This window comes from Schistocerca gregaria, chromosome X, assembly GCF_023897955.1.
Source record: "Schistocerca gregaria isolate iqSchGreg1 chromosome X, iqSchGreg1.2, whole genome shotgun sequence".
In the NCBI taxonomy this organism is placed as follows: Eukaryota; Metazoa; Arthropoda; class Insecta; order Orthoptera; family Acrididae; genus Schistocerca; species Schistocerca gregaria.
Genome location: NC_064931.1, coordinates 516,378,042 through 516,666,399, shown reverse-complemented (window position 1 = coordinate 516,666,399; position 288,358 = coordinate 516,378,042). Strand labels below are relative to the sequence as shown.

At 42.0% G+C, this 288,358-nt stretch overlaps 1 protein-coding gene and 1 non-coding gene across 3 annotated transcripts; both read left to right on the top strand.

Annotated features, from left to right (window-relative positions):
- Nucleotides 1–124,186: 124,186 nt before the first annotated feature.
- LOC126299360 (chymotrypsin-like elastase family member 2A) lies at nt 124,187–265,265 on the top strand. 2 transcript variants are annotated; one of them, XM_049991221.1, is made up of 8 exons: nt 124,187–124,279; nt 153,253–153,422; nt 161,569–162,008; nt 175,355–175,434; nt 178,892–179,068; nt 205,379–205,543; nt 219,537–219,730; nt 264,382–265,265. In XM_049991221.1, exons 1-8 carry the CDS (start codon nt 124,222–124,224, stop codon nt 264,559–264,561), a joined length of 1,464 nt encoding a protein of 487 aa, XP_049847178.1. In that variant the 5' UTR covers nt 124,187–124,221; the 3' UTR covers nt 264,562–265,265. The 2 variants fall into 2 exon arrangements, with proteins under 2 accessions (XP_049847178.1, XP_049847177.1); XM_049991220.1 differs by having other exon boundaries at nt 153,247–153,422.
- Nucleotides 236,823–236,897, top strand: Trnat-ugu (transfer RNA threonine (anticodon UGU)). The gene has a single exon. It is a non-coding gene; the product is annotated as a tRNA-Thr (tRNA).
- Nucleotides 265,266–288,358: the final 23,093 nt, after the last annotated feature.

Here is a 288,358-nt window from a genome sequence, read left to right as displayed (position 1 = left end):
GCGATGTTATAAGGATATAGGTGCTTTGATTTTTTAATACTTTTATTTCACCTTTTTTTTTTTTAACCCGTAGACTTATGGGAGGATCATATCTGGCATGAACTTATATTGCGTAAACAAGTCATTTTTGTTGCCAAAAAAGCTTTAATTAAATCGTAGATGGCTATAAACTTGAACACGTCAAACAGCTCACCTAGTTTGTCAAAGAAACTTTCAACTTGGTCTTTGCTGAAAACCTGCTCTGAACTCGTGGATTCAGCTCCACTTAGCCTTAAATCTTCATGTCTTTTCATGAAGTCATAGTAAAAGCCTTTACCTGTTTTAATTTTTGTGTTGTTGAAGCTATGTCTTATTTTCAGTTGTTCTGAATATTTGTGTACTAGATTTAAAATGGTTCAAATGGCTCTGAGCACTATGGGACTTAACATCTGAGGTCATCAGTCCCCTAGAGCTTAGAACTACTTAAACCTAACTAAACCAAGGACATCACACTCATCCATACTCGAGACAGGATTCGAACCTGCGACCGTAGCAGTCTCGCGGTTCCCGATTGAAGCGCCTAGAACCTCTCGGCCAGAGCTGCCGGCCTCACTAGATTTAAGAACTCATCTTCATTCAAAGACAAAGAGCTGGCTATTTACATTTTTAACATGATCGTATATTACTGTTTCATGTTTATCACATAATGTTCACGGGGGAAAACTTACTATTTCCTAAGAAAGGTTTCCTGGCCACCTCTTTGTTTCCCGATAAATTTTTAAGTCTATCACTGAATGTACTTGTTTGACCTGAATATTACTCATTCGGCTCCCTGACTGTGGTTTCAAGAAGTCTGACTTCTTTTACGGTTTCTTTCGTGTTAGTCTCATTCCAATTATATCGTGATTCTTCCATATTTCCCTCTTAACAAAGGATAACGTAAAAAACTAAGATTTTATGGTATCAGTGTCTTCCGATATAACCCTAAATTGCATTACGTGAAATTTATTCACAGTTGCAAATATGGAAAACCATCAGCAGTAAATGGAATGATGACAATGAAGTGTACTCAGCTGCAGAGTTGGCAATGCCCATTTCCTGTACGGATAAACAGATGGTAATGGCCGTGGCGGTCAACGTTTGTGCCTGGACAGATTTCCAGTACGATAGTGCCTCAACATGAGAACTTTTGACTTAACGGATAGTTCTCTTGGGGAGCATGAGACGCTTCAGCCTAGTACTGGCGCCTAATGAATACCTAGAAGGACGTGGACATCTCAGCTGGGGGAGAAACTTCTACGTGAAGTTGACGACAACCCTAGTGGCACCGAAACACAATTAGCTGCAACAAGTAATGCTTGCCATAGACTGACTGGAGGGTGCTAAATAAGAACCTACTGTATCCGTACCATATACAACGTGTGCAGGCAGTAAAAGCAGCTGATTTTCCTGCACGGGTACACTTCTGGGAATGGTACATTCAACAATGTGTCAACGGTAACTTTAGTGCAAATGTGCTGTTCACGGATGAGGTGTCGTATGAGAGTAGATGATTGATGTTTTGAAGAGCTGTAGAAACTAAGCTCAGTCATGAAAATAAAGTGTTTCCGGACCCATGTCCATATAATATATTTTATTCTCCACGTGTGGGGGATGTTTCCTTAGAGTCTGCTTGTTCCTTTTTGTTACGCTCTGTATAGAGGATAATATAAGTTGTATTTGTAGATACAATACAAATGTAATATTACTTACTTACAAACAAAACACAGCACTCCAAAGTTCGTGCATCGATAAGCTCGCTAGGAAGAGATAACTTGCTCCCACTCCGAAAAGCTGTGTTGTTTTGATCGAAAATAGTCTTCTTCCTCTATAGTTCACACTGCAGTGGCGCTTTAGGTGCTGCCACAAGCGCTAGAGTTTAGAAACAGCTCTTCTGCGATATGTTTCGCGACCGTTACTGTCCTAACTTCCCATAACGTAAGTTTATGAACAGGTTTTTCAGAGACCGCTGCCAGTCACATTTCTCTTGTTTGATTCCTTAAATTATTGAATACGTATTGCAGTATGTCTCGAGGAACAATCTCATCATCAGGCAAATGAGAAGCTTTGTCTGGCGTGAGGTCGGTCGCTTGACGGCGCGTTCGGCGCGGGCCCGCCCATTGCCGGCGCGCCGTATGGCACGGAAGCTCGCACTGGGGCGTATCGCTTCCAGTCGGGCGTGCCGCGGCAGTCCTCACAGGGGAAGTGATGCGTCTCTCATAGCCTCTCCTTCCCAAGTGGCTCTTTCCGCCTTCCCGTGGTGCCAGATGTTAAGCTTGGCATTCTGCCTTGCGACAAAAGGGAGAGCTGCGACCCAATCCCATGCGAAAGCGAAGGGTGCGTGGCACAGGGGGAGCTGTGTCGAGGGACCGTACATCAGTCCCTTCTTTTCGCAGGGCACAGACCAGCAGGTGCTCTGCATGCCGGCGATCTCGTTTGTCGGCGTGGGATCGCGGCGCGTGTCGGCAAGGGTGCTTCGCCGCGTCAATGGGTAACCGGGGCGTGTTCTGCCGAACCCAGGTGGTGGTAACATCGCCTGGGCCAGGTTAGATGGGTCCAGACCGCTCTGAACGCCTGGGGGACTGGCCCGCCACCTGAGTAGGAGTGGGTCCCTGGCCGAGAGGTGGAAACTCGGGCAAGTAGGCGGCGAAGGGCGAGAGGTGCATCCGCCTCTCCGGAGTGCGGGGTGCAGTTGCCGGGGTGCGTCGCGTGAAATCGCCGATGACGGAGTCACCGAGGGGGACCAGTGCGCTGGAAACGGTGCGCTGAACCCAGCAACTCTGGAGTGCTCTTGACCTAGGGGCGAGGTCGGTGGGCGAGCTGCAGAAGTCCCCCCCCCCCTCCCCCCCCATGCCAGAGGAGCCGGTCCGGAGCAAGAGATGGGCTCCCACCCCTCTTTTATCACTCGTTCAATATGGCGACACCAGAGATGAGTGATTCGAGTGCGCCATCGCGAGCTTCTTTGATGCCTGAACCCGCTCCTCAGGACGAGTTGGGACAGGCAACTGATGAAAACGTGCTGCAAAGACACACGAGGATCACGTTGCTCCTTAAGCAAAACATCAAAAATGGGAAGATTCGTCAGGCGGCATTAACAATAATTAAAAACGAGCTGGCGGCGTGGGCCATCGCTAACGCCAAGCTTGAGGGCCGCGTCGAAGAATTAGAAAAAGAAAATGAAAGATTAAGGAAGCAACCTGTTCAGACCTGGGCGGGAGTGGTCGCAAAAGCGCCACCAAAACAGCAAACAACTAAGGATACTATTGCCAGAGTCACCGAACGATCAGACACAACGGTCTTTCTAAGGACCCTGCCTGGTCAGGACACTAGTGTGAAAAAGATACAGGAGCTGCTCACTACCAACATAAATCCTGCAAAAGATAGAATCAGAAACAACAAAGTTAAACCAAGTAAAAATTCGGTAATCGTCGAAGTTGCATCGGAAGAGGACAAGGAAAAATTACTAAACAATGCCAAACTAAACTCGGTGGTCAAATGCGAGCCACCAAGGAAAAGAAACCCGTTAGTCATCTTATATGATGTACCAACGATCATGACGAATGAGGAACTGCAAAATACTATCAAGGCACAAAACTTTGAGGATATGACAGATGAAGAATTTAAAGGAAATTTCAAACTGAGATTCAAAACGGGGCCTCGGGACCGTGATGTGCTGCATCACGTCGCCGAGGTCTCCGCTCAAATGTGGAGAAAAGTAACTGCAATGGGCAAATTATACATCGGCTTTCACGCCATAAATACACGAGACTATCTTGTTGTACCGCGCTGCCACAACTGTGGAGATCTCGACCACAATCTGAGGCACTGTACCAGGGGGTCGGCCTGCTCAAAATGTGGCGAGGATGGTCATGTGAGGAAAGACTGTAGGGCTGCAGCAGTCTGGATCCCTTGTAAGAGACGGGGTAAAAAACCTTGTGGCACCACTGGACGTAACTGCCCCACCTACAGACTCCTGGAACAAAGACTTATTTCAAGGATAGACTATGGCTGATCAAGCTAAAGCCAACAGGATGCCCAAAAGAAAATCCCCGAGCAAAAGGAGGAGGGATGCCATGAGGGCAAGTGCCCTCAAGTTATTCTTGAGGTCGCTCACGGGCGCCACAATTAAAACTAATGACATAGGCACTCAAACAGACTCTACCACAACGGACAGACTGACTCAAACTAAGCCTCTTACAGTCACGTTCCCCTCCTCCCCAAGCTGGGAGACAAGGCCGACCAAAGATCTACGGCAATGACGTCCTGTACCAGAGACTGCGGCAGTCTCAACAGAGGAGAATAGAACTACAAAGAAATCAGTTCAGGAAAACAAAATAACCAGCTCAAGTGAATCAACTGCCACAACAGATCCTGTCGTGAGATTGCCACCAGTCGACCCAGTCAGAGTCCATTCTAATCTTGAATTCAAGATGCAACTGGCGAGACTAGAGCAGCCGACTACCTTGACCACTGCCTTGAGACACGTGGTTCGGGTGGGACATGAATATGGCAGGAGAGTCACCTTCTCGGTAATGGAGGCTGTGGACAAAATTCAACTCAAGTCAGTGAATCTCCCCAGCGACTTCGGAGCCCTGCGAGATCTAATAAAGAAAGTTTTTGAAAGACGTGGCGAAAAATTCGGTCTGGACGATATCTACCAACAAGCAGTCTTGGCAAATGGACGCATCACATTTGACTGGAATAAGACATGGCCTAATGACAGAATCCATACATACTTCCCATAAATAACTACATGACGAAAATCACCATTGGCCAACTTAACACTCACAACAGCAGACTACTGATGCAGGAATTACGCAAGAAAGTGGAGGAGAGGAGACTAGATGTGGTCTGTCTGCAAGAGCCATACTCCCTAAATGGGAAAATAGCTTTCACAGCTGCGACCTGGCAAGTAGTAAGCAGAGGGGAAGACCCAAGATCGGCAATAATAATAACCAATAAACTTATAAGGGCCACAGTCCTAACACAGTTCACAACTAGCCACTGCAACGTCGTGGAGCTGCAGTCTCCATCAGGAGCAATTGTCTTCATCAACATGTATTTTCAATATGGTGACGACATTGAGAGACACTTGGCACACCTTACCACAGCTATCACGGCGTTGCGGGGGCGGAAAGCAATTACAACTGCAGATATAAATGCCAAAACCCCCCTATGGTACAGCGGCACCAGGGACCCTAATGGAGTGAAGGCAGAAGAGGCCATCATGACCTTGCAGCTGGTGGTGGCTAACAAGCCAGGCAACCCTCCGACCTACGTGGCGGGAGGTGGCCAAGGCACAAACATTGATGTGACCCTGGCTACGCCTAATGCTGCGCACCTCATCCAGCAGTGGAAAGTAGTAGAGAACGCCACCACCAGCGATCACAATCTTATCAACTTCAGTATTGGAGACAAGGAGAGCCTCTGGGCCATGGAGTGGGAAGTACAATACAACTACAAAAGAGCTGATTAAGAAAGACTTGCTAGGGAGTGCGACATTCCTGCATTATCAGAAGGTGACGGACACCTGGACATTGACGTAGACAACAGAGTCGAGGAACTGGTGACAGTAATAACTCGAGCGGTTAAAGCCGCCGTACCTACTAGGAGGAAGGCCATGGCGGCCTCTCCGTCACCATGGTCTGCTGAACTGGAGGAGATGCGCCGGTCAGTCAGAAGGCTCAGGGGGCACTACCAGCGCAGTGTCGTCTGGCTAGAAAGACAAATATGGCTGCAACTTTACTGAGAAGCTAAAGACAATTTCCAAAAACAACCAAGTGAAGTAAGAACAAAAAGTTGGGAACACTTTATTCTGAACCAACTAGCTTTAGACCCATGGGGAGTCCCCAACAAGCTTGTCCGAGAAAAAATCCGCTCTCCGATGGAGCTCTCAACTGTCAGGCATGGGGGCGGAATGACGGAGTCTTGGCAGGAAACTGCTGAGGTCCTTCTCCAGTCCCTACTGCCTGACGACACTGCGGTTGGAGAGACAGACGAACAACGGCAGTTGCATGAGAACAACAACAACGTATATGGAAAAGATACGGCAGTCTACCCATTCTCTGAAGAGGATGTAGCTGCCCATATAAAATCCCTGAAGAGAGGGAAAGCTCCTGGGCCAGACGGCATTGTGGCGGAGGTGGTGCAATTCCTGGCCCCCAGATAGTCGCCCCTCTAACCCACCTGTACAATGAATGCCTTAGGCAGAAAAAGTTCCCTCGAATCTGGAAGAGGGCAAATGTCGTAATTATCAAGAAAGGAGCTGACAAAGTACCAGCAGAAACAAAATCTTACCGACCTATCTGCCTGCTTGATCTGCTTGGGAAGGTTCTGGAGAGACTACTGGCTGACAGACTGGCTGCGCACCGAGTGCTGTGCGGGATGAGCGGCAGGCAGTTCGGCTTCAGGCCTGTGCGATAGGCATCAGATGCAATCGCCCTGGCGGCCGAGGTCTGCGGCTCTACCCCGTACAAGTACGTTGTTGGCATCATGGTGGACATAAGTGGCGCCTTCGACAACCTGTGGAGGGCCTTCGCTCTTCTCCTGTTTACGGGAGAAGGAGTGCCCAGAGCCGCTATATGGGTGTCTGAGGAGCTATTGCGAAGATCGGGAGGTCTGGCTATCATCCCCTAGCACAAGAGTAAGAAAAACTATCACAAAAGGATGTCCCCAGGGCTCCATACTGGGTCCCCTGTTTTGGGACATCCACATGGAACCCTTACTAGACAAACTACAGCAACGTGATGAAGTGATAGAGGTGATAGCCTACGCAGATGACCTCCTCCTACTGGTCGGCGGCCGTAGCCGAGAAGACAAAGAGCAAAAGATTGAAAGAGCAATAGAAATATTACAACTTTGGTGCCGAAACACAAAGATGAAAATTTCACCAGCCAAGTCCACATACCTTCCTCTAAAGGGACAATTAGTTCGCAATCCAACTGTCAGGATAAAGGTCTCACCAGTTCTCAGGCGACGTAAGACTCGCTATCTCGGTATCATCATTGATGAAAGGTGGTCCTTCAGCAGTCACATCGAAACCGTAATTCAAAGAGCCCTACAAGTACTCAACAACCTCATCTCCATTGGACACAAACGATTTCATCTCCCATCACATCTCATCAAACTTTGTCACAATAGCATACTCACCTCTATAGTGGGTTACGGCTCGGGAGTCTGGGCACACAGGCTCACGAGGGTGGTGCCGGCCATGACAGTGAGAAGAGTGCAGAGAAATATGATTATGAGATCAGTGGGGGCATACAGGACTACACCGGGAGAAGCCCTGTTAGTCATAAAGGGGCTCTGCCCCTTGGATATCAAAATTCGGGAGCAGGCCGCTTGGTACTGGGCAAAGAAGGGGAATTTGGAGAAAACAGAGGAAATTCTAGGCAGCAGGACTGAGAATAAAGTTGAGATTAGGCAAAAAGGGGATCAGCTATGGCAACACTCGTGGGAAAGCGAAGAAACAGGGCGTCGAACCTTTGATTTCTTACCAGATGTCAGGGAAAGGATGGGAATGTCATATTTCGAACCAACCAGGGGACTAATCCACTTTCTCACTGGACATGGACCCTACTCGACATGCTTATGTCGATTCGGGAAAAAGGCGACACCTGCGTGTGACTGTGGTGTTCCGGAGGGTACTCCTGACCATGTAGTCTACGAGTGCCCCCTTTTCAATGATGTGGCCTCAGTGTTACGTGACCAACTACCGCACAATGACACATATAGACTGCTCAGACAACACGACACTTTTCAGACGATTAATGAACTGGCTAACGCGGTATCACAGAAAGTCTTAAAGGACTATCTGAGAGAATTAAATTAGCACCTACAAGAGACCTACCTAAACACTGATAGAGTCTGGTACCTACTCCCAAACCGCCTGGGCGCGGAAAGGCCGACTTCCTCAGTCTTGAATCCGCCGCGCCTCGGGATTTTGGGGGAGTGGGGTGCAACCTTACTGATTTGGACAACGCACCTGATTTGACCTTAAGATAAGTTAGTTGTAGGACTTAGTTTTAGACACTATCCTTAGAAACCTGCAGCGATCAACATCTTGGCCTGCCCAGTGTCAGGGGCACGCTCATTGGGGTTAGCTCAATGAGCAAGGCTCTATAGTAGGTTTATGTTATTCATCTGACACATTTGTAACGCTGTAGGACTTAGTGACTAGTCTATAATTAGGTTACCTGCTTTGTAGTAAATTAACATATTAATTTAGACCGTTGCTTTCTCCTCATAGCTTACCTACTAACTAGTTACTAAAATATAACTTAGAATAGCTGCAACTTATATCTCTGTATCACTGTTTTTGGCCCACTAATCACATAAGGCAGTGGGCTAGATTGTATAAGTAACAAGTTTTTCTGGAAATAAAGATTTTTTTAAAAAAAGAGAAGCTTTCTCATATGGGAATATATCCGCAGTTGCGAATATGAACAAACCTCGATTGTATATTGGAATGACGACAGTAAAAATTTTTGCCGGACATGGGCTGTAACCCGGATTTTCCGCTTTACGCGAGTGGGCGGCGTGACCGCTTCGGGTATCTGAGCTAGAATCATGGCCAGACACAAACTTCCATATGTCGTCGTCCATGTGTCAGAATCTGCACTCGTACGTTACGTATATTCCCGTCCAGTGAGGACATATTTATTGAGAGTCGAGAACCTGGTATTCGCGAATAAATGCGAAATAGCAGTACCTGTATTATTACGAAGTGCGATGCAACGTTCTTTGCATGTATTTTCGACGGAACATTGTATCTCACTTCTTAATAACACAGGCACTGACATTTCGCATATGGGATATATTTCCCTTTTCCGCAGGCAGGCCACTGTACATGCCAAAACAGAACACAACTACTTTAAGATATTTGCGTATTTACGTTAAATATTTTTATATTGCCATTTCCTCCTTACGATGAGGTTATACCTCGAAATGTTGCAGTAATAAATAATTTAACCGAGTTAAAAAATTGGTGACTGGTAGTGATCTCCAAAAAATCTGTTCATACGTTCCAACGGCCACGATCGAATAACAGCCGTATTGTTTTGAGTCCTCAGTCTTCTGACTGGTTTAATGTGGCCTGCCACGATACCTCTCCTGTGACATCCTCTTCATCTCCTCAAATTAAGGCCTATGATACTAGCAGATTTCTTTTGGCCAGGAATGCCAACATTTCACGTGCTAGTCCAATTTCTGTACCCTCCTTGCTTCGAGTGCAACTTTGTTTCAAAGTAGCAAAATCCTTCACATCGTCTATTTCGTGGGCATAAATTTCGATGTTGATTTTATCCTAATCTCATTTTGTTCTACTAGTTACTTTCCTCTTTCCTCTCTCAATCCACATTCTGTACTCACCAGACTCTTCATTCCATTCAGCAGATCCTGTAAGTCTTCTAAGCTTTACTGAGGGTTGCGATGACATTAGCGAGACTTATAATTGATATTCCTTCACCCGGAATTTTATATTTTTGTAAATCATACAGAGAAACAATTCTTTGAAAAATTTTGTATTACAAGAGGTAAGTAGATATTCTTGCTCTCTTTAATGGCATGATAGCTGAAATCGAAAGTTTGCTTTCAAAATTTAAGAATGTACATCCAAATATTGATTTTACTATGGAAGCAGAAAAACAACAATCCATTAATTTTTTAGATCTGATGATAAAAAATTACACTGGCACCCATAAACTCGGAATATTTCAGAAACCGAGCTGCAATGACACCATAATCCATAGCATTTCGTGCCACTCAGAAATACTTAAGAAACCCTTTTATCACTCCATGACCAAGGGAATCATTAACCATTCTTAAGTACAGAAGGAAATGACCGAAATGTTATGTGTCCAGAATCAAAGCAACAAAAAGAAATTCTGCAAGGTCTTGTATATTTTGCCATAGAACAGTGTAAACAGATAATAGTAAAGTAGAAACAACGTGAAGAATATACATGGAAATCAACTGTAACATCCATAACGGTAGACAGAAATGTTCTTCGTTTTTTTCCAACTTAATGGATTTGCACACACATTCTGACAACTGGTTAATGTGCTCAGTATGGGGTGTGACCACCTCTGGCACCGACACACGCCTTACAGGGACGGGACATGCTGTGAATGATGTCATCAATCTCATGTTGAGGCAATAACACCTATTCTTCCTGCAGAGCTGATCACAAGTTTTGGAGACTGGTAGGTGAATGCTGAAGTGATGCAACCCGTCTCCCTAGTGCATCTCTGACATGGTCTTGGGAGAGCGGGCAGGCCACGCCTTGGGTGCAGTACGACACATGGAGGTCGGAATGTGCGATATCCGGGTTGTAGGGAGGATTATTATTATTATTATTATTATTATTATTATTATTATTATTATTATCGTATGCGTAGGGAGGATAAGGAAGAAGATGCCAATGAAGTTTGATGGCAACAGACGCCTAGCCCAACGACTCCCGGTGCTTTTGCTCGATGCCAGGTGACCGTAGACATTCTGCAAGAGCCTACGAATACCTGTGGTTCAAATGGTTCAAATGGCTCTGAGCACTATGGGACTTAACTGCTGTGGTCATTAGTCCCCTAGAACTTAGAACTACTTAAACCTAACTAACCTAAGGACATCACGCACATCCATGCCCGAGGCAGGATTCGAACCTGCGACCGTAGCAGTCGCACGGTTCCGGACTGCGCGCCTAGAACCGCGAGACCACCGCGGCCGGCAATATCTGTGATGTTATGATTTTCCGCCAAGAGAAACTCAATGACAGTTCTCTGCTTTGAACGCATCTTCGTTACAGACGCCATTCTGAACGCTATGCATAGCGCGTCGACCTATCGGAACTTCATGAAGCTGTAGGGGCTGAAACGGGAATATACCACGATGTCCCACAACAAATACCACGTTTTTTCAACTGAAACTGGCCGATAAAAAGAAAGTGTTTCATTTTTTATTCATTACTCCTCGTAGTCCTACCAGTTCCTTACCATCAACAAGCGATAATTTCGGTCTGCGTCTCGGTGGATAATTTGCGCCGCATCATTTTCCCTCTGTTTTTAATCTGTCTGATCGATCTTTTTGCAACAGCTCACGACATGGTCAATTTTTTCCTCAGCTTCCGCGCAGAGTCTAGATTTTGGGTCTTCTGCTGATAACTCGATCCTGACTTTGATGGCTTTTATTCTAATGGTTCAAATGGCTCTGAGCACTATGGGACTCAACATCTGAGGTCATTAGTCCCCTAGACTTAGAACTACGTAAAGCTAACTAATCTAAGGACATCACACACATCCATGTCCGTGGCAGGATTCGAACCTGCGAACGTAACAGCAGCGCGCTTCCGGACTGGAGCGCCTATAACCGCTCGGCCACAACGGCCCGCTGTTCTAATGGTTTGTTCCTGTGTAGCAGTAATCAGTCCTTAAGCTCCCTTCACTGGGGTTCCTTTGGTAAGCCAAGACAGGTCTTTTCTTTATCTATTTTGCCTTCGACAGTCTCCAGAAACTACCCATGCAATGTTTTGCTGCGCACGGTGCCAGTCCGACACTGGAGTGCAGCTCTCCGGTGTTTATACTTAATTCGCTATTGTTTGGGAAGCTTTCTGCTGTTAATTTCAATCAGAATTTATGCTTCGCTATCTTTCACAAAGTCTGCCAATGCATACTACTCTTCCTTCGCTGTGTGACTCACTTGCAGGAACCTTCACAGGTTGCTTCTCAGGGCAAGAACAGCCAGTCGACATCACAGAAATTGCAGTGCATGGTACATTGTCATGAGTTTTCTTGCTTTTCTGTCGATATTATCTAGCTCTACATGTGACCGGTTCACGACGCCTGTAATGTATGCAATGATACATGGCTCATGTGTTGGTTACTTTAGTGGTATCGGCGCCATTCACTTTGTTGTTAAAATTTTTTCTGACCCTTTGGATGTACGCTTTGTTGACCACAGTTTATGCTCACGCTTGATATTGTCCAGCGGAAAAATGTTTAGGCATTAATAAGTATCTGGATGGTGGCCAGTGTGGCACACTTGTCTAAGCTGAATTCCATCGCTGACGATTAGGACTACACTGAGGTGACAAAAGTAATAGGACAGCGATGCTTCGCTAATAGCACGGCATCGCCTGCAGAGCCTCTCCTGGGCTCGTCAACAAATCGGTTGGACCATAGACGACTGGAAAACCGTGGCCTGGACAAATGAGTCCTGCTTTCAGCTAGTAAGAGCTGATGGTAGGGTTCGATCTTTATTGATCAAAGTTACCAGGAAAGCTACCGTAGTCAGATGTTCAAATGTGTGTGAAATCTTATGGGATTTAACTGCTAAGGCCCTCAGTCCCTAAGCTTACACACTACTTAAACCAAATTATCCTAAGGACAAACACAAACACCCATGCCCGAGGGAGGACTCGAACCTCCGCCAGGACCAGCCGCACAGTCCATGACTGCAGCGCCCTAGACCGCTCGGCTAGTAGCGCGCGGCTACCGTTGTCTATGTTTACGTGATATAATAATAAAGTAGCCTATAATACCTTAACAATTACACAACTAAGAGAACAAACTACGACTGCACAGCAACTTCTATACATAGTACGACTCTGTAAGTGTTATAATATAACACCTGGCATAAAAGAGTGAGACGCCCAGAAGAAATGGTGGAGTGTCAACGTAACTTCGTAAACGTACACACCATCTGAGGCTACGTGAGCGGTAAGAGTTGCAATTCTCTGTGACATACACTATGTGATCAAAAGTATCCAGACAGCCCCAAAAATATACGTTTTCCATATCAGGTGCATTGTGCTACTACCTACTGCCATTTACTCCATATCAACAACCTCAGTAGTCATTAGACATCGTGAGAGAGCAGGATGGGGAGCTGCCCGGAACTCACAGACTTCTATCAGTATCACTTGTGTCATACGTCTGTACGCGAGACTTCCACACTCCTAAACATCGGTAGGTCCACTGTTTCCGATGTGATAGTGAAGTGGAAACGTGAAGGGACACGTACAGTACAAAAGCGTACAGGCCGACCTCGTCTGTTGACAGAGACGGCCGACGGTTGAATAGGGCCATAAAGTGTAGTTGGCAGACATCTATCCAGACCATCACACAGGAATTCCAAACAGCTTCAGAATCCACTGAAAGTACTATGAAAGTTAGGCTGGAGGTGATAAAATTTGCATTTCATGGTCTAGCGCCTGCTCATAAGCCACACATCACGCCATGAAGTACCAATCGACGCCTCGCTTGGTGTAAGGAGCGTCAACATTGGACGATTGAACAGTGGAAAAAAGTTGTGAGGAGTGACGAATTACGGTACACAATGTGGCGATCCGATGGCAGGGTGTGGGTATGGCGAATGCCTGGTGAACATCATCTGCCAGCATGTGTAGATCCAACAGTAAAATTAGGAGGCGGTTGTGTTATGGCGTGGCCGTGTTGTTCATGGAGGGGGCACGGACTTTTTGTTGTTTTGTGTGGCATTATCACAGCACAGGTCTACACTGATGTTTCAAACACGTTTTTGCTTCGCACTGTTGAAGAGTAATTCGGGGACGGCGATTGCATCTGTCAACGGAGTGGTTACACGACAATAACATCCCTGTAATGGACTGGCCTGCACAGAGTCCTGACCTGAATCTATAAACACCTTTGGGATGTGTTGGATCGCCGACTTCGTGCCAGACCTCACCGACCAACATCGATACAGTGCAGCACTCCGTGAAGAATGGGTTGTCATTCGCCAATAGACCTTCCAGCACCTGACTGAACGTATGCCTGCGAGAGTGGAAGCTGTCATCAAGGCTAAGGGTGGGCCAACAGCATATTGAATTCCATCATTGCCGATGGATGGCGTCACGACTTTGTAAGTCATTTTCAGCCACGTGTCCGGATACTTTTGATCATATAGTGTATATAACAGCCTCTAGAGTACATACATGTTGCTCGTGTTTAGTCTTTTTATCAGGCCTAGTAAGGTATACGAGGGACACGAACAGCATCAGAAGATGAGCGATCACTGTGGACACAGAGATGCCGCTTACCTGTACGAGACATCATTATCGGCACATAAAAGTGTTTGAAAGTGGCATCATTCTGGTCCACCATTTCGTCAGCTGGTCGAATCGTGCAGTATCCAGATTTGTGAGGCATTCGGATTTGGGAGAGACACGATATTGGACTGCATGGGAACGTGAGAGCAGATATAATCGTCGTCACGGATCCGGTCGACCACGTCTGACCACCAGAAGGGAAGTTGTGCATCAGTCACATAGTAACCCCTTCACGCCTGTACCTGCCATCCGAGAACAAGTAACTGACTTCCTCCAACATACTGTGTCATCCCGCACCATTGACGGGGACTAACAGCAGCAGGCCTTGGGAATCACAGACCCGTGCGTAGGCATCTGTCGACACCAGAACACAAACAGCTTTGTTTGGAGTGGTGTGGTGACAAGGAAGCATAAACTGTTAATAAATGGTGTCGCATTTTGTTCAGCGATGAATCGCTGTTTTGTACTACCCCAGGAGACTATCATCGGCGGGTATGGCGGCGAACTGAGGAGAGATCCATTCGTCCAATGTTTTGGAGAGGCACGGAAGCGTTTCTCCTGGTGGTGGTGGTTAGTGTTTAATGTCCCGTCGACAACGAGGTCATTAGAGACGGAGCGCAAGCTCGGGTGAGGGAAGGATGGGGAAGGAAATCGGCAGTGCCCTTTCAAAGGAACCATCCCGGCATTTGCCTGAAACGATTTAGGGAAATCACGGAAAACCAAAATCAGTATGGCTGGAGACGGGATTGAACCGTCGTCCTCCCGAATGCGAGTCCAGTGTGGTAACCACTGCGCCACCTAGCTCGGTGTTTCTCCTGCCGTCAAGGTGTAGGGAGTCATCGGGTATCATTTTAGGTCACGGCTAGTAGTGGTTGTGGGAACTCTTAATGGCACAACGGTATGTCACGGACATCCTGCGACCTCATGTGTCCTCTCTCCTGCGACAATACCGTGGTGCCACTTCAGCTCGCACGTCAACTCCGTCCCTGTGTCATTATGCAGTATATTAGGAACTAATTACAACAGTTGTCGGCCAGCTTGCCTCAGGAGAGGAAATAATGGCTTTATGACACCCTTCCCAATTGAATCAGTGCATCCGCGCGAGAGAGGGTGCAAGGTCAAATAGATAAGTGTGCTCGTATTGCCAAGTTCTTTCTTCCGCATCTCGTGGTCGTGCGGTAGCGTTCTCGCTTCCCACGCCCGGGTTCCCGGGTTCGATTCCCGGCGGGGTCAGGGATTTTCTCTGCCTCGTGAGGGCTAAGTGTTGTGTGGTGTCCTTAGGTTAGTTAGGTTTAAGTAGTTCTAAGTTCTAGGGGACTGATGACCATAGATGTTAAGTCCCATAGTGCTCAGAGCCATTAGAACCAAGTTCTTTGCAAACTTGGTTCGATTTTGTAATCAGTGAAATACTCTCTCTAGCCGTGGTGTTACATTTCGTTGTTTTTTTTTTTCAAGTAATGCCTCATTTATGACTCTGGTGGATCAGCTGGTCATAATGAAATGTACATACCGTTTTATTGGCCAGGAGACCCCATCAGGGGTGCTCGGAGGCCTGGTGCTAGTCTTTTTATTTGACGCAACTTCTGCGACGTGTTCGTTGATAATAATGAAGACAATCGCACACCAAGGCCTGAGCGAGGAAAATTCCCGATCCTGCCAGGAATCGAACATGGGGCACGAGATCGAGAGTCAACAACGATAACCACAAGACCACGAGTTGGTGACGGCTGTTTTCAGTTGTCTGTTACGTATTAGTGTTTCTTTAGCGGCTTGTGCTTTTCTAGTCTTCAGATCCGTTAGCCTTGAAACGTAGATTACACACAGACCCAGAGTTTTACAGATAAATGACCTTCATGGTTAGTAGAACAGATACAACTTCGTATGTTAAAATTACTGTTATCAAAGAGCAGATGCGCACTGAAAAGACTCTGTACTATAGTTTCACCTGTTCTGTAGTAAATAACGATACATCTCTGTTCAATTAACCGTTCGATACCATCCATTTTTTGACAATGTTTCTTTGGAAATTGCATCTCCTTTATGTTCATTACAGGAGCTTTCGAAAGTATTGCTGTTTGGCACGGTTACTTGAAATTTCATTAATCCTTTTATATTTTACCTATTATTAGTAGTCCATTTCTTTCATTTTCATGCTACTAGTGAAAACATTAATTATCCTAGGAAACTGGATTGCATTCTTTCGACAGTAATCCGCATTATGTATTTAACATTATCCAATTCACGAAATTTCAATATCAAAAATTATACATAAGAATACATAATTGTTTTTTCTTTATAAAATATGTTTGTGCTCTTATTATTAGTTTCTTTATAAATGTTAAGTCAGACTTGCTGTTCGGTAACCTTACAAACAAACTGCACCGACGACGTGCGCTATCTTTGTTTACTGTGAAATGAATTTGGGTAGAGAGTCTCTGCGAAGTGTTGGAGGAGATTGGTCGCTGGAAGTCAATTCTGCGACTTGGTACCATCTTAGATGATGTGAAATTTATGTTGTGAGCTGAGTAGAGCCAAACACGTCTTTATATATATATAAAAAAACGCTAGCATTTGTAAAGGATCAGTATGAGAAGAAATATAAAACCAGTAAATCTTAAAAACGAGTGTTTAATTTGAATGTGATCACTTTCAGCAGTGTCATTTATTGTGTAGATGAAGTGAATCTTAATATTGGCAGAGTTGTGTCCAAGAATATACTACGATAATTCGGAAATGAGAAAATATAAAAATGTAGTAAATGAGGCAAGTGGAAAGGAATACAAATGTGTCAAAAATGAGATCGACAGAAAGTGCAAAACGGCTCAGCAGGAAAGGCTAGAGGACAAATGTTAGAATGTAGAAGCATATATCACTAGGGGTAAGATAGATTCCCCCTACAGGAAAATTAAAGAGACCTTTGGAGAAAAGAGAACCACCCGTATGAATATCAAGAGCTCAAAGGGAAAACGTGTTCTAAGCAAGTGCAACCACAACGGAGGGGTATCTGTTGAGAGGCCAGACAAACATGTGGTTCCTGAAGAGGGGCAGCAGCCTTTTCAGTAGTTGCAGGGGCAACAGTCTGGATGATTGACTGATCTGGCCTTGCAACATTAATCAAAACGGCCTTGCTGTGCTGGTACTGCGAACGGCTGAAAGCAACGGGAAACTACAGCCGTAATTTTTCCCGAGGACATGCAGCTTTACTGTATGATTAAATGATGATGGCATCCTCTTGGGTAAAATATTCCGGAGGTAAAATAGTCCCCCATTCGGATCTCCGGGCGGGGACTACTCAGGAGGATGTCGTTATCAGGAGAAAGAAAACTGGCGTTCTACGGATCGGAGCGTGGAATGTCAGATCCCTTAATCGGGCAGGTAGGTTAGAAAATTTAAAAAGGGAAATGGATAGGTTAAAGTTAGATATATTGGGAATTAGTGAAGTTCGGTGGCAGGAGGAACAAGACTTCTGGTCAGGTGACTACAGGGTTATAAACACAAAATCAAATAGGGGTAATGCAGGAGTAGGTTTAATAATGAATAGGAAAATAGGAATGCGGGTAAGCTACTACAAACAGCATAGTGAACGCATTATTGTGGCCAAGATAGATACGAAGCCCACACCTACTACAGTAGTACAAGTTTATATGCCAACTAGCTCTGCAGATGATGAAGAAATTGAAGAAATGTACGATGAAATAAAAGAAATTATTCAGATAGTGAAGGGAGACGAAAATTTAATAGTAATGGGTGACTGGAATTCGAGTGTAGGAAAAGGGAGAGAAGGAAACATAGTAGGTGAATATGGATTGGGGCTAAGAAATGAAAGAGGAAGCCGCCTAGTAGAATTTTGCACAGAGCACAACTTAATCATAGCTAACACTTGGTTTAAGAATCATGAAAGAAGGTTGTATACGTGGAAGAACCCTGGAGATACTAAAAGGTATCAGATAGATTATATAATGGTAAGACAGAGATTTAGGAACCAGGTTTTAAGTTGTAAGACATTTCCAGGGGCAGATGTGGACTCTGACCACAATCTATTGGTTATGACCTGTAGATTAAAACTGAAGAAACTGCAAAAATGTGAGAAATTAAGGAGATGGGACCTGGATAAACTGAAAGAACCAGAGGTTGTACAGAGTTTCAGAGAAAGCATAAGGGAACAATTGACAGGAATAGGGGAAAGAAATACAGTAGAAGAAGAATGGGTAGCTCTGAGGGATGTAGTAGTGAAGGCAGCAGAGGATAAAGTAGGTACAAAGACGAGGGCTGCTAGAAATCCTTGGGTAACAGAAGAAATATTGAATTTAATTGATGAAAGGAGAAAATATAAAAATGCAGTAAATGAAGCAGGCAAAAAGGAATACAAACGTCTCAAAAATGAGATCGACAGGAAGTGCAAAATGGCTAAACAGGGATGGCTAGAGGACAAATGTAAGGATGTAGAAGCTTATCTCACTAGGGGTAAGATAGATACTGCCTACAGGAAAATTAAAGAGACCTTTGGAGAGAAGAGAACCACGTGTATGAATATCAAGAGCTCAGATGGCAGCCCAGTTCTAAGCAAAGAAGGGAAGGCAGAAAGGTGGAAGGAGTATATAGAAGGTTTATACAAGGGCGATGTACTTGAGGACAATATTATGGAAATAGAAGAGGATGTAGATGAAGACGAAATGGGAGATACGATACTGCGTGAAGAGTTTGACAGAGCACTGAAAGACCTGAGTCGAAACAAGGCCCCCGGAGTAGACAACATTCCATTAGAACTACTGACGGCCTTGGGAGAGCCAGTCATGACAAAACTCTACCAGCTGGTGAGCAAGATGTATGAGACAGGCGAAATACCCTCAGACTTCAAGAAGAATATAATAATTCCAATCCCAAAGAAAGCAGGTGCTGACAGATGTGAAAATTACCGAACTATCAGTTTAATAAGCCACGGCTGCAAAATACTAACGCGAATTCTTTACAGACGAATGGAAAAACTGGTAGATGCGGACCTCGGGGAGGATCAGTTTGGATTCCGTCGAAATGTTGGAACACGTGAGGCAATACTGACCTTACGACTTATCTTAGAAGAAAGATTAAGAAAAGGCAAACCTACGTTTCTAGCATTTGTAGACTTAGAGAAAGCTTTTGACAATGTTGACTGGAATACTCTTTTTCAAATTCTAAAGGTGGCAGGGGTAAAATACAGGGAGCGAAAGGCTATTTATAATTTGTACAGAAACCAGATGGCAGTAATAAGAGTCGAGGGGCATGAAAGGGAAGCAGTGGTTGGGAAAGGAGTGAGACAGGGTTGTAGCCTCTCCCCAATGTTATTCAATCTGTATATTGAGCAAGCAGTAAAGGAAACAAAAGAAAAATTTGGAGTAGGTATTAAAATTCATGGAGACGAAGTAAAAACTTTGAGGTTCGCCGATGACATTGTAATTCTGTCAGAGACGGCAAAGGACTTAGAAGAGCAGTTGAACGGAATGGACAGTGTCTTGAAAGGAGGATATAAGATGAACATTAACAAAAGCAAAACGAGGATAATGGAATGTAGTCAAATTAAATCGGGTGATGCTGAGGGAATTAGATTAGGAAATGAGACACTTAAAGTAGTAAAGGAGTTTTGCTATTTAGGAAGTAAAATAACTGATGATGGTCGAAGTAGAGAGGATATAAAATGTAGACTGGCAATGGCAAGGAAAGCGTTTCTGAAGAAGAGAAATTTGTTAACATCGAATATAGATTTATGTATCAGGAAGTCGTTTCTGAAAGTATTTGTTTGGAGTGTAGCCATGTATGGAAGTGAAACATGGACGATAACTAGTTTGGACAAGAAGAGAATAGAAGCTTTCGAAATGTGGTGCTACAGAAGAATACTGAAGATAAGGTGGATAGATCACGTAACTAATGAGGAGGTATTGAATAGGATTGGGGAGAAGAGAAGTTTGTGGCACAACTTGACTAGAAGAAGGGATCGGTTGGTAGGACATGTTTTGAGGCATCAAGGGATCACAAATTTAGCATTGGAGGGCAGCGTGGAGGGTAAAAATCGTAGAGGGAGACCGAGAGATGAGTACACTAAGCAGATTCAGAAGGATGTAGGTTGCAGTAGGTACTGGGAGATGAAGCAGCTTGCACAGGATAGAGTAGCATGGAGAGCTGCATCAAACCAGTCTCAGGACTGAAGACAACAACAACAACAACTAAAAAAGGGCGATGTACTTGAGGGCAATGTTATGGAAATGGAAGAGGACGTAGATAAAGATGAGATGGGAGATACGTTAGTGCGTTAAGAATTTGACGGAACACTAAAAGACCTAAGTCGTAACAAAGCCCCAAGAGTAGACAACATGCCGTTAGAAATACTGATAGCCTTTGGGGAGCCAGCATGACAAAACTCTTCTATTTGGTGAGCAAGATGTATGAGACAGACGAAATACCTTCATACTTCAAGAAGAATATAATAATTACAATTCCAAAGAAAGCAGGTGCTGACAGGTGTGAGATTTATCGAACTATCAGTTTAATAAGTCACAGTTGCAAAATACTAACACGAATTCTATACAGACGAATGGAAAAACTGGTAGAAGCCGACCTTCGGGAAGATCAGTTTGGATTCCGCAGAAATGTAGGAACACGGGAGGCAATACTGACCCTACGACCTACGTTAGAACAGACGTCAAGGAAAGACAAGCCAGCATTAATAGCGGTACTAAACTTAGAGAAAGCGTTTGGCAATGTTGACTGGAATACTGTATTTCAAAATCGGAAAGTGTCAGGGGTAAAATACAGGGAGTGAAAGGCTATTTATAATTTGTACAGAAGCCAGTTGGCAGTTATAAAAGTCGAAGGCAACGAAAGGGAAGCAGTGGTTGGGAAGGAGTGGGTCAGGTTTATAGTCTATATTGTTTAATCTGTATATTGAGCTAGCAGTAAAGGAAACAAAAGAAAAATCTGGAGTACGAATGGAAATGCAGGCAGAAGAAATAAAAACGTTCATGTTTGCCGATGATATTGTAATTCTGTCAGAGACAGCAATGGACTTCGAAGACCAATTGAACGGAATGAACAGTGCCTTGAAAGGAGGATATAAGGTGAAGATCAACAAAAGCAGAACAAGGATAATGGAATGAAATCGAATTAAAGAAGGTGATGCTGAAGGAATTAGATTAGGAAATGAGACACAAAGTAGTAGATGAGTTTTGCTTTTTGGGCAGAAAAGTAACTGATGATGCTCGAAGTAGAGAGGATATAAAAGTAGACTGGCGATGGCAAGGAAGACATTTCTACAGAAGAGAAATCTTTTAACATAGATTTAAGTGTCAGGAAGTCTTTTCTGAAAGTATTTGTATGGAGTGTAGCTATGTATGGAAGTGAAACATGGACGATAAACAGTTTAGACTAAAAGAGAATAGAAGATTTTGAAACGTGGTGCTACAGAAGAATGCTGAAGATTAGATGGGTAGATCACTTAACTAATGAGAAGCTACTGAATAGAATTGGGGAGAATAGGAATTTTTGGCACAACTTCACTAGAAGAAGGGATCAGCTGATAGGACACTTTCTGAGGCATCAAGGGATCACCAATTTAGTATTGGAAGGAAGCGTGGAGGGTAAAAATCGTTGAGGGAGTCTAAGCAGATTCAGAAGGATGTTGGTTGCAGTAGCTACCCGGAGATAAATATGCTTTCACAGGATAGAGTAGCACGGAGACATGCATGAAACCAGTCTTTGGACTGCCTACCACAACGACAACAACAATTCATCGTTAAAAAGATAACGTTTTCTTGTAAACCTGATAACACCATGACCAACAATATTTACGAAAAATCAAGATGAGTGTATTTAATGACTAGTACTGCGATGACCAACTCAGGAACACCCTGCGTACAATTCCGTTTTCTTACTGAAGACGATATACATTTATACGTCAGTTAATGGGGACATAACTGTCAAAAACCTCTATAGTCTATGTTTTGTTATCTTCGTAGTTACATAACTGATGGTACAAGGTCGTCAGAGCAAACTTTCTGTAGCGTAGAGTTAAGGCGTGAGCGCACGTGCAATATAACCTTTCAAAGAGACCTCTCTGTCAGCGATATGTTTCTTCATACGAAGGGCTTCGTTACATTCCGCTAAAATTAACCATGGACGTGATTAAAACTAAAAACCCCACAGTGTGACAAAGTTACTGTGTTATTTAAGCCACCCAGAAGGTCACGGCTAAGGACTTCAATATCGAATTCAAACTCTTATTCGAGAGACATAGGTTTCGCACTATTGCCTCAAGGTAATTCACATTAAAAATTGGTATTTAATACACTTTAGAATTTATTTCTAATAACTGAGGTCTCATCGTACAGAGAATTTTTATCCTTGTATTGCACCCAGAGAGGTAGAGGAAACAAAAATCACACTATTTAATTCAAGCAAAGTGTATAAGACAAGATCTACTCTTGAGTAAACACAGAGAGGAAACATCTGCGCGTCATTCATACACATTGACTCAACAGTTTCAGTGTGTAAACTCTCAAGTAATTACTGTAGAAGAAGGTCATCTCCGTATTTTAAAATCATTTCATTTGAGTATTGACCTTTACAGCTTGGGTGCTTCCCTAGTAAGCGGCAGTAAAGAAAATGACCTTCCTCAAGGCTTTCACGTGTGTTATGGACGTTGCAGAGCACTTCCCTCAGTGTTATCCCACAGCTTTCACCGTCACGTCGATAATCTCTAAGCATGCTATTTTGTGAGGCCTGTGACTAAAAAATTCGGAGAGTGACGATGACAAATATTTTAAATCTCGATTGCAGTATTCAAGATCCTGTGAGAGAGATACGTCAGTCGGGAAAAAATCAGTTTTATATCAAATAACGAAAGAAAGTAACTGTATCTGACGATCTCTTCGTATTTGAAAACCAAATCTCCAGTGTTTGAGAGTATTTCCTAAGAAATAAAAAGCAACTAAAGAGAAATATAGTCCCAATTGAAACACATAGTCCCACAGAAACGAATCACATTCAGGCAACAGAACAGACGGGTTTGATTATTAACGTGTCGTAAGGCATTCCCGGGTACTGTTTTGTGAAACAGAGCATAGCCTTGCAGTTAATGACTGAACCGTCTGAAACAGACTCACTAATGTTGGTCGACAATCCGACAGTCATGGTGGTGTCTTTCAGTGATTTCCCAACATAGGAGTTCCCTTCCATCATACTTCAAAAGTTCCCTCCGTCTTTCCGTCTTTGTCAAAAAGCAGTATGATCCGAGCCTGCAACCTCGATACAGGTCGTATTCGTGAGCAGCAGTTTTTTAACTTCTCTGCTTTAGATTCCCCCTATATTTCCACCTCTTTATGTTGTCTGGTGGTAAGTGCTTCTGCTACCGCAATCTTTTATCGCTTCCCTGCATTGTTCACGAAAGAACGTAGATTAGGGTTTAACGTCCCGTCGACATCGATGTCATTAGAGACGGAGCATGAGCTTTGATTGTTTCAAGAATGGCGAAAGACACTTACCACGCTGTTCCAAAGGAACAATCTCAGCGTTTGCCTGGAGCGATGTAGGGAAATCATGGAAAACCTAAATATGGATGGCCAGACGCGGATTTCAACCGTCGTCCTCCCTATAGCGAGTCCAGTGTGCTAACCATTGTTACGCCTCGCTCGGTTATTCAAGAATGGCATATGGGAAGAATGACTGGCGATAAACCACCGTATGAGTTATAATTTCTCTCATTTTCTCGTCCTGGTCATTACGTGAGACGTATGTGCGAGGACGTAATTCGCACAAATACAGCTGGCTGCCCTCGCTTTTGGTCACATGCAACATGTGAGGCCTAGCCACGCACAAACTGCATCCAATATATTTCTGAAAAGGTAACGTTCTCTAGCAGCATGGCTGATTCGTCGTCCAAAAATTCTACATCTACATCTGCATCTGCTTATACAGTCCGTAAGCCACTGCAAAGTGCAGAGGGTCTTTTGCACAAATATTGTGGACTTTCTTTCCTATCTCAGAATTTGTTCGATATTTGCTGTCATATGTACTTTACAAGGACTACAAACCCTGGAAAAATGCTCTAAATTTATCGAACATGTGTCTTGTACTCGATTTATTTTACAGATGCACCGCACTTTTGCAAAATCCTTACAAGTACAGGCTTCCACTTTCTTCTTCTTCTTTTTCTGGTGCCGTTGTCCGCATCGGCACAAGGTCAGTATGGTTATGAATGGATTTGACATGGTTAATTTAAGGGGTGTCGAGATGCCCTTTCTGTCGCCACCATGTTACCCCTGCGGAATTTAATATGTGTACATCAACTGACTGCGCTTTGTGCAACGAATGTGAACGAAAGTTTCCGAAATGCTTGTGAACCTTGTAACTGACGTGTGACTTGGGTACAGCCCGGTATTCACCTACTGAGATATGGGAAACCGCCTAAAAGCCACAACCAGGCTGGTTGGCACAACAACCATTGTCCTTCGTCCGCCGAGAGTATCGGATCCGGGACCGCGCAGCTCCTCATACCGGAAGCGGTACTTTAAAAACGCACGCCAATCCGGGCGGGTAAATATAGACTTTCCATTTGTCTAACCAAATATTAATTCTTCTTGATTGCCCATTTCACATTCCATATCACCTCCTAGTATTATTGCTAAATTCTCGTATGATGCTACGCGGTCTAGATATTTACCGCTAACCTTGTAATCAGACACTATCGGGTTCATTCTCTTTGTTATAGGTACTACCTTACATTTATCTACATTTAAAATGCCTGTAATTTAGTATTCCAAGTGGAAATTTTGTCCAAGTACTTCTACAATTCCTTACTATCGTCCAACGACGACACCTCCCTGTGCACAACAGCATGGTCAGCGAACAATCTTACAGCACTGCTGATCCTATCTAACAAATCCTTTGTGTAGATTTGGAAGCGATCCCGATATTAATTTAGTTTCAGTGGAATATTCGCCGTCCGGTATAAATTGTTGGGTTCTGTTGGTGAAATATTCCTCGAAATAATCACGTGGAATCCAGCTTTCAAAAGTGAACATGCGTCGCAATGGAGTCACCTATCAGTGAGGCACGATTGGCAATACAGGCTATGTTTCTGTCTAGTTAACTAAAAGGGATCCGGTAAATTTCAGTTAAATGATAAATCACACAAATCCAAAAAGCCAAGGGCTGTCAGTTCAGTTAAATAACTATGAATTACAATTACGAACAACTTAAATTGGAACGATCACAAAGATAATATTATGGTGAAGACAAAACAAAGACTGCTTCTCACTGGTAGAAAACTGAGAAGATACAACAGGTCTAGTAAAGAGACCGTCTCCGCTACGGTTGTGTGTCCTTTACTAGAGCAGTGCTGTGCAGTATGGGATCCTTACCAGATTAGATTGACGGAGGACATCAAAAAAGTTCGAAGAAGGGCAGTTTACATTGTACTAATGCGAAATAGTGGAGTGAGTATCACGAATATGATACACGAGTTGGGGTGTCAGTCATTAAAACAAAGCCGTTTGTCGTTACGGAGAGATCTTTCCCAGAAATTTCAATTTCCAATCTTCTCCTACGAAAATATTTTGCTGACACCCACCTATATAGGGAGAAATGATGTTTATAAAGAAATAACAGAAATCAGAGCTCGCGCAGAGAGATTAAGTGTTCGTTCTTCCCGCGCGTTGTTAGAGAGTGGAACCGAAGAGGAATGGTGTGAAAGTGGTTCGATGAACCCTCTGCCCGGCACTTCAGTGTGAACTGCAGAGTAGTCATGTAGCAGTATATGTAGTGTGCAGGTAGCGTCCAAAGAACTCATAGAGGTTACATGTGCCTGATGTGAACCAGCAATATATTTCAACAGCAGAATGCTTATAGTAGTTTTTTCTTATTCTCTTTCTGTTAACATCTTCCAGACTGTGGCTGATTCCTTACTGCCTTATTAACAAACGTTCAGAAAATATCATGTAAATACACTAACATTGGTACATACTACCATACGTCAGCGGTTTTCGATTTCCCTTTGTTGTGGGTGTAAGTTATGCATCGAATTCTGTAAAATGTAAGTATGCAATAATTCGGTACGTTATGACTTGAAATTACCACCTTTAATGCTATCTGAAGAAATTACTGTTTATTGTCGAGGAGGGAAATGTTGTCAATTTTTCTGTAGTTTCTGCTGGCTGTTGGTGTTCAAATTATATCCTTTCTAGCCCCCTAATGTTATTTCCAGGTTGGAAAAAGGGGAACCTTCTGAAAAGTAAACACAGCGTCAAAGTCACATTTCATAGCCGTTCTCCAGTAATACAGCGTCACATTTATTTCTGTCACTACCGTAGACTCAACTGTAATACGATATGTCAACTCTTCCATTGATAATTAAGCTACATGTAAAGAGTTTTCGAGTCCCAGCGGGAATAACGAACATTTTTCGGGTTTCACGGGAGGATATCTCTTCGGTAAACATGTTTTCAATCGTTACGCAATTCATTTCTTCTTTCGTTGCTAGTTTTTATTTTCAGTAGAGTTACCTTGATATTACGATCACTATTCTATAGAGCTTTATCCAGAAAATCTACCTTAATTAAAGTTTAATATTTGTCAGTTGAAATTCTTAGCTGACTTGAAGCATGAGATTTCAGGCATTGAGTCGTAAAAATACAACCCGTTTCCGAAACTGCATTTCTAAGAAATGGCCATGAATTTGATTTCGCACCATCGTATGAGTATTGTCAGCAAGATGTCTTATTTCCAGAACATATTTCTCGAATGGGGTCAACAATTAAAAATAAAGAGATAGATTTGAAAGTTTGCTGGTTCCTCTACGTGTTATATATCACGAGTTATTGGAGTAGAGCACATCTGTGAAAATGTGTCGGTCATAAATGCTAAGAATAGGCCTTAAGGGAGATAATGCCGTCCTTCATTAGAACCCACCCAGTCTGTTATGAAACGGTTCACGGTGCAACGTGGGGCCCATAGGATTTGGTATTTTTTTTAAAAACCTGTTTTTTGGACTCAAGTCGCATTAAATATACAAAATAATGTTGTCTGTGAAGTCTTCGAGTTATTATTCTCTCATTACACCACCTGGCCACCAAGGTCCATCAATCTGTGTTGAAGACGACAGGAAGCCATTCTTCGTGTTAAAAAAGATGCATTTAAAGGCTGCACTAAAGGAGATTTATGCAGTTTTGCTTAAGCCCTCAGAAACCTCAATTACCGATATTGCTCTTCGTCAGCGTCTGGACTTATTTTATGCTACCACGCTTGTCTAATCGTCTCTGTATAGCCACTTCAGCCAACATTCTCACTGATTTCGATTCCATACGTTAGTCTTCATTTCTTAATTTCACTGAGATAGTTATTACTGAGTTAACAAACGATGTCCTACATTTATGTGTCTAATAATGAATAAGGAAAACGAGTGAGGATGAGCAGTTAGGAGAAGCACTATGAACGCGTTAGCGTTGCCATGATAGGTAGAAAGCCAACATCCACCAGAGTAGTACAAGCTCATCTGTACACTAGCTCCGTAGATGATGAAGAGATTGAGAGAACGTGCTATGAGACAAGGGAAATTCTTCAGATAGTTGAAGGGGAGAAAAATTTAATAGTGATGGGGAACTGGAATAGAAGGAAAAATAATAGGTAAACATAGACTGGGGAAAATATATAAAAGGGGAAGTCTTCTTGTAGAATTCTACATAGAGCACAATTTACTCACTGCTAACACTTGTTTTAGGCATCGTGAAAGAGCGTTACATACGTAGGTGAAATCTGGAGACACTGGAAAGTATGGGATACGTTACATAATTTTAAGACATATATTTAAAAATCAGATTTTAAACTGTAAAACATTTCCATGAGCGGAGGAGGACTCGGGACATAATTTATTTGTAATCAACTGGACATTAAGACGGAAAAATACAATATAAGACGAATCGGTAGTTTTGAGATATGGAATAGAGAAGGTAGCAGAGGATTAAATGCGCAGAAGTACAAGCAAAACACCTTGGATAACACACTGATTATTAAATTTAATTGGCGAAAGTGGAGAAATATAAGACTGTATCAAATAAAGCAGGCAAAGGGGAATACGATTTCACAGACGAAAGACATGGAAAGGAAAGAGTAGTTGCGAAGGTGATAAGACACGTTTGTAGCCTATTCCCCACGTTATCAAGTCGGTACACTAAACAAGCTCTGGAGTAAACTAAGAAGAAATTTCGAAAGAGACTTAACGTTCACGGAAGCTTGCCAAAGACACTGTAATTCTGTCAGAGACAGCAGAGAACTTGGAAGGTCAGCTGAAAGGAACTTATAAGATGAACGCTAACGAAACTAAAACAAGGGTGGTGGAATGAATTCGAATTAAATCAGACGATGCCGAGAATATTAGATTAGGAACTGTGACACTGAAAGTCGTAGATGAGTTTTTCTATTTGGCTATTAGGATAAGTTACGATGGCTGAAGCAGAGAGGATATATACGGAGGTGACAAAAGTCACAGGATAGAGATATGAACATGTACATGTAGTGGTAGCATCGCGTAAAGAAGGCATAAAAGAGCAGGGCATTGGCGGAGCTGTCAGTTGTACTCATGTGATTGGTGTGAAAAGTTTTCCTACGTGAGTATGGCTGCACGACTGGAATAACAGACTTTGAACGCGGAATAGTGTCTGGAGCGAGACGCATGGGACATTCCATTTCGAAAATCGTTAAGGAATTCAATATTCTGAGAGTCAAAGTGTCAAGAGTGTGCCGAGAACATCAAATTCCAGGAATCACCTCTCACCACGGACTGCTCAGTGCGTAGAGTTGTCAGTGCTAACAGGCAAGCAACAGTGCGTGAAATAACCGCAGAAATCAATGTGGTACGTACGACGAAAGTATCCGTTAGGAAAGTGCGGCGAAATTTGGCGTTAATGGGCTATGGTAGCAGACGACCGACGCGTGTGTTTTGTTAACAGCACGGCATCACCTGCAGGGCTTCTCCTGGGCTCGTGGCCCCATCGGTTGGACCCTATGCGACTGGAAAACCTTGGCATGGTCAGAGGAGTCCCGATTTGAGATGGTAAGAGCTGATGGCAGGGGTCGAGTGTGGCGCAGACCCCACGAACCCATGTACCCAAGTTTTCAACTAGGCACTAAGCACGATGGTTGTGGCTGTGTTTACCTTGAATGAACCGATTATTGACCGGAAACGGATATATTCGGCTGCTTGGAGATCATTTGCAGCTATTTATTGACTCCGTGTTCCCAAACAAGAGCGGAATTTTTATAGATGATAATTCGCCATGTCACTACGCCACAAATATTCGCTCCTGGTATGGAGAACATTTTGGCCAATTCGCCTGACATCAATTCCGTCGAATATTTAAGGGACATAATCCAGAGGTCAGTTTGTGTACAAAATTTGCACGTGCAACACTTTCCCAATAATGGACTGCTTTAGAGGCAGCATGGCTCCATATTTCTGCAGGTAACTTCCAACGACTTGTTGAGCAAATGTCACGTCGAGTTGCTACACTACGCCGGGCAAAAGGAGGACAGATACGACATTAGGAGGTATCCCATGAGTCTTGTCATCTCAATGTAATATTCATACTGGAAACAGCAAGAAAAGATTTTCTGAAAAGCACTAAGCTCGTAACATCGATTATAAATTTAAGTATTAGGATGTATTTTCTGAAGAGTGTAGAATTGTACGGAAGTGAAACGTGTACGACAAACACTTCAGATTATAAGATAATAGAAGCTTTTGAAATATGGCGCTACAGAATTATGCTAAAGATTAGATGGGCAGATCGGATAAGTAAAGCGGAGAACTGGGGATAAAAATTTATGGTTCAGGCATCAAGGGATCCTCGATTAGGTAATGAAAATAAGTGTGGTGGCTGGGGATTGTAGAGGTAGACAGATGTTGAACTACAGTAAGCTTGTTGAGATGGATGAGGGGTACAGTTACTACGCAGAGATGGAAAGGCTCGTATGGGATAGACTAGCGTGGTGCTCTGTATCAAAGCAGTGTTCAGGCTGAAGACCACACGAACAACAACATCCATAGCGCTTCGGACACATAATCCTTGCCTCGTCAGCTGCAGCTTCCCAGTCGAACTTTTTTTCCTATCGATATTTTGTTTGTACGGTGTGTTTTCAAGAGCTTTCTTATGAAACCATTTTGAGATTATACCTGATTCCATGCGTCCTCCCCTCACGCCTCAAATGTTCTTTTCCAAACGTGAAATTTCCAATAAGAGTAGTACTGACTACGTAGTGGGGAGAGGAAGCAAGGCGCGGCGAGTGTTGAACTGCACGCGACGTGCAGAAAGCGACACGCCTCTTATCTTCGGTCCAAGTCCGGGTCACGGGTCCCGTCAACATGACCAAGGATTGCTTATCTCCGGCCACGCTCCTTTTCTAACTATCCCAAATGTTTTGTTTTCTTTTCCGTTACTTTTCGTTGCTAATTGGTGACAGGGCAGTGCGTCGACGTAAAACATTACGTTCACGTATTTCCCTGCTGCATCATTTCCCACTAAAGCAGAAGTATCCGTGAAGAGGAAGACGAAATCTCCCCTCGTCGTGTGCAATACGGGATGCAATCGCGGCATCTGAATACCCGGAACCACGACGCAGGAAGAAAACATCTCCTTGGAATTATGTAGGACGCGCCGATACGTCGTTAACGGCGGAAGTGGAAGCTTCTCAGAGATACGGGGGGTCAAGTACAACACGTCTGCCAGCACAGCACCATCTGCATGAATTTTTCTAGATGTTGTTGTTGTACAGCGAACATATTGCGAAGGACCCAATCTGTGTTCCAGTTGTTTTCGAACACTTTCGATGCACTTCAGTTCCCTAACAAATTGTATACGTGCTTACACAATATTGGTGTAGGTATTGGATTGGAATGATGACTTCTAAGTAAACAGAGCCCAGTGTTATTATAATAATAATAATGAGAAGGTGGAGAGATAAGGCTATTCATCGACAATGTAGTAGTGTACAGAAAGGTGCTGTCAATGGACAATGTTAAGAAATGCAGAGGAATTTGTAGATGAACTGTGCTCGTCGCTAAGCTTTGCAGTTGACCATCGACAGAAATAAATGTAATGTGATTCACATAATCGCTTCCATCCCGCACACTGATCTGATGCCGCTCTCCATGCTATTCTATACTGTACAAGTTTCTTAATTGTGTATAACTAGTGCAACATGCACACATTTTATCTTGCTTAGTACAAGCAATGCTTAGTCCACACATCCCTCTGTTAGCAGACAGACAATTCCTTGATGCCACTGGATATAGCATCAGTTGTGCCAAGAACTTCTTTTCTCTCTAATTCGATTCAATACCTTTTCATTAGTTACTCGATCTAACCATATGACCTTCAGTATTCTCCTGCAGCACCACGTTTCAAAAGCTTCTATTTCTTCTTGTTTGAACTGCTGTATGTTGTATGTTGCATGTTAACCAGGGACCTAGAAACTACGGAGAGGCTCCGTTCGCGCCGCAGCCGCAGTGGTCCACAACCCCACGACGACTACCGCAGTCCACTTCACCCCACCACCGCCCCACACCGAATCCAGGGTTATTGTGCGGTTCGGCACCCGGTGGACCCCCCAGCAGGGAACGTCTCACACCAGACGAGTGTAACCCCTATGTTTGCGTGGTAGAGTAATCGTGGTGTACGCGTACGTGGAGAACTTGTTTGCGGAGAAATCGCCGACATAGTGTAGCTGAGGCGGAATAAGGGGAACCAGCCCGCATTCACCGAGACAGATGGAAAACCACCTAAAAGCCATCCACAGACTGGCCGTCTCACCGGACCTCGACACAAGTCCGCCGGGCGGATTCGTGCCCAGGACCAGGCGCTCCTCCCGCTTCGGAAATCTGTGCGTTAGACCGCTCGGCTAACCGGGCGGGCTTGTTTGAACTGCTAATAGTCCAAGTTTCACTGTCGTACAAGGCTAAACTGTAGACAAATCCATACATACACTGAGGTGATAAACGTCTTGGGACAGCGATATGCACACATACACATGGCGATAGCATTGCGTACACAAGCTATAGAAGGGCAGTGCATTGGCGGAGCTATCATTTGTGCTCAGATGATCTGATGGGATTATGACCCTGCGTCGGAAATTAACACAATTCGAACGCGGAATGGTAGTTGAAGCTAGACGCATGGGACATTACATTTTGTGAATCGTTAAGAATTTCAATATTCCGGGATCCAGTGTCAACAGCGTGCCGAGAATACCACATTTCATGCATTACCTCTCACAACTGACAACGCAGTGGCCGACGGTCTACATTTAACGAACTAGAGCAACGCCGTTTGCGTAGAGTTGTCAGTGTTAATAGAAAGCAATGCCGCGTGAAATAACCACTGAAATATTTGTGGGACGTATGGCGAACGTATCCGTTAGGACAGTTCTGCGAAATTTGGCGTTAACGGGCTATGGCAGCATACGACCAACGCTAGCGCCTTTGCTAACAGCACGACATTGCCTGCAGTGCCTCTTGTGTGTTCGTGATCATAGTGGTTGGACTCTAGACGACTGGAAAACCGTGGCCTCGTCAGATGAGTCCCGATTTCAGTTGGCCAGAGCTGATGGTAGGGTATTGTATTGTGTGGAACTGGGGACCTAGAAACGATGGGGAGGCTTCGTCTCCGGCGTAGCCCTCAGTGGTTCACAACCCCAGAACAGGCTACAGCAGTCCACTCACCCCACCGCCGCCCCACATCGAAACCCCCCTCCCCCCAGTCAATCCCCCCTCCCCCGTGAACGCCTCACACCAGACGAGTGTAATCCCAGTGTTTGCGTGGTAATTATGGTGTACGCGTATGTGGAGAAAGTGTTGGCGCACTGTAACTGAGGCGGAATAAGGGGAACCAGCCCGCATTCGCCGAGGCAGCTGGAAAACCGCCTTAAAAACCATCCACAGACTGGCCGGCACACCGGACCTCGACACTAATCTGCCGGGACGATTCGTGCCGGGGACTGGCACGCCTTCCTACCCAGAAAGCAGTGCGTTAGATCGCACGTCTAGCCGGTGGGGCGGCGGTAGGGTACGAGTTAAGTCGTCAACAAGGCACTGTGCAAGTTGGTGTTCAAAAAATGGTTCAAATGGCTCTGAGCACTATGGGACTTAACATCTATGGTCATCAGTTTCCTAGAACTTAGAACTACTTAAACCTAACTAACCTAAGGACATCACACAACACCCAGCCATCACGAGGCAGAGAAAATCCCTGACCCTGCCGGGAAGTTGGTGTTGGCTCCGTGATTATGAGGACTGTGTTTACATGGAATGGACTGCGTGCTCTAGTCCAACGGAACCAAATAATGACTGGAAATGGCTATGTTCGGCTATTGGAGACCATTTGCAGCCATTCGTGGACTTCATGTTCCAATGCAACCATTGAATAGTCACTGGGGTAGAGTTGTTCGCCTTGTTTTCAATAACATTCTGAATAATTCGAACGAATGATTTGGCCACCGAAATCGCCCAACATGAGTCCCATCGAACATTTGTGGGACATAATCGAAAAGTCAGTTCGGTACGAAATCCAACACCGGCAACACTTTCCCAATTATGAACGACTGTAGAGGCAGCGCGGCTCAATATTTCTGCAGGGGACTTCCAACAATTAGTTGAGACCATACCATGTCGAGTTGCTTCACTAAGCCGGACAAAAGGAGGTCAGATACGATGATATTAGGTGGCATCCCACGACTTTTGTCTCCTCAGTATATACCAATGAATCTATCGGCAAAAAATGTATCGTTGTATTACACATAGTTCAGAAAATTTGAGGTCACAAACTTTGAGATGCGAGAAAAACTGCCGCGTCATGCATGACGTTCTAATTTATTACTGCTTTCCTGACAACCGGCAGCGAGCGCCGCAGCGGCTCTGCGCTCCCTCGCTCTTAGTCGAAAGCGTCGGCTACCGATCATCGATTTAGAAAGTATAAAATGTTTTACAACTGTTTTGCCATGCTCCAAAAGAAACTTTAATTTATCCATTGGCATAGCTCACATGAACAGCTTATCGAACTTAGTCTTCCCTTTACAGTTGAAACACTGTACCCAGCAGCTGAGCCAACGGGAAACCATGGTCATGGTTAAAAATTCTTAGCTATATGTAACAGTGACAGAGTCCATACTACATATTCGACCGTTGAATAATATAATGACCCGCGAATTTATCTGTCGTCAAGGTGTTAAATCAACAGAATCTTACGAGAATTTAGCAGGATCACTCGGTACCAATCTTGAAAGAGAGTGAACGATAACGAGGTGCCAAACATCACATATACTGCTAAATCTTAACTGCACTAGCAATATGACATCTCCCAATGTTATCCACAGCCTGTTCCAGCCTGCCCTGAGTCTAGCTGCACACACTACATGCCGTTCTAAGGAAAGGCTTCAAACTGACAGCAGATTGCACCATTGAAAAGTACAAATGAGTTGCACACTTATCTTATTCGGCTTACTAAGAAAGCTTATTTTAACAAAACTAAAAAGTGTGAAAAACGACTGTGTCTGAACTGCTCTGCTACACTGACTTGGCATTCCCTTTCCAATTCGATGACTTATGCTACGTACTCCTGATGTAACATGAGTCACTGAGACATAAAATTTACTTTTTGGAGTCCAGAAACGATGTACTTCCTATACGTAACAGCTGTCCTTACCTTTAACGTTGTTTTATGAAGCTAAAAATACCAACATTGCGGTGAGAAAGAACTTCTCCCAGCAGCGTCACTTTAGCTCAATGATTCCACATATGTTTTGCGTTGCTGTGGGGGTGGGGGTGCGAGGGGAGCGTTATCAATCCAGAGCGATATACTCTAGGTTCTTAGTATTCGTTTTATGTAATGGAGCTGCAGATTACAAGGAGAAACTCTTTAACAAATACTGAAGAAAACTTTTTCACATTAAGTCTTCTTACAAGCTCGACTCAGTAAGCTGTGTTAACGATTACAGATGTCTGCTTTGCTAATGCCAAGCTGCTTCTCTACACAAATGTCTCCAAAGAGCTTGCTCTAGGCACTATGGGACTTAACATCTCACGCCATCAGTCCCCTAGACTTAGAACTACTTAAACCTAACTAACCTAAGGACATCACACACATTTATGCCCGAGGCAGGATTCGAACCTGCGACCGCAGCAGTCACGTGGTTCCAGACTGAAGCGCCTAGAACCGCTCGGCCACCGCAGCCAGCTGGATCACAAATTATAAAATAATTTTGAACCATACTCATTGTTCAAATCAAATCAAATGTGTGCGAAATCTTGAGACTTAACTGCTAAGGTCATCAGTCCCTAAGCTTACACACTACTTAACCTAAATTATCCTAAGGACAAACACACACACCCATGCCCGAGGGAGGACTCGAAGCTCCGCTGGAACCAGCCGCACAGTCAATGACTGCAACGCCTAAAACGCTCGGCTAATCCCGCTCGGCTTACTCATTGTTGCATGGCAGTTTGTGCCTATAGTCAATTATTTAAAGCTCCATCAAAACTGCAGATAATATTCACTTCTGCCAATGGCTGGACTGCTAATTACCTCTTCTCCTCATTTCCCCTTAATACGGTGAAGGAGATATGTTTTTTCTGCAGCCTGGGAACATTATTTAGTTGACTCGTTATATAGAAGTTAACTTAAGGGGACTGGAATCTAATAAAGTTGTTTTGTACTGAAAGACATCTTTGAGCTGGTATACAACATGAAATGTCAGTCTCCTGTTTCCGCACAGCAAGAATGTAGGAGAGACTGGAGTGTGCTACATAAAAATTATTTTGTACGAGGTACTAAAAGGTATGTTTTTGGCTAAATTACATATGAATGCCAGACGAAAACACAGATCTTCTGACCGTTGGACCAGTCTTTTCACGGTGCCGTGCCGTGAAGTTATGTTCGCTCAAATCCTAGTGAGGCTAACATAAAATAACTTCAGTAGATGAGGTGGTTTCTCGTGCCTTCCTAAGTGCAAGGCTCTTGGTTGGCCATGGCGGAAATCTGTCACGTTCTCAACATTCATGGTGGTGTCTGTTCTATATCGTGTCTCCCTACCACTTTCGCGCAACGACGCTCTGAGCGTGTTTTTAGGGAATTGACTAGTTCGAACCTGGGACCTGTTGCTGGTAAGGAGACGCCAGACCACACATGATATGTAGAATTCAGAAGAGTTCAGTGAGACTAGCGATGATATAACCAAATACTTAATGATCTCAGCGTCAGCTCCACTGCACTCCCTGTAAAAGAATCTTAATACTAACTAAATTTAGTGGAAGGGCTTCAAGGCTTTCCTATTTTTAGTTAGCTGGTAAAATAACGTCGAAAAAGCAGTTACGTTTACCATTGGAAATTTTATTCTACTCACAAAACATCGTTTATAAATTGCACTATTGATAAAAGGAAATGTTTTAATACAGGATGGTAAAAACCAACTGCGTTCAACAAAAATGTGAACGAGTATTCCCTGAATGGGTTTCCAAGTTCTACAGTGGATCGAAGGATGACCTATGCCATATCACATCTATAATCTAGGTTTAAATTAAGTTTCACAAAAGAGAAAAACTATCAAAATGGTCTACAGTGACCCTCAATTATCTTTAATAACTTATCTAACTTGTCGTACATTACAGTGGCTGCTGTGGCTTCTCAATAACTATATAACTGAAAAATCATCGCATTTCAGATTTTTACTTCAAGTGGCAAATGTGAACACCATGAGCTTAAATTGACGATCGACACTAGTATTACGCAAAAAGGGGGTGTAACAGATGAGACTTCTGCAGTTATGAGTGAAGCTTTATGCGGTGTTATTCGGCATCGCGTGCGTTCATTACCTTGTCGGTGTTTGTCAGGGGCTGCGGCCGGCGCAGCTCCGCTCACCTCGCCGTCTCGGAAGCAACTCTTCCTAACTTCTCCTTACTACATTTACCGAAGTTGGTTTCAAAAAACTATCTGGCTGTGTTTTCATCTCACCAATCAGGGTCTCTATGTTAACCTTAAGCTCCGCCTACAAAAATTCTGTCTATCCAATGAGAAACGTTATACTTTTCGTGGTGGGGCAATGTTTTTAACGTTTGCAACGTAGCAGAGACGCGAAAAAGTCTCACGCTAAAACCTGCAGCTGGTGTGGTTCTTTTAGCGTTATCGTGAGATCTATACTGTTCTTCTGGAGGGCTCTATCTTTTAACAGGGGCTGGGGGGTGGTCCTTGACGTAACAGAGACGCGAAAAAGTCTCACGCTAAAACGTGCGGGTGGTGAGGCTCTAGTGGTTAGCTGGCGACTTGGGTGTCCAGTCCGTCCCTTATCGTAGGGCCTTCTAGCTTAACACGGTTCTGCTCTCGGCTTCTGTTCTCGTTTCTCCCCTCGGAACTGCGTCGGTCTCTCGGTGTGAAGGTACGACATGCATTTAGGTATTCTTGTGTTAGTCTGTGGTATTCCATTTGCTCACTCGTTACTCGTATTACTTTGGTTAATTTAATGTCACGATTTATTCGGAGCTATGTGACATACTACTAGATTTGCTTATTATGTCAGGGTTTTCATGGAAGGTGTTGGATTTGCCTGACACCTTACAAGGTAGTGGGAAAGATTTCCTACCCTATTTCTCGCGCCATATGTTATTGGCTAACCGTGACTAAACCCGCAAGAGCAGGAAATGGTAAACTTTTTTCTGAAATTATTTCTGGTCAGAACTCGCAAAGATCTGCTGTAGTTGGCTGGCGATATTCCAATGCTGGCAGAACCAGCTAAATTTCGTAGAGTAAAATCAGAACACACTTGTTTTATGGAGGCCAAAGAATACACTAGCTGCGGAGAGATCAAAGAGAGCACTTGCTTCAGGGATGCCGTCGAGAACGCACTTCACCTTAGACAGTCATAGAAGATATCCGCAGAGGGAAATGTCTCCCACTTACACGAAGGTACTGAGGCCGACTTGGAGTGAGAGATTCCAGCCGCTACTGCAGCCGTCTTCCACACTCACATGGTTTAGGAATGGTAATGATGTGCTGTCGGTGCAGCCACCGAGACGAGGGGGAGAAAGTTTATTAGTTTGCATCTGGGTTTCATTGCGTAGATTTAACATTCACAGCTAACTGGTTGCACCCATCAAGCATTTAAGTGAATGTGCTGGAGATAGTTCGTGCTTTTCTGGGGTTCTTTCTTCAAATCACTGGCCATTTTTCCAGTCATTAGCCGTATCCACAGTAGAGTTTCATATTATGGTTCCATGTGTCCACCATATGCGCTGATTCGTATCTGCAACCTCTTGTACACTTATCAGATGTTTAAATGCTTGCTTCAGTGGATAAATAATTTTGTCTGGTTCTTACGGAAATAAACTGAATTGTGGTTATCACTAGTTTCGTTTAGTAGTTAGATGAACCCCTCCATTGACATATCCATTTGAAGAGTGGTACTCATACCTTCACGATTAACTGTGTCACCCCTATTACTTTCCAATTAGTAAGACGTTATTCGTTGCGCGACACTGTTTGTGAGGAGCTTCATTTCCTTGTAGGTCACGGGGAATCGGATCTGTAGCATCTTAGCCGACCTTTGTGGTCGAGCGGTTCTAGGCCCTTCAGTCTGGAACCGCGCGAACGCTACGAAGTTCGAATCCTGCCTCGAGCATGGATGTGTGTAATGTCCTTAGGTTAGTTAGGTTTAAGCAGTTCTAAGTTCTAGGAGACTGATGACCTCAGATGTTACGTCCCACAGTGCTCAGAGCCATTTTTGTAGGATCCTACACGGCGTAGAGTACGAAATTTTTGGACCCACCGATTCCATATTCACATGACAGTCCTGGCACCCCGACCAATGAACGTAGCAATGTTGCGGAACGATAAACTGATGTCTCCTTAAGCCACGATCCTGCCGCTGTTAAATTTCGATACGATTTGTTTGACACTTCTCCCTGATAAACGAGACATAACATGATATTCTCACAGACAGCCAACATTCAGATAAGTGAGAAACCAACTGTGTAATTTTTCATTATATACCGAGTGTAGATAATATTATTACTACCTACTTTGTGTTGTTGCTCTGCAGTGTTAATAACTTGCAAATTCAAACGCGTAAAACACTTCATGTGAGTTTGACGCTCATTGCCTGTCATCTTCGTGGTGTAGCCATTTGAAGGGCCAGCAGTGTACAAAAAGGCATTAGATGATGATGCTAAAGCATTGTTGTTGTTTACAGCTCCATTTGTCAATGTTAATGCAATGGATGTTCAGGAACTGCCGGATTAGTTTGTTTAAGAGAGCTTTTGAAGAAACTGTGTAGTGAAAAAAATGGAAATTTCGTGTGATGGATTTTCTTTGGATGATTTCTTAAAATTTTTGTAACGGCCTAACTCAACAAAAATACCTCAAATCGTCAGGTTTACAAACGAACGGGTGGATAGGGCTTAATGTCCCGTCGACAACGATGTCCTGGACGGCGCACAAGCTCGGATTTTCGAAGGTTGGTGAAGGAAATCGGCCGTGCTCTGTCAAAAGAACCGTCCTAGTACTTGCCTGGAGCGATTTGGGAAAATCATGGGAAACCTAAGTCAGGATTGTGGGACGCAGATTTGAACTGTCGGCTTCGTCGCGCTGTCCCGCTCGCTCTTCGCGTTCACTTTGGAAATGACTGTCTATAATTGGTTCGCAAAATATTTCGTTAAGGTCGACCTAGACAAATTGTTACAAAAAAGAAGCAACGATATTGAGCGCAATGACGATTGAAGAGGACCAGTAGAGAAAGTCCTTGAGAGTTACACAACTTTTTTCCTTCACAATGAAATGTGTGGCTTTTGTCAACTTTTTTTCACTTTTGGCAGAATTTTCGTATAGAGTGTCATGTAAACGTACGCACAATACATTACTGAGGCATTGTCACTTAAAATACAAGATATATTGTAAAACTAAAATACGTATGAGTGGCCCATCTCATCCATAGCTGCCCGGGATTATCCGAGCGGTCTAAACGCTGCAGTCATGGACTGTGCGGCTGATCCCTGCGGAAGTTCGAGTCCTCCCTCGGGCATGGGTGTGTGTGTTTGCCCTTAGGATAACATAGGTTAAGTAGTGTGTAAGCTTAGGGACTGATGACATTAGCAGTTAAGTTCCATAAGATTTCACATATTCTGAACATCTCATCCATAGTTTTCTGGGTGAGATGGACCAGCGCACTGGGGGAGACACAATAAAAAATGGTTATACATGAAGAAAAGATACACTTAAAATCACATATTTTTATTTTGAATACTGTTTGCCTCGATAGGTGAGTGGTCTGTCTGCCTTCGGCAGGGCAGCAGTGCGGACGCGCTCGGCCGTCCACGCCGCTGCGCGTGAGGAGTGATTAGTTCCCCGTCACCGCGCTTCTCGGTCGAACCAGGCATAATGGCCAACTAGTACAGGAAGAACACTCTTGAGTTAACCTTTTCAAATGAATACGCACTACTCAAAGCACTGGTCTTCGAACGCTTCCTACGCGAAGATGTGAAGATCCCCCGTGACGATCTCATCGTCATACACCTATCGATCATTAGCAGCGTCGTTTATGTTAAGATGACTTCCGACGCTGCCTGCAATGAGATTATTCAACGGACGCGACATAGGCTAAAATTTCGACATTCCGACAGCAACGTCGGGCATGTGGATGTCGACCATGCAGGGCTTGGCCTTCGAACGATCCGTGTATTCGAACTGCCTTTCGAGGTGAATGAAGTTGAAGTCTTCGTGGCGCTAAAGCGGTACGGAAAAGTCCAGAGTCACATAGCCGGGACATGGGCACAGTTCACGACGTATCGGACACAAGTCCGAATAGATCTAAAACAGCACGTCCGATCGTACATTTCTATCGGCGGCTGCCGTGCAGCAGTCATTAACGACGGACAACCTCGAACATGTTTCGGTTGTGGCAAAGAAGGCCACGTTCGGAATGAATGCCTGCACGACCGCATCACACTACTACGGCACGACGATACGAACACCGACCGAACCACAACATCCCTTCCAGTCACCTATGCGGCGACGCTGTACATCCACCCCTTAAAAGACGCAGTTCCTGAGCGTCTTTCTGGACCGATACACCTAGAGGCGCCACAGCACCTTGCCACTGGCAGTGCAGCCCGCGAACGTGACTTACACAGCGAGAGTTTTATGGAGGCTGAAGACCGCGTCATAGCACCCGCGGCTTTTGTACTGGAACCACGCGAATCTCTTCCTTCCTCAGACTCCAAAACACATTGCCGGAAGCAAAAGTCACCCAAACGACGGAAAAATCGCCGCAAGATATCTGAATCGACCACTGAGCCCCCTTCGCAGGACGAAGGCATGGAACATAAATCTGACAGAGTGCACGATAACACTTTTTCCTTTGCCACAGAGACGCGTCATCCACAAGACGGTGAGCCGTCCAACAGAGACTGTGAGCAAACCCCGTGCCCAGAGGTCATGGAACACAGCATGCCCGTCGTCACCAACGCAATTGAGCCGACTCGGCCAGGACTGCCATCTCCCACCAATGTTGAAACTGATGGAGATTTTTCATGGGCCGGTGACACGGATTTACCACCTCTACCCGATGCGGAAATGAGATCTGTTCTTCCGTTCGACCAAAACTAACATGAGGGACGTTTCTACGACGACTTTTGTTACTACTATGGACTTCCAGAATCCACCACGACAATCTTCTCTAGCTACGAACCTATAGACAGCACAGATCCCCCATCAGGCATACCGAATAGCTATTGATTGAGAATGTTGGCAAAAATTTAGTGTACTAACAACATTTATTTTTTCAGACAAGACAGCAATTATACTAAACATGTTATAGATTGAATACCCTAAACAACTGACAGGTTATTCACTTCTCCATTGGGTGGATCCTGGTTGGCACAAAGGCACGTTAACTAGGTGATCAGTAAGTCAAGTACTCTGGTCCTAAAAATGTGGATAACGCGAACTGAATTGATCTGACGCTGAGCAGAGTTTGATTGATCAAATCTACTGAAGCTTCTCTACATAGGTGCAGCTGAGAGCAAGTGGAGATTGAGATATCTATGCCCTGACAATGTCGGAGCAGCAGTACATTAGCGTGTTATTTCTTTTTTTTAAAATTCTTTATTCCTCAACTACATGATCCAAGTTAACCCACCAGCTAATACATTAGTGGGTCCTAATTTATACTTATGTTACAAATGCTGCAGCTTATCTTAATTAGTTACTAGGAATGTTAGTGTTATTCCTATTCCACTGTGGGAATTTCTAAGTTCTACTGGTGTGTTGTTCTACAGGTTTCTTTAATTGCTATGTTCTTAGTGTTACTGATGTTTTCCTTTATCTCCTACTTTATTAACTAATCTACTCTAACAGCAGCGTTACAGGTGAACCAGCATGTTATAAACCTACGTTGTTGGCCGTGCCCACCGAGCTAATCCCAGTGGGCATGCCCCTAGCACTGGGCTAGCCCAGAATATTTGAGCCGCTGCAGTTCTATGCTAATGGGATTATACTATCCTATCCTGTCCTACGTCTAACCTAATATTAATTCCTACTGTCATGTCCGGTGAGTGTCTTGATCATTTGGAATGTGCACCCTACCCCTAGTCCGGGATGTGGCGGATCCCAGCCGTGAAGCGGCTGGCCAATTCCACCTCGGCGGGACTGTTCCTTAATAATTCTTTAAAACTTTGCTCGATATTTCATTGGCAAGTTTATTTAGGATTTGAAAATGGTCCTCTTGCCTGAGCAGGTGGTACGTGTCGTGATTTGGTAGTTGTTTTCTTAGCTGTGCCTCCACATTGTCGAAGAGGTGTCACTCACGCACCACATGGACTGCGGTGCCCTGTGTGACCCTACAGTCAAACGTTGGTGTTGGTATGCCGGGTAGGGTCCATGACCAGTAAGGAAGTGAAGCAGTCCTCTTGATGGCTTGAAGTATTTGAGCTGTAATCACTCCATAACGTTGGCCAGCAATTCGTGTGTTCTACAACCCGTTTCGTCGCTATCCCACTGTTCCAGCAATACCTCCTCCCCCCTAATTTAATTTCAGACTTATTTCCTACGTGAATACCCATTAGTTAGACTATTTTGTCTCTCTTCTCCTTTTTTACCGAGTATCATGTCGCCTCTTCTCTGATTTTTATATCAAGACGACAGAGTCCCATTAGTTCTAGTAATGCTCCCCACAGAGTTGTCCTGTATGCCTCTACAGAACGCAAGAGCACATTTCGCTGCATGGCGGGCATTATCCTCGTGAGCCTGTGAGCCTAGACTCCTGACCCGTATCCTACAATTAATGTCAGAATACAATTATGGTATAATTTTATTAAGTCTGGTGGCAGGTGGAAACGTTCATGTACAATCCCAATCAAGTTACTAAGTGTTTCTAGGGATCTTTACGTCACAGTGTCAATATGTGATGTATAGTTCCACTTCTCATCGACGACTACACCTAAATATCGGGCCTCACGGCACTGAAGAACTGGTGAGCCCTCGATTCTTACTGTTGGATTCCTTACGAGTTGTCCCTTAAGTTGTAAATATGTGGACCTGCTAGGTGAAATCTTCATTTTGATTGTACAGTACCATGTACTCAGGATGGATAAGGGCCTTTCGATTTTTCTTTCCAAGTCTTCGCGGCTACGACCGCCAACCAGCAGGAGGAGGTCATCTGCGTAGGCTATGCCCTCTAGACATCGTAGCCATATATATGGCTGCATCTACCGATGAGCAGTTGCTGGTAACGCAAAGGTAATTTAATGTAGCAGTGCCTTATAATTTCCTTCGGGCTGTACGGTTGATCCAAGGATCGGTTCTTCTTGACCAGGGATTCGAAGAATTTGAAGGAGTGCGGAATCCTAACGCTAAGCCACAGATAAACCGGAGCTTATACTTCAGTGGCCAAGATTCTGGTAGCGCGTGATTGTACTGTGTCATCCAGGTATTTGGATGTAATGCGTTGTTTGCCTCCTTGTAGACCTGAAAATTGTGCATGGTCAAGAAACGTCTGTGGTCGAAAGGTTCGACGTATCCGCCGTGCGAGTTTTCCCTCTCGTCTGCAGCGCGTGACTCCATGTATCCATGCCCAAACGATCCTCGTGCACTGTTATGGTATCCCCTCGTGTTGTCAGATTCGTGTAATGACGTTTCTGACCTCCGTAGACTTGTACAATTGTTTTCCGGCTCGGTCTCTGACATGCTGCGTGTTACCGACGGAGCGTGTTCTATTACGCGTTTCGTTGTGGCAGGAGCATATTCCTGCTGCATTCGCCCATGTGCAGGGGGTGTGTCCTCATATAGCGGTTCGGAGAGTCGCAAAACATTTTCTTCACTTCTACGATGCTCTCGATGGCGCTCTACCGGACGAGATTGTGTTTGCAATTGCGCGACCTGCTCATGTGCCTGCCGAACGTCTTTAGCCAACTCGTTTTGTTGCGCGACGACTCGAGTCTGCTGATCTTTAATCAGAGATTTCGGCCTGTTTGATTTCTATTTGTTCGATTCGCTTCGCAGCCTCACTCATTTTTTCCTGTGTTTCTTGAACTATTTTTTTGCCTTGCTTTTGGAGAATTGCAAGTGCCTTTTTTGTCTTACACACCTCAGTTCTTGCCATTTTAACTTGTTCTTTGGCCACTGGTGCGTCCTTTCGTGTTAATTGCACTACCAATCGCGCTGTTTTGGCATCGCGCTACGCCTGGTCCGCGACCTCCGGCGTTTCTACTGTCGTTTTCTTGAAATTCTCTAGCTCTTCTTGGATTCCTACGATCTCTTTCTTGACTCCATCTACACCGTCTGTAACCTTTCTTATAACTAATTTGTATCTTTCCTCCTCTTCCTCCCGTCTCTTTTTCTCTGCCTCTTGTCTCTTCTTTTCTGCGTCTTGCATGAATTGCATGAGAGCCTCAAACTGAAATCCACCGCTAACACCTCCAGGACTAGGTGAACGAGATTCCACCATTCTGTGACGTTTCGTTCGTGATTCTGGTCTGCCAGTCTCACTGAGGGTGAGTCTCGTACCAGCAGCGCCTACATTTCGCTCTGCCGCGGTCCCCCGTTCACTTTCGTCTCCTCACTGAGACTTGTCGTCATGCTCTGCAGGCTCTACGTTCGATATTTCTGCCCGGTCTCTAGCCGCATTTACCTGAGAATCCCGCGTAATATCTGCCTGGTCACTGCTAATAATCTGACGTGGATCCGTGGTTAACAAAACACAATTACTTCCACTACACTGTAGCAAGCGTGCCTTTCTTCTTCTAAGCACACACAGTAATTCTGAGCCAAACGAATTTAAACACTACACATTCCTATGCCACTCAGATTCCACTCTAAGTTACGCTCCCGTGAGTTACTGATTCCTAGTTCCTGAAACCGAATTCAAATAACAGCACTCTTGTCTATGCTCACAAACGAAAATCTCAATCTATCCTAACAAATAAGCACAACGCCGCTTGCTGTCAGAAACAAACAGTCAAGTGACACAGAAGTCACAACCACAACATGAAAATACGCAGATACAAGAATTAAATATTAGTGCTATGTCTAGGCGCCAACTCTACCCATTGCACCACGTAAAACATGGGAAACAGAAGCTTCACTAGGCAACACTATCTACGATCTGACGGTCACAGAAGGTGCCATCAATCCGAGATCCTAGCATGGGACGCCACAATGAAAGGTAACTCTCGTGAGACTATTAATTGATTTAGAATGTTGGCAAAAATTTAGTGTACTAACAACATATATTTTTCTGAACAAAACATAAACTCTACTAAACAACTAGATTGATTACCCTAAACAACTAACAGGTTATTTACTTCTCCACTGGGTGGATCCTGGTTGACAAAGACAGTTTAAATAGGTGACCAGTAAGTGAAACACTCTGGCCCTAAAGAAATGGTTAACGCAAGCTGAATTAATCTAACGCTGAGCACACTTTGACTGATCAAAGCCGGCTGCGCTGGTCTCGCGGTTCTAGGCGCGCAGTCCGGAACCGTGCGACTGCTACGGTCGCAGGTTCGAATCCTGCCTCGGGCATGGATGTGTGTGATGTCCTTAGGTTAGTTAGGTTTAAGTAGTTCTAAGTTCTAGGGGACTAATGACCACAGCAGTTGAGTCCCATAGTGCTTAGAGCCATTTGAACCATTTTTGACTGATCAAATCTACTCAAGTTTCTCTACATAGGTGCACCTGAGAGGAAGTGGTGATTGAGATCTGTACGCCCTGACAATGCGGGAGCGGCAATGCATTACCCAGTTTGCTTCGTGCGGCGAGATGTGCGCAGCGGAGAAGGTGAGATGTGGAGGCGGCACCTGTGAATCGATCGCGGCAACAAAATAAATGCAAAAATCTCACGATCTAGCGATCAGACAGATGGATCCCAATTTACTGACTACCAGAGCCCTGAAATCACTGTAGATTTCAGCGTGTGGCAGACCCGTTCGCTGGTAGTACCAAGTACCAATTTGGCTCACTTACATGACAGAGCGTACGAGGATACCAAACGTCAAGACTGGTCAACGAAAAACCAATAAATGTAATTAGTAGTCCGAGACGTTTGAAGTCACACTGTCGGTACAGTAAGAACTTCACCACAGGCTCCTCAGTGTAAACTACTCGCAAGTAAAGTCAATCTCAGAACAGGTCCCAAGTACCAACCACACGTGCCAGAGCTTCGACCAGAAGTACTTACCGGACCAAAGTCCCGCATCCGAGTGCACCGCACCTCTCCAGAAAAAAAAAAATGCCGTTTTCCCGCAAAGTGCACGAACGACGCCGCCTTCTCCCATCTTGAGCCAATCACAAGACTCTACAGGCACTAAATCTCTCCTCCCACATGACAGCACAAACTCATGTCGAACCAGAGCAAGAGTTAAGAAATCTGCATCTCTGAAAAATTTAAACCGCCATTTACTGGCTTTTTTAAGTTTTCGCAGAGGGGGAAGAGATGATTTTTTCCGAAGTGGTGTCTCTTCTCATGGCAACAAGCGAACAGATACAAACTCAAAGATATTTATGTAAATCGCCTGTACCTTGGAGCTAATTAATTCTAGCTATGAGATGTAATATTGATTCTATCTCAAAACGTTTCTCAGGTGCCGAAGTGTTCTTATACAACAGAGGTGGCTGAGGGAAGTAGGTCACTGACCTACTTGCACTATTGGCGAACACGAAAACACGAAAACATGTGAATTTTTTACTACACATGGCTCTGCACACAATGCCTGGTTTACTGCTCCACTGTTTAGAAGCGTCCCTTTAGACCGCCGCCCCAGCCCAGGATTCTGCTGGTGCCACGACAGGTATCACGTCACTGTTTTGCTGGAGCCCTGTCTCGACGAGGGGCTGCCCTGTCTGCCCTGTACGGCTGTGTGCCTGTCTGGCAAGATTTACTAAGGGACGGGCTCGACGCCAATTGCTTTCAGCTACCAACAAGCCGTTTCTATGAGCTAAGAATCATAAAAATACCTCATGCTTTTAGCACCCTACCAGGCTTCATCAACGTCTGCGCAGGCTGTTAACTTTCTAGAGTCTCGGTCAAGGTGCATTAGGTTCTAATAAAATCTTTAATAATTTCGCGTATGCGAAAAATAGGTGATAGAGCAATTTGTCCTCTCTCAACTTCAACTGTTCCGCGACACGCTGCAGAGGACATCGACATCACCCTGCTACAAGAACTGAGGACAGCAGCTTGGTCCGGGTGTTGTGGATACGTCACGTACACCACCCCGGTAGCTATGGAACACACAGGCTCAGCCATCGTCTTCCGAGAAGGGACTGCAGTTTCCGATGTCACATATCTCCCAACGGCCTGAGGGGTGGCCATAACAGATGAAGGAATCAAAATCAAAAATCTCTACGCCCCATCAGGTACTGATAAACGGAGAGATCCCTCCCAGTTCTATGCAGAAGATATCACGCCTTTATTCCTCGGCACATACGATCATCTCATTGTAGGTGGAGATTTCAACATTCCTGACTGCGGCAGTGTCCACCGACGACGTCCATGGCGCTGTGGGCAAAGGATCACTGAATCAGTCTCCCGCCCCGGATGTTTTACCGCTCGAATTTTATGGAACCTTCCAACATTTTATGTTGCCACGATGGAGAGGCATGTACCGGGAACTTCTGTCCAGTGCGTTACTACAGCCACCAATGTTCACGGAAGGCTTACTCATATCAGTCCCGATACCTGCAGGAGGAACATGACTCGATAGTTATCGGCCGATCACGTCACTCAGTTCCGACTTCAAGATTTTCACACGCCTTCTAGCTGTGCGACTTAAACATGCATTACAAGGAATTGTTGCCCACGAACAATCATCCTTAGGCGGCGATCATAATATACAGACAGCCCTCAGTGAATATCGGGATGTAATCGCTGTGGCAACACATTGGCGACTGCCAGGCGCTTTAATCTCCATCGACTTTAGTCAAGCGTTTGACCACATCAATCATGTATTCCTCAACGCATTGATGGACCGGATGGCGATTTTCTCGACGTGCACGCAAGTGATTATGCGGCTCCTTCGTGGGGCAACGTCCAGGCTTCTCCTAAACGGCAGACTTACAGAACTTATACGGATTGAACGCTCAGTATGGCAGGGTTGCCCACTGTCGATTGTGCTTTATGCCATTGCGATGGAACCACTCATTAGCAGGTTACAGCGACGCTTGACAGGTATTCCAGTCTGGGATCATGTGTTCTGCTGTTGAGCCTACGCGGACGACTTGGCCCTTGCTGTACGTTCAGCGGCCGACGTACAAGCAGCGATGCAGTGGATTACCCGTTACAGTGCAGAGGCAGGGAGCGCTGTCAACGTCGCAAAATTATGCGCCCTGAAGATCGGGCGCGGCCTTTCCGCAGACGGAGTAGATCCCTTTCAACTGGTGGACACCCTTCACTGTCTCGGATTGGTATACACGCAAGACATTCGCCGCAGCTCGGCGATCAATTTTCGGGCAAACATACAAAATCACCTACTACACCAGCTGAATATGTGCCAGAGAGTCACCTTCGTCAGTACCCATCTGGCAGCCCGGATACCCCACTTCGCGCAGATTCTGCCCATCAGTGCGAAAATGGCAGCCAGACTACAGGCGGCTTTCTGGTATTTTTATATGTTCTCGGCATATCTTCAAAGTCCAGTATGATGCCTTCTCCTTACCGAAGTGGGATGGTGGCCTCGATCTGGTTAACGTGAGAGCCAGGACTACAGCACTTTACAACAATACTATGCTCCGTTTATGGAAAACCCATAATGCTAGTTTTACTGGAATGTTGACCACCGAGCTCGCACCTGTTTCGAGAAGCCCACCGACGTCTTTGGCATACATCCCACCCACAGTGTCGCACATCGGCCGTTTCTTTTACGAGTACAGCTTCATATGCACCGAGCTCCCCAGTACTAGGAAAACGAACACCCACTACATCTACCGCCTTCTCCGAAAGTACCCGCCCCGAAACCCCGTCGAAGCACGTCACCCCCAGTTTTCATGGCCTACAGTTTGGAAAACGATCCGCCAACCACACCACACCACAAACACCACCGCGACGTGGTACCTACTCGTCAACAACAAATATACTACAAGAGAGAAACTGTATCGCATTGTGCCGGTGGGCTCACCCCTGTGCCTCAAGTGCAATGTCGGAGATACAGATTTACATCGTTTTGAGTTTTGGGCAGCAGTAGCTGTCTGGACCCTCGTACAGAAGACTGTGGCTTTCGACCTCCAAGTACCCTCACATCACGTTTCTCCTACCGTGATGATATATGATGACACGACCTGTTTTCCATCGTCTAAGTGGCACTCCATCACATGGATCAGTGTCATGGCTATCAACTACTTCTTCGGGACGAAAACCGTCGATCAGGCGGACTTTCGAACACGCCTCCAATTACACCACCATACCCTTCGCCGACATCGACACTATCAGGCCACTTTCGCGAACTATTTCCTTGGAGCTGGAACCTCAACGAAACGTGCCAGCCAAGACTGGACGATCCCACGTTCCACTTCTAATGGTCAATAATAGAATGGACGTTCTGATGGCGTGCCAAAGTGGAGCATGGAGCAGCAAGAATTCCTAATTTCTTTCACTTCTCTTTTCTCCTCGTCACCTAAGTTTTTTTCCTTATACGTGTTTATCCAATTCACGCACAGCTCTGTAACTGCAGCTTATTTGATATCTTTCTAATGCTTTCCTCCTTTAAAAAAAAGGTTGTTGCTGATGTTGAGACTGTATACTTATATACGTTTACAAGAAAAAAAAAAGAAGTAGAATGTTGAGAAAATATACTTATTTATGTTTTACGTTTTCGAGGAATATTGTTTTATTTTATGAAGAACGTGGTTTTCTATTTTCAAACAACAGAGGTTTTTATTTGTTTTCTCATTACCTGCAACTTTTTGCTCATGTAGTAGGTGTTTTTCATTTTGTTCTCTACAAAAAAAAGTTGTGAGCGCGGCAGAATGCCGTACAAGGGGACCCAGGTTCGATTCCCAGCTGGGTTGGGGATATTCTCCGCTTAGGGACTGGATGTTGTCTTGTCTTCATCATCATATCATCCCATCGACACGCAAGTCGCCGAAGTGGCGTCAACTAAAAAGACTTGTACAAGGCGACAGGTCTACCCCACGTGAGGGCCTAGCCACATGACATTTCATTTCGTTTGGAATACTTTGTAATGAATACAGTATTATACTATTAAATAATTAAGTCGAAAGCAATTTTATCACTTTATTATAAATCTTGATTAACCATTGACTTTTCTAATGAGTTGTCTGTTTTGTGCAAGTGTTGGTCTATCTTCCTCTCGCCTCAGCAATTAAACTTATAATCAAATGTTGAACAACATTCGTATTGTGGCGAAACTAGCGCTGTACCATTTGAGAGAAACAGATGCGAGCGAATGTTCAAAAATGTTCAAATTTGTGTAAAATCTTATGGGACTTAACTGTTAAGATCATCAGCCCCTAAGCTTACACATTACTTAACCTAAAGTATCCTAAGGGCAAACACACACACCCATGCCCGAGGGAGGACTCGAACCTCCTCCGGGACCAGCCGCACAGTCCATGGCTGCAGCGCCCTAGACTGCCCGACTAATCCCGCGCGGCCGAGCGAGTGTGCCAAGACTTAACCCCAGTTCATTTCTATTAGCGTCACGTCATCAGAACTCGCCTATGCATGGCATACAAGTAACTGAACCGCAATCTAAGGATGAAGTTAAAAAATTCAAATAGCTTTACCAAATTTTGTCAACATATGCTTTAATATATTAATGTTTAAATTGGTAAGTCCCTGAGTCGTCAGACGAATATGTTTCTCAAAATACATCGTTTTAAATAAAAAATAAGTGGCGATAAGTGGCGACAAATAATAAAGCTAAGAAGCCAAAAATTGTTCAGAATATGGAACTATATGTCAAAATCAACTGTTACAAGTCTCAACCTGATCGCATGAATGTTTTGGTTAAAATCGACGTTTTTACGAAAAATTTAAGGCTCTAAATATTACACTCAGAAATATGAAAATTCTTATGAAGCTTCAGTCTCGTATAAAAACATTAACTATGTAAGCCTATTAAGCTATCTGCAATAGCTTTCCAGTAATTTACTGGAAACTACGTTCGGAACAAAAAAGTTCTTATTTGTAATAGATTAATTATCACTTTCATTAATGCTAGAAAGTTCTGATTACAGCACTTGATTAAATCCATTAAAATATAAAGCTACAGTATAACAAGTTTCAAGACTTCAATGTACAGTTCAATCAATACGAGGTTCTCAAAAATGTAGTTCAAAGGTCACGTGCTACTGTCGGTTCTGTTATAAAAATTGTAGACGGGATGGATTAAATGCATTCGAGCTCAAACTTTTTTTTGTAATTAAAGCCAACTTTACTCCATTCATATAAAAATTACGAAGATTGTAAATTAATACACAACAGTGTTATAGAATAATATCTGTCCGAGAAAGCGGCCATTTAGACACTGCTCTCTGGGTATATAGCAGATGACTGCAGGTGTTCCCTTCGGTCGTCCTCAACGCCCATATATAAATACGGCCAGAGATGCAGTAGACACACTTTCCAAAAAAAAAAAAAAAAAAATATTGGTGCAAATATCTCTGTGCACTATGGGACTTAACTGCTGAGGTCATCAGTGCCCTAAAACTTAGAACTACTTAAACCCAACTAACCTAAGGACACCACACACATCCATGTCCAAGGCAGGATTCGAATCTGCGACCGTAGTGGTCGCGCGGTTCCAGACTGTAGCGCCTAGAACCGCTCGGACACTCCGGCCGGCCCACACTTTACATTCCGAGTTAGTATGACGAGTGAGGAGGACCACGTTGCTCGGGTGAAGGGTGCGACGGATAGCTATTGGGCGGGACATGCTCAGGCGACTGGATGTGCCCCTTCGGTGGCCCCATCCGACCCCACTTAGGACGACTCGCTGGCTTCTACTACTGACGTTTGCCCGCTATCTGCACCTCAGCCTTACGCTGCAATGATGCTCCTTTCTCCTAGCGACGCATATTCTGGCCGCGATGCCGAGGAAGCGTTTCAACTTTACTTGCAGACACTGTCAGGCGCGGCCAGTGAAGAGGTCACAGTACCGCCGGGAGCCCTGCCAGCATGTTTGCTCAAGAAGGCACTGCACTACCAGTGACGGCTCCACAGGTTGAACCGCCACCAAACCCAGCTCCTCAAGAAGTCAGAGTCCTGATGGCTGCTCCTAATGGTGCTGCACCACCAGCCTCGACTATTCAAGCAGACGACGTCCTGCTCGCTGCCCCCTCGGTCTCTGCCAGTCAAGAGGCTGTTGCCTTGCCAGCTTCTCAACTCGACCTGATTACGCATGAAATCTCTGGCCGACCAGGAGTAAGCGCTCTGACGACTCAGGACATACAGGAGGCGAACCTTGCGTCCCACCCCTTGGACCAGACACTCATGGAGGTGTCAGATCTCGCGTAAGCGGGCAGCCGCGGCGGATACGGACGATACCTCGTCCGCTGCCGCAAATTTTTCTGTTCGCAGGAAGCAGGCTAAGAAAAAGGCGACTGACCAGGACGCTCCAGGGATGCCAAATCCGCCTCAGCCTCAGGGCAATGGCTTCAAGAAGCCTGGGCAGAAGCTCACAGCCTGGGCACAGAAGCTTGAACAAGTACAACCACAACCAATCACAACCTCGGACCGCCTCCCGGTTGACTCAGAACGGCTACTTACGCCAGCCTTCAACAGGGACCTCCACCGATAGTTCTGCAGTAGAAGAAAGACTACATGCCGTCGCCGATATCACTTGCTTCAAAGCAGAGGGTGAGAACATATACCGGGTCTTCCTTGCCACGATTGATGACCACCGCAAACTAATGGCATTCATCTGGCAACAGGGTCTCCACTGTTTCACACACAATGCTGAACACCTGAAGCTGCTGAAGGTGGTTCTCCGGTATCTTCTCTTCAAGATGGCCCTGACCACCTCAAACAATAGCTGATGAACAAGGGCTTAGTGAGTCCCACAGTTGAACATATGAAGTTCTCCCAGGGTACACAGGGACATGGTCCTGTTTCTCGTCATCCTGGTTGACAACTGTGTCAACTGCCGGAGTGGCCGAGCGGTTCTAGGCGCTACAGTTCGAATCCTGCCTCGGGAATGGATGTGTGTGATGCTCTTAGGTTAGTTAGGTTTAAGTAGTTCTAAGTTCTAGGATTGCAATGCTTCTTTTTCCAAGGATTGTACCATGCCTGTCTGCTGCATCAAGTGTGCAGGGCAGCATCAGACCAAGGAATGCTCTAAGAACACTTACCACCACAGTGCTGAAACTGTAGTGAAAGGCATGTCGCTAGCTACAGGACTGCCCTGCACTCAAGTTGCACAACTGTGGCGGTAGGGTGGCAAGCAATGTGCAGCGTGGAGTCAGCTACGCGTCTATCGCCAAAGCACAGGTGACTGACCAGTATCCCATCTCCCAACATGGTGGATACTGTGGAGGACGCCCTCCTGAGGCCTTGGCCCAACACAGCCTGACTATGCTACCCATCACACTGCCACAGCCATGTTGACACAGTCTGCCTCCCCTGCAGCGACCACCCAGGCCAACCTGGTGCTCAGGGCTCCACACCTGTGGCAGCGCCGATTAATGGGGTTCCTGCAAACGAAATTCGCACTCTGCTCCAGATGGTTAATACGGTCACGTCTCAACTCCCAGCGCTGGTCTCCACTGTCTCGATGGCCCTCCATGTCAACGTTGCCTCCACGCCGTAGATGGATATCGACCATGTCTATGGGCTGAAGATCTGCGTTTCCAACGCCAATAGTCTCTTCCCACAACAAGGAGCATTGAGGCAATTTCTCTATGACAAGGCAATAGATATTTGATTCATCTGTGAGAACCACCTCAAGCCTGGAATCGCTGTCAGCGATGCGACCTTCAGCTGCTACCAGACATGTAAACTGACTGTCAGCGGTGGCACCACTGTCTACATCAAGACCTCTATCCAGCACTACCAGGTGTATATACCGTGGTTGGCCACGATTGAAGCCAGTGGTGTGCTGGTCCACATCACTGTTGGCAAGATCACGTACATTGCGGCCTACCAGTTGCTGTGGGGCCTTCTTCAGAGTGCTGAATCGACGCCCTGATGGCAGTGGAGGGGTGGCTTTTCATTGGTTGGGACTTCAATGCAAGGTCCATGCAGTGGAACCTTCGCCTCACCAATGGCAACGGAAGTCGCCTCCTGCATTCTGCACAGCAGCACAGCGCCACGGTTGTGGGGCCTTTCGGCTCAGTGATCTTTCCAGGTCATGGGTAGCCTGACGTCCTCAGTGTCGCCATCCTCAAGGGGATCGACCAATTTATATTTGTCAAGACAAGAACAGCCATGTCATCAGATCACGTCCCCATGATATTTGACACGGATGTGATCTGTTTGGCGGCCCAAGCTTGCCATAGCTGTTGATGTCGAACTATACAAGGCCAAGGTGCTTAACCACCTCCAACATACACCTGATCCAATGGAGGAATGGGCCAAAGTGGCCCCCGCCTTCCTCACTGATGTACTACTCTGAGCTGATGACGCTGCCATACCTGGTTGGCCTCAAAGACCATGGGACTTCTCCCATCGCCTGCTGCCTTCCATCTTGACAGATATTGCTGCAAAAAATCAGCTGTCCTGTGAGTGGCAACAAAAGCATCTGCTGGCCACGAAACGCCGACTAAACCAACTGCGACTGGAGATTAAGGGAGCTGTGGAGGCCCACTAGAACAGGGAGTGAGCTGACTTGGTCGCCACTCTCAACCCTGATGATGACGTGTTGTACACAGTTCCTGTGGTGGAGACAATGCACCCTGCCTCTGCCCGTCGACAAGGAACCCATCAGTGACGCCAACGCCAGTCACTTAATTGGGGGGCCCCTTCACAGCGAACTTCACACCAGTAGAGGATGTCATCGACGAGGCCCACATATGTCTCATTGAGGAACGATCCCACTTTCCTGGCTGCCAGGGAGGAGGGTGACATCATCGCCCTCTCTGACGAGGTCGCTTCAAAATTTTGGACACTGAAAGCCCGAAAGTGCAGTGGCAGTGATGGCATTACTGGCATGCTCCTGCTGCACCTACTGTCAGTGGCACAACAACCTCAGGCAGATATCTTCAATGTGATCCTAGTTTGGGAGTCTTCCTTTCTGTGTGAAACCATGCAGAAGTTGTGGCCATCTTGAAGCTCAACAAGGATCCACGATTGCCATCAAGTTACCAGCCCATTGGGTCTGCTAATGGTCCTCTTTAAAGTGTTCAAGAGGATTTATGTGAAGCACCTTCATTGGCATGTAAATCAGGAACTTCTCCTCCCAGATGAGTGGTTTGGTTTCGGGGTGGCCATTTTGCATTTGATGGAGCCCATGAAAAGGCATCTGGAGACGAGGGAATACCTTGGGGAAGCATTCCTAGCTGTCTCCTGGGCCTTTGACTCCGTGCGGTATGACAGCCTTGTGTACTAGGTCTTTGTGCCCAGGGTGCCAACATCATAAGTGGTCTTCCTGAGGTCATACCTCTATGGCCACTAGTTCAATGTGTGAGCCGACCAAGCGACGTCCATGGTCTGGCCTATTTGAGCTGGGAAGCCTCAGGAGTCCGTTCTTGGCCTCCTGCTTACCACCTTTATACGACTGATGCGCTGCAGGTGGACAGGTTGAAGTTGACACTGCCCTGTTCACCCACAGGATGAACACACACACCATGGGACGCCGTCTACAACTATTCTGTGAGGCACTGGGGACTTGGTCCAGTAAGTGGAGCCTCCATTTCAACCCCACCAAGAGCCAGGCAGTTTTCTGCACTAAGAGGAGGATACTGCCAGACCTTGTGCCACTCACCGTTGTGGGAGACCTTGTCCTGTGGACCAAGACTGCAGTTTACCTCGGAGTCAAGCTAGGACAGCGCCGCTCGTGGGGCCCTCACATTCGTTGGATTAGGAGAGGGCTGTAAGGCGCCTCCTCATCTTATACCCTCTGCTGAACCCAGCGTCGACCTAGCCTCCTCACCATGGCATTACTCTTTACCTCACACTGATATGCCCAGTGCTGGAGTATGCGGCCGAGGTGTGGGGCAATACCATTGACACAAAGACAGTCACCCTGTAAAGGGTCCAAAACAGGGCGTTTAAATTCGCCCTGCGCAAGGACATAGGCCACACCACCGGCCAACAACACGCTGGACGGAACTGCTGCGGAAGTGATCCGGTTCCTAGCAGACTCAGGACAAAGCCAAATCAACTGTTAGGACCCTCAATCCACCAGATCACAAATCACGGTACCATCAGGTATTGCAGGAACAGCACACTATGATTAGCCTCCTCCAGGCGGAGTGTAGGAAGCTCGTCCAGCTGTTTCATCTGCGTCTGCAATAGACACAGACACTTTGCAGCGAGCTATTAGTCTGTCCACGTCAGTCAAACGCCGGCTTAGGCGCTGCCTCGGATGACGTTACAGCGAGGCTGCTACTAAATGCAAGTTTTCGGAACAAATAGGAAGTGAACTCGCGAGGTCTGTACACCGTCCTGGATCGCTTAGATTTCACGGAGGTAACTGTTTGTGTGCCGCCTGTAATGTTAACAAAATCGCGTGGCAAGCGGTGAGAATATTTTCCACTTTTGTGTGACTTAGATGCTTAGAAGTCATGGCAAAGACCATTTTAATTGGAAATGACCGAAGAGGTCGCCTCTGAACTGCTCATAGTGGTGTTTATGGTACAGAAATATCAAGAATATTACTACGTTTCTGTGTGTGAACTTTTACTAAATACATTAATCAGTCAGAACTCAAAACTTTTATTTGTAATCGTAGTTCCTGATCCCACTGAGTGCATAGAGGGAAAGAAACATTTTCTTTGAGTGAGCACAAGAAGAAAGTGGCCTTGCAGATTGAAAACTACGGTCAGTAATCGCATTCTGACTGATAGCAAAAGTAGTTTCCAAGCTGTTAAAAAAAAAGGCCTGCAAAATATAATTAAACAAATTTTAAAATTAAGCCGCCACCCCACAATATGACCATCGTGAACCAGAAACACACTGAATCCAATCGTTTTTTTTTTTATTAATTTCCTAACTGGTTTCACTACACCCAAAATATTCATGTTGATCCCATACATAAAACTTACTTTCCTAGTATTCTACTATGTTTTCAATGTTGGAACTTCCTGTATCTAATGAACACGGAGCAATTTGCACCATTTTTTTCGTTTTTAACTTCTCCTGTCTGTTTTCTATTCACTAGTATTTTCCTTCTATTATCTTTTTTGTGCCTTTTTTCTGTTTCCTTTCTTTTCTTACCCCTCTTTTTCTTTACAGTTTCAATATTTTCTGCAGAGATTAGCAATTTAGATACAGTTGCTGCCTTCCTCTTAAAATTCACGGGTGTATCAATACAAGGAGCAGGTGATTTTCTTCTAAAAGGTGTTGTCTGTGTTGGCCTAGGAGTAGCCTGTTTTGAGGTGGCAATGTTGAAAGTTTTAGGTTTTGTAGAAATAGAGCCCGAAGTTTTGTCAGTAAAGGCATTTGACTCGTACACGTAGCTGTGCTGTTTTGGTGTGGTTGGAGTTACTAGGTTTTTTTATGAGCTTTGAAGTGGTTGGTTGGCCTACATGAGATTTTGCTCTTCCGACAAATAACCATAGTCTGGTACATCGGCTATCTTCAGTGGGGTTATTTCACATGTCTTGAAGCTAAGTTTCATTGTGGTTTATCTCTCCTACATTAAAACACGTGGTCTATCCTTCCCAAATAACAGTGGTCCATCCCTCCAGATTGTCTGGGAGAGATGGACCACCCCGACTTCCATCTGGAAATAGCGAACTCAGTGGCCATTTTAGATTAGTTTCATGCATACACATTTGTCAAGCTAGTAGTAAAATGACTGCATCAGTATTGTGCCTTAACAGTAAAGCTATGTAACTACCCGACAAAAATTTTCGGCTTACCAGGACAGAGAATGTTGGTTTTCTCCAGAACTAATATGAAAATAACAGCAAAACTTTTGCACCACATTTTTTCGCAAAAGAGCTTTCTCACAGGTAGTGGGAGCTGCTGTCTACAGCCCATTTGTAAAATACGCCAATGGTCCTTCTCACCCAGGAGTCCAACTCTCTTGGACTTACCGCACGTGACTTACCTCGGGATACAGACACGCTTAGACATATCGAAGAAATTTACATCTACGTCTGCATCTGTACTCAGCAAGCCACCTTACAATGCGTGACGTTAGGTACTTTGTGTACCACTGTCACTTCCTCTTTGCTTGGTGCGTGGGAAGAACTATTGTTGGTAAGCCTCCGTGTGACCTCGGATCTCTCTGACTTTACTTCCATGGTCTTGTCACGAGCTATAAGCATGAGGAAGCAATATATTAGTTGAACTTCTAACAAAACACGCTACTGTTCTTGGGATCTTCTCTACTTCCTCTACTAATCTCATCTAGTACGTATGTCAGATAGCCGGGAGATATTCGAGCATTGGTCGAATGAGTGTTTTGTAAGCTACCTACTTTGTAGTTGTACTACATTTCTTGAAGATTCTTCCAATGAATATGAGTCTGGCATCTCCTTTACCAGTGATTAATTTTATGTGGTCATTTCACCTTAAATCGATGTTTGCGAATATTTCCAGATATTTAACGGATATGAGTGCGTCCAGTGCTCGTTCAGAAATCACGTAATCATACAATAATGTGTATTTCCTTCTATTTACACGCAGTGTGCTACTTTTGTTTATGGTGAGCGTCAACAACTAGTAGCGGCACTAAGCATCGATCCTCTTCAGGTCTTCCTGGGTTTCGCTACAATTTTCTACCTTTACGACTTCTCTTTATACGACGGCATCTTCCGCGAAAAGCCTCACGAAGCTTCCGACGCTATGTACCAAATTATTTATATATATTGTGAAAAGTAATAGTCCTACAACATTCCGTTGGGGCACTCCCGAAGCGCTCCCGAAGTTGCTTCTGCGTCTGAAGATTACTCTCCGTTGAGAATGACGCTCTGTGTTCTGTTTGGTAGAAACTCTTCAGTCCAGTCACACAGCCAGCCTGATATTCCGTACGCTCGCGTTAGGCGGTGTGGAACCCTCTCGGACGCCTTCCGGAGTCCGCAGCTCGTGGTCGTGCGGTAGCGTTCTCGCTTCCCCCAGGCCCGGGTTCCCGGGTTCGATTCCCGGCGGGGTCAGGGATTTTCTCTGCCTCTTGATGACTGGGTGTTGTGTGATGCCCTTGGGTTAGTTAGGTTTAAGTAGTTCTAAGTTCTAGGTGACTGATGACCACAGATGTTGAGTCCCATAGTGCTCAGAGCCATTTGAACCATTTCGCCTTCCGGAGGTCACGGAACACGCGTCAACCTCGGCGTCGGAATCTACTTGTTTCTAACAAGTGAGCCTCGTGAACGAACAGACCGAGCTACGTTTCATACGGCCGTTGTTTTCGGAACCCATGTTGATTCCTACAGATGTGTTTTCGGTCTGTAGGAATTTCAGAACATGTGAGCATAAAACATGTTCCAAAATTCTACAACAGACGAACATCAGATGTGTAGGAACATAGTTTTATGCGTCTCTTGGCCGACCCTTCTAAAAGACTATATTACATTCGATGTTGGATGAACATTTATCTGTGAAAATATATGTTCCCAGTTGATTCCGTGCAGTTTTAGCAACGATAAAAAGCAAGCTCCTATCAACTGACGTAAGGAATTCGATCGAGGAAATATAAAATCGCTATACATCACAGTGGCAGAAAACTAAAGTCTACAGTAGCAGTCAACCGCTTGGGTATCCCAAGATGAACCAAAAAGAACCAAAGTAATTCGTTCGTGAAGCATTTCCAAGAAAATAACCTCTTGTTTCTTTGGTTACACTGGACATGTTGTGATCAGTTGCCTTAGAGGACAAAAAACAGTAAGTTAATACTAAATGGCTTAAAACTATTTAATTGCCATAAATCACTGATGAAATAAGGATAAACAATCGAAAACACAACATCGTTCTTCATCATAGCAAATCCAGCTGTCACACAACTCTGAAAGGGCTACGACACAATGCCAAGTTGTAAGTTACGAATTTTGATACCAACAAAACAATCCCACATGCAACTGATTTTCATCCCCTTGACAATGTGGCGATGAATATTTAAAGGGTCCTGAAGTGAGAATCAGATTCAGTACCAGCATATAATCAAATGTTCAAACGTGTGTGAATTCCTAAGGGCAGTATATAATCAGATTTTTGTGATACCTATTAGTATCCTGATTATTTGTGTACCAGTGTGCACATTTTGAATGCAGGAGTACGGAGAGAGCTTTCAATTTCTCGTAACAGTTTTTCATTTCTCGCGCATATTATGGTATGTGTGTAGGTCACATATATTACATTAACTGTGGACAATTTACACTCGAACTGTGCAGAATCTATAATTACAGGGGAAGGGGTTTATCTTGAGTAGTAAGGTAGAGGACTCACAAGGGGAAACCTCCACAGGTCGCTCTCTGACACAGTCGTAAAGGACGAAAATTAAGGGACCACTTATTTGGCCTTACGTGACAGTCACATTTCGATGCTACTTCTTGAGTTTGTTCTCGTGGCGTTAAATCAAAGGGAGTCGGTAGCGTAGTGATTAAAAGAACTGTTTTGAAAATTTGTGCTTCGTATTCAAATACAGTTATATTTTTTTCCTGGTGTTCTCGCGGAATTATGTGACATTAATATTTTTGTAACATCGAGAAATACATTTGCGTTATTCATAACTGAAATAAGCATTTCAACTCTTACAATTAACAGATTTTATCATCACCAATTTTATATTACCTTACGCAATTAAATGTAATTGAAAATGAAAAACGCATAAGTATTTCATTTTATGCCTTGATTTTTTACTCTTACACTTCAAGAGAACCAATGCTCTTCCTAGCGTAATATATATCATAAAAACAATCAAAGCATGAACATTCAGAGCACCATGAGCAACGTGTGAAGGTACATATGTCACAGTCACATTTTTTGGTGTCGTTAACGTTGCTAAGTACCTCGCGCTCTAGCGATGATTTCGCGGCAAACCAGGCATCTGGAGCCTGCAATTGATAACCGATCCTGGCGTGTATTTTATTAAAGGTATTTCTTATACTTGTGATTTCCGTTTACTTCTCGATGAGAAAGGGCACTTTTGTAATATGAAAATGTAATTCTTTACCTTTCAGTAAAAGTATATGTCGTACGGTTGATACGACGGCATACACTTTGGCGGAATTACTTTTAATGAAAAAGTTGATATTCCGATTTCCTCGTCAACCAGGCCATCGTATAAGGAAGGACAGCTCCGTACACCACAGGAGTCAATAATGTACAGATACGACTCCATTTTTACGTCAGATCATAAAAATTTGCCCAAAAACTTTCGTGAGCTTTTCATTAAAATTAATTCCGCCAAAGTGTATTCAATGGTCGTAGGGGATCTCGTAGCTGCTCTTTTCCGAGGCACAAATACCCTAATGCAGTATGACATAAAACATGAGAGTCCTGGCTTCCATTACAATTGCTCAAAACCACACAAAATAATATTACACAACAACAACAATAACAACATCAACAACAACAACAGAAAGTCCAGTCTACATACGTGTAATTCTCCTCAACAGCAATTCCAACTACGATTTTAAGTGTTTGTTTACTCATCATTTGCCTTCACTATAAACACAGGTATCAACGGTTTGTTGAATGTACCTTTAATAAATGTACAGTACAGTAGGCCTACGTCTAGGCGTGAAATGTCATTCAAGTCAGAAGTAGAATAACCGAATGTAAAAGCTATAAACGAATGCGTCTGTATTTACGTGGAAAGATACATCGGTAATGCCAAAAATACGCTTGTTTACATTATAATGAAATCACCAGAAAAATGCAGAAGCCCATACGCCACGAACATCACGCATAAGACGACATAAAATACGACAAACTAACTTCATTATCAGGATCATTTACCGAAACGTGTTGTTTCTGTGACTGGCTGCAGCAACTGCTATTGAATAACAAAAACAAACATATGATCCTGTGCTAGCAGACGACTAGTACTTCCCAACTTGACATTGCAGAACATGGCGGCTAAATTTTCAATTGGCTTCATATATGGCGGCGCCTTGACCAATTTATGTTGTTAATATAGGTCGTTGGCTGTCACCCAAGACAAAATACTTTGACCCGACCTATGATGGGTTCCCCTTGATAGCGGGAACGTGTGAACAAAGGAGCCGCTCGTTCAGATTACTGTAGAACACGCTGCTTTAGACAGACCACGCCGCCACTGTTGCAGAGTCCTCTTCCTTTCCCTTAACTATGTTCCGTGCCCTTAGGGACCGGCATTGTTAGATGGCTTGAAACGAAGTTGGTGACAGTGGGTGGACGGATGTCCTTTCATAACGCCGTCACTACTGCCCCATCCTTCCCCCTTCCGGTACGGAATTCGTGTACCCCAGCTGTCTGCGCCTAGTGTGAATTACGTGCAAGTGAGATAACGTTTTCGAAGTGTATCTGAGGTGGGACGTTGGATGTGAGAAATCGTCTAGAAACAAGTCCAGTATGGCCAGTACACCAGTCCCCGCCGTTATTCCTCTGGCAGAATTCAATTTGGGGTCAGCACACCTCCCCAAATCCCGGAAGAGGCACTTTAACGCTCTCGGTAATTTTTTTTTAATTTATACGTCAAGTTCCGTAGGACCAAATTAAGGAGCAAATCTCCGAGGTCATGGAACGTGTCAGTACATGAAATCACAAAAAAAGTAATAGCAGATAAAAATAAATGTTTATGAACCAGAAAAAACTCATTCCGTAAGTTTAAGTAAATGCAATCAACAATACAACAAGAATGAGCAAAGTAGTCTAATTTTCGTCACTCACTTCTGATACCATTCGAATAAAAAATGGCAATATTAAACCTTTGAGCAAGATCCTGAACGTGGGCTTTCCGCGACAGCTTACATTCTATCTGAACACCTAGGAATTTGAACTGTTCAGTTTCACTAATCATATGCCCGTTCTGTGAAATTAAAACGCCAGGTTTCTTGAACTGTGTGTTAGAAACTGTAAAAACTGAGCCTTACTGTGATTTAGTGTTAGTTTATTTTCTACAAGGCATGAACTTAGGTCATGTACTGCACTATTTCAAACCGAGCCAATGTTGCACACAACGTCCTTCACTATCAAGCTAGTGTCATCAGCAAACAGAAATATTTTAGAGTTACTCGTAATACCAGAGGGAATATCATTTATATAAATAAAGAATAGGAGTGGCCCCAACACTGATACCTGGGGCACCCCCACTTGACAGTTCCCCACTCATACCCCACATCACAGCCATTATCAACATTGTGAATAATGACTTTTGTTGCCTGTTGCTAAAGTAAGAGGTGAACCAATTGTGAGCTACTCCCCGTATTTCGTAATGGTCCAACGTCTGGAGCTGTATTTTGTGATCAACACAATTAAATGCCTTAGTTAAATCAAAGAATACGCCAAGGGTTCGAAACCTTTTGTTTATCCCATCCAGTAACTCACAGAGAAAAGAGAATATAGCATTTTCAGTTGTTAAATGACTTCTAAAGCCGAACTGTACATTTGATAGCAAATCGGGTGATATGAAATGATCAATTATCGTTACATACTGCAAATACTAATGGCATAGAAATAGGTCTAAATTGTCTACATTATCCCTTTCCCCCTTTTTATAAAGCGGCTTTACTACTGACAAGGGAACCTCCCCATCGCACCCCCCTCAGATTTAGTTATAAGTTGGCACAGTGGATAGGCCTTGAAGAACTGAACACAGATCAGTCGAGAAAACAGGAAGAAGTTGCGTGGAACTATGAAAAAAAAAGCAAAATACACAAACTGAGTAGTCTGAGTAGTCCATGCGCAAGATATGCAACATCAATAACGGTATGAGCTCAGGAGCGCCGTGGTCCCGTGGTTAGCGTGAGCAACTGCGGAACGAGTGGTCTGTTGTTCAAGTCTTCTCTCGAGTGAAAAGTTTAATTTCTTATTTTCAGACAATTATTATCTGTACGTCCGTCCTTCCGATGCGAGATAAAAACATGTTTTGACAGAGCACAGGGAAAACTGTTCGACTGTGAAACTGTTGCATTCATTTGTTGCAGTTTATGTGACAAACTCTTATGATTTCATCACTTTTTTGGGAGTGATTATCACATCCACAAGAAAACCTAAAGTGGGCAAGGTAGAAGAATCTTTTTACCCATTCGCCAAGTGTACAAGTTAGGCGGGTCGACAACATATTCCTGTCATGTGACGCATATGCCGTCACCTGTGTCGTATAGAATATATCAGCCGTTTTCTCCTGTGGAGGAATCGGTTGACCCATGACCTTGCGATCAAATGTTTTCGGTTCCCATTCGAGAGGCACCTCCTTTCGTCTACTAACCGCACGTTTTTGCGGTGCAGTCGCAAAACACAGACACTAAACTTATCACAGTGAACAGAGACGTCAATGAACGAACAGACAAATCATAACTTTGCGAAAATAAAGAAAATAAACTTTTCAATCGAGGGAAGACTTGACTCAAGGACATCTCATTCCGCAGCTGCTCACGCTAACCACGGGACCACGGCGCTCCTGAGCTCACACTATCCTTGATGTTGCCTATCTTTCGCATGCACTACTCAATTTGTGTATTTTGCTTATTTTTTATTTTTTTTCATACTTCCACACAACTTCTTCGTGTTTTCTCGACTGGTCTGTGTTCAGTTTTTCAAGGCCTATCCACTGTGCCAACTTATAACTAAATCTGAGAGGTGTGCGATGGGGAGGTTACTTGTGAGTACTTTAATCGCTCAGGAAACTGACCATTCCCAAAGGAAAAATTACAAATATGGGTAAATACTGGGCTAACATGTACAGCACAGTAGTTTAATTTTCTGCTAGACACTCCATCATAACCATGGGAGTCCTTAGTCTTCAGTGATTTAATTATTGACTGAATCTCCCCGTTGTCGGCATCACAGAGGAGTATTTCAGACATCAATCTCGGAAAGGCATTTGCAAAGAAATTTATATGATTTCCTGTAGAAACTAAACTTTTATTTCATTCATCAGCAATGCTCAGAAAACTATTGTTAAACACTGTACATATATCTGATTTATCAGTAACAGAAATATTTTTACTACGAACTGAATTTATATCATCGACCTTGTGCCGCTGACCAGACATTTCCTTCACAACTAATCATATGGTTTTAATTTTATCCTGTGAATTAGCTATTCTATTTTCATACCACATACTCTTTTCCTTTCTAATAACATTTTTAAGCACCTTACAATACTGTTGGTAATTGGCTACTGTAGCTTGATTGTGACTACTTCTAACATTTTGATATAATTCCCGCTTTGTTTTACAAAATATCCTTATCCCACTAGTCAGCCAGCAGGGCTGCATATTACTGCTATTACCCCGTTTGGAACGTTATAATGGAAACCAACTCTCAAAGAGAATGAGAAATGTGTTAAGGAAAGCATTGTATTTATCATCTCTGTTATCGGAACTATAAACATCCTGCCACTCTTGTTCCTTGACAAGGTTTAAAAAACTCTCTGTTGCTGTTGGATTTAACTTTCCTACATATTTTGTCCCCCCCACCCCTCCATGAACCATGGACCTTGCCGTTGGTGGGGAGGCTTGCGTGCCTCAGCGATACAGATAGCCGTACCGTAGGTGCAACCACAACAGAGGGGTATCTGTTGAGAGGCCAGACAAACGTGTGGTTCCTGAAGAGGGGCAGCAGCCTTTTCAGTAGTTGCAAGGGCAACAGTCTGGATGAATGACTGATCTGGCCTTGTAACATTAACCAAAACGGCTTTGCTGTGCTGGTACTGCGACGGCTGAAAACAAGGGGAAACTACAGCCGTAATTTTTCCCGAGGGCATGCAGCTTTACTGTATGATTAAATGATGATGGCGTCCTCTTGGGTAAAATAGTCCCTCATTCGGATCTCCGGGCGGGGACTACTCGAGAGGATGTCGTTATCAGGAGAGAGAAAACTGGCGTTCTACAGATCGGAGCGTGGAATGTCAGATCCCTTAATAGGGCAGGTAGGTTAGAAAATTTAAAAAGGGAAATGGATAGATTAAAGTTAGATATAGTGGGGATTAGTGAAGTTCGGTGGCAGGAGGAACAAGACTTCTGGTCAGGTGACTACAGGGTTATAAACACAAAATCAAATAGGGGTACTGAAGGAGTCGGTTTAATAATGAATAGGAAAATAGGAATGCGGGTAAGCTACTACAAACAGCATAGTGAACGCATTATTGTGGCCCACACCTACTACAGTAGTACAAGTTTATATGCCAACTAGATCTGCAGATGACGAAGAAATTGAAGAAATGTATGATCAAATAAAAGAAATTATTCAGATAGTGAAGGGAGACGAAAATTTAATAGTCATGGGTGACTGGAATTCGAGTGTAGGAAAAGGGAGACAAGGAAACATAGTAGGTGAATATGGATTGGGGCTAAGAAATGAAAGAGGATGCCGCCTGGTAGAATTCTGCACAGAGCATAACTTAATCATAGCTAACACTTGGTTTAAGAATCATGAAAGAAGGTTGTATACATGGAAGAACCCTGGAGATACTAAAAGGTATCAGATAGATTATATAATGGTAAGACAGAGATTTAGGAACCAAGTTTTAAATTGTAAGACATTTCCATGGGCAGATGTTGACTCTGACCACAATCTATTGGTTATGACCTGTAGATTAAAAATGAAGAAATTGCAAAAAAGTAGTGAAGGCAGCAGAGGATCAAGTAGGTAAAAAGATGAGGGCTAGTAGAAATCCTTGGGCAACAGAAGAAATATTGAATTTAATTGATGAAAGGAGAAAATATAAAAATGCGGTAAATGAAGCAGGCAAAAAGGAATACAAACGTTTCAAAATGGTTCAAATGGCTCTGAGCACTATGGGACTCAACTGCTGTGGTCATCAGTCCCCTAGAACTTAGAACTACTTAAACTTAACTAACCTAAGGACATCACACACATCCATGCCCGAGGCAGGATTCGAACCTGCGACCGTAGCAGTCGCACGGTTCCGGACTTCGCGCCTAGAACCGCGAGACCACCGCGGCACAAACGTTTCAAAAATGAGATCGACAGGAAGTGCAAAATGGCTAAGCAGGGATGGCTAGATGACAAATGTAAGGATGTAGAGGCTTATCTCACTAGGGGTAAGATAGATACTGCCTACAGGAAAATTAAAGAGACCTTTGGAGATAAGAGAACCACTTGTATGAACATCAAGAGCTCAAATGGAAACCCAGTTCTAAGCAAAGAAAGGAAAGCAGAAAGGTGGAAGGAGTATATAGAGGGACTATACAAGGGCGATGCACTTGAGGACAATATTATGGAAATGGAAGAGGATGTAGATGAAGATGAAATGGGAGATATGATATTGTGTGAAGAGTTTGACAGAGCACTGAAAGACCTGAGTCGAAACAAGGCTCCCGGAGTAGACAACATTCCATTGGAACTACTGACGGCCTTGGGAGAGCCAGTCCTGACAAAACTCTACCATCTGGTGAGCAAGATGTATGAAACAGGCAAAATACCCTCAGACTTAAAGAAGAATATAATAATTCCAATCCCAAAGAAAGCAGGTGTTGACAGATGTGAAAATTACCGAACAATCAGTTTAATTAGCCACAGCTGCAAAATACTAATACGAATTCTTTACACACGAATGGAAAAACTAGTAGAAGCCGACCTCGGGGAAGATCAGTTTGGATTCCGTAGAACCACTGGAACACGTGAGGCAATGCTGACCCTACGACTTATCTTAGAAGAAAGATTAAGGAAAGGCAAACCTACTTTTCTAGCATTTGTAGACTTAGAGAAAGCTTTTGACAATGTTAACTGGAATACTCTCTTTCAAATTCTGAGGGAGGGGGGGGGGGGGGGTAGGGGTAAAATACAGGGAGCGAAAGGCTATATTACAATTTATACAGAAACCAGAGGGCAGTTATAAGAGTCGAGGGGTATGAAAGGGAAGCAGTGGTCGGGAAGGAGTATGACAGGGATGTAGCCTCTCCCCGATGTTATTCAATCTGTATATTGAGCAAGCAGTAAAGGAAACAAAAGAAAAAATTCGGAGTAGGTATTAAAATCCACGGGGAAGAAATAAAAACTTTGAGATTCGCCGATGACATTGTAATTCTGTCAGAGACAGCAAAGGACTTGGAAGAACAGTTGAATGGAATGGGCAGTGTCTTGAAAGGAGGATATAAGATGAACATCAACAAAAGCAAAACGAGGATAATGGAATGTAGTCAAATTAAATCGGGTGATGCTGAGGGAATTAGATTAGGAAATGAGACACTTAAAGTAGTAAAGGAGTTTTGCTATTTAGGAAGTAAAATAACTGATGATGGTCGAAGTAGAGAGGATATAAAATGTAGACTGGCAATGGCAAGGAATGCGTTTCTGAAGAAGAGAAATTTGTTAACATCGAATATAGATTTATGTATCAGGAAGTCGTTTCTGAAAGTATTTGTTTGGAGTGTAGCCATGTATGGAAGTGAAACATGGACGATAACTAGTTTGGACAAGAAGAGAATAGAAGCTTTCGAAATGTGGTGCTACAGAAGAATACTGAATATAAGGTGGATAGATCACGTAACTAATGAGAAGGTATTGAATAGGATTGGGGAGAAGAGAAGTTTGTGGCACAACTTGACTAGAAGAAGGGATCGGTTGGTAGGACATGTTTTGAGGCACCAAGGGATCACAAATTTAGCATTGGAGGGCAGCGTGGAGGGTAAAAATCGTAGAGGGAGACCAAGAGATGAATACACTAAGCAGATTCAGAAGGATGTAGGTTGCAGTAGGTACTGGGAGATGAAGAAGCTTGCATAGGATAGAGTAGCATGGAGAGCTGCATCAAACCAGTCTCAGTACTGAAGACCGCAACAACAACAACAACATATTTTGTAATTAAATACAACATTGGTTTGAGTACAAAAGCCTTTTAGTGTTAAAATTTGTGCATCGTGGTCTGAAAGGCCATCCACGCTTTTGCTAACAGAATGCCCATCTAGTAATGAAGAATGAATAAAAATTTTTCTATGGCTGTGCTAATGTTCCCCTGCACACTAGTTGGAAAAAGCACAGTCTGCATCAGATCATATGAATTTAAGAGATCTATCAACATCCTTTTTCTTGCACAATCATATACAAAATTTATATTGAAGTCACCATATATAACTAATTTCTGATACTTCCTACAAAGTGAATCAAGAACTCTCTCTAGCTTGAGCAGACATGCTCTGAAGTCAGAGTTAGGGGACCTATAAACAACAACAATTAGAAGTTTAGTTTCACTAAATTCAACTGCCCCTGCACAACATTCAAATATCTGTTCAGTGCAGTGTCGTGATACATCTATCGACTCAAATGGAATACTGTTTTACGTACATAGCCACTCCCCCACACAGACTGGAACTCCTTGAGAAACAGCCAGCTAGTCTGTATCCTGGTAAAGGAAGCCTCTGAATTGTCAAATTAATTATATGGTGCTCTGATATACGAATAATTTCAGAGACAACATCTATAAGCAGTTCACTAACTTTATCTCTAATACCTCTTATATTATGATGAAATATGGTGATTCGTTCTCTGCTTGGAAACATTACATTCTCGGAAGGTGAACCCTTAATTAGAGGGATTTCCTCAGGTACACCTATCAGCTGACTCCAATCTAAAAAAGGTGCAACTCTAACACCAGCTACTACACGAATTTTTCCATGAGTGATCCCACCACCACCACCACCACCACCCACTACACTGACACCTATAAGATCAGCCAGCCTCCCCTTTCCATATCCATTAAGGTGCAGGCCATGGCTAGTGAAACCCGATATACTGATAGACCAAACTGGCACCACTGAGATGTGATCCATGTCCTCTGCCATCAGCGCCCTCCCCAGTCACATGTTAACGCTTCTAACAGCCGAATTAAGGTGAGGCGATCATGACGCTGAAACAGTTGCACAAAATGCAAATGGGCGTGTCAACGGCTGCTAGGGTATCCGAATGATACCACATTACGATTCCGCGAAAGAGAGAGAATTAACTCATTATTTTTATCATTACAGGTCAATCCTCAGACCAACTACGAGGGCGTGCTAAAAGTAACGCCTCCGAATGTTTAAGTGAAAACCCTCGGACCTTTTCGAATAAAACAAACTAATAACGTACTATATCTTTATTCTTACGTCTACGTATTTATTTCCCAAGATAGTCATCGTAGCGACAAACGCACGATTCCTCGCCGGAAACCAGTTTCTTGATACCGTCACTGTAGAATGACTACTGTTGGCGGAGCCACAACCTCATCTCTACTTGCACCATTTCATCACTATCGAAATGAAGTCCTGGCAACAGATGAAAATCGGATGGGGCCAAGTCGGGACTGACACAGTTACGTTACACACCGCCAAGTTACACACTTGAATTCGGATCACACAAGCGGCAGAGGGATTCTGATATGTAGAAATGAAGAATAAAATTGCAGAATATTAGTAGTGTTTGTTTTATTTAAAAGGCACGTAAAATATTCGAAGGCAATACTTTACAGTATAACCTCGTATTTGAATCTTATTTTGTAAAATGATTCGAGAAATCAATAACTAAAATATTTTCATGATTGGTGCTTCTTCTAAACCCTCGTGGGCCTATGTCAACCAGTTAATTATTACATTACTTTGCACTACGTAATATGAATGCTTTTCCTTGCAATATTTTGCTGGCCGTGGTGGTCTCGCGGTTCTAGGCGCTCAGTCCGGAAACACGCGACTGCTACGGTCGCAGGTTCGAATCCTGCCTCGGGCATGGATGTGTGCGATGTCCTTAGGTTAGTTAGGTTTAAGTAGTTCTAAGTTCTAGGGGACTGATGACCGCAGGTGTTAAGTCCCATAGTACTCAGAGCCATTTTTGCAATATTTTACAATAATCTGCTTCGTTATTTGTAACGCTTCGTGCAAAGACGTTGACTGGAGTTTATTCCATGTTACCTTGTGTGACATCTTCTCAGCCGTGTACTTTGTAAATGATTAGGAATTTGAAACGTTGAAATATGTGGTATGTTCTTTATATCTTGCAGAGCAATTTCTCTTTGTGAAGTTCAGATTTCGCGTACCTGTTGTGTCCAACGACCACTAAGAACTTTTCCTTAACAGGTTTCAGTTATTATGACTTGAATCTGTGCGGTTTTTACGAAACAGGGATGCACCTATATATAATTGTTTGAGCCACTCGAGTTATGTCTTCATTTGATTAACTACGAGAAAGTGAAGCAGTTACGTCACACACGTGTGCAGAATATACCGGAGCGTTTGGAGGCTCGACTTTTTATAGAATTTCCTCCGTAATAGTTCGTAAGTTTTGTAACAAGCATGAGATTTACTTTGTTCCTGGGAGACACAATTCAAAAGGTGTGATGAACATGGGTACACTTAGCTAGACGTGATTCAGCTCTAAATCTAAAGAATGAGAATAAGGCACTCGTATTTTTCTTTCTTGGATCTTATTAATCTGTAGCTAAAACCATACATTTTTCATTTATTCATCACACGCCGTGCCATCTGTCTTGAGATCGATATATCATTCAGCAGGAGAATTAATAAGAAAACATTCATATCAAATAATGCGAAATCTTAGGGAATACGGTAGCCCATTGCACTAAAACTTTTCGAAAATATACCACTACATGATTTTTCTTTCAGCTGTTTCTTTCGACGTGAACCAGGCTATGAATAAGATTACAGGTAGGTGGTGACTTGTCCTATACATCCACATTACTGCCAGGATGTTTCAGATGTGGCTGGGTGCACCGCAGTACAACAGATGTATGGTTCTCTCCGTGCACTCAGAAACGCTATCTGGTTTTCGCTTTTGGTTAAAGAATAGTACACTACTGGCCATTAACATTGCTACACCAAGATGAACTGCAGATGATGAACGGGTATTCATTGGACAAATATAATATACTAGAACTCACATGTGATAACATTTTCAAGCAATTTGGGTGCATAGATCCTGAGAAATCAGTACCCAGAACAACCACCTCTGACGGTAATAACGGCCTTGATACGCCTGGGCATTGAGTCAAACAGAGCTCGGATGGCGTATACAGGTACAGCTGCCCATGCAGCTTCAACAGATACCACAGTTCATCAAGAGTAGTGACTGACGTATTGTGACGAGCCAGTTGCTCGGCCACCATTGACCAGACGTTTTCAGATGGTGAGAGATCTGGAGAATGTGCTGGCCAGGGCAGCAGTCGAATATTTTCTGTATCCAGAAAGGCCCGTAGAGAACCTGCAACGTGCGGTCGTTCACTATCCTGCTGAAACGTAGGGTTTAGCAGGGATCAAATGGTTCAAATGGCTCTGAGCACTATAGGACTTAACATCTGAAGTCATCAGTCCCCTAGAACTTAGAATTACTTAAACCGAATTAACCTAAAGACATCACACACATCCACGCCCGAGGCAGGATTCGAACCTGCGACAGTAGCAGTGTAGCAGTTTAAGATAGCAGAACGAAAGCCGAAAGTTTAAATTTCACGTTCAAGAAATCGTTCGCACAAGAGAAGCGTATAAACATACCGTCATTTGACTATTGATTAGAGTCCCCTGTGGAAGACAGATTAATAAGTATCCCTGGCATAGAGAAACAACTGAAAGATTTGAAAGCAAATAAATCGCCAGGTCCGGATGGAATCCCAATTTCGTTTTACAAAGAGTACTCTACGGCATTTGCCCCTTACCTAGCCTGCATTTATCGTAAATCTCTCGCCCAACACAAAGTCCCAAGAGACTGGAAAAAACCGCACGTGGTCCAGAACATAAGAAGGGTAAAAGAACGGACCCGCAAAATTACAGACCAGTATCCCTAATTCCGGTTTTCTGCAAAATCCTTGCATATGTTCTCAATTCGAATATAACAAACTTTTTTGAAACTGAGAAGCTTATGTCCACGAATCAGTATGGTTTCAGAAAACATCGCCCATGCGAAACTCAGCTTGCCGTTTTCTCACATGTATACTGCCAACTGTGCACGATGGGCAACATGCATACGCCGTATTTCTAGATTTCCGGAAGGCGTTTGACACAGTACCCCATTGCAGGCTGTTAACGAAGGTACGGGCATATGGAATAAGTTCACAGATGTGTGAGTGGCTCGAATACTTCTTAAGTAAAAGAACCCAGTATGTTGTCCTCGACGACGAGTGTTCATCAGAGACAACGGTATCATCAGGAGTGCCCCAGAGAAGTGTGATAGGACCACTGTTGCTCTCTATATATGTAAATGATTTGGCGGATAGGGTGGGCATCAGTCTGCTGTTGTTTGCTGATGATGCCGTGGTGTACGATAGGGTGTCGAAGTTGAGTGACTGTAGCAAGATACAAGACGACTTAGACGAAATTTCTAGTTGGTGTGATGAGTGGAAGCTAGCTCTAAATGTGGAAAAAGGTAAGTTAACGCGGATGAGTAGGAAGAACAAACCTGTAACGTTCGGATACACTATTATTAGTGTCCTGTTTGACACAAAAATGGTTCAAATGGCTCTCAGCACTATGGGACTCAACATCTGAGGTCATCAGTCCCCTAGAACTTAGAACTACTTAAACCTAACTAACCTAAGGACATCACACACATCCATGCCCGAGGCGCGATTCGAACCTGCGTCAGTAGCAGTCACGCGGTTCCGGACTGAAGTGCCTAGAACCGCACGGCCACCGCGGCCGTCTGTTTGACACAGTCAAGCCGTTTAAATGTCTGGGTATAGCGTTGCAAAGTGATATGAAATGGAACGAGCATGTGAGAACTGTGGTAGGTAAAGCGAATGGTCGACTTTGGTTTATTGCGGGAATTTTAGGAAAATGTGGTTCATCTGTAAAGGTGATCGCATGTAGGACGTTGGTGCGACCTGTTCTTAAGTATGGTTCGAGGGTTTGCGATCCGTACCAGGTCGGACTGAAGGAAGACATTGAAGCAATTCAGGGGCGGGCTGCTAGAGAACCATGTAAGAACCACAAACATAAGAAACGAGAAATTAGGGCTCATACAGAGTCATATAGACAGTCGTTTTTCACTCGTTCTATTTGCGAGTGGAACAGGAAAGGAAATGACTATTAGTGATACAGCCGGCCGTGGTGGCCGAGTGGTTCTAGGCGCTTGAATCCAGAACCGCGCGACTGCTACGGTAGCAGGTTCGCATCCTGCCTCGGGCATCGATGTGTGTGATGCCCTTAGGTTAGTTAGGTTTAAGTAGTTCAAGTTATAGAGGACTGATGACCTTAGTCCCATAGTGCTCAGAGCCATTTGGACCATTTTTGAGCCATTTGTGGCACAGGATACCCTCCGCCATGCAACGTCCGGTGGTTTGCAGAGTATCTATGAAGACTCAAACACGGCAGATGGTAGCACTAGCATTCTAGGGTATACAAAGCGTTTTGGGGGACGCGGTAAACAGGACAGTAGTCGTAATACGTGAAACGCCCCCTTAGAAAACTTAATGAATTACTGTGCTGATAAACATCTTACATTATATGATTTTCAAACAACTGAGCAGAACTGAACGTACTCAGACATTTCGCTCTTTACCTATTCTGATCAACACTAAACTGACACACAATATTTTTAGCGCAACGCAATCTGACTTTCAATAATCCTTACAAAAGAATGGCCCTGACTAACATTAACCTATACGTTTCACAAATCACTTACCTCACAAAAATCTTCGTTACTCGAACTACTGCAATACAGCGAGCGCCACTACTGCAAGCTACATAAAAGATTCAAACTACTGAAGGCACTAGCTACTTATAGGCATAGTTAGCAAATGAAAGATTTTGATAGAGAACAAACAATGTATTTACCTTAATAGTGTCCAAAAGTCATAATATATATGGCAGTTCATGCCATCCGTTCTTACAAATGTACTGTTTCTGATGGACACACGTCCAGATCATCCGCTCTCAACAATCCGCCTCTCACTTCCCCACATCCACCACTGCTGGCGGCTCACCTCCAACTGCGCAACGCTACGCGCTGTTAACATCCAGCTGTCCAACACTACAATGGCAGACAACAATGCAAACTAGCCACAGACTGCACACAGCACAGCCAGTGATTTTCATACAGAGCGCTACGTGGCGTTACCAATAAGAAAACCTAAACAACCTGCTTACATACGGAAATGGAGCTGTTTATCTGACGTCCAAAGGCCATTATCATTGGCTTTCGGACCAAGGGTAGAAGCATTTTCGAAATGCCTAAGTTTGTAAACTATCCGCGTGCCGTCGTGGTTGAGGTATACCGTGCACGGAAAAATGGCGCTGTCATAAACTGGTGCCGAGGAAATTGCTGTGCACCACGGACCGTAGATGACAGGGGTGAACGACGGCTGCGGACATGTGTACGGGCGAATAGACGTCTAACTGTCGAGCAACTGACCGCCCAGATGAACCAAGGGGCTACCAACAGCGTCTCCTAAACAACAGTTGAGCGAACGTTGCTGCGAACGTGCCTCCGCAGCAGGGGCCCGGTTCATGCGCCCATGCTGACTGATCTTCATCGACGACTAAGACTGGAATTTGCACGCTAATACCGCAACTGCATATTCACTGAGTGGTGTCAGATGGTCTTTTCAGGTGAATCACGTTTTATGCGCCATCCCACATATGGCCGTTGGCGTGTACTGCCCTGCAACTGTTGTCGGAAGGGTCCAGGCCGGAGGAGGAGGTGTTATGGTCTGCGGAATGTTTTCGTGGCATTCCGTGGGTGAACTCGTCGTTCTGGTAGGCACAGCAGGCAAGTATCCATCCGTCCTTGGGGACCATGTCCACCCCTACATACAGTCTTCTTTTTCCTCGACACGATGGAATTTACCAGCAGGACAGTGCGACACATCGCACAGCTCGCGGTGTACGTGCGTGGTTCGAAGAGCACTAAGATGAGTTTACCATACTCCTATTGCCACCTTACTCCCCGGATTTAAGACCAGTCGAGAATCTGTGAGACCACCTCTATCGGGCTGTTGCGCCATGGATCTTCAAAACCCTGGCGCAGTTGGCCATTGAACAGAGGTCTGCATGGCTCCACATTCCTTTCGATACCTTCCAGATCCAACTGAATTTCTTCGTGCACACCTGCACTCCAAAAGGTGGTTATTCAGGTTTTTCGCATTAATGTGATTGGACCGTGAACATTTAAGCCACTGTAACTTTCAGCTTAATAAAACTGCACCTTTGAACTAGATGACTTCCAATATTTTCGCTCGTTTGCCAACTGATTCTCTTAGAACAGTTTCGTTCCATCTGTGCGAAGTGGAAACGCTTCATCTGTCACAAAACAGAGAGAAGCATTACACGTTTTATCATGTAATACAATCGATTGTGGTAAATTAAGGTGTTCTTGTTGCAAGGTTCTTCCATAATAACTGCTCCGAAATGCTCGTTTATCGACATTGCATCCTCATCCACCTGAGTCTACTACAAGAAATAAGCTATCTGAATCTGCTAATCCTAAGAATAAACCTAAAAAAATTCTCTGTTGGCTACGTCAATTCCCAAACGGTATGGTGCCTTTATTCCAATGTGAGTAACGTCGAAACTAACGACAGAGTTGGGCTGGTTCCACAGTGGGGAGAAATGATTTGATATTTCCTCTCATTTTCCTCAAGGTCATTGCTTTTCTTTGAATTCTGTCTCTCACTTTGTGTAACGCTATACAGAACCACTGCTGACGTTCCATAAATATTCTGAAATGATCGGAATACATATTCAATCTTTCACCAAGTTGAAGATATCAATTTTCTTCCAATATTTGCAACTGTTATGAGCGCAGCAGGTATCTTCTTTGCTGCTGAATGTTTACGTGTTGCAAAAGATCCACTGCATCACTGTCTTACCCTGCTGAAGAATATACGTTTGGCAATATCCGTAGCACAACCATTCTGTATCACTGCAGTGTGCTTTGTGCACGTGGTATCTGCGCCACTCCCCTACTCTGCCGCCACCAGATGGCCGCGCCACTCCGTTTCTGACTGCCGACCAAGCAAGGAATTCCCGAGAAGACGAGTCGCGGCCTGTCCCCTCTTTGCAAAAAAAATGGTTCAAATGGCTCTGATCACTATGGGACTCAACTGCTGTGGTCATTAGTCCCCTAGAACTTAGAACTACTTAAACCTAACTAACCTAAGGACATCACACACATCCATGCCCGAGGCAGGATTCGAACCTGGGACCGTAGCAGTCCCACGGTTCCGGATTGCGCGCCTAGAACCGCGAGACCACCGAGGCCGGCCCCTCTTTGCACGTCAAGTGCAAAGGCGGGTGGACAGCGCTGTTCGATATTATGACGAATTGCGCTAAGAAAGGTGGTCTACGAGTCTGTCGATACAGACTCGCTGATCTGCGTTCGAGCTGCAAACGTGGCCGACCACAGGGCGATCAAGGTCGCAGTGGCCGACCACATTGTCGACGCGCCGCCAGCGTGTGAGAAGGTGCCTTCCGTAGGAAGGATGAAGACGACCAAGGCACTCCTCAGGGGGCTACCTTAGTGCTGTGACGAGGCAGCGGTCCGGGAAGGGCTGCTGCGAGCCGGGTTTGGTAGTCCAACCGCAAGGTTGCACAAGCAGACCAACAAGAAGCGGGCGCCGCTCTATGCCGTGACCGTGCAAACGGTCGACGGCGGGAGCGACATCTTCGACTTGCGGAAGTTGCTGGGCTTCCTGGTTAGGAGTGAGGCTCTCACGACCGCCAAGGACCCCCAGTCCCAGTACTTCAGGTGCCAGGGCGAGGGCCATGTCGCGATGTATTGCCGCGACGCGGCGCGATGCGTCAAAGTGCTCAGGCGAGCACGACAGCCGCGCCTGCGACCGCAGTAGTAATGTTCTGCCGACTTGTGTCCGGTGTGGTGGCCCGCACGTCGGCAGCTGGCGCGGTTGCCCGCCTTTCTCAAGCCGCATCCGTGCCGAAGGCGGCGAGGCGGCCGCGGCTGCAGCGACGCAGCGGAAGAAGAGAAGACGACGTCGGAAACGATGCAGCTCGCGCCCCCGAGAAGAAATGCCGTCATGGCGGCAGAGAGGGCTGCCTCCGCAGCCGCCGTGGCTGCAGAGAAAGAAGAGGCCTCGAGGCAACTGCGTGCAGTCTTCGCCCAAGGCCTCATTGCAGTAGTACCTGCGAACTCTCCTGCGACCACGCAGAAGGACGTTTGCGTGCCTGTTCCAGCGGCTGCCCCAGCCGAGAAGACAAAAAGGCAGCCTTCGTAGCACGAGCGCTACCGAACGGCCTGCATTTCTCCGACACTGAAGCGGCGCAGCTCTCTGAACAAACGGAGCTGCTCGAAGCTCAGGTGCAGATGGCCTGCGCTGTGCAGTAGGGGAGGACGCCGAACGGTGGCCGGCCGCCGCCGTTCTGCACCAGCCGGATGAAGCTGTGCCAAGTCACTGACGACACCGCAAAGTAGAGGGCGTAACAGCAACGCATGCGTTGCCGCACTGAATTCCTTTGTTACAGGGAGGAAGCCACTGCAACAGGCCCAGGAGACTCCACACGAGCCCAGCCGCAGCACCCGGACTGACCCAGTTAACGAACACGCAGCAACATAGGTAACGATTCGCGATACCTCACATTAACTTTACCTTGCATGCTCTGTCGCAGCTAGCAAGCCGCAACTGCCCTTACTACCCGTCCTACTGTCGCAGAGGTTTCTTCCCTCGGCGCTTGCCTTGGCACTTTTTTTTCCTCTGCCCTTACAACCGTTACCCTTCGATCGTTTTTCGACCACTTCTATCTGCTGATGGGCCATATAAATGAGTAATCTTACCCAGACGCATGGATAACATCACAGCCCGCATCCTGTGACTCCGGATTCAAAAACTAACATGTTGTACGAAGGTGACAGTAGAACTTTTGGTTTGGTCACCACGTTGGTGTAGGCGTGGAGGGGCCCCATCCTTTTCCGTTTCAGAGTGCACTGCGTCTTAAACAAACAAATGGATTGTGTAATACGTCCGTGTACCGGTGTTCTGTCAGCAACCGGATGTAGTATAACAAAGTAGTACGTACTAGAGATGGGTGACATTTGACGTAATTATTAAACTAATAAATTGTATTAGTGCGCTACAGCTGTGCTCCTTTAATGAGTCAGTCGACTCTGTGTTATTCGCAAGCATCGAGAGTTCCCTCGGGATGTTTCACATTATCTGTTCTGTGCTGCACCTTTAACACATTAATAGCTCAGCACCAGAGTTAGATTTTCGCTCCTGCAGTGTATTAGTTTCTACGAAATCTTCCATTGCAGCCATTATGTGCTGCAGCCATGTACGAATATCATTAACTGGCCCGCCAGGCTGCGAGTTACTACATATTACACTATTGGCCATTAAAATTGCTACACTAAGAAGAAATGCAGATGATAAACGGGTATCCATTAGACAAATGTATTATACTAGAAATGACATATGATTACATCTTCACGTAATTTGGGTGCATAGATCCTGAGAAATCAGTACCCAGAACAACCACCTCTGGCCGTCATAACGGCCTTGATACGCCTGAGCATTGAGCCAAACAGAGCTTGGATGGCGTGTACAGGTATAGCGGTCCATGCAGCTTCAACACGATACCACAGTTGATCAAGAGTAGTGACTGGCGTATTGTGACGAGCCAGTTGCTCGGCCACCATTGACCAGACGTTTTCAATTGGTAAGAGATCTGGAGAATGTGCGGGCCAGTGCAGCAGTCGAACATTTTCTGTGTCCAGAAAGGCCCGAATAGGACCTGCAACATGCGGTCGTGCATTATCCTGCTGAGGTGTAGGGTTTCGCAGGGATCGAATGAAGGGTAGAGCCACTGGTAACGTCCACTGTTCAAAGTGCCGTCAATGCGAACAAGAGGTGACCGAGAGGTGTAACCAATGGCAACCCATAACATCCTACCGGGTGATACGCCAGTATGGCGATGACGAATACAAGCTTCCAATGTGAGGCCACCGCGATGTCGCCAAACACGGATGTGACCATAATTGTGCTGTAAACAGAATCTGGATTCATCTGAAAAAACGACGTTTTGTCATTCGTGCACCCAGGTTCGTCGTTGAGTACACTATCGCAGGCGCTCCTGTCTGTGATGCAGCGTCAAGGGCAATCGCAGCCATGGCCTGCCAGCTGATAGCCCATGCTGCTGCAAACATCGTCGAACTGTTCGTGCAGATGGTTGTTGTCTTGCAAACGTCCACATCTGTTGACTCAGGGATCGAGATGTGGCTGCACCATCCGTTACAGCCATGCGGACACGATGCCTGTCATCTCGACTGCTACTGATACGAGGCCGTTGAGATCCAGCATGGCGTTCCGTATTACCCTCCTGCTAACAGTCATTGGATCTCGACGAACGGAAGCAGCAATCTCGCGATACGATAAACCGCAATCGCGATAGGCTACAATCCGACCTTTATCAAAGTCTGAAACGTGATGGTACGCATTTCTCCTCCTTACACGAGGCATCACAGCAACGTTTCACCAGGCAACGCCGGTCAATTGCTGTTTGTGTATGAGAAATCGGTTCGAAACTTTCCTCATGTCAGCACGCTGTAAGTGTTCCCACCGGCGCCAACCTTGTGCGAATGCTGTGAAAAGCTAACCATTTGCATATCACAGCATCTTCTTCCTGTCGGTTAAATTTCGCGTCTGTAGCACGTCATCTTCGTGATGGAGCAATTTTAATGGCCAGTAGTGTATATTCGGAATATTCCATAATGGCTTGTCCACACTGGAGCAGTTACTCAACTAACAGGTCTTCCCGGCTTGGTTTTGTAAGCATGGATGCAGTGTTTTGTTCTTTCAGGGCGTTCCATCGCATCTGTCCCAAACTCCTGATGGAACTCATTAACAGGTCTGCTCGGCCGGGTGTTCCGCGTGCGCTTCCAAACGTACTTGTTGCTACAGAATGTTCCACACTGAGACTCATTAATAAGTCCACACGAATGCCCTTTCAACACATCCTTTTCTTCAGAACAATCTGTCGCGGTTCGTCTTCACAAGCGACGAGTTATCTAGCGTTGGCGCGGAGCTGTACGAATTTTGTGACGTCAGTTCCCGTTATTTCACACTGAGAATCCATTGTGTCTCGCGTGAAACACAAAATGCGTTCTGTGATATTTTGACAACGTGCTACGAAATGTTGAACCAATAAGAGGCAAGAACGCTCTTTACATCACAAGTTGAACTTGCCTGACGCCATACTGTATTTGCAGTTTTCAGTTGAAGCCCATATTAGGCGGGTTTCTCAATATAACTTACACCCCATTAATGTATGGTGTTTCTAAGCAACAGCACATTGCGGAACTCTCGAAAACGCGTTGTACTCGTATTGTTTGTTGTAATAAAATGACGAGAAACATTATATTGGTCGGTAAAGAGTTTTCGTATTTAGTTTTTTTCGTGTTACAACTCGTGTGGCCGGCTGGAGTGGCCGAGCGGTTCTAGGCACTGCAGTCTGGAACCGCGCTACCGCTACGGTCGCAGGTTCGAATCATGTCTCGGGCATGGATGTGTGTGATGTCCTTAGGTTACTTTGGTTTAAGTAGTTCTAAGTTCTAGGGGACTGATGACCTCCGAAGTCCCATAGTGCTCAGAGCCAATTGAGCAATTTGTGTGTTATGAAAGTACGCCGTTTCACGGCAACGGCACATTGAAAATCCATCAAAACCGCGTCGTTCTTGGTAGGATTTGTTATAATTAAACATCAGTTAGTAATATATCAGCGATTAAAGCCTATAGAATATCTTTAACATAAAATACAAGTCGTGTGATGTCGAATTTCACCGCCGGCCGGTGTGACCGAGCGGTTCTATGTGATTCAGTCTGGAACCGCGCGACCGCTGCGACCGCAGGTTCGAATCCTGCCTCGGACATGGATGTGTGTGACGCCCTTCAGTTAGTTAGGTTTAAGTAGTTCTAAGTTCTAGGGGACTGATGACCTCAGATGTTAAGTCCCACAGCGCTCAGAGCCATTTTTTCGAAGTTCAGCATAGAAACACCCAGTAACGATATATTCATTGTATAACAGGTCTGCATCTTGCTGTTTCCAATTTTTTACACTTTCACTTTTTCTAAAAGATTGTGAGACTTAATTAAATTAAAAGAAATATTTTCTATGATATTCTATGTTAAGTAAATATAAGTTGACTCTCTCTCAAAAATCATTTTGTCAGATTTTGTGAAGTTTTATAAGCTGATGTCCTTACTGACTGGACATGGAACTTTCCTTTTTGTCTTATAACATGTTCATTAACACTGTAGTTTTTATTTATGTCCTAGCTGAGTAGCTGGCGTTGCTCAAGTATGTCTTTATTCCAATATTCTATTAATCCATCTCCTCCTTCACCTCTTCTCTGTCCATCTCCTCCACCCCATTTCTATGACTATCTCCTCCATCCCTCACTCTCTGACCATCATCTTCTCCTGCTCCCTCTCTGTCCATTCCTGCTCCCCCTAGTCTCTATCAACCTACTCCTCCCATTTCTATCCATTTGCTCCTTCCCTTCTCTCCATCTCCACATCAGCCCTCTAATTCCACCTTGTCCTCCCCCTCTCTTTGTCAATTCCCTCCTCCTCACTCTCTCTGCCCAACTCCTCCTTTTTCCTTTCTGTGTCCATTTCCTCCTTTCCCCTCTCTTTGTCCATCTCCTCCTCTTCCCTTTCTCTGTCCATTTCCTTCTCCCCCTCTGTCTGTTCATCCCCCCCCCCCCCGTCTCTATACCAATCTGTTCCTCTCCAAGGCTGTGCCCATCTCCTTCTCTATCTTTTCTCTATTCATCTCTTTCTCTCCCCTCTCTCCATTCACTGCTCCCATCTCTCCCTCCCCCTCTTGTCTCTGCCTATCTCCTCCTTCTCAAATACTGCCTGTTCATCTCCTTCTTTCCCCTTATTTCTCCACGTTGTCACGCTTACCCCAATAGGGGGCTTCAGGTTCTTACCCCCACAGTATTTCTTTCCAGACAGTAACTAATATGTGTACCAAATGTGATTAAAAGCGTTCCAGGGGCCATGGATGAGCCTTTTATTCGTGACTTTGGCCACATACGCACACGTCAAACATATATCACATATATTGAATACATTTCACATATATTTGTACACTTATTTCACTTGTATTTCTAGCGAATTTCGCCCTGCAGTTTCATTTTCACGCAGCTCAATATTTATGATGTCGTATCTCCTGAACTATATGCTGTACAATAACATAATTTTGCAAGTACATCCAGTGTTATATGTGGCTACTGTCTACACCATGTGTCACGGATAGAGTTAACAGTAAGGACGTGATAAATTTGAACGTCAATCATGATGCAGCAGTTTTTCAGGCATCTAAGTGTTTATGACATCATACACTGCGGCGCCAAAGAAACTGGCACAGGCCTGCGTATTCAAATACATGCGTATGTAAACAGGCAGAATACAGCGCTGCGGTCGGCAACGCCTGAACAGGGCAAGTGTCTGGCGCAGTTGTTACATCGGTTACTGCTGCTACAATGGCAGGTTATCAAGATTTAAGGGGAATGACCTATCCTGCCGGCCGCGGTGTCTAGCGGTTCTAGGCGCTCATTCCGGAACCGCGCGACTGGTACGGTCGCAGGTTCGAATTCTGCCTTGGGCATGGATGTGTGTGATGTCGTTAGGTTTAAGTAGTTCTAAGTTCTAAGGGACTGATGCCCACAGATGTTAAGTCCCAGAGTGCTCAGAGCCATTTGAACCATTTTTATGAACTATCCTGACAATGTTAAATTTAGTGACTTGTCTTCCCTGTATTTCAGAAACCACTATAGCCATTGACATGAAACTTTTACGGGACGTTAAATTGTATGTTCTGAGTCTACGGAACTACAATAATTGCGGCCTCTCCCGCCGGGGGTTCGAGTCCTCCCTTGGGCATGGGTGTGTGTGTTGTCCTTAGCATAGGTTAGTTTAAGTTAGTTTAAGTAGTGTGTAAGTCTAGGTTCAAAATCGTTCTGAGCACTATGGGACTTGACATCTGAGGTCATCAGTCCCCTACAACTTAGAACTACTTAAACCTAACTAATCTAAGCACATCACACTCATCCATGCCCGAGGCAGGATTCGAACCTGCGACCGTACCAGTCACGAGGTTCTGGACTGAAACGCCTACAACCGCACGGCCACCGCGGCCAGCATAAGTCTAGGGAGACAGATGGCCTAAGCATTTTGGTCTCTAAGGAATTCACACACATTTGAACACACAATAATTGCATTTCAGTCATTGCTTTCAGAAATGCAATTTTTTAATTACACGGTTAAAATTTTGTGTACTTTTTTGTACATTTTCCTAAATAATTCTAATTATACATAACGTTATGTTCTTCTTTTAGTTCAATAGACTCAGGATATCTATGTTATTACTCCCTGAAAACTTGAATACTCTACTCGAAGTGATTTCTGTAATTTAGGGAAAAATGCAACAGAAAATGTAAATTTTGAGGAACAGCTTCTAAAGTTTCAAAAGACTGTAGCTCACTTAATATATACTTAATTTTTATTTTTAGACACTCAGAAGCACCCTGCACCATACTGTATACTATCCTCTTGATATTTTTTTAAGCTTTTTCTTCTTTTCTTCTTTCTGGACGCCTTAGTCGCTAACTGTGGTGCATACTCTGCTTTACCAATGCGAACCTTGTCCATCCGTCCAAGTTCTCTGATGCCGTTTGCTCCAGGATTAATTCCCATGTGCTGTAGCTCCTTCACCCTACCAATGTTGCCATCATTAAAAGCAATAACAGCATCACTGACCCCCCCACTTTAGTGTCTTCATTCCAACAAAACATTTTTTGGTAAGCGAGTCCATATAATATTATTGAAAGACTCATTGGGATTTTGAGTCTGGCCATGCAGACAATTCCTCAGTAATTCGGGATTTGCGAGGTCTCTGTAAATAGGTTTTATGACATCCATGACTACTGCTGGGATGGAATGTTTATGGTTGTATGAACTGTATGATTACTAGGCATTGCGTTAACTGCACCATGAATCAGGTCCAGGAGGGCAAAGGTGGTGTACTGGTTTTTCATCAGTTGACAGCCTGTGAAAGTGGGTAGCCCTCACTATTATTTCTAACGGCCATCGCATAATACTGCTGAGGTTCATCAATCATTTTGTCTGTCAGCCTGCCTCTTATGGTTTAACTATCAGAAAGTTCCTTGTCTCTCAAACATTGTTAAAACTTCCACAAACTGGTGCCCATCCTCTTCTTGACATGCCTTTTATAACACAGTAATCTACAGGCTGCTATATAAAAGAATTTTTATCCACAGGCTCAGACATGGTAATTGGATGTCTCTATAGGCCCTCGGGCTCAGCAGCTGTTGTGGCTCAGCACCTGAAGAATAATTTGGAAAATATTTCGAGTAGGTTTCCCCACCATGTTATAGTTCTGGGTGGAGATTTTAATTTGCCGGATATAGACTGGGAGACTCAAACGTTCATAACGGGTGGCAGGGACAATGAATCCAGTGAAATATTTTTAAGTGCTTTATCTGAAAACTACCTTGAGCAGTTAAACAGAGAACCGACTCGTGGCGATAACATATTAGACCTTCTGGTGACAAACAGACCCGAACTATTTGAATCAGTTAATGCAGAACAGGGAATCAGCGATCATAAAGCGGTTACTGCATCGATGATTTCAGCCGTAAATAGAAGTATTAAAAAAGGTAGGAAGGTTTTCCTGTTTAGCAAAAGTGACAAAAATCAGATTACAGAGTACCTGACGGCTCAACACAAAAGTTTTGTCTCGAGTACAGATAGTGTTGAGGATCAGTGGACAAAGTTAAAAACCATCGTACAATATGCGTTAGATGAGTATGTGCCAAGCAAAATCGTAAGAGATGGAAAAGAGCCACCGTGGTACAACAACCGAGTTAGAAAATTGCTGTGGAAGCAAAGGGAACTTCACAACAAACATGAACATAGCCAAAGCCTTGCAGACAAACAAAAATTACGCGAAGCGAAATATAGTGTGAGGAGGGCTATGCGAGAGGCTTTCAATGAATTCGAAAGTAAAGTTCTATGTACTGACTTGGCAGAAAATCCTAAAAAATTTTGGTCCTATGTCAAAGCGGTAGGTAGATCAAAACAAAATGTCCAGACACTCTGTCACCAAAATGGTACTGAAACAGAGGATGACAGACTAAAGGCCGAAATACTAAATGTCTTCTTCCAAAGCTGTTTCACAGAGGAAGACTGCACTGTGCTTCCTTCTCTAGATTGTCGCACAGTTGACAAAATGGTAGATATCGAAATAGACGACAGAGGGATAGAGAAACAATTAAAATCGCTCAATAGAGGAAAGGCCGCTGGTCCTGATGGGATACCAGTTCGATTTTACACAGAGTACGCGAAGGAACTTGCCCCCCTTTTATGCAGCGGTGTACCGTAGGTCTATAGAAGTGCGAAGCGTTCCAAAGCATTGAAAAAGGGCACAGGTCATCCCCGTTTTCAAGAAGGGACGTCGAACAGATGTGCAGAACTATAGACCTATATCTCTAACGTCGATCAGTTGTAGAATTTTGGAACACGTATTATGTTGGAGTATAATGTCTTTTCTGGAGACTAGAAATCTACTCTGTAGGAATCAGCATAGGTTTCGAAAAAGACGGTCGTGTGAAACCCAGCTCGCGCTATTCGTCCACGAGACTCAGAGGGCCTTAGACACGGGTTCACAGGTAGATGCCGTGTTTCTTGACTTCCGCAAGGCGTTTGACACAGTTCCCCACAGTCGTTTAATGAACAAAGTAAGAGCATACGGACTATCAGATCAATTGTGTGATTGGATTGAGGAGTTCCTAGATAACAGAACGCAGCATGTCATTCTCAATGGAGAGAAGTCTTCCGAAGTAAGAGTGATTTCAGGTGTGCCGCAGGGGAGTGTCATAGGACCGTTGCTATTCACAATATACATAAATGACCTGGTGGATGACATCGGAAGTTCATTGAGGCTTTTTGCAGATGATGCTGTGGTGTATCGAGAGGTTGTAACAATGGAAAATTGTACTGAAATGCACGAGGATCTGCAACGAATTGAGGCATGGTGCAGAAAATGGCAATTGAATATCAATGTAGACAAGTGTAATGTGCTGCGAATACATAGAAAGATAGGTCCCTTATCATTTAGCTACAAAATAGCAGGTCAGCAACTGGAAGCAGTTAATTCCATAAATTATCTGGGAGTACGCATTAGGAGTGGTTTAAAATGGAATGATAATATAAAGTTGATCGTCGGTAAAGCAGATGCCAGACTGAGATTCATTGGAAGAATCCTAAGGAAATGCAATCCGAAAACAAAGGAAGTAGGTTACAGTACGCTTGTTCGCCCACTGCTTGAATACTGCTCAGCAGTGTGAGGTCCGCACCAGATACGGTTGATAGAAGAGATAGAGAAGATCCTTCGGAGAGCAGCGCGCTTCGTTACAGGATCATTTAGTAATCGCGAAAGCGTTACGGAGATGATAGATAAACTCCAGTGGAAGACTCTGCAGGAGAGACGCTCAGTAGCTCGGTACGGGCTTTTGTTAAAGTTTCGAGAACATACCTTCACCGAAGAGTCAAGCAGTATATTGCTCCCTCCTATGTATATCTCGCGAAGAGACCATGAGGATAAAATCAGAGAGATTAGAGCCCACACAGAAGCATACCGACAATCCTTCTTTCCAGGTACAATACGAGACTGGAATAGAAGGGAGAACCGATAGAGATACTCAGGGTACCCTCCGCCACACACCGTCAGGTGGCTTGCGGAGTATGGATGTAGATGTAGATATTAGATCTTGAAGTAATGCACGTACAAATTTTAACATTTTCAACCAGTGTAGATTATATTTAAAAAAATAAAATACTTCCCATGTGAGTATATATATAAAATTGCTGCCCCTCCCGCCGGAGGTTCGAGTCCTCCCTTGGGCACGGCTGTGTGTGTTGTCCTTAGCATAGGTTAGTTTAAGTAGTGTGTAAGTCTAGGTTCGAAATGGCTCTGAGCACTATGGTACTTGACATTTGAGGTCATCAGTCACCTAGAACTTAGTCACTCCAGTACATCTAGTGTTATATGTAGCTACTGTCTACACCATGTGTCACGGATAGAGTTAACAGTAAGGACGCAGCAGTTTTTCAGGCATCCAAGTGTTTATGACATCATACACTGCGGCGCCAAAGAAACTGGTACAGGGATGCGTATTCAAATACAGGCGTATATATATGATCACTAGTAGAGCCCACGCTATATATATATATATATATATATATATATATATATATATATATATATATATATATATATATATATATATATATATATATATATATATATATATATATATATATATATCACTTATGGGAGCGTGGATACTGAGTCGCTGAGTCACGTGAAGAGGCGGACAAAGTGAGCAGTTTGTAATGAGCAGACTTCAATAGTGTTAGTCAGATACATTACTGTCGACAATGGGGTTAGTGAATTTGTTCTAAATCAACCATATCACTACCCAAACTAACAGATAGGTGAAGTTCGTACTAGAGACAGCGTCGGACGTCGGAGAAAAGGCCCTAGAAATGGTGAAGATGCAACCATGACATATGATAGTGATAGGCCTTCTCTCCACTTTCTCTCTTCTGTACCAAACATTTTCCCCAACGATGAATGACGTGGTGGAGTCGTGCTTGCATTTTGGCTGCTCAAGAAAGATTCCTGTACGGAAATCACCTCGTTGTCATTCCGGAAATCGCTCCACGCAGTGGTTTCTTCACGCGAACAAAGAGGAAAAGGTCAATTGTCACCATATCAGGAGAATATGAGGGAGGGAGGAGGATGAAGCAAAATCTGAAAGCTCAAAGAAGTAGAATGTGTGAACGTGTCCTGTGCAGACAGACAGGGGTGTTGTCGTTCAGAGCAAATACATTCCTGGACAGCTTAACGCGCCGTTTCGTCACGAGGTTCCGGTAGTACGCGCCTGTGACATTTTGCACCTTCTACGTCTACATCCACATGACTACTGTGCAATTCATGCGTAAGTGCCTGGCAGAGAGTTCTTCGATCCACCTTCAGAGACCGGCCGCTTGGCCGAGCGGCTCTAGGCGGTTTAGTCCGGAACCGCGCTGCTACTACGGTCGCTAGTTCGAGACCTGCCTCGGGAATGGATGTGTGTGATGTCCTTAGGTTAGTTACGTTTAAATACACTCCTGGAAATTGAAATAAGAACACCGTGAATTCATTGTCCCAGGAAGGGGAAACTTTATTGACACATTCCTGGGGTCAGATACATCACATGATCACAATGACAGAACCACAGGCACATAGACGCAGGCAACAGAGCATGCACAATGTCGGCACTAGTACAGTGTATATCCACCTTTCGCAGCAATGCAGGCTGCTATTCTCCCATGGAGACGATCGTAGAGATGCTGGATGTAGTCCTGTGGAACGGCTTGCCATGCCATTTCCACCTGGCGCCTCAGTTGGACCAGCGTTCGTGCTGGACGTGCAGACCGCGTGAGACGACGCTTCATCCAGTCCCAAACATGTTCAATGGGGGACAGATCCGGAGATCTTGCTGGCCAGGGTAGTTGACTTACACCTTCTAGAGCACGTTGGGTGGCACGGGATACATGCGGACGTGCATTGTCCTGTTGGAACAGCAAGTTCCCTTGCCGGTCTAGGAATGGTAGAACGATGGGTTCGATGACGGTTTGGATGTACCGTGCACTATTCAGTGTCCCCTCGACGATCACCAGAGGTGTACGGCCAGTGTAGGAGATCGCTCCCCACACCATGATGCCGGGTGTTGGCCCTGTGTGCCTCGGTTGTATGCAGTTCTGATTGTGGCGCTCACCTGCACGGCGCCAAACACGCATACGACCATCATTGGCACCAAGGCAGAAGCGACTCTCATCGCTGAAGACGACACGTCTCCATTCGTCCCTCCATTCACGCCTATCACGACACCACTGGAGGCGGGCTGCACGATGTTGGGGCGTGAGCGGAAGACGGCCTAACGGTGTGAGGGACCGTAGCCCAGCTTCATGGAGACGGTTGCGAATGGTCCTCGCCGATACCCCAGGAGCAACAGTGTCCCTAATTTGCTGGGAAGTGGCGGTGCGGTCCCCTATGGCACTGCGTAGGATCCTACGGTCTTGGCGTGCATCCGTGCGTCGCTGCGGTCCGGTCCCAGGTCGACGGGCACGTGCACCTTCCGCCGACCACTGGCGACAACATCGATGTACTGTGGAGACCTCACGCTCCACGTGTTGAGCAATTCGGCGGTACGTCCACCCGGCCTCCCGCATGCCCACTATACGCCCTCGCTCAAAGTCCGTCAACTGCACATACGGTTCACGTCCACGCTGTCGCGGCGTGCTACCAGTGTTAAACACTGCGATGGAGCTCCGTATGCCACGGAAAACTGGCTGACACTGACGGCGGCGGTGCACAAATGCTGCGCAGCTAGCGCCATTCGACGGCCAACACCGCGGTTCCTGGTGTGTCCGCTGTGCCGTGCGTGTGATCATTGCTTGTACAGCCCTCTCGCAGTGTCCGGAGCAAGTATGGTGGGTCTGACACACCGGTGTCAATGTGTTCTTTTTTCCATTTCCAGGAGTGTAGTTCTAAGTCTAGGGGACTGATGACCACAGATGTTAAGTCCTATAGTGCTTAGAGTCATTTGAACCACCTTCATACTATTTCTGTACCGTTCCACTCTCTAACAACGCGTGGGAAAAATAAACAATCAAATCTTTCTGTACCACCTCTGATTTCTCTCATTTTATCAAGACGATCATTTCTTCCTATGTAGGTTGGCGATAGTAAACTGTTTCCACATTGAGAAAGTTGGTGCTTGAAATTTCGTGAAAAGATCTCGCTACAACGAAAAACGCCTTTTTTTTAATAACTGACATCCTAAATCGTTTATCATATCCGTGACACTCTCCCCCCTGTTTCGCGATAAAACAAAACGAGCTGCCCTTCCTTGAACTGTTACGATGTTTTCCGCCAATCCTATCTGTTAAGGATCCAATATAGCACTGCAGTACTCTAGCAGAGACTGCGGTAATTGTGCGCGTTCAGTGTTCCGTCTATGAAAAACGGACCTTTGAGCTGATGATTGACTATCATACACCACACGTTTAGGTTCCATGGACGCTGACGTTCTACCTGATGAAGCCAACGGGGATTTTCAACAGTTCAATAGTGCATGTTTCGGTGGTTTACCTGATCATGACTGGTAAATGTGACTTCAGTACTCAACAAGATTCATGATACATCTGGATTATGCTGTCTTAATGCCCACGTACAGAAGTTAACGCGATTCGCATAATCGTTTCACTGCAGTTCCTGACGGGAAGAGATATGATAGGGATGGAACCTATGTCGATGATGAATCCGTAGGAGATTTACCTCACTCATACTATTTTCTCGAGCGATTACGCGGGAGCTAACGTGCGGATCAATTGCAACGGCAGCAAGAACGTTAATTTCTCCTTCTTCTGCCGTCAGTTGTTTCCCTCTGTTACGTTGTCTAGGTGTTACACTACCAGTTCCGCGTAACTGGTTGAAGATGTTGATAAATAATTGCCGATATTGTTGAAGTCTGTTGGGATCTTGCTGCATGCACCGTACAAGAATGAACTGCATTCTTCCTACGCTTTCCATACATCATGAGCATGTCGGCATTTTTTGCATTGGTAAATCCCATTGTCCACTCACGGCATACTGCTTGCACTGTCACACACTAAGGGACTGGCAAGTCGCAATGCACACAAGAAACACACAATCACAATGTAAGCAAACATAACAACAAAGTACACAGGAACTACGTAGGTTGAATGTCACAAACAAGAATCGGAATGGAGACTTTTCAAAATATTATACTTCGTAAAAGACTCCACCAGAATCCTGCAACGAACCCCACTGACATTCTAGTTTGCCCCACTTTTAGTCTGTTAATGTCAATAAGCGCCTTTCCATTAAAAAAAGTGTATGATTGCAAAAAAAAGTACAATTTCTAAGTATTATGACAATCTGTTGATTGGCTAACAGTAAGAGCCCCTGACTACCAACCCATTCAATCCATTCTGTGAAAACAGCACATCAACAACACTTTCAATGTCTACAATATTTGTGGTGAAAAGTTTTAGATGATTCACCCTGTATTCTCTATAAGCAGCAGCAGCGTTTATGTTGCAAAACCAGTACAGGAATACCATATCAGCATACTCTGCATTGGTAAATACGTGCGATATTCTTAAACGATACTGTAGAACTCGCCACCAAATAACAGCCACATTCAAACTTGAAAGATTCCATTACGTAAAGTTAAGCGCAATTTCACAACCTGAACATTAAAACAAAACTGAGAATCTATAAATAAACCCATAGCTACTGGAATACCGAGACGGAAATTAAGAATTTTCTGCCTAACCAGCTGTAACCAATCAAAACTGTACAGGTTTTATAAAGGGTGTTCGGATATTCCTGTTAAATACTTCTAGGACTTGTAGAGGGGAGTGAGTAATTGTATTTTGAATAGGAACCCATGTCCAGAAACGTTACCCAACGACTCTACAGAGCGTCAAAGGTATGGGCGCCGGTGTCTATATGTAAATATACATATATACAGCGGCATTCCGTGATGATGTTACAAACTTCCTAGGATGATGGAGGAGGATAAATATATCAATTTGAGGCAAGGGTCACTGTACCGGAAACGAACGCATCTAAAGTCATAAGGGAAAACCCATCTGATGCTTCTGAAAGTGGAACACATGTATCGGTACTGTTGTTCCTAAGATTGTAATGTAGGCAACTTTCAGAGGTGGCAAGATTTACGAAAACAAGGAAAAATGTCCAGCAAACATGGACTCTAAAATTTATACCTAAGTAGCTGTGAGCACTTGTTCATCTTTGTTGCTGTGAAACACAACTCTTCTATTGATCAAGAATTTTAGAGCCTATGTTGACTAGACACTTTATTCTCGGTTTGGTCCAAACTACCACCTCCGAAAGTTACCTACCCTGCAGTCTTAGTAACAACAGTAGCAGTACATGCATTCCAGTGCCAGAGGTATCAGAAGAGTTTCGATTATAACTTTGGCCTCGTTCGTTTCCAGTAGAGGGGCCCTTACTTAAGACTGATACAGTTATCCTTTTCCGTCATCATAGGATGTTTGTAACATCATCACGGAATCACCCTCCACGTAGACACATTTACAGGCGCCAACGCCTGTAACTTTGACGCTCTATAGCACCGTTAGGTGACGTTTCCGGACATGCGTCCCTATTCAGAATATTATTAACTCATTCCTGTCTACAAATTCTACAATTTCATAACGGGAATTTGTGAGCCCCTGTATGATACGTTTTATTCTAATTAGTCAATACTGCTACCTCCAAAAATATATTTACTACTAGTTGACAAACCTAGCATTGTCCGTGTATTCATTTTACCAGTTTTCTATCATAAACGGAATGAACGGTCTTTGTAGTGAAGTATCGAAGAAATTTCATTTCTACGTATTCATGAAAACACCTCTGGAAGTATGAAACTAGTGTGCAAAGAAATATGCATAATTTGCCTCGCGTGTCTGCAACGCGATTATGTAAACGTCTCTATGGCAACGTCTCCTCATATTCTATAGACGGTTTTCGTTTTTACCTGCAGACGTTTACGCGACGCAGTTGAAAGCTGTTGAAAGCACTGTCAGATGCCAGCGATTTCCTTAAGCTGATTCGACTATAGGAGTGTCTTAGTAATAACGAATAAATAAATACAGAGTGTACATCTCGATGTGCTTAACATAAAATTCCAACGAAATATCGTTGTATCATGTTCTTTATTTTTGTATTCCTAAAAGACAGATGTTTGTAGGATTGACAGTAGACGCATTTCTGTTTACATTGTCAACTGACGATACACGACCTTGCTTGTGTATTACCGAAATTGACGCGGCGTCAGAGAAAGGTAACGAACGAACCAGAGCAGCGTAAACATTGGACGCGTAGAACGATGGTGCGTGGCGGTTAGATGCTACCGAAACAAGCAATGTAAACAGTCACCGGATTGTCAGGATAGTGTAATTCGTTTCAAGTAAACAATGAACCAAATAAAACCTGACGTTTTATCTTGTACACGTCGAATGTGGTAAGGCCTCAGACGCTCCTCTTTCAAAGTGCAGTGAACGACCGTGCAATACACCCAGTTGGCAGGCGATGTTTCTAGCACTATGAATAGGATCTTCGTGGATGCGGTCCAGAATTTGTACCCCAGCTTCCAGTGTACGTTCCTCTCACTGTGGGCCTCTGTCCTCTGCGCAGGTCTTTAAAGAGCCAGCATCTCTCAGTCTATGCAAATTAAATACGTACTCGTAAGTCGTATTCTGTCATGATTAATATAATAATAAAATGAAAACATATCAGAACAGACAATACGTTTCGCATGTAAATAAGTAAAGGTAACTAATGTACTTCGTTACGAATGACTTGCAGAATAATCCAGTAAAAGTAGAGAAGTGTGATGATACAAATCTCTGGTGAACAGAAACAAATGTCGATGGTGCAGGAAGTCTTTGTTGTGGGAAGAGTTCTCGATAAATTCGTGTAGCTGCCCTCGCAACACTATTTGCCTCGCCATAAATTAAATGAATATCGCGTAGTTCAGCGATAGTAAATCACCCTTCCATCCTAAAGTTACTGTAACGTCTGCACAGTTAACTCGACGACTGTCGACAAGCGGCTTGTTACAATGACTCATCACGCAGGCCGTAGTCGCCAGTGTTTGGGACTCAGGCTCGCGATTTCAATACGCGCTGTGGCAAATAACACGAACCAATTTCTTACAAATGGTTCAAATGGCTATGAGCACTATGGGACTTAACATCTGAGGTCATCAGTCACCTAGAACTTACAACTACTTAAACCTAGCTAACCTAAGGACATCACACATATCCATGCCCGAGGCAGGATTCGAACCTGCGACCTTAGCGGTTGCATGGTTCCAGACTGAAGCGCCTAGAACCGCTCAGTCACACCGGCCAACCGATTGCTTACAGAAGTACACCTGTGTTGGGGGAGAGGGTGGAGCTGACACCCCGTAGTGTTTTTATCGTTCTTAATGAATTCTTCCAGTCTAGTGTGCATAAATTTTACACAACTCACTCTAATCCGGATGTGCTGTCCGGAGTCTACTTATCCGGAATCCTTCTTCTGAGATGAACGGTTTTTATTTTTATTTTTTTTCCCCGGGAAAACCGTAGGAAACGAACAAGCATATTACTAGACGTTTTAAATCAATTACTTGTGTTCTACTAACTGGATTTTCTTGGCAGCTTATACCATTTACACCTTTTATATTAAAACTACATGCATGATACGATATTGTTTCACGTCTCACAGTTTTTATAAGGTCATATTTCTTAACTATATGTCGTATAATTATATATTTGTGAACCTACATTCCGCGGCATATGTGAATACCGTCAGCCGAATATGTTGCGAATACAGTTAATAGCAACGAAGTAATAAATTTTAACGTCATGCACAATGCAGCAGCTATTCACGCATCTCATTGTTTAAGAATTATGACAGGTAGGTGGTACTCACCCTAACAGCGATTGTTGCCTTACAGTAAGGAATATGTACAACAAGTTTGGTTGAGGTCGGTCCAGCTGTTTAGGACCAAATGTAAAAAACTCACACACAACCATTTTTACAATATGTATTGGTTCCTCCTGAAAGACCATTTAGAAATGTCGTATGCTGCGTTGGACTCTAACGATCTGTTAGATCCGTTGTGAATCTATCGCGTATCTTATCTTTTCTGCGCTGACGGCGACTACAAAGTATGATGCTTGCAAGTCAATTGACGTGCAGAACTACTGTATTCTCTGTGTTCTTTCTGTCCGCAACACAGCAGACACCTATAATTTAATGAGACCAGTCGCAGGTGTGACTTAAAGCATTCAAAAGGAGAAAACAAAATGGGTAAACAACAAGTAGATGCAGATATCAGTCCCACGAGGGTTTTGTAAGCAGCCAGCCTTGTGGGTGGACTACACTTCCTGAGGATTCTTCCAATGAATCTCAGTCTGTCATTAGCCTTACAATGGATTAATTTCATGTGGTCGTTCCACTTTAGATCACTCCGTACGTATACTACCACATATTTAATGGACGTGACTGGTTCCAGAGAGAATACTGTAATCATGTACTCATACAATAATGTGTCTTTCTGCCTATTTATGGACATTAAATTATATTTGTTATTGTTAGGGCTCAAATGGTAATCCTTGCAGTGAGTATCGATCCTCTACATATATTTTGGCACTGCCCGTCAGTCTGTGACCCTTACCATGTAGAATTTATAGCGGAAAAGGAACAGATGCAAACAAGGGCAGCGCGTTTCGTCACAGGATAGTTTAGTAGACGGAATGAGTTACAGATATAGCCATCAGACTCCATAGTGTTAGGCTCTACATGAGAGATACAGTACGTCACCGTGTAGTTTACCCGTACTGATAAAATTCAGAGAAATTACGTGCTCTGAAGAATCAACTTATATACTGCTTCCTCCTACGTATATCTCGCGTAGAGACCATACAGATAAATACAGTCAAATGGAGGTTTATCCTTTCATGACTTTCATGACTGTGGCTCATCTCCATCGAAAACTTCTTACTGATGTGCCTAGCCAGGCATATGAGTATGTACCTAAATATCAACGGCTAAAGGTAAAATTGCAAAAGATCAGAGAATGTGTTGACTTGAATAAGAAATGTAGATCTCATAATGTGGTGCCAAACTACACTCATTGACGAACAAAGTCAAAGACGGTGCCTGCAAGGCGGACTGTCATAGGAGGGCAACGTGCATGGCTTAAGACTCAGATTAAAAAAAGGCTACAAATATAAGAAGTCACTTAATGTGAAACTGCATGTAGCCTACAGTAGTTTAACAGCAGTGCTGCCCACATTACAATTTCATTGCACTACATGTGCTACTGAAGAATATTCTCAATGTGTAGATCTTAAAATCAGGCACATGCAAGCAAAGAAATTAGCAAATTTTATACAAAAACAGCACAATGCCTAACAACAATAGGTTTTCAAGCACACCATCGTATATGCTGATGTAGAAAACTAGATGCAAAAATTGAGACTTTCTAGCAATAGTTGATGCAGTGAAAACAAGCTACGTTAACACTAGCACATTGGTCTGGGATCTAAGAAAGAAGGGAGACTGCCGGGGTAACATTATTAGACATAACATAATATTCACCACTATAAGGGTATTTATATATAGATGACAGGTATGGATATATAATGTCCATGATGCATCAGCTTTGTCCGCAAGCTCATGAGTCGTAGTGGCTGGCCAGTACTGGCATGACAATCTCGCAGCACCCCATAACCAAACATTTTCAGCGAGTGATAGATTTCGAGAATGTTAAGACCTGTGTATCATTCTAACACCCTCTGTATTGATGTCCTTCAGGACAGCACGGTAAGCATGCTGTCTGGCGTTATCTTGTTAAATGTTGAAACTTCCTGCCAGATTAAAACTGTGTTCCGGACTGAAACTCGAACTCGGGACCTTAGCCATTCGCGGGCAAGTGCTCTACCAACTGAGCTACCCAGCTCTAGCAGGTTCGCAGAAGAGCTTCTGTAAAGTTTGGAAGGTAGGAGACGAGGTACTGGCAGAAGTAAAGCTATGAGGACGGGGCGTGAGTCGTGCTTGGGTAGCTCAGTTGATTGTAATAAAAAAACTGAGTGAATGGATCAATAACGAACTCCAATGGGCGTCAGGTGACGTCCGCCACGAACAGTTGAAACGAACAATAAAGAACAAAATATGATTACAAAAAAAAAAAGTTGGTAGAGCACTTGCCCGCGAAAGGCAAAGGTCCCGAGTTCGAATCTCGGTCCGGCACACAGTTTTAATCTGTCAGGAAGTTTCACATCAGCGCACACTCCGCTGCAGAGTGAAAAATCTCATTTTGTTTAATGTTGTCAGGGGGAGCTCGAAGATACAGCATAACAACCGACCTTACCACGTCATAAATGTAACGTCTGCTATTCAGTTCGTCGTCTATGTGAACCAGAGGTGGACTTGTTTTATACCCAATGGCATTCCATATCATGGCGCCGGGCGCTCGGATCGTGTGAATGTAATCTGGCAACGTTTTGCTTCTTTGGAGCCTCCACACGCAGATATCTTCATTGTGTTGCTGTACGCTGAACAGACACTCATCTTCAAAGATAATGTGGGGCCATGCTTGCGTTCAGTGTTGTTGCTGGCGTCTCTCTGTTGTCGCGTCAAGGGAAGCCGCAACAATTTTCACCGAGCTGACAGGTCGTGGTGCTCCAGACGTCGCGGCACTGTCCGTGTGGATATTTGTCTTGCTGAAAACAAGCCCTTTTACTAGCTCAACATAGGTTATGTTGCAAGGGGAGAAAAGGGGTGTTACTAACGAAAGTAAACGAAACCTAAACTCATTTAAGTTACGTATTTTTTTTAAAAAAAATACATAATTCACAGATAATACAAAAAGCCCAGCGACACAGCAGAATGGAAAGGAAAATTGAGGATGTGTTGGATAACGATCACTTTGGCTTTAGGAAAGATAAAGGCATCAAGAGGAAGTTCTGACGTTGCGGTTGATAGTGGAAGGAAAACTAAAGAAAAATCAAGACACGTTCATAGAATTTGTCGACCTGGAAAAAGCGTTCGACCGTGTAAAATGGCGCAAAATGTTCGAAAATCTGAGAAAAATAGGGATAAGCTGTATGGAAAGCCGGGTAATATCCAATTTCTACAAGAGCCAAGAGGGAACAATAAGAGAGGAAGACCAAGAACGAAGTGTTCAGATTAAAAAGGATGTAAGACAGAGATATAGTCTTTCACCTGTGTCGTTCAATCTAAACACCGAAGAAGCAATAACGAAAATATAATAAAAGTTCAAGAGTGGAATTAAAATTCAACTTGAAAGGATACCAATGACAAGATTCGCTGATAACATTGTTGTCCTCAGTGAAAAGTGAAGAAGAATTACAGGATCCGTTGAATGGGAAGCACAGTCTAACGAGTGTAGAACATAAATTGAGTGCAAATCGTAAAAAGGCGAAAGCAATGAGAAGTAGCAGAAATGAGAACAGTGAGAGATTTAACTTCAGGATTGGTGATCACAAGGTGGACGGAGTTAAGGAATTCTGCTACGTAGGCAGCAAAATAACCCATTACGTGCGGAGCAAAGAGGGCATCAAAAGCAGATTAGCACTGGCAAAAAGGGCATCAAAAGCAGACTAGCACTGGCAAAAAGGGCATTCCTGGGCAAGAGATGTCTGCTTGTCTTAAACGTAGGCTTTAATTTGAGGAAGAAATTTCTGATAATGTACGTTTGGAGCACAACATTAAACCGAAGAAGAAGAGAGTGGAAGCATTTGAGATGTGGTGCCTCAGAAGGACGTTGCACTGATAAGGTAAGGAGTTCGTACGCTCTCCGAAGAATCGGTAAGGAAAGGAGCATATGGAAAACACTGACAAGAAGAAAGGCTAGGATGGTAGGACATCTGTTAAAACATCACGGAATAATCCATGGCTCTAGAGGGAGCAGTGGAGGATAAAAACTGTAAAGGAAGACAGAGACTGGAATACATCTAGCAAATAGTTGAGGACGTAGGTTGAAAGTGCTACACTGAGCTTGGCACAGGAGAGGAATTCGTGGTGGGCCGCATCAAATCAGTCAGAAGACTGATGACAAAAAAAAAGAGAGTAATACAAACATCTGCCATAAAGACGATGGTTTTGCAGGATTAAAATAAAAATGCTAACTTCTCAAAATCAAATAGGTATCACATACTGCCAGACTAAAACTGCGTGCCGGACCGAGACTCGAACTCGGGACCTTTGCCTTTCGCGGGCAAGTGAAAGTTAGGTAAATCCTAGCCACTTTAATCAGACCAGACAAAACACCTTAACGTCTCTAGACATCATGTGGTATTCAGGTCGATAAAATTTGTAACAGTTTGGCTTACGGGACGTTAAACATTGAAAAAAAGTTCAACCATCAGTAAATTGTCAACTTCAAATTAATTTCCAAAATCAGCGGTGATGACGAAAAAGAAGAAGCGATATGAAACTCAAGCATGAGGTAAATTCTTGTTCTTGTGCGTGCAAGCAGAATATCACCCGCGTATTGCATCCCCAGCGGAGACGAAGTCTTTGGCAGGCACGTCTTTGGCAGCCTCTTCGTCGACAGACAGGACACGGAGCAAGCCGGCCGCTATGACCGAGCGGTTCTAGATGTTTCAATCCGGAACCGCGCCTCTGCTACGGTCGCAGTTTCTAATCGTGCCTCGGGCATGGATGTGTGTGGTGTCCTTATGTTAGTTAGGTTTAAGTAGTTCTACGTCTAGGGGACTGATGACCTCACATGTTAAGTCCCATAGTGCCTAGAGCCATTTTTTTGACACGGAGTAAACACGCCAGCCACGAGCGGGACAGCGTCCCAACGACCGGTCGGTCCCTTAGCAGTCACCGCACCGAATGCCCAGCATCGACTGCTGAACACCGAATGCCGTAAGTGAGACACAGCACGGCAAAACAAACCGCCAAAGAGATTGGCACAGAACTCACACATCAACTGCGGAAGTAATACTACCATCTAGTAGAAACCTTTCAACGTGCCTGTACGAAGCTGTTCAGTGAACTAACAATACTAGGGAGGACCCGAAAGCAACGAGAATTTTTCTATGCAGTTGGCACAACAATAGTTCCGAATTCTCCGGCTATGTCCGTTCACTATACACCACTGTGTATCAGTTGCCCTAGCGGCCCTTGTGTGGTAACATTATTGTGGTAAGTGTGACTGTTTTTGTAAGAGTGTTCGGTGATTTTTCAATGGCAGACGGTAAATATCAACGTGCTAACTTGAGCCAGGCAAGTGTTTTGTGAGTGATTTTCTCGTTTTAAAAGTGGACAAATTTCAGTTAAACACGAATCACAACCGGGACTTCCTTTATCTTCCACAGAGGAAGAAAACAATGGAAAAACACTTGTTGCGATAATATATTATCGTCGTAGAACTGTCGATGAACTGGTGGAAATGATTCGAATATACTGGAGTTCAAACTAAAGCTTTTTGACTGAAGATTTGAAGATGACACGTTTTGCGATGAAATTCGTTCAGGTGTCTTTTCTGGCGACCACAGAGCCAATCGTTTGCCGGGAACTGAACGATCACAAACTGCTGCGGTTTTGGAGCAAAAGTCATTGTGAGCGGCGAATAGTGGAATTGTGGACACGATCGAGAAATCAAGCAACAATTCAGCCAATGGAAGACTCCACCACCATGACCAAAGAAAACATGGCAAGTGAGACGCCACGTGAAGACAATGTAGGTTTAGTTTTCACTATGAATTCGTTCCGGAGGGTCTACGGCTAACCAACATCATAACTATGAAGTGTTAAAACGATTACGTGAAGCAGTGAGAAAGTAAACTGTCCGCATTTTGCCAATCAAGAGATTGGCTTTTTTTACCTCAACGCCCCTGCGCTCACAGCGTTGAGTGTCAGGCAGTTTTTTTATATCAAAAACCAAATAATAACAGTTTCTGTACCATCCTACTCGCCGAACCTGGCACCCTGTGACTCTTTTCATTCCTAATTATGAAAAGAAACCTGAAAGGGAAACGTTATCAAGACATAGAAGACCTTAAAAATAATTGTTGGAGGCCCTAAACATCATAACTTCAAACAAGTTCAAAATCTGTTTCCAACCATGGAAAAAAGTTGGCACAAGTATATTATGTCTGATGGACATTATATTGAAAGCGTCTAAGTCTTAAAAATGTTCCTCTAAATTCATGATTTTTTGTAAAACAGTCCTCGTTATTTTTGGTTGCCCCTCGCATGTCTGTCTCCTTGGTCACTAGTTGTGCGAGATCGCTGAAGTTCTCTATTGCTTTGCATCTGGTCCCTCTAAACCCATCGATTCGATATACCGCTGTATACATGACAGTCGTAGGATGGCGACCAACGTTGTGCTATTCGACAAATCACAGTCTCGATATACCACAATCCTGCTGCTGTCGAATTCCGACGTGTGTTGGTAACGGTTTTTTCCTTCTAACAGACGCATAACATGATCTTTTCATAAGCAACCATATTCAAACCCGATATGTGAATGAGAAATCCGCTGTGTAATTTTCCTTTAGACAGGGTGAGTCACGTAAGACGAAACACCCCTTTTATTTCATGAACGACTCCAGATATCGAAACTAGTCTTTCCGCAAATGATACCACGACAAAAGGCAGGTATTTTTGAATGTCATATGAAGTCTTAACTCTTGTATCGATCGAGATATTGATGCAAGTATGTTCCTTAATAGATTGATATACTTTTTTATGGCATCCGAAATCGCTTGAAAAGGCGAGTGCAGTGATACAATGCTTGTTAAGGATAAGGATGAAACTCTTCGCAAAAGAATCCGAGACATATTCAACATCTGAAAGGTAAGTCGGAATCGGTTATTGCGTTATAAACACGCTCATGCCAAGCTACGTCATTGTATCAAGCCTTGTGACTGTTTACTTGTCTGCGCTGTAGAACCAGCAGGAACTATGTCATCTGTCAGCAGATGATTTTTCCTCCAACATACCTTGCATACAGACATGTACACTAATGGAAAGGAAGACATGCTACGTTTATACGGCGAATGGTGACACGAGATGTGTTGCCAAGAATGTGAGATATGCACAGAAGTGTTATTCGCATGTTACATCGACATAGATTCCACCCATACCATCTGTCACTAAATCAGGCACATTAAGTACGTGTTTTCAGAAGTTGCATAGAATTTAGTTGATTTGCTTTGCAGCTCTTAGGAGACGACACTACGTTTTTCGAGTGTGTGCTCTTTACCAACGAACTAACGTTTAAGACCATGGTAACGTAAATTTACGTAACATGCACTAGTGGGCAGCTGAAAATCAACGCTGGCTTCTTCAGGTACAACAACAACGACAATCAACCGTTACCTACGGTGCAGCATCATAGGAAATTCCATTGTGGGACTTTACTTCGTACTGGGGATGTTAAATGGAAATATGCATGCACATTTTCTTAGGACCATTCTGCCTCTTTTTCTAGAAGAGGTATCACTGGATAAGCTACAGTGTACGTCGTTCCAACACGATGGCTGTCCAACTCAAATGGTTCAAATGGCTCTGAGCACTATGGGACTTAACATCTATAGTCATCAGTCCCCCAGAACTACTTAAACCTAACTAACCTAAGGACAGCACACAACACCCAGTCATCACGAGGCAGAGGAAATCCCTGACCACGCCGGGAATCGAATCCGGGAACCCGTGCGTGGGAAGCGAGAACGCTACGACGCGACCACGAGCTGAAACTCTTCCGTGTTGTACGGCAAATAGTGAGTGAAAAGTTTCCTCCCCGCTGGATAGAACGAAATTCTCCTGTACGATGGCTATCCAAGTCTCTTGATTTGACTGCTCTTGATTTCTTTCTTCGGACAGCACGGGAAGACGCAGTCTATTACGAAGCTCCAACTACTCAAGACGATAAGCGCCGTCGAATCGCCACAGCACGCAGCGGCGTATCGACCAATGTACTTATCTGTTCATCTGTCTTTCGAGGGGCGACTGCAAATGTACCATGCAGCAGATGGTGAATAATTTGAGCATATACTTCAGTGAACTGTGAAACTACGCTTCGTTAAGAAAAGTATTTTTTGTGACATTTTGTCAGTCAGTCTGAATAAACTGTTTAGTATATTTAGAGTGTATACCGTCTAATTAAAGTTTCGAGTAGTATTTTTAAGCACATTTGTCCGACAGCAGGTGGTTCACATTAAGAAGCATTCAGGCGTCTACAGCGAAGACATGTCAGGTATTGTTATTTCTTTCTTTCAATTCTAAGAGAGTTAGTAAAGTAGTTTTTTTCTTTGAATACAACTGGTTATCATTATGAAGGATAAATGACCGGCGTTTCAGTTTCAGATTTGACAAGTAAGCAGCAACGGAGAGGATTTAACACACATTTGAAATAGCTTTCCTGGGACTCCTCTGATGCGTCACAAGCCAGCATATGTCGCAATTCCATATACAGAAACCATAGCTGACCCTGTATCAACGTCGTATAGGAAATTCGATTTTATCTTAATAACGTAGGCCTGTCATGCATGTAACGACGGAGGCTCGCATGTAAACCGCAAAAACTTACTCTGGCCAAATTGCTTTCCAACTGTAGTACGTTTCTCGGATTCTTTTACACGTTAGGCACAACTCAGTTCTGACGTTGGTTGTAAAGCAGTTGGGAGCTTTCAGCAAACGCTTTTTGTGAACTCATTCGTAACACCGTTTTGGGTATCTGCATTATTATAGGAAGTGAGACTTGGTGCTACCAGTACGACCCGGAACCAAGCGACAGCCAGTGGCCTGGTGTTCATCGTATTCCCTGCCTCCATCGGGTAGAAATTCATGATGACTGACCCCTTGCTGTCGAAAAAGACGATCAACTTCGTCTTGATCTTGGATTTTGTCAGCCGACCTTTTTAGGGAAGTGGGGAAGAGGCTGAACACCGTGCCATCGACTGTCGCTTGGTTTCCGGACCGTACTGAGAGCACCACGTTTCACATCCTGTAATGACGCGGGTATGCAACAACGCGTGACTGCGGTGGTTCGAACTATTCCACAAGAAGCTTTTGCTGACAGTTTCCAACAGCTTCACAACTGATGTCGGAAATATGTTCTAGATAATGATAATTACTTTGGCGGCCAGTAAAGGTAATTTGTGTGGAACTCTTGTTTTCGTTATTGTCTGAGCCCATTCACCAAAATTTTCAGACGCATCTTATAGATGGGGTCACTCCTACCAGTTACTCTATAATGTGATTCATTTGCATATCCAAGCTTCACAGTTCAGTTCATGCCAGTTGACGTTTATTTGGAACCATCTTCATGATGTCTCTATTTCAATGGTCAGAAGTTTACTCTCATATGCACGACCTGCATTTGTTCCCCACTGCAAAAAGCCGATTTTTACATAAAACTGATATTTAATGTTGTGCCGTAGGGGTCAGACTTTTGGCCGGTTCATCACTTTTTTAGTAGACACCACACGAGACCATACGTCCTTGGCCTCCAATCTTACAGTGAGCGATAGTGAATGTGACGCACGCAACTATTGTGTCACAGCGTAGTAATCCTTCCTTATGCAATGAGATCATTTCTTTTAGTGCCAGACGTAAATACGCAAAACGTGACTTTGATGTACCAAAAATGACTCGATATCTGCGTTCTGCAAGTATTACAGCATATACTTTTACAACATACAGGGTTCTTAAATATAATTCATCCTATTTCAGAAGACAGAATCTCCCACACGAATGAAGATCGAAAGCTTGGGAAATTTTAACTTCAGCGCAGGGCTGCAAAGCTTTTATTCTCGAAACATTCAACCGACGGTACAAGTATCGTACACACGCAAGGACATACATCCTTTGGGCACTGTTTACAGTTACGTCTAAGACCAAGGTTTTTATTTACCTTTGAACAGATGTTCTATGTACCCTCCGCCGATCTTGTCACAAATGTTCAGACGATAGTCATATCAACATTCCATACTTTGGCGAACATATTACTGTGTTCACTGCTACTACTATACGGTGTTGAAATTCACATAAAGCTGTTGGAAGGGAGGCGTAAAACTATCCGATAAGAAATATCCGCACACCTATTAGTATACTTGAATATGGGATGTGTCTACCCTCTGCAAATCAAATGGTTCCAATGGCTCTAAGCACTATGAGACTTAACATCTGCGGTCATCAGTCCCCTAGACTTAGAACTACTTAAACCTAACTAACCTAAGGACATCACACACATCCATGCCCGAGGCAGGATTCAACCTGCGACCGTAGCAGCAGCGCGGTTCCAGACTGAAGCGCCTAGAACCGCTCGGCCACGGAGTCCGGCACCCACCCTTTGCCTTTCTGACGGCTTCATCTATGCTGGGAACACTTTTAGTGACGTGTCTGGATGTCTATGGAGGAATGGCAGCCCATTCTTCCTCAAGAGCCGAAACCAGAAAATGTAGTGATGTTGGACACTAGGATCTGAAGCTACTCGTAATGCGACGGCCGCGCTTGGTAATTTAAGTTACATTAAGTAGTTTGTAAGCTTAGGGACCGATGACCTCAACAGTTCGGTCCCACAGGAACTTACCACAAGTTTCCAAGTTATTCTACGTTCTAATTCATCCCAAATGTGTTCCATTGGATTTAGGTCGGAACTCTGGTCAGTTCAGTCCACTTCAGGAATGTTACTGGCCACAAACCATTGTCTCACAGATCCTACTTTATCACAGGGTGCAGTCTCATGTTGTTACAAACAACCATCGTCACTGAACTGCTCCTTTACTGTGCGCAATATACAGTGCAATAAAATTTGTTCGTATCCTTCCGCATTTAGCTTTTTCTTAATCGCAATAAGGCTACAACATCGTAACCATAAAAAGACGCTCATGCCATAACACCTCCTCCGTATTTCATTGTTCGCACTTGAAGTGATGGAAGGTAACGTTCTCCAGGCATTCGCCAAACCCAGACACTTCCTTTGGATTGTCTCAGGGCATAGCGTGATTGATCAGTCCAAATCACTCCTTTCTAGTCATCGACTGTCCAGTTGCGTTGCTCTTTACGCCACCTCAGGCGTCGCCTAGCTTTGCCTACAGAAATGTGTAGCTTATGAGAAGTTGCTCGAACATTGTACCCCATTCTTTTTAACTCCGTGCCGACAATTACTGTGCTAGCTGGACAGCTGATAGCACTCTGGAGCTTACGAGAGATTCCTTCCTTCCGCTGATTTCATGCTTTTTTTTCTAGACTGCTTCCCCAATGCTCGACGGATCCTGTCTGTCAGTAGATGGGGTCTGTCTGCACTTCGTTCAGCTGTAGTTATTCCTTGGCGTTTCCACTTTTCGATCACATCATCAAAAGCTCACTTGAAGCTTTAGAAGGGTTGAAGTGTCCCTGTTGAATCTGTTACTCAGATAACATGTGGATGTCACTAAGCTCTCCTGACCGACCCAGTCTGCTGGTATATTACCGCTTCTATACTGACAACGCAATTCAACCACCCCGTCTCTTTTTCTACTGGTGGCTACGCCTCTCGCGATATCTAGTGGTCAATTTCGAATTTCGTATTGAATAGGGAAACCCAGAGGCTTTTGATCCGACAGTGTACGTTTAGGATCCAAGTTTTCGTTTACCTTTCGCAGATGTTCAATGACGCCTCTTACGGCGGAGCTCATCGTCAATAAATACTCTTTCACTCAGGTAGCAAGGCAGCGGTGTTCCACCCTGCTGAAACGGAGAACGCAAAACGTCTTTTGTTGCTATGTTGTCGCTATCTCGCCTCAATGCTCATTTTGGGATGAATGAGCGAACGAGGTAGCTACAGTAGGAAGACCCGTATCGGCAACCATATGAGCAGGCAGTTTTATGAATTAGCAACTGGCGCCCAGGTAAACTTTTAGTTTCGATACATAAATTAAAATCTACCCCAACAAAATGTACAAGATTTAGTGTGGTGAAATCTGATGAATCCTTTCGAAATACCCTGTCGTACCAAAAATGTAGGATGAACAGTAATAAAATCGACAAACTGCAGGGACGATTTCTCGGCTGGAAACGGAGGACAAAAGTTCGGAAATGCATCCTTTCCACGGTAGATGGCGCTGACGAATGAACGCTTCTCAGACCACGTGCCGCGAGTTCCTCGTGTGTTGTTGTCTGTTGTGGGCGAGTGGTTCTAGGCGCTTCAGTCTGGAACCGCACGACCGCTACGGTCGCAGGTTCGAATCCTGCCTCCGGCATGGATGTATGTGATGTCCTTAGGTTACTTAGGTTTCAGCAGTTCTAAGTTGTAGGGGACAGATGACCTCAGATGTTAAGTCCCATAGTGCTCAGAGCCTCCTCGTGCACTGCAGGCTGTGTGATTGACACATTGTACTGCAAGCAACGTAATGGTCCGTTGTTCATGTCGGGAATAAGCCGGGTTGCTATTTGAGTAAGGCCATTCACAATGAAACAGTCAAGAGGCAGCATGGCTATATCAAAACAAGTACCCTCAGAGGTTCAAATGGTTCAAATGGCTCTGAGCACTATGGGACTCAACTGCTGTGGTCATCAGTCCCCTAGAACTTAGAACTACTTAAACCTAACTAACCTAAAGAAATCACACACATCCATGCCCGAGGCAGGATTCGAACCTGCGACCGTAGCAGTCGCACGGTTCCAGACTGCGTGCCTAGAACCGCGGCCGGCGTACCCTCACAGGCACCAAATACATCACACAACGCCTTGATTTGGCGTTTGTGTGATTATGGCTCCTTTCAGACGGACGTGCAGGTAGGCGGCTGTCTCTGCGTACACCAGATATGGAGGATCGGGTTCTACAGGACACTGAGACAAACCTAGTACAAGCTCCACGCAAGAGGTCCTCCAGTAGGGTGTAAGCCAAAGTACTATTATGTGTATACTGCATTTCAACCGCTACCATGGAGGCCATTTTGAACATCTGTTGTGATGTGGATGCGATGCACCTCCGTACTGTTTTCCGGGACGATTTGTTGACGTTTCACACACACCGCCCACTCCCGGAAACACATTCAAAGGACATTTTTCCTCTGTTTCCACCCAGGAATCAGTCTCTCCAGTTTGTCGGTTTTATTAATGTGTATAACGCATATCCAGTTGGAACGAAGAATATGGTAAAATGTAAATAGTGTTTTAATTTCATAATATTTGAGTTGCACGGTACTGTAGCTAAGCGTTTCGAATCTTGGTAGCGGACAATTTTTACTATCCATATTTCGCCCGCCAGAGGAGGAGGGGTCGCAGTGTATAGTTCCTGGCCTCCACGGAGGCCTTGCCAAATGTTAATGTTAATGTGTGTGAAATCTTATGGGACTTAACTGCTAAGGTCATCAGTCCCTAAGCTTACACACTACTTAACCTAAATTATCCTCAGGACAAACACACACACCCATGCCCGAGGGAGGGCTCGAACCTCCGCCGGGACCAGCCGCACAGTCCATGACTGCAGCGCCCTAGACCGCTCGACTAATCCCGCGCGGCCAGGCTTTGCCAAAACGGCGGTGCACAACTCCTGAGTCTCCTTCACTACACTCGTTCCCTGCGTGTGGCACTAGTTTGACTTTTGGAAGATGCGGGATTCATCCAGGAAGATATCAAGTCTGTCCTTGATCTACGGTTTTCGACGTTTGTGAACACGTTTCACATAAACACTTTGCATTCAATGTGTGCTTTTTAAAACTGTGTGTTAGCTTCGAGCTTATTGTTTATAGTGTTGCAAACTGTAGCTGTGTGTATTTTCAACTGTCTTTTGTTAGCGTTGTAGTGTCTGAATGCAGTTTAATAATCGTTTGTTTTTCATGTAGATGCGTGTAATTGTATCTGGTAGAGTATGCTATGGGAAAAGGGGTGAACTCGAGTGGGGAGAGTCGCAAACATCAGTCAGTTGTTACCTGTATGTATCTCATCATTTATTCACTGATCGTGTTAGCCACTAAAACAATAATCTACCGAGATGTAAAACATAACCTGAGAGAATAGAATATCATCACCATCGACATTTCGTTTCTTATTAAAAGAAAACACTCACACAAACACACACAAACTAATAATTGAGATTCTCTTCACTAAAATTCCTCCCTTTTCCCAGAGCATCCACCTCCACATACAAAAGCACGCACATAGCAAACAAACTAACATCAAATTGTATACTGACACCACAAAGCGACCAAATGGCGACCGAAAAACGTACACCGACAATTGGCAGCACAATAAACGGTAAACACACAACTAACACACGTTATAGAAAAAAATCATCCTTCCCTCTTCCTCACACACAGAGTCAGTACATAGTGTTGAAATGACACTTGTTCGTAAACGTTGAAAATCAGACATCCTGGTCTACGCAGAATAACGAGACACAATTCTAAGACCACAGATACCTGATAACGAGATCTCAAAATCTCGTAAGCAGAACCAAACAATTTAACCTTTCAAAAGTTGAGCTCCTAAAAGTCGTTTCTTGCCTGATAATAAAAGAATAACGAAAAAAACTGTAATATACTAACATATTTGCAACCATTATATATACACATTTATTATATACACAGAGCGAAAATGAATTACCTACCATTGAGGATACTTCATAGGAAGCGAAACGCGTAAGGCATAATAACAAACGGGCTTCTATTTAGTTTCGTAGATGTACCACATATCTAAGAAGATAATAATAATAACAATAATAATAAGCACAAGTACTGTAAGCGCTATCAGCATTGCGAGCGTTGCTTCTGTGGACCAAATCACCTGCTCATTACCTCGACTCAGAGGGTAACAGCTGCACACATTATTGCTGTTTTCAGTCCGACGGCTGTCGCAAGTTTCGTCCTTTCGATTTCCATTAGGGACTCATAATACGAAAATTATCAGAGTCCTGATAGAGAAAGTTGAAAAGTTGCCGTGATCGGATCTATTAAGCTCAGACAAAACATCATTATCAGAGAAGCGCATTCGATGTGGAGGTCATACTACCATTAAGTTTTAGCTGCGTAGATCACATTTAAAGTCTGATACAACCTTCCATTTTTGCTACATATATCTCTTCCAAAGATAATTTTATCCACGTCAGTTTTTGCAATGCGGGTTTGCCTAACCCGTTTGGCGTACTCTCACATCTTGTTTAAGAGTCCCAATCAGGTTAAAAAAAAATCCCCCCATTTTAGACACAATGTCAGCGTCTGTAGTGTGGCTGCCTTATAATGCGTCAAGTATCAATTTTGGTTTTCAATGCGCCATTACTGCATCTACCGGGGTAGGAAATAACGTGAAAAAAGTTTCTGAAAAAGAGAACTTTGTTAACACTGAATATAAATTCATGTGTTACGAAATCTTTTCTGAAGGTATTTTCTATGAAGTGTAGCTTTGTGCCAAAGTGGAGTGTTGGACTATAAGCAGTGCAGCTAAGAAGAGAAGTGAAAATTTTAAAATATAGTGCTATAGAAAATTTTGAAATTAGATGGGTATTCCGCATAAATAATGAGGAGATACTGAATCGTATTGGGAGCGGGTGATAGAACGCACTCTAAGGCATGAAGAAATCGTCTATTAAGTAATGGAAGGAACTAGAGAGGTAAGAAATTGTAGAGGCTGCCAACACATGCCTTTGACGTGGCACTCGACTCTGAGGTAGCCGACTCGAATCCCAGTGATGGAAGAAATTTTCACCAATAGTATTTTCCCGGCATGCGAAGAACAGGTGGCTAAGTGAAGTTCCTGTTCAACAGACTTTGCCCTAATGTTCTGAATTATATTCCAAGCTTATCTACAGTGTTTGAAGAACTCTTCAACAATGTTTTGCGGTTAAACCTGTAATGCAATTATTTCGCTCCTTGTGCGATGTAGTAGTAGTAGCTTTATTAATGTGTAGATTATCTTTTTACAAGGATATATGACATGTCAAAGTATTTACAAATTTAGATCAATTTAAAATAAGCTAATTCGTATACACATATATTTACAGACTTCTAGTTAGAGACAATCGTTAGATTTACTCCTGGTATACAATATCTTGTTTTACAAATAACTTATTTAATAATGTAATGCCACATTGTTCACTCATATCTCACTATCAGTTACTGCACACACTATACACGCATTATTTCATAACACTTCACTCACTACACACACACACACTGGTGATCTCTGGGCTATTTTCTGTATCGCAACTTCCCATTTGCTATCCTGAAAAACTGAGTCAGCATCCCTCCATAATGAGTGAGATGTTGAGCTCAGAAAGAGGATGAGGTGTTAGTATTGTGCCATGCATAGCTTGGGGGTATGTATTTCTAGAAAGGAAAAAAGAAGGGAAAAAACATTAAGTGAAGGTGTTATGTGGAATCTTGAATATTTTATAATCATTATTATTATTATTATTATTATTATTATTATTATTTACTTGTATAACATTTTTTATCAAACGCCTGTTCTGTTTTAGCTAAGTAATGCTTCAATGTATAAACAGTATTCCATAACAGATACTTCTTAGCTGCCTTTTTAAATAAGTGTATTTTTGCAATTTCTTTAATCTCTTTTGGTAATTAATTGTACAGTTTTATTCCTTAGTAGATAATGCTGTTTTGAGTTTTATGTTTATTTTTTCTTGGTAAATGTAATTTGAGTCTATCTCTTGTTGCATGGTCATGGATAGAGCTGTTTGTGCAGTAATTACCAATGTTATTTTTGGTGTGTACAATTGACTGGTAAATGTATTCATATGGAGCAGTTAAAATCCCCAGTGTTCTGGACAGATCTTTGCAATGAGCTAGACTAGTATTTTTGGTTATTATTCTTATGGCTCTTTTCTGGAGTTTGAAAACTGTGTTCACATTTTGTGCATTTGTTCCCCAAAAAAGAATGTCATAGCTAAGAACTGAGTGTACATATGAACAATATGTAATTAAAAGACACTGCATGTTACACACTGATGATAGGTGGTTAAGGGTATAACATGCTGATGACATTCTGTTTTCAAGTACCTTTGTGTGTGCACATCACTTCAACTGAGAATCTTGTCCGCAGCTCGTGGTCGTGCGATAGCGTTCTCGCTTGCCGCGCCCAGGTTCCCGGATTCGATTCCCGGCGGAGTCAGGGATTTTCTCCGCCTCGTGATGACTGGGTGTTGTGTTCTGTCCTTAGGTTAGTTAGGTTTAGGTAGTTCTGAGTTCTAGGGGACTGATGACCATAGATGTTTAGTCCCATAGTGCCCAGAGCCAAATGAGAACCAATATTCATTCCTAGAAATTTTGCATTTATTAGACAGTCTATAGAGGTACCATCCAAATTTAATTTCACATTGTCATTTTTCCTCTTCAAACTGTAATTCATGGCAATAGTTTCTTTATGTTCAATGTCACTTTATTACTTATTGACCAATCATAAACTTACTTGAGAGTTCCATTTGCTTTCTCGGCAAGGGGTTCTCTTCTTTTCTCAGTGACTATAATATTTTTGTCATCAGCGGAGAGGATTTTTTCACCATGAGTAACACTACTAAAAAAGTCATTGATTTATATGAGGAACAGTATTGGTCCTAATATGCTACCCTGCGGGACCCCTATATTAATGTATTTGGTTCTGATAAGTGTTTTACTAAATGTTTAGATCTTTTTGAAGTATGTGTTATCTCTACTCTTTGTACCCTATCTGTTAGGTATGATCGAAACCAGTCATTAGCTACCTCTCTTATTCCTAACGCTTCTACTTTATTTATGAGGGCATTTCGAAAAGTAAAGATACAATGGCTCGCAGTCCTTAAACAGAACATTTATTTAGAAAACGTCAGTTACATCTTATTAACTGGATTATTTGCTATTTTTCGGCATAATCACCCCTGTTATCCAAACCTTTGTTAAGTTGGTGCACAAGCTTTTTCATCCCACAGTCATAGAAGGTTGTCACCTGTTGTTGGAACCACATTTAAACTTCATCTTTGATCTCTTCATCGTTGTGGAATAATTTTCCACCAAGATGTGACTTCAGGTAACGGAAGACATGGAAGTCGGTGAGCGCAAGGTCCGGGCTGTATGGCGGATGGTCCAATACGTCCCATTTGAATTGTTTCAGCAGTGCTTTGGTTACGAGCGCTGTGTGAGGCCAAGCGTTGTCATGAAGCAAACGGACTCCACTTGTCAGCATTCCTCTGCGTTTGTTTTTAATTGCCCTTCGAAGACGTTTCAAAGTCTGGCAATATGCAGCAGCATTAATTGTCGCTCCAGGAGGCATAAATTCCAACAGAAGAATGTCTTCTCTGTCCCAAAAAACATAAGCCATGATTTTCTTCGCTGAAATCGACGTTTTGCATTTCTTGGCTTTTGGTGAATTCGAATGGCGCCATTGCATTGATTGTTGCTTGGATTTAGGTGTATGGTGATAAACCCACGTCTCGTCACCTGTCACAATGTGATCAAGGAACTCACCACCTGCTTCAGCATAGCGTGTGAGGAAGTCGAGTGCAAAGCCCATCCTTTTCTTTTTGTGTTCTTCCGTTAACAGTTTTGGAACCCAGCGCGCACACAATTTCCTGTACCCTAACTTGACATTCACAACGTCATAAAGAGTTGTCATTGACACGTTCGGTATGATCTGGAGCAATTCTTTCAATGTGAGACGTCTATTCACGCGAATTGCTTGCCACGTGGGGTTAGCCGAGCGGTCTTAGCCGCTGCAGTCATGGACTGTGCGGCTGGTCCCAGCGAGTCCTCCCTCGGGCATGGGTGTGTGTGTTTGTCCTTACGATACTTTAGATTAAGTAGCGTGTAAGCTTAGGGACTGATGACCTTAGCAGTTACATCCCATAAGATTTCACACACATTTGAACATTTTGAACGAATTGCTTCCTCCGTTCTCCAAAGGAGGACATCATAGATCACAGATGTCCGACCAGTTCTTTGTTCGTCATGAACATCGGTCATACCTTCAGAGAAATAACGACACCATTTCGTTACATTTTGTCGATTCATAATGTTCCCATAAACAGAAACAAATTCTTTGTGAATATCCGCTGGTCGCTGACCTTTTGCATGAAGGAAACGTATGACGAAGCACACTTCGCATTTGGCGGCGCAGCCATTTTAAACACGACCTACTGCAAACAGAAGCAACGTTCAATTGCCGAACGACCGCGAGGAGAAAGGTAACGGTTCAAGGTTAACACCAGTGTTGCCAACACTGTTCCTCTGGCGTACGGTGAATCTTTACTTTCCGAGATACCCTCGTATTAGAATCTTGTGGTCGACTGTATTAAACGCCTTAGAAAGATCCAAAAATATGCTTGTAACACACTCATCTTTATCAACAGCAGCAAGTACAATTTTGTTAACTTTACTATGGCTGACTCCGTATTTTTGCCACTTCCCCGCCTTTTGGAAGACGGCCAAGGTCCCAATACTCAGGAAGCCGGGGAAAGAGCACACCCTCCCACAAAATTACCGACCCATCAGTCTTCTGAGTTCGCTCAGCAAGATTGTTGAGAAGGTGATCCTCAAACGTATCACTAGGCATTGCATAACAAATGACACCCTCATACCGAAGCAATTCAGCTTCAGGAATCACCACTCCACAACAGAACTCTTACGGCTCGTTGAACATATAACACATGGATTCAACACTAACAAAGCAACACGGGCGTCTCATACACTCTCATACCTCACAGACAGGAGTTTCAAAATTGAGGTGCAGGGAAAAAAATCAACACGGTATACATGCGGGAGTACCCCAAGGACTGAGACCTGGGTGAACCCTGACATATGAAGTTCTGAAATATTTAGTGTGGGTTGGAACGTGTATCGGAAAGACAGATTAGACATCGTAGGAGGTGGTGTCTTCATTGCAGTTGACAAAAATATTGCGTCTACTGAGGTCGAAGTAGAGTGTGGTTGTGAAGTTATCTGGACATGTTTAACAGGGCTAGGAGGAATAAAGTTAATTGTTGGGTGTTATTACCGGCCACCAGGTTCCACCGTGACAGTTCTAGAATCATTCAAAGGGAGTCTACACACTGTATCGCAGAAGTACCCGGATCATGCTATATTAGTCGGAGGCGACTTCAACCTACCTAGTATAGACTGGGATGTCTATGGATTCATTACAGGTGGTACATACAAGCAGTAGTGTGAATTACTTTTGAACACATTATCCGAAAACTGTCTTGAGCAGCTAAATCGACATCAACGCATAATGGAAATATTTTAGATCTGGTAGCCACGAACAGACCAGACCTCATCGACGGTGTCAGTGTTGAGACAGGGATTAGTGATCATGATGTTGTCATTACTACTATGGTTACGAAAGTTAAAAATTCGGTCAAGAAGGGTAGGAGAGTATTCTTACTAGAAGGAGCAGATAAGCATTTGTTAGCATCGCACTTGGTAAATGAATCGACTTCATTTACTTTCGGTGTAAGAATTATGAGCAAATTTTAAACTCATTGTAAATTGCGCATTGGAGAAGTATGTTCGGAATAAGTGGGTTACGGACAGAAAAGACCCACCGTGGTTTAACAGCGCAATTCGGAGAATGCTGAAGAAGCAAAGACAGTTGTGCTCGTGGTACAAGAAAGATCGGGGGAATGAGGACAGGCAAAAGTTAGTAGAGATCCGTGCTGCTGTAAAAAGAGCTATGCGCGAAGCATTCAACCACTACCACCCCCATACCTTAGCAAAATGTCCTGCTGAAAACCCAAGGAAATTCTGGTCTTACGTAAAATCGGTAAGCGGGTCGAAGGCTTCCATCCAGTCACTCACTGATCAACCTGGTCTGGCAACGAAAGGCAGCAAAACGAAAGCTGATATTTTAAATTTAGCATTTGAGAAATCTTTCACGCAGGAGGATCGTACAAACATACCACCGTTTGAGTCCCGTACACATTCCCGTATGGAGGACATAGTGATAGACATCGCTGGGGTTGTGAAGCAGCTGAATGGGTTGAAAATAAATAAATCGCCAGGTCCTGATGGGATTCCGATTCGGTTTTACAGAGAGTACTCTACTGCATTGGCTCCTTACTTGGCTTGCATTTATCGCGGATCTCTTGCCCAACGTAAAGTCCAAAGCGACTGGAAAAAAGCGCAGGTGACGACTGTATATAGGAAGGGTAGAAGGACGGATCCTCAAAATTACAGACCAATATCCTTAACATCGGTTTGTTGCAGGATTCTCGAACACATTCTCAGTTCGAATATAATGAAGTTCCTTGAGACAGAGAAGTGGCTGCCCATGCATCAGCACGGCTTTAGAAAGCATCGCTCCTGCGAAACGCAACTCGCCCTTTTTTCACATGATATCTTGAGAACCATGGATGAATGTTATCAGACAGATGCCATATTCCTTGACTTCCGGAAAGCGTTTGATTCGGTGCCCCACTGCACACTCCTAACTAAGGTACGAGCGTATGGGATTGATTCCCAAATATGTGAGTGGCTCGAAGGCTTGTTAAGTAATAGAACCCAGTACGTTGTCCTCGATGGTGAGTGTTCATCGGCGGTGAGGGTATCATCTGGAGTGCCCCAGGGAAGTGTGTTAGGTCCGCTGTTGTTTTCTATCTACATAAATGATCTTTTGGATAGGGTGGAAAGCAATGTGCGGCTGTTTGCTGATGATGCTGTGGTGTACGGGAAGGTCTCATCGCTGAGTGACTGTAGGAGGACACATGATGACTTTGACAGGGTTTATAATTGGTGTAAAGAATTGCAGCTAACTCTAAATATAGATAAATGTAAATTAATGCAGATGATTAGGAAAAAGAATCCCGTAATGTCTGAATACTCCATTAGTAGTGTAGCGCTTGACACAGTCACGTCGACTAAATATTTGGGCGTAACATTGCAGAGCGATATGAAGTGGGACAAGCATGTAATGGCAGTTGTGAGCAAGGCGGATAGTCGTCTTCGGTTCATTGGTAGAATTTTGGGAAGATGTGGTTCATCAGTAAAGGAGACCGCTTATAAAACACTAATACGACCTATTCTTGAGTACTGCGCGAGCTTTTGGAATCCGTATCAGGTCGGATTGAGGTAGGGCATAGAAGCAATTCAGAGGCGGGCTGCTAGATTTGTTACTGGTAGGTTTGATCATCACGCGAGTGTTACGGAAATGCTTCAGGAACTCGGGTGGGAGTCTCTAGAGGAAAGGAGGAGGTCTTTTCGTGAATCGCTACTGAGGAAATTTAGAGAACCAGCATTTGAGGCCGACTGCAGTACAATTGTACTGCCACCAACTTACATTTCGCGGAAAGACCACAAAGATAAGATAAGAGAGATTAGGGCTCGTACAGAGGCATATAGGCAGTCATTTTTCCCTCGTTCTGTTTGGGAGTGGAACAGGGAGAGAAGATGCTAGTTGTGGTGCGAGGTACCCTCCACCACATGCCGTATGGTGGATTGCGAAGTATGTATGTAGATGCAGATGTAGAAGGAAGCATCCTAGGGCCCCTACTGTTTAACCTCTACATAAATGATCTCCCTAGCACACAGAACACAATGATTGCAATCTACGCGGATGACACCGCCATCCTCGCACAAGATTGGAAACCATCAAACATTACGTCACGATTACAGACCACACTCAGAGTGACTGAGCCTCGGTTAGAGAAATGGCGTGTTAGAGTAAACGTCGACAAGTGCGAAGCCGTTCTGTTCACTAGAAGAACGAAGCAACTGCGCAAACAACGAGACTCCAGACCAGAGCCGGCCAGAAATTCTGCACCCGTGCGGTGCTCCTGCACATGTGTAACTTCCGGGTCACAGCGTGCACGCCGCTGCCGTCAGCGTTCATGTAGTGCATGTTTCTACGCACAGATGTCACTGCTCTGTTACACAAAGTGCGTTAACGACACCTCGTATGTATATCACAACCTGGGCTGTATGTGTAAGATGTGTTGCTTCATCGAGCGCAACAGAGAAAGCAACAAAGTATTTAGCCTTATTTATTAGCTGCCTGTACAGATCGCCGGCCATAACACTGATACGTCTTGTCACTGTTTGTTTGGATGGACTGATTTCTTGAAACCTGCTAACGTTCGTTGGACACACAAGTTCTGCAGCATCAATCAGACACCCTTCCACAAGCTCCCCTTCGGAAAAGGGTTTCTCAGATTGTGCAATTCTTAATGCGATTTCAAAACTTGCTCGCAGTGAAGATTTAGTGTGGTTGTCATTCTGGAAAATTGAAAACAGTACATTGTACAGCGTACAGTGAAACAGACATAAATGTAACACAAGAAACTAAGAGTTCAAGAAGTATCAGTTACTTTGACGTACAGTAAAATCGAGTTGATATGTCTCATCAATTTTCTTAAGGACTTTTAATTTTGCTTCCCGTTCTTCACTGTTGAGTACACTACGCTCGTCTTTGTGATACGTATTGTAGTGTCTTTCAATTGAAAACTTACGCTGGCCGCCTATTATTCTGCAGCACAGCAAACACTGTGAGTTTTCGCCAACGGCTACAAAAAAGAATTGCAGTTCCCAGTCATTTTTAAACGACTGAGAACATAGATCTCCCGTCCCTTGCTTTGTCACAGTACTTGCCATTTCTCAGTACTTCTCTGTTAAGGTTACGGTCACCAGGGGTAAACGAGACTGGATATGTTGCGCTCTTGATTGTATCACAGGGAAGTGGAGACGCCGTCCTTCATTTAGGGCACATGTCTGATAACAGATGTCGCTGTCGTTCGCTGTCGCACACGTGCGCACATGTGCAGCACTGCTCTAGACTAATAACATTACATGCACGCCCAATACGTTTCCGTGAGAAAGTCAAATACTTTGGTGTCTGGCTGGACCGGAAATTACTCTGGGGGGACCACATACAACACATGACCAACAGAGCAAGCGCGAGGCTCAAACAGCTCTACCCTATGGTCAACAGGAATAGCACGCTGAACAGACGGTTGTCGAGGTCCGTTTACATGACAATCATTAGACCCCTGATGACGTACGCAGCCCCTGTCTGGAGATACGCTGCGCCCACACGTCTACGCCGCCTGCAGATCATACAAAACAAAGTACTCAAAATCATAAGCAGTGCTCCACGATACACACACATCGCGGACCTTCACCGAGAATATTGATTTGAGACTGTCACGGAGGTTATCCACAAACTCACCGCAGGACTATAAAGACACTCCAGACATTCGCAGAACCCGTTCATTCTGAATCTGGGGAACTACGACCACAACCACGGATGGAAACATAACAGACCAAAAAACATAGCTGCAAGGACCTAACATCTATGGCCAAGTACACGCAAACACAACGGTATAGGTGAGCCCCTGTTTATCAGCCACCATTACTGGATATCCAGTTGGAACACACCTGCCGTAAAAACGGCACCCCGCAGGGAAGCCATACCGTGCACTACATGCAGACAAGCTATACACACCCCCCACACAGTGAGATGATATATGGTCGATCTCTCACTAATGTATACCGATCTTGACTGTTCCAGGAATGTAGCGGCTGCAGCAAACCGGGATACATCGCCATCGTCTGCCACGGCAATGATGCATCATACCAACACTAACAAAACAAACCTTGCATTAACTATCGCAGCTAGTAACCCACAACTGCTCTTATTACCCATCCTGCTGTCGCAGGGATTTTTTCCCTCATCACGAGCCTTGGCACTTTTTTCCTTCTGCTCTCCAAACCGCTACCCTCATTCGCGTTTCGTCCACAATCACCTGATGGACCGTGTTAATGCGTAATCTTACCCAGACACACGGATAACATCACAGCCCAGCATCCTGTGATCCACTGATTACACAACTAATATGTTGACAGAGGTGACAGTAGAACTTTTGGCTTGGTCACCACGTTGGTGCGGGCGTGGAGAGGCCCCATATGCCACTTCGGAAACCAAACTGTCATTCCCTTAAAAGATTATATTGATTCAGGTAATTCATAAATCTGCCACAACACCTTACAAGAATGAACTGCATTCTTCCTACACTCTCCATACACCATGAGTATGTCGGCTTTTTCTGCATTGGTAAATCCCATCGTCCACTCACGACCTACATCCTAAGTGACTAGCAAGTCTCAATGCACTTAAGAAACGTACACGTACAATGCAAGCAAAAGTAACGACCTCATATCTAGAAATTACACAAGTTAAATGGGACAAACAAGGGTCCGTGTGGACACTTTTCAAAATACGACATCTCGCAAACGACTCGCACTAGAATCTTGCAACAAACACCACTGACATTCTAATCTATTCTACTTTTAGTTTGTTCATGTCACTGAGCATTGTTCTATTTAAAAATGTGTATGTTTGCTGATTGGCTAACAGTACGAGCCCCTGACTACCAATCTATTCTGTGAAAACGGCGCATCAATAGAACTTTCCACTATATTTAATAAATGTAAGAGTGAGACTAACGTTGTAATGAAACTTCTTCTTGATATATTTGTATTAACCTTAAGCGTGTATAAAAATAGAAGATACATACAATGTACATTAGCAGGTATAGTGAGGCAGTTCAAACAGGCTCATATCAAGGTTATGGCCCATTAAAATTACTTAAGTTAACCTTAAGCGTGTGTAAAAATAGAAGATACATACAATGTACATTAGCAGGTATAGTGCGGCAGTTCAAATAGGCTCATATCAAGGTTATGGCCCATTAAAATTACTTAAGCCTGAAGAATGAGTCAATTGTTGGTTGTGTTTTGAAAGAAACACTGCATTCACAGATCAAGTGTCCGTATGAAGTTGCTGTGTATATCTTCTCATGACTAATGTTTCTCGACCTTATGTAACGATGTGTCACTTCCAATGCAGTAAGCATTTCTAACAGACTGTGATGCTCCATAGATTCAGAATAAGATTCTTCGAATTCCTCAGAACTGGTATAGGCACAGATTCTTTACTTAGTTAATCAGAATTTTGCCCACAACAGACGGCAGTACTGGCATCACAGCCAGCAAAATCATCAAGATCAATTCCATTTGGATCTTCGCCTCCAGTCACTGAGTACGAAGTTCCTCTGTATGGTGAACGTGTCACTGAATGGTGTGGCTTCACTGCTACGTTCATCATTGGCCCATTCTTTTTTGAATAGGATGGCGCTCAAGGACCAAAGACGTGCCGTGTGACTGGTCAGCGTTACTGCGATATGCTTCGCCAGCGTGTCATACCCGCCCTACAGGAGGGAGACGCTTTGAACTCAACACTTTTCATGCAAGATGGCGCGCCACCGTACATCGGTCGTGAAGTTCATCTGCTTCTCTGAAACATATTTCGAAACAATCGAATTATCAGCCGATTGTTTCCAAATGATTGGTCGGCACGATCATCTGATTTCACTCCCTGTGATTTTTGGTTGTGGGGCTACCTGGACAGCGTTTATCGGGGCAACATTTACACATGGCTGTCTGAAGCGCAGCATATCAAGAGAGGTAACCAGTATACCTACGGACATGCTTCGTTCTGCTGTACAGAATCCTTAGCTTTAAGACTCTTCTGAACACTGATGGACACCATACTGAGCCTCTTTTGTAACAGTAATGATACCGGTATGTAATGGTTCAAATGGCTCTGAGCACTATGGGACTTAACATCTGAGGTCATCAGTCCCCTCGACTTAGAACTACAGGGTGATTAAAAAGTGAGTATAAATTTGAAAACTTAATAAATCACGGAATAGAGAGGTAAAAATTGACACACATACTTGGAATGACATGGGGTTTTATTAGAACCAAAAAAAAGTATTGCTTGCTAGACGCGTGAAAGATCTCTTGCGCGCGTCGTATGGTGACGATCGTGTGCTCAGCCGCCACTTTCGTCATGCTTGGCCTCCCAGGTCCCCAGACCTCATTCCGTGCGGTTATTGGCTTTGGGGTTACCTGAAGTTGCAAGTGTATCGTGATCGACCGACATCTCTAGGGATGCTGAAAGACAACATCCGACGCCAATGCCTCACCATAACTCCGGACATGCTTTACAGTGCTTTTCACAACATTATTCCTAGAACTACAGCTATTGTTGAATGATGGTGGTCATATTGAGCATTTCCTGCAAAGAACATCATCTTTGCTTTGTCTTACTTTGTTATGCTAATTATTGCTTTTCTGATCATATTAAGCGCCATCTGTCGGACATTTTTTTGAACTTTTGTATTTTTTTGGTTCTAATAAAGCCCATGCCATTCCAAGCATGTGTGTCAATTTGTACCTCTCTATCTACATTATTCCGTGATTTATTCAGTTTTCAAATTTATACTGACTGTTTGATCACCCGGTACTTAAACCTAACTAACCTAAGGACATCACACACATCCATGCCCGAGGCAGGATTCGAACCTGTGGCCGCAGCAGCAGCGCGGTTCCGGACTGAAGCGCCTAGAACCGCTCGGCCACAACGGCCGGCGTATGTAATGGTATAATGAACCGTAGCAGCACATTAAAAGTGTTTAAATTGAATTGATTCGGTCTTATGTCTCTTCCCCATGTCCTTGACATTAACGTTACCAAGTTTGGTTCTCGTACGGTAATTAGTCTCCGTGTTATAACATGTTTAATACGGAAAGTTGAATTATAACCACCCAGTATTTGCACCGTCCAGCAATTCAGACTGCTGAACAAGAAATTTGAGAAGGACTTCTGCTTATTGTAAAAACAAAGCAGTTTGAGATGTCTGCTACTTTGCCTTAATAGCCGGAAAAACATGTATGGCGCCGAGTGCTATTCAAATGCCATTAAGTTGCGAGGAGGGGGTGCGTCCGCTGCGGCTGCAGACACTTCGTCCGCGATGGAGCGCGCGGCTCGACTCGTGGCAGTGTGCCTCTCGGCCGTCCTCTTCAGCAACGGTAATGTAACAGCGATTTTGTGAAAATGTGCCTCTCGACACACATTACGAGGAATAAAATTGTGCGCTGGATCAGAATTGCTTTTGGGAGTACAAATCCGCAGGTGATCACGTTTCTATGCAACGATGGAGCGCGCGGCTCCTGCTTTGCAGGGCCTTCGAGTTCTCTCTCGAGACCGCAAAGATGGTTCAAATGGCTCTGAGCACTATGGGACTCACCTGCTGTGGTCATCAGTCCCCTAGAACGTAGAACTACTTAAACCTAACTAACCTAAGGACATCACACACATCCATGCCCGAGACAGGATTCGAACCTGCGACCGTAGCAGTCGCACGGGTCCGGACTGCGCGCCTAGAACCGCGAGACCACCGCGGCCGGCAGACTGCAAAGAGACCTGCATTATTTGTAGCAGTGAATGTAGTTTATCGTTATTTTGTGTATTACTAGTATATAAAGATTCATTTATAGTTATATTTCGTAGCATTCTACCAGTAAACCCACTCATCCCTGTTTCTTTAAAGAATCAGATTGCCGTGTATGTAACGTCATTTCTCCCTAGCTAAGTGTCGAGCGAAAAGTGTTGAGAATAGAGTTAGTGATAAAAAAAGTAATAAATTAAAACGTCATGCCTGATGCTGAAATCTAAGAGCGAACATGCAGTAACCGATAAACGTTTCTCCTTTCATTATTTTGTGTCGGCGAGAAAACGTTTCAAAAATGTTTCGAAATTATGTGTAAAGCTTACTGGAAATCGCTGAGTGCTCTCATCCTCAAATAATGAGTCAATATATTCTGTGTAATTTGCGCACCATGAATTATGCTGCCTCAAGATATTTACACAATCTCTAACTTTAATACTTGTCCTATTGTGTTAAAGATTATTCATCTAAATGAGCAGATTGTGACAGAATTTTAAATTTTTAAATTCCGTCAAAAATTATACGAATTATTGAAAATAAAATTTTTGTTGTCCCTTAAAGCCGTTAGGCAGTCAACTTGCAACTGGACCTGCGCATCGCGTACCTTGTCAGCTCTTTACTGTTAAAGATTTTATTTGAGTCTCTGCTCACAGCCAGCAGGATGAACGAGGCTCTCGAGAAAGACGGGCCGTGGTGGGTACGTCACAGCACGTGACACTGCAGGTCTTACGAGTACCAGCAGCCGTCTCTGGCGGAGGCGAGTAACTATTGCACTCGAGTTCGACGATTTTTGACTACGAGTTTAAATGCATACAAGCTCTCGATAGCACGTGACGAAGTTAAGACTTTTAGTGGGTACCTTTTCAGTTTCATACTGACTTTCCGGTGCCCCTGCACGGAGCCGAGCGTTCGCGAAGTGTGGCGGACAAGTCGACTTGTTTGACGCCACAGGTTTGTTGCGGGGCCCGTATTTCTCATGAGCCCCGAGGATGAACCTGTCGAACACCTCAGCATCGTACCCTAGTGCAGCCCTTCCTTTTGATTCAGTGAGCCCACCCACGAGGTATAAACCGTATAACTCTTTATCAGTACAGCTGCCCATGTGGTTGTGCATCACTATAACGAGTAACTAACTCTGCTGGAAAAGCAAACGGGAGACAGAATCGACCTGTACTGAATGCAAACTTGTCAGCCCAAGTACCGTGATAGAACAAATTTCTTTCCAGACGATACGCATAGGGCACAGTGCTGACATATCCACTGTTTTGTAGATATTTGCAGTGCAATACAGTTACTGAGACCAATTGGGGGCGGGGGGGGGGGGGGGGTATGGAATCAAAAGAAATGCAATTTCTCAGTAACGTGCCACCTGAGACCACTGGTCCCTAATACCAAAATACACACAAAATTTTGTAGGATGAATTCAGGTCCAACCTGCATCCGAGCCTATAATATGCTCAAGGTTCCTCGTGTGTTACACACACTGTAGGGCAGGGTGAAGCGTTGGAGCTGTGGTTCTCACTGTGTAGGCCTATCAGCTCAAACAAAATGCGATTCCCAGGACCAACGAAAGAATCATTTTGTTCCCCATTACAAGCAAAATATTGTTTAAAATGCAGTTTTATGTACACAACCGAGTGCGAACGCCTAAAGTTTTCTGGTGCGAGATTCAGTTCAGCATTACGACAGAAATGTGAAATCTGCGCAGCTGTACTCAGTCGCTGTTAGAATCAGTTACCCACTTTTTTTTTCCTCTGTGACTGCTAGTAACTATCTCTGAACTGAGTATTGTAACAGATTAAATTAACGTTGCTTTACCGAGCACATAGAATTACAACTTAACATTTTATTTACAGTTAGAATCGAAATGAATTTTTCCATTTACTCTGCCCATCACATGAAACACGTGACTAGTTGATAATCTTTCCTTTATTGGTGCCCACAGCCATAATAAGGGTTTAAAATGAAACACTGACGTGATATTTGGAATATGACATATTATAAACAAATACTAATATCTTTCCCAGTTGCACTTGATAATGGGTCAAAATCCGAATGCTTAGTAGTGGAAACAATAAAGCAGATATTCAAATGGAACAATATTATCATTTTAAAAGATAACTAGTAGTTTATTTTGGACTAACTTCTCCTACGATGGAAGAAAACAAAACTGAAATATTTTCTAAAACTCTAGAGTAAAGGTATCTGTCGATTCATGAGAAGCCTGACAGGCGTATACAAACTGAATCGACAAGCATCTGTACCCCTTTTACTTCGTGAACGGTTCAAAATATCGAACCGAAGTTTCTGGTAAACGATAGCAGGCAGAGGGGCTCATAATTTTTTTGTATGCGCAATACACTAAACTCTTATACCAACCGAGATACTGAAGCAAGTACTTTTATTACGGATCGATATACGTTTTTAATGGCATTAAAAAGTTCTTAAAAGTCTAGTAAAGTGGGGCAGCTTTCGTTAATGTTGGTATTGAAAAGTTTTACAAAAGTAGCCGAGAGACGTGCTGAAGTATAAAAGGAAGGAAGCCGGAATCGGCTACGTGCTTTGAGAACCCCACTTGGCAGTGTTTACACCACAATATCAGAGCCCCACTTGGCAACGTTTACAACACAATAGCTGCTTCCGGTCGCCTTGCCTTTCAATTTCAGCATATTGCTCGGATATTTTTGCGAACGGTTTCAGCTTTATCACAAACAAGCGTTACATCACTGTATTCGTCCTTTTAAGAGCTTCCGAAGGCAATTACAAAAGTACTTCGTTCCATAAAAAGCACCTAGATTGATACAAGAGTTAAAAGCATTAACCGTAAAACAAAATTACGTGTCCCTAAGTAGTAACATTTGCTGGAAATATCGTTTTCATAACTTGGACCTACGCGAAACAAAATTTTTTGGTGATTCACTCTTTACGGTGATGTTTGTTTTCTGTTGTTTCTCTGAAACACTATAAGTCAGCGGGAACACAGTACTTACGAGTTGGGAGGGCTAAAACCTAATAAAAATAGTTTTAAAATACGAAGATGCGCGTGTTCTACCAGCTATCAAGGTCCTTAACCTGTAAAACTCTGCTTTAGAGTATAATCCATATTTGAATGTGAACGTTTCTGAACATTACAGAAGCTGCTGCAGAAGTTGCTGCATAAACATTACCGCGTAAAAGGCAATATTAACCTACACATACACAAGTGTCATAAATAGGGTAGTATTTGGCAAAAAGCTAAACACTTGTTTGAAATAGCACATGTGAACACATGCAACACTTACAGAGTCATATTTGTGGCTAAATAGTGCTGTTCTTCCCTTCATCGTCATCGATGTGCTAACGTGGAGCTTCAACGAAACGACCAAGACTCAGTGAAATGCAACAGCTCACGACAAAAATCTGGATCGTGTGATCAATGTGATTTCTATAGCTGAACTGGTGGTGTGCGCATACACCGAAAATTTATGTAAGTCCAACATTGCGCTGACATAAAGGACTAGTTACTATATGTTATTATCTACTTAGTTTCCTGTCACAGCTGCGTACCTATTCCTTGATGGTGACTAATTTCGAACGATTCCGTTCATGTTCGAACCATTACCAGCGAATTTATCATGTGTCTCTAATATAATTTCAGTGTACCACATAAAAGTTCTGTGCTCACTGTAGACATTCGAACTGTCTCTCATTGTGACAGTTGACTTCCGTAATTATGCACCTAGTGTACGGAAGTAAAATGTGCCAAGGGCAGACAGTTCAAATATATACTGTAAGAACAGAACAAAGCTTTTTTCTATTACACAGGAATAATTTTACGGTGACATGATAAAGATGAAGACAATGATTCGAAAATGGACGGACTCGTTCGTAACTAGTTACCATTAAGGAATACGTACGTGTGCATACTATTCCATTCCGCTGTGTTTTAATCACTTCTTAAAAATTCACATTTCCACTTCGATGACGGACAACAGGAACATGGGCGACAATATATTAACTTTGTTTTCGAAAATATGACTCTGTAAGACCTACATGTGTTAAAATATATTGTTACAAGCATAAATTGAGCTCTCTGTCAAATAATACTTAATTTACGAGGCTACTGAATCTGATGGTCATAATTATCTAATACTCGTTACTGCTTCATCAGATACTTCCTCTACTTTACTTCCCTTCAAAGATCGACTCTACACAAATGCAAATTTTCACCGACAAACAACTTTGGTGAGCCGTGGAAGAAACACATCTCTGTACTTCTAAATCATTTTATTCGGTTTTACCCTTCAGGCTTCCAAAATTGGAAAGAGGCAGCGATTTAATAAGACTGTGTCTGAGGGTTAAACAGTTGACAGAAATGGCGAAGCTAAATTAAGTAATGTATTTTGCGATTCTGAGTTAATATGCAGTATATTGCTTGCAAAGCTACGCATATGCAGCAAAACTGACCGGTGGCCAAATATTTTTTATCCTCACTTTCAAATAAATTAACGCTGCTAATGTATCGCATTGCAATAAGAACCATTATGAATAGTTTGTGTTCTGTTGCTACCGAATAGGACAGCACGAAGTAACGTTTCATTCCGAGATTTTAATTTGTACCCGAAAGTATTCAACGTAGGCAAACCTGCAGCGCTACTGCGATTTGTTTCCCTCATGAAATCATTTCATCTAAGGAGATCTTTCCTTTCAACTGCGGAAAACTCTGTCTCATGCTGTGTAATACTCTGGTTTTGGTACATTAAATAACACCGCAAACATCAACCGAGTAGGAAAATATGAAGTAGCTCACATTAAATCAGCTTAGCAAGCAAGTAAAACAGGCAATTGGTTGCGGGGAAAATGAGCGACTAGTTACTTTTAAGTATTTTTATACGTAAAATCATTCTTACTTACGAGTTCAATATCCTTACATTTACAGATAGTGTTACTAGTTTAAAAATTGTTCTCATGTCACAAATACGAGTTATCGTACACCAGGCTTGGAGCTTTTCCGGATTAACTGTCTATTCCTCTTCACGATAGATGAGCTTGGAAATTCCGTCGCCACAGGCACAAAGTCATTAATGTAATGAAATGTTACGACCCACTCGCAGGTTGTTTCTTGTTTGAAAGATAGTGCTCATTTAACGTATGTTATTAATATTTTCGGCTACCGACGAAAGAGTACCGTGTAAATAATAATGATTAGAACGTAGGCCTCTAGAAAACGTCGTATGATTCGCCAGGTTTCTGCAATATCAGTTGACTCTCTTGTATGTAACAACCGAAGAAACTTTTCGGATAACATCGGAAGTATACTGCTAGTCGTTGAAACTGCAACACCAGGGAGTGTAGCAAATAGCGAAATTTTACTTATTGTGACTATACACTATTGCAATAAAAATTGACGATTAAATTTGTAGGTGATTGGGGCATACGTATCGTGCGAAATTTATTCAAAAATGGTTCAAATGGCTCTGAGCACTATGGGACTTAACATCTGAGGTCATCAGTCCCCAAGACTTAGAACTACTTAAACCTAACTAACCTAAGGACATCACACACATACATGCCCGAGGCAGGATTCGAACCTGCGACCGTACAAGCAGCGCGGTTTCAGACTGAAGCACCTAGAACTGCTCGGCCACAACTGCCGGCGCGAAATTTATTGCACGGAGTAGCCACCTCTGGGAGCAACAGTGACTAGAACCCAGCTGGGCGTAAAGTCGAACTGATCTTGGGGTGCTTCAATCCCGTGCCAGTGTCCATCAGTCGAACTTCCCGGTGAGTGGATATTGTCCCTCGACTACAGGTGTTGACGAATTATGCCCGACATGTTGAGCATTTGTTATAAAGACCATTGTCTTTGGTAAAAATCAATTGTTATGCTAATTATTGCCTTTTTATCGTATGAAGTGCCATTCGTTGGTAATTTTGTGCACTTATTTTTTGGTTCAATAACATCTCATGTCATTTCAAACACGTGTGTCAGTTTCTATATGTCTACTTACATTATTCTGTGAAGATTTGAATTTTCAAATGTTAACAGTTTTGAATCACTCTGTAATTAGAATATACACACATAAAAAGTCTTGAATCACACTGGTTCCCAGAACTCCTGTAGACAGACGTTTGCTGTGGATATTGTACCACAGACACAATCCCTTTAACTGTTCAGAGATATCACTAAATCCGCCCAGCCGGCCGTTGTGGCCGAGCGGTTCTAGGCCCTTCAGTCCGGAACCGCGCTGCTGCTACGGTCGCAGGTTCGAATCCTGCCTCCGGCATGGATGTGTCTGATGCCCTTAGGTTGGTTACGTTTAAGTAGTTCTAAATCTAGGGGACTGATAACCTCACATGTTAAGTCCCATATTACTCAGAGCCAAACCCGCCCAAAGATGTAGACAACCATGCAGCGCCTATTAGACGGAGGGGGTCCGATAGCCGATCCGTTCCAGTCATTCCACCAGGAGGGAGGTACATGGCTCGTGTTGTCTGCAGTTCAACCATGCCTAGACGATCAGTACCGCGGTTCGATCGCGTCCGCATTGCTACTTTGTGCCAGGAAGGGCTCTCAACAGGGGAAGTGTCCAGGCGTCTCGGAGTGAATCAAAGCGATGTTGTTCGGACATGGAGGAGATACAGAGAGACAGGAACTGTCGAGGACGTGCCTCGCCCAGGGCGCCCAAGGGCTACTACTGCAGTGGATGACCCCTACCTACGGATTGTGGCTCGGAGGAACCCTGACAGCAACGCCACCATGTTGAGTAATGCTTTTCGTGCAGCCACAGGACGTCGTAGTCGTGTTACCATTCAAACTGTGCGCAATAGGCTGCATGACGCGCAGTTTCACTCCCGACATCCATAGCGAGGTCCATCTTTGCAACCACAACACCATGCAGCGAGATACAGATGGGCCCAACAACGTGCCGAATGGACCGCTCAGGATTGGCATCACATTCTCTTCACCGATGAGTGTCGCATACACCTTCAACCAGACAATCGTCGGAGACGTGTTTGGAGGCAATCCGGTCAGGCTGAACGCCGTAGACACACTGTCCAGCGAGTGCAGCAAGCTGGAGGTTCCCTGCTGTTTTGGGGTGGCATTATGTGGGTCCGACGTACGCTCTGGTGGTCATGGAAGACGCCGTAACGGCTGTACTCTACGTGAATGCCATCCTCCGACCGATAGTGCAACCATATGGCAGCATATTGGTGAGGCATTCGTGTTCATGGACGACAATTCGCCCTCCCATCGTGCAAATCTGGTGAATGACTCCCTGCAGCATAACGACATCGCTCGACTATAGTGGCCAGCATGTTCTCCAGACAAGAACCCTATCGAACATTCCTGGGACAGGTTGAAAAGGGCTGTATATGGACGACGTGACCCACCAACCATTCTGAGGGATTTTCGTCGAATCGCCGAAGAGGGGTGGGACAATCTGGACCGACAGTGCCTTGATTAACTTGTTGAGAGTATGCCACGACGAATACAGGCATGCATCAATGCAAGAGGACATGCTACTGGGTATTAGAGGTACCAGTGTTAACACCAGCTCTGAAAGCCTCTTTGTATAATGGTACAACATGCAAAGTGTGATTTTCATGAGCAATAAAAAGGGTGGAAATGTTTATGTTGATCTCTATTCCAATTTTCTGTACAGGTTCCGGATCTCTCGGAACCGAGGTGATGCAAAACTTTTTTTGATGGGTGTATATATGAATTCAGACGCAAATTTCACCAGATTTTCAATGCTGCTCGTAATTTTCATGTTGCTTTAATGGTATTCACACAAGTAGTGTTTTTTGTTCACGTGGACTCTATTTTTCGCCGTTATATCATTAATACGTATTAAAAATTAAACCTATTACAGTCATACGTCTCTGATTACCTCCATTTACTAATGCTGCCGCTACTTTCATTATTTCGTGTTTCACCTACTATAAAATTTACTTTCTCATGCTCAGAGTATGCATTCCGGCCTGTAAGTTGAAGTACGTCACAGAAAATCTCTTACAACAGTTCGATAGTATTCAGTGTGACCTATCGACTGACACTACATGCGTGTATATCACATAAGGTGTCAGTGAGTTACGAATTTTAAAAATCATTTTAAGTCAAACACATTTAACAGTTAATAACTTGTAATATAAATCTTGTAGCGAAGACACGTCTTCACTAATACATTCTCCTAATTTTTGTCTTTAAAACCATGTGACTGGCTTCTCTGTCACTGGTTTGGTTTAGCTTTTATTTAAAGTTCCCTTATCTCATACTTTTCTTTATTCCGTTACTTTGGCCATGGTGGTTTCCCTCCAGTCACACTGTCAAGTTTTTCGCTTTGCGCCGCTCGCAGTCAACATTTCTCATACTATTAATTAGCTCTGCCATCACAGCACGTCAAAGGCGCCGCCACTTACTGACAGAGCCGCGAAGCTCGTCCGGCTTGACATGGCCCCCTCAGCTGTCAAAACACGCTCTCTTGGCTGTCATAATAATCGACGATTGAGCTGCTTGCGTTACAACAGGACACGCGCTCACGGCGGTTTATGTTGTTAAAGTTTTTCGTAGGCTTCTCGAGATTTACCATCTTAAATGACTCCGAAAATATTTCATGCACCGGAATATGGGCAACTCAACACACATCGTCCACCACGGATGCGGAAGACATAGGCTGCATTGCTCGTCTTTAGGTGCAGGAAATATTTTCCAGCTCAGTTTTATTTTGCCCATCCTGTACATGGATAGCATGAGCGATCCTATCACATTTCCCCGGACCATTCCTGTGATGTTATCTTTGTTTCTGATGAACACTCGTAGTCTAGGACAATATACTATGATCTATTGCTCAAAAAGTCTTTGACCCATTGACATACTTGGAAAACTATTCCGTGTACGCAGACCTACGTTAACAGTCTAAAGTGTGTTACAGCGTCGAAGACCTTCTGGAAATCTTGGACTATAGAATCTGCCTTTTATTCTATATTTATTGCGCGGCTTTTCGCGGATGATGCTATAGTATACAGAGAAGTTGCAGCATTAGAAAATTGTAGCGAAATGCAGGAAGCTCTGCAGCGGATAGGCACTTGGTGCAGGGAGTGGCAACTGACCCTTAACATAGAAAATGTAATGTATTGCGAATACACAGAAAGAAGGATCCTTTATTGTATGATTATATGATAGCGGAACAAACACTGGTAGCAGTTACTTCTGTAAAATATCTGGGAGTGTGCATGCGGAACGATTTGAAGTGGAATTATCATATAAAATTAATTGTTGGTAAGGCGGGTACCAGGTTGAGATTCATTGGGAGAGTCCTTAGAAAATGTAGCCCATCAACAAAGGAGGTGGCTTACAAAACACTCGTTCGACCTATACTTGAGTATTTCTCATCAGTGTGGGATCCGTACCAGATCGGGTTGACGGAGGAGATAGAGAAGATCCAAAGAAGAGCGGCGCGTTTCGTCATAGGATTATTTGGTAACCGTGACAGCGTTACGGAGATGTTTAACAAACTCAAGTGGCAAACTCTGCAAGAGAGGCGCTCTGCATCGCGGTGTAGCTTGCTCGCCAGGTTTCGAGAGGGTGCGTTTCTGGACGAGGTATCGAATATATTGCTTCCCCCTACTTATACCTCCCGAGGAGATCACGAATGTAAAATTATAGAGATTAGAGCGCGCACGGAGGCTTTCAGACAGTCGTTCTTCCCGCGAACCATACGCGACTAGAACAGGAAAGGGAGGTAATGACAGTGGCACGTAAAGTGCCCTCCGCCACACACCGTTGGGTGGCTTTCGGAGTATAAATGTAGATGTAGATGTAGATCTTTTGTCCGCAGGAGATCATACATGAAAATGGGGACTGATATTTCGAACGAGCGCTGCTTTCCAAATTCCTGCTGATTCATGGGAAGAACCTCTCCTATCTGAAGGAAAACTAATGTAGAGTGAACCCAATCTACAACAAAATTTCTAAGGTTGCTGAGAGATATTTTCTGAGTAGTTCTGCACATGGGACCGGTGGTCTCTGGTCGCTCGTTACAGAGAAGTAATGTAATTACTATTTATTCTTTTTTACGCTTTTTACCTATATTTATATGAAAATGCTACCACATTTGTGGAAAAACACGGAGAGCTTTCAGCGAAAAAGGTACTGTGGGCTAGGTACCGTCATTGTGAGAAGGTCTCAGCATAGTGCCGTTGTGCTACTCAGCATCAGTAAACCTATCGTACCGCTGCGTACCACGGTTATTGTGCAACCAACGCTTACGAAAAAGAAATCCGAAACAGAACCGAGCTCTTCTGAATGCAAGATTGAGAGCAAAGCATAAAGTTTGCATTACTGTCATCAACAACGAGCACTATGAATGTATGAAACAAGTTTGCTTTAAAACAAGCCACACAGCGCATACTGCTCGTATTTGCACTGTTGCACAAACACTCTCAGTCCATTACAAATACAGAGATAAAGGGGGGTAAGAAGTGAAACGAAATGCAACTTTTCTGTAATTAATCATTTATTAAAATATTCAAAAAATATTCCTGAACGTCTGAAATTTTGTCAGAGGAATTCAGGATCAGCCTGTATCCAAATTTAGAATACGTCCAAGGTTCCACGTGTGTGACCAGAACTGTAGGGCAGGTTGAAGTATGACAAAGGAAAAGCACTCAGCACCGCCGGGAGATTCCGTCCACGTTCCCAATACAGCCTGAGGTAGTGGTCCCATATCCTGGAGACTAAATTGATGCTAATATTCAGCAGTTATACTTGCACTTATTTTCATATTATCATATCGCCTAACGGCAGTAGGAACCCATGGCTCGTTTTGGGTTGCCACTCAATCGTGTGTCCGGGGCTCAGAGACCTGGGCTCGAGACACGGTGAGGGCAGTGCAATTGTGTGAATTATGCACTCTAGAACACAATTTGTATTATACTTTTGTTAACCGGCTCCAGCCGTTATACGTCATCCTCAAATATACAAACTAAAGTTAAAAAATTAACGTTAGCTATATGTTAAACACATTAAATGAATTGGCCAACAAATCAAAGTAAAAAAGATATATTCTAAGTAAACGTATCTGGTAGCCAAAAAACTCGTTCCAGCAACGGTTGCGTTTAGTCAGCTGAACTATTGCCAGTCCCTGAGTAATTACATAAACCTCAAAATACCGTAAGGCGGCGTACGCATGGCGCATAAAATGAAATGGGAAGCTATCTCTATACTGAAAAGAACTTCTTTGTCTCACGGACATTCATTACAATATGGGAAGTAAGGCAAATATGACTTAAATTTTGAATGATACTAAAATTGTATGTTTATAAAACAAGTTACAATTCTTGCACTTGGGATGTGTGCAGTATCGACTACGTTCTTCAAATTATTAAAGGGTTAATTGCAGCAATAATTCCAAAGTCATATAATAAAAGAAAAACAGTGCATAAAGTAAATAAACAAAACATCACGGAAGAGAACAATGATCAAATGATCGTCGTAACAGTCGTACCAATGTAGGTTTAATGCCTTCATAGAGGGCAGTGTTTCTCGCAGCGTTGTTTACTTCGAAGGACACTAGCAGGAACTGACACAGTTTTGGTTCCGTCGGCAGCGTGAACTCATCAAGCGGCGTCAATCCAAATTGTGATTTAAACAATGTTATTCAGACAATTTTAATGTATAGATAACTGGAGTGCTTCCATGACAGCGTGATACCGTCTTTTTGTAGAGGGCTGTTCTGTCGATATCAATTTGTATTCCATGGTTTGATTACTGACTGAATATCGATTGCTCTGTTGACTAATAACCACTCCTCTTCCTATTCCTACTACTACTACTACCACTACTATTACTGCTTTTTCGCTGACGTAATCGCTAACAGGTCTTATAGCCAGTGTCATCTGATAGAGAGGAACAAACAGCTGCGTGTACATCAGTCTCTACAATACGAAAGCTGTACACAAACAGCATAAACATAACTCTACTTACGTTATGAATCTCCATAACAATTATAGGCGTGTCAGTTATAAATTCTTTATGATCAGCTTGATGTGCATCTAGAAAGCAAATAGCCATGTGGATACCTAGAACCTGATTACAACCATATTACGGTAACACGACAGGATACTTCATCCGTCCTGCCTCACAGCACTGGTTACTGCTGCCAAGTCTTGCGCCGGCCGGAGTGGCCTTGCGGTTCTAGGCGCTACAGTTTGGAACCGAGCGACCGCTATGATCGCAGGTTCGAATCCTGCCTCGGGCATGGATGTGTGTGATGTCCTTAGGTTAGTTAGGTTTCAGTAGTTCTAAGTTATAGGCGACTGCTGACCTCAGAAGTTAAGTCGCATAGTGCTCAGAACCATTTTGCCAAATCTTAGGCATTGATAGGTCTTGGTAACATCTAACATAACTGTCATATAATGTAAACATGGACCCAACAAGTCAAAAGATTCTACATTACATGTCTTCCGTTATTTCAAAGGCTCTATTTATTATATGCGGGATATGGAGGGGCTCCAAACCGAACTTGTTCCGTTAAAACACTGTCGAAATTTTCTATACCCATTTTATCCCATAACTCCGATTGTTCATTAAGTATGTTGTCCTGGTGTTTCTTCGAATGGATGTATATTGCAGCTTCTCCTAGGATGATTATAATATTACACTTTCGTGCGTCATAAAGAAAGGTGATGCCTTTCTTAATGTCACTCTAGAATGCTTGTATTCTCTTAAATGAGCTCTGAATGTTGAGGGGTTGGCTTCACTAACTTTAATATGTTCTCTAAATCTCTTTTTGATGTTTCTCCCTGCTTGTCCAACAATGAAGCTGAACTATAACTGACACACATGGAACTGGTATGCAGATACATAATTTAATAAGACTGTTGTGTATACAGTTGTCAAGTTGTAAAAACTGATGTACATACAGTTGTTTGTTCCTCTACAGTAGATGTCACTGCCGATGAGTTGTATACCCGAATACCGGTGTGGCTCATAAACGTTTGAAGTGCAGATCCTGGTGTTTAGAAAATATCCTTTAAAAATAGTGACTTTTGTGGGAACTGCAACATCCAGAAAACAGAATGAATTAATTCTTACTCTTGTAATGTGCAGAACTGTTTTCCACCAAGTACAAATTACATCTAAAAGATGGCGCAAATGTAGCCTCAGGAGCTCTTCTCTCGTCTGAACGTAAAGGTCAAAATGGCACCCATATCTGTTAGTTAATGGCCAAGAAGCATCTTTGTGCACCCCTCGGCCTGCGGTCTTGTATTTGGAGACCCAGTGAGAGCAACGTTAATCGATTGATTATTGATTTAGCGATAAATCAATTAGCTGGTAATCGTCTCCTCCTCCTTCTCTTACTGCTACTCTCACTTTTGTTGTACGATAATTGCTGACAGTTTCTATCAAGCCGGGCGATCGTGCTACATCTACATCGGTCCCCCGCAAGCCACGCTATGGTGTGTGGCGGAGGGTATTTTGTGTATCACAGCGCATCTCGCCTTGCTGTTCCAGACGCGAATGGTCCTCGGGAAGATTTCTGATAAGTGTCTGTGTGATGTCAACTCACTCTAATTTTACATCCATGCCCTGTCGCGGGATATACGTGGAAGAAAGCAAAATATTCGTTGAATTTTCTAGTGAAGTACTCTCTCCAAATTTTAACAGTAATCCATACTATGTTTCCCAGTGCCTCTCTTGCAGCATATACCACTTGAGTTGGGACGCTTTCGCACTTACTTAATGAACCTGTGATGGATCGCTCTGATCTTCTTAGGATCTTCTTTGTTTGTTCTATCGGTTCTATCTCGTACGAACGCCAGACTGACAAGCGGTATTCAAGTATTGGTCGAACGAGACTTTTGTAAGCTACCCCCTTTTTGAGTGGACTACACTTCCTGCGAATTCTTCCAATGAATTTCAGTCTGGTATCTGCCTCACCTGTGATTAGTTGTATGTGGTCCTTCTAATCTAAATTGTTCCGTACACATATGCCAAGATATTTAATGGATGTGATTGCTTCTAGTGATTATTCTGCAATCGTGTTATCATACAGTAATGGGTCTTTCCGCCTATTTCTCCACAGTTAGTTAATTTTTCATGTTGTGGATAAACTTCTACCCTCTGCTCCAAACGTGCCTCCTCTGCAGATTTCCTGCATTTCGCTACAATTCTCTCAAGTTGTGTTATCCGTCTGACTCGCGACATGTGGCAGTGTTTTTTTTTTTCACGAAAATGATTATTTTCATTATAAAGTTATTATCCATTCATTGGCAACGCCAGTCAACTGCTTTTTGAGTATGAGAAATCGGTTGCAAACTCTCCTCATGTCAGCACGTTGTAGGTGTCGCCACCGGCGCCAACCTCGTGTGAATGCTCTGAAAAGCTAATCATTTGCATATCACAGCATCTTCTTCCTGTCGGTTAAATTTCGCATCTGTAGCACGTCATCTTCGTGGTGTTAGCAATTTTTATGGCCAGTAGTGTAATATACCACTAATGACCGCAAGTAACTTTCAAGTCGAAGATTCAAGCTTTCATCATTACTGCTATCCATGGATAATGTGTAAATAAGAGTCACATTATTAAATTGATGTTGTTGTCTTGTAACGTTTCTGCTTCGCAAAGAAATGAAGAATACCTCTTTCCTTTTCGATGTCTGCCGACAGCTGTTGCTTTTGTTAATATTTACCTTCGATGTGAGTGATAAAACTAATGATTATTTACAAAATAGTGAAAATCTTTATCCAGTGCATTCGATTTATCGTTTTCATATGATTTGAGTAACGGTAAGTACATTCGACATCCGTATCTGAAAACCACTGCAAAGCGCAGGGAAGAAAGTACTTCCGAATATACCAGTTTTACGGACTTCTTCAGGTTGCATTCACGTATGGAGCGAGGGCAGACTGATTGCGTAAACGCTTCTATTTGCAATGCAGTTAGTCTAAGCTTTTCTTCGTGATCCTCATGCGAGCGATACGTAGGGGATTTGTAGTATATTCCTAGATTCATCACACAAAGTTAGTTTTTGAAACTTGGTAAGCAGGCTTTTTTCGGATAGTTTGTGGCTGTTTTCAAAGCAGTTTTCCAGTACCTTCGGAACGATCTCCCATGGGTCAAACAAACCTGTGATAATTAGTGCTGCCCTTCTTTGTACAAGTATAATGTTCATTTTTGTCCCTGTTTAGTAAGAGTCCACCACACATATACAATATTCTGGGATCGATTGTACAAGAGTTTCGCAAGCAATTTCGTTTGTAGGCAGATTAAATTTCTATATTGTTCTACAAAATAACCGAAGTCTGCCATGTACTTATCTACAGTCAGATGAGTTTGTCATCATAATGGTGTGCACAACTACTGCGGGAAACGAGTTACGTTAATGTGCTGTTAAATGATCAACGAAATCTTAACATTTGCTTTCTATTCAGTGGAATTGTGTTTTCCACGAGAATTGTAGCAATTACTAATTTATGTTGTTCACAATATGAAAATGGAATACACATAAAACAAAACACAAAATTTCCATAAAACTATGCAGTAATTAGTGATGTGTGCTCTCCTCAGAATTGACAGTCCAATATAAACTTCTATGACTTGTTCGTTTTAAATAAACGTTGCAAGATATTTTAACTATTTCAAGAATGCACATTTAAATAAGAATTTTCAACAGAAATTCATCATTGTGTAGTATGTGATAGCAGGGATAAAAACATGATCTAGACCGCTGGGTTCATTATCTAAGAAATCTTCAATTTCACTTGGGATAATCTGGTTCGCCCCCCCCCCCCCCCCCCCCCCATGAACCGTGGACCTTGCCGCAGGTGGGGAGGCTTGCGTGCCTCAGCGATACAGATAGCCGTACCGTAGGTGCAACCACAACGGAGGGGTATCTGTTGAGAGGCCAGACAAACGTGTGGTTCCTGAAGAGGGGCAGCAGCCTTTTCAGTAGTTGCAGGGGCAACAGTCTGGATGATTGACTGATCTGGCCTTGTAACACTAACCAAAACGGCCTTGCTGTGCTGGTACTGAGAACGGCTGAAAGCAAGGGGAAACTACAGCCGTAATTTTTCCCGAGGGCATGCAGCTTTACTGTATGATTAAATGATCATGGCATCCTCTTGGGTAAAATATTCCGGAGGTAAAATAGTCCCCCATTCGGATCTCCGGGCGGGGACTACTCAAGAGGATGTCGTTATCAGGAGAAAGAAAACTGGCTTTCTAAGGGTCGGAGCGTGGAATGTCAGATCCCTTAATCGGGCAGGTAGGTTAGAAAATTTAAAAAGGGAAATGGATAGGTTAAAGTTAGATATATTGGGAATTATTGAAGTTCGGTGGCAAGAGGAACAAGACTTCTGGTCAGGTGACTACAGGGTTATAAACACAAAATCAACTAGGGGTAATGCAGGAGTAGGTTTAATAATGAATAGGAAAATAGGAATGCGGGTAAGCTACTACAAACAGCATAGTGAACGCATTATTGTGGCCCACACCTACTACAGTAGTACAAGTTTATATGCCAACTAGATCTGCAGATGACGAAGAAATTGAAGAAATGTATGATGAAATAAAAGAAATTATTCAGATAGTGAAGGGAGACGAAAATTTAATAGTCATGGGTGACTGGAATTCGGTAGTAGGAAAAGGGAGAGAAGGAAACGTAGTAGGTGAATATGGACTGGGGCAAAGAAATGAAAGAGGAAGCCGCCTGGTAGAATTTTGCACAGAGCACAACTTAATCATAGGTAACACTTGGTTCAAGAATCATAAAAGAAGGCTGTATACATGGAAGAAGCCTGGAGATACTGACAGGTTTCAGATAGATTATATAATGGTACGACAGAGATTTAGGAACTAGGTTTTAAATTGTAAGACATTTCCAGGGGCAGATGTGGACTCTGACCACAATCTATTGGTTATGACCTGTAGATTAAAACTGAAGAAACTGCAAAAAGGTGGGAATTTAAGGAGATGGGACCTGGATAAACTAAAAGAACCAGAGGTTGTACGGAGTTTCAAGGAGAGCATAAGGGAGCAATTGACAGGAATGGGGGAAAGAAATACAGTAGAAGAAGAATGGGTAGATTTGAGGGATGAAGTAGTGAAGGCAGCAGAGGATAAAGTAGGTAAAAAGACTAGGGCTAGTGGAAATCCTTGGGTAACAGAAGAAATATTGAATTTAATTGATGAAAGGAGAAAATATAAAAATGCAGTAAATGAAGCAGGCAAAAAGGAATACAAACGTCTCAAAAATGAGATCGACAGGAAGTGCAAAATGGCTAAGCAGGGATGGCTAGAGGACAAATGTAAGGATGTAGAAGCTTATCTCACTAGAGGTAAGATAGATACTGCCTACAGGAAAATTAAAGAGACCTTTGGAGAAAAGAGGACCACTTGTATGAATATTAAGAGCTCAGATGGAAACCCAGTTCTAACCAAAGAAGGGAAAGCAGAAAGGTGGAAGGAGTATATAGAGGGTCTATACAAGGGCGATGTACTTGAGGACAATATTATGGAAATGGAAGAGGATGTAGATGAAGATGAAATGGGAGATACGATACTGCGTGAAGAGTTTGACAGAGCACTGAAAGACCTGAGTCGAAACAAAGCCCCCGGAGTCGACAACATTCCATTGGAACTACTGACGGCCTTGGGAGAGCCAGTCCTGACAAAACTCTACCATCTGGTGAGCAAGATGTATGAGACAGGCGAAATACCCTCAGACTTCAGGAAGAATGTAATAATTCCAATCCCAAAGAAAGCAGGTGTTGACAGATGTGAAAATTACCGAACTATCAGTTTAATAAGTCACAGCTGCAAAATACTAATGCGAATTCTTTGCAGACGAATGGAAAAACTGGTAGATGCGGACGTCGGGGAGGATCAGTTTGGATTCCGTAGAAATGTTGGAACATGTGAGGCTATACTGACCTAACGACTTATCTTAGAAGAAAGATTAAGAAAAGGCAAACCTACGTTTCTAGCATTTGTAGACTTGGAGAAAGCTTTTGACAATGTTGACTGGAATACTCTCTTTCAAATTCTGAAGGTGGCAGGGGTAAAATACAGGGAGCGAAAGGCTATTTACAATTTGTACAGAAACCAGATGGCAGTTATTAGAGTCGAGGGACATGAAAGGGAAGCAGTGGTGGGGAAGGGAGTAAGACAGGGTTGTAGCCTATCCCCGATGTTATTCAATCTGTATATTGAGCAAGCAGTAAAGGAAACAAAAGGAAAATTCGGAGTAGGTATTAAAATCCATGGAGTAGAAATAAAAACTTTGAGGTTCGCCGATGACATTGTAATTCTGTCAGAGACAGGAAAGGACTTGGAAGAGCAGTTGAACGGAATGGATAGTGTCTTGAAAGGAGGATATAAGATGACCATCAACAAAAGCAAAATGAGGATAATGGAATGTAGTCGAATTAAGTCGGGTGATGCTGAGGGAATTAGATTAGGAAGTGAGACACTTAAAGTAGTAAAGGAGTTTTGCTATTTGGGGAGCAAAATAACTGATGATGGTCGAAGTAGAGAGGATATGAAATGTAGACTGGCAATGGCAAGAAAAGTGTTTCTGAAGAAGAGAAGTTTGTTAACATCGAGTATAGATTTAAGTGTCAGGACGTCATTTCTGAAAGTATTTGTATGGAGTGTAGTCATGTATGGAAGTGAATCATGGACGATAAATAGTTTGGACAAGAAGAGAATAGAAGCTTTCGAAATGTGGTGCTACAGAATAATGCTGAAGATTAGATGGGTAGATCACATAACTAATGAGGAAGTATTGAATCGGATTGGGGAGAAGAGAAGTTTGTGGCACAACTTGACCAGAAGAAGGGATCGGTTGGTAGGACATGTTCTGAGGCATCAAGGGATCACCAATTTAGTATTGGAGGGCAGAGTGGAGGGTAAAAATCGTAGAGGGGGACCAAGAGATGACTACACTAAGCAGATTCAGAAGGACGTAGGTTGCAGTAGGTACTGGGAGATGAAGAAGCTTGCACAGGATAGAGTAGCATGGAGAGCTGCATCAAACCAGTTTCAGGACTGAAGACCACAACAACAACAACAATCTGGTTCGCACGTGGAACCATTACTGAGCACTAGTTTTCTTGCTCTTATCTTCCCAAAATTTCTTCATTCTTTCAGTTTGGGCCAGTCTTCTTTCTTGCGTCGATGTTTTTTTAAATTTCAAATTCCTTGCTGTTGGGTTCTTGGATATGAAGTTGAGTGTATTGATTTTCTCACTGTATGTAGCCTGTGCAATTGTCAGTGGGTCAATGCCGATTTCTGTGAGATCACTTTTGATGTTTACCAGCCAACGTATTTTGAATTGTCAGGTTCCGTTGACGTGGAATATTTTCTTCATCAAGCTAGAATCGTCCACTCGTGCTGTATGGCCATAGAATTTCATACGTCTTTGACATGCTGGTGAGATGAATTGCTCAGTCAGCGAATAATTTATTAGGAAATATAATTCTATTCACTTTCATCTTGAACTATTTACAACAATTGCTCCATTTGTTAGTCTCCATTAATTTTTTTAAACATTTATTACACTGGTAGTACTTGCACTCATATTTTGTTGATGTTTCGTCTCCCCTTCCTTCTTTTTGTTTTACTTTTTCACAGGTACGCTCATTTTTTTACTGTGATTATTCCTTTCTTGCATGCTCGCCCACTGAAGGCAAAGGCCCTGTTGTTAGTAATTAATCACGCTCACCTACCTCACCTATAAATAAAACAGAAGTCAAGTTGTGCCGCAAAATTTCTTTTTACCCGATTTCGGTTCAGTACCAATTCTTTAGCTGTTCAGTCTACACATCTGATCTACGGTATTCCTTTGTAGCAGTACATTTCCAAAGCTTCTATTCTCTTCTTGTCTAAACTTGTTATCATCCATTTTCACTTCCCTACAAGTCTACACATCTTGTAAGGCGAATTGAGGAGCTACTTTAGTGAAAAGTAACGGTTCCGGCCATGAAAGCTGACAACGCCCGGAAGATCGGTGTGCTGACCACATGCTCCTGCATATGAGCGTACAGTGATGTCTATCGGCTGAGGATGACGCGGCGGTCGGCCGGTGCCTTTGAGCTTTCCGAGGACTGTTGGGATTGAGTAACAAGGCTACACAACTGACGAATACCTTACGAAAGGCTTCCCGCCCTTTAAATTCATATTCTGTTTCATAAGATGTCTCCTTTTCATAAACTTTTTCTTGATATTGCTAGTCTATATTATACAAGATAAAGAAAAATTCTCGCACTCGGACTTCCTTACATACTGGCAAAATTAAAATCTCTCTCATAAAATTTCGTCTTGCGCACTAGCGATGGAACACAGCATCTCCGAGGTAGCGATGAAGTGGGGACTTATCCGTATGACAGTTCACGAGTGTACCGTGAATATCAGGAATCCAGTAAAACATTAAATTTCGGACATCGCTGCGGCCGGAAGAAGACCCTACAAGAACGAGACCAACGACGACTGAAGAGAATCGTTCAGCGTGATAGAAGTGCTACCCTTCCGCAAACTGCTGTAGATTTCAATGCCGGGCCATCAACAAGTGTGAGCGTGAGAACCATTCAACGAATCATCATCGATATAGGCTTTCAGAGCCAAAGGTCCACTCGTGTACCCTTTATGACTGCAAGACACAAAGCTTTACGCCTCGCCTGGGCCCGTCAACACCGATATTGGACTGTTGTTGACTAAAAACATATTGCCTGGTCGGACGAGTCTCGTTTCAAACTGTATCGAGTGGCTGGACGTGTACGAGTATGGAGACAACCTCATGAATCCATGGACCCTGCATGTCAGTAGGGGACTGTTCAAACTGGTAGAGGCTCTGTAATGGTGTGGGACGTGTGCTGTTGGAGTGACATGGGACCCCTGATCCGTCTAGATACGACTCTGACAGGTGACACGTACGTAACCATCCTGTCTCATCACCTGTATCCGTTCATGTCGATTGTGCGTTCTGACGGACTTGTTCAATTCCAGTGGGGCAATGTGACACCCCACACTTCCAGAATTATTACAGAGTGGCTCCAGGAACACTCTTCTGAGTCTAAACATTTCCGCTGCCCACCAAACTCCTCAGACTTGAAGATTATTGAACATATCTGGGATGCCTTGCAACGTGCTGTTCAGAAGGGATTTCCACCCCCTCGTACTCTTACGGATTTATGGACAGCCCTGCATGATTCACGGTGCCAGTTCCCTCCAGCGCTACTCTAGACATTAGTCGAGTCCATGCCACGTCGTGTTAAGGCACTTCTGCGTGCTGCGGGGGCCCTACACGATAATAAGGAGGTGTACCAGTTTCTCTGGCTCTTCAGTGTATGAGATACGCATAAAACGTAACACTGAATTTCTCGGGAAGTAGGGGCAGTCACATGTAACACTGCTAGCCAGATACTCAGGACAGGCCCCTATACAATATATTTAAGACTCATCAAAGTGTTTCACAGCTTCCCTTGTTGGTGGAGGGTCTTTCCGTTTCTGTATTGCCTTCCTCAGCTTCCTGCGATTTGCCGGCTGTTCAACCTGTGGCTTCACGATTGGAGCCTGATTAGTTTTGGACAGGGGAACTGTCAGCCCGTGAATGTGCGCCTTTGCCTTACTGGAGTGTTCTCTGCAGGCGATCAGTCCGTAAGCACACCCACGTGGACAGTTCCTCACACAAGCGACTAGAAAGTATGTGTGTTAAACATAGCTTCTGTTTCCTAGAAATCCTTGTTGTTTTCGAAACTTAGTTTTCATTTTACTTTATTTGCTGAAAATTGGCTGATAAACTATACAGCAGGGCCGGTCACGGCGTGGCTTGGCCACTGGCAGGCCAAGGCCCGGCCTGTCGCTCGGCTTTGCTCGGTCCTTTTCGGAAGTCCCCGAAACAGCGCCAAATTTCATTGAGTATTGCGGTGCAGCATTTTTCAGTCGGCACAACTAACAAGGGAACCTCCCCATCGTAACCCCCTCAGATTTAGTTCTAAGTTGGCACAGTGGATAGGCCTCGAAAAACTGAACACAGGTGAACCGAGAAAACAGGAAGACGTTGTGTGGAGCTATGAAAAAATAAGCAAAATATACAAACTGAGTAGTCCATGCGAAAGATAAGCAACATGAAGGATAAAATGAGCTCAGGAACGCCGTGGTCCCGCGGTTAGCGTGAGCAGCTGCGGAACGAGAGGTCCGGTGAAGAAATAGATCGTACGAAGAGCAGACTTTTAAAGCCACACACGTTATTCTATTTCACTTGCAACCCTTTCCAGTGGAACTGAAAATATAGTATGGAAACTTTATATATCACTGTAAAATACGTCGGATAAGTCAAGCACGCGTGGAACGATTCTTCGATTTAAAACTCGCTGTGTTGAATTTTTGAAGGAAAAAGAAATGCAGGAACGAAAATTAGAGAATCCGGAATGTATTGCAGACTTTGCCTTTGAAGTGGACTTTACTGCACACTGTCCATAGTAATACATTACATGGTAATTGTTTGTGTTCTAAGTTGTTGAGAAATGCGAAGTACCAAAAACGGTGTCACCAACAGATTACCTTGCTTGCATCGAATGTTTCTTGACTGACGGACAGGTAGAGCTGACTACTCAATTGCTTGGCATACACGCTCCTCTAATTTGAACCCTATCGATTCCTACTTGTGGGACACTTTAAAATTATTTGTATTCGTCTGCGGTGCCTAACGTGGAATCCCTTCAGTTTGACAGTTTGCGAGGAAATATGTAATACTCCTTAAATTTGGTTTAATGTTCGCAAGACTATGAGACGTCAATGTGAGGCCTACATTCAAGGCGGAGGTGAACATTTTGTAACATCGTGTTTAAACTCAAATACCTGCGGAAAGATAACAGGCGAATATCAATGTTCTGAAGGCAATAACTCGGAAACCAAGCATTTCCGAACACGTTTAATCAACTGTTTTTGTTGCCTATATATGAGGAATATGTACCCGAAACTGTGCTACCTATTTTTTGAAATACGCTGTATAATCCATAGGCATACGGTATATGAAGAAAATATAGACGCCTTTATTACAGTTTTTTATAGTAAGCATTGTGACTCCTCTCCCCCCCCCCCCCTCACCCCTCTAATCCGTACCTGTGTGGTGTTCTATATTTCTTTGTTAAGTGCCCTTTTCATTACCTTGCATATTTATAAATTATATTTGCATTCATTATAACTGTTTCATAAAAATATCTATTAACCAGTTGGAGCTGTAACAGATGCCACTACGGTAGCAAAGAACGAAATGAAAGCAAAGTGATTCGCGAAAGCGAGACTGGAGGCTCGTTCTTGTTAACCGTAGAATGTATTTCTGTGCAATTTATAACTCTCTGGAATAGCTTGACAACCAGAAATAAGGAAATAGCCTGGTTGTTGTGTGACATCCAAGCTTTCTGTACCTAATATTGGTAACGAATCGGAATCTACAGCACTAACTTAGAGACAAACAACGTTATATTTCTTTCACCGTTACAAAAGTTTCTAGGACACAAATTCCTGTTTTGCTATATTTCTTTATGCACTCAGAAGATTACTCACAAAATTTACTCGTTGGTCACTAAAACACATTCATTATCAAAATTCATTTAAGGTATGACAGCAGAAACAAACCCAACTCTTATTGTTCGTGGAAATCAAACTTCTGCAGGTTGGGAAGCATTGTATCCGTGAATGTACCAACACAATATATGTTATCTTTAGTGGGTTATTAGTTAAGTTTACTACCAGAAAATTTTGTCGAATTGTAATACTCCATGAGATTGTTCATACAATTATGTCTAAAACTATTTAAAAAATGACGGAGGATGGCATTTTTTGTTTATACGTAACGCCTAGTTAAATTCTAACGAAGTATGGTATGCTAAACATATTTTAAAGAGTGTTACGAAAATAAGGCACACAAAAATTTTTATATTATAAAAAAAGTAAAGAATAAAAGAGTTCACGTTACCTAACAAAATTAAAACAGTATTGAAACTTCCTGGCAGATTAAAACTGTGAGCCCGACCGAAACTTGAACTCGGGACCTTTGCCTTTCGCGGGCAAGTGCTCTACCATCTGAGCTACCGAAGCACAACTCAGGTCCGGTACTCACAGCTGTACTTCTGCCAGTATCTCGTCTCCTACCTTCCAAACTTTACAGCTCTCCTGCGAACCTTGCAGAACTAGCACTCCTGAAAGAAAGAATATTGTGGAGACATGGCTTAGCCACAGCCTGGCGGATGTTTCGAGAATGAGATTTGCGAAAGGCAAAGGGTTCGAGTCTTGGTCGGGCACACAGTTTTAATCTGCCAGGAAGTTTCATATCAGCGCACACTCCGCTGCGGAGTGAAAATCTCATTCTGGAATACAGTATTGTTTCGACAGTGCCTAATAATATACTTAACAACCTGTAATCTGCAGCAACGCTACTTCTTATTTCTATTTAACATGCAAGGCTGCAAGTGCTTCTTTTCATTAGTTGGATATTTCCATGTATTTTAAAATGGTATTTACGATTTTTGAATATTCATGCCGGTTTTGTATGTATTTCAAGTGAACCGTTTTAAAGTCAACGCGGTTACTTTATCAACATTCTGTAGGCAGCAGGGATAAAATGTTGTGCGTGAACCAAACTGCAGTTATTAAATTCAAAGGACGTGAAAAGGAAGCAGTAATTGAGAAGGGATTCAGACATGGTTGTAGCGTATCCCCGATTTATTCGAGCTGCACACTAGCTAGCTACGAAGGAAACCAAGGAGAAATTTGGAAATAGGATTGAAGTTCAGAGAGAAGAAACACAAATTTTATGGTTTGCCAGTGACAATATAATTCTATCAGAGACGTCAAAGGACTTGGAAAATCGGTTGAAACGGGATGGATAGTGTCTTGAAAAGATGGTATAAAATGAACATCAACAAAGGCAAAAGATTTGGTTATGATGTGTGGTGAATTAAATCAGGGGAAACCAAGTGAAGTAGATTACGAAATGAGTCACTAAAAGCAGTAGATGACTTTTGCTATTTGGGTAGCAAAATAACTAACAATGGTCAAAGTAGAGAGTATTGAGATTATCAAGAAAAGCGTTTCTGAAAAAGAGAAATTTGTCAACAGGGGATATAGACTGAAGTGTTAGGAAGTCTTTTCTGGCAGTATTTGTCTAGTACAGTGGACGATAAGCAGTTAAGACATAAGGCGAACAGAAGCTTTTGAAAAGTGGTGCTTCAGAAGAATGTTGAAGATTATGTGGATAGATCGAATAACTGATGAGATACTGAAATGAGCTGCGTAAAAAAAGGAGTTTACCGCAGAACTTGACTAACAGAAGAGAGCTATGGATAAGACTCGTCTTGAGCCATCAAGGAGCCACCAGTTTGGTGACAGAGGGATGTGTATTGGGTAAACATTGTAAAGAGAGACCATGACTTGAAAACAGTAGGTAGGATCAGGAGTATCTAAGTTTTAATAGAGATGCAGAGATGAAAAGGCTTGCACAGGATAGACTACCGTGGAGAGTCGGTCTGCCGAAAGAAAGCACAACAGCAACAACAGTCTAGTTCCAAATTTCACAGACAACTTTCGAAGAATAGAGGAGCATGAAAACAACAGAGACTCAAAATTGGCAAGGTATTCTGGAAATTACAAGCTATGTTTAATATATAGGGTGAACATTAATAAAACCGAAATACTGCAAGAACGTATTGCTGACTGTAAATGGAGGAAAAAGTCTTATGAACATCTCCAAAAATGTATCGTTGCCTCGGTAGATGGCGCTGACGAATTAAAGTTCCTCTGACCACGTGGCGAGTGTTGGCAGACTGTACTCACAGTGAGCCACCTCCCTGCACGTTTGTCTGTCTGAATGGACCCATGATGACACAAACACCCAAAAAGGGCTTGAAATGTTGTGTGACGTGGTTGGTGTCCTTGAGAGTACTTGTTTTGGTATAGCTATGCTGCTTCTCGATCGTTTTCATCTAATTTGCCATACATCTCGGCTTGTTCCCGACATGAATACTGGACCATTCTGCTGCTTACGGTGCACTGCGTCACACGGCCTGCAACAGACAAGGAACTCATGACACGTGGTCAGAGGAACTTTCGTTCGTCAGCATCGCCTACCGTGGCAGCGGTGCATTTCCGAACGCGTGTTCATAGGACTTCTTTCCTCCATTTCCAGTCATGAATCGGTCCCTGCAGTTTGTAGGTTTTATTAATGTTCACCCTGTATGATGTTTTTCAGTTGCATCTGTGTGGGGTAGCGACCTGAACAGTAACATTACAGCCATGAATACGTATGTACACTCCTGGAAATGGAAAAAAGAACACATTGACACCGGTGTGTCAGACCCACCATACTTGCTCCGGACACTGCGAGAGGGCTGTACAAGCAAGGATCACACGCACGGATCAGCGGACACACCAGGAACCGCGGTGTTGGCCGTCGAATGGCGCTAGCTGCGCAGCATTTGTGCACCGCCGCCGTCAGTGTCAGCCAGTTTGCCGTGGCATACGGAGCTCCATCGCAGTCTTTAACACTGGTAGCATGCCGCGACAGCGTGGACGTGAACCGTATGTGCAGTTGACGGACTTTGAGCGAGGGCGTATAGTGGGCATGCGGGAGGCCGGGTGGACGTACCGCCGAATTGCTCAACACGTGGGGCGTGAGGTCTCCACAGTACATCGATGTTGTCGCCAGTGGTCGGCGGAAGGTGCACGTGCCCGTCGACCTGGGACCAGTCCGCAGCGACGCACGGATGCACGCCAAGACCATAGGATCCTACGCAGTGCCGTAGGGGACCGCACCACCACTTCCCAGCAAATTAGGGACACTGTTGCTCCTGGGGTATCGGCGAGGACCATTCGCAACCGTCTCCATGAAGCTAGGCTACGGTCCCGCACACCGTTAGGCCGTCTTCCGCTCACGCCCCAATATCGTGCAGCCCGCCTCCAAGTGTGTCGCGACAGGCGTGAATGGAGGGACGAATGGAGACGTGTCGTCTTCAGCGATGAGAGTCGCTTCTGCCTTGGTGCCAATGATGGTCGTATGCGTGTTTGGCGCCGTGCAGGTGAGCGCCACAATCAGGACTGCATATGACCGATGCACACAGGGCCAACACCCGGCATCATGGTGTGGGGAGCGATCTCCTACACTGGCCGTACACCTCTGGTGATCGTCGAGGGGACACTGAATAGTGCACAGTACATCCAAACCGTCATCGAACCCATCGTTCTACCATTCCTAGACCGGCAAGGGAACTTGCTGTTCCAACAGGACAATGCACGTCCGCACGTATCCCGTGCCACCCAACGTGCTCTAGAAGGTGTAAGTCAACTACCCTGGCCAGCAAGATCTCCGGATCTGTCCCCCATTGAGCATGTTTGGGACTGGATGAAGCGTCGTCTCACGCGGTCTGCACGTCCAGCACGAACGCTGGTCCAACTGAGGCGCCAGGTGGAAATGGCATGGCAAGCCGTTCCACAGGACTACATCCAGCATCTCTACGATCGTCTCCATGGGAGAATAGCAGCCTGCATTGCTGCGAAAGGTGGATATACACTGTACTAGTGCCGACATTGTGCATGCTCTGTTGCCTGTGTCTATGTGCCTGTGGTTCTGTCAGTGTGATCATGTGATGTATCTGACCCCAGGAATGTGTCAATAAAGTTTCCCCTTCCTGGGACAATGAATTCACGGTGTTCTTATTTCAATTTCCAGGAGTGTATATAGGACGTTTTTAGCATTTGTAGACTTAGAGAAAGCTTTTGACAATGTTGACTGGAGTACTCTCTTTCAAATTCTAAAGGTGGCAGGGGTAAAGTACATGGAGCGAAAGGCTATTTACAATTTGTACAGAAACCAGGTGGCAGTTATAAGAACGGGAAGCAGTGGTTGGGAAAGGAGTGAGACAGGGTTGTAGCCTCTCCCCGATGTTATTCAATCTGTATATTGAGCAAGCAGTAAAGGAAACAAAAAAAATACGGACTTCTTCACGCAACAGGACAAGGTGCTTCGCCAAACGGGTATCTTCAACCGAGTGCGTCGGTGGGATGATTGTCTTAATGCTCACGGAGACGTTGCCTGATAGGCATACAGATTGTGGACTGTACGGCCTTCGAACAAAAACTTTTTGATCGGGCCTTATAAATGTTTTGAAATGTTTGGACTATACTTTTTCTATTGTTTCAGTTCTCAGGAGTGGAAAAAAATTACCAAGCGATCTTTGACTAGAACATCCACTACGTATTTTGCTCTGGTAATTAATGAACTCTATTACCCCTGCTTGTTCCTACATTTTGTTACAATTTTTTTTTCGTAAAAAGTGTAGCCCCTCGTAGCCGCACTTTTACAGTATAGTTCCCAGGCTGCATAGCAGACAGCTCTCACAACACACAAAGTTTTGGAACTGCCGTGTGAACGAAAGTGACCGCTCGAAACAGACGAGGCTCAGTACAGGAACAAACGCCAGGAGCGTTGCAGTGGACTCACTTGTCTCGAGCTTAGTCAGTTGAGACAACGAAGTCGATCTTGTGAAAAGGCTCTTTAACGGTTGCAGGTGCAGCAGGCGCAGAGCACTACTACTTTTCCTCAAAGCCGCTGAACTTCTCGTCGTCGGCGTCGCTGTTCGGCGCCGGGCTGCAGAGCTACGTGCAGTACCAGCAGCAGCAGCAGTACAACCTCTTCCACCAGCAGCAGCTCTTCCTGCACCAGCTGCAGCACGGACACTCGCACGTACGTACAGCGGCCAGTAGCCAGCCGGGAAGATGTGGCGAAACTGCACTTCCCCTCGTCCTTTCCGCCTGTTAGCTAATGCTGAAGTGTCTTATTGGTCATCCAAAATACGAGCGGCGTTCAATAAGTAACGCGACACTTCTTTTTTCTCGACCAATTTCAGTTGAAAAAATGCGGAATTCGTTGCAAGACATCGCGGAATATTCCCACTTCAGTCCTTATAGTTTCACGAAGTTTCAATAGGTGGCAGCGCTATGCGTAGCCTTCAAATGGCGTCTGTGACGGAGGTGCGTTCCCAGCAGAGAGCTGTCATTAAGTTCCTTTTGGCGAAAAACCAGATCATCGCTCGTAATCGTAGACACTTCCAGAATGTCTACGGAGACCTGAAAATGAACAAAAGCACGGTGTTTCATTCGGCGACTCGTCTGTCATTATCGCAACAAGGTCGCGCAAACCTGTTCGATCTCCCGCATGCCGCATGGTCACACGCAGCTGTGACTCCTACAATGTTGGAACGTGCGGACACTCTCATTCGAGGTAAATGACAAACTACAATCAAATACTTTGCTACGCAACTGGACGTCTCTGTTCACACTTGTTCACCAGTTGTGATACTCAAACGTATGTGCCCACTGGGTTCCTCACTGCTTAGTAGAAAACCATAAAAAGCATCTGTTATTGATACAACTGAACGTTGGCTTTGATGTCGACCAGTACAGTGGTACCATGTGGGCATACAGGCCATCCCAGGAAGGCGGCGTAAGGCCGTCGTTTTGAAAGTACACTACTGGCCATTAAAATTGCTACACCAAGAATAAATGCAGATGATAAACGGGTATTGTTTGCACAAATATATTACACTAGAATATATTCCATTCTCGCGCAATTTGGGTGCATAGATCCTGAGAAATCAGTACCCAGAACAACCACCTCTGGCTGTAATAACGGCCTCGCTACGCCTGGGCATTGAGTCAAACAGAGCTCGGATGGTGTGTACAGGTACAGCTGCCCATGCACCTTCAACACGATACCACAGTTCAACAAGAGTAGTGACTGGCGTATTGTGACGAGCCAGTTGCTCGGCCACCATTGACCAGACGTTTTCAGTTGGTGAGAGATCTGCAGAATGTCCTGGCTAGGTCAGCAGTCGAACATTTTCTGTATCCAGAAAGGCCCGTACAGGACATGCAACATGCGGTCGCGCATTATCCTGCTGAAATGTAGGGTTTCGCAAGGATCGAATGAAATGAAGAGCTACGGGTCGTAACACATCTGAAATGTAACGTCCACTGTTCAAAGTGCCGTCAATGCGAACAAGAGGTGACCGAGACGTGTAACAAATGGCACCCCATACCAACACGCCGGGTGATACGCCAGTATGGCGATGGCGAATACACACTTCCAATGTGCGTTCACCGCGATGTCGCCAAACACGGATGCGACCATCATGATGCTGTAAACAGAACCTGGATTCATCCAAAAAAAAATGACATTTTGCCATTCGTGCACCCAGGTTCGTCGTTGAGTACACCATCGCAGGCGCTCCTGTCTGTGATGCAGCGTCAAGGGTAACCGCAGCCATGGTCGTCGAACTGATCGTGCAGATGGTTGCTGTCTTGCAAACGTCCCCATCTGTTGACTCAGGGATCGAGAGTTAGGTGCACGATCCGTTACAGCCATGCGGATAAGATGCCTGTCATCTCGACTGCTAGTGATACGAGGCCGTTGGGATCTAGCACGGCGTTCCGTATTACCCTCCTGAACCCACCGATTCCATATTCTGCTAACAGTCTTTGGATCTCGACCAACGCGAGCAGCAATGTCGCCATACGATAAACCGCAATCGCGATAGGCTACAATCCGACTTTTATCAAAGTCGGAAACGTGATGGTACGCATTTCTCCTCCTTACACGAGGCATCACGACAACGTTTCACCAGGCAACACCGGTCAACTGCTGTTTGTGTATGAGAAATCGGTTGGAAACTCTCAGTATGTTGTAGATGTCGCCACCGGCGCCAACCTTGTGTGAATGGTATGAAAAGCTAATTATTTGCATATCACAGCATCTTCTTCCTGTCGGTTAAATTTCGCGTCTGTAGCACGTCATCTTCGTGTTGTAGCAATTTGAATGGCCACTAGTGTATATAGGAATTTGTAGCCCAAAGGGTGGGGAATAATATGGTGTATTGGAATCCCGAATAAAACTAACCTGCGATCAGAAAAAAAGTGTTGTATTACTTACGAATAGATTTCATTGTCAGCCTAGCTGTGTTTCACTGTTCGCTGTTTATGTTCTCCCAACTAAAATATTGTTCTTATATGATAATTCTCCGTTGTCCGGAAAGTCTTGAAGGTATCCCGGGCCAACAGAAAATATTTGATTTCTTCTTCTGGATTGTTTTCCTTTTTATCATTTGCAGAGTGTATTTTAATCGCATCTCGGTAGGGACAGTAATTTGGCAGTCAGGCTTTCAATATAGACGATGTGTCTTGAGTAAACAATGTGTCTCGAGTACACGATTCCGTTGCGTTGGGAGATTGTAGATCTTAGAGTTTAGGCACATGTTTTCTTCCTCTACATAGCGCCCTACAGTAAAAGTCGGTCTAATGTTTAACGTCCCGTTCACAACAATGTCATTACGGAGCTTAAGATTCGGATGCAATTACATAGGCAAAGGAATTCGGTCATTTCCAAAGGAACCGTCCTGGCGTCTGCCTTAAGCGATTTAGGGATCTGTTGCAGCCGTATAAGTATTTGAAACCACTTCTTCGCGAATTTTGAAAGGGTCAAGATGTTATTCTTCCTTTTCTTTTATGTGCAGCACTGGAGCGTAAGAGGAAAATTCTAGGCAAACGTATATCTAGACATCACATTGACAAGGTAAGCAACAAACAGCTGAGAGAACTATCTCATAGATGATGTTGTGAATGAATAAAACGAAATATGTACTGTGATTAAATATTCCAATACAGTAGCTGTATACTCAGTACCATCATTACTGAATTTTTGATAGAGCACCTTCTGATACACGTACGCACAAATGGAGAATTATATCGATATTGTTTCGGAAGTACCAGTGCAGTGAAGTGATAAGTCGATTTACAAGTGGACTTCAAAAAGTAAGTTACACGTTATTACTGCAAGCCAAGTAACATTTGTCGAATGTTGGAATTCACTACAAACTGACACAGACAGATGACACTAATTTTCAGCATAGTCACCAAGTCTTTGTAAATAACTGTTGGAACGTTCTACTAAGTGTACAGCTCTTCGATGGTAGAAATCGTCTCCTATCTCATGGAGCCATTCGTGAACCGCTGTGTGAAAGTCCTCTTCGTTGGAAAATCTCTTTCCGCCAGACGATCTTCCTCTGTTGCCTGGACTTGGGATTAATTATAGGTGGTAGAGACAGTAGTCTTGTGGACCAGTTCTGAACACGTTTTGCGAAAACTCTCTTGAGCAGCAAATTCGGAAACCCGCACACAATGGAAATGCAGAGAGACCCAAAAGGTATTAACATTTCAAAACTCATCATTTCACAAAATAATGGAGGTAGAGAGGTAAAAATTGACTCGCTTGCTAGAAATTACATGGGGATTTATTGAAACCAAAAAGTACACAAAATGACCAAAATATGGTGCTTCAGAAGATACAAAAGCAATAATTAGTATAACAATTTATTTTTACCATAGACGATGTTCTTTATAACGAATGGTCGACTTCTCGCCCGTCATTCATCCACAATATCTTTAGTCGAGGGACAATGTTGTGAATAACACTGTACAGTATATCAGTAGATTAGGCGAGAAACTGCCGTCAGATGCTGTCTTTTAGCATCCCCAGTGAGGTCGGACGATCACGGTATTCTTGCGACGTCAGGGAAGCCCACAACCATCACAGTATACTTGCGACTTCAGGGAACCACACAACCAATTATAACACGGATTGAGGTCTGCGAACCTGGGAGCCCAAGAACAACGGACGTGACAGCTCAGCACGCGATCCTCACCACAGGATGTGTGCAAGAGATCTTTCACAAGTGTAGCAATATGTAGATGAGCACATTCTGCAAAAAATTCGCTCCTTCCAGCGGGTATTTATCAGCGAGGCTAGGGATGATCTGACCCCCTCTCTCACTACAGCTCGTTTTATACACGATTCTTATGCGGCATCAGTGACGTGGTGCTGTCCAGCGCCACGTTCTGGACAGTTTTCACACTCGCTTTTGGTTTCCATAAAACCCCACGTCATCTCAGGAAGGTGTGTCAATTTTTACCTGTCTGCCTACATTATTCCGTGTATTAGTGCATTTTCCAATGTTGACGGAATTTTGAATCACCCTGTATTTAGGATCTTGTAGTTACAAAGACCTGACTTCATCGACCTTGTCAATATAAGGATTGGGATAAGTGATCATGCCTTCATCATAGCGACGATGGATACTGAAGTCAATAAATCCATCAAAAAGGCTAGGAGAGTATTTATGCTGGAAAGAGCAAAAAAACAGCTGTTAGCATCTTTCTTAAACAATGAGTGTACCTCATTTAGCGTCAATATGGTGGACGTAAAGGGATTGTGGGCAGAGCTTAAACCAAGTGTTAATCACACTCTGCAAAAGTATGTTTCGGGTAAGTGGATTAAGGACAGAAAAAAACGATAAAACTGTGGTCCTATGTAAAATCACTAAGTGGATCGGAAGCTTCTCTCCAGTCTGTCGTCGACCAGTCTGATATGGCAATAGAAGATGCCAAAGCGAAAGTTGAAGTTTTAAATTACGTGTTTAAAAAATCAATCACACAAGAAGATCGAACAGACTTCCGTAGGAGGACATAAAAACAGGCATTCCTGGCTTTGAAAAACAGGTGGAAGATTGAAAACAAGTCGCCTGATGCGGAAAGAATCCTAATTCGGGTTCACAGAGAGTACTCTACGGCAATGGCCCCTTACGTAGCTCGCACCTATAACGAATCTCTCGCCCAGCACTAAGTCCCAAAAGACTGGAAAATAGCGCAGGTAACTCCTGTATATAAGAAGGGTAAAATAACTGACCTGCAAAATTACAGATCCGAAGTCGACATGGAAATGTCTGGAAGAAGTTTATGTCTAGGGGTAGATATGTAGAGGCTGAATAAACAAAAGAAGAAGAAGATGATGATGATCTTTAACGTAGGTATGTTGCAGAATTACTGAACATATTCTAGGTTCGAATATAATAAATTTCCTTGGGACAGAAAAGTTTCCATCCACAGATCAACACGGATTTAAAAATCATCGCTCGTGCGAAATTAATCTTGCCCTTTTCTCGCACTATATCCTGCGAACCATGGAGCAAGGAAAACGGGCAGATTCCATATTCCTAGACTTCAAATAAGATAAGCGTTTGACATGGGGCCCCAAAGTAGACTGTTATCGAAGGTACGAGGGTACGGAATAGGTGCCCAGATATGTGAGTGGCTTGAAGACTTCTTCAGCGATAACATTTAGTACGTGACGGCGAGTGTTCGTCAGAGACAAGGGTATCATCATGAGTGGTCCAGTAAAGTGTGGCAAGACCGCTTGTAAGCGTGTTTCAGGGAAGATTGTCCTGAGAAATACCTGTTAAGAAAAAAATTCGATGTGTTGCGCCTTACCGATATACTTGGCATTGAAGTTAGCCCATCGGATCGTTGCACCTGCATATCCAAGCAGCCTGCTAGAGACAGTGTCGCCACACGTTTTCTTCGTTTCATTTCCTCACACAGAACAAACGTGGCTTTTGCTCATCTAGCTTAAATCCAGCACTTTGGAAAAACTCACATTTTAACTGGCAATGAGCATTTGAACAAATGGTAACTCTTGCACCCATAGATGTCTGTTCATTACCGCATTCTAGAGCGTGCAGGTGCTTGAATTTGCATCCGTAACGAACTGATTGGCTAACGTCTGTGCTAATTAACATGGAAACGGCACAACGTGTCCAATTTTTTTCTTAAAAATTATTTCTTAGCACAACCATCGTTGTAATAGCCTTACAAGCTTTTCAGACTGTTCTGTCCACCCTGTGTTCATAAATGATATAACGCATAGGGTGAGCAACAATTTGCGACTGTTTTCTGAAGATACTGTAGCATACGGGAAAGTATCGTCGTTGAGTGGGCGTAGAAGGTTCAAATGGCTCTGAGCACTATGGGACTCAACTGCTATGGTCATCAGTCCCCTAGAACTTAGAACTACTTAAACCTAACTAAACTAAGGACATCACACACATCCATGCCCGAGGCAGGATTCGAACCTGCGACCGTAGCAGTCGCACGGTTCCGGACTGCGCGCCTAGAACCGCTAGACTACCGCGGCCGGCGAGCGTAGAAGGAAGTAGGATGACTTAAGAGTTTCTGTTTGGCATGGTGAATGACAGCTTGCCCTAAGTTTATAAAAATATAAGTTAAGGTAAATGAGTAGGAAAAACTATGCTGTAATGCTTGAATGCAGTATTTATGGAGTGCTGCTTAACACAGTTACGTCGATTAAATATCCAAGAGTATCGACGCAAAGCGATATAAAAAGTAACGAGCACGTCGAGCAATTCAGACGCGTGCTGGTAGATTTGTTACCGCGACTGTTACGGAGATTCTTCGCTAACTGGAGTGGGAATCCGTGGAGGGAAGACGACGCTGCTTTCGCTAAACGCTGTTGAGAAGATTTAGAGAACACGCGTTTGCAGCTGACTGCGCAAAGATTCTACGCTGACAACGTAGATTTAGAGCAAGGACCGCGAAAACGAGAGAAATTAGTGCTCATGTGGAGGCGTATAGATAGTCTTTTTTCCTTCCCTCCATATGCGATTGGAACAGGAAGGAAAATTACTACTGTTGGTACATGGTACCCTCCGACATATACCATATCGTGGCTTGTGGAGTATGTATGTAGATGCAAATGTAGATGTTTGCAGATGTAGCTGTTGTGTTACATGTCGATGGCCTTCCGGCCCGCTCAGAATCGCGCAAGTCTGTGCGGCCTTGGTCAAATTCACCATGGCTGGACGCGAAATTGCGTTTGGTCCTTACACGACCTGCCGGCCGCAGTGGTCTCGCGCTTCTAGGCGCGCAGTCCGGAACCGTGTGACTGCTACGGTCGCAGGTTAGAATCCTGCCTCGGGCATGGATGTGTGTGATGTCCATAGGTTAGTTAGGTTTAAGTAGTTCTAAGTTCTAGGGGACTGATGACCACAGCTGTTAAGTCCCATAGTGCTCAGAGCCATTTGAACCATTTGAACCTTACATGACCAAAATTTCATGGTTGACCTGTGTGCAGTTTACACATTTTGCCAAAAAGAACTGTACTGTCCTGTGCGCTTCAACTTTGGAGTACATTTACAGTCGTTGTCCTTGCTTCACTCACACGCTGTTATTCACTTGTTTTTTCTACCACAGTAAAACCTCGTCTGCAGGAAACTTGGATGATATATTCTCTTCTGACAATGCACTACCATTGTTGCGCAATGGTCTTAGGGTGCGCCCACATGTGAAGCTTAGTTTTTGAAGTCCCTTCATGTATCCAGAATGAGATTTTCAATCTGCAGCCGAGTGTGCGCTGATATGAAACTTCCTGGCAGATTAAAACTGTGTGCCGGACCGAGACTCGAACTCGGGACCTTTGCCTTTCGCGGGCAAGTGCTCTCCAACTGAACTACCCTAGCACGACTCACTACCTGTCCTCACAGCTTCAGTTCTGCCAGTTCTCGTCTCCTACCTTCCAAACTTCACAGAAGCTCTTCTGCAAACTTCTTCTCAGAAGAGCTTCTGTGAAGTTTGGAAGGTAGGAGACGAGGTACTGGCAGAACTTAAGCTGTGAGGACGGGTAGTGAGTCGTGCTAGGGTAGTTCAGTCGGAGAGCACTAGCCCGCGAAAGGCAAAGGTCCTGAGTTTGTCCTTTCATGTGTGTTTACATCGCTCGTACCTTTTTGAGTGGGTCACTGTTACAATTTTGACATGAGTGCATGCACGAAAATGTTTTAGAACAGTGTGTACTATTCTCTCTAGAGAATGAGCAGTGCTCACCCAATTGCCTCTTTCCAATTGTACACACTCCTCTCAGCTGTGGATAGTAGTGGGTATGGAGGTCCCACGTGACAGCAGTCAGCCTAATATGTGTCTCGTATTACCAGGTGACACACAAACCTCAGTCTGAAGGAGAAATGCAGACGACCGCCCCATCCACAGAGAAACCTCCAAGCTGGTCGGATGTCATCAAGCCCACAACCGTGAAGCCGACGGCGGCTCCGACCACCCAGAAGCCACCTCACTGGCTGGCTGCTGTCAAGCCTACCACTCCAAAGCCGACGACGCAGAAACCTCCACCTCAAACGCAGCAGCCTCCACCTCAAACGCAGCAACCTCCACCACAAACGCAGCAGCCTCCACCTCAAACGCAGCAGCCTCCACCTCAAACACAGCAACCTCCACCTCAAACGCAGCAGCCTCCACCTCAAACGCAGCGTCCTCCCAGCCAGTGGGTCTTTGGCGTTAAGCAACCAACTACACAGAAACCTGTGAAGCCTCACCGGCCGTCGACAGCGGGTAAACCTAAGCTGAAAGAGCCAGACAGGTACTGTGCTATGCAATGCTATTCTTTGTAATTACTGGAAAACCTTCCTCCTGGGAGTTTGATGTTGGATGGGTGCACAGCCTAACTGTAGTTAGTTGGATAAAAAACGGGACAGATGGGCTCTATGGAGACAACTCCAAAGACGGTATGATCCTAGCGTTGTGAAGATAGTAAGCAAAGTTGATACAGTCTCGTACATAATTTATCGTGCACATAAGAAAATGTAGCTACATTATAAACATATTATAGCTTTAAGATTAAAAACTATAAGTGGATACTTCAAAGGACCTTACATAACTTGATGTCGTAGATGTAACTTACAGCAATAAGTTGTGGTATAAAAACTCATGTCTTATGGTAACTTTAAGACATAAGTTTGTTAACATACAAAAACTTAAAAGAAACATAGAAAATTACCATGGAGGTAGTTGTACCAGTAGCCTCATAAGCCGAAGTTCCCATGTCATTTAAGAAACGTGTAACAATTAACTCCTATCTTATGTGAAAGTAATATGAACCTAATACCAGGAACACGTGTAGTGCTGGGTGGGTGAGGCACATGTATGAAGTAGTCAAGTAAGAGAAACAGGTAAAATTGTCAAAGCAAAATAGGTAAAAACAGAGGCTCCGTAAACCCTCTGTTTGGAATATGTCACGTTGTTGTTGTTGTTGTTGTTGTTGTTGTGGTCTTCAGTCCTGAGACTGGTTTGATGCAGCTATCCATGCTACTCTATCCTGTACAAGCTTCTTCATCTCCCAGTACCTACTGCAACCTACATCCTTCTGAATCTGCTTAGTGTATTCATCTCTTGGTCTCCCTCAACGATTTTTACCCTCCACGCTGCCCTCAAATACTAAACTGGTGATCCCTTGATGTCTCAGAACATGTCCTACCAACCGACCCCTTATTCTAGTCAAGTTGTTACATAAACTCCTCTACTCCCCAATTCTATTCAATACCTCCTCATTAGTTACGTGATCTACCCATCTAATCTTCAGCATTCTTCTGTAGCACTACATTTCGAAAGCTTCTATTCTCTTCTTGTCTAAACTATTTATCGTCCATATTTCACTTCCATACATGGCTACACTCCATACAAAATACTTTCAGCAACAACTTCCTGACACTTAAATCTATACTCGATGTTAACAAATTTTTCTTCTTCAGAAATGCTTTTCTTTTTTGCCATTGCCAGTTTACATTTTATATCCTCTCTACTTCGACCATCATCAGTTATTTTGCTCCCTAAATAGCAAAATTCATTTACTACTTTAAGTGTCTCATTTCCTAATCTAATTCCGTCAGCATCACCTGACTTAATTCGACTACATTCCATTATCCTAGTTTTGCTTTTGTTGATGTTCATCTCATATCCTCCATTCCGTTCAACTGCTCTTCCATGTCCGTTGCTGTCTCTGACATAATTACAATGACATCGGTGAACCTCAAAGTTTTTATTTCTTCTCCATGGATTTTAATACCTACTCCATTTTTTTTTGTTTCCTGTACTGCTTACTCAATATACAGATTGAATAATTTATGTCATGTCATGTAAGGAAGGTGATGTGTATGCATAAAATACTAAGGTTAAAAAAACCACAAAATTGCTTTAAAAGAAGGTAACTGACAAAGTTTAACACTGTCAAGATATAATTACAAGGTACACTCATGTCAGAATTGTACTGAGGAGGCTACACAATGACAGGATTATACGATATTCCTGAAACAAAATATGGCATTTTCTTCTTTTAGAAATATCTGTTCGTTCAAAATATGGATAGGTATTTGCAATTCTTTGTATAAAGGGCGATCAAGAAGTTGCTGTTTGAAGGCTGTGCAGTCCAGAATCGGTATGCCAATCAGGCAAAATCACCGTCAGTATTGAGACAATCATCCCTCCGACACACCAGGTTGAAAATATCCATTTGGTAAAGCACTATGTCTTGCTGCTTAAAGAAGTCCGTAACTGTTTGGTGCACATACTTGTCTGACAGGAATCGTCGGCCATTCAAGGCCTTTTGTAAGGGACCAAAGTTGTAGTAATCGCATGGGAAGAGATCAGGACTATAGGGTATGAGCACTAGTGTCTCCCACATAAGTAGGAGTAACTTCTGCATTACGACATTTGCGATTGCGGAAGTTCTTTATCATGAAGCAGCAGCACTCTCTGCCACAATTTTCTCCGACGTTATGGACGCTGTAATTTCTCCAGGGTTGCCTAGTTCCGTTCCCAGTGATGAAGATACCAGGTTCCTTTAAATCAATGAGCAATGGTAATCGCTAATCAAAGAACAGGGTAAGCATCACCTTTCCACCAGATGGCTGGCTCTTGAACTTCTTGGAACGAGGGAACGATGGATATGTTGCCTGCAACAATTCACTCAAGGTACGTGTTTCCATCTAGACTGAAACGCATCAGGTGCTTCAGGCAAACAGCCATTCAGTTTGCTTTTTGTTCAGCATTCAACGTCCGGGGTATCCACTGGCTGCTGACCTTATGGTAGCCTAACTCCTGCGGGATAATGTGTTGCACAGGACTGAAAGAAACTTTTGATAGCACACAGATGGTTATGCGCTGGTCCGCGTTAATCGCATCGTCAAGCGCCCATTTGCTTTTGTCCGTAATGGATGAGGCTGGCCTCACATATCGAACAGCGTCTTGTGTCGAATCGAAACCAGCACAGAATTTGGTGCACCATTCCACGACAGTGGTTCTGGACAGACATGCTACCCCATACATGTTCTTCTTTCTCCAATGGATATCTTCCGGTGTTTGTCTTTTGGCAGCCAAAAACGAATAACAGCACGTTGGTCCTGTTTGGATGCATTTGGTAATAACGTCGCCATAATTCACGTTTCCAAATTTACGGTCAGCGCATTGGAAAGACCCGAATGCAACACTAATCTCTTGCCTGCAAGTTGGTGCTTATATGCTCACATCGGAGTTGCTCTACGTTGCTTATACACTGCAACAAAGCCCTCAGACGGGAAATTTTTAGTGCCCTTTATAGTAAACTTACATCTTAAGGCGCCTAGCTTTTCTGTAACACTTACTTATTGCTGTAACATGCGCTTATCACGGTTTTATTATTTTCATTGTCTGTCAGTTACTTCTAAATCACTATATATACAGGGTGAGTCACCTATCGTTACCGCTGGATATATTTCGTAAACCACATCAAATACCGACGAACCGATTCCACAGACCGAACGTGAGGGGAGGGGCTAGTGTAATTGTTTAATACAAACCATACAAAAATGCACGGAAGTATGTTTTTTAATACAAACCTACGTTTTTTTAAATGGAACCACGTTAGTTTTGTTAGCACATCTGAACATATAAACAAATACGTAATCAGTGCCGTTTGTTCCATTGTAAAATGTTAATTACATCCGGAGATATTGTAACCTAAAGTTGACGCTTGAAACCTCCGACTTTCAGTTGCTTGTTGTAACAAACACGGGCCACAGTCGGCGAGGAGCATCTGCAGGGACATGTTTACGATGACGACCGTGTTTACGAGTGTGGCTGTAGTGCACTGTTGTGGTTTGGTCTAGCTGTCGCAGTGTTCGCATGTAGCGCTTGCTGCTATTGTTATTCTGCATTCGTCTCCGCACGCAGACCAACTGTAGTACACCGTGTTACCAGATGTCTGTGATAGTGTAGTGTTGTAGGAACTGTGACCATGGTGTATTCGAACTCTGAAAAGGCGGAGATGATACTCATCTATGGCGAGTGTCGACGAAATGCAGCTGAAGCCTGCAGGGTGTATGCAGAACGGTACCCGGACAGAGAGCATCCAACGTGCCGCACATTGCAAAACATCTACCGCTAACTGTATACAACAGGTATGGTCGTAGCACGCAAACGGGTCCGTAACGGCCCGTCACAGGAAAAGCGGGTGCAGTTGGTGTATTAATTGCTGTTGTCATGAACCCACACATGAGTACACGGGACATTGCGAGAGCCTGTGGACTGAGTCAAAGTAGTGTCATGCGCATACTGCATCGTCACCGCTTTCACTCGTTTCATGTGTCACTACATCAGCAATTACATGGTGATGACTTTAATCATCGAGTGCAATTCTGTCAATGGGCATTAACAGAGAATGCGTTGCACTTCTACCTGTTTACCGATGAAGCGGGTTTCACAAACCATGGGGCAGTGAATCTACGGAACATGCATTACTGGTCCGTGGACAGTCCTCGCTGGCTCAGACAGGTAGAGCGACAGCGACCGTGGACTGTAAATGTATGGTGCGGAATCACTGGTGACCACCTCATTGGTCCTCATTCATTGCAGGGGCCCAAATAGCTGCAACATACATCGCGTTTCTACAGAATGATGTTCCAACGTTGTTCGAAAATGTCCCACTGGAAACGCGTCGACGTATGTGGTATCAACATGATGGTGCACCTGCACATTCCGCAATTAACACTAAGCTGACCCTTGACAGGATGTTCGACGGGCGTTTCATAGGACGTGGAGGACGCATAAATTGGCCAGCCCGTTCTCCTGATCTTACATCTCTGGACTTCTTTCTGTGGGGTACGTTAAAGGAGAATGTGTACCGTGATGTGCCAACAGCCCCAGAGGATAATGAACTACGTATTGTGGCAGCCTGCGACGACATTACACCAGATGTACTGCGGCGTGTACGACATTCATTACGCCAGAGATTGCAACTGTGTGCAGCAAATGATGGCCACCACATTGAACATCTATTGGCCTGACATGTCGGGACACACTCTATTCCACTCCGTAATTGAAAACGGAAACCACGTGTGTACGTGTACCTCACCCCTGATGGTAATGTACATGTGCGTCAGTAAAAAAGACCAATAAAAAGGTGTCAGCATGTGGACGTAATGTGCTGTTCCAGTCTCTTCTGTACCTAAGGTCCATCACCGTTCCCTTTGGATCCCTGCGCAATTCGGTGCTCTCCGATACACACGATCGAACAGCGGAGGAGTGGTACTCAAGCTTCAACTTTAGGTTACAATATCTCCGGATGTAATTAACATTTTACAATGCAACAAACGGCACTGATTACGTATTTGTTTATATGTTCAGATGTGCTAACAAAACTAACGGGCTTCTATTTAAAAAAACGTAGGTTTGTGTTAAAAACATACTTCCGTGCATTTTTTTATGGTTTCTATTAACGAATTACACTAGCCCCTCTCCTCACGTTCGGTCTGTGGAATCGATTCGTCAGTATTTGATGTGGTTTACGAAATATATCCAGCGGTAATGTTAGGTGACTCACCCTGTATATATTTTTTTTAGCTTTAAGTAACAGTGTATTTAAACAGTTTTCTTTTTGAAATCTGCCACATGTGTTATCCAACTATCAAAGGGACCACACCAACTTGAGAAAATGTTGCTTTCATGGTTTTCGTTTGTTTTTTATTTTATTCGAATACTTTATGACTTGGACACCTTTTATACTTGCTGATATTGAGACAAACGATTGTGTTGACGCCTACATGCATACTTGCATCTGAGATTTGTAAGCACCGCTCACTCAAAGTTTCTGGAATTTTGTATACAACATATGCTTATTTTGTCAGCTGCTGTATATATTGGTATATAGTATGATTCCAGATGCTCGAAGATCAGTAATACTCGAAAATGAAAGCGTTGTAAATACAAAACAAAGTAATTTTTGAGAGTCGCAGGTGGAAACGACCTTGTTTAAAGCTTCCCAGAAGTAACACTTTATAAAAAATTTTGTGGTTGGGGTAACTCACACCTAGCTTCCAGGAGTATCCTTCATTAAAATTCCGTATTCTAAACACAGCATATCCTTGTTTTCTATTGAGTCATTGAGTGCTGAAACAACATAAGTCCGTTTCTCAACATTTTACTGGAGATCGAAAAAACTATACATTTCTACAAAACTGAGATAAGTTCTACCTCATTTTTGTATACACAGCTAATACACAAAAACACTTTGATGAGATCAGCTCCGAAATTTGCTCTCAATTGGAGTTTCGAAGAATAAAAATGGGAAATATTGTATGTTCTTTCTCATCTAAATGAATAACGTTTGTATGAAAAGAAAACTGTAATATTTAGAGAAGAAGAATTTTTAAACATGTGACATTTTCTCAACATCTTTTAGGAAAAAAACTTGACACAAATAAAACATCGTAAGAAGTAACATACACTCCTGGAAATTGAAATAAGAACACCGTGAGTTCATTGTCCCAGGAAGGGGAAACTTTATTGACACATTCCTGGGGTCAGATACATCACATGATCACACTGACAGAACCACAGGCACATAGACACAGGCAACAGAGCATGCACAATGTCGGCACTAGTATAGTGTATATCCACCTTTAGCAGCAATGCAGGCTGCTATTCTCCCATGGAGACGATCGTAGAGATGCTGGATGTAGTCCTGTGGAACGGCTTGCCATGCCATTTCCACCTGGCGCCTCAGTTGGACCAGCGTTCGTGCTGGACGTGCAGACCGCGTGAGACGACGCTTCATCCAGTCCCAAACATGCTCAATGGGGGACAGATCCGGAGATCTTGCTGGCCAGGGTAGTTGACTTACACCTTCTAGAGCACGTTGGGTGGCACGGAATACATGCGGACTTGCATTGTCCTGTTGGAACAGCAAGTTCCCTTGCCGGTCTAGGAATGGTAGAACGATGGGTTCGATGACGGTTTGGATGTACTGTGCACTATTCAGTGTCCCCTCGACGATCACCAGAGGTGTACGGCTAGTGTAGGAGATCGCTCCCCACACCATGATGCCGGGTGTTGGCCCTGTGTGCCTCGGTCGTATGCAGTCCTGATTGTGGCGCTCACCTGCACTGCGCCAAACACGCATACGACCATCATCGGCACCAAGGCAGAAGCGACTCTCATCGCTGAAGACGACACGTCTCCATTCGTCCCTCCATTCAAGCCTGTCGCGACACCACTGGAGGCGGGCTGCACGATGTTGGGGCGTGAGCGGAAGACGGCCTAACGGTGTGCGGGACCGTAGCCCAGCTTCATGGAGACGGTTGCGAATGGTCCTCGCCGATACCCCAGGAGCAACAGTGTCCCTAATTTGCTGGGAAGTGGCGGTGCGGTCCCCTACGGCACTGTGTAGGATCCTACGGTCTTGGCGTGCATCCCTGCGTCGCTGCGGTCCGGTCCCAGGTCGACGGGCACGTGCACCTTCCGCCGACCACTGGCGAAAATCGATGTACTGTGGAGACCTCACGCCCCACGTATTGAGCAATTCGGCGGTACGTCCACCCGGCCTCCCGCATGCCCACTATACGCCCTCGCTCAAAGTCCGTCAACTGCCCATACGGTTCACGTCCTCGCTGTCGCGGCATGCTACCAGTGTTAAAGACTGCGATGGAGCTCCGTATGCCACGGCAAACTGGCTGACACTGACGGCGGCGGTGCACAAATGCTGCGCAGCTAGCGCCATTCGACGGCCAACACCGCGGTTCCTGGTGTGTCCGCTGTGCCGTGCGTGTGATCCTTGCTTGTACAGCCCTCTCGCAGTGTCCGGAGCAAGTATGGTGGGTCTGACACACCGGTGTCAATGTGTTCTTTTTTCCATTTCCAGGAGTGTATAAATAATTTTCTAGTAAAAACTAAATATCGCCCGAAAAGTCCATGAAGGCCCAACGGTACCGACCGGCGTCCCTTCCATTCTCAGCCCACAGGCGTCACCGTGTGCGCATATAGAGGGGCATGTGGTCAGCACACCGATCTCCCGGCCGTATGTCAGTTTACGAGACAGGAGTCGCTACTTCTCAGTCAAGTAGCTCCTCAGTTTTGCCTTACAAGTGCTGACAAGTGAGTGCACCCCGCTTTCCAACAGTGCTCGGCAGACCCATCCAAGTGCCAGCCCAGCCCGCCAGTACTTAACCTCGGTGATCTGACGGGAGACGGTGTTACCACTGAGGCAAGGCCGTTGGCAAAAATTTTCTACGGTGAAATAGATAATATAAAATGATTTTCTGATTATTAATTCAGTTGATTCCCTATTGGCGGTCCACATCGAAGCTAGAATGATTCCCCTATTCGTGTTTGCTCTGCTTAAGGGTCGGTCAGAAACAGTCTGGAAAGCTTGTAACTATGTTGCAGGATAGACTGTGCTGAGAAATACCTGTTAAGAAAAAAATCTATGTCTTTCGACGTTTTCGAGTTATTTAGAATTTAAGTTAGCCAATCAGGTCTTCTCGCGCTCAAATTCAAACAGCTTGTCACAGAGAGTGTTGGCAAACGTGTTCTTCGTTTCGTTTCTTTAAATCAAACAAACGTAGCTTTGTTCACCTAGCTTAAATCTCTTACTTTTGAAAAATGCACATTGTAACTGATAACGAACTTTTGAACAAGTGGTAAGTCCTGCACCCGCAGATGTCTGTGCATTACCGCATTTTAGCGCTTGCAAGTACTTGAATTGGCACGCGGAGCGACCTGATTGGCTAACGTCAGTGTTCATTAAATCGGAAACGACGCAAGGTATAGAATTTTTTTCCTAACAATTATTTCTCCGAACGACCTCTCATGTAACATTCTTATAAGCTTTTCAGACTGTTTTGATAGCTGGGAAAATGGTTCAAATAGCTCTGAGCACTATGGGTCTGAACTTCTGAGGTCATCATTCCCATAGAAATTAGAACTACTTAAACCTAACTAATGCAAGGACATCATACACATCCATGCCCGAGGCAGGATTCGAACCTGCGACCGTAGTGGTGGCGCGGTTCCAGACTGTAGCGCCTAGAACCGCTCGGCCACCCCGTCCGGCAATCCCCAGATATATCCAGTGTTACTTGTAACTTAACGCGATTTGGCAAATATGTGCCTAGCAACTGTATAAAGGTCAAAAGAAATTAAAAATTATTTCTAATAATTCAAGAATGATTTACCAACGACAGCTCGTCCCTGCCGATAACAGTTTCATTAGGATGTTTGACTCCATCAAACGGTTCCTTCTTCTTCTTTTTCTTCTTCCTCTTTCTTCAATTATTGGGCACTTGCTTGTTACATCCTTTTGTTCAGCGCCACTGTCGTTTCTGCGGTTAGTTTTGATCTCTCATTATTATTTTAGGCATTCCATTTTCATTCATTCTCGTAACATGATCAATTCGTTTATTTCTATACTCCTTGATCTTGTTCATTTACACTTTTTATGTCTTAGCTCTTATTGTTGCACTCCTTATCATATCAGATTCCTCATTTCCGTAGTTTGTATTCTTAGTTCATTTTCAGCCTTTATTGTCCTAGTATCACTGCCATAAAGAATAGACGGCATTGCCATTGTTTTGTAGAACTTAATTTGGGTTTCTTTGCACAAATTTTTATTCGGTACTCTATATATAATTCCAATAACATCCACTGTCCACTCACGGTAATGTGACCACCGCCTGTGTTGGACATCAACGGGCAATAACCACTCAGTGGCGGCAGGTGGCAGCAGTAGCATTGGAGGATAGATTAATCGTGTCCAGGGGACGGAGCGATTTATCTCACTTCCAAAAGGTCATTGGCTGTCAAGCCAAGGATGAAAGTATTTCCGAAATGGCTAAGTTGATAACCGATTCACATGCCGCCGTGGTTAAAGTATACCGCGCATGGCAAGATGGCACGACGCAAAAACCGGCTCCGATGCAACTGTAGCTCACCACGGGCCGTAAATGACAGTGATGAACGACGGCTACGGAGATGGGTACAGGCGAATGGACGTGCAACTGTTGAACAACTGACCCCCCTCACCCCCCCCCCCCCCCCGCCCCACACACACACACACACACACACACACACACACACACACATGAACCAAGGCCCTACCAACGCTTCTCAACGACCGTTCAGCTAACGTTGCTGCGTTCCGGCCTCCGCAGCCGGCGACTTGTTGATGGACCCACGGTGACTGCTGTTCATGGGCGACGAAGGCTCGGAATCTGCACGCCAGACCGCAACTGGACGTCTAAGTCCCTGGGTGATCTCGTCATTCTGGAAGGTACAATGGATCAACACAAGTACGCATCTATCCCCGATGGCGATGTTCGCCTTCATATCCAGTTTGTTTTTCCTCGGCACGATAGAATCTATCAGAAGGACAATGCAACGTGTCACACAGCTCACAGTGTACGCGCGTGGTTCGAACAGCACCAGGATGAGTTTACCATTCCCACGTGGCCACCAAACTTTTCGGATTTGAACCCAATCGAGATTGTGTGGCACCACCTCGATCGGTTTTTATGCCCCGTGGACCCTCAACCGAGAAACGTAGCTCAGCTGGTCACGGCACAGGGGTCGGCATGGCTCCACATCCCTGTCGGTAGCTTCCATAACCTCACTGATTTTCTTTCTGCAGGTCTCGCAGCAGTTCGCGCTGCAAAAGATGGTTATTCAGGCTTTTAATAGGTGGCCATATTGATGTGACTAGGCAGAGTAATTGAGGAGTTTATTTATTTGTTTATTTATTTTTCGGTACGTATTTTTCGTTTGTGAATGATAAGGCATTGCCCATGGAGTTGAATTCATTCTGTCTCTCTATTTCCTGAGTGTTTATTACAACTTTGCTTGGGACCCCATCTTGACCTTTAAAAGATATGGCTTTTGTGTTTTGCGTCTACATTCTTAAATTATAAATCTTGGCAGTTATATTTCAGTTATAAATAGCTTTCTGAAGAGTGTCCTGTCCATCAGCTGTAAGAAGTTTGTCATCACCAAAGATTGTTATCATTGGAAAGTTTCATCATCATTGTGGATGAAAACTTGTAACTCTTAAAAGAGTTTACTTTCTACTAAAGTAGAGAGTAAAGTCGTACGGCATGAATGGCTGGGATACACTGAAGAGCAGGTTCAACTGACTACTTGGGAAGGTTTTTCCAATCCTCCGCGACCGCAGACACCTTTGCTTCACGAGTTGTGAGAGTTATGTGTGGAAGTTTATCTGTTGAGTGTAGATAACAATAATAGTGTGTCTGTAGTGTAGTGTCGTGTTTCGGATGATGAAAGAAGAGAGAAGGTAATATCTGGTGCCGCCACATCGCCTGTTCCTCTCGAAGGGCACCAAAAGCCAAGGGGACTCCAAGCTTAAAGTTCCCATGCTACGGACGGATCACCATCAAGTGTCGCTTGCCCTCACTTCACGATACACTGCGGAGAAGCCTGGAACTTAATCGAGGACATTAGCGCAAACGCTGACGATCAGGAACTTCACGCCACCACCCCTCCTGTCCCCTCTGCTGTAAACGCAAAGAAAACATTGTTAACAGTATGCGGCGTAACCACATCGTCAACCATCCACGTACTGTTCACGCCATAACGGTGCTTCACTTCCATGATCTAACGAGAATTAGTGTATTCACCTCGGCATATCCGTTGCCGTTGAGTACTTCTCGTAGTCATTCTCTCAACACATCTTTGCTGTTGTAGTCTTCAGTCGGAAGACTGGATCGATCCACCTCTCCACACGTCTATTCTGTGCCTGCCTCATCTCTAAATATCATTTGTAACCAACATCCAGTTGAACCTACATGCTATATTCTTGCCTAGGTCTCCCTCTAGAATTCTTACCCCACGCGGTTGCCTCCATCACCAAACTGATTATTCCTTGGCTTCTCAGGATTTGTCCTATCAATCGATTCCCAGTCTATTCCTTCCTTTAGTCAAGTTGTTCCATAATTTTTTTGTCCCCAGTTCGATTTAATATCTCTTCGTCAGTTATTTGGTCTACCAATTTGATCTTCAGCATTCTTCTTTAGCACCTCATTTCGAAAGCTTCCATTGTCTTCTTGCCTGAACTGCTTATTGTCCACGTTTCACATTCATACCACATTACACTCCAGACAGATAACCTGTAGAAAGGACTTCCTAACACATAATTTTATCAAAGATGTTAACAAATTCCTCTTTCTCGAAATTTCTTTTCTTGCTCTTGTCAGTCTGCATTTTTCTTGCATCTTCTCTACTTCTGCCATTACCAGTTATTTTGCCCGAGTAGCTAAACATGTGTACTACTTTTGGTGTCCCATTTCCTGACGTAATTCCGTCAGCATCACCTGATTTAATTCGACTAGATTCAATTACCCTTGTTTTACATTTATTGATGTTCATCCTGTAATCCATGTTCAAGACACTATCCATTCCTTTCAGATTCTGTTCCAAGTACCTTGCTGTTTCTGAAAAAATTACGGTCTCATCGTCAAACTGCAAAGTTTTTATTTCTTCTCCCTAAACTCTAACTCCATTTCCAAATTTCTCCTTTTTTTTGCTTTCCGACTTGATCACTTTACAGACTGAATGGCATCGGGGATAGGCTACAATCCTGTCTCATTCCCTTCTTAAACTACTGCTTTTCTTTCGTGTCTGCCGACTCTTATAACTGTAGTATGGTTTCTGCACAAGTTGTAAGTAGCCCTTCGCTACCTGTATTTTATACCTGCTACCTTCAAAACTTCAGAGTATAGTTTGGTAAACATTTTCAAAAGATTTCACTAAATCTGCAAACGCTATAAATGTAGGTTTCCCTTCCTTTAACCTAATCTTCTAAGATGAAATGTAGGTTAGTATTGCCAAGCGTGTTTCTACATTTCTCCAGAACTCAAAGTGATCTTCGTGGAGGTCAATATTTTGCAACCATGATCTATTAAACTGATGGTTCGGTAGTATTCACACCTGTCATCGCCTGCCTCTTCGGAATTGCAATTATTAAATTGTTCTGAAGTACGAGGCCATTCCTCCTGTCTCATGTATCCTGCACAATACGTGCAAAAATTTTGTCATTGCTTGCTCTTCCAACGTATTTTCAACAGAAATACCAAAACCTATCGGAGGCAATATGCATCATTGTCGTAAGTCTAAATTTGTTGTTACTTTGAGATTCTTTTTCCACCAATGGCTGTTTTTGAGATTTGGTACATTTTTTGGATTAATTCCAGTAAGTGATGTAGTATGTCATTCTTATCTAGTATTTCCCCGCAACATTCTCCTATTTACTCTGTCAAAGGCTTTCACGTAGTCAGTAAATATTACATATGTTTCTCTATTTTATCCTATGTTTTTCAGTTGTTTCAAAGGCAGAGCAAAATGCTCTTTTTCTAACTTGTTGTTTCAGTGTAGTCTTTAAGGTATTTGGCTGTTGATGTAGATGTCCCTTGACCTTGGTTTGAATTCCAGCGTCTGCTCAGTTTACTGTTATTTCCAAATATAGTGCTGTTTGTTGCTTATCGTTTCGTAGACAGTCCATTGAGCCATCGGTAACTGTAAAAAATCTTTTTTCTCTCTGGATTCTGTAAATGTTTATGTCATACAATTTATTTAACATTATTTATTATTTTTTGACGGTATACACATTGTTTGCAGTCCGATCGGGTACAGTGTATCCTGTGGCGTCAACCAGTACTACGAGAGTCGTATTGTTGGTGGAGCGAGTGCAGAACCAGGTAAATTATTTAGCTCAGCTGCGTCCGCTTTTGACTGCATTCTCATTTTCGTATTAGCATAATGCCTTCCTTAGAGTTACAAATATTGTGACAACTAAGAACAATTAAATATACGATAATAAAACAAAAAAGATCTTGTAGACATATTTTTCTTGTTTGTTTTGCTAGCAGAAACCATTAAACAGGTAACACAAAACACGTTTTAAAGACACCGCATGATAAGACATTTAATCCGCATATAGAAGAACTGCGAACATCTATTAAGAAAAGATACTTCTCAGGTGTCAGCAGACGGATGAATACATAAAAAGCTAATGGATTCATTAGCTTGTGGGACATGAGTTCCTCGTTTTTAGTAGGGAACGGATAGAGGGAGGGAGAGAGAGAGAGAGAGAGAGAGAGAGAGAGAGAGAGAGAGAGAGAGAGAGAAGGAAGGGAGGAACGAAGATTAGGATTTAACTTTCAGTCGACAGCCAGGTCATTAGAAACGGACCACAAGATTGGAATGTTTCAAGGATGGGGAAGGGAATCGGCCATATGTTATTTTGTTAATGCCAACCAGTATCTGATTGTAGGTTTATATTGTTATAGGACATTTGCACATTTAACTCTATATATCTGTTTATGTATATGTTGTTTACGTTTTTACAACTTTTTATCGACTTTACTTTGTCGTTATATCATCGACAGTTGTATACCGGACTAACATTGTGTCGTATATTTGTTGATTTCTGATGTGATTTCTTCAGGGTTGGGGGAAAAGTCTTTTCGAAAATATTCCGCTCCCATAGTCGTTGAAGGCTTCATGCATTGTCCATTTGACAAGCAGATCCGTTTTATTCAGCATCTCAGTATCCTTACTCGTATGCTTTGTTTCGCGCCTGTTGTTCAGTAGTTCCTGTTTCCTTAGAAGTTTCTTTACAGAGGCCGTATACCACGCACGTTCCCTCTCATTATGAACTATTCTGATGGGTGCGTATATATTCAGTGCTTGGTCAACTGTGCTTCCAGCCTTCAGCTTCTGCCAAAGCTAAGTGTTTCAATTTTTCCCTTGGGATATGGCATTACTGCGTCATTATCTACCTTACTGCTACTGCTAGGTACTGGTAGACCCTCAGCAAACTGAAAGCACGATTTCGAAGAGTTCGTCCACACGTGTAGCACCCTGTCCTTCACATGACAATGCCAGACCACACACGAACGCTGCGACACCTGTAACAATTTGAAACCTTGATCTGATACCTTCCTTAGTTCTGTGACAAAAAAATGAAGCAAGATTCACGAGACGATTAGGAGAAACTGGTAACTGAACACTGTAGAAAGTGCTAGCTGCGTGGCTTTCTCTCCTAACTTCGGAGGTCCATAACTCGATTAATATCAGCCACCAACACATGCCACTTGCAACTTTCATAATAGCCAATTTCATGAGCCAATTAAGAGAAACCTGTGAAAGAAAGGGCCGAGGCTACAAAGCATTTTTTTCTTTGATATTCAATTTCCTGTTTGGCAGTTTCCTCTAATCAGTTCGTGAATCTGCCATTATTTTTTTGTCAAAAAACTAAAGAAGCTGTCTACTACAGATGTACAGATGTTTCAAGTGCAAATGGTTCAAATGACTCTGAGCACTATGGGACTTAACTTCTGAGGTCATCAGTCCTCTAGAACTTAGAACTACTTAAACTTAACTAACCTAAGGACTTCACACACATCCATGCCCAAGGCAGGACTCGAACCTGCGACCGTAGCAGCCGCGCGGTTCCGGACTGTACGCCTAGAATCGCTAGACCACCGCGGCCGGCAGTTTTCTACAGTCTTCAGAGCAGTGAAGCTGCTGGAGACACCTAGATCAAAGAAAGAAGACTTACAGTACCGTTTGAACCTCTTGCCTGATCTGGCAGGTTTGACCACAGTGCGCGTAGCTATTGTATTTCTAATTTTGCTGCTGACAGTTGCAACTCTCAACTGTTCTAGTTCTGCCTGTGCTACTCCTAGGTCAGCTTAAGAGTTTCATGACCAACTGCTCTTTTTCCAGGACTGATTTGAGAACACTTCCCTACACAAGTGACATACATTTGCAAAGCCCACCCTCCTTCAAATGCTTCCACCTGTGTCAGTTTTTGTTACTAATCATGATAACACCTAGTATATAAATTCTGCACTTTGGCACCTCAGATACTCTCTCATCTTGGTGCCCCAAGCAGCTGGTTGTATGGCTTGAACCTTAAACCAGCTGTGTCTTTCTCCATAATTGTGAAGCAATAGGCACAACTACTGCAGTGCCAAAGGCTAGTTACATCTATATCTTAGTTGGGTATTTTACAGTATGCAGCATGAAACAAGCTTAGGCAGTCTTCACACTGTTGACCATACCTCACTACTCTGTGGCAGTTTACACACTTTTCCATTATGATGATTTTTTCTTCTAGCAATTTAGTGGTAGTTACTGAAAGAAAGATTATGTCTTCGTGAACTTATGCAGTTTTACTTAATAAAAAACCAATGACTAATGATACCACTATGTAATTTATCAAAGAAACCCATGTAAGTGATGTATAAAGGTTACTGAATTGGCTAAATGTTATGTTATGATACTAAATATTTTCCGCAAAAGATGATGTTCGCTGTTCGTGATTAAAATGCCAATACAACAGAATGAGATGAGGTTAAGTTTTTTTACTACAAAAGTGTAAAGTGAAGAAACATTTTAATAAAATGTAGTAACACCGTTTGTTATTTTTATTGTTAAACTTGATGGAAATCTCTCAACTTCTGTATATAAATAGCATACTAGAATCATTGACTGTTGCTTAGAACAGTTACAATAATGTTATCCCCTCTCCTACCAAAAGGGTCAGCAAACATATAGAAACAACATTTGATAATTCATGAAAAAAAAAAGCTTTAAATTTTCTCATGTTGTATAAAAACTGTGCATCTTATATGGTAGCAGTAGCAGTTCTACACTAGAGAAAAAAAATCGTTTGAAAAGATGAATCACTGAAATTCACTAAAAACTGTAAATTTCAGCTAAATCAAACATTTTCATTTAAGTCATGATAAAATAAGAACTTTGGTGGCGGTTTCTGTGGCAATGAAGGCACAAAAATAATAGAAGAATTTTAGATATTGTAATGCTGTGTTTGCTGCACATCAGTACTGGTTCTACTAATTATATTACAAATGTTGTAGACTGGAGTTACATACATTGATGTGCTCCAAATGTCTTCCTGACTGGACTACACCTTTAATTTACACTGGAAAAAGTGTAGTGAAGTTCTGTTTTGTTTTGATTAACAGAACAACTTAAACTGCTTCTCAAATTCGCACATTCATCCATTTTGCAATTTGCCTCTCTTTTTTTACAGCCATAACTTAATGAATTGTTACAGACCTAGTCTGTTTTCCTTTTACTGCAACAAAAAAGGGCTATATTTGCCCTATGTAATGCTTGTTTTAGGACAGTTTCCATGGCAGGTGTCCATTCAGCTGGTTACTGGCTGGACTGCGAGGCATGTTTGTGGAGGAGCTGTGTTAGCAGAGTACTGGGTCATTACAGCAGCACACTGTGTTCACAAGTTAGGCACTAAGACCCTCTCAGTGGTTGCAGGAGATCATAATTTATATGAAGAAGAGGGTAAGTCAGTTAACAAAAAGCTTCTTTACTAGACTTCAACAAATATTTGACTATTTTTGCATAAAAATAATAATTATTTTAAACTCAACAAAGTAAACAATGCAAAGCCTTGACATGAATGAAACTATCTCAGAAATGCCACAGTGTTATATCAGTAGAGATACACACTTTATAATACAATTTTGATGAGTATTTGAAAAGTAATAAGCATTTAATCTTGTAAATAGCTCCATGTAGCTTTTGCTACGGGTATCTTCAAAAAACTGCAAAAGACCTAAAACTGTATTGGCTGTATGTGATGTTATTGTCAAATGATATAAATAATGAGAGGAGGGAGCTGCTCCATTTAAAGTCACTTGAACACATCACTTTGCATACAGTAACTGGCCCAGTAACATCATTAAACTTACCAATTGCATGAATATGTGCTTTGAGCTTGCAAGGTGTTATATTTAGGCAGATACTAAAAATAGCTTTCAAAATGTGTGTTGTTTTCTATTTCTAGCATAAATTTTGTTGCAAAGCATTATTTCCTACTGCACATATACACTCTAGGATGAAAAAAGGACACACCACAAAGGAATTATCCAAAATGGGTAGAAATCAGTAGATGTGATGTATATGTACAGACAAATGAATGATTACAATCTCAGAAAAATTTTCATGATTTATTCAAGAGAAAGAGCTTCATAAATTAAGCTAATCAATAATACATTGCTCCACCTCTGGCCATTACTCAAGTAGTAATTTGGGTTGTCATTGTTGATACAGTTGCTGAATGTCCTCCTGAGGGACATTGTGCCAAATTTTGTCTAATTGGTATGCTAGATCAGCACAATTCTGAGCTGGGTGGAGAGTCCTGCCAATAGTGCTCCAAATTTTCTCAATTGGGGAGAGATCCATCACCTTGCTGGGCAACGTGGGGTTTGGCAAGCACAAAGACAAGTAGTAGAAACTCTCGCCATGTGCAGGCAGGCATTATCTTGCTGAAATGTAAGTCCAGGATGGCTTGCCATGAAGGGCAACAAAACAGGGTGTAGAATATCATTGCCATGCTGCTGTGCTGTGAAGGTGCTACAGATGACGACCAAAGGGGTCTTGCTATGAAAAGAAATTTCACTTCTAGTTTATGGTCTGTATGGTGGGTGACAGTTAGGTTGGTATACCACACTGTCCAGTGCACCTCCGGACACGTATCTCATTGACTGGAATAGAATTGTCTTCAGTGATGCATCCGACTTTGAATGGGGCCCAAATGGTCAGCGAAGGCACGAATGAAGACACCTCAGACACCATTGAGTCACCAAACAGACTGTTGCCCACCATACAGCCTGACAATCAGGAGTTAATTCCAAGACCCTTCAGTTGTCATTCGTGGCAGCCTTACAGTACAGCAGTACGTCAGTGATATTCTGCACCCTGCTTTGTTGTCCTTCATAGCAAGACATCCTGGGCTTACATTTCAGCAATATAATGCATACCCTTACACAAGAAGAGCTTCTACTGCTTGTATTTGTGCTTGCAAAACCTGACCTTATCCAGCAAGGTCACCACATCTATCCCCAATTTATACCATTTTGAGCTTTATGGGCAGGGCTCTCCAACCAGCTAAGGATTCTGATGATCTAACAAGCCAGTTGTGCAGAATTTGAGATTATTATTATTATTGTTATTATTATTATTATTATTATTATTAACAGTAGTAATACAGTGATGTCATTTAGAACTCTGGCTGATCTAAGATTGTGACTGTACCTCTTCCACTTATACTTTATTAATATGCCACTAACAATAATAATGATAGTAAAAATAATCAAACTGGGCAGCCAGAAGTCATGGTTAGAATTGTTACATTTGAAGATGTGCCCCATGTGATGCTCAGGTGTTTGTTGAGATGTTGTTTGTTGCACAAGTTTAGATACAATATCTGAGAAATCTGTTCAGACTTGTGTGTAATGAATGTGGCAGCATGTTGGGAGTTAACTGTCTTTGAATGTGGGATGACAGTTGGTGCAAGATGTGTGGATCATAGCATATTGGAGATTTCACATGTATTTGGGTTTCTGAGATCAGCAGTGTCTAGTCTGGGTCTTGAATATTACAGGGAGAATGCTTCCACATACAAACTGCTGCACAGGATGTCAGAGGGTGTTTGATGAACAGAGGTCGCTTCACTTCCACAGATCTCTATGGGGTAAATGGCAGTCAACTTTGTGTCCAATTGCTGCTGATTTGAATATAGGTGTCAGGAGCCCATCATTTGATCACCATATGGAGACAGATGCACAATACAGGCTTTGGCAGCTGATGACTGATAGATGTCACAGGATTTGTTTTGGAACAGAAGTTTCACAGTTAGCTTTTTCATTTTATTTATTTACACTTGTTTGTATTTGTGTCTAGTTTAGAGGTCATAGCCCTATTCTTAGGAGCTCAGTCAAGCATACAGCTTAGCTGTTCAGATGGAATTTGGCACTGTATCAAATGTCTTCCTATAAATTTGACCATTCACTGTATAACAACATTTTATTTAGTAACATTTGTTTTTGTATATACCAAAAGGTAGCAAATATTGCAGTTTTTTAATACATAGCAATTTCATTTTTCTGAATATTTTTGAAACTAAAGATTAGTTTTCAGTTTACATAAAATTTATCTTTGTTCTTTCCTTCTATGAAAGCACATGATATTTATTAAAAACAGAGTAAGAGAAAGACATATCTGGTGTACATAAAGTCCGGGAACACTTTCAGTTATTTATTGCGCAACAACTGAACATTGTATGGATGTCATACATAATGCATTTTTAAGAGAAACTCTTTAAGTTTTTTTTTTTTTTTTTTTTTTTTTTTTTTTTTTTTTTTTTTTTTACAAAAATTTGATATGTGAACCATGAGCAACCCGGCAAACATCAATACGGTAATCGAATTCTTGCCATACCCGTCCTGGCACGTCATCATCGACTGTGACAGTCGCTGTCCAAATTCCCTCCTGGAGCTCTGCTACATTACATGGTAGATGTAGTAAATGCACCAGATCTTTAATGTGTCCCCACAGAAAAAAGTCACACAGAGTGAGATCTGGTGATCGGGAAGGCGATTTCATGAAGTAGCTGTCCCATTCTGTAGCACAGCCAATCCATTGATGCGGCAGCCCCATGTTAAAGTACCCATGAAGTTCACGATGAAAATGGACTGTAGCTGCATCCTACTGGAAGATGAACAGAGAGTCTTATTGTATTTGAGGCATCAGCCATTGCTGCAACATGTCCAAGTAGGGGTATCCAGTGACAGTGTTCTCAGCAAAGAAGATTGGCCCCTATAGTTTACAATGTGACAAGGCACAAAAAACATTTATATTTGGAGAATCATGCTCAAATTCAGTGCACATGTGTGGATGCTTTGTACCCCAGATTCGACACTTATGCCTGTTCACTTTCGCCATTAGTGTGGAAAGTGACTTTGTCACTAAAAATTAAGCAGTCAACAATTACATCCCTATCCTCATTCAATTGTTGCAACTGTGAACAAAACCAAAATGCTTGTCTTTGTCGTCATCATTAGGTTCTACACTAGCTCCGATCTGAATGGTTTCATAGACAGCTTCTGTCGCTGGACTTTCCACATGGTCATTGGAGCCATTTTGAGTTCACGGGATGCATGATACACTGATTTCTTTTGACTTCTTATGAATGTCTCTCATATGAGCTCCACATTCACTTCACTCACATTGGGACATCCACTTCTCTTGGCTGGGCACAAGCAACCCGTCATAATGAATTTCCTTTACCAGTAGTAAATGACCTTCCTTGTTGATGGCTTCTTACCATAGCTGGTTCTAAACATCTGTTGAACAGCTGTAGCACACTTGTTTTTGTCAAACTCCAGCACATAGAAAGCTCGCACCACACCTAAACTCACCATGTTTGCGACTAGTGCTGACTATCAGCAAATTACCAAACTACACTGTGGCGGTATACATGAAAAAAAAACTGTCATGGTTTTTCTTCAAAATGACATATGTTTGATATCTGTACAATGTTTGGTTCTTGTGCAATAAATAATTGGAAGTTTTCCCGGACTTTACATGCACCCTGTATTACTAAAACTCAAATTTTTTACTTGCGTGATTTTTTTGTACTATATGACACAATAATTCTATTCAAGGGTGTGAAAAGGATTACTGATAATTAGTTGTTCTAAGATAAATTCACAGCTTCAGTTGTGAATGATTTAAAACATCACTGGACTATATGTCTGCCGCCCCAATTGAGCGACCTCTTCCATACAGTGATGTACTGTAACTATTAATATAATGTTTCTCTTTAGTTGTTATTGTGTTGTATTGGTGTAGATTAGAGTGTATATTTGGCTTCAGTGTTAGGGACAACAAAATTGCTCTTAATTGCTCAGACTTCTAGTTGGATCAAATGGTTATACAGCCATATGCTTTTAGCAGAGCACTCCTATACCATTGTTAACTACAAATTGACTGCTGTGTGGCTGGTGCATTTGCTGCACCAAATTTTTTCATTTATTCCACTTAGCAAGATCAAAGCCTTAAGCTACCTCTTATGTCTAACTATACATTCTTTGTGAGTCAGCAGGTAAATATGTATAGTACATGATCAGTTCATGGTGACGATGATAATGATGATGATAATCATCATCATCGTGATAATAGTAGTAGAAGTGGTGGAAAATACCTCTAATTTTTAATGTGGCATTGGTTCATCATCTTCAACAATGCCATCCAGAGAAATTGATGGTAGCTGAACATGCAGTGGAAAATGAACATCAAACTGCATTCAGAGACACTGTCAGCACAGAGTTAACAGTTTCTGGGACAGTGTAGTTAAAAGTAATAGTGATCAATATACCTGATAACATTCTTGATAAAAATGAGTGAGTGGTTTGCAACTGAGTGGTTTCTCACGTGGCCATTGTTAGATTAAAGTGGGTATGGCAGATTTGGGATGGAAACATTGTCTTATATAACAGTATACTTGACACCAGTGATGTCATGTCCAGCACCACAGCTATAAAAGAGCGAGAGCAGAAACCACATGACAGTTAGTTACTACTTGATAATGGTAAAGGAGCACTTAGCTGACAGCTCATTGGCATATAACCCCTTGACGCAGTTGGGATCCCGATAAGATTTACTCATACTAGACACATGTAAGTTACCGTTAAAATGTTAACTTTTGGGAATAAACTTTAGCATGATACTGTAGATTCAGCCCCATAGGTTATTCCCACAGACTGTTTATGCAGGACTACTAGCATATTCAGTTTAGCTGAGTTACTGCACCCCATATTTCTATTACATAATTAACATTTCAATGCTAGAGGTATATAGTCACCTTTTACATGTTAAATATAAAGAGAAGTAAAAGGAATTATATTGTCTACTTTATGTTATTATTGTCATGTAGAGTTTATAAGAATATTTTACAGACATCACAGTGAAGTGTGTAGGTTCCAGTGTGTATTTGCTGCTGTGAAAGGAGGAGATATTGTGTGCTCTAATTGCTCTACAGCAAATATTACCGTTTTGTTGTTGGCATATGTTGGTCAGTATGAAAAGCCACTACAGCATACTAGAGATGGACAAAAATATGGAAACATCAAAAATACAATGCATTACCATGCTTAATGTGGTGTAGGAAAACTCTTTGACATTCAAAACAGCTTCCAGTCATCTCAGAATGGATAAATACAGTTCGTGAATGGTTTTCAAGAGAATATTATATTATTCTTCCTCCAAAATAATGACAAGTTCAGGTAATGATGATGGAGGTGGATAATGATCATGCACCCTTTTCTCAAACTAGACCACAAAGGATCAATAATATTGAGATCTGGGGACTGTGGCAACAATAGGAGATGCAACAGTTCATCCTTGTGTTTGCAAAAACCAGTCCTGAACTATGTAAGCTGTGTGAATAGGTGCTGTGTCATCCTGGAACACAGCATCACCATTGAGATGGACCTGATTAGCCAAAATGGTCACATAATTCTTGGCAGTAATGCAGCCTTGTGTAGTAACCATGGGGCTCATAGAATACCATGATATGGTGCCCAAATCATCACTGAACCCCAACCAAGTTTCCTTCTTGGATTGTAAAGTGGACCAGAAGTTGGAAACATTATGCAAAAAGAGTCATATGACTAAATGACATTCTTTCTTTGTTTTTTATGGGCATTTGCATCACTGATGAGATGCTTAGAAATTACATCTTGTCCTGGAATTCCATGCTTGTGGAGCTCACTTCATGTAGTTTTGGTACTGACAGGGTTTATAAGTGTGATGTTCAGTTCTGCAGTGACTTTCTCATGTGCTATCCTCTTATTTTTCATCACAGTCCTCTTCAGTGGGCACCTGCCACTATCACTCAAGCCACTTTTGTCTGTGTTGTGACTTTTGGATGATGTTTTTCTGCTTTCCAGTAGGTGATGTAAATCATCGATGTGGCGACTCTTGAAACAGAAAACTCTCTGGCTACCTTGGTTATGGAAGCACCCTGCATATGAGCACTAATTTGTCCACATTCAAATTCACTTAGTTTTGACAAAATGCACTCACAGCTATGTGGAACACTGTTCTGACTATGAGTGACACTTGCAATGTATTGAACACATTCACATTCATGGTCAAATACAACAATACAACTTTCAGGCTTGTGTAGAACCTGAATTTATGTTCAGGCATGCTTTCTTTGCAGTGTTTCTATATTTGTGTCCAACCCCTGTATGTGGTTAAATACAGGTACTGTGTGTGACTGTAATGTCACTTATACTCTGATAAAACTTATATTGGGTAAATGAAAAAGAAATACTGTCTACATTCAGGACACTATAACAAATAAAAAGTGTTGTGGTGAAATACCAATTCAAGTTAGGCATTATTCTAAAAATTATGATATCTAAATATGGAGATGACTTTTCATCAATAAGTGCAGCTCTTTCCCTGATGATCCTACAATTCACGAAACATTAGCTATGTATTTATTCAAATGTGAAGCAAAATTTTTCCACTTTCATTTGCTTCATGTCAGTATAGGCTGTTGGTCTGTACAATATGGATCATGCTGGTGGTGTCTTGGTTTTTTTAAGTGCATAAAGTATTGTAAATTGTTTTGAGAAAGGTGTATAATAAATTTTAATGCTGTCACAGCTTTTCGCTTCAAGTGTGGGTACTGTCAGTTCTGATGAGAGGTGTCAATGGAGGCTACATTCACAAATTCTGTATTTGGATCAGTTACTTTGGTGTGAAACTATGAGTGCTATCCAAAATTTTCAGGACTGATGCTGCCATCTGTTGGAAGCGTTACCTTTGGACTAATGTTCACCATCACCCTCAAAGTACTTCCTATCTGCATTTACACACCAGTCCCAGTGCTTCTGCCAATGGTCAAACTTTTTCTGGAAGTCCTGTTCTTTGATGGTGTTTATCACCACCAGCAATGCTTCTTGAATCCTCTCTAGATTGTCGAACCGATGGCCTTTCAACCTGAGTTTTAGTTTTGGGAATAGTGCGAAGCCGCAAGGTGCCAAATCTAGTGAGTACAGTGGATGGGGTAAAACTGCGATGTTGGTTTTTTTGCCAAAAAGGTCCTGGTAAGCAAGGAAGTGTGACAGAGCACATTGTTGTGATGCAGCAGCCAGTTCCCTTGATGCCAAAGATCAGGCTGTTGTTACTGCATTTTTTCTCAGAGCCACTGCAAAACATCACAGTAGTACATGGAATTCACTGTTTGGTTGGGTGGGATGAATTCTTTGTGCACAATGCCCTTGGTATAAAAGAAAATGATGATCATGCTGTTCACTTTGCTCTTCACCTGCCTCACTTTTTGGGTCTTGGAGAGCGCAGGCTCTTCCACTGGGATGATTGTTGCTTTGCCTCTGGGTCATAACCATAAATCCAGCTCTTGTTGCTGGTGATAACCCATGACAAGAAGGTTGGATCATCAGATGCAGTCTGACGAAGGTCCATGCACACTTTAACACTGTGTTCCATCTGATTGGCAGTCAAGAACCTTGGCACAAATTTTGTGGTGACACGATGCATGCCTAATTCATCTGTCAACATTCATTGACATGTCCCATAACCAATACCCACTTCATCTGCAAGGTCTTGAATGGTTCGATGTTGATCTGCACAAACCAGTTGTTGAAGTTTGGCAACAATGTCTGGCATTGTGCAGCTAACAGGCCTTCCAGTGTGAGCATCATCTTCGATGTCTGTACGGCCAGCCCTGAACTGAGCATGCCACTCCAACACAAGTATATGGCTCATGCTCTGCCCCCCAAACACTTATTGAATCATTGCAAGATTCTCTGTAGCACTTTTCCTGAGATTCACACAGAATTTCATACACATATGCTGTTCTGTTCTCAGATCCATCGTAAAATAGCCACACACCAAACACAGAGTATTACAGAAATCACTGTGGACACACAACACACCCTCTCAGCTGAATGCTACTCTGCACACTGACTCATCAGAAATGCTGCTCTCGCCACCTAGCAATGCAAAGATCTACTACTCCTACTTTCCAGATGGAAGCACCAGTCGCAAAAGTTTTGGATTCCACCTTATAAGACTGAGAGATGTTCAGAAAAAGTGTTATATATACTGACAGCACAAGAGAATGTCACCATGACAAAAATTTTGATAGGATGCCTTATTTTCAAGAGTAGAAAACTAAGAGTTTATTTGAGAAACCACGTGTCTGGGTCAACCACATACTGTGTGTTGATCACTCTTATTTCCTGATGTAATCACAACTTCTGAATACTAGCAGTGAGAAAGTGAATATATTATGTTGTCAAGGAATAATGCATCATTTTCTAGGGAAAATTGACAGTAGAACATAGGAAAATGATTCATACAATATATGAATGACCCATAATAAACTTCAGCCAGCACAACTCCAACGTTTGAAAAATCACATAAAAGCACCCAATGTTGTCTGTTGGTTGTGGTTAAACTTAGTTGAGTGTACAATACCAGTCATGGAATAAATGAAATTGGAAAACACTGTGTACATAGAAGTATTTACTTTCACTCTTAAGCCTCTTTGAAACCAACAACTTTAATCTTGATTTGATTTAGCAGCCAGCTGTCATTTAATTCATCACATGATGTTTTGACAGTCATCTTCAGGTGAGCCTTTGAAGACTGATGAAGACTTGCTCCATTCTGCCATATATTGCTCACTGCGAATATTTCGTGCATGTGTAAAAATTTAAGTTGACAGGTGGACCACACTTCCCAGCAACAGTGTCCTCACTGGTGGAACCACAGAACTCAGCTTTCATCCACATTACCACTCACCATGGCCCTGTCCATGCACTGTCTATTTGGTAGCCACTTACACAGTTCATAAGATTTTTTGCCAGATTTATTTCCATGGATTCTTTAGTAATGGAGGCCCAAAAATATGTTGCTGTGATCAGGATCATAATTCTACCTTACTCCATAGAATTCCTGGTGGAAATACAGTGTTTGGTGATTGTGGATATGCTTGGTTTCAGAAGGCGAGTGGAACATTGATGTTCAGTGCACCGTTCTTTCATGGTGCATGTGGTCTGTCCTACGTAAGCCATACCACACTGACAAGGTGTTTTGTAAACTCTGACCTTCCACAATAACAAGTCATCCTTCACTGATCCCAAAAGGTCTGCAATCTTAGATGGTGGATGGAATACCACTTTCACCTAAAATTTACAGAGGATTCACTCTATTTTAAACAAAATGCTGCCCACAAAAGGAAAAAAGTTTAAGGTTCTGCTATTGTGTTCTCTTCTATGTCCAATTCCTGATTCTTGATTTTAACTGACAGTGCCCTTTTAATCTGCTGGATGGAATATCCTCTTTTTCTGAACATTGTCTTTAGGTGGGTGAGCTCTTTAGGCAAACTATTTAGATCTAAGACAGTGTGAGCTCTGTGTATGAGTGTTTTAAGCATGCTCATAGTTTGCAAAGAGTGATGACAACCTGATGTTTGCAAATACAAATCAGTATGAGTGGGCTTACAATGAACTGAATGCACCAGAGAGCCATAATTCTTTTGTCTAATCAAGACATCCAAGAAAGGCTGACAAACATCTTTCTTTGTTTCCATAGCGAACTGCATGTTTTTATGAATGGAGTTCAGGTGACAAAGAAACTCAATCAGTTTATCTTCTTCACGAGGCCACCCTATAGAAGTCTCATCCATATACCACCAAAATACAGTTGGTTTAAGAACAACTGATTCGAGCACTCTCTCTCTCTCTCTCTCTCTCTCTCTCTCTCTCTCTCTCTCTCTCTCTCTCAAAATCCTCCTTAAAAAAGTTGGCCACAAAGGGAGACAGACGGCTGTCCATTGTGATGCTGTCAGTCTGTTCAAAATACTCTTGGTTGAACATAAAACAGGTTGAGGATACAGCATGCCGAAACAAAGCAGTGATGGCTACCTGAAACTTTTCACCTATTAGTGTCAAAGAATCTGTGAGAAGTAAAAAGTGACATTACATGAAAGCTAACTAAACAGTCATAACTGCTTAGACAGTGAGTCCCCAGTCTACTGTTAAAGACAGCTGAGTGACAGATGTGATGGGGGCATTTCCCCACTGACAGTCTCAGCAAAGAAGCAAGATTTTTGGATAAATCATTTGTAGGTGCTCTAGTGTTGTTTACTTTGGACATTATAGAACACTTTCCTTTGGAAGTTTTGGAAGGCCATACAGTCTTGTTGTGCACAACCATGTGGTCTTAACCTCTTGATGATTTCTTGAGGCAAGGAGGAGGAAATCAGTAGTGCACACATCCATTAGGGTTATAATCATTCTTCCTACGGGTAGTCACTTATCTGACCATGCATCTTATCATCATACTCACTACAAGGTAACAAAATTGTTGCATTATCTTTGTCAGCTTTCAGTACCAATACATCAGTATCCTCTCAGAGATTTTGTAGTGCAGCCCTTTATGCAGAGGTTAAGTTAGAACAATATGGAAGAGTTTTCACAAGAGCATGGCAAGTTGCCCCTCTTATTTCTTGTGAAACATCTGAAGGAGCTGTACAATGCCTTCTTTTGGACATTGCAGAAGAAATAAGAAGGAAAACCTGCCATGCTCTTTTGAAAACTTCTGCTCAATGTGCTACTGTGACATCTGCCAAAAGGGCTCCTCTACGAAATCTATGAGAGGACATTGATGTGGTGGCACTAAATAACTCAACTGTTTTGTTACCTTGCAGTGTGTATGATGATAAGATGCATGGTCTGCTAAGTTACTTTACCTATAGGAGGACTGAATTCCTCCTCCTTACTTTAAGGGATCATCAAGAGGTTAAGACCATATGGTTGTGTACCACAAGACTGCATGGGCTTCCAAAATTTGATAAGGAAAGTGTTCCATTACATTCAATAGTGAGCAACATTGGAGCACTCACCTTTAATTTAGCCAAGCATGTCACTTCTTTGCTGAGACCGTTAGTAAAGAAATGTCTGCATGACATCTGTAACTCAGCTGACTTTATCAATAGACAGTCTAAGCAGTTCGGACCATTTAGTTAGCTTTGATATGGTATCACTTTTTAGAAAGGTCCACCTCACAGATTGTTTGGCACTATTGCCAGTAAGTTTCATGCATGCTCTATCCTCAACTTATTTTATTTTCAACCAAGAATATTTTGAACAGATTAATGGTGTTGCCATGGGCAGTTCTCTGTCTCCCTTGAAGGCCAATCTTTTTATGGAGGATTTTGAGGGAGAGTGCTTGAATCATCTGCCCTTAAACCAACTGCATGATGGAGGTATGCAGACAATACTTCTATTGTGTGGCCTCATGGAGAAGATAAGTTGATGGAGATTCTTCACCACCTTATCTCTATTCATAACAACGTTTGGTTCACTACGGAAATAGAGAAAGATGGTTGTCTGAATTTCTCGGATGCCATAGTTAGACAAAAAGATGATGGCTCTATGGTGCATTCAGTTCATTGTAAGCCCACACATACTGGTTTGTATTTGCAAGCGGTAAGTTGTCATCACCCAATGCGTCTGCCCCCGGTAGCTGAGTGGTCATTCCAGGTGCCATCTGCAGACAATCATGCAGAAGTTCATCATGTCAAGGCACAAATCCTATTGATCACGTAACAATGACTGGGTGGCATCCCAATACGGGCAAGATGTCTCGACACCATCACTGGGGAACGTATCTCGGTGCACCATGTGTCATGGGAACATAAATGTTACCACCGGGCATTGGTCACGGTGCTCCCCGGTTTAGATGGCCATCAACTGAGAACACAACAGGACATTGCAAATGAATTTTTAGAGCATTTCTGCCACCTATATGCTGGAACATCAATGGACCATCAAGTGGGGGATGATATATCAAACGTAATTGACAGAGACAGATAAGGCAGCACTTATGGAGCCACTCACAGAAGATGGTATAAAGGTGGCACTCTAAAAAGGAGTGGCCCATAAATTACCAGGGCCAGACGGGATTACGTTAGAGTTTTATCAAGAATTCGTGGACATGATGATGCCACAGTGGGTGTCGATGTACAATGAGACGATGTGTCCTGACATGCGCCTACTGTCGGATTTTGTGATGGACTTTCTTCTTCCCATCCCGAAGATGGTGCGGAGTCGCAGTGTTAATCAATATCGGCCTCTCACTATGCTAAACACCAACTATAAAATCTTTGCAGGACTACTAGTATCTCATCTCAAACTGGCGATATCCAGGACAATATCCCCTGATTAGGCTTGCCTATGTGTGCGAAGCAACATCTCCTTGGCGTTAATTGAATACTGTGATGTTATCGCCCATGCAGATACATGTAGAATGCAAGCAGTGATGATATCTGTGGACTTCGATTGTGCATTCAACAGGATAAACCATACCTTCTTGGCGTCAGTCATGAGCCGAATGGCGATTCCACCTGTTTTCATCTCCATCGTAATGTAAATGGTTGGGAAGCGGGCTCAATTCCCATTAACAACTCAGTTCAACAAGGGTGGCCACTCTCCATGATGCTGTTTGTGAGCTGTTTTATGAGGTGCTCACTTACTGGGATAGTGCTTAATGAGAACTCTTTTGTTTGTCGCGCATATGCGGATGACCTGATCCTTCTTGTCAGATCAGGACATGAAGTGTGTCAGGCTGTCAGACATCTAGACTATTATGTAACAGTGGCAGACAGTGTTGTTAACATGACAAAATCCAAAATTATGCACATTGGATGAGGACTGGAAGACATACTGGGACCGTTTCATACGGTGGAATCGCTGAGATGTCTGAGGATCACATTTACCCATTCACTACAGCCGTCAGCGACGGAGAGTTCTCGGCGGCTTCTGCAGAATGTTCATGTGACAATACGCAACAACTCACTAAGAGCCTTTGACATGATCCAACATGTGGAATGCACCAATGTTCACATAGCTTCAAGACTGCCCCATTTAGCGCAGATCCTACCAATACCAAAGGGTATTGCAGACCGCCTCATGGCTGCCTTTGGTTATTACATTAGTACTGGGATGTTATTTAAGATCAAATATGACACGTTAACCCTACAGTTCCAGAACGGTGGCCTCAGCCTCACAAACATGTGAAACAAAGCTTTGGCACTTTACATGCATGAGATGATACTAAACTGGCAACAACGAAAGCTCTGATAGCAGTACTTGTTCAACCTTTGTACGAACCCCCAATAGCAGTGGGCAACATTTCGCCTTCTCTTGTACACATTACCTCATTTGTTGTTGAATATAGTTATATTCATCTGAAAGTACCTTCAACAAGAATACACACAACTTAGGAGATCTATCGGTGCTTGATGTATCACCATGGTCTCAACATAATGGAATTCAAATACCCAATGAGAACTTGGAACCCCATTTGGTGTGCATACTCCATTACTGTCAACAGCAGGGAGATCAATGTGATGTATTCTTGTAAACCATAAACTTGTGACCAGGAGTCGATTATATACATTTCATATGGTCGATCCTTCTCTTTGCACAAACTGTGGACTGTTAGCAATGGAAGAACATGGTTTAGTGTTTGGCGCAGCGAGGGACATCTGGATGCTGACGAGTCAAATACTGGTCTTCCTTCGGCGCAATAACTACACAGAAATAACATTGGTTGTACTTTTTGTACCAGACAAGACTTTTTTTCCCAAACAAAAGATGTATGTGGTCAATTGGATCATTGGAAATGCGACAAAATATTTGTTTTCATACAATATTAAGTCCGTGATGGATTATTAGATGTATTTACAAGAACAACATGAGCTCATACAGAGTCATACGAAATACTGGACTTACTTTCCCAATTTTTTAGGAAGTGTTTTTCACAACCCGCCCAACAGCTGGGGTGTCCCAGAAATGAGAAGACTCCTGCAGCAGAGCACCTAGACAGTACTGCACAGTTAAATTATATTTGCATACTGCATACTGAGAAGACAATTGGCCCTCACCTGTTGGCACATTGTGATGCAGATGATAACTTTGTTTTCACTCCCGCCCGTGACTAGGGCTGGAATTTACTTTGTTCATGTAAAATAAAAGGGGGGGGGGGGTGGCCTTTACATTAATTTTAGGGTTTCAAAAATTGTTTTTGCTGTCTCGATACTTTTCTTATCCCTAGGACAGCACAATTGCAGAAATAAATATTGTTTGTTTTCCCTGCCTTCCTGTTCCATGAGAAAAAAAAAGAAAAGAAAAGTGGTCGTATTGTTGGTCTGTAAATTGGAGGTACCGTGTTCTGAACGCCCTCGTGGTTATAATATTTATTTTTCTCACTAAAAAAAAGCTGTTCTAAAATTATAAAAAAAGTCGGTAGAGCACTTGGGAAAAAAAAAGAAGTGGTAGCGTCGTAAATTCATAATGAAAACATTAAAAAAGAAATTTTTTTTAAAAAAGTGGTCTGTGCGACAGAATATCAATCCTAAGGGCTCAGGTTTGATTCCCGGCTGTGTCAGAGATTTTCTCCACTTAGGGACTAGGTGTTATGTTGTCCTACTCTTCATCATTTCATCCCCATTGACGTGCAAGTTGCCAAAGTGGCGTCAAATCGAAAGACTTGCACCCAATAAATGGTCTACCCGATGGGAGGCCCTAGTCACACAACATTTACATTTTTTATCACCCATCACAAGCCATGAGCATGCTTAAAAAACGTGTACACAGAACTCACATTTTCTCAGGTCCAGATAGTTTGCCTAAAGAGCTCATCCACCTACAGATGGTGTTCAGAAGAAATTGATATTCCACCCAGCAGATTAACAGGGTACCGCCGGTTAAAACTAAGAATCAAAAAGTGGATAAAGAGGAGAACACACTGACAAAAACCTTCAGCTTTTCTTCATTTTGTGAAGAACATTTTGTTTAAAATAGTGAGAATCCTCTGTAAATTTCAGGTAAAAGTGATTTTTCTTCCACCGTCTAAGACTGCAGACACTTTGGGATCAGTGGAGGATGACTTTTTATTGTGAAAGGCTGGAATTAAGAAAATACTTAGAGTGGTATGGCTTATGTAGGAAAGACCACACACACTGTGAAACTCTGTTTGCAACCAAGCAATTCCACTATTGTCAGACACTTTTTTCTGCTGGACATACAATGGAGTGTGATAGGTCTATCATTCTGACCATAGGAACATCTTTTTGAGTCTCCATTATTAAAGAACCCATAGAAATAAGCTGGTGCAAAATCTGATGAACTGTCATAGTAGCTTCCAGTTGGACAGTGAGTGGAACCGCATCATCTCCACAATTTCTCCTAATCAAAGGTCAGAGATTGCACCAATGGTTGCAGTGAGCGCTAACTTGGAGAAAATTTTCGATGCATGCACAGAATACTCACAGCACAGTATACAGTGTGTTCATTTTAACTGAAGACATTGAAATATCCCAAAAACTACACATCATATCCAGAAAAGTTATAATTCCAATCTGTTTTTCTCAGTGGGGGACATCCAATGATACTACACTCGACCCCCCCACATCCCCACCCTACTCCACCCCACCCCCACTCCATACATAGGTGGTGAGGGGTAACTTTGAAATCTTCAATGGAAAACCTTGTTTTTTTTTTTTATTGCAGATTATGATTCTACAGCAAAATCTACATACGTTTCATATGCAGCATTTTCTTTGTTTCTCTACAGATAGTACTGTAATTGGAGGAATAGAATAGGGCACACAGTCATAATTTACAACATGCTACTCAATGGCCTTGAATATTCAGTGGCACATGGAATCCCACCTCGATGCTGTGAGGGTAGAACAGGCAAGTATTTCATAACTTATAATTGAAAACGTCGTTCACAACATTGTATTCCTCTGATATATTGAACAGGGGACTAAGTGACATGCCACTGTGGCCATGGATCAAGACAAACACTACTCTACTTTTCCAATTAGAGTAAGTGTTTGTAAGTAGTATCACCACCTTCAGTACACTTAGTGATCTGTTTTTCAAAGGACAGTACACAGGACAGAAGCAGTCTGTGGGAATGTCAGCACAGATGTTTCTAATGTGATCAACCATGTCTTTGTGGCCTGTTGGCATTCTCTGGTATACCTTATCTTTTAAATATCATGACAGAAAGAAATCTGGTGACCTAGAGGGCCAATTAATAAGGTCACCTTGCCAGTCCACTGAACACTGTAGACACGGTCTAATATTTCCTGTGCTTCAATTTCATAATGCGTTGGACAACCGTCAGGCTGAGACCACATACATTGTTGAACATCCAGGGCAACATCCTGCAGTAGTATTGGGTAATTCCTGTTCCAAAGCCATTCAGTGTGAGTCTATTCAGTGTGCTGTCAAATTCAGATCAATTAGTTTGTTCCCCATGATGCCACACCATACGTTAACTGACCAAGGATGTTGATGGTCAATTTACTATAACCAATGGGGATTGTCTATACTCCAGTAATGCACGTTATGCTGTTTTATCATGGATTGTGAATGTAGACTCATTGGAAAATAGCACTGTGGCAAACATCATGGGAGTCGTTTGCATTTATTGACACGCCCATTCACAAAACACTACCTGGTTATTAAAATTGGCGCCATGAAGTTCTTGATCCAGTGACACGTGGTATGGGTGATACTTATGACAATGCAATATTGTGACAATATCACCTACAGACATACTGGAATCACAGCATAATTGTCAGTTGCTTATCTGTGGGTTGTGGTGCAATGCTGCTAGCACAGCTATTTCATTAGCTTCTCCTGTAATAAGTTTACTTTGCTTCCTTTTGTCAGTCTGTACACTGCCATCAGACATAAAACCATTCACAACCTTATAAAGGAACAAACAAGAGTGACCTTTCTCTGTAAAATGCTCAGCATACAAGGCAACAGTAGCCTCAACATTTCTCGTACATTCTCCTTAAATCAGAACCATTTCAGTTTTGTCTTATGTGGTTACAACATTCATTGTCCACTCACATATCTGTTCTCCAAATGATAGGTAGGTGTGAAGGCAATAAACACTGTGTAAGTATTGTAATGTTTAGAGCCATTATCTCTCCTACATCTGCACAATATGTGATCTCCAGTCACAATATACTGCCCTTTGTGATATGTTGTAGTTTGCTGTATAGTCACAGTGGTGCATTGATATGGTATTTGATGTGTTGGAGGAATACAGCATCATAAATGGTGTTTCCAATTAGAAGTTATGATATATTGGCGTGTCCTACCCTCACAGCATGAAGGTGAGGTTCCACGTGCCATGGAATATTCAAGAACCATTGAGAAGAATGTCAAATTATGATTGTGTACCAATTTCTATTCCTTCAATTACAGTGTCATCTGTGGTGAAACAAAGAAAATGCTTCAGACAAAATGTATGTTGATTTTTCTGTAGAATCATAATCTGCAATAAAAAATGAGGGTTCACATTGAAGATTTCACAGTTGCTCCCTGCCACCTGCACACAGGGGGGGTGGCGAGTAAAGTGTGGTGTTGTTGGACACTCCTTCCAAAATAAACAAAATGGAGTTATAACTTTTTTGAACTGATTTGTAGTTTTCCAGATATTTCAATGTCTTCAGTTAAAATGAGCACCCTGTACATAGCATAACGGAGCAAGTCTTCATCAGTCTTCAATGGCTCACCAGAAAATGGCTGGCAGGTGCCCAGTCAAAATATTGTAAGATGAATTAAATGATGACCAGCTGCAAGCTTGAAATTTGTTTCAACATTCAATTCACCAGAAAAGTTTTAAAATTCACAACAGTACATAGTTTGATAACCTCCAGCAACAAAAAGTATATACAGATGTTATTTTGTTAGTGATATTATCCTTTCTGTGGTAGCATCAAAGACACATCATTGTTCTGATGGAGTCATGGTTGCACTGTCTTGACTGCAAGGCATCAAATATTGATCATCAGAACATACAGTGCTGTTGGCGAACATTTGCTGCACCTGTATGACAAACTGTTTCCAGAGTCAATGAACATCATCAGAACATTTAACCTTCTGGCTACCTCTATCTGAAATTGATGTCCGTCACAGTCCACCCAGTAAATAATGCCCCAAAAATCAAGTTGTATATCTTCACTGTCTTCTCTCACTCACAGCACCAATTGCTGTCCAACTCTTAAACATGCAGCTGCCTATGATATACAAATGTTTTAGGTGATTACAGTTCTATGGGTTTGCATGTATTAGTTGTTATATATTTTCTTTAAGTCAGTGAGTAGCAGAGATAGTTTCTTTAGACATTCAAACCATTTGTCTATTCAAAAAATGTACAGAAAGGCAGCCAGGAGACATCTTTGAAAACTACTGATATTTTGATAGCTGAATACTCTGTCATTTTCTAGGTAGAAATGTAATGTGAGATTGCTGTGCAAGGCAATTAAGTCCTCAATATGTGGGGCTACACAAATCAAGAACCAAAATATGGCATATGCAGAAAGATAACACACACACACACACACACACACACACACACACACACACACACACACACACACACATGGTAAACACTAAGTGCCACCACATAATCAATGACAATCAGCATCCGAAGTTACTGATAGTGAATATAAATCACTGACAGGTCCACAAATAACAATAACTTAGTCCCTCTGCTGTTAGACCAGAGATAAAGCAGGTTTCCTAGCAGAATTTAAGCAGAAATCACAAAAAGGCCCCAGAATGAGGTATCGTCTTAGGTACATTCATCACTCACTTGATTCACAGTTGGTCAGTAGCACAATGCACAACTGATCTATCTGTCACTGTAATCATTCTGGCAAAAGATGAATTTGAGGTAGGTTAACTCAGCTGACAAACTTTCAGAGTCTGGGATGACATGGGCCATATGAACCAAACTATGAAGTACCCCTTGCTGAGCCAGATTGTGACAGCTTTCAGCCTGAAGATAGAAATGGCATGTACCACATACCATCAACGTCCCTTCAGATTATCTCTTCAAGGAATGGAAGGCAGGCATCCTTTTCCACGTCCATTGTGAAGAAAATATTTGGGGTGTCTTAATTCAGGTGTTCTAAAAACCTTTACAAATTCTTACTGCCATGAGGCTCAACAACAAAAGTATCACCTTTGTATCTAAAAATACAGGCCTATTCTCAGTAGGATTGGTGCTCCAACATACCAGGGAACATAACAGTTTGCTACACTGTTTAGCACAGCGGTAGGTTGATGCATAAATCACATTAGGAGCTCAGCAGATATCTTATGTCTATTAGAAGGATTGCGTCTGAATGTCTTAGATATTTTAGTACGTTTGATGTAGTCTCTCACTTCACTCACGCGCCTCTGTCCGATTCATTATAGTAAATCAAAGTTATCATGGATGTTGAATTAATCAACCTATTTTGATATCTGTTGAAATCCACTTACAGGGTGTTTCAAAAATGACCGGTATATTTGAAACAGCAATAAAAACTAAACGAGCAGCGATAGAAATACACCATTTGTTGCAATATGCTTGGGACAACAGTACATTTTCAGGCAGACAAACTTTCGAAATTACAGTAGTTACAATTGTCAACAACAGATGGCCCTGCGGTCTGGGAAACTCTATAGTACGATATTTTCCACATATCCACCATGCGTAGCAATAATATGGCGTAGTCTCTGAATGAAATTACCCGAAACCTTTGACAACATGTCTGGCGGAATGGCTTCACATGCAGATGAGATGTACTGCTTCAGCTGTTCAATTGTTTATGGATTCTGGCGGTACACCTGGTCTTTCAAGTGTCCCCACAGAAAGAAGTCATAGGGGTTCATGTCTGGCGAATAGGGAGGCCAATCCACACTGCCTCCTGTATGTTTCGGATAGCCCAAAGCAATCACATGATCATCGAAATATTCATTCAGGAAATTAAAGACATCGGCCGTGCGATGTGGTCGGGCACCATCTTGCATAAACCACGAGGTGTTCGCAGTGTCATCTAAGGCAGTTTGTACCACCACAAATTCACGAAGAATGTCCAGATAGCGTGATGCAGTAATCATTTTGGATCTGAAAAATGGGCCAATGATTCCCTTGGAAGAAATGGCGGCCCATACCAGTACTTTTTGAGGATGCAGGGACGATGGGACTGCAACATGGGGCTTTTCGGTTCCCCATATGCGCCAGTTCTGTTTATTGACGAAGCCATCCAGGGCATTTTTTTCTTCTTCTTCTTTCTGCATATGCCATATTATAGTGCTTGGTTGATGTGGTCCTGTCTGTTGAGAGTTTAAATTTCCTTTCACATCTTGCTGTGGTCATTGTTATTCCCTGATCATACTTTACCCCCATTTTCTTACATGGCCCACACACATTTCCACCTTTTTCATCATGATTAAGGTGTTTTTTATGATATATTAATTTTTATTCTCCGATAGTGACCATACTGTAATTGTTGTCAGAGGAGGACTTTAGTTGTGACCAGACAAGGTGGTGTGGTAGTCAAGATAGTGCGTTTATGTTTGGAAATTGAAGTCCTCCGTTAAGCAATGCTAATCTAAGCTTAATGTGGTTTATCTGAGTCATGTATGGTGTACACCAAGTTTGAAGCTTTCTCATGTAGGTGAAATAGTTTCTGGTCTCTAATGGCCTGCATGTCGGTTGGAAATTAGAACCAGTTGAAAAAGGTATAGCCATAGAGCAGTAGTTCTGTGTCTTGTTAGCTATGAAGTAATAAGATGTCTTGAGGCTTCCAGGTACAATTTTGGTTTTGTAACACCCCCATGAATCATGGACCTTGACATTGGTGGGGTGACTTGCATGCATCAATGATACAGATAACCGTACTGTAGGTGCAACCATAATAGGGATGTATGTTGAGATGACAGACAAATGTGTGGTTCTTGAAGAGGGACAGTAACTTTTTCAGTAGTTGCAGGGGCAATAGTCTGGATGATTAACTAATCTAGGCTTGCAACATCAATCAAAACAGCCTTACTGTGCTGGTACTGTGAATGGCTGAAAGCAAGGGGAAACTATGGCCATAATTTTTCCCAAGGGCATGCAGTTCTACTGTATGGTTAAACAATGATGGCATCCTTTTGGGTAAAATATTCCGGAGGTAAAACAGTCCCCCATATGGATCTCAGGGTGGGGCTGCTCAGGGGGATGTCATCATCAGGAGGAACAAACATGGTGTTCTACAGAATGGAGCATGGAATATTATATCTATTAATCTCACAGGTACATTAGAAATTTTTAAAAATAAAATGGATGGTTTGAAGTTAGATGTAGTGGGACTTAGTGAAGTTTAGTGGCAGAAGGAACAGGTGAACAAAGGGTTATAAATACACAAATTAAATAGGGGTAATGCAGGAGTAGTTTTAATAATGAATATGAAAATAAGAGTGTGGGTAAGCTACTATGAGTGGCATAGTGGACTCAGTTTTGTAGCCAAGGTAGATACGAAGCCCACACCCACCACAGTAATAATAGTTTATATGCCAACAAGCTCCATAGACAAAGAAGGGACTTAAGAAATGTATGATGAGATAAAAGAAGTTATTCAGATAATTAAGGGAGATGAAAATTTAATTGATATTGGGGACTGGAATTTAGGAATAGGAAAAGGGAGAGAAGGATAAACTGTAGGGAAATATGGACTGGGAAAAGTGAATGAATGTGGAAGCCACATGGTAGAATTTTGCACAGAGCATAATTTAATCATTGCTGACACTTGGTTTAAGAATCACTAAAGGAGGCTGTATATGTGGAAGAGGCCTGGAGAAACAGGAAGGTTTCACATTGATTATGTGACACAAAGACAGATTTCAGAAACAGATTTTAAATTGTAAGCCATTTCTAGGGGCAGATGTGGACTCTGATGACAATTTATTGGTTATGAACTGTAGATTAAAGCTAGATATTTTGCAAAAAGGGTTAGGAAATTAATTAGATGGGTCCTTAATAAATTGAAAGAACCAGGGGTAGTTGATAGTTTTGGAGGGAGCATTACACACCAACTGCCTATAACAGTGGAATGGAATACAATAGAAGATGAATGTGTAACTTTAAGAGATGAAATAATGAAGGCAGCAGAGGATAAAATAGGTAAAAAGACAAATTGTAGTAGAAATCCTTTGATAACACAGGAGATATTGAATTTAATTGATGAAAGGAGGAAATGTAAAAATGCAGCAGATGAAGGAGGCAAAAGGGAATACAAACGTCTAAAAAATGAGACTGACAGGAAGTGCAGAATGGCTAAGCAGGAGTAGCTAGATGACAAATGTCAGGATTTAGAAGCATATTTCACTAGGTGAAAGGTACACACCACTAATCGGGAAATTAAAGGGGCCTTTGGAGAAAAGAGAAGTAGATCTATGTACATCAAGAGCTCAGATGAAAATCCAGTCCTAAGCAAAGAAAGCTGGAAGATGAGCTTTATGTCAATCTTATAGAAATGAAAGAGGACACAGATGAAGATGAGATAGGAGATATTATACTGCAAGAATAATTTGACAGAGCACTGAAAGACCTAAGTCGAAACAATGTTGCAGGAGTAAACAACATTCCGTCAGAGGTATTGATAACCTTGGGAGAGCCAACCAAGACTAAACTCTTTCTTATGGTGTGGAAGATGAATGAGACAGGTGAAATACCCTCATGCTTACAGAAAAAAATGCGATAATTCCAGTTCCAAAGAAAGCAGATGCTGATAAGTGTGTGGATATTAACGAACTATCCACTTCGTAAGTCACTGTTGGAAAATACTGGCACAAATTCCCTACAGAAGAATGGAAAAACTGAAAGAAGCCAATTTCAAGGAAGATCAGCTTCGATTCCCAAGAAATGTAATAACACATGAGACCATGTTGACCCTACAGCTTACCTTAGAAGATAGGTTAAGAAAAGGCAAACCTACAGGGTACGTTCCGAAAGTAATGCAATTGAATTTCCCACGCCGCTCCTAGTAGTCGGAGTGGGAGCGGGCCACATGGAGTAGGTGGGGGGGGGGACGCTAAGCTTTGCCGCGAAACCGGTTTCAGTGCTCTCCGAGCTGTGGAAGCGGCAGGACGTCTGTTATTGTAAACCTCTGCGCGCCGACCGTGTCACGGAAAAAATGGAATCGACGATCGAGCAACGTTACGCGATTAAGTTTTGTGCTAAACTGAACAAATCTTTTGAGGAGACTAACAAAATGATTCGTGAGGCTTACGGGGACTCTGCTCTGTCCTACTCACAAGTTTCGAGGTGGTTAAAGGCCTTTAAGGAAGGCCGGGAAGAGGTTCACGACGAACAACGCTCTGGGCGGCCGTCAACCAGCAAAACCGACAACAATGTGGCTCGTGTGCGACAACTGTTGGACTCTGACCGTCGATTGAGTATCAGGATGGTTGCCAATGAACTGAACTTGTCGTCTACTGTTGTTTTTCGCATTGTTACTGAAGATTTAGCGATGAGGAAAGTGTGCGCCAAGCTCGTGCCCAAGGTGTTGTCAGACGACGAAAAGACCAACCGAGCGGAAATTTCAAGTGAACTTTTGCAACGTGTTGAAATTGAACCTGACAACGTCATCACTGGTGATGAAACCTGGGTTTTTGAATACGACCCAGAAACAAAACGCCAAAGCTCTGAGTGGCACACTGATCAGTCCCCCAAGCCCAAAAAGGCAAGAATGAGCAAATCAAAAGTGAAAACAATGCTCATTGTCTTTTTCGACAGCAAAGGAGTGGTCCATAAGGAGTTTGTTCCTCAAGGACAGACAGTTAATGCTGCCTACTACGTGGATGTGCTGGAAAGACTCCGCAAAAAGGGTCGTCAGGACGAAAAAGGACATCTCCGCTACCTGGCAACTCCATCACGACAACGCGCCTTGCCACAACGCGCTACGAGTCCGCGAGTTCCTGGCCAAACACCAGGTGCCAACGCTGCCCCACCCCCCTATAGTCCTGACCTCGCCCCAGCTGACTTCTTTTTGTTTCCTAGGATTAAGTCAGCCCTGAAAGGAACCCGTTTTTCGTCCATAGACGAGATCCAATCCGCCGTGACGAAGGCCTTGCGAGAGGTCCCAGAAGACGCCTTCCAGGGTGCGTACCTGTCATGGCAGAGTCGCTGGAAAAATGTGTAGAGGCCCAAGGACAGTACTTTGAAGAATTTTAAGTGTTTGTGCAAATCTGTTCAATAAATTACTTTAAAAAAAATAATTGCATTACTTTCGGAATGCACCCTGTATGTTTATAGCTTTTTTAGATGTAGATAAAAATTTGGCAGTCTTAACTGGAATATTCTCATAGAAATTATGGGGGTAGCAGGCATGAAATACAAGGAGTGAAAAGCTACTTCCAACTTGCACAGAAGCCAGACAACAATTATACAAGTCAAGGGGCATGAAAGAAAAGCAGTGGTTGAAAAGGGATTGTGACAGGGTTGTAGCCCATCCCCAATGTTATTCAATCTCTACATTGAGCAAGAAGTAATGGAAACCAAAGAAAAATTTGCAGTAGGGATCAAAGTAAAGGGAGAAGAAATGAAATGTAGAGGTTTACTGTGGAAACAGCCAATGACTTGGAAGAGTAGTTGAACTGAATGGACAGTGTCTTGAAAGAAGTCGTTTATGTAACTATTTGTATGAAGTATAGCCATGTATGGAAGTGAAATATGAATGATGAATTATTCAGACAAGAAGAGAATATATGTTTTTGAAATGTGGTGCTACAGAAGAATGCTTAAGATTGGATGGGTAGATCACATCACTAATGTGGAGGTACTGAATAGATTTGGGGACAAAAGAAATTGAGGCACAATTTGACTAAAAGGAGGAATCAGTTGATAGGACACATTCTCAGACATCAATGGATCACAATTTTAGTATTGGAGAGAAGTTAGGGGGGTAAAAATTGTGGAGGGAGACCAAGAGATGAATACAGCAAGCAAATTCAGAAGGATGTAAGTTGCCATAATTATTCAGAGATGAAGAGGGTTGTACAGGATAGAGTAGTCTGGAGAGATGATCAAACCAGTCTTCAGACTGAAGTCAACAATGACAACAACAACAACAACAACAGATTACACTCTCAATGCTTCCCTTCACCATATGCAGTGAAGCCTGACATGATTGCTGACATTTATTAGCATGCATGGTCATTTACAGGACAGTGATTTTTAGGCAAAATCATTTCTATGATTAGCAGAGAACATTCTCTGAATATGCAGACAGAGAAATATCAGGATGCTACATACATGTTTTGTGAATTGAATTGAATCTGTTCTACACTAAAATATTTCAAATGGACTACTACATTTGCTCATTGCTGCCTGGCAGCCACTACTACTTTATCGGTAATCTCCTACCTGAACACCACTTCAGGCTCATTTTACTACAATCTTTGTTCGTAGAAGTGATGGTCCCTTGTCTGTTTAGTTTGGTAGCCTTAAGACTTTTACAAAACTTAAAATGTGCAGGCTTAGCCAATTAAAATAAATTGAGAGGATTATTTCATCATTTAGTATTACCTACAACATAAGAGATCAACAACATAACTCCCTACTCACTGTAAAACTCATGTACAACAAATTTAATACATGAGTGAATAATTTAAAAGAGTTCAGGCTTATTTATGCTCAAAGTGACATTTTATGTTTATTGATTGTCAAGCAGTATAAGTAATAATAATGTTCATCTGGAGAGTTTTTGGTCATTTGTTGCAATATTTGTACTGAGAAGTGTTACTTGACTGCAATTAATTTTATTATTATTATAAGAGCATGTTGTTATTATATGTAACATGCTTTCATGTAATGATTCTGCAGAAGTTCTGTGTTCTATGTGCTTATTTTTACCAGGTTTTGAACAACGAGTATATGTCACCAGAATTGTCACTCATGACTATGTTGCACAAAATTTCTCCCATGATATTGCTTTGTTGCAATTAAGTAAACCATTGAAACTGGATGGAGATCATGTGGCCCCAATCTGCTTGCCACAACCAACTAAAAAGTACCGAGAAGGTAAGGGCATTTCAAAATAGTTCTGAATGTACTTTCCTTTCATTCAAAGCACATTCATTATTCAGCTAATTTTAGAAATATTGAGATTGTCCAAATCATAATATTGTCAGGTACTACATAAATTATCAAACTTTGGTGACCTTAAGCCAAAGGCCAATTGCTGAACAGCTTCCTCAGGTAATTGAGTTTTGTATTAAATTTACATATGTTCTGTTGCTTTGGTATTTTCAGTTTAATCACTACATTTATCATCAAATACAACATTTATTTTAACCATGATAATACTTTTTTTCCAGGCACAGGTTATTTCAGCCATAACCATTTCATAGCAATTCTTATAAGTGACTTCCACTTCTGACTGAATCTCATATATCAGCTTTGTTTATTGTGCAGCCTTTAGTGAACATGCATCTTTGTGTGAGTACTGAAGTAGACTTCACTACCCACACAAGGATGAGTGTTCACCAAAGACTGCATGATAAACAAAGCTGATATAGTGCAAGATATTAAAAAGCAATATTGTTAGATTTTTATCTTTCACACAGTTGGTTTACTAAATTACACTTTGAATTGAAATATAATTACTATAAATATTCCCATAAAATATGCAATATTGCAATTTAAAATTATTCTTGTAAGCATAGAAAGTTTGCTTGATGACAAATATATAGATTGGTCAAAAGATGACTTTGATGTGACTGTGCCACATGCATTTGTAAATCATAAAAATTGCCTCCACAAAATATAAATGAACAAACCATTGTCCCCTGTCATAAAAATTACTAAATGAACTGACAGAAGAAAAATGAAAACCTATTCTGACTCAATTACAATTTCCACACTTTACTATGGCTCAGGGGAAGGAAGTTTCAAACCACTGTCAAACAGAAAAATTTGAACTGAAATTTACCAGTTTTTTGCTTGGAGTTTATGGTGATTTTCCAGTATTCTCTCTGCAAAATCTGCTAAGTATTTTAACAGAGCTGTAACTTACCCCTGCCTCTGTAATGGTGCATCTTGTCACAGAAACAGAATGGAGCAACTCTTGCTCTCCTGCTTGCAACATTTAGTGACATCATTACTTATTTTCCTTGCTGCACTGCATAAAGTGCTACTCCTTGTCCTTGTCCAAGGAGTTGAAGGAGTACCTGGCATTGCCTGTGATAGGACAGTAACTGCTTCATTATCACTCATCAGTAGATGTACAGTTTTACTAAGGAACTCAACACAGCACACCAGTCAATTCACAATGGCTGCATATGCTATGTTCATATTAGATTGCCAAGATTGACAGCAGCTGGATGCAAAACCATGAGTGGACCAAAGTTAACTGACTCCTGCTGATTCAGAACTAGGGAGGCTTTGCTCATCACTTTGTGACCAAACTGTACACTTGGTTATCTCATTGTTTTTTCCCTTGTATATCATGAATATTTGGAGGATGAAGAAATCTGTCTTAACGTTTTTTGTTTCTCAAATGTTTTGTTTCATAAAAGCTCTGGCACTTCATGTGTTTGAAATAGTACTGGACACATACAACAACTTCTATGTGTTTTGTTTTAAATCTATACCTGTCTTAGGTCCGCTGTGTGTGCACAAGAGAAAAAGCATGTTCCATGTTAGTATTATGACTAGGTATCAAAGTACTGTATCAGAATAGGGAACGTTTTCATAGTGTCCTCATTGCTTCCATCTGTTGCAACACTGAAGCAAGAACTACCACTAAGGATACCTATAGTAATGTCTAATGAATGTGTTTATAAACCAGGTGTGACAATGGCTTCAGCTTTGGTTGAGCACATGAAACTCATTTCTCATTGTAGAGTCTTTGCACAGAACTGTGTGTAATTTACTTGTGCATTCAATTTTCTTGCAGCTACGACAGTGATGACTGCATGAAAATCCAGAGTACCTTCAGTCGGTCAAAAACAGTTTTTTTTTTCAGTTTGGAAGATGAGCTTACAGCCTGCAGATGTGTCTTTTGTTTAGAATTGCTTTCTTGTGCTTTGAAATCCAATTCACCTGAAAATATCCAATTTTAACCCTTATGGTACTTATACATCTTACCTAGGTTAGCATCTGATATGCATGTTCCAGCAGGGCAAATCAAACATTCTGCTTCACAAAGGCACAACTGCAAGACTGGTCCATTCAACTGTTATGGTATTTAGATCAAATCCTCCAAACTTTGATGCAACGCACAATAAATCCTTTATCTGGGACCTTCTGTCAACTGTTAATGCAATATTTGATTCTATGAATTTTAAGTTTCCAAAAAATGTGTTGTACGTATATGGATGTTTCTTCATTCCTTCAGTTGCTGTGATACAGAAATCAAGTCATTTAAGTCTTAATTGATGAATTCCCTTTTCACATTCCATAAGGAGAGTTTGTTTAATAACTGGCCACATCTGGAGCCAAGATACGTTGATACTGATGGGACATAATGACATTTGGAAAAGGGTGTCAAAACTGTTGAAGTAACCCAAAACATATTTTACAAACAACATGTAAGCTTTAGTATATGAATTTTCTAATTCATGAAGAATAATTTCTGCAGACTTCAATTTATCTTCAACAGTTGATAACTGGAAATAGTGTGAAAATACATCCCAGTTTTCTGACAGAAAAACAATGCATGCGTGTAAAACAAGCCAACGTGTACCCAATAATTTAAGCACCTGCTTACATTCGACTCCAAAAAATTCTTGGAATTCTTGCAAAATAGTGCAGCACTTTGCACTGCCGGATATGTAGCTTGTCATTGACCTTATTAATTTTTCACAGGGTCTAAGAAGCTTCTCACATGCCTTGCTTGCAACTAAAGCAGATGAATACAGTTGAGAATAATGTGATCTGGTACAATGTTGCTAGGTCTTGCTATAACAGGATTGTGGCTTCCCATTATTACAGAGGCATTGTCACATGCCATGCCAATTACATTTCTAATTGCATTATCCTTCTCTTTCGACAGACTCTCTGGAGTTATGAAAAGGCTTTCTGCCCAGTAGTCTTTGCATCCAAAGGGATCAATTCCAGAAGTTGTGTTTTCATGAGTCCATCAATTGGTGACACATATTTCACTAAAACATACATATGTTTTCTATCTGTCTATGTCTATACTCTCACCCACAACAATAGAAAATTTAATGTACTTTAGTAACAGAACCGTTTTATCAATTTCCACCTTTGCAATAACATTTTCTACTATATTGGTACATTTTATATGACCTAAAGTCACCTCTGAAGCAATTTTGGAGCCAGGGAAAACACAAGAACAAGATGGTCCACTTTTGAAAATATGGCATTATGCTCCACAAAAAAAGTTACTCGTCTTATTTCAGCTATCTTCACTTTTTCTGCATCTCTGCTTTCACCACACATTTTCAAAAAACAATTAACAATAGCTGTGTTATATTGCACAGTTTTAACATTTTTAACGTGTTTAACTTGAGAAGCATGTTTATGGCAAATCTGAACAAATCAAGAATTTTGGTCCTGCTACAATAATTTGGTTACTGGATTTCATGAATAACTGTATTCAAGAATGCAAGATCTGCAAAGTATGGCGAAAAGCAAGAAGTAATTGCCATACTGAAATGAGGAAAGGATAGGAAAGATCCCAAAAATTATAGACCTATCTCCTTACTCTGTCACCTCTACAAAATTCTGGAGAGGCTCATTCTTCAGAGAATGATTAGAAAGGTGAAGCCTCTTCTAATACCACAGCAAGCAGGTTTCAGAGAAGGGAAAAGTTGCACATCTCAAATATGAAACTTAACCCAACATATCAAAGAGGGATATAAGAAATGGCTCATTACAGGTGCTGTCTTTATCGACCTATCCACGGCTTACAATATGATCAACCATCGGCTCCTTCTGAATGAAGTGTATGATATAAATAAAGACTTCACACTCATGTGCAATATTAGAAACCTTCTCCTGAACTGCAGATTTTTTGTCGAGTTTCAGGGTAAGAAAAGTAGATGGAGAACTCAAAAAATGAGCTACCAGAAGGTACTGCACTTGTGCCGCTATTATTCAACATCTATACCAACAATCAACGTATCTCTGAAGGAACTTGAAGCTTTAATTATGCTAATGACTGTGCTATCACTACTCAGGCTGACAGTTTTGAGACTGTAGAAGATACGCTATCAAAATCTTTGCAAGAATTCACTGTTTACTATCATGGGAATTGCTTGAAACCTAATCCTACCAAGACTCAGACCTGTGCTTTCCACCTGAAGAATAAACAGGCAAATAGATCCTTAAATATATCCTGGGGCCTGGGGAGGCATCTTACTCGAACATAATCCTACTCCCAAATATCTTGGAGTAACTCTGGATCGCGCGCTAACATATAAAAAGCGTTGCCTAATCAACAAACAGAAAGTGACACCCAGAAATAACATAGTGCAAAAATTGACAGGTACATCATGGTGTGCTAATCCATGCACTGTGCACTTAAGTGTGCTTGCTCTATGTTATTTCACTGCTTAATATGCATGTTTGGTATGGTACAAGTCCAGTCATGCCAGGAACATTGATGTGGCTCTAAATGAGTCTTGCCGGATTATCACAGGTTGCTTAAGACCTACTCTTGTTGACAAACTCCAATGCCTTGCTGGCATAGCTCCTACTGAAATGAGACATGAGATAGCTGCAAGATATGAGGAAAGTAAGGCCACAACGAAGGCAGCCCATCCACTATATGATCATCAGCACACACCTCTTAGGCTGAAATCAAGAAAGAGCTTCTTGACAACTACTGAGGCTCTCATTGAGAATCCAAATGTGGCAAGGAAATCTTTGTATTTGGGAGAATGGATGACTGCAAAGAAAGAACTTCCCCCTGGACATTCAGAGAAGTGGCCAATATGGAGGTCTCTCAATAGATTATGATCAAACACAATGAGGTGCAAGACTTATCTGCGGACTTGGAGTTTCTCTGTGGACTCAGTTCTTTGCCAGTGTGGTGCTGAGCAGACTAACAGCCATTTCCTTCAGTGTTCCTCATCACCAACCACCCGCACCATGCAAGACCTTATGAGAGCTACACCAAATGCTCTTGAAGTGTCCAATTTTTGGTCTTCTTTTGTGTAAAATTATACAACACTTATGTATATATTTTTTGATATTTCTGTACTTTTGACATGATAAATAAAATAATCACATTACACACTTTGTTCCATGCCTTTCTCTTGTCATCTTCAATGGCCTCCAACCACCCTTTAAATCCATCAATTTAAAGCCGAGAGTTTTTTTACTATGTTTTTCTGGATCTAATTCAAGGTACCTGAATTTCAATTTTTTTGCACTCCAAAGACCACAGTCTGGGGTTCTTAAATGAATATGAAACAAACCACTCAGAAACAATTGCTATTTAATAAGAGCAAGAATCACACATAAGACCAAATCCAAGCAACAACCAAAAAAACAATTACTTTGAGTGACACTGTGCTCAGCAAACTAAACCACTTCAAACAATGCCATATACCAACGTGCTACGTTACAGCTTAACATACTGCTTGACTTGGCCTCCAGTCTAGCTTGCATTCTGAGATGCATTGTGTATTCAGGAATTTGACAATGTTTCACATGTGTCACTCAGTCATAAATAATGTTGCATTTAAGTTGTGCAAACAAAAGGAAATTTAAACTAACAATATATAGTACAATGGGAGTACTAAGTGCTAATTGAACAAATGACAGTCAGTGGGTGCATATAATTGCTTTCATGAGCTGTTTCACCTTATTTTCATGGTATTTGACAATCATGCCTATAACAGTGCATGTTTGTTACTGTTGTGTAAGCAGACCTATTGTGCCCATAGTGAGAATGCTGACTGCTGTTTGCACAAATGACTGTTGGTGGTTTCATGTGCTTAACTTCTATGAAATGTTTACCTTTGCTGCTGCTGTATGTACCATAACCATTACTACCTTATGTTAGAGATAGCAATTAAATGTTCCATATTCACCTCACATTTTGCCAAAAAAAAAAAAAAAAAAAAAAAAAAAAAAAAAAAAAAAAAAAAAACCTTTGTTCCTTCCTGAAAAAAATTGTCAAAATTTTCCACAATATGGGATGAATCCCACAGGTTGGCAACACTGCATCCAAGGGAAGCAGAAGCAACATCAAAGGATATAATGCAGTTGAACACATGATAGATAACTTCTAGCTTTTACTGCAAACAACATAAAAATAAACTTGTCAAAGACATTACAATAGCATTTATTTACAATTAATTACAACAATGACTGATGTCCTTTGTTCAAAACATACACTTTTTCTCGGAGCCTAAAAAAGATGACATTTTGTAGGTTTTTATGAAATCTGCGCAGACACATTTTCTTGCCTCGAAAAGGGAATGTGTTGGGGAAAAAGAGAGCATATGGTAACCTTAGTCTCTGGCAGCATAAATCATAGAAAAAACCACTGAAAACTCAGTTTTCAAATATTTCAGGGTTGTGTTCAGAATTTGTATAGTGCTGAAAGCATTGCTGTGCTTTGCATATATTTGTGCCTTGGTCAGTGACAAATAAAATCTTATTAAGATGCTGGGATTTACTGCTAAGTTAAATAAGTCTCTTTGATGTGCTTCTTAATAAATTATCCAGATTTTTCCTTTTCAGAAAAGTGAGTAGTCAGGCAAACGCCAAATTTCACTGTGCCTACTCATGATGAACATTAGCAAGGTGCACAGTAATAGATATGTAATAGTTTTTCTGACATGTTTTGGTCCACATATACGGTATACACACACATGCAGTCAAGCCTATGGTCTGGGCAATGGTGGGCACTGTATTCACCTGTTTTTCATTGGCTTGTCTTTCCGTGTTTTGTGGTACTGTCGTAAGATGGGGCAAACTTTTGGAGATGTCCACACATTCCAATTCTAAGCCAATTTTCGCAAGCTCCTGAAAAAATACTAAATTCTCCACCTGATTTTTAATGCAAATGAACAAAAATCTCTGGCACCATTTCTACACAGTTTTCAGTTACTGTAACTTTCACCAAAACTGGAAATGTTTTGAACTCACACTCTCGTGTTATGCTAACGTGTGCCTTCAGATATGTGGTGGTGGACTTGTAAGGCAGGAGAGTAGAGCACCAGATACAAAGCAGGCAGGATTTCCATCCATATCAGTCAAAAAAAAAAAAATCACTCCCAGACACTTTTATGGCCACCATCTTTCCCAATCAGGATATATTCTTTCAAATCAAGTTTTGCTTTCCTTCGTCTAATGTTCATGTGCCATGATCCTACAGCAGGTGACTGAGTGACTAGCAGGTAAGAAGATGGTCAGGCATGGCATGCTCAACCAAGCATAAAATCTAGTGCAGTTGCTAGCTGGATCTTAAGTGACTGTATCGATATATGCAGAACTTCTGTGAAACTACAAGCAACAAGCAATCTGGGTGTAAGTGCTAGATTGAGATCTGGATTGGTTGATAGGACACATTCTGAGACATCAAGCCATCACCAATTTAGTCTTGGAGGGAAGTGTGTGTGTGTGTGTGGGGGGGGGGGGGGGGGGGGGGCTTAAAAAATCATAGCAGGAGACCAAGAGATGAATACAGTAAGCAGATTCAGAAGAGTGTAAGTTGCAGTAGTTATTTGGAGATGAAGAGGCTTGTGCAGGATAGAGTAGCATAGAGAGCTGCATCAGACCAGTCTTCGGACTGAAGACTAAACAACAACATCTCTCTGCCATTGAGAATAAAATTCATCTATCAGCTTTGAGGCTGTTGATCATAACTCTGGGTGGGGAACCTTACTATATGAACCAGATGTAGCGTACTGCATACAGGACACTATACTTGTGTTTGGAAGGAGTGAGGTTCAGATCACTTGCATACTTTCCCTAAAGCAGTTCAGATGAATGTCAACATCGTTACAATGAAAGGAAATTGCTGATTTCTTTCCCTGTCTGTGTCCAAGTAAAACCTGTGATCGGTCTCCAATGCCATTCTTAAGACAGTGATAGCCAAATTATTCCTCCTTTCTTTTCTTAAAGAATGTTGCCATCATGTACATAGTGGAACCTCTTTTTGTTAACTAGGTCAAAGATATCCCACACCATGTCCTGAGTCACTTTTTCAAGTGTGTGGGAAAAATAAATTGTGTGTATTTTGTAGGATCTAAAATATCACTATACATTCTAGAAAGTTGTGGAATTATATTTTTCAGGCCAAGTGAAATGATCATCCAGTATTAGGCCATACCCTCACACTGGGGAATAGAAAAGCAGGCCAACCATATGTCTGTGCTACTTACAAGGAAACATTCCCAAATGTTAATACTCCTTCTTGAGGAACCTTGGTGTGTGTGTGTGTGTGTGTTTGTGTGTGTGTGTGTGTGTGTGTGTGTGTGGGTCGGTGGGTGGGTGGGTGGGTGGGTGGGTGGGTGGGTGGGGGTGGGGCTGCAAAATAATGCAATATGTCTTGTTTTGTTTGTACCCAGTTTCACTATCAAGAGTAAAACACACCCCAAAAGGTAACTTGGCATCTTAAGTTGGCGGAGAATATCTTTGAAATGATAATATATAAAAAATATTTCTCATATAAAAATCGATATGTAATTAACATTTTTGGAAACTGAATAATCGAATTTTGTAATAATCTGAAATATTGCAAAATACCCCACCACCAGAAATTCAATCTGAAATATGAAAACTTTGTTACAACATTAATTAAAGAAGCTTTCAAGCTACAGACATCCATGTGTAATAAAGCTAGTTTCTGAAATACCATTTTTGGAAAATAAGACATGCACAATGTGCTGTCAAGAGTATTTAGCACATACGAGGATGAGTCAAATGAACACCTTAAATATTTTTTTAAATATTATTTATTGTGCAGAAGTGGTACAAAGCTGTATCACTTTTCAACATAATCTCCCTCACGCTCAATGCAAGTCCTCCAGCACTTACAAAGCGCATAAATTCCTGTAGAAAAAAATTATTTTGGTAGTTCACACAACCACTCATGCACTACGTGGCATACCTCTTCATCAGAACAGAACTTCTTTCCTCCCATTGCGTCTTTGAGTGGTCCGAACATATGGAAATCACTTGGGGCAAGGTCTGGTGAGTACAGTGGATGAGGAAGACACTCAAAATGCAGGTCAGTGATTGTTTCAACTGTTGTATGGGCAGTGTGGGGCCTTGCATTGTCATGTTGCAAAAGGACACCTGCTGACAGCAATCCACGTCACTTTGATTTGACTGCAGGCTGCCAATGTTTTTTTAGGAGATCTGTGTATGATGCACTGGTGACAGTGGTCCCTCTAGGCATGTAATGCTCCAAAATGAAGCCTTTTTTGTCCCAAAAGAGAGTCAGCATAACCTTCCCTGCTGATGGTTCTGTTTGAAACTTCTTTGGTTTTGAGGATGAGGAATGGCACCATTCCTTGCTCACTCTCTTCATTTACAGTTGGTGGAAGTGAACCCAGGTTTCATCCCCAGTAACGATTCTTGCAAGGAAGCCATCACCCTCTCATTCAAAGTGCCGAAGAAGTTCTTCACAAGCATCAACACGTCTGGTGCAAGTCGCAAGTGGGGCGGCCATCTTTATACTGATACTGAGACGGTGTGTGTGCATTTGCACTATGCTGTCACCTACAGGCCATTCTGATGCTGTTTCTAGCACGCTTACCAACTTACAGGATAACGGCATGAAATTTCGATTTGTTATTACAAATTTAAGGTTTTCATTTGACTCTCCCTCGTACCTAATTCAAATATCTAATCATTCATTATTAGTCCACTTATTTATTTTATTTATATTTGTTTAAGTTTCAAATTCCTATTTTATGTTTTACATTAATTTTTGTTTTCCAGTTCACCTTTTCATAAGTGTGTATTCTGTTAATTTGTAGCTCATTATTATGACACAAAATCATTACAGTAATGATAATCTCTATACAGATGGTTAAAACATAACGTTTTCCTGCATACTGCACATAAAATGAATGAATTTTCTTCACATAATGTACATGACAGAAAAAACACTATAAAACAAAATTCATCAGGATTTTAAATCCTGATTTGTATCAGATATATTTCAGTACACTGCTAAGCCTTGGAGAAGAGAACTGATTACATACTAGTGACTGCAGTTTGATTACATTGTGTGGAGACTATGGAGTCTGACATCATAGTCATTCAGTAGAACTAGATCTGAAAATCTTCTCACAAAGTTCTTCCAACATCAAAAGCTGCATACATTTGATGACTGTACCTGTGCCTTTGAGCCTTTTGGAATCACCAGATAAACAATTTCCTTGTCCTCAAATACAGTGCTCTATATGGTCCTTTTACAGTCACACGGAAAATGTAAAATAACAAATTGAAGCATAAAACAAATATAATTAAAGTAAATAACTAGACCGATAATGAATGTTTAATAATTTTAATCAGGTATGTTGAAAATGCTCTGCCAGCATATTGTATACAGGTTATTTTCCAAAAATAGTATTTCAGAAACTAGTTTTATTGCACATGTATGTATGTAGCTGTAATTCATGTTGTAACAAAAGTTTTCATTTATCAAATTTAATTAATTGTGATTAAGTATTTTGAAAAATTTCAAATTCTTGCAAAATTTGATTACACAATTTTCAAGAATTATGTATAAACTTTTATGTAAGAAATGTTTTTGTATATCATTGTTTTGAAGATATTTCCTCCAAACATTACCTTTGAGGGTTTGTTTTACTGCTTAAAAGTGAAGTTGGGCACAAACAAAAAAATGTTTATTGCAGTATTTTGCCCCCTCTACACACCTGCGAAGGTGGGAATGTTCTCTTGTTAGAATGTTGACTGATGTGCTTCCCAGAGTCTTTGTCAGCTATGTTAATTCCTTGTAATTTGGTTGGGCTATACTTAAGTCATATTTTGAAGGTCTAGACAACAGTATTGTAGTACTGTCAGCAGACAAAGGGAACTCTACAGTCATCTTACAGCAGATGGATTACGATGAGAAAGTATGTCAACTTCTGGCGGACCCAGCATATAGAACTTTGGAGTGTGACCCCACTGACAAGGTGGACAAGAAGACCAGGGCTCTCCTGAAGAAGACAGGGATGCCTGAGAAGATCATCAGACAACTTCGGGCAAAAGCTCCAGTGCCACCGAGACTGTATGGTCTGCCTAAAATACACAAGGAGAGCATGCCTCCACACCCAATTGTCACTAATATTGGGGCCACTACATATGCAGCAGCCATGTATTTGAAACAATTTTTGTCTCCGTATGTGGGAAAATGTGTTCACCACATCCGAAACTCAGAAGACTTCCTGCAACACCTCAAGCAACAACGCATCACAGATTCAGACATCATGGTTAGTTTTGATGTGGTAGCACTGTTCACTAGGGTCCCACAGAGAGACTCACTAGAACTGATTGCAGAAAAATTTAACGGTGCTCTGCTGGACCTGTTCAGGCATACAGTGACATCCACGTGTTTCCTGTATGGGAACCAGTATTACGAGCAAACTGAAGGTGTAGCTATGGGTAGCCCACTATCTCCTGTGGTTGCCAACATGTTCATGGAGAGATTTGAGGAGAGATCATTAGAGACAGCCAGATATAAACCCACATGCTTCTTCAGGTATGTGGATGACACCTTCGTAATCTGGCCTCATGGGAAGTACAGGCTCAATGAGTTTCTAGAACATCTTAACTCGTGCCACCCAAATATCAAATTCACCATAGAACAAGAGAATAATGGCCAGCTGCCATTTCTGGATGTACTAGTAAAAAGAAAAACAGATGGATCAATTGGCCATGGCGTGTATCAAAAACCCACACACACTGATTTATATTTGCAGGCCAGCAGCTGTCACCACCCTGCACAGAAGAACAGAGCTCTTAAGACATTGGTCCACAGAGCATGTGTCTTGTCAGACCAAGAAAGTCTACTGACAGAAATAGAGCATCTCAAAACAGTGAGTGTTCTGCAAAAAGGGATATACACCAAAACAAATTGAGATGACACTCCAACCAGCCACTACACCACAAGTTCCAGAAGCAGGGCAAGATGAAGCAAACAAGGTGGTGTATTTTCCCTATGCTGGTTCTGTTTCTGTGAGGATTAGTAGGATCCTCCGTAAACACAATATCAAGTGTGTTTTCTGTCCATCCAGCAAGATCGGGGGACTGGTGGGAAATGTTAAGGATGACCTGGGTTTACAGAAACCAGGGATTTATAATATACCTAGCCAATGTGGCGTGTCCCACATTGGCCAGAAAGAAAGGACAGTAGATATCAGGTGCAAGGAACATCAGAGGCACACCCGATTAAGACAGGCAACAAAATCAGCAATTGCTGTAACACTGTCTAGAGCTAGATCATGCTATGAATTATGAAGAAACCAAGTTTCTAACACAGATGCCCAGATTTTGGGACAGTGTTATAAGGGAGTCAATAGCGATAAAAGTGACTGATAATCTCATTAACCATGACACGGGGTACCAGCTAAGTAGAGCCTGGGATCCTACTCTAGAATCATTGAAGAAGCAATGGGGACAGCTGCAGCACTCCAAAAATAGAAAAACTGAAGGTGTGTACATGGAGAATGATCCCCATACAGAGTTCCAGGTGCATCAGACTGAAGATGGAATGCCCAGGGTTGGGTCTGATGGGCGTGGACCACAGAGGGAACATCTGGAACAGCAGTGGATTGAAAATGGAACGGAACGCTCCAGCAAATCACAGTGAGTGGAAGAGTACCACAGGGGGAATGCCTGGTTACATGTAAAATTAGTTAAAAGAACAAACTGTATTTTAATATTACATAAAAATATCATTGTTAATTGTTAATGATCTAAAGAAAACTTGCATTATGTAGCAAGAAAAATGTAATAATGTTTAAAAATAAGATTGTTAAAACCTATGGCTGGAAAGGGCAAATATCAAGCTCTAAACCAGCCCGCTCTGCCCCCTCAGGGCAGGGAATGAAGGAAAAAAAAAAAAATATCTCGAGGAGTAGTCTCAGGTCACACCTGATGAAGGAAATGAGCTATGTTACTGAAATATCATGCAAGTCTGATGCTGAAATCTGGCAGAGCACCCAACAACCCAAGATGTCATTAGATTGCCAGGTAACCCTGAAGAATTATGACTATAATCTTCATTTCTTCAACAGATTGAAGTCTGCCCCTGGTAGCTGAGTGATCAGTGTGACAGAATGTCAATCCTAAGGGTCCGGGTTCTTTCCTGGCTGGGTCACAGATTTCATCCCCATCGACACACAAGTCACAAAGTGGTGTCAAATTGAAAGACTTGCACCCAGCGAATGGTCTAACCAACGGGAGGCCCTAGTCACATGATATTACATTACAACAGATTTAACAGAAACTGTTAATTATCAATTTTTACTTTTTAACTGATTCTGAATATATTTGAGTTGACCATTATTTATTTCAGCTGTATTGTTCTTTTCAAAACAGCACATTGTTTTGAGAACATAGTCTTTTTCATAGACTAACATTGTTGCATTACTCGTCAGTTTTTATAACAAAACCTTCTGCCACCTGAAGTTTTCTATTCAAATTTTTAAGAATGTTCAGTTCTTAGTTGTCTATGGTACTAGTGTCTAAAGCCTCATGTAGAGTTCTGCTTGCTCCTACAGTTTTATTTGGTTTCTTCATTTTTAACTTTCTTAGCAGAATCACAAATTAGTTTGACTTCAGTTATTGCTCACTTTACAGCTTTCTTAGTAAAATTTTACATCAATTTATTTTGTGTTGGAGTTAATGAGTTAATATATAAAGAGAATGTAAAAATAAATCTGATTTGGATTTGTGTTTAGGATTTTAAAGAAACAAATGCAACATTTGAATGTGATACTGCACAATGAATTCTTTTTCCCATGTACTTGCTGTATTTTCTTTCTTTAAAAAAAAAAAAAAAGTATGAGCAGAAGCAACAGTCCTAACTGTCAACCAGTTCCTTTCCTTAAACATTTTGTATTTTTTATAGGAAATGGAACTGTGACTGGTTGGGGACGTCTAACAGAAGATGGTACCCTGCCACATGTTTTGCATCATGTTTCCCTTCCATTTATATCAACAGACCTTTGTAAAAAGTGGTATGTTGAGGCTGGATATGGTCAGTATGTGAATCCATGCCAGGTATGCAGTGGCTATGGTGCAGGTGGGGCAGATTCATGTCAGGTAAGGAAAATTTAAAGTAATGAGTCACTGTGCAATCCATGTAATGTAGTCATCTATTAAGTACTGAGGATCTTTGTTTCACCTTTTGAATGTCTGCATTATGGTGTGAGGTTCCAATAGTAGCACAACATGCTGTGTAGCATTCAGTGTCCATACATGAATGTTGGACACACAGACTGCATGCTTCTGTCCTTTTTCAAACTTCAACTTGGCAACTTTGACAGTCACACACTATTATCACAGTCTAAGCTTAGTTCTTGTAACTGTTCTAAAACAGAATATGTATCAGGGCTCAATGCAAAATCATTTTTGAAGATAAAAAAATCACTGTTTTGGAAAAGTGTGACACTGCAAGATGTACTCAGTCTGTGGAGAGATAACTATGACAGAAAAAGGCAAAGCACTCATCACAGATCACAAACTGCGCAACTCCCACTGTCACCTTTCACTCTGGATTCGTAGTCTCACATGCCTGATGCCAGGCAAACCCACACTCATCCACCAAGTGTAATGGAAGCAATGACGCATCAGACTAACAGACATTTTAACTATCATTGTGTATCCAATTAATGTGCTGTTGTACAAACTGTGGTATTTGATGGCACATGTCCACAACACATTGGTGATACTGAGGGTATTAGAGTGTGGTTCTGAATCACCTCCAGTGTGCACTCATTTTCATTAATTGTCTGTTGGAAGTTCAACTGCTCCACAATCTGTTGGTATACTGGTCACCAATCATGGTGCTGGCCTCAACTTTTCACTGTCTACTGTTGTCTCTTTTAATGACAACAAATCATATATTATGATACTCTTTGATTTTGGGATTCCATACAATTTATGGAATGTAGTACTTTATAGAGAACATGTATGACACAATGAAGTGCAGGTGGCGAGTAGCACTGAACACATTGACTGGACAACAGTAATACAGGTTACAGAATAGGCTGAGCACTCATTTGCAGTCACTTAAAAAATACTATTTCTTTGGCGGCTCACCAAAGTGTGCCAGGGGGCTGGCCTAGGTGGCCTCTATAAGTGGGCCTGTGAACCATATGGATGTACAATCTCTGAAATTTCACACACCATGAGTGGAGGTACATCACCCCTCCCTTCCAGGGATGGGAAAACCATATACATAAAAACAAAAATACATGGTACAGAAAAAGTGCGTGGTACAGAAAAAAAAGCACTGGTAGCAAAACAACACTGGTACGAAAAAAGCACTGGTACCAAAAAAGCTGTGGTACCGAAAAAGCAGCAGCATGGGAAACACTTGTGACTGTGCTGATGTCCATTTCATTGCCTGTTGATGGTGGCTACTGCAGCCTGTGGTGGGCAGGCATCAGCAAATAAGGGTGGATGTGATGAGGAGGTGGTTTTGATGCACCCCCCCCCCCCCCCCCCCTCTTGTGAGTGGCCATAGGGCAGGACTGGGGATGGCATCTCCATAGGAACATCTTTGTTAAGATTAGTGGTTGTCACAGAGTGGTCAGCAGCAGCATTGGGGAATGATGGCTACACAGGACCCAGCAACAGACATGTCGGCAGCTGTGACATCAGGCACAGTGGGGATGCAGCAGAGGTTGCATCGGCAACAGCAGTTGAGGAGTGGGGGAAGAGGCAGAAACTAGACAGCAATCTGTCAGGCAGCGACCCCCACTGTGACGTGAACCAGACTGTCTGCAACACAGGAACAGGCATCAGTGGCAGCAGGAGTGGGGGAGGTGATGGTCCCTCCAGAAGAGACACCACCAAGCATGGCTGTAGCTAGTTGAAGTGGGATGTCCACTTGTCAAGAGTGTAAAGACAATGCACAAGAGCTGGCCGCAGTGATGCTCAACGACGGCAGGAACCCAGTTCAGCCAGCAGCTGAAACCATGAGCCTAGACAGGTGCAACTGGCCAGAACCATAGCAGAGCCAATGACACCAGTGGATGCGTTGCTGGATGCAATGGGTGAAGAAGGGTCTGTGGTTGGCGCTCATGTAGCAGCTCCACTGGGCTCTTGTCCCCTATTTGAACCATGCATTTGGCCTCAACATTGGATTGAGGATGAAGTGACTGAGCCTGTGAGATGGTGTACACCACTAGCCTGACAAAAGTGGCAAATTCTTGAGAAACAAACTGGACACTGTTATCTGTAACCATAGTATATGGAAGTCCCTCAATTGCAAAAATCTTAGATGGGGCCAAAATAGTGGCCACCGTGGATGTGGACAGTGAACACGCCATGTAGGGAAACTTGGAATAGGCATCCACTACAATGAAAAAATACTGACTTAGGAAGGGCCCAGCAAAATCAACATTTAGGCTCTCCCACAACCACTGAGGCATGAGCCAGGGGGAAAAGGACACCTGCAGGGCTGCCTGTTGCTGCACACTAGGAGTGCAAACAGCGATAAGTCATGTAATCTCTCCATATGTGCTGGGCTAATACACATGTCAGCAGGCCTAAAGCGTTAGTGTGAGAGGTACCCTATGACTGACATGCAGAAACTGCAGTATGTTATGGTGTAAGGAAGCATGAATTACAACCTGGGTAGACGCATCCATCAAACACAGAAAGGTGGTGCTGGAGGGAGATGTAATTATGCAAGGGACCCAAGGTACAGCCCACAGATTTTTCTGGCCAACCATGCTGCAACAAAAGAGAGGACCCAGCTAAGTACATGATCTGCGGTCATGGCCAATGCTATCATGAAACTAGTAATGGGAAAACCATTGTCTGTGTTCTAGATTTCAAATATAAATACAAACAAAGGAACTTGTCCTTATCAAATGCTGGGTCTGGCCTCATCATAAGGTGAGATAAGGCATTGGCATTGGCTTGTTGCACCATTGGCTGATAACAGATCTGATAATCGTAAAGGGAGAGGAAGAGAACCCACAGTTGCAAATGATGCATTGCCTTGTCCAGTTAGGAAGCCGAAGGTTTAAAAAGAGCAACTAATGGCTTGTGATCCATGATTAAGTGGAATCAAGAACCATAAAAGAAGATGTGAAATTTCTTGAGGATGAACACAATCACTAAAGCCTCCATTTCTTTCTGAGAATATTTCTGAGTGGGAAATAGCCTTGGAAGGGTAAGCAATGTGCCATTCAAATCCAACTGTATATATGTACACCAACACCACTCCAAGACCATGCCGAGAAGCATCTGCAGCCAACACGAGATGCTGACCCACCTGAAAAGTGGCCAGACACAGGGCAGATTAAAACTTAGATTTAAGCAAAGTGAATACTTGATCACAAGCTGGGGACCAGAAAAAATGCCATATTTTTACACAAAATAATGTGCATGGGCTGAGCCACTGTGGATGCATCTGGTAAAAACTTACACTACGAGGTGCATTCAAGTTCTAAGGCCTCCAATTTTTTTTCTAATTAACTACTCACCTGAAATCGATGAAACTGGCGTTACTTCTCGACATAATCACCCTACAGACGTACACATTTTTCACAACGCTGATGCCATGATTCCATGGCAGCGGCGAAGGCTTCTTTAGAAGTCTGTTTTGACCACTGGAAAATCGCTGAGGCAATAGCAGCACAGCTGGTGAATGTGCGGCCACGGAGACTGTCTTTCATTGTTGGAAAAAGCCAAAAGTCACTAGGAGCCAGGTCATGTGAGTAGGGAGCATGAGGAATCACTTCAAAGTTGTTATCACGAAGAAACTGTTGCATAACGTTAGCTTGATGTGCGGGTGCGTTGTCTTGGTGAAACAGCACACGCGCAGCCCTTCCCGGACGTTTTTGTTGCAGTGCAGGAAGGAATTTGTTCTTCAAAATATTTTCGTAGGATGCACCTGTTACCATAGTGCCCTTTGGAACACAATGGGTAAATATTACGCCCTCGCTGTCCCAGAACATGGACACCATCATTTTTTCAGCACTGGTGGCGAATCTGTGTGCTTCCATTGAGCTGACTGGCACTTTGTTTCTGGATTGAAAAATGGCATCCACGTCTCAACCATTGTCACAACCGACGAAGAGAAAGTCCCATTCATGCTGTTGTTGCGCGTCAACATTGCTTGGCAACATGCCACACGGGCAGCCATGTGGTCGGCCGTCAGCATTTGTGGCACCCACCTGGACGACACTTTTTGCATTTTCAGGTCATCATGCAGAATTGTGTGCACAGAACCCACAGAAATGCCAACTCTGGAGGCGATCTGTTCAACAGTCATTCGGCGATCCCCCAAAACAATTCTCTCCACTTTCTCGATCATGTCGTCAGACCGGCTTGTGCGAGCCAGAGGGTGTTTCGGTTTGTTGTCACATGATATTCTGCCTTCATTAAACTGTCACACCCAGGAACACACTTTCAACACATCCATAACTCCATCACCACATGTCTCCTTCAACTGTCAATGAATTTCAATTGGTTTCACACCACACAAATTCAGAAAACGAATGATTGCACGCTGTTCAAGTAAGGAAAACGTCACCATTTTAAGTATTTAAAACAGTTCTCATTCTCGCCACTGGCAGTAAAATTCCATCTGCCGTATGGTGCTCCCATCTCTGGGACTTATTGACAATGAACGCGGCCTCATTTTAAAACAATGCGCATGTTTCCATCTCTTTGCAGTCCAGAGAAAAAAAAATCGGAGGCCTTAGAACTTGAATGCACCTCGTAGTATGCAACTTTACCTAGAAATGCCTGCAGTTCCTTAACAGAGGTCAGCCACAGCAAAGCTGTACTTACATCATCATCATGATGTAATGGTTTGACCCCTGTGCAAAAAACCTCAAAATCTAGGTACCCAACAGATGGCTGAAAAAAACTGAGATTTGGCAAGATTTCACTTGAGACCCTGAAAACAATCACCAGAGATTGCTAAGGTGGCCTTCAGTGGAAGAACCCAAAACAATTATATCATCGATGTAATTGATGCATCTGGGTACAGAGGCTGTTAGCTTTCCTAAAAAATGCTGAAAAATTGTGGGCACTTTAGTGACACCAAAAGACAAGTGTTAATATTGGTGTAGGGCAAAAGATGTATTGACAATGAGAAGGCACCTAGTGGTCTCATCCACGGGGAGCTGGAAGTACACTTTCAACAAATAAATGTTGGAAAAGTAGTGGCCACCTGACAATTTTGTGAGCAACTCATCATGGTGGGGCAAAGGGTGTGTATCTGTTATGTACCACGCATTAACTGTGATACTGAAGTCACTACAGAGGTGAAGCTTACCTGTCAGCTTCTTAACAATGACCAGTGGTGTATCCCATTCACTGGAAAAAAATAGGCCGAATGACATTGAGCAGTGTGAAATGGTCTAATTCTTCCATGACAGGGTTGCACACTGCAACAGGCTCCTATTGTGCTCAAAAAAATTGGGAGGCAGACTCTTTCATGGTAGTGTGGGCCTGAAAACCAGTAGCACAACCAGAGAGAAACAGAGACGAAAAGTCAGAGCAGAGAGACTCCATTTGCTGATACGGAGCTTTACCTGACACTAAGTTTACCTCATTGGCAACTGAGAAACTGAAAGCGTGAAATGCATTTAATCTGCACAGGTCTGTGGAATGGGAATGATCCACAACAAGGAAGGTGGGAGGGCAAACAACAGATCTGTAAGGGACAGGAGCAGAGAACTGACCTAGGATTGGAATTTGCTGTTTATTGTAGCTAACTATCTTCTGTGAAACCTGTGTGAGGGAGGGGAGCCAAACTCCACCTATGTTTGTTCATTTACAGAAGTGGTGACCACCAGCATTTTTAGCAGTTTAATAAATGCATAGAAGTCTATAAACAATTTTTCAGGGAAACAGCCATTGTAGAGATGCAGTTTATGGCTGCCAGTACACAATTTGGCACAACAACTGATAAATGCATGGCAAAATCAAGAAAAGAAAGAAAGCCCTACACAGGTTTGCACTGTCCATGCAAAAACCTGGAAATGTTGGCGTAACTGTGTCTCATAGTTGTCCCAATCTTCAGCTGATTCATAATATGCCAGAAAGAGTGAAGATTGCACTGACAGAAGAGTAACCTGCCATGAACATATAGATGCCACTTGATTTAGAGTAGTGGTGAGAGCCTGCTTTTGTTCCGAAAAAGCTTTGCTGTTGGCAATGATACATTAGAGTATTTCTTTCATTAAGATGTTTGTCAGGTGACTAAGCACTGACACTAAGACATGGAGAAAGTGTAGCCCTCAATTACTGTCAAGTTTGCTATGGCTAAAACATACATGATTCATGGAATGTAGTACTTTATAGAGAAACACCTAAGATACACTGAAGTACAGGTTGTGCATAGCACAGAACACACTGGTTGGACAAAACATTAATGGCCTCCATAAGTGGACCACTGAACTGTATGAGCATGTGATTGCTGAAATCAATTGCATCATGAGTGAAGGTACATCAGGGATCTTTCACACACACTATAATTGCAGCCACACATGAAACCAGGCCACAAGCCAACTGACTCTTCCAGAGCCCATTTTATATCAATCTCTCTTAAGGCCTTTTAACTCCAGTACAGTGCTTATAATCCATTGAGTGACTAGTTTCACTTCTGTCTAACACACAGATATTAAGTAATGAACAACAGTGAACCTGAAGTTCTCACAGAATGAATAAATTTTATTATCTCTTGTATTAAAAAAAAGCTCAGTAACAACCTTAAAAAGTCCTTATTTGATCCCAGCTCCAATACACATGTAATGTTTATGCTTTTTTTTAAGACTCTCCTTGAGGAAACAGTCTTAGCTCATTAAGGAGATATACTTGCCACAAGTATTAGAAGGACCATCCTTATTTCAAGTGTCCATGCAGAGATTGATGTGCTATTACATGCCATAATCGTTATCTCTAAATAGAATGTGTTCATAGTCTGTTCTCTTCTTCATTCCACCACTCTGGATGCCATTGCCCACTTGAATGTTGAACACCGAACAATCATAGCATATGGTAGGGTTATTTGAAAGGTGAAAAAAAGAGCAAACTCATACAGCTAATTGTGAATTTACAAAAATTAGCCATAGTATTACACCTAGTTTCTGTGCTACCTAAGTTTTGTTTAAATCTTGTAAGGTCTAGCAAATCTTGTGCTCTTATTTAAATTTTAAATGTAGATACTATGTTTTTGCAGTTTTTATATTGATAAGCCTAAACTATCTTTTTTTTATTTTGGTGTACACACAGCAATGTTCAATATCATGCCAACTGAAGCAGTAAATTGTGTGTGAATCCTGAAAATTTTCAGTCAAGTTTTACTTGATAATAATGATACATTCCTTGTCTGATCAACTCCAGTTCAGTAACATTCAAGCTTTTCACTATTTTTACTGAACAGAGAGGAAGTTCATAAATCTGTGATACCCTTTTTCATCCACAAGGACAAAAGAAAAAGGTGAAATATTACAAGTCTTCAATAACACAGAAAATAATTGAAATAAACTAAGTAATCTAGAGAAAATAGGGAGACTGAGACTTCTACCCCTCCATTCTTGTGACCTTACATTGCTGTCAAATTGGAAAACCAGTTGACTGTGGCATGAGTGGTGGTTGCAAGTAATAAGGAATGACCTATGTTTTGTATGCAGTGAGAGATTATTTTAAGATATTAAAGTTCCATCTATCTGACATCATGTTTAGGAAGATTTACTTTCAGATGTGATATCTCAGATACAGGTGAAACACACATATTACTTTGTGTGCTCATTCCTTTGCTCTTCTATACATGGAGTTTGTGAAATTGTTTGTGGTCTCCATGGTAACTTTTTGCATCTGCTTCAAGAAATATATTTTTAGCTCTGAAAAAGTCAGCAGAAGTGCTCATGCAGCTGTAATGTGTCTTACGAGAGGGTCCCAGGCAGTTTTATGAGACTCCCACTAATGGCATTCAAGTGAAACCTTATAGCATTTCATTCACCAAATGAGCTACATAAGGCCAATCAGTGTCATCTGTAGAAAAGAAAGAATGACCTATGGACCAAAAAACTATAGAACAAATTACAGAAGCTGTTATTTGAGGCATAAAGAAACATGCTGAATGGAACCACATGAAGTTTCAAATGTCCACCAATGGAAATGTCCACCAATGGAAATTCCTGACAGCATCACCATCCTGTCACTAATACGTCAAGATGTGCTGTGAAAAAATGTGGATTTGTTTATCTTCCACACCCTTTCCATGCTAAAAACAAGGGACTCATTGGCAGTGCAGCCAGTAAATAAGACCTCCCCATGTGGAAAAATCAGACGTCAGATTTGATACCAAATTTCAACTCATCACACAACAAACATACACTGTTCATTATGTAGCCCAGTGTCATCAGATGCAGTCTTAATCAGAGACATACTGTGGGCTTGCATGCATAATGAAGACAACTGTGGCTGTTTTTCAATGATATTTTGTATGCCGTTGCTGTTAACAAGGCTCACAATCGAGCTTTATTCTATTCCTTATTCTTATACAAGGCATTACCCAAAATATCCAAGGATTTCATTGTAAAAATCATAAAACTATACTTATTTCTTAATGTCCTACGTAATCTTCAAAGTAGTCATGTATGCAATGATACCAGGATTCTTCCCATTTTTGAATGCACTCTTAAAAGTCTGCAGGGTATAGGGTGTTCAGGACCCATTGCAGTTCCACCTTTCAATGTGATTTTCAACTTTCAATGTAATTTTCAACTTTGGGGAAAAAAATCTCATGTGGTCGATGCTGAAAAATCAAGGGACAAACTTCACTGCAGTTCACATTCATTGACATGTACTGTATGACAGCCCAAGTCTGTTACAAACATCGTAAATTGTATGCCTTCAGTCTTTGTGAATCATGTCATGCACTCTCGTGCTCATTTCTGGTGTTGTGTATATTGCAGGGCAACCAGAATGTTTGTCATCTTAGACATATTCTTGGACTTCCGTGAAGCACTTGAACCACTCAAATGTTCTTGTTTCACCCAGTGCAGTTCCACCACATTCCTCTGTCAGCCTTCAATGGGTTTCAGCTGCAGTTTTCATCAGCTTGAAAAAGAATTTGGTGCAAATCCATCGCTCCTTCATGTTAATCCATTTCACAATTTACAGAAGCACTGAAACACGCTCTGACACCCACCACTACAACTCACAATGTTATGTGTTGTAATGCTACTGTTTTGACCAGTACAATTAAATTCTCAGATATTTTGGGTAGCACCTTGTAAATTGTTTTCGAGGTGTAATAATTGTCTCTGGCTGTAACTGCTCATGAGTGACCATGCTCTGATCTATGAATTCCAGCTGCTATGTGAAAGGGTGTACATATTCATGAAAATATGCTTTGAGAGGTCCCAGTGTCATTTTCTAAATCATTCATGGCTACAACCACCATCTTATTAAACAGTGGTCTACATGATGCTCATGAACTGATTTTTATACATGTACTATTGAACTAAAAATGTACTTTTTTGTGGCTGAACCAAATTGCCCCAAAGTATCATCTCATCTGAAATCAAGTTTGTTTTCTATACTCATATATTAACCTAAAACATGTTCAGATTAACATCTTACACAATTAACAGAAAAAAACTGAGTGACAAAATATTGGTGGTTTTCTAACTATACCAGTCAGCTGGGGCTAGCCTATTTCAAATACTGATATCTAGTAGTGATGTGAATATGCTACTGCTGGAGGATATCAGTTATTATGTTATTTACAGACAGTTACCTATTTACAATGAAATTTTTTCTATGGTGTTAACAAGAAATTGCAAAGACAGGATACTAATAGTTAATAAATATATGCTTTTGATTAAGTTTTCAGTTTCTGAGAAATATTAATTTCATGGTTATGTTTATGGGCAAACTTATTAAAAACTGTACAAGTCCAATGTACATTGAACAGAAAGGATGCAGACTATGTGTTGACACTAAATTATTGCTAGAAATAGATGGAAACAATCATTTAATGACATACTCTTATATTTTCACATATAGTATAGTTTTGAGCTATTTCTGTTTTAATCGCCATCCAAGGCAATATGAATGCTTATATAATTATCTTTAAATATTTTTCTTGGCAACAGAGGCTATTTCATTGTGATGAAAGATAGAAAATATTTCATATAGTACCTTGACTTCTGGTTATTTCACAAATTGTGCCAAATGGACTTATTTGTACTTAAGCAGTACTTCCACTGAAGCCCATCTGGTAATTTCCATTATTGTTGCTCTTCATTCACAGCATTAGGTACTGAACACTACCACAATATTTGTTATTACTATTTTGCAGTACATGTATGCTGTACAACTGAAGTGCAACACAAAGATCTTTGATGAAAGATATACCATGTTTGATTAGTTAAATATCTTCAGTTATTATATATAGAATTTAATCACTGTGAGGCATAAAATTTTGAAATAAGAATTTGCATGTTCTGTGGAACATAATTCTGACTTCTTACTACAGTATGGAATAAGTTAGTTTTAAAATTATAATACATCTCAGTAGAAAATATGACAATTTGCTGACCACTTACATGCTTTAAGTTTTTTGTACATACAGTGATTTATATTCATTAATGTTCAGTGTCTTGTTTGAATTTAATTGTAGTATCCATTTTATTCTTTATATCACTGAGTAAGTGGTCAAGAATTTTTGTGGCGGAATACCACACTCATTTCTGTTCCTCACTAAGGCTGAGTGGTGAATATATCGACTAGTATTGCTGATTAGTTGTTCTCTGATGTGCAGTTGTGCAAATTACTTAATTATGTCTGCATGTAGGTCAAAATCTTATAAGTACGGCATATAAATGTCAAAAAACTACAAAATTAGTTGTATCTGCTGTTAACATCACTGCAAACTGTTCATTACATTGTATTATTTTTTGAAAATGCTTGAAAATGGCTCAATGCCAAAATTGCAGCAGCAAAATAAATTTCAGCACCTGAAAGCAAAATGAAATCCTTTAAAAAATATTAAAATACAGCACCTGTGATAATTTTCAGCATTTCACCCTGAATATTATTCATAATAATGAGAACAGGCTCTTGTTTTATTAGGAATGAATACCTTAGTTTCACAAGCTGCACCATGGTCATGAGTTGAACAGTGACCTGAATATAGAATAAATTTCCCTTAGTTCATGTCTGTGGTCACAAATTTTTTGTCATCAGACTACTGGTTTTGGTCTATAATAACTATCTTCAGATCTGCAGCAAAATTAGGCAAAAATGCAAATACATTACATGCAGATTGTCTACAGCTTAAAGCAGTAAAATAGACCAGAATGGAAAGTATTACTGACATACATGTGCATTTGTGTGCTTTGAATATGAAGAGGCATACTTGTTTTATAAAAACATGTCCTAATATATTGGAGCTGTAGTGGTATCGTCAAACGATAACTGCCATACAGTAGCCACAAAATGTTTGTGTTGCAAGTTCGCCAGATATCACTACTTAGGCATACACATATTCCTCAGCGATTAATTGTACGATGTAAAATAAAAGGGGATACAACCAGTAAAGTCTGTAATGGGCTTATAAGGAATAAGAGGCATTACAGTAATAAAAATCAATGAAATAAAACATTGTTAAAAAGGAAAAAATTAAGAGATAGTAATAGACATATGGTAATAAATTCTCAGATGGAGCCTGTGACCCATATCTCATAAAGGTATTTGATACAACACCTAAAATGCTGCACATATATTTGATAAATTGCTGGACAGATTAAATTCCAAAAGGCATGCACTTAAACTGACAAAGCCCATAGTGGGTATTGAACACTAAACACACTGATAAGCAGCATCCAATGGTAACTGCAGGTATGCATCATGCAAGTCAATACTGGCAAAATATTGGTCCCCAGACAACTTATCCAACAACTCTTCTGAACATGGAATAGTGTACAAGTCTGTGGCACATTGGACATTGACTGTGTTTAAAATCACTGCATCTGGCTTGTAAATAACCACCAAAGGGGTGGATAAATGCCTAGATAAAATAGTAGGGACAATGCCAACTTCCTGGCAATGCCACAGCTTGGCCTTATCCTTATTGTGCATGGTGAAGAGAATGAGGCTGAGGTGACAAAATTTAGGTGTTACTGATGGCTGAAGGATGACAGGAGCTTTGAAATTTGCCACCTGACTCTAGATATTTTCAAACAGCTGGCCACATGACCTGGTAAAGAGACCCATTGTTAAAAGGAGACTGATTGGGACACGGAATGGACTTTGTCACTGTTCACCTACTCAAAAACAGAATTAGCATCTTAGCCCAAAAATATTTAATGCAAACAGTGAATTTTCCACTAAAAACTTAAACTGTACTGAGATGGAGAACTGCCCCCCTCTCCCAATGGAAAACACTGTTTACTATAAGATAGTATTTGATATAGCGGTCATTGCAGCACATGGAAGCCCAAGAGTCTACAAATATCTAAGTTAATTAGGCTGACCGTTGCCCATGCATTGACTTGAAACTCAATCAGTCACCCATCCATTACCAATATTAGCACAATAAGCTAGTGTGATACTCATGGGGCATTGGAGACAGCCTCTGAGTCCAAGAGCATCATTGGGGCCTCCGACAGCTGTCCTATGGCTGACCAACTGCCACAGACTGATGGCAAACAGCGTATTTTTCAGCATACCTCACCCATGGCATCTATGTATGGGCAATTTTATCTATGTGCATCAAATGACAATTGAGGCAGGACGTCTGACTTGCTCATTGTGCAGAAACAGGTGTGGAAGGAAAACGATGCCGAGGACCCACAAAACACTGCAAACAGTGACCCTAACTCTTTGACTTGCTTGTGTACGCCAAGCTTGCCATGGACAAAGCCAGACAGTGCTATAACATCACTGCACTTGAGACATTAATGACATCATCACAAGGTGGCTCAGTGAAAGGTCAGGTCACCTGGCCAGCCCCAAGGAACACTGAGGGCTGTTTATCATCCTATCTAACTTTGCCACCTCTATCTGTTGAAAAGTATATACCTTGCTACTGCTGTAAGTTCATGTGATTCAACGCTCTGGGTAGCTCTCGCTAAAAAAGTGTTGGACAAGGCCAGTGCCCAAGTTTGACCCTCAGCATTGGGTGCCAATCAGATAATCATATTCCTAATGAATACAAGGTAGCACATCGGGGACATTCAGACCAACACTTGCATGAAAGACCTTGCAGGTCAGCAATCCAGGCCACAGACAGCTGCCCAGAGTGCTTGTTAGACTGCAACTGTGCCACCATCACATGAATTTGAGTTCCAAAATACTGTGTGAGCAACCAACATGTATTCCTCAATGTTAAGTTTCATGGGCTTAGTAGAGGACCTCAAAATCTGCACAATTTTGTACAACCTAGGACTGCTGGACTGTATTAAGATAGCCTTACCAGCTGGATCAGTTATATGCCTTACCTGGCAGTGCAGCAAGAAGCAAGGCAGGTAATTCTCCTGCTTTTCCACAGACCTGTAGAAATGGGCGAGTGGTGTTGAGGTGGCAAAGGAGACATCTTCTCTGCCGGCACCTGGACCACCATCAGCACGATGTGAGAGCAGATCAATTCTGCATTCTATTTGAGCAGCTTCTACACCTGCTCCTGCTGCAGCTGTTGTTGTTGTTTCTGGAGGCACAACTGTTCCTGCCAACATTGTAGCTACAAATTAACACTATGAGAAAAAAATAAAAATGTTAAATGCGTAAGTGCATACTCCATTACCACTTTTGTATCTGCACAGGTGTGACAATCCTGCTAAACTGTACCATCAGCATCAATGTCACTTTTATAACTGGCAGGGGGAGCTAGACTGGGAAATCAGAGATTTGAAACCCAGAAGACAGTAATCTTGAGATGCAGGTCAATCTACAGGTAGCAGAGAGTCCAAATACACAGGTAGCACAAATTCAAGCAGCATGAATGGTTGAAGTGGTCGAAACAACTTGCGAATGGAAACAAGAGCATGACGCAATGCAGAAACCAGGTCTGTGTTGACCAATCTCAGTTTAAGAACTGACTGATGTGATCTATCACCACCAGAAAGTAAATAAATGTGTCAGTCAGCCAGCTCACACAACACTACACGTGTACTGTCCATGATAGTGTTCCTCACTACTCTGCCATGAGAGCCACTCCCTCTATGTCCATATTTATGACCACTGGTCAGGGTACTAAGCATTCTGTCATAAATTTGTGCCCGCTCCTGATACTGAGGCTTGTTCAAACAGTCTCACATGCAGCTACAGTTTCATTCTCAGTGTATCTGATTTTCTTATCTATTGTAAGAAATACGCCACCTCCATTTCCCATTAAGCTATCCTTTCTATATATGCTTGAATTTTCCACAGGAATCTCACTGCTGTCAATTTTGGATTGTAACTAGCTTTCTGTCGTATTATTGCATGAGTTTTACTTTTTTTTAGGAGCACTTCGAACTGTGGCACTTTGTAGCAAATGCTTTGGTAGTTAACCACTATGATTTTAATACTCTCACCTGTGATGGACTGTTTCCTAGGACCTTACACTGATATTTTCAGGTCTCCTGCAGGTGTCATTTTCTGGACTGCATAGAGAATCATCTAATTTAAAAAGAAAAACTTTGTGTGCAATTAAGTAGCAACCTCTGTTGTGTAGTATACTCCTGACCCATTTAGGGTGACATTACAGTCCTCATCCTCAAGACACAAGTCCAGGGATTTGCAGCCTAGCTTGTCACAGAACCTTTGCAGTCTCCCGTTCAAGTGTTCCATTCAGCTCAGAACCAGAAGCCTTGATCTGTTCTGGGGACAATGCTGAAGATGATACTCCATTAGCAAGGTTGATTACCTCAGCCTCCTCTACCAGTTGCTGAAATTATCCAGTTATGACCATGGAGCCCAACCAACAGGCATTGTTTGTGCCAACGTGCTCCAAAAACTGCAGTTGGTTACACAGTGCTGCTGGAACCAGCTCTGAACATGCTGAACAAGGCCCCCAGGCATAACACTGAGAGCACATGGTGTTCCTTCGCATCCTTTGCTGCCATTTCCCTTAGATCTACTATTATTTGCCACAGGGTTGACCTGTTTATGATTAATAGGCCCCCATATATGACACATTGTCATCCAAAGGAATCATCTGCTGCAGTAAGCCTGTATTCCCTGAACATGTCATGGCGAGCCACCACGGGTGGTTGAAATGATCAGAAAAGAGTATGAAGTCCTAAATGAAACTCTTACTTATTCCACAATCCTCAAGGATATTCTTCATGTTGGGATCTGTAGAACATGGCATATGAATGAGTTAATTATTTAATATCCAGAGGCATCTGTCCATCTGTGTTGCCCAGGAGAACTTAATTAATGAGAGAAATCTGAAACCATTTAACATCTTTACTTTCTTAAATTTTACTTTTTAGCAATGGAGTTAATATTATTAGTTCATCAGCACTGATGCTGATTGAAACATGTACTCATTTACATATAATTTTTTTCCTGGCATCTAATTTTCTTTGAAATATACTTTTTTACATGGTAAAACATTATGACAAAATCTAATTTCATGAACACCAAAAACCTTTCTTTCATTAATAATCATTAACAATATTATCTGGTTCAAAATTCCAATGGCACACTGTTTCATCTGCAATGATGTTGCTTTGTTCACCCAACTTATGTGCTCCAGTATTGTGACAGGTGTCAAAATGGCCTGTGAATTTATTTGGTATGGCGTAAATAGTGATCCCAGTATCACAACTGTTCGAAGCATTATCACTTTACATACTGTTGTTATCATCTTTGATATCTGATAGTCACTTTACAACTATTATTCAATGTAGCTGTTCCACTTATGGCTATTGAAAACTTATTGTGATTGCAATTTTGACATTTTGTCATTTTCAAGCATAGTGGGATGTCAAAGCCCTCTCTACAATGTTAATTTGTGACATGCTGGACCATAATTTCCAGCAGTCTGAGTGCAAATACATATGGTGTTTTAAGTATACCTGCAATTCAGGACAAAACAGCATTTGATTTACATAAAAATAAGAACTTTATCCTCAAAATGCACAGAAACTAACTGCTTATGTAGCTAATTATTATGATTGGATTACAATGCCCTGTTGCAACATTATGCCTGCAAATGAAAAAGTGTTAAAATTGCACTTGTAGTAAATAGTTGTAACAGCCATAAGGAGAATGACTACATCCAATAATTACATAAAGGCTTTGAACCCAGTTCTCATCAAAATTTTGCATATGACTATAGTATTTGAGTTAAAGACAGCTCACCTAAATTACGTTATTAACTGAACGCAAGTGTAAGCCTGCTTTCTGTAAGATTTCTACCTTTTTATAAACAGAAAAGCAACTTCCAATTTTTATCTTCTTGCCACTTTCATTAAACATTATCCACTAGAAGCTACAGTAAATGTCATATATGCTACAATGGAATACATTTTCTTGTAGCTGGCTTGGTAAAACTTTCCAAAGAACATAATCTGGAAGACAGAGCGCTAATTTCATTTCTTAATATGTTACATGACACAAGAATGATTTACATTACTGCAGAATACCACTCTTGGATTGTTGAAGGGAGAACATGAGAGTGTAAGAACAGATCAAAAGATAAGACACTCAGGAAACTAGAGAAAGGAAAACATAATCTACTATAATTGTTAATGAGAATGTGTCCTGTAAAACAAAACATCAGAATCTCAAATGTAGGCATTACTCATGGTTCAAGTGAAGCTAAATCTTACAACAACAAAAAAAATACTCATATAAATAATGCAGCCAACCATAAAAAATATAATATTATCCAAAATTCACTATGAAGTTAATCAAAGGACATTAAATCATTTTATAATTATATGGATATGGTGTCTGTTCTTTCAGACATGTCCAAAAGAACAGACACCATATCCATATAAGTATATAGCTCTGGGAATACTGGCCATGACATTCTTCCTCTGTGTGGATGCACACATATTCCCTGAACTCTTACAGGACTTGGTAAGAATGTCTTCCACGACTAATGACTGTGTTGGGGTGGGACACAACAGTTGTAGTGTGTGGACATACAAGGTGAGAATATGAGTCTTGTGGGAGGTGCACACAAGATAGTCCCTGCAGTCACATTATCCTCTGTGCCCTCGGTGGCTCAGATGGGTAGAGCATCTGCCATGTAAGCAGGAGGTCCTGGGTTTGAATCCCGGTCGGGGCATACATTTTTCACCTGTCCCCATTTATGTATATCAACGCCCGTCAGAAGCTGAAGGTATTAATATAATTCTAATTTCTTTGAATAATTTTAATCAGTTTAGTTTTCGTGAATAATTTTCTCATCATTTTAGGCATGTGAAGTGTATGGCCATTTTCAAAAACTAAGTCTCTAACAAAGACTGTGCACCAGCTCAAAATCCGAATCTTCATTTCGGATGGCTCTCATATCTGTGTTAGAAAGGGTAGTAGAGGTGTATTGGCAGAATGAAACTTGATTTATGGCTGTATTATTGTAGTTGCAGGTTATCTGAGCATTTACTTAGTATTTTTGCAGCACATCTATAGAAATTTTATTTCCTTCGGAGAATGTATTCCATAATCTATTCCTCTGTTGGGAGAATTGTTTTATATCCTCAAATCTACAATTTATTTAAATTCTCTGTTTTATACACACCAATTATTATTTTTTTTAAACTCCTAGCTTTATAGCCTGTTAAGTTCATTGACACAGAATGCCATTATATGAATGTCACAGATCAAAACATCACGCCATTTTGCCAAATTCACTGAGCTGGAAAGCAGAGAACCTTATATTAGTTCAACTCATGTAGAGATCATTTGGAGTATGAGAGCCACCACCACAGACAACTACCTTCAGTAACTGGATGGCATAAGATTATGTATTTATTGTATTATGAAACCTGTCCTCCTGTATGTATAAAGCAAATCATATTTATAACATAGAAAATGCTCTACAGAATACTTTTTTAAAAAATTATTAACTCTAGTAACACAATAATAAAGGTGTACGTGAAAGTGGCTAGTGGAGGACAATTAACTAGGCAAATAATCCCAATAAATAAAGGTCTAAAACCAGTGATTTCCCCAGCATGTCATATTACAACTGAGTACATGAATACCTTATTATGGAATGCCTGAGACCCCAAACTACAGATGCACATTTGATTGTAAACACATTACAACTAGGGATCCACATGGTCGCCATTCATGTGGAGACAGGGTTTAGCACTCTCCTCATGATCAACAGGGCTGGAATACACTAAAGCTTTAAATATCCCCCTACAAAAGCACCCGAGGGTTCAAGTCAGGAGACCTGGGAGGCAATTGTATTGGTAAGCCATGATCAGTGCACTTATTGTTGAAAATTTGTGCTACATATTCCCAAGTAGGCACATAAATTTGTGCAAGTGCACCATCATGCATGTAGAAAATATGTATCCTTTCACCAGATGGAACATCATTGGGCTAGTCAGTTAGATTATATTGTAAGAAATGAAGATATACTCAGTCAGCAAATGGACCAGGCAGGAAATGTGACCCTATCAACTGACCACCAGTGATGCCTGCCCAAATGTTAATGGAGAATCTCAGCTGATGTGCTATCTCATTGGTAATACGTGGGTTCTCATTAAGTTTAACATATGTCTTTTGGATGTGCATTACACTGTCTTGCATAAGGTATGCTTTGTCTGTAAATAATACATGGATGAGGAACTATCAATCATCCTCACACTGTGTAAAGATCTATGGCAAAAGGCAAACCCTGCTCAAAAGTCAGGTGTGTCCAGGGCTTGCACACTTTGTACATGATACAGGTACAGCTGTCTCTCATGTAATATCTGCCTTCTGGTGGAGGCGAAACAGACTCTGTTGCAGCAGTCCCAGTACTTGTGCCTGGCATTGCAACCATTTGGTGTAGATCAGGCTACTCCAGTCATGGTGTCAACACTGTTATTGGTCTACCTACATGTTGCATGTTGGGTTTAAATGAACTGGGGTCATGCAGGCACTAATGACACCTAGTGGACACTGTGCTCTCTGGTGCCTTCTCTGACAATATGCTTCTTGATACAATCTTGCTGCCTCCTTCATTACACTAACAGCAAGCCTGTACATGAAGTGGATGTCAGCCATTTCTTCATTTTAAAATGTATGTGGAGCCATGGCAAGCACTTCAAATGTTACAACTGCTCACTGTGTTTGCTATTCACTGTGTGAACATGGAACATGAAGTCATGTTTGTGCAGCAGCCACACTGCCAACATGGGCTGAAACTGGAGCTGTGATTCAGTGCTTCAAGGTCAGTCTTTGCTTGACACCAATGAAAGTAATGTACTCAGCTAACCAACAGTGACATGCCAACAGTGAAGCTGATTGGATACCAGACCTACACTAAGTGATCAAAAGTATCCAGACACCCCCAAAAACATACAGTTTTCATATAAGGTGCATTGTGCTGCTGCCTGGTGCTCCATATCAGCGACCACAGTAGTAATTAGACATTGAGAGAGAACAGAGTGGGGTGCTCCACAGAACTCACAGACTTGGAACGTGGTCAGGTGATTGGGAGCCACTTATTTCATATGTCTATAGGTGAGATTTCCACACTCCTAAACATTCCTAGGTCCACTGTTTCCAAGGTGGTAGTGAAGTGGAAATGTGAAGGGACATGTACAGCACAAAACCGTACAGGCCGACCTCATCTGTTGACTGACAGAGACCGCCAGCAGTTGAAGATGCTCGTAATGTGTAATAGGAAGACATCTCTCCAGACCATCACACAGGAATTCCAAATTGCATCAGGATCCATTGCAAATATTATGACAGTTAGGTGGGAGGTGAGAAAACTTTGATTATATGGTCGAGCGGCTGCTCACAAGCCACACATCATACCGATAAATGCCAAACAATGCCTTGTTTGGTGTAAGGAGCTTAAAAATTGGACGACTGAACAGTGGAAAAACGTTGAGTGGAGTGACAAATCACAGTACACAATGTGGTGATCCAATGGCACGGTGTCGGTATGGTGAATGCCCAGTGAATGTCATCTGCCAGCATGTGTAGTGCCAACAGTAAAATTCGAAGGCGGCAGTGTTATGGTGTGGTCATGGAGAGGGCCTACACCCTTTGTTGTTTTGTGTGTCACTATCACGACACAGGCCTACATTGATGTTTTAACCACCTTCTTGCTTCCTACTGTTGAAGAGCAATTCGGGCATGGTGACTGCATCTTTCAACATAATCGAGCACCTGTTCATAATGCACGGCCTCAGGCAGAGTGGTTACACAACAATAAAATCCCTGTAATGGACTGTCCTGCATAGAGTCCTAATGTGAACACTATAGAATGCCTTTGGGATGTTTTGCAACGTCGACTTTGTACCAAGCCTCACCAACCAACATCAACACCTCTCCTCAGTCCAGCACTCATGAAGAATGAGCTGCCATTCTTCAAGAAACTGTCCAGCACGTCACTGAACATATGCCTGTGAGAGTGGAAGTCGCCATCAAGGCTAAGGGAGAGCCAACACCATATTGAATTCCAGCATTACCGATGGAGGGTGCCACAAACTTCTAACTCCATGAACAAGTGTCAGCATGCATACCATGCAACAAAACGTCATTGATAAGGGCTTTTGGAGCTGAAGGCTGACTCGTGTACCCTTGATGAGTGCACGACACAAAGCTTTATGCCTCATCTGGGCCCATCAGTACCGACATTGGACTGTGATGACTGGAAACATGTTGCCTGGTTAGATGAGTCTTGTTTCAAATTTTATCAAGTGGATGGACATGTATGGGTATGGAGACAGCTTTTGGTGTGGGGTGTGTGCAGTTGGAGTGATATGGGACCCTGATGCATATAGGTACGACTCTGACAGGTGACACTTACGTAAGCATCTCGTTTGATCACCTGAATCCATTTATGTCCCATTGTGCATTCCGACAGACTTGAGAAATTCCAGCAGCACAATGCAACACCCCACAAATCCTGAATTGCTACAGAGTGGCTCCAGGAACACTCTTATGTATTTAAATACTTACACTGGCCACCAGACTCCCCAGACATGAACATTATTGAGCATATCTGGAATTCCTTGCAATGTGCTGTTCAGATGAAATCTTCACCCACTCGTACTCTTACGGATTCATAGACAGACCTGCTGGATTCATGGTGTCAGTTCCCTCCAGCACTACTTCAGCTGTTAGTCGAGTCCATGACATGCTGTGTTGTGGCACTTCTACATGCTCGCGGGGGCCGTGCTCGATATTAGGCAGGTGTACCCGTTTCTTTGTCCCTTCAGTGTATATTATGAAATAATAATCAGAAATGAAACAAAGAACAAAAATGGATGTGTTAAGTTGCTTCCAATTTGGATATTTTTTTTTTACCTTCAGTTTGTGGTCATAACAATATGTCTTCAAATTTTGTGTAGGAAAACAACTTACTTCACATGCGCACATTTCTTAGAAATCTTATTGCTACACAGACTATCCAAATTGAGTGTAATGATTATCACTCTCATTAGTGTATGGCTTGGTAAGTCTTGAACCACTACAACTCAGTACAGGTTTTGTATGTAATGTGATAGGACAATTATTATTTTCTGTATACATAAATGATCTGGTGGACAGGGTGAGCAGCAGTCTGTGGTTGTTTGCTGATGATGCTGTGGTGTACAGGAAGGTGTCAAAGATGAGTGGCTGTAGGAGAATACAAGGTGACTTAGCCAAAATTTCTACTTGGCATGATGAATTGCAGCTAGTTCTAAATATAGAAAAATGTTAGTTAATGTAGAGGAGTAGGAAAAACAAACCCATAATGTTCAGATACAGTATTAGTAGTATCCTGCTTGATACAGTCACATCATTTACATACCTGGGCATATCTGGACATAATACTGCAATGCAATATGAAATGGAACAAGGATGTGAGCATTGTGGTAGGAAAGACAAATGGTTTACTTTGGTTTATCGAGAGAATGTTGAGAAATTTTGATTCATCTGTAAAGGAGACCACATATAGGATGCTAGTGTGATCTATCTATGAGTACTACTTGAGTGTTTGGGATCTGTATCAGGTCAGATTAAAGGAAGACATTGAAGTAATTCAGAGGTAGACTGCTAGATTTGTTACTGGTAGGTTCTAATAACACACAAGTGTTATGGAGATGCTTCAGGAAGTCGAATGGGAATTTCTGAAGCGAAGGCAACATTCTTTTTGAAGAACACTATTGAGAAAATTTAGGGAACTAGCATTTGAAGCTGATTGCAGAACAATTCTCCGGCTACCAACATGTGTTGCACATAAGGACAATGAAGATAAGATGTTAGGAATTACTACTCATATGGAGGCACATAGATAGCCAATTTTCCCTTGCTCTATTTTTGAATGGAATGGGAAAGGAAATGATTAGTAGTGGTGCAGGGTACCCTCCACCATGTACCATATGGTGTTTGCAGAGTATGTATGCAGATATACACTCCTGGAAATTGAAATAAGAACACCGTGAATTCATTGTCCCAGGAAGGGGAAACTTTATTGACACATTCCTGGGGTCAGATACATCACATGATCACACTGACAGAACCACAGGTACATAGACACAGGCAACAGAGCATGCACAATGTCGGCACTAGTGCAGTGTATATCCACCTTTCACAGCAATGCAGGCTGCTATTCTCCCATGGAGACGATTGTAGAGATGCTGGATGTAGTCCTGTGGAACGGCTTGCCATGCCATTTCCACCTGGCACCTCAGTTGGACCAGCGTTCGTGCTGGACGTGCAGACCGCGTGAGACGACGCTTCGTCCAGTCCCAAACATGCTCAATGGGGGACAGATCCGGAGATCTTGCTGGCCAGGGTAGTTGACTTACACCTTTTAGAGCACATTGGGTGGCACGGGATACATGCGGACATGCATTGTGCTGTTGGAACAGCAAGTTCCCTTGCCGGTCTAGGAATGGTAGAACGATGGGTTCGATGACGGTTTGGATGTACTGTGCACTATTCAGTGTCCCCTCGACGATCACCAGAGGTGTACGGCCAGTGTAGGAGATCGTTCCCCACACCATGATGCCGGGTGTTGGCCCTGTGTGCCTCGGTCGTATGCAGTCCTGATTGTGGCACTCACCTGCACAGCGCCAAACACGCATACGACCATCATTGGCACCAAGGCAGAAGCGACTCTCATCGCTGAAGACGACACGTCTCCATTCGTCCCTCCATTCACGCCTGTCGCGACACCACTGGAGGCGGGCTGTACGATGTTGGGGCGTGAGCGGAAGACGGCCTAACGGTGTGCGGGACTGAAGCCCAGCTTCATGGAGACGGTTGCGAATGGTCCTCGCCGATACCCCAGGAGCAACAATGTCCCTAATTTGCTGGGAAGTGGCGGTGCGGTCCCCTATGGCACTGCGTAGGATCCTACGGTCTTGGCGTGCATCCGTGCATCGCTGCAGTCCGGTCCCAGGTCGACGGGCACGTGCACCTTCCGCCGACCACTGGCGACAACATCGATGTACTGTGGAGACCTCACGCCCCACGTGTTGAGCAATTCGACGGTACGTCCAACCGGCCTCCCGCATGCCCACTATACGCCCTCGCTCAAAGTCCATCAACTGCACATACGGTTCACGTCCACGCTGTCGCGGCATGCTACCAGTGTTAAAGACTGCGATGGAGCTCCGTATGACACGGCAAACTGGCTGACACTGACGGCGGCGGTTCCCAAATGCTGCACAGCTAGTGCCATTCGACGGCCAACACCACGGTTCCTGGTGTGTCCGCTGTGCCATGCGTGTGATCATTGCTTGTACAGCCCTCTCGCAGTGTCCAGAGCAAGTATGGTGGGTCTGACACACCGGTGTCAATGTGTTCTTTTTTCCATTTCCAGGAGTGTAGAAGTATTTGGTTCTGCCTATGTAATATTAAACTTTTAATAATTTAATTACAATTGACTGTCCAGTTACTGAGAAACTTGGCAAAACATTGAGTCATCACAGTTCCTTGTAGATGGAGATGCTGTCCTATTACTTCTTATTAGAGTATTTATATTAAGCTAAATTCCATTTGTATATGCTGCTATAACTGGATCAGAATAACAATGTGACTGACAGTTGAACATGGAAAGTGGGGAGGGAATGTTTTTAGTTCAGCAGTCTCCACAAGCACATTATGGCTCTGATAGCAGTGGCATAGCTGTCCTGTGTTCCATAGTGAGTACATTTACATGTTCCCCATTAAAGTGCTGTACTGACATGGTTCTTCAATTTCTCCCAGTGTATTAATTGACAAAGTCCATGAGTGTACAGCCAATTCATAGTGTGTCCAATTGGCACAATATTTCGGTGGTCAAATGTGTTGGCATTGTCAGGTATGCTGATGAACTGATCTCCTGTGTGTGGGCACATTGCTGACTTCCATCCCGTGCTTGCTTAGGCTACACTATACATGGCCTTTGCCTGAGGGCACGTATTGGCAGCCAAAAAGGTGACTGTGTTGGCATTTGTGGCCAGTGACCAACACATAGCTGAGTGCCAATGTGGTTTCAGTTGCTGACAGTGGACTTAAGTTTGGTGCCTCCCCCAAGTTCACATTGGTCATGGACATTGTCAGTCAGTCCAAAAGAGAGTACTCTTAAATACAATGGTATACAGAGCAAAAACTGTTTCTGACAAGGACTACTTGGATTCTGAAATTAACCATCTGAAGCACTTGTTCTGAAAGAATGGCTGTAGTTCACGTGATATAAATTCAGTCTGCTTCAAGGAAAGGAAATGGGAAAATGTTGAACATTTATGTGATGATTCAACGATTGTTTTTCCCTGCTTTCTGCAGTGCTATATCCTGCAAAATAGGCAGAGTCCAGGGCAAATGAGGTATAAGACCTATTTTTTGACCTCCTAAGGAGATAAAGGAGATGTTAAACCCTGTTAAGGACAGTCTCAGCCTCAGGATCCCTGGGATTTATAGCAGCCCTTGTGAGTGCAGAACCAATTACATCAGTAAGTCCATCAGTACTGTTTCTGACTGCTGTGCAGAACATCAACAGCATAATAAAAATTGAGAACTGGATAAATCTTTAGTTGCTGAGCAAAGCCTAAAAAACAAACGCAAAATATGGTTTGATGAAATAGAAGTTTTGTCCCAGACTCCTACATAAAGGGATTTTGTAATTAAAGAGGCCGTAGAAATAAGAATGTGTGAGAAGAGCTTCAACTGTGACAAGAGATATAATCTTAGCTGTGCATGGAACAAGCTCTCGATGCAGACAAGAGGTACAATTTTTATACTACTACGGGAGTGGTGGGTGTCACTAGTGCAGACACTGACACCATCTGTGACAGCATTGCATAATTGCTGACAAATCAGAAGTTGTCTATGGGCTATATAAGGCCACCACAGCAGCTCCTGATGAAGATGATGGAAATAAACCATCAAAATTTCAAGGTTTTACACTGAAATGACATGGCAAGTGGTCTGAGAATGATTTATACATCATTAGTGCAGCCCTTATGCAGGTAAGTGCCCACTTCATGTCCACAGTTCTGTGGATTTTGTGAAATACACTAAGAACTCCACACTGAAGGATTAAGACAGTCTTGTGTGCCTTGATATCACTATGCCGTTCAACAGGATGCCTCTGTGAGAGTCACTTTCACTCATTGGTCAGAAATTTGACTCAAAGATAACTGACCTATTCAGGTATGCCGTGACCTCCACACATTTTCTGTTAATAGAGAATACTATGAACAGATGGAGAGAATCACAAAGGGCAGCAAATTCTTCCCTGTGGTCATGAATCTGCATGTGAAGGCTTTGAGGAAGAAGCCCTGAAGTCATCCATATGGAAACCCGCTTACTTTTTGCATTATGTGGATGACACATTCAGCATCTGGCCACATGTAAGAGACAAACTCCATGACATACTTGAACATTTAAACTTCATACATCCCACCATCAGATTCACTATGGAGACCAAAGCAGAGAGAAGACTACTACTCTTGGACATCATGGTCAAGAGAAGAGTGGATGGCACCCTGGGCCACAGTGTACATCAGACGAAAATGCATGCTGACCTGTAATTGCATGCAGACAGCTGCCACCACCCTGTGGAAAGAAATGGGATACTCAAAACTATGCTACACAGAGTATGTACCATTATGAGATGCAGAGAGTCTCCCCCAGTAACTGGAACACTTCAGAACTGTTGTTCTGAAAAATGATTATTCAGAAAGGCAGATCAGACATACTCTTCACCCACCACTACAGTGCAACCTATAAAGATGGTTTAAAGTACAAGAAAGAAGAAACCACTTCCTTTATGCCATATATTTTCAAGGGAAAAATCAGGCATATATTGGGAAAACATTGAGTAAAAACAGTCTTTGCCTCCCCAATAAAATATGGTCATTACTTGGGAGTGTCAAAGATAACCTTATTTTATGGAAGGCTGAGGTATACCAGGCTCTGTGCCAGTGTGGCAAGTCATATATTTGGCAAATAGTTGTTGTTGTTGTGGTCTTTAGTCCTGAGACTGGTTTGATGCAGCTCTCCATGCTACTCTATCCTGTGCAAGCTTCTTCATCTCCCAGTACCTACTGCAACCTACATCCTTCTGAATCTGCTTAGTGTATTCATCTCTTGGTCTCCCTCTACGATTTTTACCCTCCACACTGCCCTCCAATACTAAATTCGTGATCCCTTGATGCTTCAGAACATGTCCTACCAACTGATCCCTTCTTCTGGTCAAGTTGTGCCACAAACTTCTCTCCTCCCCAATCCTATCCAATACTTCCTCATTAGTTATGTGATCTACCCATCTAATCTTCAGCATTCTTCTGTAGCACCACATTTTGAAAGCTTCTATTCTCTTCTTGTCCAAACTATTTATCGTCCATGTTTCACTTCCATACAAGGCTACACTCCATACAAATACTTTCAGAAATGACTTCCTGACACTTAAATCTATACTCGATGTTAACAAATTTCTCTTCTTCAGAAACGCTTTCCTTACCATTGCCAGTCTACATTTTATATCCTCTCTACTTCGACCATCATCAGTTATTTTGCTCCCCAAATAGCAAAACTCCTTTACTACTTTAAGTGTCTCATTTCCTAATCTAATTCCCTCAGCACCACCCGACTTAATTCGACTACATTCCATTATCCTCGTTTTGCTTTTGTTGATGTTCATCTTATATCCTCCTTTCAAGACACTGTCCATTCCGTTCAACTGCTCTTCCAAGTCCTTTGCTGTCTCTGACAGAATTACGATGTCATCGGCAAACCTCAAAGTTTTTATTTCTTCTCCATGGATTTTAATACCTACCCTGAATTTTTCTTTTGTTTCTTTTACTGCTTGCTCAATATACAGATTGAATAACATCGGGGAGAGGCTACAACCCTGTCTTACTCCCTTCCCAACAACTGCCTCCATTTCATGTCCCTCGACTCTTATAACTGCCATCTGGTTTCTGTACAAACTGTAAATAGCCTTTTGCTCCCTGTATTTTACCCCTGCCGCCTTTAGAATTTGAAAGAGAGTATTCAGTCAACATTGTCAAAAGTTTTCTCTAAGTCTATGAATGCTAGAAATATAGGTTTATCTTTCCTTAATCTTTCTTCTAAGATAAGTTGTAAGGTCAGTACTATCTAACGTGTTCCAGTGTTTCTATGGAATCCAAACTGATCTTCTACTAGTTTTTCCACTTATCTGTAAAGAATTTGTGTTAGTATTTTGCAGATGTGGCTTATTAAACTGATTGTTCGGTAATTTTCACATCTGGCAACACCTGCTTTCTTTGGGATTGGAATTATTATATTCTTCTTGAAGTCTGCAGGTATTTTGCCTGTTTCATACATCTTGTTCACCAGATGGTAGAGTTTTGTCAGGACGGGCTCTCCCAAGGCTGTCAGTAGTTCCAATGGAATGTTGTGTACTCCGTGGGCCTTGTTTCGACTCAGGTCTTTCAGTGCTCTGTCAAACTCTTCATGCAGTATCGTATCTCCCTATTCATCTTCATTCACATCCTCTTCCATTTCCATAATATTGTCCTCAAGTACATCGCCCATGTATAGACCCTCTATATACTCCTTCCACCTTTCTGATTTCCCTTCTTTGCTTAGAACTGGGTTTCCATCTGAGCTCTTGATGTTCATACAGGTGGTTCTCTTGTCTCCAAAGGTCTCTTTAATTTTCCTGTAGGCAGTATCTATCTTACCCCTAGTGAGATAAGCCTCTACATCATTACATTTGTCCTCTAGCCATCCCTGCTTAGCCGTTTTGCATTTCCTGTTGATCTCATTTTTGAGACGTTTGTATTCCTTTTTGCCTGCTTCATTTACTGCATTTTTATATTTTCTCCTTTCATCAATTAAATTCAATATTTCTTCTGTTCCCCAAGGATTTCTACTAGCCCTCGTCTTTTTACCTACTTTATCCTCTGCTGCCTTCACTACTTCATCCCTCAAAGCTATCCATTCTTCTTCTACTGTATTTCTCTCCCCCATTCCTGTCAATTTTTCCCTTATGCTCTCCCTGAATCTCTGTACAACCTCTGGTTCTTTCATTTTATCCAGGTGCCATCTCCTTAAATTTCCACCTTTTTGCAGTTTCTTCAGTTTTAATCTACAGGTCATAACCAATAGATTGTGATCAGAGTCCACATCTGCGCCTCGAAATGTCTTACAATTTAAGACCTGGTTCCTAAATCTCTGTCTTACCATTATATAATATATCTGATACCTTTTAGTATCTCCAGGGTTCTTCCATGTATACAACCTTCTTTCATGATTCTTAAACCAAGTATTAGCTATGATTAAGTTGTGCTCTGTGCAAAATTCCACCAGGCGGGTTCCTCTTTCATTTCTTAGCCCCAATCCATATTCACCTACTACGTTTCCTTCTCTCCCTTTTCCTACTGCCGAATTCCTGTCACCCATGACTATTAAATTTTCATCACCCTTCACTATCTGAATAATTTCTTTTATTTCATCATACATTTCTTCAATTTCTTTGTCATCTGCAGAGCTAGTTGGCATATAAACTTGTACTACTGTAGTAGGTGTGGGCTTCGTATCTATCTTGGCCACAATAATGCATTCACTATGCTGTTTGTAGTAGCTTACCCGCATTCCTATTTTCCTATTCCTTATTAAACATACTCCTACATTACCCCTATTTGATTTTGTGTTTATAACCCTGTAGTCACCTGATCAGAAATCTTGTTCCTCCTGCCACCGAACTTCACTAATTCCCACTATATCTAACTTTAACCTATCCATTTCCCTTTTTAAATTTTCTAACCTACCTGCCCGATTAAGGGATCTGACATTCCATGCTCCGATCCGTAGAACGCCAGTTTTCTTTCTGCTGATAACGACATCCTCTTGAGTAGTCCCCGCCCGGAGATCCGAGTGGAGGACTATTTTACCTCTGGAATATTTTACCCAAGAGGATGCCATCATCATTTAATCATACAATAAAGCTTCATGCCCTCGGAAAAATTACGGCCGTAGTTTCCCCTTGCTTTCAGCCATTCGGAGTACCAGCACAGCAAGGCCATTTTGGTTATTGTTACAAGGCCAGATCAGTCAATCATCCAGACTGTTGCCCTTGCAACTACTGAAAAGGCTGCTGCCCCTCTTCAGGAACCACATGTTTGTCTGGCCTCTCAACAGATACCCCTCCGTTGTGGTTGCACCTACGGTATGGCTATCTGTATCGCTGAGGCACGCAAGCCTCCCCACCAACGGCAAGGTCCATGGTTCATGGGGGAAGGTGGCAAATAGTGTGCACCATCAAAGATCAATGCTGAGAACATGAGAAGCACACTCAACTAATGTATACTAACAAGTTATCAGTTGCAGAGCACTGTTTGTTTGTGACTCATACTTAGAATACCATTGCACCAGGATTTTAGCATGAACATCAAAATACTGTGACAGTATTGTTAGAAAATTCATTGAAATATGCACCAAGGACATCAGCTGGACTGCAGCTATAATTTCATTGAGGGTTGGGAACCAGCATTGGTTCTAATTAAGAAGACACCCGTCCAACACAATGAACAGGTAGCCAGGGTGGATGGATGGGCAACATCCATGCCACTGCAGTCAGAGTGACCCACCAGACATCACTGGCCACAAACACTGATACCATTGCCTTTCAGTCACCAATATGCACCCTTGGGAGCAGATCATGTACAGAGTGAACCAAGGGGAGTGGGAATATAAGTCAGCCATGTGCCATCAGGAGGTCAGTTCATCAGCCCATTGGTGATAGTGACCAGTCTGATCATTGAAATATTGTGCCTGTAGGACACTATGGACCAACAGTACACCCATGGTGTGTTTGATCCAGAAGTCAGTTCACTTTGCAGAATAACAATAATCTTACCACTTTCCTAAGCAATTTCACAGTTATCATCACACCTTTCATGAAAGGGACATACTGTACTGAGAAATGAATCAAATATGAACAAATCACAGTTATGTTATAGACTGCAATTGTTGTCTGCAGCTGACAGATAACTGGTAATGGAGGCAGCAGAGCAAAATGACAACTGTACTTTTGACAGAGGGTATGACGTAACTCATGCTCTGATCAGTTGTTGCTATGGTAGCTGTCCTGCAAAAAACTACCTGTCAGTCATTTTGTTATTCTAATCCAGATATATACAACACACAACACATCACTGATCATACAGTCATAGTGTTTTTATGCTACTTGTGAGTATTATTTATGTATCTACTTGTTATGGTCACCGTCACTTGCATATCTCATTATGACACTCATTTTCTCTATCAATACTACTGAACTCTATTCACACCCCCGTATCAGTGATGCCTTCTTTCCCACTCAACCCCTGTCCTCTGTTAGCATCTCTCTGACCTGTATTTCTGTCTCTAATATTTACTCAGAACTTGTATAATTCATTCTTAAATATGTTGTGTGTTACAAGGTTTAGTGATGTATCCGTATTCCTTATTACCAACTGTGTTATGCCCTTTTGTGGTTCATGTCTCCTAACTTTCACTTTGGGGAGGGCACATGGACACCATTAACTCAGAGGATCCTAATCTCACAGTCACATAGCGCAGAAGGTCTTTTTCCTGTCTATTTAGGTATTGGGATATGGGTAATGTCCTTTTGTAAAATGAACCATACTTCCACAGGAAATGATGACATTCATTTTTGGTCTCTGCCTGATATCAAGTATCCACACATTCAGAGCAGTGTCATCTGGAGTATCATACCCTGTCAGCATGGCAACCATTTGTTTTGCATTCACTTGACATGGTGGCAGACAGAGGCATGTCAATAATGGTGCATGCAATGACAACATTGTAGAGAAGAGTGACTGTATATCATTTTTTTCAATGAGGCCTGGTTCTTGTGACAGTATCACAATGGACATATCAATGTGTTAAAACTTCAAGGATGATGAATGTTGTCAGATTGCATTCATCATTGTTATTTGAGCCCAGCATCTGGCTTGATGGTATGGGGTGTCATTGCATCCAGGACACAACTACCTCTAGTTAACATAGCTGTTACATTTCTGACACGTCAATATTAGTGGCTGTGCCCTGTCTTTGAGGTCACAATGACATTATATTTAAACAAGATAATGCAGGACTGCATGTTGCTTGTACTGTCCTCACCTACCTCAATACAAAGAGTTCCAATTATTACCCTAGCCAGTAATTTCTGCAGACCTCTCAGCCATTGATAACACCTGACCACTGATTGCTGAGATTCTGGTCTACCCCCAGCTGCTGTCACTATTATTGAATTCTGATGTAGAGTTGGAGTACAGAATGACACACTGTGTCATAAGGTCAGTTAGACTCGATGTCCAGCCACAGTTACTTCCAAAGGTGGCAGCTATACATGCTAAGTTTCACACCCTTTATATTTCAAAACCACATATAAATTTAATACTGTATTCCTTCTACAATACTGATTATGAACAATAAGTAAAATTTCATTATTTTCTGTCCTCCCTGGCATTGCAATTTTAATGGGCAGCAGTGTGGAGTCTCAACTTTATATGAAATAGGAAATGAATTAACCACACTTATGTGGGGATGCAGTTACATGAAATAATAACACCACAACTGCTCAAGCACTCTTCTGAGCCTATGTCAATCTTACACTGCCACTGATGTTTCCACTTAGGATTTCCATTGGTACTACCAGAGGTAATCCCACAGGAGTATGTGGAAATAGTACCACTGGGGAATAAAGTCAGTGGGAGACCATAGCTTACACTACCAGAAGGGATTTTACATATTTAAAAAAAATCCATTGTGGCAGTTAGCAAAAAGCTGGAAATCTGGGTACAGATCACGGTGTGCCACAAATTTTCAGTTGTCAATATAGGTTTATTTTCTCTGAAATATTTTCTGTGTTTTGAATAAAATTCTTGTGTTATCTCTTTATGCATTGGCCGATAATATGGCCTTGAAGCATAAATTTGAAAGTAAAATCTCAGTATGTAATATTCTTCATATAGCCACAACAAGCATCAGTAGTTTGTATCAAACTGTGAAATTACTTACTGAGTTAGTTTTACTAATCTATTGTCAGAGCTGAATTCATGTAACTTATTTTGCAGCATCAGGTTGACCTGGCTATTCATGATCCTAAAACTAATAGAGTAATAAGTATACAATGTCAACAAAACATAGATGCAGTAAAGTGAAGCAAATGTGTTTCAACTGTGTAAATGAAATGATTCCTTGTACAAAAAAGTATGTGGAGATGATTTTTCAATTAGTAGAAAGAAGTTAAAATAAATATTATTCTCAAACTTTCAGTTAACTGATACACCCATCAAAACAAGCACCATGATAGAAGTAAAAATTATGAATACAAGGCTGATTCTCTGGTCACCTAATAGAAGGTGTGCTAAGCTGCAGACAATGGATTTTGATGTGTGGGTATTTGAGTGATAACTAAGAGGAGGATTTCACCAAAAGCTTAGCAAGTTATTATTGAATATTATAGTCATCTGGCCATTCAGATTTAGATTTTGCATCGTTTCCCTAAATCAGTTTAAGCTCACACTAGGACTGTCCTCTTGATAGGGCCATAGCCATTTCCTTCTCCAATCCAAGTTCATGTTCTGTCTCTAATTCTCTCACAGTTGATGTAACTTCAAACCCTAATCCCCTTTCCATCCTGATTTCTTGTTGAGTAGTGGTGTATCCTTTTATACATAATTAAATTCTGTTTACTTTTTCCATTGAAATAATTTTATTTTTTTTATTTTTTAAAGTTACTGTTAGTTCAAGCAAAGTTTTAGTATACCCTTTGTATTTTGCAGGAGGCTTAAGTTTCACAAATACTTTAGGAATGACATATGAGAATTTATCTCAAGAACTTTTCAGTGCTTTTCGTATAAAGTATGCCTCACTAGAGTCATGGGAATACTTTTTATGTAAAGCGTATGTGCACACAGTGACAAGAAGAGCTAACTTTGTGTTAAACAGTCTCAAAGTCTTATGCACAGATGAATATTAAGCCTTCTATTAGCAATGAATTGTATATAAACAAGTTGGATGGGGGAATGTAACACAAGGAAAAAATCACTGTCTCTCTGCTGTCAGTGATAAGACAGTGATGCATTCAATTCAGTTGGCCAGTAATTGTTGTACTTGAGTAGTTATGTGGAAGTCTCAGGATTTTTTTCAGATAACCTATGATTTTACTGCAGTGGGAAATTCTGGAATATGGTTCACCCAGCCTTATCAGAACAAAAGAGATGCTGCTTGAGAAAATAAATAGCAGAGTTTATATGAAAGCTGCCAGAATGGCATGAAATCAAGAAGCTTTCATAAGATTTGGAGCAATGTAACATTTATTTATTTTTATTGAATACAATATGTTAGTGTGTTTTGTTGGCTCACAAGAGACTATTGTAGACTTTCGACTATTTAGTGGATATCCTACAAAACAAATTGCAAATGTTGTAATCAACTCAATAATTATTCTTCATATCACCAGTACTTAAGTAGATATCTTGTGTCCATAAAAAGCTGCCTTTATAGTGTAAACATACTGTTCAGTTTGTTTCATTTTTTAAGTGAGGAATTATAATGAGAAGTAGGAAGATTAAATTATATCTGGATAAATCACGGGACAATTCAAGCAAGATCAGCATAAACTTAATCCAATGGAACCCAAAGTGTCTTTGTTTCTGACAATGATCTACATTTAATTTTTGCAAATCACTGTCCAGTGCATGGCAGAGGGTATTTCATGTTGATATTAGTGTGTTTCTGCCCTATTCTATTTGCATAATGAACAAGGTAAAATGACTATCAATATGCCTCAGTTCATGTCAATATTTCTCTTATCTTAATCTCATGGTCCATAAATTTTATGTATCTTTTCCAAGCTGGTAGAAACAGGTTGTCATAGTTGCATTATTCAATGCAGATTTCAGTTTAGAGACAAATGCTCTGAAGGTTAGGCACTCAAGAGGTTCATTCTTTTAGATGACATTTGTATTTTTAATAGAGGCCATGCAACACTCTTCACTTTTGCAATAGGATCTTCTCTGCCATAGACCTTTCCTTTTGTTTGTGTACCCTTGCAGTCACTGCTCTTTGCTAATATTATATTGAACCGTCAAACATTTTTAGGCCAAGGTAAAGGACTCGTGCATTATGACAATTTGTGTTTAGTTTCAGTCACAGTCATAAATCCAACTTTTGTCCCCAGTGATAACCTTTGAAAGAAAATTTAGGGACTGGTGGGATGCACTGCAAGAAAAATCCTATCAGCCTTTTGGATAGAGAGGTCAGAGGCTTAGAGAAGAATGAACTAAAGCAGGAAGACCATGGAAAGAGCTTTTAAGTTTGATAGGTGATCCTACTCTTCTTACAAGGGTATGGAAGGCAATCAGGAGGATTTATTGATGGAAGAATAAAAGTAGCTGTCATGTTGTTCTTAGATTTTTTAATTATTTTATTTTACTATTGTAATATTTTTGTCTTTTGAAATCTAATGTGAAACAAAGACTCATTTTCCAACTGGAAAGCCATGAAGAAGAGAAGACTGGAAATGGAGGTTGATTCCACAGAAGTGTATAACCAACTCCTTTTTCCACCTACCTTGTCTGTGGTTAAGAACACAGGTAACTGTCTTGACAACATTCATTATTACAGAATGCTGCAACTGAATCCCCAGTAATAATAAATAAATACATACATGAAATCATAGTGAGTGAGAAATGATCATAGGGGTAGTATTTCTACGACTGGAAAAAAGTTTTCCTGATAACTCTCCTGTAACTAGGGAAAGTACAGATCATACCAACTGCATGGAAATTATTTGACCAGGTCATGAAGAGTCATCATGTGTGAATCCTCAATAAATGCAATGTTTTTGAGCCTCTTACAGTGAGTAGTTAGAATGTAGTGTTTGATTCTGGATGACCTGATCTGACTGGAGACAGCTATAAAGGACTTCATCCTTTGTAAGCAACACCTCATCAGTGCACTCTTTGGTTGTGCAAAGTAATGCCACACACATTGTCTAAGTCAGAGGTCCTGTTGGTGTCTCCCAAGTTTACTGCAGTTCTTCTGTAATTAATGATCTTTTCACATACATGTTGGTACCACATACTCAGATAATTTTATTTACGAGAAATGCATCTTTCAGTGGAGTGTTTGAAGTGGTACCCTTTTTGTCTTTTCTTTTGAAAGTACTTCATCCATTGTATAGCGTTCTATAGATTGTCCTTTATATATGGATTTTTTTAATTTCTTACTCAACCTCTGGTTTCACAACCACATCTTGTCAGCTTCAGCTGATGCTCAGGGGCAATGGGCAGAGAATGGTTATTTCAAAGTTTCATCAGATAAAACTGTGTACCTCACAGATATACTGACAAAGGAGGCTTGTGGGGAGCTGATTGTGACAAATTGTGCCATTCCCTTGCATGTAGTTACTGCATTGTTGAGTCATAGCCATGTGACAAAAGGAAACAATATTACTAGTTGTGGGTAATGCATGGCATTTTGCCAAAGGGTGGGAAGTGAGTGTGGGTGATGCTTGTGACACACTGCTATTAGTGTAACATATTTTAAAATAAAAAAACAGTTGTAGGTTGCAATAGGTTGCAAAATGTTTTTTATTAACTCAAGCATAATGTGTTTTACCTGGATAGGGCATCATCAGGTTACCTGAAAATATGAGGGGAGAATGAAATTATAATAAATCTGGCATGGACATATCGTGGACTTCTATAAAAGCATAATAAGCTGCTAACAGTGACTAAATAAAATTACATAGAGAAATGTAATGTAACTCAACTTAAAAAAAAATCAGACATTTTCTGCCAAAAAGCATCCATGAAAGAAGGAATGATACTAAAAAAAATATACTATAAGGAAACTTATATGGAAAAAAATATTAAAAATTAATGAATAGCAACATCAGGATCAGCTATGAGTAGAGAACAATGGAGAAACCAAAAGATGCATACTACCTCACAGAAGCAACAACAGGCATAGCAGCAAAGAACAGGACCTTGTGCACAAATTGTAAACAGCTGTACATTAGCACCAGAGGCCCATTTATATTCACATAGTGCATACATGTGAATGATAGGAGCTCAAGCAAAATGTTGGGCTAGTAGTAATGATAGGTGCCATGTGGCACGGTCTTTCACTGTACAGTGTGATAGTTGCATAAAATTCAAACAGTGATGGACAAATTGAGAAATAAATGAAACTGTAATAGGGCATATGGGAAAACTGAAAAATACTGTCATGCTGTATTCTAGTCTGTACAAATCCAGTAAATCAGAACTGCATAAAGAACTCTATGCTAAAGCTAAATACAAGTATAGGAAGGCAATAAATGAAGCAAAGAAACTGCATAACATAGTAAACATTGAAAAATCTAACAATAAATGCAAAAAGGCGTGGAGTGTAATAAACTCCATTGCACACACTAAATACAAAGAGGAAATCGCCATTATCCCAGAAGAATTTAATAAATATTGCATCCAGTCCATTGAAGAAATTAGTAGTTCAATAAACAAACCCCCTGAAAATGCACTTAGCATTATGGACAGCTGTTTTGAAAAGCTTCCCCCGAGCACCTTCACTTTCATGGAAGTGAGCCCAAATAATATCCTAAAAATTGTAAAAAATTTCAAACCTTCAGCTGGTGTTGATTACTATGATATGTCAGTTAATTTGTTGAAAGATGTTATTGATTGTGTGATTTATCCTTTAACCTTTTGTGTTAACAAATGCCTAGTTGAAAGTAAGTTCCCTGACATACTAAAAATTTCTAGAGTTGTGCCCATATATAAAAAAGGGGAAAAGAACTGTCCCGCTAGTTACAGACCTATATCCATAACCCCAGTTTTTTCAAAAATTTTAGAAACAATTATGTATGAGCAAGTTAGTGTCTACTTGGGTAAACTAAATATAATTAGTGATAAACAGTTTGGATTTAGAAAAGGTAAATCCACAACGGATGCAATGGACTCCCTCGTAAAATTAGTCCTAGATGTGTTCGAGGCTAGGGACTATGCCCAGGCTACATTTCGTGACCTGAGCAGAGCCTTTGACTGTGTAGACCATGACACTGTGCTGAAAAAGCTAGTTTACTATGGTTTTGATGACAACAGTATAAATATGTTCAGGTCTTTTCTAGAGAACCGTCAACAAGTTGTGTGCATTGGTAGGGAGAAATCAAATTTGGTTAATGTTAGGTACGGAGTGCCTCAAGGGTTGGTGCTTGGACCTTTACTGTTTATACTAATGATTAATGACCTGCCCTTATTCATAAATTCTCACACAATATTGTATGCTGATGACACAACTTTTATACATAAAAGCTCTGATCTAGGTACACTAAAAACACTGACTGAAAATACCCTTGCTCAGTCCTCATTATGGTTCAAAGCTAACGGCTTCCTACTAAATGAAAACAAAACCCAGACACTTTACTTTAGCCTCAAAGAGATTCCCAATTACCAAGAATTAGAAACTGTTAAATTTTTAGGTGTTACTATTGACAATAAATTAACATGGGAACCACACATTAAAAATATATTGGCTAAGCTTTCAAGAGTCATTTATCTAATTAGAAATTTAAAAACACATGTCCCCAATGACTATGTGAGATCAGCATATTTTGCCTTCTTCCAAAGCATCATCTCTTATGGAATCTTACTGTGGGGTAGTAGCTGTCATGTAAATGACATTTTACTTTTACAGAAGAAAGTGATCAGAATAATAACGGATTCTGATAAAACAGAACATTGTAAACCTCTGTTTATTAAATTGCAGTGTCTTACAGTAATAAACTTATTCATCTACAATGTTTTATTGTACATTAGAAACAATGTCTCTAATTTTGTGTTGAGAAATGATATTCATAGCCATAATACTAGAAAAAGAACATCTGTAGACATACCATATCATAGATTATTAAAATCGCAGAACTCCTACCTAGTTCTCGGACTAAGGATGTTTAATAGACTAAGTGCTGACTTTAAAGAACTGCCTGTAAATATTTTTAAAGCTAAATTATACAAGCTACTAGTGAACAATCCGTTTTACACCATTGATGAATTTTTTAAAGATGAAAATACTGTATTCTAATGTGTACCTATTTTATGTTTAAACCAATTTACATCGATATAGTAGTTTATGTAGAAATATAAGCTCTTGACTTTGTCTATTGCTGTAACCAGCTGAATGACAATAAAATTTTTATTATTATTATTATTATTATTATTATTATTATTATTATTATTATTATATTATTATATACAATACAGGACATACTAGACTGAAATCTCTGCAAAGAGACTTAGAAAAGCTTTATTCTCAAAATCAGTATAAAAGAATAACAAAGTAAAATACATAGAGCAATAAAATAAAGATTAGATTACAAATATAAGGCTGTTAGGTAGCAATGATAAAAAGATAGAATACAATTTCATATACATGACAAGCTATCAAGACACTGATAATAGAAAGCTAAAAACTAATATATTGGTTAAAAATGGGAAACATGCAAAGCTAAAAACTAATATATCAGTATATTGATTAAAAATGCGAAACATGAAATCATAGAAAACCTGATTTTTGACAGATAACTGATCATTGAGTAACACATGCTTCTTAGTGTGTGAATGTTTAACAGTTTCAGTCTCTTCAAGCAGATTGAGTCTCTTTCCTGTGGCCGCATTGTGCAAAACCCTTAAGTTCCCAAGTGTGGGTGGCTGGTGGCCACTGGATTTACAGCACTGAGCAAAGGCAGAAACATGCCCATTCTTAGTGAGTAAAAACTCCTGGAACCCCTAATTTTAAAAGCATTTCCCATCAGACCAATATAAACAGCTTGACATTCACAGCACTCAAGCACATATATGCCAGAGGCAGCATATTTGTCTTTCTAGGGATGTTCATTGTGAATTTATTGATATTGGATTTTATTAGAGGTGGTATACACTATTCTTATATTTTTACCATGAAAGAGTTTAGTTATGGTATATGACACATCACCTAAAAATGGATGCTCAGCAAATTAGATGTACTTCCCATTCCATTTGATCCATATTGAGGAGATCCTCTGGGATGCAGATCATGTCAGAAAACAAGAAAATGCAGCAAATAATATGAAGCATACTTACATTTAAAATGATATAAAACTTGTCACCAAATATTAAATGTTCAGTACACTTAGGTGCATATGATAATTCTTAGGCTGTTGTAGGCATGCATCAACAAATTAAAAACAAATAAAAAACATTTACAGCCCTTATTTACAATAGTCACATTACTATGCAAAGTTTGTACAGAAGTCAGACTGCACGCAATATTCACTTTACGTGATATTGTTTATAAGACGCTCACTTCAGTCGGTTTTGCAAAGAAATTCATCAATGGAGTAGGAGGAGTTGGCCACCAATAAATCCTTTAGACTCTTCTCAAACTGAACTTCAGGATTAGCTAAACTTTTTATAGCTGCTGGAATGTTACTGAAAATGTGCACTGATGAGTAGTGGGCACCTTTCTGAACCAAAGTATGTGAGTTTAAATCTTTGTCAAAGTTATTCTTATTCCTAGAATAAATTCCATGAACTGAGCTGTTGGTTTAAAAGAAAAGCATATTTTAATGACAAATTTCATTAAGCAATAAATATATTGGGAAGCAGTAGTTAGTATTCCCAGTTTCTTAAACAGCCCTGTGCAAGATGTTCTTGAGTTCACACCAGAAATAATTTGTATTACATGTTTTTGGGCTCAGAAAACCTTAGCTTGGCTTGAAAAGTTACCCCAGAAAAGAATCCTGTATGATGTTATGGAATGAAATAAGCATCGTACACTAGCTTTTTTATTTTCATATCACCTATGTCTGACAACAATTGCATAATAATTAGAGATTTGTTTAGGCACTTCAGCAATTCTCTGGTATGTTCCTCCCAGTTAAATTTATTATCAAGCTGTAATTCCAAGAATTTAACACTGTCAACTTCTTCTATCTGTTTGTCATACTTTAGGCATATACTAGTAGGAAAGCTTATACAACTTCTGAACAGCATGTAGTTTTCTTCTTCTTCTTCTTTCAGAAAATTGGCTGGTAACCATTTATTTGGAAAATTTCATTAGTCACACTTTATAAGGCTATACTTGATTTACTATTTATTGCAATGATTGTATCATCTGCAAACAAAACAAACTTTGGATTTGGTAATGTCATTGATATACACAATAATAAGTAACGGCCTTAAGATGGATCCTTGTGTGACACCATGTGTTACTGGTTAAGAAGATGACTTTATATTATATTTTCTAAAAGTTTTGAGATTGTGGGCAAAAGTGAAATTGGACAGAAGTTTGATGGCATTTCTTTATCTTCTTTCCTATATGAAGGCTGAACTTCAGCATATTTCAACCATTCAGGAAATGTTCCACTGATAAATGACTGGTTACACAAATATCTTAAAATGTCACTAAACTCAGAGGTACACTGTTTAATCAGCTTTCTTGATATATTATCATAGCCACTAGAAATTTTTTGATTTTAAGGATTTTATGGTGGACATTACTTTTATTGGTGTTGTGAGGCTCGTACTGATATTATCGTAGTTATTTGTCGTGACTGTCTCATACATTCCACGGCAGCATCTACTGAACCTGACAACCTCATCTGTTCAGTAACAGTTATCAAGTACATATTGAAAAGCTTATCAACACTGCACCCATCTGCTACCCATGTATCATTTACTATTAATACTATGTGCTTGTTTTTATCTCTGGCTCTACCAGTGTTTTCCTTCATTGTATTCTATATTGTCCTTATTTTGTTATGTGGTGCGACTATCCTTTTCTGTTAATGCATTTGCTTTGGTGTCCATATTGCTATCTTCAAGATTTTGTAATATGTTTTGTAACCATCTATAGCTGTTTCTAACTGATACATATAGTTTCCTTTCTGTCTTACAGGATATCTTTATTCCTTGAGTATTCTATGGAATTTTTATAGCCTTTGGTCTAATCTAGGTTAGTTTTAGGGGGAAACAGCTTTCAAATAAGTTAAGGGCATTATTAATAAAAGTGTTGTACTTCTCATTCATGCCATGAGCATTGTATACATCACTCCAATTCATGTCTTTGAGGAATTTCTTTAGACAATCAATTTTTGGGTTGCTGACTACACTTTTGAACTCAGATTTTGTAGATATTCTATCCTGATCAGTATTAACATTTAGCAAAACTGTATGTCATGGTCTGAGAGGCTATTTCTTATTGGATTTATAATTTTGTTCATTAGACATTTATATAAAGATATTATCAATGGCTGTCTTTGAGCCCTTAGCTGTTCTAGTTAGAAAGTTAACAGTATGAATTAAGTTGAATGACAATACTACTGACTGCAATAAGTGCTTATTTGAAGAGTTTGCAAGAAAATCTATATTGTAATCACAAGAAACCACTAATACTTTCTTTTTCATTGTTAAATAGGACAATAGAACTTCAGACTGATTTATGAACAGATTAAAATTACATGCTGTTACATAGTATACTCTTATTATGAATGAGATATGAAATTCTACTTCTGCTTTAGACAAAATTTATGAATGTGTATGTTATTAAATTTATGTAAATTCATGATTAGTGTGGCAACTCCTCCATCCTTCATTTCTGCTCTATAGAAGTGAGAAGTTAACCTAAATCCTACAACACTTTACACAGTGGTCACATGGTGTTCAGAAAGGTAGATTATACTGACTGGTTTGGATGACTAATTCATCAATGCAGATAGGTAGTTCATTAATTTTACTTCTTAGCCATCATATTTTTGATGCATTTGAGATAGTTGGCATTTCATGTTGACTGAGATAAAACTGGGTGGAAATCAAATTTCTGCTATTGGTAATAATTTTTAACAAACAGCTGTGTTTGCTGACTCAATGTGCCAGAATTATGCTGTTTAGTTTCTTTGTCAAACTGAAGGTTCATTTCAATGCTTATTTCTCTTAGAATTTGACTTCTTGCTGTCCTACCTATCCTAAAAAAGATGCTGCTCCAACATCTGTAACCACTGTAATTTTGAGGTGTAGGGCCAAGAGTGGTTTCTCAGTTGTGTGGCAATATATTATGCGTGTGTAATTTTTCAGTGATGGAGGACCTTTAGCCATTACAAGAAGCAACATGTTTAAGGTTTTCTATTTCCTGTGTAGTAAATTCTATGCTACATGGAATTTCAGTGATATGCCGTATCATAGGCCTAAGTTAGCTCATTGTGTACTTATACAGATGAAACATTGTAGTGGGTATAACTGAGTCACCTGTAGAAAGTTTGTGATAAATGTCAGATTTGATGACTTTAGTAGAGAGACAAAGCTGCAAATCATGAAATTTCAGAATACTATTGCTATCCATGACTTCATGTGTAAGATCATTTTTCTGTGACAGTTGTTAAACTCTTTGACACTAAGTGTAATATCTGATCCTTCACTACTGAAAACAATTTTATGTCATCAACATATAACCCATAAAAACAGATTTTTCTCAAAATTGTGGTGGCTTTGGTGAAATAGTCACATTCCAAGAAATTCTTGAATATATCAGCAAAAAACCATACAAGAAGAGATCAAAATTGTTAAATGTTCACACGCAAAGAAGGACATGTTACTCAATGATCAGCTATCTTTCAAAACTTAGGTTTTCTATGGCTGCATGTTTCACATTTTTGAACACTATATTAGTTTTCAGCTTTTTATTACCAGGGCTTTGGTTTCCTGTCATGTGTATGCAATTGCATTTTATCTTTTTAGCATTGTTACCTTTTAGTCATATATTTGTAGTCTAATCATTATTTTATTGCTCTACATGTTTTACTACATTATTCTTCTACTTGTTTTTGAGCATAAGGGTTTTCTGTCTTTGTACATAGCTTTCGATGTAGCATGTCCTGCACTGTGAATATTCCCATATGCCATGTGTTTTATTCGGTGTCATCACTTCTTTAATGGATACTTTTTTGCAGAAAATTTCTGATTTTTTTTTATTGTGAGTTACGTTACATTTCTCTATGTAATTTTATGTGGTCAGTGTTTGAAGCTTATTTTGCTTTTACAGCAGTCCCAAACAGGATTGTGCCATATTAATTGTAGTGTCAACCTCCCCTTATATTTTCTGATAAGCTGATGATGCCCTACCTAGTCAAAATGCATCATTCTGGACTTAATAAAGAACACTGTGCAACCTATGACTTTTTTTAAATAGTAGCTATAATAAGATTACTGCACCACCACACCAAGATGGAATGGAATAATTTTTACATGTTTTTAATTGATTGCATTTTATAGCACTAAATGGAAAGTGGCCCTTGAACTGCTCTCTAAAATATTAAAAAGGAGGCTGTGATGTGTCATAAACTGGCTTATGTTAAATTTTGTGCCTGATCCATACTTCAACCTGGGAACATTGTCTTTTATGAACAAGTTCTCTACCAACTGAGTTACCCATGCATGGCTCACAACCCAGACACACAGCATGTTTTCCAAGAGTGCTGGTCCCACTAACTGTGTAGGAGAACTTCTATGAATTATAGTAAAATAAGACATACTGTTGTCATTACCATGTTCAATATGTTGTATCTATATGTGACAATTTTTCCATCTGTTACAAATTTTTGCAAGTGTGGGTGAGTCTAATATTTATCTACCATTACTTCATATTTGAGACTTTTTGTCTCACTTTTCTTCATATCCTATGTCTCAGTTTCCATTGTTCTGTGATTTGTATTGTCATAAGCACAATGTAAAGCAACAACAAAGTTACAAATTTTGGCAAATGTGAGCACAAGTATTTATACTAAAAGACAAATTTTCAAATGCTCTAATGAAAAGGTGACAAAATTTTCATTGAGTAGAAAAATTTTGTGGCGAGTTTGGAGAGTGGCTGGTCCAATGTGGATTCAAAGTTCATATACTAGTACCTTTCATTCATACATGTCATCTGGAACTATGTGTCTTCATTGAATTTCTTGAATTCTTCCCTGGTATGACACACCTACTTGAAATCAATTACAAAAAATTTTATTTTTTATAAATCTCATATCATAATATAATCTTTAATATTTTTTTCTTTTATACTATATTAATTTTACTTTTCTTTTCCAGGGTGATTCAGGTGGACCAATGGCCTGCTTGCATTCTGACAGTCGGTATTATCTCTGTGGAGTTGTTAGTTGGGGTGTGGGTTGTGCTAGAAGGCATCTTCCTGGAGTCTACACAGAAGTACCTTGTTTTTCAGAATGGATTAAGTCTGTTTTGTACAATGAAACAGTCAGTAGTAGTTAAATTTAGTTATTGTTGTCACTCTTCCTTAATGAATATGTGCAGCTTCTAGTGCTAAAGGTCTGTAACAGAGATAGTCATCATTAGATTGTAGCATGCCATTAATAGCTCTGACATTTTCTATTTTGTACCTGACTTGTTTTCATAATACAGAAACTATTTTTGAATCTCCAAAACCTCAAAATTAAACATGTATATCTGTGTTTGTCAGTGCTGCTGTTTCTGTTACCATTCCAAAAATTTGTGGTTCACATTAAATATATTAGAACATCGTCTCATCTGACACTTCTCATTGTGTTAGTATGTTTAAATATGTACTTACTTTCTGTGTTAGATGTATTAAAATTTATGACAGGTAAATGATGTGAATAATACAAAGTTTTTGTGATGCAAATATGTATAAAGTTGGTAGCAGTTTCTTTGTTTATCTGTTTCAAGGTAGTTGTGTGATTCAGTCATATACTGCACCTAATCCATTGTTCTGAACCCTCCTGGTAAAAAGTATTGACTAGAAAATTTTGTTAATCATTAATTAATATCTTTTACATTGAGAAAATTAATCTGTTATGGCCACTTTTTCTAATGGCTCAGAAGAGACTGATTGAATGATTTAGGGAATGTTAGAAAAGACAAGTACAGCTGTCACAATTATTACTGTTACTATCATGATGTACACTGAGTTAATAATTTATTGAAAAAGAAAAATATGATACTGTGTTTTCATTGCTTAATAATGGCATCAAAGGAACAAAGTATTAAATATATGGCATAAGAATTTACATAAAGGTGTGGCACTGCAACAAAAATGTTCACTATGTAGTACATGTATTTGTATGCGTACCATTTTTTTTATGGGTCCAACCCAAGAAATGTTGCAATACTGTTTAGAATCCAACCCAGGACATGATTTTTAAATTACTTAAAAATCTGAAACATTGATCTTTATACATTCAATTCTATTTTTTGCAAGACATGACATTTTTAGAAGTGGTTTTATATTAATTAAATCAAGAAATTCAGAGCAAGGTAGTTCTGAATTGATTTCATCATTTAGCAGATGTTTAACTGTAGTTACTGGATGTCTATGTACTGCTGGAGCCCAGATGTTCCCCAGAACTGAATAAACATTCACAACTGGAGCACATGTCCCAAAGACATCATAAACTCAACCATTTCAGAAATATGGCAGCATGAAATATCAGTCTTCTGAAATGCCTTAAAATTGTTTTCCACTTCTCTTCAACAGAATCTGGTGCTTTTTCAGAACATATCCTTTGGTTTTAAATTACTTGATTTAACAATGTACAGAGTGATTATAATTAAACTTAAAATTTCAAAATGCTGTAGAAATGACACCAATGGTCACAATGATTTCAAATTGCAACAGAATATGATCGGAAGAGGGAGAAAAAGTGTGGCACAAGAAAAAAAAAATAGTGTGAAAATTGACCAATACATGGCACTGTATGTGTCAGAATATGTAAATGAAAACACCTGTCATGTGCATGACCCACTGAAGTTGATATAAATGCACCGGGTACACAGCCTTTCCTCCTTTCATGTCTGTGACATTCACCATGACTATCTCAATGAAGGATCATGCTCTGCTTGTATAGCTGTATTACAAGAATGATGATTGCGCACACATCGCTCTGCAGAAGTTCCAGACACTGAAGGGTTTGGAAAATGGCATTGGTCAGATGAAAGCCAAGGGTCTGGAGAAAATGATTCATAAATTCAAAAAGACAGGTTCTTTTGGTATGCAACCTGGTATAGGGAGGAAACGTATTGATTCAACATCCGTGGAAACAGTGGCCACAGCAGTGCAGGAGGAGATGAGTGGTGGTCTGCAAACATGTTGTGCACAAGGAACTGCCTGGACATTGGACATAACCATGAACATGGTGCATAAATCCTACAAAACATCCTTTTTTGCCATCCATTCAAAATTACCCATGTGAAAAAGTTGCTTGCATGGAAGTGGACAATGTTTGGCCGTGGAAGATTTTGTGGACAGGCAAAGCTCACTTCCATCTGACAGGGTATGTCAATACTCAGAATTGCATATGAAAATGCACATGAAAATCAACAAGGGAAAATGCACATGAAAATCAACCAGTATCACTTCATCCTGAAAAGGTCATTGTGTGGTGTGGGTTTACAGCATCATCTATCATAGGGCCATATTTTTTTCAAAGAGACAGGTGCTTCCAGTCCTGTTACCTGTACTATCACTGGTAAGTGCTATGAGTATCTTTTGTGTTACCATGCTATTTCAGCTCTCCAACAGCATGGATGTGTGGATGGGATCATTTTTATGCAAGATGACGCACCTCTGCACATTACAAATCCAGTTGAGCAGCTGCTGAAGCTCCATTTTGCAAATGCTGCCACTTCCTTACAGCCTGGCCCTCCCGATCACTTGATCTTAATCCATGTGACTTCTGGCTATGGGCCTATCTGAAAGATGTTGTGTTCAGTGTTCCAACTGCAAACTTAGCTGCATTCAAGGCACACATTGCACAACACATTCTGAATGTGACCCCAAAAACACTTCGATGAGTTGTGGAACATGCTGTTCCTCAATTTCAACTTGTTGCGGAAAATGGTGACAGCATATTGAACCTTTTTATGTGCCAGTCACATGGATTTCATTTTTACTGATGCTTTTTATGCAGCTTTTGGCCTCAGGACAATTAAAAACCAGTTTTTCCTATCCAATGTGATATGACCTTGCCGTGGTGGATGGGCTTACGTAACCAACAGTATCACATCAGTACACCCATGCGTACTGAGTAGTACAGTTTGTTTGATGTGAAACGTACACCTTAGGCATCATTGTATGATTCATTTGTCATTTGTAGTCAACCACTATTAAATGATGGTGCTTATAGTCCCATCTATTGCTACATTTTGTAACGGTTTATTTTTCTTCTGCCATACATTTTCCCCCTTCTCTGACAATATTCTGTTGAAATTTGACATCATACTGACCAATGGTGTTATTTCTACAGTGTTTTGAAAGTTTAACTTTAATTATAATCACCCTGTATGTTCTTCTTATAGGTCATCAGTATTTATGGAATATTTTATAATTTCATTAACAACTTGTGCACTCTCGTCTAAATCAGACCAAGCAATTTCAGTTTGTAAATTTGTCCACTTATAAACTTTATCAAAACTGGTTCTCTTCATTTCTGAATACTGGATGCTAGAATTATGAAAATTGTCCATGCTCCAGAAGAATTTTGGTTCCTCAACATCATTATTTTCTTTAAGAGTGCATAGCAATTCTTTGTCAGGAGATCATATAAAGTTGTGGGTTTTTCTTTCCTTAAGTTGACAAATTAATTCAGAATATGTCTGAAATGATAATGTTACTGCAATAGCATTACCTTCCAGTTTCAGGACTATATTATTAAATAGCTGTAGAGTACCATATGGTACTGCACCATCCATATTCAGTTGGAAACATGCAGAGTAGGAAGGAGATTGCAACTGAGCCAGCTGCGGTCGGGATGGATGTTATGCCATACAAAACACAACACAGCCATTATGTGTTCCAATGTGAGCCAGCAATGTGAGGTGCAGAAATAGTTGACACAGCAGCACCTAAGCAGAAGTAGGCAGAAGCCATTCCACACCAGCAACCGCCCAAGTGTGTAGTATACATGTCATAAGGCACAAGCCCAAGGAAGCACAACCTGTGAGCATATAAATACCTAGACATCTTTATACTGAAATATTCCTGTGTTAGTATCACATCACTATCATTGTGTGGCTGTGACATTTGGGGTACCATCTGAAATGATGTATTATGTGTGCAGTTTGACCTAGTGTCAGGTCAGCCTGTCCTGAGACATCAGACACAGAGCTGCTGCTGCTGCTGCTGCTGCTGCCGCTGCTGCTGCTGATGATGATGATGCAGGGCCTTCTGAGCCCTGGGACATAGCATGCCAGCTACAGTACTCCTATAGTGGGCCATGGCCACTGCGGCACTGGAGACATCAGCTGTGCCTCAGCCATCACTACTTCAGCTGTCAAGTCTAGAGGATATTGCTGATGGATGCAGCGGTGTTATGCCACCACACTGCCATGCCGCATTCTGTCAACATTGCAGGACATCATGCACACACATGAGGGAGGCAACTGGATGCCTTAGCCACACTGCCACTGTCTGAAATGTTTCCTGGTTGAGGGCTGCAATAAAAGAATTTGAAAGCACAAAACAGATGTACTGACACTGGTGTCAAGACACTTACATTGCATTTCAAATGCAATGTCTGTACCTACAACTTATGATATAGCGAGACCAGGAAATTTAATTGTCATTGAATGTTAAGCCATGGATAACAAGCTTGACTGCCATGCTTCTTGTAAGGTGAATTTTGTTACAAGTAAAGTCCGCCCCCTTAGCTTACTGGTTAGCATGTCTGAATGCCATGCAGAGGGCATGGGTCTGATTCCCGGCAAGGTTGCATATTTTCGCTGCTCAGGCTCTAGGTGCTGTGTTGTCCTCATCAACATTTGATCATCATCAACATGCAAGTTGCCCAACGTGGTGTCAATTGAAAAGACTTGAAACTCTGTGGCTGAACTCTCTAGATGAAGACTCCTGGCCATCAGTGCCATAAAATCATTTAATTTAATTTGTTACAAGTAAAATCTCAGTGGATTTGTTGCACTTCAGAAGTATGTGAGTCACCATTGACTAGTACCTGTAAGATGTTCACACTGTGACTTGGGATGAGAGCACTGTGTACAGAATCAGTACCAGTGTTATGTTTCACATATGGACACTGTGACTATATGGCTAGGCAGTATCAAGGGTCAAAATGGTTAATGACTAGACATAAGAACTAGGTTAAAAAATTTAATTTTGTCTGTCTTGTGAGTATTGGTGTTTCAAAATGAGTTTTGGGAAGAATGAGTGTTGAAAAGGACTAAGCTTCTGCAGAGTCAGACACACAATGTGTGCCAGAACTGGAGGCAGTTTGCATATTATTGGAAAGGTTGGTACATTTGGCAGTAATTATTATGGATTTACATGATCTAGTTGAGTCACAGTCAACACAATGAGGTATAGATTTGTTAGCAGCAAGTTTAGTTGTTCTTTTCTCTGAGAAATCAACAGAAGATGTGCAAGCATTTGTGGAAGATCTTAAGAATTTGATGGAGATGTAAGGACGGTTTGATATGGAGCTAAAGAATAGCAAAATTGGGATTAGCAGGAGAATCAAAAACTGTGTGGGATATACTGAGGCTCTCAAGGGAGCTAGAACATATGAGGAATTTGAGAAGGGGTTACTCCAGAGGTACAAGGTGCAGAACAGTGCCAGAAAATTTTAGAGAACAGTTGGGCATGGCAACGAAGAAGCATGCAGAGTTGTGGAAGACTTTGCAGACAAGATAAGAAAGATCAATGGTTGTACTTATGAGTTGGGACAGAGTGCTGTAGTAAATGAGGTGATTTTATGAGAGACTGAGCAAAGAGCAATGAATGACACACCATTTGAAACCATGAACAATCACACTAAGACTCAATACACGTGATTGTCTACCTAAGGATACCAGGAAATTGTTTTGGGTTAAAGCTGAGTGTAACTTACAAGTAGGAATTTACTGTGTGGTGGAACTGTTCGAAGTAGATGAAGTATTGGATCAGGCAAGTTGCTTTGTAAAGAGAAGTGCTGTATGCATATGAGAAGTAAATGGTACCTGTATTTGTGGATAGTTTTTGCCCCGAGAATTTATGGTTAAAAATGGGGTTGTTCATTGGTAATGTAGAGGAGGAAGAAAGGCACACTAATGGTGTCAGCCATGTTCAATCACCAAAGGCTACTGAAACTGCATTATGGGGAGAAGTAAATCACTTAAAGGAAAGTAATAGGGAATGAATGGAGGAGCTACTTTTGGAGTTTCAGGATTTGCTTTTTTCCAAAAGGGCCGTTGGCAGCTACACATATTATGCAGCACTGTATACCAACAGGAAATGAATTGCTAGTTTACCACAAATCATACATAGTTATGAGGTGCTTGCAGCTGATTCTGGAAGAATTTATTCATCGGCAGCAGAAGGATGGAATTACTGAGGTGAGTAAGAGCCCATGGGAAGCAGAAATTGTCATCATACCAAAAAAAAAAAATCTGTGAATTGAACATGGAATTATAGGTTTTGTTGTGACTATCAACATCTGAATGCTAAGATAAAAACAGATGTCTACTCTTCGCCAAACATTACTGGAACCATAGACTGTTTTGGCCAGTGCAAGTATGTTTCAATGATGGACTTAAGGTCTGGATATATCAACTTGAAGCTGCTCCAGAAGACTGACCAAAAACAACATTTTCTGCACCATGGAGTAATTATCAGTTGAGAAGGATGCATTCTGGATTAAAGAATGCAGCTGCAACATTGCAGAGATTATTAGACAGAGTTTTCAGAAGACTGAAATCAAATCAGTGCTTAGTGTATCTTGATGACATAATTGTCTATGTCAGTGATGTGTAACAGCACATACAATGCTTAAAAGAGGCATACCTGGACTGAGGGCAGCAAATTTAACATTGAGTACAGAAAAGCGTAATTTTATGTTGAAAGAGGAGGCATAAGTTGGTCATATAATAAGTAAGGATGGGTTTAGGACAGACCCAAGATATATTAAAGCTGTAGGAGAATTTTCTGTGCCTGAGTCAGTGAAGGAACTACAGTCATTTGTTGGGAATGCAAACTATTACCAGAGATTTGTAAAGGGATTGATGGATGATGCCAGACCAGTGATGCAATTACTGAAGAAAGGTTCAAAATATGCTTGGTTATAGGATTTTCAACATGCTTTTGAGAGACTGAAAGAAGCTTTAACATCAAGTCTAATCTTAGTTTTCCCAGATTTCAGTAATGAATCAATTCTGTCATGTGATGCATCCAATCATGCACTTGGTTGTGAGTTTCTTCAAGAAATAGAGGGTATAGAGCACCTGGTAGCCTATGCATCAAGTCAGCTAATCTATCCAGAGAGGGATTACTCCATGATGGGAAAAGGGAAGTAGAGCCTTATCTACAAAATCACCTACTTCAGGTGTTATCCCAATGGGAAGAAGTTTCAGGTGATAACATATCATGCAGCATTGAAATGGCTGATGGGATTGAAGGACCCATTTAGTAGATTGACATGATGGGTGGTAAGACTAGGCGAGTTTGAGGTCAATCATAAGCCTGGAAAGAAACTTGAGGTGGATGGCTTAAGCAGGAAAATAGCTGTATTGCAAATAAGCAGTAATGAGCTTGAGGAATGGCCGACAGCAAAGAAGATGCATGACCATTGTAGAAAGCATAGTAAACAATAACAGTTTTGTATGCAGGGTGGGTTGCTGTGCAGAGAAACCAAGTTGGAACCATGAGTGGTAGTACCAGCAAAGCTGAGGAATAGAATGCTACAAGAAACTCATGATCATGTATTGGCAGGTCATGAAGGATGTAGGACTATCAACATGAGACTAACAGGAAGGTATTAGTGGAAGGATAAGAAGATGAACATGAACCAGGATGTGAGGGATTGCATTCAGTGTGCACAGTGAGTGGATTTTTGTCTAAGATGAGTACCATTACAGAGATTACCTGAAGCATTAGCACTGTTTGAACTTCTCAAGACTAATGTTTTAAGTCCTTTCAATAAAACACCTTTACAACATAACACCTGTAGGAAATAAATATCTACTTACAATTATAGATATGTGGAAATGGTGGCAGTGCCAAACCAACAGGCAGCAACAGTGACACAAGTGCTAGTGATCAATTGGATACTGAAGTCTGGGGTACCTGAAACTATAACAATAGATCAGGGAACCAACTTTATGTCAGATTTATTCAAGGAACTGTGTAAGATGTTTTGTGTGAAGAAATTGAGGATGAGTTCTCTACATCATCAAACTAATAGGAGGACGAAAACAATAGGGAAGATGCTATGACACTATGTGGATGCACACCATACCAACTGGGTTGTCTGTTTAAGGTATGTGGACTGTGCAAATAACTCAAACACAGAATTGTCACCATATGAGGTGGTATGTGGTCATAGAAGGCAACCACAATTTGACTTGTTGAAAACCAAGCAGAAAGACAGGGGAATCGATTAAGGAGTTTGCAAGGGTGATGAGAGAAATTTGGAACAGGGTGCACAGGGTGAATAAATGGGCACTGGAAAAGCAAGAGGAAGCAGTGAGCTGTACAGCAAGGACGTCACAATACAGAATTGACTAATGGGTGATGCTATCAACTTCATACACTCTGAAGGGGAAGGTGGAGCAATTTTTTGTGAAGTATCGAGAGCAATATCAAGTTTTGGAAACTATGTCACCACTGAAAATCAAGATTCAGTTGCCAATGACAACAACAATTGTGCATGTGGAATGTTTGATACCTTTTCAAGGGAGTCTGGAGGTTAAACCAGGAACTTGAGGGGCAGGCTGGAAAGGGAAACTGGAAAATAAGTTGCAGACAAGGAAACAAGAGATTTTAGGCAGAGCAGTGATAGGAAGTCCATATGGGTTAAGACCTAGGAGATAAGAATACGTGAACGTTTTTTGTATGTTAGATATAGGTGTAACATAATGTTTAGTATAAGAAAAGTAAGCAAATGGTAATAGGTATCCCTGTCATCAGGTGAGATACAAATGGCTCTGAGCACTATGGTCATCAGTCCACTAGAACTTAGAACTAGTTAAACCTAACTAACCTAAGGACATCACATAACACCCAGTCATCACGACGCAGAGAAAATCCCTGACCCCGCCGGTAATCGAACCCGGGAACCCGGGCACGGGAGGTGAGATACACCTTGAGGCAAGATGATGTGGGTCACAACCAGACAACTGGTCATCAGGGTGAAAGCATTGCAGAACTAGGACCTAGGAGGATGATTGCTGTTCATGAAGCAAGAAAGTGGGATGATCACCAGTCATCACTGGGTGGCATAGGTGGTACTTAATGCATGGATTCACAGAAAGAGGTGAGGCAACTAGAAGAAGCCTTTGACAATTTTCAACAGGGGGCAGAGAATCACGGAATGCCTAAAGCAGTTGCTGAGGAATGTCAGAGAATACATGGGACTTATGAGAAGTTGAGGAATCAGAGGACATAGGTTCTGGGGTTTATACCACATATGAGAAGAAGAGGTTGGGTCGATTCAGGAGACTGACTTATGGAAAATATTTTAGGGTGTGAGATCTGCCAGTTATGCAAAACACCAAACATGTTTCAGCGCCACTGTGCCATCATCAGTGGGTTTCTGTTTTATTTCATCTGTAATGTGAACATTTCTACTAAATAATTACAAAATTATGTGGATATTTAGTTCAAACAATAGTTTTTTTCTTTCTGTTAATACCTTTACACTTGGTGAGCATGATTTATCAGGACCACTTTTGTATTATTTATCACAGGTAGCTTGTCATATGCAATGAAATGCTGTTGATGATAAATTTTGTTGGGAGTTAACCTACCATCTAAATGTAATTTAGTTTGTCATGATATTTTATGCCTCTATTTGTGTTTACTTACATTTTTACTTATGTAACACGTGTCATATTTACGTGTGCATCACAACACCTCACCATGATGCTAAGAAGTAACTAAAAATGAATATAGGTGCGAAATATCACGACAAACTAAATTACGTTTAGGTGATAGGTTGACTCCCAACAAAATTTCTCTTCAATATCGTTTGGTTGCAGATGACAAGCTACCAGCAATAAATAGTACAAAAGTGGTCCTGAAAAGTCATACACACCAAGTGTAAAGGTATTAATAAAAAGAAATGGACTATTGTTTGAACTAAATATCCACATCATTTTGTAATCATTTAGTAAAAATGTTCACATTACAGATTAAATAAAACGAAACCCGACTGATGATGGCACAGTGGTGGTGAAACATGTTGGGTACTTGGGAAAAAATGGGGTTCTGCATAACTGGCAGACCTCACACCCTACAATTTTAACTGCAAACATGGTAAACACAAGGAGCTGCAAATCTAAATGATGAATATGGAAACTGTGTTTGGCACAACTGATGAGGAGGACATTAAGAGAGTGAATGACACAGTAGAAGTAATAAAACAATAGGTGAAAGGAAACAAGGTGGCAAGTGAGTGGCACATCACACATATTATGAGTTTGGAAAAGATATGTTGAACAATACTCAGTTACCACACCAGTTGACTGGTGAAGTGATTAGCTACACCAAAACTGCAGAAGAATCAGTGAATCATAACATTAAGATATTGCAAACGGAAGTGGAAATATCGGACAAGAAACTAGTGGTAACAAAATGGTTACAATCCATGGAGAACAGCATGAGGTAAGCACAAACACTGGTAGCAGAGTTAGAGGAATCTATGCAGCAAGCTGTGTGAGACCAGCTGGTAATGAAATTGTCACCAGAACAGTACTTGGAGGGGCTACAGAAAGTGCAGAAAGGGCTAACACCAGAGCTAGGGTTGGAATTTAAAACTCATCATAGAAAAACAAAACGAGGATAATGGAATGTAGTCGAATTAAGTCGGGTAATGCTAAGGGAATCAGATTAGGAAATGAGACACTTAAAGTAGTAAAAGAGTTTTGCTATTTGCGGAGCAAAATAACTGATGATTGTTGAAGTAGAGAGGATATAAAATGTAGACTGGCAATGGCAAGGAAAGCGTTTCTGAAGAAGAGAAATTTGTTAACATCGAGTATAGATTTAAGTATCAGGAAGTCATTTCTGAAAGTATTTGTATGGAGTGTAGCCATGTATGGAAGTGAATCATGGATGATAAATAGTTTCGACAAGAAGAGAATAGAAGCTTTAGAAATGTGGTGCTACAGAAGAATGCTGAAGATTAGGTGGGTAGATCACATAACTAATGAGAAAGTATTGAATCGGACTGGGGAGAAGAGAAGTTTGTGGCACAACTTGACCAGAAGAAGGGATCGGTTGGTAGGACATGTTCTGAGGCATCAAGGGATCACCAATTTCGTATTGGAGGGCAGTGTGGAGGGTAAAAATCGTAGAGGGAGACCAAGAGATGACTACACTAAGCAGATTCAGAAGGATCTAGGTTGCAGTAGGTACTGGGAGATGAAGAAGCTTGCACAGGATAGAGTAGCATGGAGAGCTGCATCAAACCAGTCTCAGGACTGAAGACCACAACAACAACAGAAATTTATCCTTTTATTTTAACCTTGTCATGGCAGAAGTAAGTCATGGTAGAAGCAAGGAACGATGGAGGAAAGATGCACATTTCAGTTTCCTTTCCAATAGCAGGAAAGCAGGCATGGTACCAATGTTATGTATCCCATGCACATCCTGTAAAGTGGAGGAAGCTGAAGAAGTTTGTCAGAGTGAAGGTACAACAGTTGTTATTGATTGCTTAAGGGAAGAGTAAACATGTGAAAATGGAGGAGGAGGAGATCACTGTTTAATGTCCCGTCGACAATGAAGTCATTAGAGACTTCCTTTCAAAGGAACCATCCTGGCATTTGCCTGAAGCAGTTTCGGGAAATCACGGAAAACCCAAATCAGGATGGCTGGACGTGGGTTTTAACCGTCATCCTCCTGAAAGCAAGTCCAGTGTGCTAACCACTGCGCCACCTCGCTTGATGTATGAAAATGGAAGAAGCAGAGTCGCACAAGTGGGATTACGGTTTGTCCAGAGTCGTGAGAGAGCATCAGAATGCACTGATGTTATCACTGTGTCTGAAAGTGGAGAAGATATGCAACAATGAAGTGATTAGGCCTGAGTTGTCTACCAGCAGGTTGAGGCACATTGGTTGTACTCTGTCGTCAGTGAATTAGTAATAGCAGCCAGTTGTTTCGATCAGGGGAAGCTTACATCAGCAAAAAGGTTAGAGTTAGATGGGAGTGGATTACTAATAAATGGGACATGATGGTAAATAATGGGACCTACTTACCTATCAATTTTGAGGGTAACCCACCTAAGCATTTCACAGCCTCAATTGTACTGGACAAAGAAATACATGGAAGTGCTACCAGCTGTGAATCTGACTATGTTAAACCAGACTTTGGGATCTGAGCTAGGTCAGTCCACAGACAAACCTGGTAGCGAGTAGGGGGAGGGCAAATCTCCATGGAGTCGGTACAGGTAGTTAGTACTGGAGAGAAACAATGTTGACCATTGTTACACCCACTACCACAGCAGCACTTACTCTGCTAAGCATAGTCCTTGTTTACATGTACAGAAATTGGAATATGACAGAGAACACAATACAGTCATCACATGTTCTGAGGTGAGGAGTCAAGAAAATTGATGTAGCAGCACCTAAGCAGAAGAAGACAGAAGACCTTCCACTCCAGCAGGCATGGAAGAGTTTAGTATATGTGCTGCAAGGTATAGAAAAGCCCAAGTAAGTGCAGCCTGTGAACATATAAACACCCAGCCACTTTTGTACTGAAATATCTTGTGATAGTATTTCATCACTACCACTTTGGAACTATGACAATTGGGGTGCCACCCGGAATGATGTATGGGTGTGCTGTTCGACTTTGCATCGAGGCAGCCTGCTCCTAGACACAAGACACAGAGCCATTGCTGCTGTGGGTCCCGCCTAGCCCTGGGACGTAGCATGCCAGCCACAGCATTCATAAAGTGAGCTATGGCCGCTGCAGCACTGGAGACGTCAGCCATGCCTCAGGTACCACTGCCTCAGCTGCCAAGCTCAAAGGCTGTCACTGACAAAAGCAGTGGTATCATGCCAATCCTCAGCCCTGTCACACTATGTCAACATTGTGGGACGTCATGCACACATACCAGGAAGGCAACTGTATGCCTCAGCCACAGTGCCACTGTTTGAAATGTATCCCAGTGGAGGCCTTCAACAAATGAATTTGTAAGCACAAGATTACAGTCCCATTTCAGTACCATAAAATTTTCAAAAATATTTCATTTCCTAAATTTAAAAAAAAATCAGATAATTTTGTGCATTTGTCACAAGATAAAAAGTGCAATTTTAGGCCATCAAGTATGGAAAGAATTATTTCTACTGTAGGTAACAAACAAAGGAAACTTTTGCTGTGGTGAGAATACTTTTTTGTAATCTGTTTCCACTAATTTGCTGAACTCGTAAAGTTTCATTACTCTTCCTGTGTATGCACTGATGGAGAAAAAAACACTGCAACATGTCCCATACATGCTCAATTGTAGACAGATCTAGTGACAGAGCAGGGCAAGGCAACACTCTGTAGAGAATGTTGGATTATAACAGCAGTATATGTGTGAATGTTATCCTGTTGGAGAAGAGCCCCTGGAATGTTGTACATGAATGGCAGTACAACAGGTCAGTTTACCAGAATGACATTCAGATTTGCAATCAGGATGTGTGGGACAACTTCAATAGTGCTCCTGCTGTCATGTAAAATTGCTCCCCAGACCATAACTCCAGGCATAGGTCAAGTGTGTCTAGGTCACAGCTAAGTTGATTGCAGGTACTCACCTGGCCTGCTTCTGACCAATACACAACCATCACTGACATTAAGGCAGAACCAGATTTCATCCAAAAACACAACAGACCTCCAATCCACCTTTGAATGAGCTGTCACTTGACACAACTGAAGTCATGAACAGTGGCAGTGTGTGGTCAGTGGAATGCACACTACAGGATGTCTGGCTCAGAGCTGTCCATATTTGTAACAGTTTTTTGTGTCACTGTGGTGCCAACTGCTGCTTGAATTGCTGCTGCAGAGGCAATATGGTGTACCACAGCCACAGGCCAAAAACGGCAGTCTTCCCTCTTGGTAGTGTCAGGTGGCCAACCACAGCTTGGTTTTCTTGAAACCATACCTTCCTGTGACCACCACAGACAGCAATCAAGTCAGTGGCTACATTCCTGCCAAGTCTTTCTGCAGTATCTTGTAGGCCCATTACAAAACCTCATTCAAATCTAGTGAGGTGTTGATAATGGCATCTTTGTCATTTTAAAGGCATTCTGGCCTAATATCAACTTACTACATCCAATTTCAAAGCTAACTAATGTTCACAAGTGTTGTGGCACCTACTTGAAGCAAACATGTTTACCCTCATAGTGACTCTACTAGTGCAACCCTTAAGCTACTGGCATGAAATTTAAATAGACTCCATTCAAGTGTAGAAACTTGCCTACAAATGTTCATTTACCTCACACAGCTCCTGTTTGGAGTTGCAATTTCTTTCCATCATTGTATGTGCAAATATAAGGTTTTATAACATAATTTCTGTGTGCAGGGGTATAAAAACACATGCTATTTGTACTGATCTATATAGAATTTGGGTAAACAACCAGTTTCTAAAATAGGCTAGTCTAAGTCATTTTGAACTGCTCAGAACAAATTTTCATTCTCTTTTCTCTTCACATATTCAAAATTACTGTTAGCGTTATCAGCAGTGTAAGAAACCATTTTTTTTAAGTTGGCATTTTTTCACACACTGAAAAAACCATTGAGTCAAAATTTGAACGGTTTCCCTGATTCTTAATTAAAATTTGAAAATTTAACTTGAATTATCTCCTCCAGACTGAAATATCCTAACACAGTTGCAAAAAGTTATACTTCACTTGTGTTTGAGCTATTCATCATTGTTGTTAGATAATTATCGTTTTCCAAAGAATGCAACATATTATAAAATATAAATGGCAAAACACATTAACAACAACTGCCTCAGTTTTTGTTCCAGAAGATGAAAATTTTGGATCATATAACTTTTTAACCAGTTTGGAAGTGCAGTTTGGTTATCTGAAACTGAGTTTGTGACTAGCAGTGTGGTATAAAAATGTGACCACTCTGGCAGCACAGTTCGGATTGTTGTCATCCAATATTTTGCTGTAAAAAATCTTATGTTTGGTACACTAGTGGCATTAATAGTGCTTCTATGTTTAGCTGTTTTCACGTGGTCCTTAGTATCACTTTTTCCTTTGTGTACAACAGAGAATTCTTCAGTAAATAGTGTGCAATAGACACATTCATTGTTACTGTCATTACACAGTTTCAAAAAATTGTATTCTTGTACCAGGTCAATATTAAATACACTTTCTTTTGCCTGTTGCTAAATGTTGGGACAAAACTAATTACAGATAAAATGATCAAAAATATGTTGATGATTTAGTTCACACACAAAAACAACATAAACACATTGAACTGTGGTGTTGCCAAATAACTATTTGAAAAATTGTGATGACACTGGTAGCCACACCTCCCCTTCAACATCAGTGCTTGCGCTCACATTAGTTGAGAGAGGCACAGCCATAACAGAACGTATAAAAATGGGATGTCAAACATACAGGCCTACAATTTAAAAAAAATGCTCACCAGTTGTAAAATTGTCAAACTAGTGACATTTGTGAAACCCCAGACATTTACTGTGGACAGCGCTAAAAAACCAGGACTGTCCAAGCTAATTCCAGACCTTTGGTAAGCCTGGATATGTTGGAAATCTGAAAAGTATTGTTTGCCATAAATAGCTAATATATATATATATATATATATATATATATATATATATATATATATATATATATATATATATATATATATATATACCAAGCGGGAAAGCGCCGGCAGACAGGCACATGAACAAAACACACAAACACACACACAGAATTACGAGCTTTCGCAACTGGCAGTTGCTTCGTCAGGAAAGAGGGAAGGAGAGGGAAAAATGAAAGGATGTGGGTTTTAAGGGAGAGGGTAAGGAGTCATTCCAATCCCGGGAGCGGAAAGACTTCCCTTGGGGAAAAAAAGGACAGGTGTACACTTGCACACACACACACACGTGTGTGTGTGTGTGTGTGCAAGTGTACACCTGTCCTTTTTTTCCCCAAGGGAAGTCTTTCCGCTCCCGGGATTGGAATGACTCCTTACCCTCTCCCTTAAAACCCACTACCTTTCATTTTTCCCTCTCCTTCCCTCTTTCCTGACGAAGCAACTGCCAGTTGCGAAAGCTCGTAATTCTGTGTGTGTGTGTTTGTGTGTTTTGTTCATGTGCCTGTCTGCCGGCACTTTCCCGCTTGGTAAGTCTTGGAATCTTTGTTTTTAATATATTTTTCCCATGTGGAAGTCTCTTTCTGTTATATATATATATATATATATATATATATATATATATATATATATATATATATATATATATATAATAGAAAGAAATGTCCACTTGGGAAAAATGTATTAAAAACAAAGGTTCCAAGACTTACCAAGCAGGAAAGCGCCGGCAGACAGGCACATGAACAAAACACACAAACACACACACAGAATTACTAGCTTTCGCAACCGATGGTTGCTTCTTCAGGAAGGAGAGGGAAAGACGAAAGGATGTGGGTTTTAAGGGAGAGGTTAAGGAATCATTCCAATCCCGGGAGCGGAAAGACTTCCCTTGGGGAAAAAAAGGACAGATGTACACTCGCACACACACACACACACACACACACATATCCATCCGCACATACACAGACACAAGCAGACATATTTAAAGGCCTATGTGTATGTGTATGTGCGGATGGATATGTGTGTGTGTGTGTGTGTGTGCGAGTGTACATCTGTCCTTTTTTTCCCCTAAGGGAAGTCTTTCCGCTCCCGGGATTGGAATGACTCCTTACCCTCTCCCTTAAAACCCACATCCTTTCGTCTTTCCCTCTCCTTCCTGAAGAAGCAACCATCGGTTGCGAAAGCTAGTAATTCTGTGTGTGTGTTTGTGTGTTTTGTTCATGTGCCTGTCTGTCGGCGCTTTCCCGCTTGGTAAGTCTTGGAACCTTCGTTTTTAATATATATATATATATATATACACACATGTCGTGACAAAATGACAAATACTGTGAAATATGCAGATGAAAAAACACCCAGTGAATATGCTACCATACAAACATACATTAAATAAATATATATTATTTGAAAGTTGCACTTAGTAAGTCTTCTGCAGAGTAGAATCAGTGTTTTTGTTTTAATATTTTCATTTTGCCCTGAAAGTTTTTGACTTTTTTTCCAGCAATTTCTTGTATTTAAATAGTTCCCTGCACCTAATGTTCACTTGCCTTTTTTGTATGAGTATTTCAATTATGTGACATTCTTTGAGATTTTTATCAAATATATGAAAATTGCTGTTTATAAAACCAAACAAATTCAAATGGCTCCAAACACGAAGGGACTTAACATCTGAGGTCATCAGTCCCCTAGACTTAGAACTAATTAAACCTAACTAACCTAAGGACATCTCACACATCCATGCCCGAGGCAAGATTTGAACCTGCGACCGTAGCACCAGCGCGGTTCTGGACTAAAGCAACTAGAACCGCTCGGCCACAGCGGCCGGAAAAACAAAACAGCTTGTGGCATATAGAATAGGTAAGATACTGAGCCCATGTAAGAAATTTTTCAAACTCAAGTAGATTTTGACAGTTCTGTTTTTTTTTTTTTTTTTTTTTTAATCATAGACACACTTAAGTATACTTATCTTACATACCAGTACATTACTAAATACATGAAATGCATAGCACATATAACTTGGCCTGTTGGACAACTTTTCCTGTGATATCCCCCTTTAGTGCATCATCTATCCACAACCAAAGAAACTTTGTGGCTTTCTTCATTTATGGTGGAATTATCAGGCAACGGCATCAATGCCTGGGGGCAAGGAGGGGCCTTCCCCCCTCCACCCCATCTCCCTCTCCCAGTTCTCAGGGAAAGGAAAAAAATATAGTGTAGTAAGTATTTTTGTTATTGAGATTATTAAAGAAAACAATTTAAAAGTCAGTTTTTCAACTGGGTTGTAACTGAAATGTTTTTCTCGTTGTTTACAAATCACCATGCAGCTTCCAAAACATTAAATATGCTCCATGCCTCAGATTTAGTAATCCCCCCCCCCTCCACGTATAAACTATTGTATGGATTCTCTTGTCATTGATGACACTTTCTATCACTGATGGTGCATGCTGTGATGAACTGAGATCCATGAAGTTTGTTTTGTTTTCATTTGACAAGAATCTGTTTGTACTCAACCAATTCATTAGTTTGTGGCTGTCATCTACCATTACATTCTGAAACTCTTAAACAAGATTATTAGAATGAAGAATACTGATATCATCTGGAAAGATTACAGATAGACTCATATGAACTTCGTTTGGCAGATCATCAATAAAAATAATAAAGATTAGTGGATAGTGTAGAGCTCTGAGAAATGCCTGTTTGATGATACTTTGTGCAGACTTTATGGTTTCACTTATCTGTGAATTAATTGATAGACTTTGCATCTTCCCTGAGAGGATTTAAACCAGTTATTACAGATTTATTTAGTGCCATAATTAAAGTTTTTTTTAAAAAAAACAGCTCATGATCAGCAAGATCAAATGATTCTGGAATGCCCAAAAATATTCGTGTTGTGTGCTTCTTTGCATTAACTCAAAAAAAAAAGGATAAAGGCATAGAGGATTCCTTTCCTGAAGTCAAATATTCTATATACACTATTATACTGCTAGATTTTGGGTCCTGACTGTTACATAGCAGAGTAGACAAGCACATACTTTACTTTTTAAAGTAAATCTTCTAGTAGGCCCTGATTCTTGCAGCATTCTTCCACATTTCAAAGTCAGAATCTCATGACAGATTACCATTTATTACTACAGCTATGTTATTCACCAGTCATGACTGGATAGACTGCATCAGTGTTATAAGCTTAAATGTACACAAGTGTTATAATACAAGAACAAATTAATGTAAGTATATATTACTATGTACTAACAAATCAACATGAGTATAGTATAACACTCAAGATACATTGAGTAAGATAAAAAGTATGTGCTCACTAATTATTTAACAGTGACTGATTTCAAATAGTAGCACATTGTTTAGGCAGTTCAATTTGCTGTTTCAGTGTCATTCAAACTGTGCAGTGGTTTTTGGGGTACACTATGCAACATCTTTCCTCAAAATTTCACCAATTCAAAGGACTGTATTTCAGTACTCAGATAACTGAATATTTTAATGGCCACTGCTGAAAAACTGTCCCATGTCACGGAGAGTTAACAGCTTGCAATGTCCTTCTTGTGTGTGTTAAAATTGTTGATATCACTCCTGTTACTGAATGCTTCATGATTTTCCTTCACATACATGAGATAGAAGAACACATATTGACTGAAAATTGTCATCCTCATAGAAGTATGAAGAGGGGTTTGAAGTGGTCCAGTTTTTTGCTTAATGTTATGATCCTTTTTCTTTTAGTAATAGTACTTTCTTTTAGCTTGTAATGTAACCCCATAGTAACAGGTCATAGTTGATAAGGATTTGAAATGGTGAATAATATACCATTATCAGATACTGATCAGTTATCACTCGGTTCATTTTTCTCAGGAGGTGTATTTCTCATGACAGTTTCAGATGTAAAGGAATACAGCAGTCAGTTGCAGAAATGTGTAATATATTATAGTTGAAACCTAGATATGCAATAAATTACAGATTTCTGTGACTGACTGTTGTCTTTCTTTACATTTGAATATTTAGCAGCCACTGTGCATCAGCAGTATCCAATGGATTTCAATTTAGTCATGAAAGTGTGTCAAATAAATGTGTGGTGTGTTCTTGCCAAGCAAATTTCCTGTCCACCCTGAAACCCTGATGTTCCACAGCCCCTACCCTGTTTAATTATCCATTGTCACTGAGGCAACATACCAATTTTGCTTTTCTTCTTCTTCATTTTCATTTTGTTTATGACAAATCATTCCTTTTTCACATAAAACAAGCATCTGCTTCTTGTTGAACCTATCTGGCATGGATGCCTTTTGGGTACAAATTAGTGTCACCTGCAAATTGCAAGAAATATCCATGAGAGCTTAAAACATTTACAGAAGCTAGGAACAGAAGGGGGACCATTACTGATCTCTGCGGTTCACTGTATTCCAACTTCAGTTCACATGACAGTGCTCCTTGACTGATACCATCTACATCTACAGCTACATCCATACTCTGCAAGCCACCTGATGGTGTGTGGCAGAGGGTACCTTGAGTATCTCTATTGGTTCTCCATTCTATTCCAGTCTTGCATTGTTTGTGGAAGGGAAGATTGTCAGTATGCCTCTGTGTGGGCTCTAATCTCTCTGATTTTATCCTCATGGTCTCTTCGCGAGATATACATAGGTGGGAGCAATATACTGCTTGACTCCTTGATGAGGGTATGTTCTCAAACCTAAAACAAAAGCCCGTACTGAGCTAGTGAGTGTCTCTCTTGCAGAGTCTTCCACTGGAGTTTATCTCTCATCTCTGTAATGCCTTCGCGATTACTAAATGGCCTTGTAATGAAGCGCGCTGCTCTCCGTTGGATCTTCTCTATCCGTTCTATCAACCCTATCTGGTACGGATCCCACACTGGTGAGCAGTATTCAAGCAATGGGTAACCAAGTGTACTGTAACCTACTTCCTTTGTTTTCAGACTGCATTTGCTTAGGATTCTTCCAATGAACCTTAGTCTGGCATCTGCTTCACCGACGATTAATTTTGTATGGTCATTCCATTTCAAATCACTCCTAATGCCTACTCTCAGATAATTTATGGAATTAACTGCTTCCAGTTGCTGACCTGCTATTTTGTAGCTAAATGGTAAGGGATCTATCTTTCTATGTATTCTCAGCACATTACACTTGTCTACATTGAGATTCAATTGCCATTCCCTGCACCATGCGTCAGCTCACTGCAGATCCTCCTGCATTTCAGTAAAATTTCCGTTGTTAAAACCTCTCGATATACTACAGAATCATCCGCAAAATACCTCAGTTAACTTCCAATGCTATCCACAAGGTGATTTATATACACTGTGAATAGCAACAGTCCCACAATACTCCCCTACGGCACACCCAAAATCACTCTTACTTCGGAAGACTTCTCCATTGGTAATGACATGCTGTTTTCTGTTATCTAGGAACTCTTCAATCCAATCACACAATTGGTCTGATAGTCCATATGCTCTTACTTTGTTCATTAAACGACTGTGGAGAACTGTATCAAACACCTTGCGGAAGTCAAGAAACATGGCATCTACCTGGGAACCCATGTCTATGGCCCTCTGAGTCTCGTGGACAAATAGCGCTAGCTGGGTTTCACACTATCGTCTTTTTCGAAACCCATGCTGATTCCTACAGAGCAGATTTCTAGTCTCCAGAAAAGTCATTATAGTAGATCATAATACATGTTCCAAAATTCTACAACTGATCAATGTTAGAGATATAAGTCTATAGTTCTGCACATCTGTTTGATGTCCCTTCTTGAAAATGGGGATGACCTGTGCCCTTTTCCAATCTTTTGGAATGCTATGCTCTTCCAGAGATCTACGGGAAGGGGGGCAAGTTCCTTCACGTACTCTGTGTAAAATCGAAATGGTATCCCATTAGGTCCAGCGGCCTTTCCTCTTTTGAGCGCTTTTAATTGTTTTTCCATCCCTCTGTCATTTATTTCAATATCTACCATTTTGTCATCTGTGCGACAATCTAGAGAAGGAACTACAGTGCAGTCTTCCTCTGTGAAACAGCTTTGGAAAAAGACATTTAGTATTTCGGCCTTTAGTTTGCCATCATCTGTTTCAGTACCATTTTGGTCACAGAGTGTCTGGACATTTTGTTTTGATCCACCTACCGCTTTGACATAAGACCAAAATTTCTGAAGATTTTCTCCCAAGTCAGTACATAGAACTTTACTTTCGAATTCATTGAACGCCTCTCGCATAGCCCTCCTCACACTATATTTCGCTTCGTGTAATTTTTGTTTGTCTGCAAGGCTTTGGCTATGTTTATGTATGTTGTGAAGTTCGCTTTGCTTCCGTAGCAGTTTTCTAACTCGGTTGTTGTACCACATTGGCTTTTTTCCATCTCTTTCGATCTTGCTTGGCACATAGTCATCTAATGCATATTCTACGATGGGTTTGAACTTTGCCCACTGATTCCCAACACTATCTGTACTTACGACAAAACTTTTGTGTTCAGCTGTCAAGTACTCTGAAATCTGCTTTTTGTCACTTTTTCTAAACAGAAAAATCTTCCTACCTTTTTTAATATTTCTATTTATGGCTGAAATCATTGATGCAGTAACCGCTTTATGATCGCTGATTCCCTGTTCTGCGTTAACTGTTTCAAATAGTTTGGATCTGTTTGTCACCAGAAGGTCTGATATGTTATCGCCACGAGTCGGTTCTCTCTTTAATTGCTCAAGGTAGTTTTCAGATAAAACACTCCAAAAAATCTCACTGAATTCTTTGTCCCTGCCACCCGTTATAAATATTTGAGTCTCCCAGTCTATATCTGGTAAATTAATATTTCCACTCAGAACTATAACATGGTTGGGAAATCTACTCGAAATATTTTCCAAATTTTCCTTTAGGTGTTCTGCCACAACAGCTGCTGATCCAGGGGGCCTATAGAGACAGCCAATTACCATGTTTCAACGTGCTTTTACCGTGACCTTCACCCAAATGATTTCACATTTCGGATCTCCGTCAATTTCTTTCCATACTATTGCACTTTTTATCGCTATAAACACGTCTCCCCCTTCACTGTCGAGCCTGTCTCTGCCGTATACATTACAATCTGAGTTTAGAATTTCATCACTGTTTATATCTGGTTTCAGCCAACTTTCCGTGTCTAGTACTATGTGGGCATTGTGACCGTTTATTAATGAGAGCAGTTCTGGGACCTTTCTATAGACGCTCCTGCAGTTTAATATTGTCACTCCCTGTCTCGTTTTGCCTGCTGCTACCTTGTCGCATCTCAGGAGGCGTCTTGTCAGGCCTAGGGAGGGAATTCTCTAAACTAAAAAACCCACATGTGCACTCCACACGTACTCCGCTACCCTTGTAGCCGCTTCCTGCATGTAGTGCACACTTGACCTGTTCAGGGGGACCCTAAATTTCTCCACCCAATTGTAGAGGTCAAGAAATTTGCACCCTATATCTCCGCAGAATCATCTGAGCCTCTGGTTTAAGCCATCCACTCGGCTCCAAACCAGAGGACCATGATCGGTTCTGGGAACAATATTACAAATAGTTAGCTCAGATTCCACCCCGCGAGCGAGGCTTTCCACCTACACCAACTTCACCAACCGCCTGTATGAACTGAGGATGACCTCTGAACCCAGATGGCAGGAGCCATTGGTGCTGACATGAGCAACAATTTGCAGTCAGGTGCACCCAGTGCTCTCTGTCACTGCTGGTAGGGCCTCCTCCACATCTCGGATGAGACCCCCCGGCAAGCAGACAGAGTGAACACTGGCCTTCTTCCCCGACCTTTCCGCTATTTCCCTAAGGGGCTCCATCACCCGCCTAACATTGGAGTTCCCAATCACTAATAAACCCCTCCCCCCATGTGCCTGCTCCAACCTTGCTGAAGGAGCGGCCACATGTCCACTCACAGGCAGAGCGGGCGATGCCACATGGCCAGCCTCCACATTGACCCTCTGCCTCGTGTGATGAGAACGCCGCTGAACCCGCCACTCTCCCTAGGGAGAGAGTGGCCCAACCGTGCCCAGTACCTGCGAAGATGACTCGACAGCAGGGACCGTGGGTGAAGCACGTAACACCTGGTGTGTACCATGCGACGCACCAGACTCCCCACTGCCGTTACACTCCAATTCAGCAGCCTGAAGACTGCTGACAGTGGACATCAGCACATTCAGCTGTTCACGAACAGTGGCCAGCTCCTCCTGCATCTGTACACAGCAGTCACACATCATATCCATCCTAAGAAATCAACAATTTACTGTAGAGAGTTAATCCACTTTTAACTAGACTGCTAATTCACTAAAGTGCCATTT

Excerpts from the sequence above, each read along its gene's own strand:
- LOC126299360 (XM_049991220.1), top strand. The coding sequence starts at position 124,222 with ATGGAGCGCGCGGCTCGACTCGTGGCAGTGTGCCTCTCGGCCGTCCTC. Across the intron at positions 162,009-175,354 it reads AAGCTGAAAGAGCCAGACAG|TCCGATCGGGTACAGTGTAT; the intron begins GTACTGTGCTAT and ends CATTGTTTGCAG. Across the intron at positions 179,069-205,378 it reads TAATTTATATGAAGAAGAGG|GTTTTGAACAACGAGTATAT; the intron begins GTAAGTCAGTTA and ends TATTTTTACCAG.